The following is a 284,949-nucleotide window of genomic DNA, read 5'->3' on the forward strand; positions in this document are numbered from 1 at the left end:
ATGAAAAGAGTGGTAAAGGATGTAACAACAACCGATAAATTGATCAAGTTCTGCCAGAGCACTGGGGAAACGCACCAGAAAAAAATCGGACGAAAGAAGTATAACCGACTCACGGAAATTGTCTCTGTGGCAGTTGTGGAAAACCACCCCACCTTGTATCTCTCATAAGTCGGGTGCTGAAAAAAGACATTAGCTGTGTTTGGCAGCCGGAAATTACGAACCAATGACACAAGGGACAGCAGCAATGAATGTCGACCCGATATGTCTGGACGTAATATAAAACGCCGAAAGTGCCAGGAAGAAAGAACTCTGAAAACTTTGTTACCCTACCATTGTCAACGAGACGAGGTCCAGCCGTGAGTCAAGACACGCAGATCAACTATGTAGCATTTGTCAAACGCAATAAGATACTGAGACTAACAAAAGAAATCTATATGCCAGCAACGATCATGAGCATTGTGGGTGGCCAAAGAGAACTATGGATCACCAATTGTGACGAGAAGCCACAACTACTCCCTAAAGGTATATGCTTAGGGACAGCTGAACCATTTCAGGAAGGACAGTTTCATATCATCGGTGAAGAACCATGCTCAACTACCACTACAGACAACACTGGGGAGAAAGCCACTATCAAACTGCCTATAAGATGTGGTCTGATGGAGGAACAGCATCGATGAGTAAGAGCCTTTCTGAGCCAGTTTCTGTATGCTTTCAAATCCGGAGTGGATAAAATGCTGACCATGAGACGACTTATAAAACACTGTATCAACACTGGGTATCATCCGTCAATTAGTCAGTATGCATTTAGAGTGCCGCTGGCTGAACGATGGATAATCTGGGAGGTAGTGGAGAAAATGTAAGTTGACATCACTGAAACTTCAGAACGTCCCTGGTCCTCTCTAGTAGTCCTTATGAACAAGGACGGCTCATGGTGTTCCTGCGTCGACTACCGATGAGTGAACAAAAACAGAAGGAAATACATCTATCCATATCTGCGCATTGATGACACACTGGACTGCTTCAAAGGAGCAGAGTATTTTCAGCTATGGACGGGCAGACAGGCTACTGCCAAATCAAGGTTGATGAGGCTAACTGGAAAAGGACCATCTTCATAACTCCTGATGGCTTGTACGAGTTCAAAGTTACGCCATCTAGACTATATAGTGCTCCAGTCACCTTCGAAAGGATGATATACTGCCTGCTTCGACACCTTAAATGGATGATGTGTTTTTGTCCTACCTGGATGACACTGTCCGTTTTTTCGGAGACTTTTGAAGACCATCTAAACAAACTCACAACCGTGGTGAAGTGTGTTCAGAGTGTATGTTTCCACTAGAACCTGAAAAAGTTGCTCTTTGTCACTCAGAAAATAAAAATTTTGGGCGCCTAGTAAATGGCGATGAGTTCGTACCATTCCAGAAAAAATAAGAACAGTCGCAGTTTTTTTCAACTCCTTGGCACATTTGTGATGTGAGAAGCTTTCTCGGAACGTGTTTGTACTACTGGAGATTCATAAAGGACTTATATACCACGACATATCCCTTGCAAGGTCTACTGCAAGGAGACGCCAAATCTTCCCGAAACGAGACGTAAAAAAGATCCTTACTTGCCCTTAAGGAGACATCTTCCCCAGTTCTAGCATTGTATGATGAAGATGACGAGACAGAATTCAAACCAACACTAGAAGTTTTGGAATGGGGGTAATCTAGTATAAAATGAGGAAGGTGCTGAAAGGTGATAGCTTATGCTTCCGGAGTTCCCTCCATATCCGGGATGAAATACGTTACAACCAAGTAAGAGCGCCTTCCAGTTGTTTGAGCCATCAACAAGTTCCGGCCTTATTTATTAGGTAAACCATTCACGGTCCTGACAGACGACCATTCCTTCTGCTGGCTGACCAACCTGAAGAATCCATCACTGGTGAGATCGACACTGAGACTTCAGGAGTATGACTTCACTGTGATATACAAAAGCAGACACACACAAGGGCACCTATTGCCTTTCAAGGAATGCTCCACAGCATCCTGAATGAAATCTGTCAGTGCTGCATTAAATGACACTGCTGCTGAACGGAAGGAAAATCCTGCTTGGCTGGTAACCACAGGAATGTTGCACAGCAGAACAGTTCAGTTTGGAAACACAGAAAATTTCGAAGTTCACCAGCTGAACTTTGCATCTGCAGTGGGGCCAGTGCGACAGCACGGCAACATCCAGTGCCTGATAGGGAAATAGCGTCGGGCATCACAGCACCTGACAACTCCACAATGCGGTGTGGGGAAGTGAGAGGAGCCAGAGGAAGAACCGAGCACTCTCACATCCTCTCAGAGGTCTAGTCAGAGGACCACATCAGCAGATGGACGTGAGTCCGCCCCCAGGACTTAGCAGAGAACGGAAGACGCCATCAGGATTGTAAAATTACTGAATAAACATGCCTTATAACTGATTCTTCTGTTACTGCATCTGCCGACGCGTCCATGAACCTGCCACGACCGTCCTGAACACAGCAAGGGTACGAGGTGGGCTTGTTGGCCCCTACTGAAGGCTTAAAGTAGGAGAAAATTCCAATTAATGAAGCATTATATAAGAGGAACTATGATACAGTGGGCCAGGAATGGTTGCTCATCATCTCAGCTCATCTACAAGCAGTTATTCTGAAATTTTCCACGACACTCCAACATCTGATTCGATAAGACTCTAAACAGAATCTGATCAGTATTACTGGCCAGGTTTCTACTGATCCGTTAGACATTATGAGAGCTACTGTAAGGAATGCCACTGTAAGGGAATCTGGTACCAGCGTTATTCCATCAAACTGGAATCGACCTCTGGGGAAAGTTTCTGAAATCGACAAATGGGAATCAACAGATAATACTCTGCATGACTGCTTCACCTGCTTTGCAGTCGCTAAAGATATGCCTCCGCTGAGGCTCCAGAAACTACAAAGTTAATTGTAGAATACATCATTCTGAAGCACGGAGTGCCCCATATGATGATCTCAGATTTCACAGTCCGACATCACCCAGAGGATGTCAACTGTCTACCATCCACACATGAATGGCCTCACAGAACGCTTTAATAAGACACATATATATGCTCTCGGTGTACATTGGTTTAAACAGAAGGACTGGAATACAACACTGCCTCTCATGACATTCGTATGCAACACACTGAAGCAGAAACTACACACTTCACACTGTCCTTTATGCTCCACAATCAAGTGTTAAAACGACAATGGATACACTTCACGTTTCAACTAGACGATACTCAAGATGACTACATGAAACACCTCATCACCAGATGTGAAGAAGCAAGACAGTTGGCTCACATACAGACGCTGGACGCCCAGGAGAAGTACTGACAAACATTACAGTGCAAAGCACCGACAGGTCAGATACAGCCCGGAAGACGTGATTTAGATTTTTATGTCTGTGGAGAAAGTAGGAGAACTGGAAAATTTATTAAAGTGCTACTTTGGGCCATATTGCATCCTTCGTAGCTTGTTGGACGTCACATATGACATTGAGGAGCAGTCCGGAACCGCGCGACTGCTACGGTCGCAGGTTCGAATCCTGCCTCGGGCATGGATGTGTGTGATGTCCTTAGCTTAGTTAGGTTTAAGTAGTTCTAAGTTCTAGAGGACTGATGACCACAGTAGTTAAGTCCCATAGTGCTCAGAGCCATTTGAACCATTTTTTTGACATTGAGGATTACAACTTTTCATCAAGAAGATAAAACACGCAGACATTGTTCATGTCCTCCATATGAAGCCCTACTACAGTCCAGAGGCAGAGGTCGGTGATGGGAGGCTCAAGAAAACTGAAGATCCATTCGACAATCTTGAAGCTTTGACTAGGAGGTGACCTCTTCGAAGCTCATCACTGTGAAGAGGATGTAACAACATGACCAGAATGTCAAAAGCCACCAGTGCCATCATAGAGAGATTGACAAGACCTAGATAGAGGGTGCTGTAGTCGGCTCCATTGAGAGTTTCTGCAGCAGGGGATCACTGTTTCTCCAGGAGAGGGAGCAGTGCCACAAGCTATGGTGCACGCAGTGTGGCATAGTGAGTTGGTTTGTGTGCTGCTGGTCGCCAGTTCAGACCCAACAAAAGCAATTATTTGTTGTTTATTTTTTATCTTTTCTGGAATTATCCTGAAAACTCCTATGTTTGTAAAGTAATGTAATATTCGCTATTGTATAAATACGAGCATACTGGAATATTCGATCTTTATACAAATAGCTGTGGCTGCACTCTTTGTTCAAGAGTTCAGATCTGTTCTGGATATATGTTGGTGCTAGCAATAAATGTGCTCAGTTCTAAGTGTGGTACGCCACTGACGATGCTAGCTTTGGATATGCACATGATTTCGTTTTACATGTGGCAATATAGCAGTTAGGTATAATGGGTGACATATCAAATGAATATCTGGGTCAGTCAAGCAGTGGTACTTGTCATTCAGGAAAGAAGGCTTGCATATTTGTCACTATATCTGACGAAGTATTGTCCTGTTGAAATATGGTATGTGAAGATGCCAGAAGGAGGAGCAGTTCTTCAGGCTTTACAACTTCGATGACATACGTGTTTCAATTCAGATTGCTCTCTGTACATGGGATACCATAGTGCACGTTGTAACCGAAAGTGCCTCAAATCGCCAAGCTCAGCATTTTTAGCAGCATGTGACACAACAATGCCGGCTGCTAGGCTGTAGTTAGCATCTAACACACCTGTGATCGACAGTGTAGGATTAGTCAAAGAGGGACTCTTCTGAAAACACCATTACGTTCTATTCCGCACGCCAGGCACGGCATTCACATTGCGGCTGGAGGTGTTTCTTGTTTCTCAGCGATGAGCTCTGATGCAGTGTCATACATGTCACCTTTTCAGCAGACAGATAACAAGTTCACACTCATTACAGTCCTTCAGCGTCGTTCCATCATTGTGAACAAAGCTGCTGCATTTCGTTTTGGGCACGTGGGCCTGGTAGTAATAATCCCAGAATGTGGTAATATTTCGTGGTCGAGTGCCTAATCGATACCGCATACATTAGTTTCCCACATGTGTCACTGTTGTAGCAATATTCCCTGTTCGAATTACCATGGTAGGACAAACTCATTCTTCAGAGACTGCTCATTCTGCCTCCTCCGAACTCATTCCCACATAAATATAGAGCCTTTTGACGTCGATGTTGCCTACTGGCACTTTTATGTTTTCATTTCGTTTGGAGGTGACTTTTCCAGTCACACAAAAGATGTTGCCACTGAGCAAGGTTCTAAGCATTTAGTATTCTTAATAACATCTTTCTAGTAGATACACCGTTTCTCACAATCGAATTCACTCACGAAATTGTTGAAGGATGTTGCAAATTTAGTATAAAGTCTTCCTTATGGCAATTTAGGTCTAGGTTCTCACATAATTGCCTGGGTAAGCTTGTGCTTGGATCTCAGCAGGTTGCAAGTTCCAGGCAGGTAATGAACTGCTGCTGGCCAATTGTACCTTAAGCTCGCTACACTCATAACTACATGCATCATTAAGCGTTTTGTGTAAGCTTGCACAAGTCCCCTTTACCTCCACATAGTCAAAGCATGTTTGTACAAGCATCAGTTAGTGTTTGCCAGCTTTGACTTTGCGGTGCAAAAAAGTAGGAAGAAAAACATGAAATGTATGGTAAAGGCTGGTTAATAAAAAGAAAAATATATTCTCACATTAAATTACTCAGTGATTGATGTTATATAAATATGCTGAGGACCATATTTAGGACCTGTAGTTCCCATGACTGAATCGTTGGAGCAGGTCCTAATGTGGGTACGTTTGTGAAAAGTAGCATGCAAAACTAGCACTTCAGCACAGTTTAGCAATTTTATTTATGGTTACTAGTAGTTTAAACACAATATTTTCCCAAACAGACAGTCTCAAAATTAAAGTTTTAAACGATTCTGTTGGCTAACTTGTTTGCACCTGTACAGAATATTAATAAAGCTACCACAGGCACCGACTCCACCATGATGCCTGAGGGGGCCCGAGCCCCCTCAAAATTATAAGAAAATTATTAGTTATGCTTTGTAAAGTCACAAAATTGTTTGTTTAACGATAGTTACCTTTTAAAATACATCCAGTAATGAGTTAAAACAAGTAATTATCATTATAGTAAGCAGGTTAACTGAAATCGAGTGGTGTGAATCATGATAGTGTTACGGTGCTGCGGGCACACTCAGAATTTGTCCCGTTGCGCGAGCCTTTGGGTAGAGTCTGGTGCCGGAAGGCCAGCGCTGCGGTCGCGGCGACATCAAAAGGACTGGAGCAGAAGCGCCTGGAACCCTCCGCCTCGCGTCGCCTTGACGCTTCGGTACATTACAACGGCGGGAATATATAAATCCTACCCTGCTGTCGCAGTCATTCAGTATGGATAGTTTTGTTCAGTGTATGCTGCAGACATGTTTAGTGTTCTGACTTTAATGTCTAGTGGACTACACTACTGGCCATTAAAATTGCTACACCAAGAAGAAATGCAGATGATAAACGGGTATTCATTGGACAAATATATTATACTAGAACTGACATGTGATTACATTTTCACGCAATTTGGGTGCATAGATCCTGAGAAATCAGTACCCAGAACAACCATCTCTGGCCGTAATAACGGCCTTGATACGCCTGGGCATTGAATCAAACAGAGCTTGGATGGCGTGTACAAGTACAGCTGCCCATGCAGCTTCAACACGATACCACAGTTCATCAAGAGTAATGACTGGAGTATTGTGACGAGCCAGTTGCTCGGCCGCTATTGACCAGACGTTTTCAATTGGGGAGAGATCTGGAGAATGTGCCGGCCAGGGCAGCAGTCGAACATTTTCTGTATCCAGAAAGGCCCGTACAGGAGCTGCAACATGCGGTCGTGCATTATCCTGCTGAAATGTAGGATTCCGCAGGGATCGAATGAAGGGTAGAGCCATGGTCGTAACACATCTGGAATGTAACATCCACTGTTCAAAGTGCCGTCAATGCGAACAAGAGGTGACCGAGACGTGTAACCACTGGCACCCGATACCATCACGCCGGGTGATACGCCAGTATGGCGATGACGAATACACGCTTCCAATGTGCGTTCACCGCGATGTCGCCAAACACGGATGCGACCATCATAATGCTGTTAACAAAACCTGTATTCATCCGAAAAAAATGACGTTTTGCCATTCGTGCACCCAGGTTCGTCGTTGAGTACACCATCGCAGGCGCTACTGTCTGTGATGCAGCGTCAAGGGTAACCGCAGCCACGGTCTCCGTGCGGATAGTCCATGCTGCTGCAATCGTCGTCAAACTGTTCGTGCAGATGGTTGTTGTCTTGCAAACGTCCCCATCTGTTGACTCAGGTATCGAGACGTGGCTGCACGATCCGTTATAGCCATGCGGATAAGATGCCTGTCATCTCGACTGCTAGTGATACGAGGCCGTTGGGATCCAGCACGGCGTTCCGTGTTACCCTCCTGAACCCACAGATTCCATATTCTGCTAACAGTCATTGGATCTCGACCAACGCGAGCAGCAATGTCGCGATACGATAAACCGAAATCACGTTAGGCTACAATCCGACCTTTATCAAAGTCGGAAACGTGATGGTACGCATTTCTCCTCCTTACACGAGGCATCACAACGTTTCACCAGGCAGCGCCGGTCAACTGCTGTTTGTGTATGAGAAATCGGTTGGAAACGTCCCTCATGTCAGCGCGTTGTAGGTGTCGCCACCGGCGCCAACCTTGTGTGAATGCTCTGAAAAGCTAATCATTTGCATATCACAGCATCTTCTTCCTGTCGGTTAAATTTCGCGTCTGTAGCACGTCATCTTCATGGTGTAGCAATTTTAATAGCCAGTAGTGTATTTTATATGACTACATTTTATTCATTTACTTTAGTCTCTTAGTGTACTGTGAATTAAGTTTGCACTGGATAAATTTGTTACCAAAATGCATGCTTGGAAGCTGATGATACTGCAAGTCAGCCTCTAACAATTATTGTCATCAACTGCTTCATCGTCTTCAGGCGAGAACTATTCACAGCCGAAACCTGGACAGTCCGGTAAGGGAAGATCATTTCAGAAGTCTTGGTTGATCAAATATACATGGCTAGAATATGAAGCATCTACCGAAAAAGTTTTTTGTAAAACCTGCAAAGAGGAAGATGCTAAAAATTTATTACAATTTTCTACAGAAAAAGAAAATGCATTTACTTCCGTTGGGTTTTCTAATTGGAAAAAGCTTTGGAAAAATTCTGTCTTCATGAAAATACGTTTACGCATAAAGAAGGTGTTCTGAAACTAAATTCTATCACTAACCGAAGTGTGGCCTCCCAATTGAATGAACAGTTAGATAGTGATATGAAGAAAGGCCGTTTACCTCTTGAGATAATTTTTACTACCGTGCAATTGCTATGCCGACAAGGACTAGCAATTAGAGGGCATGAAGATGTAAACTCAAATTTTTTTTTTTAGTTGTTGGAACTCCGAATCAATGACATACCTGAATTAAAAGATTGGTTAGGGCGTTCGGGGTATAAGTGGACGTCCCACGATATTCAAAACTAGATAATTGATGTACTAACAAAGTCTGTATTGAGAAAGGTACTGGCTTCAGAAAGAAGACTGAACATTTTTCTATTAGGGTTGACGAAACGAAGTGATTCTTCGATTCACGAACAAGTGTCATTTTGTATTCGTAGTGTCGATAATTCCTTAATCGTCAACGAAGACTTTATTGCCTTATACGAGACCTCCAACACTGAAACACAAACTTTTTTTTAGTATTTTAAAAGACGTTTTTGCTCGTCTTGATTTGTCAAAGGATAAGTTAAGAGGATAGTGCTATGATGGTACCTCGAATAAGAGAGATAAGTTCAAAGGACTAAAACAGTTAGTTTTGGATATACAACCATAAGCATGTTATGTGCACTGCACTGTTCACAGTTCACACTTGGCAGATGTAGACGATCTCCGCCATCTTCTATGAGGGATATTATGGATTTAGCTAAGGACTTAACAAACACCGTAAGGAAATCCAATAAAAGGATGGGACTTTTCAGAAGCATACGCTGTGAGAGCACCAACGACCAAGCTGGTCTAAAACTCCTTGTCTGACTCGATGGACTATGCGAGCTTCTAGTATCTTGAGAATATTGAAAAACTGTGAAGAAATTCTTGAGTTTTTTTGAAACATTTTCTGCAGAGGACAAAACAGAGGCAGGTTACAAATGTGCAGGCTACCTTGAGTCAATGTTACAATTCGAGACATTTCTTTTTACATCTTTATTGCCATGCAATGAACCCAGTAGAGGATGTCAATGAAAAAATTCAAAGCCCTCATCTAAGTGTTGCTGATCTGGAAAAAATATGAGGGCTTGATTTGTATATTGAGTGGAAGGCGTGATAGTTTTGACCATTTTTGGAAATTGTGCTTAAAAGAAAAACCTTCACAAGTTGATGATCCTTCACTTCCTCAGAATCGGGATGTACCAAAGAAGTATGAAAACAACGAAGCCAGCTCACTGCACACTTTCAAAACCCCAAAGGAATACTACAAAGCTATTTACATTGGAGTTTGTGAAACGGTGCAATCTTGCATTACTGAGCGGTTTTCTTCAACTGGACTCACACAGGTCATTGCAGTTGAACAAGAGTGCTTGCTTTTAGTAAACAGAGGTGAAACAAATTTGGAAAAGTCGACTGAGTTTTTCAAAAATGAGACTGCGCTTACACCTGAATATGTTAGCCAATATCGCTAATAAAAAACAACTGGTCTTAAAAAACGTGCGTGATGTAAGAAAGTGCATTAAGCTTCTCCAAATAGTTCCAATCACGACAGCAACAGCAGAACGGTCATTTAGAGCCCTTAGACGTCTGATGTCATATGTCCGGTCAACAATGGAACAGAAGCGATTGAACAACTCGGCTGTTCTTCATGCCCCCCGAGACGCTTTGGATATCCGATCTGTCATGAACGTTTACATATCCAGTAATCCAGTCAGACGGCCGACATTTGCACCTTTCTAAAGACACACTAGCCCTAATAATGCATTATTCGTACTACTTCAGTACTGTATTACTATATTACTATAGCACTGTATTAGTTATTTTCAAATACTTAAATATTTTTAAGGTGTAAGACCCAATTAAACCCGCCATTTACATACTTTTTGACTGAAAGTATTAGGCATACTGTATTAATTTTATAAACTGTATTGAACTATTAACTTTGTGGTATTGTTTTTATTTAATGAACCCTGAGCCTTAGTCAAAGTAAGCTTAAGTTAGCTATATCACTTATTAATCGAAGTGCTATTACTGTGCGACAGCAGTACTTTATGTTTTATTCTTGAAGTGATAGTTTAGGATTCACTTAAATATAATCTCAGTCTTTTCAGAGCTATATATTCACTGCTCTGTAATAGTCTATAAGCATGATTATTACTGTAAATTAAATTGGCTTTTTACGAAAATACCGTGCCTGTTATGTTTTGTTTCTTTTCTCAAAGACAAAAAATATCAGGTTTGTCGAGTTTCCCGGAGTGGGAGTTATCGAGAGTCCAGTTTTCTGGGTTCTAACTTTTATCATATGACTCTAAAATGCTTTAAAAAAACTTTAAAACTCACTACTTTTCATCGAAAATTTCCTGGGGCAAGATCCCCATATGGTCCCCCCCCCCCCCCCCCATATTTTTTATAAGTTGGCGCCCCCGAAAGCTACGTATAATATCGTGGATATTTAGCTGTCTTGAAATACCACTTCAAATAGTTGCGTGGATTAATTTTTCCTGCTAAATAACTCATGATGATTGCTTGACCTCGCTGCAATGTCGCAATCAGTAAGTTATCTGTTAAATTACGTGGACAATAAGATAGTTTGTACCCTTCTTGCAATATATCTTTAACGGATAAAGTTATCTGAAAATGATTTTCTCCAGCTTCAAGGACACAAGAATCCGCGTCTTTCCACAGGAAGCAGAGAATTTTATGGGGACTGATTTGGATGAAATGAGATACGACAGAAATTTATCGTGAAATCCAAACTCCTTTCAAACTTCCAAAATTCCGTTAACCTAAGTGCCGCGTGTGTGATTAGCCACCACTTGGGAATCATAACTGTAAACTGGACCACAACATACTATTAAAACAAAACAAACATCATATTTTAAATTTTTGTTTTGCAAGTCTTGTGGTGCAGACCACTAAGTTGCAGCCCAGCTATAGTCGAGTCGGCACATAGGCCGATCCCTGACAATTAGCAGCACTGTTGCCAGCTTTCAGCTGCATATCGCTAAAGGCTGCAGGCAAAAACGGTAATCTCCTATAGTCCAAATAGCTGCGACAAAGCTGTGGCGAGACCCGCGTACAAAGTCGCGTTACTTGACTGGTTGAGGTAGGCGCGCGGAGCTGCCTCGGTCTGCTAGCTGCAACTGTCGACTGTAGCCTGCTCGTAAATGCGGCCCTGTACGTGATTTGTATAATTATTTTAGGGCCAAGAGAGAAACATGAACTCCATATTATTCTCAACACCTTACATAAAATACACACAGTAGTTCTGTATTCAGATTGACTGGATTGCAATGGTAGAAGTCAAACATCACGCAAGGAATTACTTTATTTTTTACATGAAGCTTTTCGGAATTTATCCATCATCTGATATCCAGGAGCGATTGCTGCATGTAGATATAGCAATTCCGCTTGTACGTGAAACAAACATTCACAGACAGTAGTCTGCCTGAATGCAGAAGTACTGGTTACTATAATAACAGTCGCCTGCCTCCTGCGTAACTTTGTCACATGTATGTTTGATAAAAAAAATTGGATAAATCATGAGAGAACCTTTGACAGCACGGCAAAGCCCGACGGCAATGCTGAGTTTTATTTATTTATTTTTTCTCGGGCCGAAGATGATACGACGATTTCAAATACCCATCTGTAAGTATATGTGACAAGGTTTTTTTTTTTAAGTATGACGTACGCAATACACTTGTTTGCCTTACCGCAATACGTTTCCGATTTAACGCTTTTGAAACAAGGCTACCTTTCGTGGCATATACTTGGTTTTGACAACAGTCTCAAAAAGATTGACATCATCTTATCGAAAGAAAAACTCAAGCAATTCAGCTACTGGTACTATTGTCACGTATGTAAACTTAAAATCACTACGGGCTGCCCAAGATTCCATTTCAATGAGCATACCTTCATCGGTCCTCATTTGAAGTCGACGGAATCATTTAACATTTAGTTAACTGGCATTTTAGTTCTTAAATACGTATTCGCGATTTATCACCGGTTTCAGTGGATGCGAATGAAGCAAATAAATACGTCAAAGATCCGCCTCAGTTTCGCAACTGCTTATTAATTTATCACAATTACTGACAGAGCTGCAACATGTAAAAAATAGCAGATGAAATCAATTTATGCAGTATGTGTCGATACATTTCGACTATGATATTATCGTACATATACGTATTGCACAACAGACATCGATATACTGTCTACAAACGAAAGATGATCACAGGAATTACAACTCACCGCAGATGAGACGAATTCACATCTATCGTGTATTATTTGAAGCTCGCTCCACACAATAAACCAATACTGCTGCTTGTATAGTGTCTTACATATTTTTACCGGCCGAAACCTAAAATGAGAATCTGACGAACAGCAAACTTTTCAGACATAGATATTTCCGATAGACACTACATAATCGTTTGTTATTTAAAAAGTTATAACTTACTCTGCCAAATCCTTTTGTAACTTGTGTGTCTATTGCTACTTTCGAATTTTTGTACTGAATCTGCGATTTACTTGTATATTTATTTAAGGTTAAAGTAAATATCTATTTCAATGTTGGTATTTGGTATTACGCGCGTGCATTTGTCGTTCGTTTCCGTATTGGCCAAATGTGTGTGTTTGAATCAAAGGCGGGTTTTACGTGTTAGTGACCGTTGCTGTTTACATGTCAGTTGGTTGATGTTAGATTTGGGTGTTCGAACTCGTGAAGTTGTCAGTGCGTAAAACTTCTGTGTACAGAGGTACCAAATGTTTGTTTCTAAGTACACGTATAATATACGGCGTGTGAATATGCATGCGCAAGATAAAATGCTTGACTGTCTGTTCAAAACATGTTAAATACCCGAGGTTGCTACGTTCCATGTATAAGTTTAGGATATATAACACGTAACTATAAGATGCTTTTGGTCGGTAGTAAAACTTGAACCAAATACGTGTCGAGGGGGAAGATGAATTGGCAGCGGTTGTTTTTGATAGTCGATATAATTGTTACACCTGTTGCTTAGCGTACGTATGACGAGGAAATACAGAAGCGTCCGATCTTACCCGTCGGCTTTGACCCATGACGTCACATATACCGCGGAAACGACTATAAACAATTCCAATATGGCGGATATAAAAACATCGCATACGTATTGTAAACACTGAAATACACAAGTTTCACAAAAAGCCTAATGACTGTAACGGGACAAGCGTGGGAAATTAGGGGTTTTTGGGTGCGGAGAAACTAAATATACAGAAATGTAGCCACCGACCGCCATTCAAAACCACGCAAAACAACGAAATAAATCAACATCACAAAACTGACCAAATACCAAAAAACACATTCCTATCCATAATCGGACACTTCCCTTAACCTATATAGCTCAACAGAACCTACCGATCACATCCCCCAATAGAAAACTAAGAAACGAAAGCTTCCCTTACACCTACATACATCGGCACTTATGCAGTTTAGCAGGTACGGAAAAAATTTTTCATTTTTTTTCAAAATTTGATCATCATGTGTCGTTATGCGGTGGGGGGAGTCTGCAGTGTCCCCCCATCCCCCCACAGGCTTCATTAGTGTCAAATCAATATTTTCGAATCATAGGCGGCCGCTGCCGCGGCCGCATTCCAAAAAAAAACTCCCAACCTAACCTCAAGTGGGCTACGCTACAGATCAATATGTTCATCAAATTGCTTCATATTACGTATACATGTTCATTAGTGTCAAATCAATATTTTCGAATCATAGGCGGCCGCTGCCGCGGCCGCATTCCAAAAAAAAAAACTCCCAACCTAACCTCAAGTGGGCTACGCTACAGATCAATATGTTCATCAAATTGCTTCATATTACGTATACATGTTCATTAGTGTCAAATCAATATTTTCGAATCATAGGCGGCCGCTGCCGCGGCCGCATTCCAAAAAAAAACTCCCAACCTAACCTCGTATTCAGGGCTACGCTACAGATCAATGTGTAGGTCCCTTACGTCACGGGTCAAAGCCGACGCGTGAGATCGGATGTTTCCAACCTATACCCAATACACAAAACATACATAAATAACCAAAAAAAAAAACGGAACTTACCTCAAAAAACTCACTAATAGAAATTCCGCTTCAAATCCAACACCTGAGCAACAGAAAACTGACCCCACCACACGAAACAAACGAAACAAACGAAAACCATGAACACACCACCAGAGAGCACGACAAACAAAAACAAGACATCTACAAACACGCCACAATCGCAAATCAAACTCCGCGCCGTAATGACGTCACACACCACAACACGCTTACGTCACGGGTCAAAGCCGACGGGTAAGATCGGACGCTTCTGTTGACCCTATGACGAATACAAACTTGTTATTCACCTGGAGTCGGATGTGAATGAATTTTGTAATATGTATTTTGCCCAGTAATTGGCTAAATAATACCGGTACATCCTCCTGCGCTGTGTTTTACGTGTTAGAAGAAATTTAGATGGTGTTGCTGTTGTATTCCCTAATAATTGTATATAGTTAAGTGCTTTATGCAGTGAGAAGCCCAATAAGCTGATCCTCATTTTCTAACGATAACGTAACTGTTATTTCTTCTATAGTTATTTGTCTGCGTCCATATTAGATGGTATTTTTGCCTGTTTAAAACGTTTCTCAGGCAGAGGCAGTTATTAGAAAGGTTGAAATCTGCGTTAACCTAAGACTGGAATCAGGATTTGTTTTTAAATTTAAGGACGGAGTGGGAAATCAGGTGTGCTACAAATATTGTAAACTTGATCTGAACTGTGGCATGGCGAGGCCAAGTGGGAACCCAAACATACTTAGTACTTACATTAATGAAGTGGAGTGTTGGAGCTGAGAGTATTGGGTGTGCTCTTTCAATGTTGAAATTTTGGTCAATGATGTGTGCAGTGGTATTGTTTGGTTTTCAGTAACATTGTCACCCATTCAGTGGGCAATTTTGTCACTGAAACTGCAGCATTAGGTGTGCAGCTAGTGATTCAGTACTTCTGGCATAAAGTTACCATTGTGGACAACTGTCTATGGAAGTGTGACGTCTTCAGTCACCGTTAAGTGACATTATCTATTGGTGTATTTGGTTAAATTACGAGATGCAATAATTGTGTCCAAAATCCAAAACATATATTGCTCAAAGTTTTCATGTCATTGAAGTACTTCACATATGGTCAATGGAACGGGTGGAATCGGACGTTTCCGTTAACCCGTGTTGGCCAACTAGGGAACTTGATTAAAACCATGTTAATTTGTGTGATATCATCAGAAAAACAAAGTTAATACCAACAGACAACAGTTAGTGTCTGCAATAACAAGAGATGTGTAGTTCTGTACTAAAGTTTCCCAGTTAAACTGTTGACATCACTGTCCCATAATATGAAAGTATTTACTTTTCTGTGCATCTTTGCAGCTAAATTTGGCATTGTTGCATAAATTAAATATGTACTTGGAGAAACAGTTGAAACAAATTAAAACAATTAATGCTATCAGTTGGGGTTGTCCACATTTGGAATTTGTTGAAAGATTTGGAAGAAACGATATCAGTAGGCCTATGGCAGTGCCAAGAAACATTAGTGCTGGGTACTTATTCCACTAATATTTTTTCATATAATAGATTTAGTGAAAGAAGTCATTGCATTGACAGCTGTCAGTCTTTTCTCGATGACTACTACTAGAAGTTACTTAAATGGTCACCCATAATGCTCTTTTAAAAAGGAAACACCGTAAATATAACAACTCCCAATTTTGTGGAGGTATTCCATGAAACACACAAAACATGGTAACTGAATTTATGAGCGTTAGTTCTTTTTAGTGTACAGATATATTTTTCTGGCATTGTGGCTTCAGATATTCCTAAAGTGTAAGATGATAAGAGCCACAAAGTTGGGATTGAAATAGTTTTTCGCATAAATTTTGGCACAAGCTTTGTTTGAAATTTGTCCCATTTACAGAACCAGAGATCTCTGACTACAGACAATTTGCCTTATGTTTGCTGAAAAGATGCATATTAAATAGTGGTCTACATAAAATTTTCGAATTAAGACCAGGTATGATTTTAATGGTATGCATCATCATAAACAGATTTGTCCCGAACTCTCAGTGAATGAAGGGAATGAAAGCACGCAAGGTAATACTGCTCAGGAGTATTCTGGATTCTCGTGGGAAAAATGATGATGTACTTAGAGCATGCTCAAGATAGTTTCATTGTTCCCCCTTTCAAGGAAATTTAGGGTTAGGTCAGCTTGTTCTGAATTATCCACTAGGTTTATTGCAGCAGTATCTATCTAGTCTAATTAAATGTGGAATTAAAACTTTTAGGAATCATGTCCATTCACTTCATCTCTTGGCATTAAGGTCAGTCTCTCATTCCAGAATTTGGTTAAATGCCGCTCTGAACGTTCCTATAGAGTTGCTTGCGTATCAAACAGCTTTGAGGCAGAAAGATTATGCTTACCAAATGTTGGTTATTGTTTTTCACATCTGAAAGACTTTTTTGGTCCTATGGGCCATAACAAAGAGGTATTTTGCCCTTCATTGTTTACCTTCCTAACTGTATTGTTACCTTTTCTTTCTTTATGATGATAATTATCATGGAGGCAGTGTGTCTGGGAATTTGAAAACTTTGCTCAGGCCAAATTTTCTACAAATGCCATGATAGAATATAATAAAGTATTGTGAGTTCCAGTATTTGAAAAGTGCTGTGAAAACTGCTTTCTTTAGATTGCTGCAAACTGATCCGTTAAGCTGTGGAAATTCTGTCTTCATTAAATCTTTTGATTCAGGGATATCAGAGATATTACACAATGAAACCCTTTCAGTGGAATATGAATAATCACAAATTGTTCTTTGCCCATTCACAAATTGGTATGTTTTAAGTGTGTCAGTAATGAATTTAATAGTTCTGTTGCAATACAGAAAAGTAATAGTGGTCTCAACAGATTAGAGGCAGCCCCCCCCCCCCCCCCCCCCCACACACACACACACACACACACACACACACACACACACACACACACACACACACACACACACGGTTTAACTTTTAGGCTACAAGCTTTCAGAGCCAGAAGAGTTGAAGGGGAAGGAAGAGGGATGAAGGAAAAGGGCGCAGTTCAGAAAAGCCAGGGAATACTTACTGACAGTATAATAATGAAAGACTGAGTGTTGGGCACTGTGCCAGATGAGGTTTGAAAACCTGAGAGTATAAAGGTGGAAGACAGGGTGTTATGCAAGACAGAGATTACTGCTAAAACATTGTACACGAGTTTGTAGTGAGTGATAGGCTAAGTGCCTTGTATGTAACATAGGTGGAAGCGGGTGGCGGTGAAAAATAGACAGGTCAGGAAATAAAAGATGCAGAAAAATAAAACAGAGTGAAGTAAGTAGTAGTTACTGTGAAGAAATTCTGACACAGAAAGGAAATTAACGTAAATTAAGGCCAGGTGCATGAGAACCAAGAACATGTCATGGCACTAGTTCCAGCTGCAGAGTTCTGAGAAACTGATGTCTGGGGGAAGAATCCAGATGGCGCATGTGGTGAAACAGGCACTGAGGTCACAACTGTCGTGTTGTAGAGCATGCTCTGCAACGGCATGTTGTGTGTTGTCGGTATACACCCTTTGTCTATGCCCATTCATCCTGAATGATAACTGGGTGGTACTCAAGCCAATGTAAGTGTTCTGCCTTTTACAGTGGCATGACTACCACCAAATTATCAGTTAGGATGAATAGTCATAAGACAGAGGGTGTACTCTGGCAACACACAATATGCTGTTGCAGAGCATGCTCTACAACAAGACAGTTGTGACCTCAGTGCCTGTTTCACCATATGTGCCACCTGGAGTCTTCCCCCAGACATCATTTTCTCAGACCTCTGCAGTTGGAACTAGTGGTACAACGTGTCCTTGGTTGTCATGCACCTGGCCTTAATTTACGTTAATTTCCTTTCTGTGTCAGAATTTCTTTACAGTAACTACTACTTACTTCACTCTGTTTTATTTTTCTGCATCTTTTATTTCCTGACCTGTCTATTTTTTTGCCGCCACCCCCTCCCACCTCTGTTACGTACAAGGCACATAGCCTATCACTCACTATTAACTCGTGCACAGTGTTTTAGCAGTAATCTGTTTTGCATATTATCCTGTCTTCCATCTTTAAGCTCTCAGGTTTTCAAATCTCATCTAGTGCAGCCCCCAATAATCAGTGTTTTCTTCTCACCCCATCAAGTCTCCCCCGACCTGAGGTTCTGGGTGACTTTCTGAACTGTATCCTGTTCACCAAAACTTTTCCAGCCCTTTTCCTTTGTCCCTATTCCTTCCCCTTCAACTCTTCTGCCAGAAGAAGAAGAAGCCATTGGCTCCTAAAGCTTGTAAAAGTTAAACCTTTCTGTGTGTGTGTTCTCCGGGCACCGCTTTGTAAGTAGATTTTTTAATCCATCCATTTACATTAAATTGTCAATAATTATTTTCGTTGTTATAACAGGACACAGAGGGTCTCATTGTAAAATATGTGTAGAGTAAGCAATCAATCTTCATCTGATTAGGAATTAATTAGATGTAGCGTTCCTCAAGCTTCTAGCTTTGCGAGTTTGTTTAGTTTGCATATGTTACAAACATTGCAATAAGCTGCAAGTCAAATACAGAATTAGAAATGGCTGCTAATCAAATTTCCATTGACATTAATAAAGGGGTCAAAGCTAATTTACTGTCGTTAAACTTTGAAATGACCCACTATATGCAGTTCAGGACTTCTAAGAAATTTTCTTCCAGCTTGTGTATAATATATGAAGACATACAGATCAAAAAGGTTGAGAGAGTGTAATTTCTGGGATTACAACTTGATAATAAATTCAGTTGGGAAGGGCATACTTCAGAATCGCTGAATCGCCTAAACAAATCTCTATTTTCAATGCAAATGATGTCAAATGTAGGAGATAAAAGTATAAAAAAACTTGCATACTTTGTATACTTTCATTCTATTATGTCTAATGGGATCATATGCTCGGGTAACTAATCAAACCGAGCAAAAGGTTTTAAAGTGCGAAAGTGTGCAATAAGACTTATTTATGGTGTAAATTCAAGAACAACATGTAGAAAGCTGTTCAAGGAACTGTGTATTCTAACCAAGGCTTCCCAGTATATTTATTCCTTAATGAAATTTGTTTCAAACATATTTCTATTTCCAACCAATAGCTCAACACGTATTATCAATACTAGAAATAAGAACAATCTACATAGACCTAAAATCACTTACCTTGGTCCAAAAACGGGCCTAGTATTCAGGTATACACATTTTTAATCAGTTGCCAGAGACCATTAAAAACTTGGTTTCAGATGAAGCATAGTTTAAACAGCATGTGAAAGATTTTTTGATAGGCAACTCCTCCTACTCTGTAGTTGAATATCTTTATCAGGGACTGTTAGACCAGCTTAAGTAAAAATGCCTGTTAGATTTAAGTTTTCACAGCCTATGGTCACAACAGTCAGGTATTTTGTGTATGATAAATTTATTACAAGTGTAACTGTGTTTCATTCTGACCCTGTATTCTGTAAAAATTAGCAGTTCCAGTTTAACATATTCACATATTTTGACAATCTCCTGACAACTAGTCTGGGTAGTAAGTATTATTTTCAAATGTTCTGTGTTTTCCGTGTTACTCTTTAACATTTCCACATCCACGAGAATCATATCATTTTTGGATCTATGGAACAAAAACTGAATCTTTATGTAATTAAATAAAGGAAGGATTCTGTCATTATTCAATTTAGAGCTCTCGCTCTCTCTTTCAAAGATACTGTTTAAATGTTCTTAACCATTTTTCAGGGAGAAGGCATTCCACATCGGACCTCAAAATGGAGAGTGATGCACTACTGGAAATGAACCGAATGGAATTAAGATCTGGTTAGTTTTAATCTCTTGTGAAATTCATTACTTTAGCAAACACTTCGTCAGTAGCTGGATGATGCAGAATTACTGTTACATAAATTTTTCTTTTCTTCTTGCCTCAATAAATAGACATATATGCTGAACTTTAGTACTCGAGCATGATTTCATTATTGAGAGACTTTTGTTGTTGTTATAATCTCTGTACAATTCAATGGAGACAAAATGACCGAGCTGTACTTTCCTTTTGATATAATTATAATTGCTCTCCTTTGTTTGTAATTAGTGCAGCTAAATTTTTGAGAATCACTGTACTGAATCTGATTACTTTTGTTACCCAGACCAGTTTTAAACTGAAATGTACTTTTTGCTATGATTTGCCTAGATGGCTGATGTTTCAAAAAAGGGTTTGACTGGCAGTAATTGAATTCTGTTGTTGACTTGTTGGAGGGAACAGCTACACTGATTAGTCAGCAATGTCAATAAAACAACAGCCAAGGATTTGATGTGCACATAATTTAACAGCAGTTAGGTTAGCATTATATCACTAACAAGAAAATGTGAAATCTTAATGTTTATTATTCATTGCCTGAAAAAATGTAGAGCTAGATGGTAAAACGAATTAGGTTAAGTTTCTTAATATGCAAGATGTGTCTGGAGCACCCATTGGAATGAATAAGGAAGAACATTGCTTCATTTCCTTGGTGTAGATATGTAGTCCACAATAACTTCAAAACACATTGATAAGTGACTGAATGTTATTGTAAATAGATAAGACGTAAATTCTGTGTGTGTGTGTGTGTGTGTGTGTGTGTGTGTGTGTGTGTGTGTGTAGTCCACAATAACTTCAAAACACATTGATAAGTGACTGAATGTTATTGTAAATAGATAAGACGTAAATTCTCTGTCTGTGTGTGTGTGTGTTGTGTGTGTGTGTTGTGTGTGTGTGTGTGTGTGTGTGTGTGTGTGTGTGTGAGCTAGTTAATATTTTTCTCTCATAAGCACACTACTTATAGTAAGAGGTTTTGTTCAAAAAATTCCGGAACTTTTGTAATGTTGCACCAATGGTGTGTTGGAGTGAAATGCTGTTGCCATCCCAGCACACACCTGTGTTTAATGTGTAACTGCTGGAAGTTTCATTGTTGTATGTGTGTTAGATACTGTTCAGTGCTCTATTGAGTAGAACATTGTCACACAGTGTGCGAATTTCGAGATGACAGAGTTCGATGAGCAACACATCTGCATTAAATTCTGTGTGAAACTCAAGAAAACCTTTTCAGAGACACATCAAATGATCCACGAAGCATACAGTGATGAGTGCTTAAGCTGTACCAGGTGTTACAAATTGTTCACATGGTTTAAAAATGGCCTGACGGAAGTTAATCACCCTCATTCTGGATGCCCTTCAAAGTCTGCCAACAACTCTCATGTGAGGAACACCAGGGAAATTGTGCTGCTAATCAAAGACAAACTGTTGGAAAGATTGCAGAAGAATGTAACATTCCAGTTGGATCATGTCAGGAAATCCTGACATAGCATCTTGAAATGTGTCATGTTTCCACCCAGTTCGTCCCATAGCTCATGAGTCAGGACCAGAAAGACCTTTGCCTCGCAATCTGTGAAGAGCTTTTGGATCAACACAAACGAGAAAAAGATGTTCCATAAGAGAATCATAACTGGCGATGAGATGTGAGTCTAGGGTTATGATGCTGAGACCAAGGTTGTCTTCACAAAGGGTCAGGAAAGGTTCTCCAAGACCAAAAAAAAAAAAAAAAAGGTTGTCAGGTCAGGTCTAATTGCAAAGCTGTGCTGATAGTTTTCTTTGACTTTGAAGAATTAGTTCATCATGAATTCATTGCACAAGGACAAACCATTGATCAATGGTAATGTCTGGACATTTTGCAATGTTTGCGAGAAAATTTGAGAAGGAAACGGCATCAGATGTGGCAAGACAATTCATGGCTGTTGCATCATAAGAATGCACCTGGGAATTAATCCCGGTTGGTGTGTGGCTATTGCTCAAAAAACAAAATCACTGTGCTGCCTTATCCTCCATACTCATCAGACCTGACCCCTGCAGATTTGTTTTTTATTTCCAAAGCTGAAAACCCTATTGAAAAGGATGAAGATTTGAAACAATAGACGAGATAAAAGAAAATTCGCCGGCGGCACTTTATGCAGTCCAGCAAGAGGCATACCAAGACTGCTTCTGCAAGTGGGAACAGTGTCGGGAGCAGTGTATCGATTGTGGAGGAGAGTATGTCAAAGGAGACCATGCACAGTGTGTAGAAGGTAAACGTAAAAAAAAATTGTGCACAAAGTTCTGGAATTTTTTGAACAGACCGCGTATGTGTAATGTAGCAGTCAATTAGTGCACATTTTAGCCTACTTGCTAGTAAAAATTCCTTGTATGGACTTCTTGCGGCAGCAACATATCAGAAATCCAATATGTGATTGATCTATATTTATTACATTAACATCAACATAGATACACCCATACCTCTTAAGGTGTATATTATAACACCAGGATTTCCCAAACTGTTCCCCGAACACTGGTATTCTGCGAAAAGTCAATAAGTGCTCCATGATAAACTATTAAATTTAGCAACTGGTGTCTTAACATCCTCCCGTCCCCTGATATTTTAAAGATACTAATTATTTTTGAAAATTCATTAAGGTTTTGTTATGAGCTAAGAATTAAAATTGAAGTAATCACTGAATAAAACAAATTTTCACATTTTTTTTTTTTTTTTTTTTTTTTTTTTTTTTTTTTTTTTTTTTTTTTAGTTCTATCAACCTTCAAAATAAAGGTGTTCCATCAGTGTGAGGTTTCTCAGTGTTCTGTCAGAGAAATGGTTTGGGAACTCCAGTCTTGTTTGTATGGAACAAAACCATTTGAGTAATTTATGAGAGCCTCCTATAACTCTTTGTCAATGTTCAGTTTGTGTTAATGATTCACAATCAAGATTAAAAGCTTTACGTGTGTGTGTGTGTGTGTGTGTGTGTGTGTGTGTGTGTGTGTGTGTGTTGTAGTCTTCAGAAGCCTTATAAGAAGTGCTAAGTACATTAATAATGTTTCTTTAGCGACTGTTTCAAGCAAAGCAGTTTCATTTCCAGCTAGAAAAAATAAACTTGTACATTCACCCCCCCTCCCCCCCCTTGTGAAGTATACAATGTCATAATGAGTAGATTTCACTCAGCAACGCTAATGCTATGTCATCTCCTTCTAAAAAGCACCTCCAAAAATATATTTAAACAAATATGCAACCCTGAATTGGAATTCCATCTTCTAAAAGCTTCTTAACCTACTTTGTTGATTTTTGTGAGTATCACGCTATGTTATGGGGACTTACACAGAGCGAATGTGCTTCACTTCTAAATGAACTTGACTATGTGTCTTAATATGAACCTGTGTCTCTTATACTTCACAAATATCAAAATTCCTTGGTTATAAAACAGGAAATTCTCTCTTCAAAGTAAAAGTACAAATGATGATACTTCATTTTGTTAACTTTCAGGCATGTACATGCTCCACAACAATGCCTAGACTCATCAACACTTGTATTAATAGTTAAGCTTGTTCCACTTTAATGTAGACAAAAACATTGCTGCTTTGTATTTTCACATTGAATTAGCAGGTTATTGCTCTTCGTGGCAAACTTTCCACTTATTTTCAAATATCACTATGTTGCGTCAATGGAAGTTACTAATAACCATGATGGTGTTTTGTCCAGACTTCATAAATAATTCTGCATGCCTTTCTGCCAATAGTCCTAAATTACTTTTACCCCATGAACCAGTGTAATACTTTGAAATTGTTAATAAATTGTAACAAATTCTTCAAACAATTTATGTGCAGTGTGACTGCATGCAGCAGCTCTTTACAAAACCTGAACTAGTATCCTTACACATACATGCTTGACACCAGTCCCACTTTGACATGGTTGACATTAAATAATACGAGTGATATGACTTTGTAAATTTTATTTCATGCATGATATCAGTGATAATACTATTCCTTGCAGCTCCCTAGTAGCTTTTTTCAATACCAAAGTTTTTCAGTACCCAAAAAGAAACTAGAAATATAAATAAGCCAAACCTCATCAGAAGAACAAATAATCACATAGTAATGAATAACCCAGCAGTGGCTACATCCTGAGATGACCTACTGTAATAAAATAGAAATATCGCACACGCACACACGCACACACACACGCACACACACACACACACACACACACACACACACACACGCACACACACACACACACACACACACACACGCACGCGCGCGCGCGCGCGTATACCTGTCCTTTTTTCTCCCTAAGGTAAGTCTTTACACTCCCGGGATTGGAATGACTCCTTACCCTCTCCCTTAAAACCCACATCCTTTCGTCTTTCCCTCTCCTTCCCTCTTTCCTGACGAAGCAACCGTTTGTTGCGAAAGCTAGAATTTTGTGTGTATGTTTGTGTTTGTTTGTGTGTCTATCGACATGCCAGCACTTTCATTTGGTAAGTCACATCATCTTTGTTTTTAGATATATTTTTCCCATGTGGAATGTTTCCCTCTATTAGACACAAAGATGATGTGACTTACCAAACGAAAGTGCTGGCAGGTCGATAGACACACAAACATACACACAAAATTCAAGCTTTCGCAACCAACAGTTGCTTCTTCAGGAAAGAGGGAAGGGGAGGGAAAGAAGAAAGGATGGGGGTTTTAAGGGAGAGAGTAAGGAGTCATTCCAATCCCAGGAGCGGAAAGACTTACCTTAGGGGGGAAAAAAGTACAGGTATACACTTGCGCGCACACCCACACACACATCCATTCGCACATACACAGACACAAGCAGTGTCCAAATTGAACCCTGCCTGGAACAGTTCCGTCCTCCGTCACAGTGGGACCCACCTCCTCTTCCTCAAAATCACCCTCTCCAAACCTTCCAGGAATTTCTGACTTCCAGCCTAGCCTCTCAATCCTTCTTAAAAAACCTTAATTCTACTCCCAATATCACCACTGCTGAAGCCCAGGCTATCCGTGATCTGAAGGCTGACCGATCCATCGTCATTCTTCCGGCAGACAAGGGTTCCACGACTGTGGTACTTGATCGTCGGGAGTATGTGGCTGAAGGACTGCGTCAGCTTTCAGACAAACTACATACAAAGTTTGCCAAAGTAATCCCATTCCTGATGTCCAGGCGGAGCTTCAAGGACTCCTCAGAACCTTAGGCCCCGTACAAAACCTTTCACCTGACTCCATCAACCTCCTGACCCCACCACACCCCGCACCCCTACCTTCTACCTTCTTCCTAAAATTCACAAACCCAATCATCTCGGCCGCCCCATTGTAGCTGGTTACCAAGCCCCCACAGAACGTATCTCTGCCTACGTAGATCTACACCTTCAACCCATTACATGCAATCTCCCATCCTTCATCAAAGACACCAACCACTTTCTTGAACGCCTGGAATCCTCACCCAGTCTGTTACCCCCGGAAACCATCCTTGTAACCATTGATGCCACTTCCTTATACACAAATATTCCAGACGTCCAGGGCCTCGCTGCGATGGAGCACTTCCTTTCACGCCGATCACCTGCCAGCCTACCTAAACCTCTTTCCTCATTACCTTAGCCATCTTCATCCTGACCCACAACTTCTTCACTTTTGAAGGCCAGACATACCAACAATTAATGGGAACAGCCATGGGTACCAGGATGGCCCCCTCGTACGCCAACCTATTCATGGGTCGCTTAGAGGAAGCCTTCTTGGTTACCCAGGCCTGCCAACCCAAAGTTTGGTACAGATTTATTGACGACATCTTCATGATCTGGACTCACAGTGAAGAACTCCAGAATTTCCTCTACAACCTCAACTCCTTTGGTTCCATCAGATTCACCTGGTCCTACTCCAAATCCCATGCCACTTTCCTTGACGTTGACCTCCACCTGTCCAATGGCCAGCTTCACACATCCGTCCACATCAAACCCACCAACAAGCAACAGTACCTCCATTATGACAGCTGCCACCCATTCCACATCAAACGGTCCCTTCCCTACAGCCTAGGTCTTCGTGGCAAACGAATCTGCTCCAGTCCGGAATCCCTGAACCATTACACCAACAACCTGAAAACAGCTTTCGCATCCCGCAACTACCCTCCTGACCTGGTACAGGAGCAAATAACCAGAGCCACTTCCTCATCTCCTCAAACCCAGAACCTCCCACAGAAGAACCACAGAAGTGCCCCATTTGTGAAAGGATACTTCCCGGGACTGGATCAGACTCTGAATGTGGCTCTCCAGCAGGATTACGACTTCCTCAAATCCTACCCTGAAATGAGATCCATCCTTCATGAAATCCTCCCCACTCCACCAAGAGTGTCTTTCCGCCGTCCACCTAACCTTCGTAACCTCTTAGTTCATCCCTATGAAATCCCCAAACCACCTTCCCTACCCTCTGGCTCCTACCCTTGTAACCGCCCCCGGTGTAAAACCTGTCCCATGCACCCTCCCACCACCACCTACTCCAGTCCTGTAACCCGGAAGGTGTACACGATCAAAGGCAGAGCCACGTGTGAAAATACCCATGTGATTTACCAACTGACCTGCCTACACTGTGAAGCTTTCTATATGGGAATGGCCAGCAACAAACTGTTCATTCGCATGAATGGACACAGGCAGACAGTGTTTGTTGGTAATGAGGATCACCCTGTGGCTAAACATGCCTTGGTGCACGGCCAGCACATCTTGGCACAGTGTTACACCGTCCGGGTTATCTGGATACTTCCCTCTAACACCAACCTGTCAGAACTCCGGAGATGGGAACTTGCCCTTCAGTATATCCTCTCTTCTCGTTACCCACCAGGCCTCAATCTCCACTAATTTCAAGTTGCCGCCGCTCATACCTCACCTGTCTTTCAACAACATCTTTGCCTCTGTACTTCCGTCTCGACTGACATCTCTGCCCAAACTCTTTGCCTTTACAAATGTCTGCTTGTGTTTATGTATGTGCGGATGGATGTGTGTGTGTGTGTGTGTGTGTGTGTGTGTGTGTGTGTGTGTGTGTGTGTGTGTGTTTTTTTTTCCGCTCCCGGGATTGGAATGACTCTTTACCCTCTCCCTTAAAACCCACATCCTTTCGTCTTTCCCTCTCCTTCCCTCTTTCCTGACGAAGCAATCGTTGGTTGCGAAAGCTTGAATTTTGTGTGTTTGTTTGTGTGTCTATCGACCCGCCAGCACTTTCGTTTGGTAAGTCACATCATCTTTGTTTTTAGATTTTATATTCAAAACCTTACACCTTTGTCACAGAACAAATTCTACATCGAGAATTTTTTACACTAGTTTAAGAGAAGAAATGCTTCCGATAATTATTACAGCATTTAAAGACCATCAAAATATGTACAGGCTGAAATGAACAAACAGTACACGAGACTATGTTAATCAATTCAAGTGTAAAAAGCTAAGGAGCATATTATTAGCAAAATGAGAAATATGCAAAAGTGAAATGCCAAAATGAGCACTTCTCAATTGGGAGTAAATGAAAACAATCAGAATGGCTGAAAGAGAGCACAATAACATGAGCCATAAACGAATAAGAGCTAAGCAAATAAGAGAATAGGCAAAAATGAGATGCCAACAAAATGAGAGCTGGCCAAACTCCGTCGGCACTTATAAATGATTGCGCTCATGGTGGCACCTCGCGGCCCGGACGCAACACGCACGCCTGCGATCGCAATGTACTCTTAGTGCTCGCGGCGGGGTCTAGCAGCCCGTCGCAAGTTGTGCTATTGCTGTCTCAGGTCGACCCTTAATCTATGATGTTACAGCGCCAAACCTTGTTTCCGTCTTCTTGTGCATTGCTGTCTGTAATTAGGTAAGCTGTAATCATCTTGTGAGCATTTGTGGTTCTAATTGTGTCTTCTTTTACCACTTCCGCTTGTATTTCGTCTTTGACTCCTGTCATTTCTCCTCACTTTTTTCTGGTACAGATATTGTTGTATCTGCTCTTCAGTTTCAATTTTTGTGCCAATCGAATTACTAGAAACTTTGTATGGCAAGTGTGGTCACCCAGTGAGTAATGTGGCTTTTTTTCATATGGTACTTACTGATACCAATTTATCTAATTCATTCTCCGAAAATTCAGAGTGCATTCCATTATATCTCCAGTTGTACTGGCATTTGCAAATCATATTTAGAATTTTGTCTGCTTAAGACAACGGATCTTAGTTTCTCTTCACTATCTAAGGAGCTGACAATTTTCTTCTAAATTTTGCTTTGGTTTAATTACAATCTGCTTCAGCTCTCTGTAACAATAATCTTTCCATGCTTTGTTTGAACCTTCGTGTTGCATTTCTGTACAAAGATTCCCCCCTCCCCTCGCCCTCTGTTTCTCCTCAGATATTTTTGTGGCTCTCTCTCGACCATCCTTATACATCTTCACAATTTCCTCACCATTCTGGTTAAACATTGAAATTATTTCCTCTCGACTCTTCTTAAAAACCTTTGCCATTTCCTCTCAATCTCTTTAAATATCAGTTTCATCTCGTTCTTTTCCTTCACAAATTTCTGTTGATTTACCAAACTCTCATTGAATAATGCATCTGTATTCAACTGACTAGTTCCTGGGGATGACTGTTTTTATGTCTCCGGTGTTGTTTTACTTGCCCTTAATTCTGCCGTTAATTCCTTGTCTACGGATTTTCCCTTAGTCATATCCTCAAAACCGGAATCTTTGAATCTTACACTATTGTATTCATTCTCTTTACCAGCCTGAGCTTCTACAAATCTAATTACTGGTATTTGCTGTTTTACTGATGACATTTTTTTACACTTTGTATCAAAAGTACAAAACACAAGCCTAATTAATTTTCCTTGCACACTAGTTTGTCACATGACAAATAGTTCCAAAAGTTTCACATGCAGCAGCAAATTCAGACTATGCTCAGTTGTCGTTCTTGCAACACTTAACTCTTTCTGCGACTGTTGTTGCTGTGTCATGGTGTGGTGTTGAAATTACACCGAACCCTATGCATCATCGAACTGGTCAGCTCAAACCATTGCTATCCTAGATGCTGAATATTTCTATTTCACACACAGTTTCTTTGGTGGTGACTCTTTTTTACAGTCTCTGCATTTGGACTTTCTCACTATTTTTTCTCATTTTTGCATACCAATTCTAGTCTTCCCCAAAAAGCAACAGTCTTTGCACCGTAAGCCAACAGTAAATCTCCTTAATGTGTTTTGTTCATTAATTTTTACCACAGATCACACACTTCACTACTAAATGAACTGGACCATATGCCTAATATGAACCCATGTGTCTTATGCCTCAGTTATAAAATGGGAAATTGTCACTTTGAAATAATATCATAGATCATACTGACATTGAGACATGTAACATGCTCTCTGAAAATGCCTACACATGTCTATACTTGTCTTAACAGTTAACGCTTATTCCACTTCCATGCTGAAGAAAACATTGCTGCATTCATTTTCGTATTAATAGAATATGTTATCACTATTCCAGGCAATCTTTCCACTTATGTTCAACTATCGATATGTTGCGTCAACGTAAGTTACTAACAATCATGATGCTTTTTTTGTCCACAAACTTCATAAATTATTGTATGCTCCTTTTTGCCAATAGACATTCTTATATTACTTTCACCATGGGAACCTATGTAATACTTTCAGACTTATATAATCAGCTCCAGCAAAATCTTCAAACAATTTATTTTCGACACATCTACATGTCGCCACTTCTTGTGAAACCTGAACTACTACTGTCCTCACATGTACTCGTATGTGCGTGAGACCAGTAATGATTGGGCATTGTTGATGTCAAATAACAGACAATGCCCCGCCAGATAAAGGTGAGCTCAGCTGCAAAAGTTACAGAAACCAGTGATGTTTAAGAGTAAGGTTTACTGCTTTGTAGCATGAATCATAGTTGTTATTATGTCAACTTAACATACCAACCATCCTCAATGTAAATGCGCTAAAATATGCATTTCCTTTAATATTTTGCCACTGATAACATCATACAAACAAGTAAAACATACATTTACTTTTCAACAATATAGAGTCTGTTGTTGGCTCATTACAACAGTAGTTGTCGAATATACATTATGGGATGGGACAGTCCACATCTATAATCTGCAAACCACCATGAGATGCATGGAAAGGGTACATCCCACTGTATCAGCTATTATGGTTTCTCCCTGTTCCATTCGCATATGTAGCCACAGGAAGAGTGATTGTTTGAATGCCTGTGTGTGTGCGGTTGACGTTCTAATCTTATCCTCACGACCCCTTTGTGAGTGCTAGTAGGGGATTGTAATATATTACTAGAGTAATCATTTAAAGCCAGTTCTTGAAACTTTGGTAATAGACTTTCTTGTGATAGTTTGTCTGTCCTTCAAGAGTCAGTTCCTTCAGTATCTGTGTGACACTCCCATAGATTAAACAAACCTGTGACCATTCGTGCTGCCCTTCTCTGTACATGTCCAATATCTTCTCTAGTCCTATCAGGCATGGATCCTACACACTTCAGCAATATTCTAGAACCGGTTGCTCAACTAATTTGTAAACAATCTCCTATGTAGACTGAGTGAACTTCCCCAGCAATCTACCAATAAACTGAAGTCTGTTATCTGCTTTACTTATTACTGAACCAGTGTGATCATACCATTTCATATCCGTAGAAAGCACTACACCCAGGTATTTGTAAGAGTTGGCTGATTCCACCAGTGACTGACTGGTATAGACATAGGATACTATGAAGTGAAGTGCACAATTTTACATTCCTGAACATTTAAAGCAAGGTGCCAGTCTTTGCCCCCATACTGATATCTTGAAAGATCTAACTGAATATTTTGCAGCTTCTTTCAGACAGTACTTCACTAGATAACTGCATCAGCTGCAAGAAGCCTGTGGTTACTATTGTTGTCTGCATTGTCATTAATATAAAACATGAACAGCAAGTGGTCCTCACCTGAAGTTACTTCATCTGACGATGACTTGCCATCCATGGTAACATGTTTTGTCTGCCCTACCAAAAAGTCCTTAATCCAGTCACAAATTTAGCTTGATACCCATATGAGCAGACTTTTGACAGGAAGCACAGGTGTGGTACTGAGTCAAATGCTTTTTGGAAATCAAGAAATACTGCTTCTAGCTTACTACCTTGATCCAAAGATTTCAGGATGTTGTGAGAAAAGTGTGAGTTGGATTTTACATGAACAATGTTTTCAGAATCCATGCTGGTTGGCATTGAGGAGTTCAATTTGTTCTAGATACCTCATTATGTTTTAGCACAGAATATTTTCGAAGGTTCTAAAACGAATTGATGTCAAGCATACTGAGCGATAGTTTTGTGGGGGTCACTTCTACTACCGTTCTGGTAGACAGGTGTGACCTGTGCTTTTTTCCCCCCAAGGACGTGGTACAGTTTTTTTATTTGTATGGAGTATAGCCATGTATGGAAGTGAAACATGGACGATAACTAGTTTGGACGAGAAGAGAATAGAAGCTTTCGAAATGTGGTGCTACAGAAGAATACTGAAGATCAGGTGGGTAGATCACGTAACTAATGAGGAGGTATTGAATAGGATTGGGAGAAGAGAAGTTTGTGGCACAACTTGACTAGAAAAAGGGATCGGTTGGTAGGACATGTTCTGAGGCATCAAGGATCACAAATTTAGCATTGGAGGGCAGCGTGGAGGGTAAAAATCGTAGAGGGAGACCAAGAGATAAATACACTAAGCAGATTCAGAAGGATGTAGGTTGCAGTAGGTACTGGGAGATGAAGAAGCTTGCACAGGATAGAGCAGCATGGAGAGCTGCATCAAACCAGTCTCAGGACTGAAGACCACAACAACAACAACAACATGATAGATTATAGTTTAAAAAAGGGGCTAACCCAGTCACAAATTCAGTATAGAATCTGATGCATTCCATCAGGCCCTGGAGCTTCATTCAATTTTAACAATTTAAACTGTTTCTGAACTCTGCTGACACTAATACTTATTTCATTCATATTTTCAGATGTACGAGGATTAAATTCAGGCAGTTCTCCTGGATTTTCTTTTGTAAAGGAACATTGAAAACTGGTTTAAGCATTTCAGCTCTGTCCTCCCTCTAACAGCCTTTACTTGCATTTACATGTGACCAGAATTTCTTTGGGTTCTGTGAAAGATCTGATTATCTTCTGCTACGGAAATCATTGAAGACATTCCCTCTCTCTCCCTCTCTCCCTCTCTCCCTCTCTCCCTCTCTCCCTCTCTCCCTCTCTCCCTCTCTCCCTCTCTCCCTCTCCTCCCTCTCTCCCTCTCTCCCTCTCTCCCTCTCTCCCTCTCTCCCTCTCTCCCTCTCTCCCTCTCTCCCTCTCTCCCTCTCTCCCTCTCTCCCTCTCTCCCTCCTCTCCCTCTCTCCCTCTCTCCCTCTCTCCCTCTCTCCCCTCTCTCCCTCTCTCCCTCTCTCCCTCTCTCCCTCTCTCCCTCTCTCTCTCTCTCTCTCTCTCTCTCCCGCCCCCTCCCCCCCCCCCTCTCTCTCTCTCTCTCTCTCTCTCTCTCTCTCTCTCTCTCTCTCTCTCTCTCTCTCTCTCTCTCTCCCCCCCCCCCCTCTCTCTCTCTCTCCTCCCCCCCCCCCTCTCTCTCTCTCTCTCTCTCTCTCTCTCTCTCTCTCTCTCTCTCTCTCTCTCTCTCTCTCCTGATGCTTTATCCTTTAAGCCTTGTTCAATTTGTTTTGTGTTAGTTATTGTGGTAAATTGGTAAATACTTTTGGTTGGGTATCAGTTCAGATTCCACAGAAAAGTAGAAAAAGTGTATAGCTATGAGGCTTGCCCTCACTTTTCTCCCCATACGAAAGAACTGGAGATCCTTAACATACCATATTTGGACGTGTTACTCCTCATTGACCACTTTTAGTGAAGGTCATTAACTGTCGTAAGATCTGTAAAACTGAGGTCTACCCGGATTATTAGTGCTTAACTGGATTAACCTATACACAGACAATAAATATAATTTCAAATGATTACAAAACCTGTCCTTATAAATTATCCAAATATAAAAATTGTGCAAAATGTTACTGCGTGGAGAAACCTAACTCAGTGGATAATCACATTGATGCCAGAGTGGTGGGTGATTGACATACTTAAAATGGTCATTTTTACGTCACATACAATACTTCTGTATTTGTCTGCAGCAGACCATTTTAGTGTGTGTAAATACCTACTGTTTTGCGAACTGAATCAATAATAATTATTTAACTTAATACATTACTTATTTATTTCATCAAAATAATATCTTACTAATTTATCGATGCTCTTGCTAAGAAATTTCCTAAGCTGTAGACTTTAATACATTTAACTATTTATAGAACATTCTAGGCACATGTTGTAGACACAGTCTATACTGTATTCACATGTGTTCTACACACAGCTTTGTTGCACTTTTTACTCAAAACTTAGACACACTTAGCACAGGTAGTTTGTTTTAGATGCATGTTTCCCAAACAGTTTTGTAGCACTTACACAATTCTCACAAGTCTTTTTGCCTATACAGAGCCTGATGTGACACTACTTCTGCCTTCTAGATAATTTGATCACCTATCCTGTTCTTTTGTCTATTATTCTTTCAATCCCATAAGTTCACATGATAACTGATGTATGAAGGTCTTCTTTCCCATTTTCTTATTTGTAGATGAACAATGCGTTTATTGCAATGTCCAAAATGATGTAGATGACACACATCGGTCACCTTTGTAGTATATTTCTGGGTTATTTGTTAAACCATGTCTTCCCAACACTTCGTTTCAATGTAGAATGTTGTGGTTTCACATTTCTTTTTTCCTTCTTTGCTTGTTGCTACTACAGCATGCAGCGTACTCTTCTTTCCTCTGTATAAGCCATGATTCAATCTGTGTGGTAGTGGTGGTGGGAGGTGGCGTGTATACATCTACGTAGATACGAGGGTGGTTTGAAAAGTTCTGGAACACAATAGAAAAAAAGTACTTACATCAATGAAACTTTATTTTTCAATGTAGTCACCTTGTAGATTAATGCACTTGGTCCAACAGTGTTCCAGTGCCTTGATCCCATCTCGAAAATGATTTTCCCCCAGGTCTACAAAATAGTTGTCAACTCTGGCCATCAATTCTTTGTTTGTGGTGAATCTTCGTCCACCAAGAAAAATTTTCAGTTTTGGGAAGAGATGGAAGTCTGTGATGGAGAAAATCAGGTGAATAAGACAGGTGTGGCTTAGTTCTTGTAATTTTGCCATGGCGACGGCACACGTTTTTGATCCACCGTGCAGATAATTTTTTTCATTTCTAATTCTTCAGTTAAAATGTGATATACCCTTTCAGATCATCTAAGCTCTCCTGACCAAATTTAAATTCATTTGTCAATTTTGGTAACAGTTGAGTATTAAGGAGCAGAGTCCCCAAGTGTATTCTGGAAATCGGCATGAATGTCCTTCGCTTTCATACCTTTCGTTATGAAGTACTTAATCACTGTTCGAATCTTGAATCCCCCCCCCAATCTTCGCAAATCACTACGCAGGAACAACAGAGCCATGTCTGCCACAGCTGTCTTCCAAGAGCACTGACATGGCACGTGTTTAGAGGCAACAGTCCAGTGAAAATCATGTGAACAACTCGTTGCACTAGTGCTGACCTCTCATGGTGATTCTGAGAACTTTTCAAACCACCCTCGTACCTCACAAGCCACTGTGGTCTACAAAAACAACTACTACTACTACTATTACTTCTATTATTACTTCTATTACTGCTGCTACTACTACTAATCATTTCCTTTCCTGTTCCACTTGCAAATAGAGCAAGGGAAAAATGACTGTCTATAAGCCTGTCAGCATTTAGTCACTTCAGCGCATCAGGGATTTCACAATGGCTCCTGTTCATTATACCAACTAATGTTTTCGTTTCTTTGAGCTTCTTGGCAAGTTGAAGAAACATGAAGAAGTTGTCTATCATCACATTACTTCCTTCACTTACAAATAGCATCGCAAGACAAAGAACAACAGTACTGTCAAAGTGATTGGTTCCTTTATTCATGTCCGCTCTTCCAAGGTGTGGGAAAGCATTACACATACACTTTGTCGCTACACTGGCAGCAATGCAGAATTTGAGGCCATAACTGTCTGGTTTGTTTGGCATAACTGAAGGTGAATCTGCATTTTGTTTTGCTTGGTATTAGTTGCTTGCCTGTTGTTAAATTTTCTGCAGGGTGGTGAGAATAAATACTGTTTTACATGGGCTTTCCATAATTTCAGATACAAGAGCAAATTCGTTGGCTGGCAGGTATTTAGTTTGGATTGATTTTTTTACCAAAACAAAAATGTGGAAGCTCTTGAAATCTGTCCGTTGGCATAATGTCCTTGATGAAAGTAGACTTACAAGAATGCAATCAAAAATATCCTCAGACTTACCTTCTGTTCAAATGACAACCTGAGTATATATGATGGCTGTCAATTTGCTCAAGTGACATGGTCCAGTAATTGTTTTTGAGTACCTTTCAGGCATTTGATTCTGTGTGTTTCTTCAGGAGATGTAGCACTGCTTCGTCAAAAAAAGAAAGGTGTTAAGTACTGATGAGTCTTCTACTCTTTGGCAAGAGTGAGTAATGCGACTTTCTCTCTCCGGGAGAATGCACACAGCCAGCCTTCTTCCAGAAGATGAAACACTGGCATTCTCCCAACTGTGGTGCATCCCAAGTGACCAGTCCTTGTAGATGTATGTAACTGGGCCTGCTGTGACAAATGAGGGGTGATTTGATGCAAATCAGTATCTGAATCCTCTTCCATTAATCCCTCCTCGTTTCCTGTGGCTTCACTTCTCTGTTACATAATCCTCATCTTCACCAGTGAAGTAAATTTCCAATTCATCATCAGAATTTGCAATTAGATCTAACACTTCTTCGTCAGAAAGTCCACACTAATGAAATATGTTCGAAAACATCTTTTGTGGCATAATCATACCTTCCCACACATCACTATTAAATTTTTCTTTGTGTCTTCATTAGTTTCAGAAGCTTAGAGAGGCATAAGATATACAAAAGAAAAACTTTTTACTTTTCTTCATTATATCTTATTGTTGCTGGTTCCAGTTATCGCATCTAGGGGTACATTCTTGCGGGTGAAATTTTGCTTCAACATTGTGGGTTCCTGAAGACTAAATAACGGATGAATAATTATCTGTTGCTATGATTTTCTTTAATTTTATCCCATTCTTCTGTATCACACTGACCTCACAATCTCTATTTTCATACAATCATCAATTACATTGTTGCAGACAAAATTTTAAAAAAAGAAATGTGTATTTACATCAGAGGCATGCCCACTACTACTAACATTCTGCAGTACTCACAATATTCCAAAGAGTTTACAAAGCAAGAGTTTATAAACTTTCTTGACAAAAGAAGAATCATCACCAAGATATAACATTATTTTATAAATTAATCCAGAAATAAATTTAATAATTAGCATTAGATTGTGCAATTAATAATATGAATTTTAAGTATACCAGAAATTTTGTGATTCTAAATATTTCTAAAAGAATAATAATTTTAACCGCACATACAGAGTATAACAAATTAATTTCTTTTTATATATTTTAGTCTGAAATGTAATACACCATATACAAAAATCAAATGAAACTCTTTCAGTCAAACAGCTGAGAATGTTCACTGTACCAGATTCAGGATTAATCCTGATATCGGCTACTTCTATAAGAAAAAGGATATGTTAGAAAAGGGTGTCCCATTACAATGGACAAGTGATATTACCTGAATTGCACAGTATAAACTGTGGCAGATTGGAGTGTGTCACACACAGACGCAACAGGGAGCGGCAACCACTCTGCATGATTGCTAATTGTTGCAGCTTCATTTTTGGATTATTTATACATATTCAGAGGAGAAATTACAGCTATGTCAAATTGACTCCTGTCATTCTAGGTACATTGAGAGAAATGTCCAAGAAAATATAAATAATTTGAAAATCCTAATACATCATTATAAAGAGGAGAAAGTCATATGATGTCATGAATAAAGTCAAAAAATTGGGTATGACACTGAAGAAAAGTATGGTAGGTCATTTTGACTCCTGCTGTTCTAGTGTTAAGTATAAGCAGTCAGTTGTTGTGACAGAGGAGCTACATCCCTAATTTGATTGTTGAGAGTCCTACAGAACATGTTCCTCCACTTTCTCTTCTCATTGGAAGAATCTTGGAATGATTAGCAGGCAATAGTCTATTTTAGTATATGTTGTAGAAACACAGTTATATTATCATATTTTGCACTATAATGTGAGTCATGAATGATGGTGGAGTTTTGATTTGTTCTACACACCTGTGCCGCAATGCAAGCATTATACATGATGTAACAAGTTAGTTAGTTAGTGAAATTTTATTCCATTGGTTTGAGTTGTCATGGATGACACGTAATTTGTGGAATACACACTTTCAAGTGTAAAGCACATGTAGACACGTACTGCAACTGTAACTTGGAACTGACAGCAGTGCAGTTTCGAACCTTGTCTCAAACTGCGTGAACCGCTATCGTTTGTGGATCGAGCTAAAGTTTCGTGTTACGAGAACTCACTGCCAACTAACAGCACAACTTTAACTACAGTCAGTAAAAGACTTTTCAGAAGAGATGAAAACCTTTCCTGGTAAGATGAAACAAGAACCAGTACAGAGCTCACAAAAATGTAAAGATTGGTTTAGTCATTATGATATACAGATGGCAGTTCCTCCAGGACAACTTGTGTTGTTGCATTTCACCAATATACCTCTTGATTTGCTCTGCAGTATACAGTCCCTTTTCTGAACTTAACAATTCTGTTTGTACATTGTTCCCCTTCGTTAGGCCTGACCCTTGTTCTTCTTCTTGCCTGATATTTGACACCCTATATGGCTCATCAGTTTCTTGTTTCTTTAATGTGCAGTAGCAAGTACTTTCACTTACTGTCAATCCCTCATGAGGTTAAGTCTCGATTTGTGAATCTGACCTTTTTTTTTTACTACGGATACCCAATTGTTCCAAGTAACTTACAATTGAACTATCTTTTGACCACTCCTTCCCATTAATTTTCTCCCATATTTTTTTTGGGTGTTCTATTGGTTAATACTCTCATTAGATGGGTCTCACTTATTGGTTCATGTAAGAATTTTACCATTGTTAGGTGACATAATAGCTTCTCGGAATATTCCTTTACATTAAGGACTCTCCGTTCTCCAGGTTTGCCTGTTAAAAATTTTTATTCTTTTTTCTTTTTACTATTCCACATTGGTGAAAAAGCATCTTAGAATCTTCATAAAAAGAGTATTGGATGTATTTCACCTACAGACTTCAAACATTGAAGTTTATTAGATAGATGACTTCCATGTTGTAGATGAAGTTCCTTCCACCATTCGTTTGTACTTCCTAACAAACTTCTGCGCCAGGGCACCTGTCTACAAAATCCACAGGTACTAGATGTGTGATACCAGTTCTCTTAGCTGGTGTTTACTAGAATGTTTCTTTCAATTCAGTAATAAAGAGCCCATTTCAGTTCATCCATTTCCTTGGTTTTGAATTCTTGTCAACTTTCCCTCATCCTGTATTTTTCTGTGGGGATTTAAATCAGATGACACTTCTGCACAATTTCCATAAATCTAATTTGCAGTACTTCTAAACCGTTGTTAGATTTCTCTAGGGCCTGTTGGGTTAAAACAGGTATAAAAATAATCCATTTTTAACTATGTCATCTTACAGTAATGTTCTTTGATTCTTCTTATGTTTCAGAATACCGTATTGTATGTTACTGGGTAATTAACTGTTTAGTTATTAGAGAGTTACCATTTTAGTTTTATACCTGTTCCCACTGTGTATGTAAAGTAGGTATAATAAAAAATAAGGGATGTACTGTCGAAAATTATTAAAATATAATATACTGTGAATTATGCAAATAAAAACATTTGCTGATTTCTGATCAAAGTCATTCTCACATAAACACTTCACATAAACCTGAAAAATCTTACATTGTAGTCGAGAATAGGCAATGTCAGCAATTTGACCCACATCAGCCCATTCAATGTTGTCTTTGTCTGAGAAAACATAACATTCACCTTTTCCTTTGCATTTTGTCAAAAATTTAATGGTATCACATTCTTTATTACAAAGGTCCTGAACATTTATTTGTTCTCTGAAACTTCCTGAACTCTTCTTCTTTCAATTCGCCAGCGGAGTTTTGACATCTGAAGACTGTTTTGGTGATATTGTATTCAGAATGGCTGGTCTTAGTTTCTTCATTGGCGAAGGAATAACTTCACCTAGGCCTACTCCAGAAATTGATGGACTTAATGTAAGGAAATTAGGCGTTCCAATTGATGGGCTGTTTACAATTAGTATATGTTGTGAACTGCTAGATTGCACTTCTGGGTCATCTGTTCCCTTATTGCCTGTTAAAAGGCTTGGAAAAATTGCTTTGTCTACGTATATGAGACATGACTCACAGTACCATGTCTTTAAAATATCTCTCCATGCAAGGGCCAAATACACCAATATCCAAAGTGTGAAGTGCATGAGAGGTGTTTTGTGGAAAACATTAAAGAATGATTTTATTTTCTCGTGCTACACAGGTTACGTTATAAGTGAGATGACTTCCATAGCCATCAAAGAGTATGGGAACTGGTTTTTCAATCTCCTTGTCCTTTAAAACTAACACAAGGGGGATAGTGTTCATCAGATATACTACCTACGAACAGAACACTGTACTAAAGTCTTTCAGCACCTGATCTCGAATAGATTACCCTCATACTTTTAGGGACAAACACCTTCCCTTTAGTAGGATCTGTGCCCAAGCCAGTTTAGAGTTGAAAATCCTTTTTGGGTGGTTTGCTAAATTGTTGCCCTTAAGAATTTTCTCATATAATTTAAAAAATTCATATACTACAAAATTAGTCTTTCAGCCCATGCTTGTGCCAGTGGTTCAGAGTTTTGCCTTGAGACTTCCTCTTGCCAGCTTTTTTTTTTTTTAAACCTACTGTCAAGATGTAGACTGGCATATCATACTTAAATGGTGTCTTCCTACCCAGTGGATGTACATAACTACACACCATAAATTTAAATCTTTTCTTCTAATGGATACTCCAACTTGGCTGTAAATACAGGAGCCTCTACTACAAACTTTTCCTCTTCTTTTGATGTCACTGTTATTTTCCCAGAGCATTGAACTTTAGGAGGATTTTCACACAAACACCTCAATGTTTCATGTTTCTTTTACAGCATAAACTGATCTCCCACTTAAACTTCATCTGACATACAAAATATTAAAAATTAAATCTCTGTACTAATATAAACTTAAAATGGACACATACAGTATGTGCATACCATAATGTTTCACTTCGGTTCTTGCAGGTTAACTGTAAACAACTAACTGAAGCAGTTGTTTTGTTTACTCTGTCAGTTGTAAAAAACAAACAAAAGATTTTCTTTCAAGTTATAAGTGTTGCCAACATAACTTTAGTACAGCGTCGTATAAAATGATGATGCACACATGTGAAAAAATTTTCAGGTACATATTAATAGCAAAGGATTTATTTAAAAAAATTGTTCATGAGTGTTTTACCCCACTATACTCATTTTATGCCAACAGGCTCTATAAAAAATCTGTTGCTTTCAGTCAGTTCTTGCTTTGATGTTAGTTTTAAATTGTTTAATTGACCATTAATTATTTTAATAACAGCTTTCCGTACACCTCTAAATCACAATCGTCATAGACACAAACACCCTGATCTTATTAAACTACCTACCATAATTATACTGCAAACTTAAACAAATACCAAATCAAAGCAGTATAATAACCAGAGCATAAAACTGTCGTGCCTTGGAAGAACATTATTTAAGAAAATGCATTTGAAAGCTACATGTAAAAAATTTAAAAAGTCTTATCTTTTGGATGTGGTAGTCTACTATTTTGCCAGTGTTTCTATAATATCCATTACACAGTGAATTGAATAGATGCAAAATGTATTGATAACACACCAGTTGAATCACTCAGAGATAGTGGTCTTTCTGTGTGTGTGTGTGTGTGTGTGTGTGTGTGTGTGTGTGTCTCTCTCTCTCTCTCTCTCTCTCTCTCTCTCTCTCTCTCTCTCTCTGACAAAGACTGGCCGAAAGCTTGTGTGTTAATTTCTTTTAATTGTGCCTGTCTGAAATGTAACTTATCATCTTTATGGTAAGTAGCAATCTATTTCTCCCTTACATTATTATTAGTGTAGTTAAGATTTTCGAGATTGAAGTAACTTGCATCGTGAAATGGATACCCACAGGAAGCAGCTCATCACTGTCAAAACATATCTGGATGGGTGGGGGGGAGATGTTTTATTGAAGTGAGCTTCAGAAACAAATATAAATTATGTTAATGTAGTTGGCCCGATGGCCATCTTAAATATACTGGACATCCTCATTGAACATGCTGTCTATTCTCCTTCTTCTGTTAATCAACACTCTTATTCCTGGGACTCTTGCACACATGTTGTATTTCATAGAATTTCCTTTTCCTTGTTACAGGGAGAAACCTTGTAAAATGTGCAGCTGCTGACTCCGTGGAATTTGCTGGTAAGTGGGAAAGAGGAGGGTGCCAATCATAACTGCCACTGGATTATAAACTCAACAAATTTTATTCTGGGGCTAAGTCTTTAATAATGTGGATTACCTGTTGCTTTCTGTACCCCCCCCCAACATACATGCTGCCAAGAACTTTGCCAAATCACTGGTGTTAGGTGGTGCTGCTGCATATGCAGCTCAAAGGATACTTGCCTCAGTGCATGAAGTGGCCTATGGTTTGATCTTCACCACATTGATAGAGATGAGATGGGCTAGGGAAAACTCCACTTTTAACATTCTGTCAGGATCTGCCAATATCAGTATGAAGGCTGTTTAACAATTTTCAGGTTGACTTGAGGGGAGATGTTAGATTGGTAGCATCCAGCCAGCAAGGTGAGTGTTAACGCGCCCCCCCCCCCCCCCCCCCCCCCCCCCCCCCCCCCCCCCCCGCCATAATCCTAACCTTACAGTCTGAGGAGGTTCATAGAGATTTTCAACTGTATGGAGGAAATTACTCCCAGGTCTCAGTCATTGGTGGGCAGGTTGATATCAATACAATGGAAGCACATATGAGACAAGCATCTTAGATGTCTCGTTCATGGACACAGCTTCTCTTCTAGTATCTGATGGAGCTGTTCCTGTCGCACAGTAAACTTTTATCAGATGAAGTCTGTATCAAGCAAGCAGTGATGAGCCAGCATGTTTCATTCAGAAAAGGGTCGTCTTGTTCAGCATGACTGGATCTGTACCACACAGGGCAAGCATATTCTGCAGCTGTGTCTTAACCAGAGTAGTTCTCAACCTCTCTGGTTATATAGACCAGTTGTTTCCAGTTAGTTTGTTATCCTTAGCTGATACTTTCTCTTTGGTGTTTTCACGGTGCTTAGGGTTGCAATCCAGTGTTGCACCTAAACACGTACTTCATGGGCAGTGGACTAACTGAACATCCTTCCAAACTGCTTCTACTTTCCTTGAAACCTGCTTGTTCTTTTGATGGAGGACCGTACCCAAGTTTTTGATGGGTCAGCTTCAATTGGTTTTGTCTGTAGTAGTCATTCATAATTCTAAAACAAATCTGATGAATTGATTGTGTTTGTCAATATGGCTGCCAGGCTGCAACTAGTTTTTCACTATCTGACTTGAAGTGAAAACTGTTACTCCCCCCCTCCCAAGGACAATATGAACGTTTTGAAGGCGGAGTTGTCACATATATTATCAGGGTGTATACGATCCGGGAAAAACCCGGGAATTTTTCCACTCGGGAGAAAACCAGGAAAAACCCGGTAATTTTTCATTGTTTTAGTTTTCAGTTAAATTTTTGTGATTTTGACTGTTAAGAACCAGTAGTCTAACAAAGGATATTATTGTATCCCGCTACTGCAGAATGATACTGCAGCAACAAAACATGAATGGGGAAAGTGGAGAGAAACGAAAATAAAACTTAAGTTGCAAAGGAAATGTGCAGTATACAACAACAAAACAGTGCTCATACAAGCGCCTGCCAACAGTAATGTGTGTCAAAGGCTTTAGGAACACTATGCAATGCTTTATAACAACAAATTGCCTCCGATGAGCGTGACGTGACAACTGTTTAAATTAGATTCGTTTGAGCAGTCGCGGGTGGGCTCTTGCGCATGCGCAGTTGAGTCGCGTGTGAGTAGTACCTTCTCCCACTTCTGGTTACGGAAGTGTGGCTGGGCGCCACTACTTAATATTGCCCCAGTTCGGAAATATCGTAGATCCGGGGCTGATGCACAGAGCAGTCAGGGTTGTGGTGGGGAGGTGGGTCTTCTCAACATGACCTGTGTTAATGTTCAGTGATTTTGTTGTTTCATCTTCGTTTATTGCTCTCACATTAAATGATGACAAAACGGATTTTTGTGGCTGTGAGCTATCAAACGAATTAAAATACGTTCGCATAATTACGGCAGGCTAAAATATGTTAATAGTTTCAGATTTTATTTCCACCTTTGACAGTCAAGCATTAATCGCCTTACAGAACAATGAAGCTATTTTTGCTGGTTTGCTGAAGAGATTTGGCTTTTATGAATCCTTTCTACTGAGGCAGTCAATTTATTTGAAATGAAGTGTTTAATTTCACACTATTGGCTAGTTTCAACTGTACGCTGCATTTCAAGTGCACGTATGGCATTATGCTATAATAAGGAACCAAACATGAGTACTGGTACTCCAAGAAAATTTATATACGAATGTGCATTTTAAGCTGAATTATGCACTTCAGTACGGTTCGCGAAATCCCGACACTCTTGAAGTATCCTTTGATGTCTTGTTTCTTTTATGACATAATTTAAGATCTTTTAATGTTTTACATGTACGAACATATGGGCTTCCTGCGCCATCGTAGCTGCGCAAGTGTGGTGATGCCAGTTATCTAGCGCTTTCTTGCAACTGCTGAAACAAACCTATTTCTAACAGGACGCGGGAAAATATTGCGAATGGTGGTTTGAAAAGCGTTACATTCAAAGCAGATTTCTTTTTACGCAAGATGAATTATGTGCGAGAATGTACAATGAATTTCTTAAATCACAAAGCGTTTGACTCTCATTTAAAAATCAACGCTTTGAGGACGACCATTTAGAAGTATTTAGAGCCCAGAAGATGAGACTTTTGCGTCATTATTAAAAATTTTACTGGCACATTTGTGTGTGTATCTTAACGTACAACACACGCAAAAAAGGCAACATTATATATGGAAGCTTAACTTCTCTTACAACTTATTAATCTTAGAGACCAATATTATATGTGAATGCAATGTATATTAATTTAAGCCATTAACTTTTTATTTGTGTATTTGCGCTACTTAAGAGTGATCTTGCTATTGGCTGACTACATCACATGTCCTATTGCTGTCATCAGCTGACGAGATCACATGAATGAGCTATGACGCTTACAAAAGTGCATCGCAATCTCAATTTCAATGCTTCGGAAAGTGACATGCATTATTTGGTGGAATTCAAATTTATACCTTCGTAATACGAAAATATGCAGCGTACATGTTGCTGCACATCAAATGTCTTTCAAAACGTGTTTTTCCCCCTGAGTTTACTTTTCTAAAGTGCCAGGAAATTATACGTCGGTATATAAAACCATAAACATTCAAAGGATTGATGACTTTTACAGTGCCGAGGAAGAATATATATTGTCGCTTAACACGGAAAAAGTGTATTTTCATCCGGGAGAAAGTGTATTTTTAACCGGGAAATCCGGGAATTTTTTTTCCTTGTCCACGTATACACCCTGATTATGAAAGAATAAAAGTCTAGGAACAATGATACTGTAAACAGTACCTTGAGTCTTGTGCTGTGTGAGTAGAAATTCATGGTAAGTTTATAGAAACAATTACTGGCAGCCAGCTGCTAATTTTGATTTATATGTGAAGCATGTTTGTGGATTATTTTAAAGTTTTCGTTTCTAAACAGACAGAGATATTATTAAATTGTTATTTTAATTGAAATGTTTGGGGTGAGATTGTAAAGCAATTGTAAACGTATCTGAAGCTGACCTTAAAGATTAATAGACGAAAACGAATTGAGGACTGAAGATGTATTATCAAAATACAGGAGGGCAAGATGTACACAACACATTTGTTATCAACGAAAAACAACTTGCAGTTCTTAAGAAAACCATTCCGAATTGTTTAGTAAATTTCAGTACCTGTTTCCTTTTATTTGGTAACATACTAAGGTATGCTCACTCAATGATCTGGTGGAAAAATAAGTGACAAGATCATCAGAGCTAAATGTTCGTGGTAGGTATCTCAACAGATATTTTGTTGCTGCCAAAGAATATTGTTATTGAGATCTGACTTTATATTTTAGACAGAGGCTGTATCTTCCACATGAAGAGCAGAATATTTTCTGAAAGAGAAAAGTAGAGATTAAAGATGAATATCTTGTCACAGCATTATGGTGTCCAATATTTGAAGTGTCAAAAATATAAAATAAAATGGAAAGGAGAGGAAGTGCACAGCTTGTGAAATGCCTTAGTACTTATCTTAAATGAACATTCAGTGCCATGAGCTTCAGGTTAATGCAAGGATAAATATGCATTTCAGTGTCCATTCATCATATTTCTACTGTATTCCTATTGCCATTTCTCACCTTCTACCTCCATTATTTACATAAGTATTTTATTACGATAAGAACAACGTATGGGACACCATTAACACTTCCGGGTTGTTTGTACCGAGAAGAAATGACATAGTATGCAGTGACAGAGAACAACAATTTCTCCTCATAAATATTAAACCCAGTCTCACTTGCCTCAATAATACAGGTAGCTTTACCACGGGTGCAACCACAATGGAAGGAAATCTGTGAAATGTCAGACTAACCTATGGTTCCTGAAGAGTAGCCTATTTAGTAGCAACAGTTTGTTTAATTGACTAATCAATCTGGCCTTGTAACATTGGCCAACATGACCTTGCTGTGCTGTACTGTGAATGGCTGAAAGCACGAGGAAACTACAGGCTTTCTTCTGAGAGCATGCAGCTCTTACTGTATGGCATAGTGATGATTGCATCCTCTTCATTATAATAGTCCACCATTTGGATCTCTGGATGGGGACTACTCAGGAGAACATAATCATCAGGGAAAACAAAGCTGGCAATCTTTGAATCAGTGTGTATGGAATGTTAGATCTCTTAATAGGGTAGATAGGTTAGAGAATTTAAGAAGGGGAATACGTAGGTTGAAGTTAGATGTAGTGGAGATCAGTGAAGTGGGTTGGCAAGGACAACGCGACTTGCGGTCAGGTCAGTACAGTTATCAGCACAAAATCAAACAGGGCTAACACAAGGATAGGACTTATAATGAATAAGAAAGTAGGAATACAGCTGAACCAACTATTAATGGCCTAATGAACATGTTATCATAGCCAAGATTAACACAAAGCAGACACTCACCACAAAGTTTATATGCCAACAAGCTCTGCAGATGAAGAAGAGATTGAAAGACAATGATGAGATAAAGGAAATTATTTAATTAATGGAGATCATAATTTGTGATTGGTAACTGGGATTCAAAGTAGGAAATGGAAGAGAAGGAAAAATAGTTGAGCATGAACTGGGGAATAGAAAGAGAACCAGCCTGCTACAATATTGTACAGAGTGTAATTTAATCATTGTCACCACGTAGTTTAAGAATCATGAAAGAAGGCTATATATGTGGAAAAGAACTAGGGGCTATGGAAGATTTCAGATTGATCATATAATGGTAAGACAAGAATTTCAAAACGGATATTGCAAAACTGCGGGGTTTCTGGAATGAATGGGACATGGATAAATCTGTAAAGTACAATGCTTGGTGGTGGCGGCACAGTGGCATGTGTAGTCTCCCAGGCAGCAGTTACTGGTACACAATAGGACACAGCAGCTTGATTGGCTCTCGCAGTACACGATCGCACAGGCGCTTCCCAAGCAAAGTAGCAGTGGGTGGTGTGACCTTGCAGGTACAAGGTTAACATTGGACATCTGGCCCCTCTCTCAGCAGTCAGACAGGCGTGAGAACATGCAGCTGCAGGCATCGAACCCAGGACACATTGGAAACATACAGACGCCTGTTGAAAACACCATAGAGACAGTCCTCCCTTAGTGGCACTGGCTTGAGGCCTGTAACCATCAGGTCTTGTAGTGGCTTGTAGAGCAGAATCTAGCTAATGACACTGCTAAATGTAGTTGAAGCTGCTTGGCCCATGTGGGACAGACAGCTGTTGTGGAGTATGTCACAGCACTGTCAGAAGTCAAAGGCAGGGTCACTAGTGTCTGGTGGACTAAGTATTTCTAGCTGCTTTGCCCAGTTTTTGTGTGATGGGACAAACTTTTAGTCATGTAAACAACTAATGTAGTGCTTTGTTGGACCTTGGCATATGGAAATTCAACTCACTGCTTCAATGGACTGGTGTCTTACTTCATGCTGTGCCTCCAGTACTGCAGCACCTGGCAGCAGCATTCCCAATGCATGTCACCTGCTTGCTTATCAATTGGTTTTGAAGCCCAGAACAAGGGTGTTGCCACAACAGAATGAAGAATTTGAGCTTGTTGAGAGTTCAATGGGTGTTAGGTGATGTTGGACTGAAACAGGGGAAAGGAATAAAATTGAAGATGACTGGATAACTAAAAGAGATGAAGTAGTGAAGGCAGCAGAGGATCACTTAGCTAAAATGACAGAGCCTAGTAGTACTATTGGATTTAATTGACAAGGGGAGAAAATATAAAAGTGAAGCGGCCAGAAACGAACATGGATACATAAGGAAAGAGATTGACAGAAAATAGTGAAGTAGCAATAACTAAGAGGACAAATGCACTAGTGTAGAAACATGCTTGAGTGGGGGAATGGTAAATGCAGTCTATAGGAAAATTAGAGAGAACTTTTGGAGAAATGGTAAATAAAAAGCTCAGTTGGGAAGCCACTACAAGCAAAAAAGTAAATGTGCTAGGTAGAACCTGAGCAAGTTGGTGCAATGTTCAGCATACTGTACTCCATATGGGAGCAGTACGGTTCAACTCTGCGTTCAGCTATCCTTTTTGGTTTTCCGTCATTTCCCTAAATCGCTTCAGGCAAATGCCTGGGTGATTGCTTTGAAAGGCCACAGCCAATTTCTTTCCCCGCCTTTGAAACATACTGACCTTGTGCTCAGTCTCTATTGACCTCAATGTCGTTGGGTTGTTCAACCCTAATCTCCACTCCTCCTTTGAATGGTAGAAGGAATATATAGCGTATGTCTATAAGGGAATCTAACTTCAGGTCCATATAGAAAAAGAAAAGGAAGCAGGTGGAGATGAGATAGAAAATCTGATACTGCAAGAAGAATTTCGCATTGCACCGAAAGATCTCAGTGGAACAAGAGGCCTCTGTAGCAGATGACATCCCAAGAGAATTATTGGGATCCTTGAAAGAGCGAGCCATGACTGAAATATTCCTCCTGGAGTGCAAAATATGAGAGAGCTGAAATACCCTCAGGCTTCCAGCATGAGGTAATAATTCTAATTCTAAAGAAGGAACATGCTGATGTGTGCCAATATTACAGACATCTCATTTTAGTGAGTCATTGCCATAAAATACTGACATGAATTCTTTGCAGAAGAATGAAAAATCTGGGAGCAGCCTATGAGGGTGGTTTGAAAAGTTCTCAGAATGGAATAAGAAAAAAGTACGGACATCACTGAAACTTTTTTATTTTTCAATATAGTCTCCTTGTAGAATGTAGATTAATGCACTTGGTCCAACAATGTTCCAGTGCTTTGATCCCACCTCGAAAATAGTTTCCTCCAGGCCTGCAAAATAGTTGTCAACTTTGGCCATCAATTCTTTGTTTGTGGCGAATCTTCGTCCACCAAGAAAGAGATGGAAGTCTGATGGAGCCACATTAGGTGAATAAGGCAGGTGCAGCAACAATTCATACCTTAGTTTTGTAATTTTGCCATGGCAGCAGCACATTTTTGATCCAGCGTCAAGTCGCGGCATCCATCTTGCAGGTAATTTTTTCATTTCTAATTCTTCAGTTAAAATGTGATTTTGTGCACTTTTGCAATGATTTCTGGAATAGTAACACCCTTTGGCCGACCACTGCGCCGATCATCTAAGCTCTCCTGACCACATTTAAATTCGTTTGTCCACTTGGCAACAGTTGAATATTAAGGAGGAGAGTCCCCCAGTGTATTCTGGAAATTGGTGAGAAAGTCCTTTGCTTTCATATCTTTCTTTACGAAGTACTCAATCATCGCTTGACTCTTGAGCCCCCTGCGGGCCTCTGGTGGCATCTGTACGTTGGTCCGTACGGACATTGCTAGCACATGGATTCCTCTTCAAACTACCTTGAAAGCGGTTGCTGTTAGGGTCCACCTGGACTCTGGGGTCACACTTTGCAGTCCTTTATCTCCCTCCTGACAGGACTGCCTTAACTGCCCTTCTTCAGCAACTTCCTCCTTCTCAGGGATTTTAATGCTCATCATCCCTTGGGGGGGGGGGGGGGGGGGGGGGGCAGTGCATTTCCATCTAGTCATAGACCAGTTTCTTGCAGACTACTACTTACAACTTCTTAACGATGGTGCCCCTGCCCATTTCAGTGTCAATCATGGTACCTTTTCTGCCATTGATCTTTCTCTTTTTTCTCCCTCCCTCCTCCCTTTGTTACACGGGTTGCCACACGACGACCTTTGTGATAGTGACCACTTCCCGTTGATTCTCTCGCTCCCTCCCCGCTCCCCGATGGACAGGTTACCTCGTTAGTCTTTCCAATGCACCAGTTGGCCTCTATATACTGCACAGGTCGTTTTTTTCTCCCTCTTTGTCGGATTGTATTGATGACGTTCCATGTGACGTAACTGATGCGATTGTTCGCATTGCTAGCCTTGCTATCCCTTGCTCATCTGGGCCATTTCGCTGCTGACAAGTCCTGTGGTGGAGTACGGCCATTGCCATTGCCTCCGTGATCACCGTCGAGCTTTGCAACTCCGTAAGAGGCACCCATCCGCTGCCAATCTTGTTACCTTTAAACATCTTTGCGCCAAAGCCCATTACTTAATCAAACTGAGGAAACGGGTGTGTTGGGAACGCTTTGTTTCTTCCCTCGGTTCTACTGTGCCAATGGCATGAGTATGGGCTACACTTTGCGCTCTCTCTCTCTCTCTCTCTCTCTCTTCAGTGCTGTCTCGCTTGGACTATGGTTGTCAAGTTTATGGTTTGGCTGTTCCCTCCACATTGTGCCTCCTGGATCCCGTTCACCATCGTGGTATCCGTTTGGCCACCGGTGCCTTCCCTACTAGCCATGTTGATAGTCTCCTGGTTGAAGCTGGGATCCCTCCCCTCTTCCTGTTCAGCGGTCCCAGATTCTGGTTTCTTACGCAATCACCGTCCGTCCGTCTCCAACTCACCCTTCCTATTCTATCCTGTTCCCAGACCAAGGACATCGCCCACTTGATTCCCGCCCTCAGGCGGGTTTACCGGTTGGACTCCACCTTGCGTCTCTTCACCGTGATTTTCAGCTTCCTTCTTTGTCCTGTCTCCCACATTCCCTCTCCAATACCCCTCCTTGGTTAGTTCCTCGGCCCCGGATTCGGATGGATCTCCGCCGAGGTCAGAAAGATTCCATTCCCCAGATGGTGTTCCATTGTTTTTTCTGCCGAATTTTGTGAAAGTTTCAGGATGCTGTTGTTTTTTACACCGATGGCTCTAAATCTGCTGATCATGTGGGATATGCCTTCACGTCCTTTGTTGGCGTGGAAAATCATCTCATGCCAGCTGCATGTGGTGTGTTTACGCGGAATTGATAGCAATTTCCCAGGCCCTTATCTTTATTAAACAGTCCCAACTCAACCGCGTTTTGTTATGTATGGACTCAATGAGTAGCCTTCATGCTATTGACCGGTGTTTTTCCAACCATCCCTTGGTCTCGGCCATCCATGACCGTCTCGCCGATCTTCTCCATGCTGCTTGTTCTGTTGACTTACTTTGAGTTCCTGGCCATGTGGGTATCCCAGGTAATGAGCTTGCTGATCATTTGGGTGGAGGAGGTGTCACTTACCTCCCCTTCCCTGTAACGGTTATATCAAATACCACTTCGCACAATCATGTGCCAACTCTTGGTTGGCTACCTCCCTATCTAGTAAACTTCGAGCTATTAAGGTGACATCTGTCCCCTGGCGTTCTTCCTTCCACCTCTCCCGAAAGGGCTCAACCACCCTGTGTCGTCTCTGCATTGGCCATACCAGGCTGACCCATGGTTTTCTTTTGTGTAATGAGCCAACCCCACTTTGTCGTTGTGGGGCCTTCCAGTCAGTAGCCCACATTTTGGTGGAATGCTCCCTTCTTTTGGCTCTGTGTACTAAGTATGGACTTCCCTGGACTTTACCTTTAATATTGGCAGACGATTCCCGGATGAAAAAGAAGTTTTTATTTTCAGTTCTAAGGCTTTTAATCTCCCTCTGGAGGAGGTTGTGGTGTCTCCCACTGTAAGTTGTGTTTGGAGATTCCTGACTCCCCTCCCTGGCCAAGATCCTTTATCCTTTTTTCTCTCCCTTTTACTCTGTTTTTATTGCTTTTTAGATTCAGTTAGTCTCATTTTACAATACGTACTTTTACATTCTAGCGGTTGAATGCTTTTGAATAGCAAGTGGTCTTGCCTGTACTGCATCAGAGGTGGGATCTTTCCTGCCTCTAGCATAGCCTTGGGGTTGCCCACTTGCTGACTTCCCTCCTTTGGTTTTCACCATTGACAACACCACTGCACTTTTACGTTTTTTAGCCTTTTACCTTTTGTCATTATGACTCTTCCTGAGATGTAAATCCACCCGAATGGACCACCTTTGAAACAAGGGACTGCTGACCTTCAACCCCAATCAACCAACCAACCAATCAAATCTCGATATTTTTTATTTTTTAGTTATTTATTTATTTTTTTCTCCAGCTTCACAAATCACTACACGGGAACAACAACAGAGCCACGTCACCGCCACAGCTCTCTTCCAAGAGCAGTGACATGGCACATGTTTAGAAACAGTCCAGTGAATATTATGTGAACAACTTGTTGCGCTAGCGCTGACCTCTCATGGTGTACCAAGAACATTTCAAACCACCCTCGTACCTTGGAGAAGATCAGTTTTGGTTTTGGAGAAATGTAGGAGCATGTGAGGCAATACTTGACCTTACATCTTACCTTAGAAGACAGAATAAAGAAAGGAACACCTATGTTTATATGGTATGTGATTTAGAGAGAGCTTCTGACATTGCTGACTGGAGTATGGTCTTTGTAATTCTGTAGGTAGCTGGGGTGGTAAAATGCAGGGAGCAAAATGTTTTAACAGCTTGTTCAAAAACCAGATGGTGTAACAAAGTTTGAAACACATGAAGGGAAGGCAGTGAATGAGACTGGAGAGAGACTGGATTGTAGCCTGTTGTCCAATTTGTTCATTCAGCCAGTGGTAAAGGAAACAAAGAAGAATTTTGGAAATGAAATTAAGGTTCAGGGAGAAATTATAAAAACATTGAGGCTTGCTGGGGACATTGTATTATTGTCAGATACGGGCTGAGTATTTTGAAGAGTAATTGAATAAAATGGTTTGTGTCTTGGAAAGAAATTATAAGATGAACATAAAAAAGTAAAACAAGGGTAATGGAAAGTAGTACAATTTGCGGCACTGATAACCATAAGGGCCCAAAGCATGGAAACAAAGTTTTTAGAAAAATAGTTATTTGTGAAAATCAAATTTATAGACAAACCACTAGTCTCATAGGTCTGAATTGTTTTTTAATGATCTCAACACTGTATACTTCATATAAAAAAAATAATGTATCCACTTTATGATATGACATATTAATTAATATTTATGATTTTATTCATTATTAATGTCAATTCACAAATTCTCCATATGTAGGCTACTGACAAGTATCGTTTGACAGTTGTTAAGTTTGCAATTAATGTGAAATTAGAACTAGAATGTAAAGAACAGACTGTAAATGCACCACATACACAGCTATGACTTATTTCAATACTTCATGGTCCTTATCATCATTTCTTTGAGCACATTCTGTGGCTTGAGTTGTTAATTCATTGTGTATTTTATATCCTTACAGAATATAAATTGTATTTTGTGACTGATAAAAATTAGTTGATCCTGCAACTTCTGCATTTTTATATGACCAAAGCTATTACTTTCGATGCAAGTACAGTTTATACCCACAAACATAAAAAGTACATATAATTATTGTTGTTATTTTATACTCAATAGAACATTCTTCTTCACAATCAAAGGCAACAGAAACATGTTTTATATAAGTTTGCTGAAGTATTGAACCAGTGTTTAATTTTTTTTATTTTTTTATTTTTTATTTTTTTATTTATTTTATTTGAGGAACTTGTTTCCTAATGTTATATGATAAACATGTATTGTTTTCTTTATTTTTACTGCAACTTCCCTCTGTTTCACACTGCAAATCAATGATTTTCGAATGAAACCTTTCTTCTTCTTCTTCTTTCGTTTCACCCTCTTTGGGGTACACTGGATCAATCATTTCTTTGTGTGTTGTTCTTTTCTTAGGGCCCAGTATTTTTTCATTCTTTCTGATCTTCTTCTCCTCTCTTCTCCCTAGATGAAGGGTTTGGACTTTTGTGTCGATTTGTCTTGGAACCTTATGTTTTCATAAGCAGTTCGATCAATAAGTGAATTTTCTGAAATCCTTAATTCCACTAGGTCTTTCTCAGTTTCTTTAAACCAGTTGGGCTTCGTTTTTCGGTTACGGAAGAAGTCAAAGATTTGTTTAGTTAATCTGTTGGAATTCATTCTGAGAAGATGACCATAAAAATTTATTCTCCTTTTTCGCATAGAATCTGAAAGTTTTTCAATTTTCTTGTAGACAGTTTCATTTTTGATGTATATAATCTTATTGTCTTGAAATTTTGGCCCAATGATTTTTCTTAAAATTTTTCTCCATTTGGCCTTTGAAATTCATGTTAAGTGTTTCTGCTGCATACAGTGCTTCTGGCTTAATCACTGTCTTGTAATGTGTGATTTTGGACCCCCATGAAAGGGATTTTTTGTTGTATGTTTTTTTGTTAGTTGGAAGGCCAATTCAAGTATTATTTATTAAACATTAAAATTTCAGTATTACTTAAATACTATTTATTCTTAAGTAACAGACAGGAGGATGACTCTGTAGAACAAAAATGTTCTATAGGTTACTCGGCCCTTTATATATCCTCACTCAGTTCACTATGTTCATTTTTTGGAGGGATCTAGTAAGACACTAATCATATACATAAAGAAAGCAATTGTTGTGCGGGTCCAGCCTTAACTGACGAAAGATACTAGGAACGTATGGCAGTCTCCGGTAGTTTTACAACTCTATCTTTTAGCTCAACAAACTGTATTATCTGTAGGACCAATCTTGCTTTCTGTGTTGTTTGATAAGAATGTTCTTTTTAGCCTTCAGGTCATATCTAAAGTGCAGTTCTGTAACTATTTGTAACACAGTTGCTTTTTAAATAATTTTTGAGGGCTTCTGTTGTCAGGTAATTAGTACTTCTACATTAATTAAGTTGTCCTTAATGACTGAATGCTTAGTTTAATATTCTTAATTATGATGACTGTTGCTTCACTGTTTTTTCAGTCTTTATGTGATACATTATATGTTTCTTTGTTGTTATTATACAGGCACTTCTGCCAATTCAAAAGAAACTATGCAGACTCCAGTAAGGAAATCTTTTCATATTAAAAGGAGTATAGGGAAGGAAAAAGAAAATGAAGAACCAGGTATGTAAGCCTTTTTGATAGCTATTTTGTAAAAATACTGGAGAAATGCATTAATATTTTTGGCACTATCTCGGAAAAAGAATTAGGAACATGAACTCCAGAATACCCACAAACAATCTGAACGCAAACTATTCTACTTGTTTCAAGGCTTGGTGAGTTTAACTCCTATCATGCCAGTGTTTATGTATCAGTGGTTTGTGCATTTCATTGCACTGTGACACATGTTCTGTGTTAAACTGTTGGACCCCCTTAACTAGTTATTTGGGCCAAATACAGGCACAGCATGACAGAAATTGTCAGAGTGGGTGAATAAAAGGCCTAACAGCAATTTTTTTAAGTTTGTATTATGACAAAACCTACAGTTTGACTGAATTTCTAAAATAAACCCATACTGCTAGGCATCACCACTCTAACACAAGAAGAAAAGTGTCAGTATCAGTATTTACATCTTTGTTAATTGCAAGAAACTAAAATAACAAAATCAATATCACTGGATTTTTTTAAAAGTGGCGGTATAATAGAATAAACAATGTTTTAGCTGGGAGTAAAGATGATAATGAAATGCAAAAGAACTGGAATATAGCAAATCAGTCTATTTATACTTACAAAATATTAATCATTGTTTATTTGCATGGTGTATATAACCCCAGATCACGTAAGAAACAGATTGGCCGTCCTTACGGCGGAACAGGCAACCGTAAAAATAGTTTTCCCGTCGGTCAACAGATGTCGCAGGGCACGCTACAATGTTAACTGAGCTGTCCATGTCGCGGAATTGGCAACGCTGTATCTTCCTTGACTTGAATGACGCTGATTTGCGTTCGGCTAGAGCGCTGCGCGCGAAATGCATTCGTCACACTGCTGACTGTAGCTCATGATTGGCTGTGGTTTTTCCCGAGTTTTCAATCTATGAATGTAAATTAGCTCCTGTAATTCTACAAACCAAGTTTATTTCTCACAGTCATACGCAAAATGAAATAAATGAAAAGTAACACACAAACATTTTTCGCGAGTTATTGTTTAAATGCAGACTTTATTGCAATCGCATAGGTTTTACACTCGCCTTCCATGCTGTCTATTTCCTCTTTGCTATACAGCTCTTCTGATACGGATTATGGTGGTAAGAAAGATCTCCATGTGCAGGTTAACACCAGAAAGTTTTCAAAATCCGCACTCGGTTATGATGCGAATTAAGGCTGGTCATATTTCTGTGACAGTCATTTCAAATTTAAATTCTTTTGCTTTGCATGTAACTTATCATAAATGATATGAGTGTGGCACAAAACGATGAATTTTGTATTGTTGAAAGGGGGCTGCAAATGCGGTAATATACAAGCGTGTTTTTCGAGCATATTTTGGCAGTGTCAACTTCGAACAGCCGAAGACGGCAAACCATAATTATGTTAAAAAATTTACTTTCTACAGTTTAAAGATAACCCGCAAATATTCGCAACAGACGTACGCTTTTATCTGCAACACAGTTATTACTGGGGATATCCGCACTCGCGCAGACCTGTTACTATAAGTAGTGGTGGTTTCGAGTGAAAGCTGTGTGAGGCTTATTAGCGCACAGATAAAAAAAAATTTAAATAGGCAGCGTCTATAGTTTGCATGCTATGCTCGTTCTCTTCTATTCTCCTCCCTTCATTCCAGTATAAACGCGTGTTCACAAGTATAAACGAATGGCAGTGAAGATTGGCGAATTATCTATGAATACTCGTTTGCAGCAGTGTAAACGAGGTTTTACACTCGTTCACTTAGTTTGCTCTAGTATATACCAGGATTTAGAGGGACCGATGACCTAGCAGTTAAAAGACGGCTATTATTCATATATTTCACTGTTGCGATTTCAGCTCTAGAGCCATTTTCAAGTACCAAGGGAAAGGTCTTGTAAGGTAACGCTTCTTAAGTTGTTTACCAAATGTTACCACACTAAGCTTTGCATTTTATTATCCATATCTTATATTGGTTTCTGTTTTCACATTGCACACAAAAATGCCTCTACAGCCAAAATTACGATAGTGAAGTAAATAAACAGTTTAAAAAAGTCCAAATCGCAGCAAGGATTTCATTTAAAAATTTTAGCAGGAACGGCTGCCACGTTATATCAGAATAAAGATCGACAAAATTTAGGTAGGATCGAATGCTTAGGGCTCTTTATTAATTCTTACTCTTAACTAATTTATTGATTTATCTGAATTTAAAATCCACTCCCGTAACCTTTCTTTATCTTTGACGGGAAATCTGAACATTTTTAGTTCAGGATTTGTCCGTCTACTCCATCCACAGTTGATATACTCGCAGGACCTCAGTATGATGACTCGATCCACTACCACCAGTATGTCAGAAATGTCTGTACTTCACAGACGCCAAATGGTGGAAAGCTGCACGCGTTCGGACGATGTTGCCATATATTTCACAGAACGGAGTGCCATCTAGTGGTTGGTGCCACAAGTAAGGGTGTGACGCTGTTGCCGCCTGGTGGCCGTTCCCCGACAAGGGTTGCCTGCTAGACCAAGCGATCGGGCAATTTGTTTCTTACGTGATCTGGGATATAACTAAGTTTTTTTAGTATCTGACTCTAGCGTAAGTAGTCTTCCGATCATTAGAAATATTTTTAAAAAATTGTGTGTTTGTTATTTTTCTATGTAACCAAAAAGAAGTACCATGTAATATATTATACCTACTGTGAAAGTACAGCAGGGTCATCTTGAGTGATTAATGTTCTCCCCATCCCAAGGTGATTTTACTGGTATTGTCTGCTCCACTATAGGTACAAGCCAGGTATTTTGTTCTGAAAATAGAAACTAATTTAATGCATTGTAATCACCCTCCAATAAGACCATACACAGTAAAGCATTATTCTGGTCAAAATGACATTGGAGGTGAACACCTGTCTGCTTAAACTGCTTAGTTTTTGACTAATTGTTGCATTGCAGTTTATAGAGTTAAAGGAATCATGAAAGCTGCAGTGTTCTCTTTGTGTGTAACATCAGTGTTTGTCAATACTGGTACTTTTCTTTTCATGTTTTAGGTTCACCCTTTATCTTGGAAGAAAATTTCCCAGATAGAAAATCAAGCCAAAGAAAATCAAATAAAAGGAAGAGCAAATGGGAGGAAGAAAATGAAGGAATGAGTATGTCATCCTTTTGTAAAATGCCAGTGTTAGGGGCTAAATAAATTGGAGATAAAATATGTTGGTAATATTTTGTTGTCAGGTAGCAGTAAAACTAATGCTGCAAAGTAGTTGTGTTACAACTTCCTGCTCTTATGTGCCACATGATGTGCCGTGGGTTGGAGTGCTTGATGGTTCATGAGAAAGTCTGGAAAGCTCACAGTCTGTTGATAAAGCTTGTGCTGCTTGGATTATTTCAGTAGCTTTGGTGATTCACATATCTTCTTCTAGGGAAGGATCTGACTTACAATATACCTTGAACAAATGTTTTATTCCAGTGCCAAATGGATCACTGTGTCTAAGGATTTGATGTAGGATTTGTTATAAGCAGACTCGCAATTCCATTTATAGCAGAATCCATGTAGATCTGCAATCAACATAATGGTGGTTGTGTGAGTGGCTGTGACTGCTACTGCTGCTACTGTTTAAGCCACTTTCGTGCTCCTCAAATGAAACTTCTCTGGCTGTGATAACAGGAGTACTTCATTGTTGTCCTACATACTGCATGGCAATGCAGGTGTCTGATGTCACAAGTCTTTTGTCACAATTTTCAGAGACAGCCCTTATCATTTGGCATCATATAAAACTTGGTCCAATGTAAAGTTCAAAGAGCAAATCAGTCCTCAGGTTATGTAGTCCATTAAGATGGGCACACTGGTGTTACTGCAGGCCTCATACATATAAACACGAAAGGCAAGCTCTGGGTGATGCTCTTGTGGCCCAGGGAGCTATCTTGTGTGAAACATGCATCCCTGCCTGACTTGGCAATTACACAGATCAGTGATGTATTTACAATGTCACTGTCCGGCAGAAGTTCTAGAAAAGAAAAATCATTTAAACATATGCATGTATGCAGATCTTTCCTGGTTGTTTTCACAGTTTTCTCTTTGGAGCTGAAGAATATTTGTTGGCTGTGTGGTTAACAGGCAATGTTGTAGAACAGTTGCTTTTTGATCTAGAGAAAATCAATTGCAAAGTGGGGAAAATAATTGTGAATATCCTCTCACAAAAGTTTACAAGCCTAATTCAATCCAAGGGTCAGGGAATTATTGATAATTACAAATGATATCAGAAACAGTATCTTCATACACTGCTTCTGAAGCTGTCATAGCATCCCATTACCATTCACATTAAGCATGCTACATATAGGGCAGTTGAAGCTTTGAGTTAATTGGAGTAAGCTTCCTAAAATCAAACTTGCTGAAGATGTTGTTGTTGTTGTTCAGGCAGACAATGATGAATTTGTGCATAATGGTAAGCTTAGAGCAGCGATGCTCAACCTCTTAGTTCAGCATCATCATCCCCCCACAAAAAAAGCAAATATAAATAAAATTACTATTTCACAGCACTATTACTAATGGAATTTTGACTGTGATTCTGAATGAAAAAATTATTTGATATTATATAAACACATTACACTAATTTTATACATTAAGAGAATAACAACAGTATAAAATGTAATAAAACTATTTCTATTATTTTGGGTTGCTGTATTTTTGGGGCAGAGTAAGAACATTTGTGCATGACACACACAACCATGAGAAATTTCCATGTTGATCAGTATGTGCTCTTAGTAATTTTATCTTCTTTTATGATATTCACTTTGAGAGCGTGTTTGAACATGCATATGAATCTGTTTGAAAGGTACTTAAGATTTCACAACTTCAGTTAAAATGGTTTGACAGCTTCAGTTAAGTTTCGAATGCGTAGCGTGCATCTGGTGCTTTTATTTTAGCCTGCGGTTAATCGTGAAAATGGTTTGGTTCTTCTTTTTCCCTCTCTTATGCAAAATAGATAAATTTGTGGAAAAATGAAGTGAGCCATCTACATCCAGTGTTGAAGACAAGGGGGTACAATGACAGTTGACATTTAAATTAAGATTTTACCTCATTTGATGCACAGCGTGTTGTTTGCTTTCACGTTCTCTCTGATGAAAGGTTGAAGCTATCAAAATTAGTTAGACACTTGAATAGTAAATATCTTGAATTTTTCAAAGGATAATTACATACTTGGAGAAATCAGCAACCTTTTATTTGTAAGCTGGCAGTGCTGATAAAAGTATAGTTGAAATGTTTTATGTTGTAGCATTAAGAATACTAAGATATCCAAACCCCATTCAGTTACCGAAAATCTCATATTGCCTGCTGCCGTTGATATGTCAGTATTTTTGGAGGTGTGGAAGAAGCAAAATAACGGAGAAAAAAATCTGCTTTCTAATAACTCAATATCGAGGCATATCAATGATATGGTTGACGATTTTTGGAGTCAGATAACTCAAGTGGATTAAAGTGAATTTTTCAGTATTCAGTACCACAGAAGGAAAGTTGCTACTCGCCATATAGTGGAGATTCTGAGTCACGGTAGGCACAATAAAAAGATTCACACACTCATAGTTTTCGGCCGTTAAGCCTTTGTCAGCAGTTGACACACACACACACACACACACACACACACACACACACACACACACACACACGTCTGCAGTCTCAGAGAACTGAAACTATACTGTGAGCAGCAGCACCAGTGCATGATGGGAGTGGCAACTGGGCGGGGGTAAGGAGGAGGCTGGGGCTGGGAGGGGGAGGGATAGTATGGTGGGAGTGGCGGACAGTGAAATGTTGCAGTTTAGACGGAGGGCAGGAGAGAAGGTGCGGAGGGAGGAGGGGTAAGTAGTGGAAAGGAGAGAAACAAAAGAAATTAAGACTGGGTGTGGCGGTGAAATGACGGCTGTGTAGCGCTGGAATGGGAACAGGGAGGGGGCTGGATGGGTGAGGACAGTGACTAACGAAGGTTGAAGCCAGGAGGGTTACGGGAACATAGGATGTGTTGCAGGGAAAGTACTCACCTGCACAGTTCAGAAAAGCTGGTGTTGGTGGGAAGGATCCATATGGCACAGGCTGTGAAGCAGTCATTGCGATGAGTGGTATCATGTTTGGCAGCGTGTTCAGCAACACCGCCACCACATCCAGTCTTAATTTCTTTTATTTCTCTCCTTTCCACTGCTTACCCCCTCCCCCCTCTGCACCTTCTCCTGCCCTCCGTCTAAACTGCAGCACTTCACTGTCCGCCAATCCCACCATACTATCCCTTCCCTCCCTGTCCCAGCCTCCTCCTTACCCCCACCCAATCGCCACTCCCATCATGCACTGGTGCTGCTGCTCGCAGTGTAGTTTCAGCTCTCTGAGACTGCAGACGTACATGCAAGTTGCGTTTGCGCGCGAGTGTGTGTGTGTGTGTGTGCTGCTGCTGCTGCTGCTGCTGCTGCTGACAAAGGCTTGATGGCCGAAAGCTATGAGTGTGTGAATCTTTTTATTGTGCCTATCGCGACTCAGCATCTCCGTTATATGGTGAGTAGCAACTTTCCTTCTCTGGTATTGTTACATTCCGTCCTAGATTTTCCATTGTTTGATTTTTCGGTATTCAGTTTGATGAAACCACAGATGTAGCAAACATGTCTCAGTTCTTCTGTTTTGTGAGGTATGTACCGTACTTACTCGAATCTAAGCCGCACCTGAAAAATGAGATCAAAATAAAGGAAAAAAAAATTTCCCGAATCTAAGCCGCACCTGAAATTTGCGACTCGAAATTCAAGGGGAGAGAAAAGTTTTAGGCCGCACCTCCATATCGAAACAAAGTTGGTCCATTGTAATATGAGACACAATTTACGTCAAATGAATGACGATACAGCGACAGTAGTTTGGTTCGAGTCGTAAGCTTAGCAGTTAAGCTTTACCAGGTAGCCATTGCTATACGTCAGGCGCTCCGTCCGTATTTATATGAGCACCCTTCCTTTTTCACGTGCTCCATCTGGTTTGAATTGATTGCTTATTTTGCTTTGATCTGATAAGTGCCGTTTTCTTTGTTATAGGTGTTCACGCCACTCTAAGCTGAAAATGCATTACTGTACTGTTTCATGCAGTGTTTGTCGCATTCTGATAGTGCGTGTTTACGGCCTGTCGCCGCTTGTGGCACGGCTTGCTTTTGTGCGCGCTACCGCCACTTACAATTAAAGCGAAACAATGGCAAGAGACTGTTGTTTGTTGTTACTTACACTGCTGCTTTCTTTGATAATGATCAACAAAAACCAAATAATAGACTGCGTATGATAGAACATGTTCTAAACGAGAGTTAGGCGAAAATTTTTCTCCGTTTGAAAATTTTTGCGGCCGCTTCTTTAGTACATCAAATTCTGCACAGAAATTAGTCATCTTAGATTTAAAAAGCGAGTCAGTTGCCGTGCTTCGTTTCTGACTGTATCACTATTAGGCATAAGAATAATACGAATATAAACACGACACGATACGTATATTCTTCTGCGTTTGCCGTTGTCTCACTCTAGTTTTGTAGTTTATTAGGCAGACAGGATTTAAATGAGATAGCAGCAAACGTGAAAGAATACATGGCAAAATGTTTATATTCATATTATTCTTATGGTGAAGAGAATACTTCATGTGATTCACATTTCATCAGGTTCCTATTAGCAACCATCTCTTCTCACAGGTAGGAAAAAATTCAGAACGTAGAGTTGGCCATATTGACAGTCTTGCTAGTCGGATTTTCGTAGTACATTGAAATTCTGCCACATTCGAAGATGAACAATACAGAATTTGTATTTACTTCGTTGGATAATGTATGAAAATGCGGTGGTCGAAACTCGGGGCGGAGAAAAAAAGCTAGTCTTCCACCTTTTTTAATTTATTTACTGACGCAGAGGTTTTGGCGCCAGTATTTATCTTTGTGCCTACAAAGCATGCCTGTGTAGCGCCACATATATTCGACAGCAGAAGTTAGTTGTAGTGGCACCTACCAACATTTTTCAGAATTTCCGCTTGCTTTGCACTCGATTCTAAGCCGCAGGCGGTTTTTTTGGATTACAAAAACCGGAAAAAAGTGCGGCTTAGATTCGAGTAAATACGGTATGTAGAAGACACATCACTCAAAGAAAATATGTTGTTTTGCAAAACAGTACTGGATCTTGCAACTGGACAGTGTCATTTAGATTTTTTGTGAAGCTACTAGAAAGTATACCAACATAGATTGACCAAAACATATTGCAATACATAGTGATAGTACAAAGGCATTAACAGGAAAGAAAAGTGGATTAATAAAAATATTAAAAGATCATCCATGCCCAGAATGGATGCACTGCTTCCTTCAGACATGATCTTGTCACAAAAACATGCCAAAAAATCTCAAATTCTTTGTTTAGCTGTAAAAATTGTTAATTTCATTAAGTTTTATGTAGCACACTGGTTGCTGAACTGTAGAATACAGGGTGATTCAAAAAGAATACCACAACTTTAGGAATTTAAAACTCTGCAACGACAAAAGGCAGAGCTAAGCACTATCTGTCAGCGAATTAAGGGAGCTATAAAGTTTCATTTAGTTGTACATTTGTTCGCTTGAGGCGCTGTTGACTAGGCGTCAGCGTCAGTTGTTGCTAAGATGGCGACCGCTCAACAGAAAGCTTTTTGTGTTATTGAGTACGGCAGAAGTGAATCGACGACAGTTGTTCAGCGTGCATTTCGAACAAAGTATGGTGTTAAACCTCCTGATAGGTGGTGTATTAAACGTTGGTATAAACAGTTTACAGAGAATGGGTGTTTGTGCAAAGGGAAAAGATCTGGATGGCCGAGAACGAGTGATGAAAATGTAGCACGCATCCAGCAAGCATTTGTTCGCAGCCCAGGAAAATACTCGCAGAGCTACCAGAGAGCTGCAAATTCCACAATCAACTGTATGGAGAGTCCTACGAAAAAGGTTAGTTATGAAACGTCAACTACCCGAGGCGATGGATCGGCCGCCAGGCAGCCCGTGACACAGCACTTCATCACTGGCCTCCAAGAAGCCCTGATCTTACCCCCTGCGATTTTTTCTTATGGGGGTATGTTAAGGATATGGTGTTTCGGCCACCTCTCCCAGCCACCATTGATGATTTGAAACGAGAAATAACAGCAGCTATCCAAACTGTTACGCCTGATATGCTACAGAGAGTGTGGAACGAGTTGGAGTATCGGGTTGATATTGCTCGTGTGTCTGGAGGGGGCCATATTGAACATCTCTGAACTTGTTTTTGAGTGAAAAAAAACCTTTTTAAATACTCTTTGTAATGATGTATAACAGAAGGTTATATTATGTTTCTTTCATTAAATACACATTTTTAAAGTTGTGGTATTCTTTTTGAATCACCCTGTATAATGGGTGAAAATAAAATCTCTTTCCCATGAGGCAGTTATATGGTTATGAGAAGGGGAAAGTGTCCCCCAGATATTGGAATTGCAAGATAAATTAATAATATTTTCCCAGGATAAACAAACACCTTTCTCATTGGTTTTACAAAATACTTTTACAAGATAATTAGTGTATATTGTTGGCTTTTACACTGTCAGTTTAATAAACAGCTCTTAAAAAGGTCATGTTCTGAGTAAAACTTACTTTAAAATGCACATTAATTGTAGAGAAAGTTTCAAAACAGCTTCTGTGATCAAATTCCTAGTAGTCTTGAATGCAAAAATTGTGAATCGTAATTCCGTAAATAATGTTCACTACATAAATATGGAATTAGTTCATGAAAATTATTAACATTTGGTGTGTTTTTATGATAAATATTGTTCTCTACTATCTGTGAAAGTGAAAGTGGTTCGACATGTTGTCATTGATTTGATATTGGAAGTAAGTCAGCCAATTTTGGACACTGGGAGGCAGTGTTAGACTATGTAGTGTCGCATTTCAGTCAATGTGAATTTACAAGGATGTAATAAAAACATGTTATTAATGACAAGTTTTTGTCATTAAGAAGCTTAATATCTGGGTTATTAGCCTTCATAGCAAAAATTTGGACATGTTCCCACTCAATTTGGATTATATTGAGAAAAATTTGAATGAATAAGATACAATTATTAACCACAGTTTAGATTGCTTACACATGCGTTTCCAAGAGCTAAAAGCTCTGTTGATGGAGTATTCCTGATAAGATAAAAATGAGTTCTCAAAGTGATGGGTACTGAATCTGTTCAGTGGAAGTGTTGTTGCAGCTGCTGTTAAGTTATCATATGAGATTCACGACCAGGTCATTGAAGGGCCTGCTGACAAAATGCTAAAACTGCAATTTACATCTACAGATTTAAATAAGTTTTAGCTTGCTTATCAAAATGAGCATTAAAATTTTGTTTCAGAAGCATTGAAAATATTACTCTGTTTTGCAATGTCTTGTGTGTATGAAATAGACTGTACAGTTACGGTTGTGCTAAAATCTAATTATAGAAATCAACTTTTGTCACTCAAAAACAATTCACTTTTGTGTGTTTCTAATGTAGATCCACAAAAGGGGAAGCTCTTTAAGTGAAAAATAAATGCAACCACAACAGTCATTAATTTCTTTTCATTATATTTGTACTTGCTGTAAGTAAAATGTTTACAGTAACTACTTTTTCTTCATAAAGTGATTTCACTATTGTTTAGGTTACTTCTCGACCCCCTTTTAATATCACTGTGGCTCCTTTGGGGACCATAATTGCCAGGTTGAGAAACAGTGGCTTAGAGATAGTAAGCAAAGATGTTCATGGGAGAGGAAAAAAAGTCTAGTGGTAATCAAAGTGCTGCAAGGAGTTGGTTGAATCAACGAGAGGTTCTGAAGCACTTGAAACTGCCGTAACATTTGTGTAACATGAATTGACAGCTTCCTGAAGGGTCATTTTTATATTAAAAAGAGAAAGTACAATATTGAACAAAGATAAGCTCTTTCTTTCCAAATACGTGTTCATTTACGTTGTACCTCTATTCTACAGTTCCATTTTATTTGTCAGAAAATGTATGTACTTATAAATAACAGCATTATTTGCACCTAAATATTTAGTAATTTTTGCTGCCAGCATAGCTGAAAAGAAAACTTGTGCATAATTAAAATTTGTTTGCCTGAAGCGAATAGTCTGAACCATCTTGAGTAAGCAGTCACGGCTGTGGAAGATTGTACTGTCAACAGTGTTAATGTAGTTATATAACTGCAGAAAATTTTGTTACATTAAATAGTTTTGAGTTGAATAACACATACATTGGTTATTTCTTTTGCAGTTGTAACCAGTCATTTGGCAGAAAATGCACAGATTCCAAACAGTAAGTTGAGCCTTACCAAGAAAAGAAGGAAGAGCATGCAAATTTTAAATGAACAACCAGGTATGTATTTCCTATCACCAGCTCAGTGCAATAGGAGTCATTAAATACTGTCAGTATTTTGTCTTCAGTCAAATGTACTGTGAACCTGTTATTGCTGAAAAAGCAGGATGATGATTGTTATTATGTCTGGGAGGGGACACTAAATAGTCAGTGGTAATGAGGCTGCAAAACAGAATGGCGAGAGAACATCATTTTGCATTCAATGATGTCATTGCTGAGGGCAGTTATTACTATGTGAGAATGAGGACCTGGATGTGAAAGAATAAATTTTAGAGTATGCAGGCAATGAACCGTTCCAAGCAGTTGGATAGAGATGCAGTTCATTCCCATTTTACGAAGGGATTTGGTGTGACGTCATAAGCGCGTGACTGCGTGTGAGATCGCTCTCTAAGTTTTCATATATTTTTAGGTTTCAGATACATATTTTAACGGTTTTTGTGGTAATATTTACTATATGTGGCTTATTAGTGTTTTCTTCATTCACCTCCGCCTTTCTTGTGTTGTGACCTGATATTTGTGAGTGTTTCGTATCGATCAACTTACCTGTGTTTACATTCCGCGCTGACCAGTTGCAGCTGTAGCGGCGCATCGAAAGCTAAGTACTAATTAATTGTTTGTATATAGTGGTTTATATAGGAACTTTTTTTTTTCATCGGGCTACTGACTGGTTTGATGCGGCCCGCCACGAATTCCTTTTCTGTGCTAACCTCTTCATCTCAGAGTAGCACTTGCAACCTAAGACCTCAATTATTTGCTTGATGTATTCCAATCTCTGTCTTCCTCAACAGTTTTTGCCCTCTACAGCTCCCTGTAGTACCATGGAAGTCATTCCCTCATGTCTTAGCAGATGTCCTATCATCCTGTCCCTTCTCCTTATCAGTGTTTTCCACATATTCCTTTCCTCTCTGATTCTGCGTAGAACCTCCTCATTCCTTACCTTATCAGTCCACCTAATTTTCAACATTCGTCTATAGCACCACATCTCAAATTCTTCGATTCTCTTCTGTTCCGGTTTTCCCACAGTCCATGTTTCACTGCCATACAATGCTGTACTCCAGACGTACATCGTCAGAAATTTCTTCCTCAAATTAAGGCCGGTATTTGATATTAGTAGACTTCTCTTGGCCAGAAATGCCTTTTTTGCCATAGCGAGACTGCTTTTGATGTCCTCCTTGCTCCGTCCGTCATTGGTTATTTTACTGCCTAGGTAGCAGAATTCCTTAACTTCATTGACTTCGTGACCATCAATCCTGATGTTAAGTTTCTCGCTGTTCTCATTTCTACTACTTCTCATTACCTTCATCTTTCTCCGATTTACTCTCAAACCATATTGTGTACTCATTAGACTGTTCATTCCGTTCAGCAGATCATTTAATTCTTCTTCACTTTCACTCAGGATAGCAATGTCATCAGCGAATCGTATCATTGATATCCTTTCACCTTGTATTTTAATTCCACTCCTGAACCTTTCTTTTATTTCCATCATTGCTTCCTCGATGTACAGATTGAAGAGTAGGGGCGAAAGGCTACAGCCTTGTCTTACACCCTTCTTAATACGAGCACTTCGTTCTTGATCGTCCACTCTTATTATTCCCTCTTGGTTGTTGTACATATTGTATATGACCCGTCTCTCCCTATAGCTTACCCCTACTTTTTTCAGAATCTCGAACAGCTTGCACCATTTTATATTGTCGAACGCTTTTTCCAGATCGACAAATTCTATGAAAGTGTCTTGATTTTTCTTTAGCCTTGCTTCCATTATTAGCCGTAACGTCAGAATTGCCTCTCTCGTCCCTTTACTTTTCCTAAAGCCAAACTGATCGTTACCTAGCACATTCTCAATGTTCTTTTCCATTTTTCTGTATATTATTCTTGTAAGCAGCTTCGATGCATGAGCTGTTAAGCTGATTGTGCGATAATTCTCGCACTTGTCAGCTCTTGCCATCTTCGGAATTGTGTGGATGATGCTTTTCCGAAAGTCAGATGGTATATCGCCAGACTCATATATTCTACACACCAACGTGAATAGTCGTTTTGTTGCCACTTCCCCCAATGATTTTAGAAATTCTGATGGAATGTTATCTATCCCTTCTGCCTTATTTGACCGTAAGTCCTTCAAAGCTCTTTTAAATTCTGATTCTAATACTGGATCCCCTATCTCTTCTAAATCGACTCCTGTTTCTTCTTCTATCACATCAGACAAATCTTCACTCTCATAGAGGCTTTCATTGTATTCTTTACACCTATCTGCTCTCTCCTCTGCATTTAACAGTGGAATTCCCGTTGGTCTCTTAATGTTACCACCGTTGCTTTTAATGTCACCAAAGGTTGTTTTGACTTTCCTGTATGCTGAGTCTGTCCTTCCGACAATCATATCTTTTTCGATGTCTTCACATTTTTCCTGCAGCCATTTCGTCTTAGCTTCCCTGCACTTCCTATTTATTTCATTCCTCAGTGACTTGTATTTCTGTATTCCTGATTTTCCCGGGACATGTTTGTACTTCCTCCTTTTTATCAATCAACTGAAGTATTTCTTCTGTTACCCATGCTTTCTTCACAGCTACCTTCTTTGTACCTATGTTTTCCTTCCCAACTTCTGTGATGGCCCTTTTTAGAGATGTCCATTCCTCTTCAGCTGTACTGCCTACTGCGCTGTTCCTTATTGCTGTATCTATAGCGTTAGAGAACTTCAAACGTATCTCGTCATTCCTTAGTACTTCCGTATCTCACTTCTTTGCGTAGGAACTTTAGTAGTCTTCAACCGGTGTTCTTGGTGTTGTCTGGTGAAACAATTTCAGAAGAAATTTTTGGGAACTGTTTTCAGTTTCGTTACTGTGTCATTAGACGTTTGATTTTCTTTTTGTGTTAGTCTTTTGTTATATTCTCATTTGCTGTTGATTAATACTGTTAATAATAGTAGTTACTTCCCTTGTAGAGTAAGTTTGTGATTATTGTAGTCAGTTTTTTAACATCTTCTTATTGCACTAGTGGAACTTTAAGTAGTTTTCTTGTTTCAATAACTGTAAAATTTTACCATAAGTGAGAAGTGCGGGTTTTGCCGTAGGTTCGTGAGTAGGGGATTGCGGTGTGAGACTTGTTCGAAGTATTTTAACTGGGGGGAATGCAGTGGGGAAGCCAGTGGGCTTTCTGGTGAGACCCTCTCCTGGAACTGCATGTTATGTAGCAAGAGTAAGTTGATAGAGGAGCAGGAGCATAAGATCTGTGCATTTCAGGTGCAGTTGAAAAACGCACAGGAGGAGCTAGATAGGATGAGGAGGGAGAAAGGGGTTGGGGAATGGGAGCTGGCTGTTGGCAAGAGGTCTGATAGGAGAAGGAGAGTTTCAGATAGTTTTACTGTTGGTGTTTGCAATAGGTATGACCAACTGTCTGAGTCTAGTGGAGAGGAATCTCTAGTAGCTGTAGATGTAGGAAGTATGCAGCAGACCTAAGCAGTTACGGTGGCTAGGACAGTTGCAAAGTCTAAGAGAAAGAAGAAGGTTCTGCTGTTAGGTAGTTCCCATAGTAGAGGTGTAGGCCAGCAGTTGCAGGAAGTGTTGGGGAGTGAGAACCAGGTCACCAGCATTGTGAAGCCTAATGCAGGATTGGCTCAGGTGACTGTTAACATAGGGGGGTTATGTAGGAATTTTACTAAAGAGGATCAGGTAGTGATTGTGGATGGGGCTGGTAATAGTATTGATAGGGATGGGGAGTATGACATAGATGGTGACCTGGAAAAGATAGCCACTCAGACTGGCAACACGAATGTGCATTTCGTGGAACTGTTTCAGCATCACAATCGGCCTCATCTTAATACAGCCGTCAAGCGTAATAACATGAGACTTGGGGGTGCGCTGATGACAGAAAGCATGGATCATACTTCAGTGGTGTCAGTGGATTCTATCAGCAGGACGGGTTTCACTAGACATGGCCTGTACCTCAACAGGTATGGGAAGGGAAGGTTAGCAAAGCTTATAGGTGGGATTGGTGGGATCACTCATGGGAAAATTCCTGCAGCAGTGGGTGTTAGAGATACAGCTTTTTTAGATTGAAGTCAGCTGATAGGTATTCCTGCTTATCCGAGTAATGACGGAATTAGTTTATTTCATCAAAATATACAAGGTATTAGAGATAAAGTTAGTGAACAGCTTATAGATGTTGGCTCTGAAATTATTGGTATATCTGAACACTTCTTAAATAAGGAGGTAATTCAGAGTCTTCCTTTACCAGGATACAGGTTGGCTGGCAGCTTTTCTAGGAGCTCTTTGCGGGTTGGGGGAGTTGCCATGTATGTGAAAAACGGTATCCCATTTGAGTCAATTGATGTTTCAAAGTACTGCACTGAAAAGGTGTTTGAATGTTGTGCAGGTGTGGTTAAATTTATTGGAGCTAAACTTCTTACTGTTGTTATTTATAGATCCCCAGACTCCGATTTCACAACAGTTTTGGTAAAGCTAGAGAAGGTTCTTGGTTCACTTTATAGGAAATACAAAAAGTTACTTATACGTGGTGACTTCAATATTAATAGTATAAGTGATTGTGCAAGAAAAAGGGTGCTGGTAGACCTCCTTAATTCATATAATCTTATGCAAACCCTATTCTTTCTGACGAGAGTGCAAGGGAACAGTAGAACAACCATAGACAACATTTTTGTTCATTCCTTATTACTAGAAGGGCATTCTGTCAGCAAAAAAGTGAATGGCCTTTCAGATCATGATGCACAAGTTTTAACTCTAAAAGATTTTTGTGCTGCAACACACGTTAAATATAGTTATCAACTTTTTAGGAAAGATGATCCAGTTGCTGTAGGGACCTTTGTAAACCTTATCAAGGAACAAGAGTGGCAAGATTTTTATAGTGCTGATACAGTAGACGATACATACAATGCTTTCCTCAAGACTTTTTTCGTGCTCTTTGAAAGTTGCTTTCCGTTAGAACGTTCAAAACAGGGTACTAGCACAAACAGGCAGCCTGGGTGGCTGACTAGAGGGATAAGAATATCCTGTAGAACAAAGTGGCAATTATATCAAAACGTTAGAAACAGTCAAAATCTAAATGCAGCAGTGCTTTACAAACAGTATTGTAAGGTGCTTAAAAAAGTTATTAGGAAGGCAAAAAGTATGCGGTATGCAGATAGAATAGCTAAGTCTCAGGATAAAATTAAAAACATATTGTCAGTCGTAAAGGAAGTGGCTGGTCTGCAGAGACAGGTCGAGGATATAGAATCAGTGCGTAGTGGGAATGTCCGTATTACTGATAAGTCGCATATATGTACAGTATTTAATAATCACTTTCTGAATACAGCAGGTGAACTAAATAGAAACCTAGTCCCATCAGGGAATCATATAGCACTCGTAGAAAAAAGTGTTCCGAGACTGTTACCTGAAATGCTCCTCCATGATACTGACAAGAGGGAGATTGAGTTAATAATTAAATCACTAAAGACCAAGAACTCTCATGGATATGACGGGGTATCTAGCAGAATACTTAAGTATTGTTCTGTGTATGTTAGCCCAGTACTTAGCCATATCTGTAACTTTTCCTTTAGGAGTGGTCAGTTTCCTGACCGATTAAAGTATTCGGTAGTGAAGCCACTTTATTAGAAGGGAGACAGGGATAATGTTGACAACTATAGACTTATTTCTATGCCATTGGTGTTTGCTAAAGTTAACAAGAAGGTTGTATATACAAGGTTAATGGAGCATTTAAATTCACATAATTTGCTGTCAAATGTACAGTTTGGTTTTAGAAATGGTTTAACAACTGAAAATGCTATATTCTCTTTTCTCTGTGAGGTTTTGGATGGATTAAATAAAAGGTTGCGAACGCTTGGTGTTTTCTTTGATTTAACGAAGGCTTTTGACTGTGTTGGCCACAAAATATTACTGCAGAAGTTGGAGCATTATGGAGTAAGGGGACTAGCTTACAATTGGTTCGCCTCCTACTTTAAGAACAGAAAGCAGAAGGTTTCTTATTTATATAAATGATATGCCTTCTAGTATTACAGGTGATTCAAAAATATTTCTGTTTGCTGATGACACCAGCTTGGTAGTGAAGGATCTTGTGTGTAATATTGAAACATTATCAAATAATGTAGTTCATAAAATAAGTTCGTGGCTTGTGGAAAATAATTTGATGCTAAATCACAGTAAGACTCAGTTTTTACAGTTTCTAACTCACAATTCTACAAGAACTGATATTTTGATCAGACAGAATGGGCATATTATAAGCAAGACGGAACAGTTAAAGTTCCTAGGCATTCAGATAGATAGTAAGCTGTTGTGGAAAGCCCATGTTCAGGATCTTGTTCAGAAACTAAATGCTGCTTTATTTACCATTAGAACAGTATCTGAAATAAGTGACAGTTCAACACGAAAAGTAGTCTACTTCGCATATTTTCATACGCTTATGTCATATGGTATTATTTTTTGGGGTAATTCTTCTGATTCAAAAAGGGTAATTTTGGCTCAAAAACGGGCTGTTCGAGCTATGTATGGTGTAAGTTCGAGAACCTCTTGTCGACCCCTATTCAATAGTCTGGGAATTCTGACATTGCCCTCACAGTATAAATTTTCTTTAATGTCGTTTGTTGTTAGCAATATTAGCTTATTCCTAAGAGTTTGCAGCTTTCACTCAGTTAATACTAGGCAGAAATCAAATCTGCATGTGGAAAGCACTTCCTTGACTGTTGTGCAGAAAGGAGTGCACTATTCTGCTGCATCCATTTTCAATAAGCTACCACAAGAACTCAAAAATCTTAGTAGTAGCCCAAACACTTTTAAGTCTAACCTGAAGAGTTTCCTCATGGCTCACTCCTTCTATTCTGTCGAGGAGCTCCTGGAAGAGCTGAAAAGTTAAGCAAATTCCAGTGATACATTGTTGATTTTCTTTATTTAAACTTACGAATTGTCACCTGAATACGTTTCTTGTATTTCATTTTATCTGTTCCTTCTATCGTGTTATAATTTCATGTATTGACTCGTTCCATGATCATGGAGACTTCTCCTTAATTTGGTCCCATGGAACAATAAATAAATAAATAAACCCATATAACCATAGGCCTGTATTGAGGACATAAATTTATTGTAGAATAATGGAATGTACACTCCTGGAAATTGAAATAAGAACACCGTGAATTCATTGTCCCAGGAAGGGGGAACTTTATTGACACATTCCTGGGGTCAGATACATCACATGATCACACTGACAGAACCACAGGCACATAGACACAGGCAACAGAGCATGCACAATGTCGGCACTAGTACAGTGTATATCCACCTTTCGCAGCAATGCAGGCTGCTATTCTCCCATCGAGACGATCGTAGAGATGCTGGATGTAGTCAGGTGGAACGGCTTGCCATGCCATTTCCACCTGGCGCCTCAGTTGGACCAGCGTTCGTGCTGGACGTGCAGACCGCGTGAGACGACGCTTCATCCAGTCCCAAACATGCTCAATGGGGGACAGATCCGGAGATCTTGCTGGCCAGGGTATTGGACTTACACCTTCTAGAGCACGTTGGGTGGCATGGGATACATGCGGACGTGCATTGTCCTGTTGGAACAGCAAGTTCCCTTGCCGGTCTAGGAATGGTAGAACAATGGGTTCGATGACGGTTTGGATGTACCGTGCACTATTCAGTGTCCCCTCGACGATCACCAGTGGTGTACGGCCAGTGTAGGAGATCGCTCCCCACACCATGATGCCGGGTGTTGGCCCTGTGTGCCTCGGTCGTATGCAGTCCTGATTGTGGCGCTCACCTGCACGGCGCCAAACACGCATACGACCATCATTGGCACCAAGGCAGAAGCGACTCTCATCGCTGAAGATGACACGTCTCCATTCGTCCCTCCATTCACGCCTGTCGCGACACCACTGGAGGCGGGCTGCACGATGTTGGGGCGTGAGCGGAAGACGGCCTAACGGTGTGCGGGACCGTAGCCCAGCTTCATGGAGACGGTTGCGAATGGTCCTCGCCGATACCCCAGGAGCAACAGTGTCCCTAATTTGCTGGGAAGTGGCGGTGCGGTCCCCTACGGCACTGCGTAGGATCCTACGGTCTTGGCGTGCATCCGTGCGTCGCTGCGGTCCGGTCCCAGGTCGACGGGCACGTGCACCTTCTGCCGACCACTGGCGACAACATCGATGTACTGTGGAGACCTCACGCCCCACGTGTTGAGCAATTCGGCGGTACGTCCACCCGGCCTCCCGCATGCCCACTATACGCCCTCGCTCAAAGTCCGTCAACTGCACATACGGTTCACGTCCACGCTGTCGCGGCATGCTACCAGTGTTAAAGACTGCGATGGAGCTCCGTATGCCACGGCAAACTGGCTGACACTGACGGCGGCGGTGCACAAATGCTGTGCAGCTAGCGCCATTCGACGGCCAACACCGCGGTTCCTGGTGTGTCCGCTGTGCCGTGCGTGTGATCATTGCTTGTACAGCCCTCTCGCAGTGTCCGGAGCAAGTATGGTGGGTCTGACACACCGGTGTCAATGTGTTCTTTTTTCCATTTCCAGGAGTGTATTTCACGCTTGTGTGTTATGACCTTCTTTGGAGAACGTAGGTATACTCTGTTCAAACAAAATTCACAGTAGGTATGCTCTGTTGGAATCAAACAGAGAACTTGCATAACTTAACTCGCATTATTTCATCCTCAAGACTGAAAGACTGGAAGTAAGCTGTCAAGATTTAATTTCTTTTCCTTGACTTCCGTTAGGTAGTTTTTCCACACTGTTGCCTAGTGAAATACATAAGATTTTATGGAATATTAAACCTGGCTGGATCCAGTACTTTAAAGCAAATACCATATTTACCTGGTTACAAGACAATATATTTTTTCCCAAAATTGTCATTCAAAAATTACAGGTCGTCTTACATTTGCAGATTAAACTATTTCTGCTGAGACTAACATTTTTACGTTGTTTAGTAGAGTATGTGGAGGTAATTCATAGGCATCATTTTACATTTAGCGATGAAGCTTTGGCTACTGAGGTCACATACAGATTTATTTTGAAGAATTCAGATGGGCAGAGCTGAACAAACAATATGTTTACTTAAACTTATGGCTTGACTTTTTTTTGGGTTCATAAACATTTTATTTTTATCTGTTATTACTTTTATGTTGTAATTTCAAGTACTGGTGCGTTCCATGACCTTGGAGATTTGCTCCTCAATTTGGTCCTACGGAACATGATGTGTAAATAAAATAAATAACAGGCTCAATATTTTCTGATACATCAAAGCTCTCGATACATTATCACATGAATTGTACTTGCGCAGCGCAAGTGCAAGAATACACTAGCAATCCAGCCCATCAGTTACTTGACTCAAGGCCACTGCATTGTGTGCTCTGCCATGTAATATTCATCTTCGTAGCCCATTCCTGTGCTGTGCCATACCTTGCACCTGTCCGCAACATTCTAAAACTACTTATTGTTGTGTTCTTCAGTCCAAACTTTTCTATCCTGTGCAACCCTCTCCATCTCTGGGTAACTACTGCATCCGACATCCATTCAGGCATACATACTCTACTCAAACATTGGTCTCCACCTACAAGCTTAACTCAATACTCTCTTCCATTACCAGACTGATTATCCCTTGATGTCTCAGGATATGTCATAACAATAGACCCCTTCTTTTAGTCAAGTTATGCCATGAATCATCTTTTCCCTCAATTTGATTTAGTACACTCTAGTTAGCTATTCTGTGCACCGAGGTTAATCTTCAGCATTAAGCCACAGCCTCACATTTCAGAACCTTTTATTCTCTCCGTGTCTTGATTTCATATTGTCCAGGTTTCACTTCTGTACAAGACTAAACTCCAGCAAATACCTTCTAATGGTCACAGTTGGTGTCAGATAAACAATAAAACAAAGTATGTGAGTTCTTTATGTTGCTTTCGAGGGACCGAAGCAAAGGAGGTTTCACAAATTCAAATAGCATAAATTACGTGAGAAATTATCCGAATAGAAGTGCTGGGAATAAAGAGGAATTTTCCAACTGCAGACTACATGGAACTAGAAGCAAGGACTGACTTGTGTGGAGTATTTCCTGTAGTGTCTGACAAAATATTAGTTTCTTATTTATGTCACATAATCTTGAAGGAAACTGCATAACTATAAGCTAGGCCATATGTGCACCTTTGGTTAGCAAAATTAGATGATGCAACACTGTATGTATTAGGTAATGAATCCATTTTGCACCTACATCTAGAGGATCACCTTTAATAAGTTTCGTGAGTGATGTTAAAGAAGCCGTAAAATTCTTTTCTTTGGATGCAACAGAACAAATAAGGAGGAGAACCTGCTGTGCAGTTTTGAAAGCTCCTCAATGCAGTAACTTAACTTCCACAGAAAGGGCAGTAATATGATGTGATGTCTTCAATAGGACACTGAGACAGTGATACTGAAAGCTGATAAAGATAAAGCAACGGCTTGTTACCTCATAGTATGTAAGCTGATAAGATGTCTTATATCCTTGGGAAAATTGTTTACGATCCTACAGGACGTGTGGATTGGAAGGCTTCTGCACTCCTGAAGTCTTACTTCGTACCTCAAGAGTCCAATTGGGCTTTACTTGAGAGTAAGTGGCGGTCAGTGGTGAATTCGCATATTTCTAGGTGCAGGGCAATAGTGAGATATGGCTGGATCCGTATCCCGTAAGAACAGGTAACAGGTACCAGGTGCTTCCCAGTGGCACCACATCTGAACCAGCCCAGGATGCCTCTCCTTTTGGACCTGTGGTCAATTTTCCTGCCCAGTTTGTCAAGTGTAAAGGACAGTTGGGCTATGTCATGGAAGATCCAACACTAAGCAGGTAACGGAACCTCTCGGGCAACTAGCAGGCAGATCAGGAAAAAGTGCCTGTATGCACTCAGTATGTTTGTCAGGAGGTCCTGTCAGATATGTGGAGGCAGTTCTGCCAGTTGCTAATGAATGCACTGGATGCAACCAGCTGAAATTTGTGGCTTATGTTGGCACAAATGAAGCTTGCCACTTGGGTTTGAGGCCATCCCCAGCTCCTATCAGTAGTTGGCTGATTTGGTGAATGCTTCTAGCAATGGACACAGGATTCAGGCTAAGCTCACTATTTGTAACATTGTTCACAGAGTCAGTTGTGGTCCTGTGCATTGGAACAAAATGGAAAGTCTAAACCAGAGGCCCAACAACATCTGATCCAAATTTGTCAACCTCCACTTTCAAGTGGAGATCCCCCTTTGCTTCTCAAAACGTCAGACACAAACAGGAAGCAGCTACCAGGGCATCGGAGTACATGTGGTTTATGCATGTGAACTGCCTGCTGAAATCGAAGATAAACCAGTCACATCATGCAGTCCTGGCAGATTGAGCATAGAAAAGTTTAAAATTATATTAGTAAACTGCAGGAGCATATGTGGTAAGATTTTATAATTAATATCACTTCTTAAAGGTAATAATGGCCAGATAGTATCGGGAACAGGATGGTAATAAAACTGGAAGTCAATAGCAATGAAATCCCAAATACATATTAAAATATTCATTGTAAGGATTAGTTAGAAGCCAGCTGGGGCAACAGATTTATTGCAGTGCAAAATTTGGTAATGGCTAGTGAGGTTATTACAGATGCTGAATGTGCAATAATCTGGTAAATGTTGGGCAAGAAGGACGCTTTTATAGACTACCTGCATCAGTAGCTTTACTAGCAGAGTGCTTCAGACAGATGCCGCAGCATTTTGTGAATAATTTTCCTGATCTCATTGTAATAATTGGGGGGGGGGGGGGGAGGGGGGTGAAAGACAGACTTCAGCTTGTCCACTGTACAGTGGGAGTTCATAACAGCAAAACTGGTACCAGAGACAGGAATTCGTGTGACAGTATTCCGAATGCCTTGTCTGGAGATTGCTTTGAGCCTGAACCAGTTCACGAGTGCAATATCCTTGACATCCTAGCAACAGAGCTGAATGAAACTGGATAATGTAGAGCAGGGCTTCAATGATCATACAACTGTAATAGCATCAATGATTTCAGGTGTTATAAGGAATGTTAAAAAGGGTAGAAAAATATCAGTGCTGAGGAAGTAGTAGTGGAGCACAGATGAAGAAAAATTCAAAAGCATCTTTCAATATGCCTTAGAGAAGTATTGTTCGAGCAGTGCTTTAGGGTATGGGAAAGAGCAACCGTGATTTAATAGCCATGATGTAAAGTTGCTAAATAAACAAAGAGGACCTCAGTGCAGATGTTAGTAGTCAAAACATACCTGACAAACAATAGCTGATTGAGCATAAAGAAAGCAATTAGAGAAGTGATCAGCAACTTCTAACATAAAATTTTACCATGTGATCTAATAACCCTATGAAATTTTGGTCTTTCTAAAATCAGTACATGGATCGAAATCACCTAGTCAGTAACTCAGTGGCCATTCTGCCACCAAAAAGTATGGATGCCAAAGTGGCAGCTCTTAGTGATGGAAAGGTATCAGGAACTGATGAGATACCTATAGAATTGTATAGAGACTACGAGAAAGAACTTCCTCCCTGTCTAGCAGCAGTTTATCATAGATTACTAGAGTAGCAAAGGATACCTAGTGACAGGAATGAAGCTGTGATAATTCCCGGTTTCACAGAGGATTATTGGACTGATACAAATATTTATGGGCCTAAGTCATTGATGTGAATATGTTATAGAATTGCAGAGCATGTTTTATGTTCATTTATTATGACACTGGTGTTTGAAAGCAAAAATGTCCTCAAAAAATTCATGTAGGTTCCGCAAACAGAAATCTTGCGCAACCCACTTCACTCTGTTCCTCCACGAGATCCATGGTGCTGTAGACATCAGCACTTGGGTTGGTGCAATGTTCCTTGACTTCAGAAAAGATAGTTGCACTCTCATTTAGTGAAACAAATAGGAGCTTACAGAGTATCAGACTAGCTCTGTGACTGGATTAAAGACTTTTTTGCATAACACAACACTTCATTCTTGAAGGGAACAAAATCATATACGTGGCAGTCAGAAACAAGTTTGAAAAACTTGTAATGGTGTTCCTGGGTCCATTGTGTTGAGGAAAAAATTCAATACATGCTGCTGTTGCAAAGCTAATTAGCACCGAAGTTTACCAATCGGGCTGTTGCACGCACAAATTCAAGTGGCCCACCAGATGCAGTTACTGTCAGTTGTGTCATAGGTTAGATGATTGCACACGAGACTGCTCAGCCTTTGACTCGGGTTCAATCCTTAACCTGTCCCCAGGCCAGTTTTTGTATTCTTGTCTTATTTAGTTTTAAGAACCAGACTAAGAACACATTTGGTGACACGGTCTATGGTGGGCCACTTGAATTTGTGTGTGCAATGGCCTAACAGGATAACTTTAATGCCAATTAACTCTGAAACAGTTGTAATGTAATAAAATAATTTTTTTTTATTATTTTGTGACTATTAGTGTAATGTAATGTAATAAAATAAAATATGAGCCGTGACTTATACAAAAAAGAAACACACATTAATGCAATGGCTCAGCATAAAAGAGAAATAACTAATGTAGGAATATTATTAACAGTGTAATATGTTGTTTAATTTAGCCCAGCGTGTATAAGCACTCAGTAAACTAGCTCAGTTCTCAGGGTAGTTATGTAATCATGTATAATTAATTGTCCTTTTCTTATTTATCCAACACTAGGCTCGCGAGAAGTCGTGTGCTTATTGCACCAGAGAATATTTGCCAAGTCTGTTCGATGTACACTACTGTAGTACGTAACTTAATGTTGTGGTTTCGTCTCGATTCCCCAATATAAGATAACAAGAGGGGTATCTACAAATGAAATCCTATAATGGAACTGGAATCCTGTGACTAGACCTTTTCTGCCTGGGATGTTATCTCGTTATATAAAGAAAATCTGTAAATAAAATCATTAAATTATTAGTAGGTGCCTCTGGTCTCATGGGATCTGAAATAAAGTTAATTGTCCTAACCGACGGCACGTCTCGTAGATGAGCTAAAAGAAAAATGTTAAAGATTTTTCTAAGATGGCACCTAACAATAAAAATTCTTTGTTAAGGCCCATATCTACTTAAGACAGTCTAGGTATCAGACGATCAATTAATTGACCACATACACAAATTCTTTTGACAAAATAAACATTATATTTTTCAGGTTTTAAGTACAACTTACATTATAAGCTGGTACAGCAAGATGAACTTTACACAAGAACATCCTCTTACCTCCGAATCCAAGCAGATAAGATAAGCGAATGACAAAGGAAAGATAGTTCATGCATACAAGTGCAAGAGCCCATGGAATAACATGTCCATTGTAGTTCTCTCTCTTCTTCTTTGGCGTACTTGTCTATTATTTATAAAGTCTATAGTAATATTTAGTTTACTTTTTTTTTACCCAAGTCCACCCAGGAGAAACAGTGCACGGTGCAACATATCAAATTATTATTATTATTATTATTATTATTTCTCCCCCCACCCCCCACCCCCTCCCTCAACAGTTTTTTCTCAACAACCAACCTTGCAATGCCCTTACAAGCTTTTCGGACAGCTTCTGACCACCTCGTGTAAAAGTTATCCGGTGGAATGGTGGATGCTCCGCGTTATGCAGATTGTCTGTAAGAAGGTAGCTATGGGGTACTTGGACAGATTTACTACTGAAGTTCCAAGAGCGTAGGTTCTGCCAAGAGTAGGACAACATATTATTTCCTCCCACATATGTCTTTCGAATTGACCACATTGAGAAAATTAGAGAAATTTGAGCTAATGCAGAGATCTACTGACAATCATTGTTAATGTGTGTTATTCGCAAATGGAAAAGGAAAGGTGGCATAAGATAGTGGTAACAGAAGCACCCCTGCCACACAATGTAATGTGGCTTACAATCTCTATATTCATTGTATGAAACTGCTGTGAACTAGTATCTAAAGTTTTGAGCATTGTTCTTTTCTTTTAATGAATACTTATTTTAATATGCCAGACGGGAAAGCATATGTAGGACACAGTGACAGTATATGTAGGACCAGAGTTGCCATATCTGCATTGCTGTTTCTTAACATATTGTGTACCACATCTGATAGTTAAAGAAATTTTGATGGTTGTTATTCTTATGGTTTATTGGAGGGTTTCAGTTTGCACCTAATTTTTAAATTATCAGATTTCTTCAATAACATTAATTTTTGCTGTCCTTAAAGACTGTATGTTTATTTTTGATATTCATAGCTATGGTGACTATTCCTTTACTGTTTTCAGTTGTTTTATAGATGATGCATTATAGATTTATATATTATTATTATTATTATTATTATTATTATTGTTATTATTGTTATTAAGCACATATCTCTACTATTTCTGAAGAAATTACACAGGCTCTATTAAGAAAATCTGTCCATATTAAAAGGAGTGTAGGGAAGGAAAATAAAGAACAAAGTATGTAAGCATTTTTAACAGCTATTTCGTAAAATGACCGGAGTCGTGGCTTAATAACAATAGCAGCGTATAATTATCTCTGAAACAGAACTATTTACTTCTTGCAATGCTTGGGGAATTAAAACTCTGTCAAGGAAATGTTGGTGGTATCAAAGAACGGTCAAATATGGTGATCGGATGCTTTTATAGATCCCATGGGTCAGGATCTGTAGTTGTAGAGCACTTCAACAGAACTTACATAATATCATTAGTAATTTTCCTGATCATGCCATTGTAATAGGGGGTGACTTGAACTTGCCAGATAGAGATTGGGAGTGTTATACCATCAAAACTGGTGTCAGAGACAGAGATTCATGTGGTATTGTTCTGGATGTCTTGTCCGAAAATTACCTGGAGCAGATAGTTAGAGAACCAACTCATGTGGGTAATGTCTTAGACCTCCTGGCAACAGACAGACCTGAACTTATCGAATCAGTCAACGTAGAGGAAGGTATCAGTGATCATAAGGCTGTGACAGTATCTGTGACCCTGGGTTCTACAACGAATGTTAAGAAAGGTTTATTTGCTCAGCAAAGGTGACAGGTTACAAATTTCAGAATATCTCAGCAGTCAGCATTATTCGGTGACGAGGACAAAGATGTGGAGAACAAATGGAAAAAATTCAAAGACAACATTCAAATGTTCTAGACAAGTATGCTCCGAGTAAGGTTTTAAGGGATGGGAAAGATCCACCATGGTTTAATAGCCATGTTAGAAAAGCACTACGTAAACAAAGAGCTCTTCATCCCAGATTCAATGGGAGAAAAAACCTAGCTGACAAACAAAGCTGAACATAGCGAAAATGAGCGTAAGGAGAGCAACAAGAGAAGTGCTCAATGATTTTGAAAATAAGCTGTTGTCATCTGACCTGAGTAAAAACCCTAAGAGATTTTGGTCGTATGTAAAATCAGTAAGTGGGTCAAAATCTATTCATTCTCTCAACCACCACACCGTCGCTGAAATGAAAGATAATGGAGAGAAGACCGAAAAACTGAATTCGGTCTTTTGAAGGTGTTTCACCAGGGAAGATTGTAACAGTCTCTCCTTTCAATCATCGTACGGACATTGAAACGACAGATATTGAGATAGCCGATCACTGAATTGAAAAGCAACTACAATCGCTTAGTAGTGAAAAGGTGTCAGGACCAGATGAGATATCTATAAAATTCGATAAAGATTATGTGAAAGAACTTGCTCACCTTATAGCCGTAATTCATCGTAGATCACTTGAGCAATCAAAGGTACCTAACGACTGGAAAAAAGTGCAAGGTCATTAGCGTTTTTAAGAAAAGCTGTAAGACAGATCCACATAATTATAGACCTACATTGTTGATGTCAATCAGTTGTAGACTCAAGGAACATATTGTATATTCAAGAATTATGACGTTTTTGTAAAATGAACATCTCTTCTATAAAAAAATCAGCATGGATTCCGCAAATGGAGATCCTGTGAAGCCCAGCTCGCCCTGTTCCTCCATGAGATGCACAGTGCAGTGGACGACGACACTCAGGTTGCTGCCGTGTTCCTCGATTTCAGTAAGGCATTTCACGCTGTCCCGCATTACTGTTTAATGAATAAAATATGAACTTATGGAGTATTGTGGCAGACTTGCGATTGGATTCAAGGCTTTCTTGCAGATAGGACTCAACACGTCACTCTTAATGGAACAAAATTGACAGCTGTAAAGGTGATATCCGGAGTACCACAGGGAAGTGTGACAGGACTGTTGCTGTTTACAGTACATATAAATGATCTAGTAGAAAGTGTCGGATGCTATTTAAGTCTATTCGCAGATGATGTAGTTGTCTGTATCAAAGTAGCAACACCAGAAGATATTAAGAATTTGCAGAGCGACCTGGAGAGAACTGATGATTGGTGCAGGCTCTGGCAGTTGACCCTGAACGTAAATAAATGTAACATATTGCACATACATAGGAAAAGAAATCAACTACTGTACAGCCATACTGTTGATGACAAATAGCTGGAGGCAGCATCTACTGTAAAATATCTAGGCGTAACTATACAGAGTGACCTTAAGTGAAATGATCACTTAAAAAAGCTAGTGGGAAAAGCAGTCACCAGACTCCCAGACTCATCAGAAGAATTTTAAGGAAATGTAACTCTTCCACAAAAGAAGTGGCTTATAAGGTGCTTGTTAGCCCGATTCTTGAGTGTTGTTCATCTATCTGGGATCCCTATCAGGTAGGACTGATAGAGGAGATAGAGAAGATCCAACGAAGAGCAGCACGTTTTGCCACAGAATCATTTAGCTGGCAAAAGAGCGTTACGGAGATGCTAAACAAGCTCACTTTACAAGAGAGGCCTTGTGTATCATGGAGAGATTTACTATTGAAAATTCGGGGCAGCGCTTTGCAGGAGGAGTTGGACAAAATATTGACCCCCCGCCCCAAACATATTGCATATTGACAACGAGGAGAAAATTCGAGATATTGAAGCCAATACAGGGTTGGAGGGATCAGATGGTGGTACCAAAGACTCAGGTTCTGTGTTAAACTGTGGGTCCCCCGTAACTAAATATTTAGCCCAAATAAAGCCAAGACAGAATACACAGCATGACCAAAATTATCAGAGTGGACGAATAAAAGGACTAACAGCAATGTTTTAGGTTCATATTGTGGCAAAGCGTAGTTTGACTGTATTTCTAAAACAAACATGTACTACTAGCCAACACCACACTAATTCAAGAGGAAAAGTGACATTGTCAGGATTTACGTATTATTTAATTGCAAGAAACTAAAAGAACAAAATCAAAATCACTGGATGTCTCGGAAGGAAAAAGAAAATGTTGCTACTGTCAGAATATACCAGTACTGGAATGCACTAATTTAATGTTATTAATATTTTCAAAATATTAATTCACTGCTTACGCATTCCATATATAGCTAAGGTTTTTAGTACCTGGAATCATAAGTAGTCTTCTGATCATTAGAAATAATAAAAAAAACTGTGTGTTTGTTATTTTTCTGTTTAGCCAATTAGGTGTACCATATAAACATTACACCCATTGTGTGGAATGTGGTAACTCATAGGAGGATCCTCTTGAATAGTGAATATTCTCCTCCTCCATTATAGGAACAAGGCCGGTATTGCACTTTCTGACAATGGAATACTAATTCATTGCATTGCAATCATCCTCCAATAAGACCATGCTTAAAAAAGTGTTATTCTTTTCAAGTTGACTTTGTGGTTGAACACTTATTTGTTGCAGCTGTGCAGTTTTTCCGTTAAAAGTTGCATAGCAATTTACAGAGTCATAGATAACATGTAAGATGCCGTGTTCTCTTTGTGTGTAACACAACAGTATTAGTCAGTACTGGTATTTTTTCTTTCCATTTTTCAGCCGTACCCTGTGAATCAGTTGAAAATTCTCTAGATGGAAAAACAAGCCAAAGAAAAACAAATAAAAGGAAAAGCAAGTTGGAAGAAGAAAATGAAGGAATGGGTATGTCATCCTTTTGTCAAATGTATTTTATTGCAGTGTAGTTGTAGAACTATTACTGCTAAGTGGTTTATTATAACTTAACGTTCTAGTGTGTCGTGTGATGTGGTTGAGTGCTTGTTGATGTATGAGACGGTTTGGAAACATCACAAAGTGTTGAGAAAGCTTGTGCTATCTCAGTAGCTTTGGCATTTCACATTTCTTCTTCTAAGAAGGGATTGTTGTTGTTGTGGTCTTCAGTCCTGAGACTGGTTTGATGCAGCTCTCCATTCTAATCTATCCTGTGCAAGCTCCTTCATCTCCCAGTACCCACTGCAACCTACATCCTTCTGAATCTGCTTAGTGTATTCATCTCTTGGTCTCCCTCTAAGATTTTTACTCTCCACGCTGCCTTCCAATGCTAAATTTGTGATCCCTTGATGCTTCAGGACATGTCCTACCAACCGATCCCTTCTTCTAGTCAAGTTGTGCCACAAACTTCTCTTCTCCCCAATCCTATTCAATACCTCGTCATTAGTTATGTGATCTACCCACCTAATCTTCAACATTATTCTGTAGCACCACATTTCGAAAGCTTCTATTTTCTTCTTGTCCAAACTATTTATTGTCCATGTGAAGGGATGTGATTTATGAAATGCTGCTGAAGAAGTGCTTTATTATGGTTATAATATATCAATGAAAATAATCAATTTTTGAAAATATAGTGTAATTGGATGGATAAAAAATCTACTCGCCAACTAGTAGCAGAAGAATGCACATATAAAGGTCAGGTTGTTCGAGCCAGTGGGTCCTTGCCGATGGTTGAATTGGGAGGAAGACGAGTGAACGGAAATGACTGGTGAACTCTAGGAATTGGGGAAAGTTGCCCAGAATCTTGGATCTGTGGGGATTTATGGAACAGGATGAGAAATTAATAAATAAAATAAAATTTATATGAATCATATGCAGCCAAGAAGCTGCTGAGAATATGTTAGCATATCGGACAACGTACCATAGAAATTTGCTTAATTTTTTCACAGGGCTCCCTGACAATAAGAATGAGAAAATTCTTTAATTTAGACTTGAAAGTAAGAGGATTACTGCTAATATAGTTTGTTTCTTGTGTTAGCTTACTGAACATGGATGCAGCACAATATTATTCACCATTATGCACAAGAGTCAAGGAGCAAGATAGTGGTTCCCCCCCCCCCCCCCCCCCCCCCCCCCCACCTCTGGAAAACCAGGCATTCTCAGGGAATTTAGACTTTCCAGTAAAATTCGGGGAAAATCTTAGAGAAATTTGTGTTTTCATCCTAGCATTATACTTTAATTTTATAGAGCTTCATAAATCACAAATATGGAATGGTCAGTGTTTTAAAGTGTGTTGATTATATGAGTATTATTCTTTATAACTTATTGATGTTTAAAAACAGCAATTGAATTACTGCCTATTCACTGGTGTGTCTCAGCTGTGAAGAAAGAAATTTCATTGTAATGTGAGATTTCCCACCCTGTTAATTTATCAGGAACTGCTTTTGTCATGATTAACCTGGAATCCTCAAGGGTATTATTATTATTATTATTATTATTTTGCCCCAAAGTAAACTAATTTTCGTGTTAGAATATAATTTGTACCATATATTGTTCTAATTGTAAATATAGCAGCATTCAGTGTTGGGACAAGATCTTGAAAACTGGCTTCTGTGACAGCTTACCACCTATCTGAGCACCTAGAAATTTAAATTTTGCTGACTCACTAACCATATGTCCATTCTGTGTAGTCAAAATGTCAGATTTAGCTGAATTGTGTGTCAAACTGTAAAAAACTTAGTCTTACTGTGATTTGGCAATAATGCATTTCCTAGAAGCCATAAACTTCTCTCTTGGACTCTACAATATTTGATACATTGCCAATGTTGCACTCAACATCATTCACCACCAAGGTAGTGTCCTCACCCAACAGAAATTTTTGTATCACCTGGCTTATTAGAAGGAATTTCATATATAAGACATTGTTGTAGCCCCAGTGTTGACCCCTGGGGCAACTCCCTTTAACTGTGCTCCAGTCAGATGCCATTTCAGAGCCCTTTTCATTACTGTGGAGAATGAATTATAGCTGTTTGTTTTTAAAGTATTAGAGGAACCATTGTTGAGCTACTTCCATAAATTATAACTTCTGCAGTAATATTTTATGATCAACACAAACCCCTTACTCAGTTTAAAGAAGATGCCTAAAGTTTGAAACCTTTTGTTCAATCTTTCCAATGCCTCGGAAAGCAAACAGAATATAGCCTTTTCAGTTGCTAAACCACTTCTAAAAGTAAAGTGTGTGTTTGACAGCAAATTATGTGAACTGAAATTAAACTTACATATATAATCTACTCAACAACTTTTGCAAACACTGATGGCATAGAAGTGGTTCTAAAATTGTCTTCATTACCCATTTCTCCTTATTTTATGGAAGATTTCACCACTGAGAACTTAAATCGCTCAGGGAACTTACCATTCCTAAAGGAGAAATTGCACGTGTGGTTAAGTACAGGGATAACATGTGCAGCACAGTGCTTTAATATGCTGCTAGATACCTCACCATATCGATGAGAATTGCTAATCTTCAGTGATTTAATTATTGACTCAATCTCCACCTTGTTTGTACCAGGGAAGCATATCGCATATAGCAGTCCTGGAAATCCATATTTCTGAGAGAGTTAAATGATTCTCTGTAGAAACTAAGCTTTTATTTAATTCACCTATTGTATCCAAAGAGCGATTGTTAAATAATACGCACATCAGTATTTGTAGTAAAACCCCATTTTTACATTTGCACACTTTCCATTTTCCCACTTTTTACATTTGTTTTTGCAGGTCCCGACAGAACTCTTATTCTCTCAAGGTGCTTTCCCATAATTAACAATTGAAGATTACAACTTTTCCCCACATTGTAAGTTTTCTTTGATGTTATCACAACCTTTAACATTGTTTTTCATACAGATTTTTGCAAAAAGTGCTTCATATTCGTGCTCAGAGTCAGCCTTGGAAACAAAGCAGAAAACGCAGACTATACACAAAGTTATTGATCGTGCAGTAAGCAAGATTTTCTTGTTGGTTTGTTGGGTCGCAGCCACCTACATTATAGGTTCACAGCGTTTGGAAGGGTGAGAAAGTATGAGGAGTCACTGCCTTAATGATCACATTCTGATGATAGTAACTCTAGTGGCAAACTTCCCTCTGCTCATTTTGTAGTATTACAACAGCTTTAATTTAATTTCACTGTTATATATAAAAATAAGCACTGCTTTTGAAGATGGCCAGCTCTATAATGGGCTTTCACAAAGCATAGTTACTTCTGCTTGAAATACATCAATCCGTACTAGGCACTTAGTCTTAGTTTGGTATGATCCACTGTCAGACACAAACATTCCTCCTCCAAGACGCTCTGTAATATAATGATGACAAGGACGTCCCCAAACCGAGAGACCTCTTTGTTGGCAACAAGCTGTAGATTTTGTGGTTATTGTCCTGTTTACAAAGACTTTCAACTTAGTGTTTCAACCAATATTGTGTTACAAGTTTTATTTTCCTTAATTTTATAACAATTATCAATAATAAATCTCACATTAGAACATGAATATCTTTTTAATGTGGTTATACGAAAGACTTCTGCTTCCAATTTTTATTTACACCATTGGTCATGATCAAAACTGAGAGGGAAACCCGCACACAATTTTGTGTGTCAGCACTTGACCACTGCCTTTGTGATTGATGCTTTGCATACTGTTGGGAGACAAGTAGAGATGAAACATCATGTGCTGGACCAAGACTCAAACTCAGGACCTTTGCCTTCCGCGGGCAAGTGCTCTACCAGCCAAGCTACCCAAGCACGACTCACGACCCATCCTCACAGCTTTACTTCCGCCAATACCTCGTCTCCTACCATCCAAACTTCACAGAAGCTCCCCAGCAAACTTCCAGAACTAGCACTCGTAGAAGAAAGGACACTGCGGAGACATGGCTTTGACACAGCCTGGGGGATATTTCCAGAATGAAATGTTCTCTCTGCAGCAGAGTGTGCACTGATATGAAATTCTCTGGCAGATTAAAACTGTGTGCCAGACCGAGATTTGAACTCGGGACCTTTTCCTTTCAGGAGCAAGTGCTCTACTCTTCTGGAAACAAGTAGAAGTAATTACTTGTAGAAAAAACCAAAAGCAAGTAAAAGCCCCAAATGAAAACAAAAAATGACCTGTCTTTTTAGTGTCACATTGAAAAAATTTAATTCCTACTTATTCGTGGGAACACCTTTAAAATTCTAAAACAGTCATACAAAGAAATATGCATAGCTTACAAAGGTTTAAGTACAGTATTCGAGACAATTTGTGTACACTGAGCACAGCTGCTTTGCGTGTGTACAACGTGATTTTGTAAAGGTCTCTATGGCGTCACCTCTTCATAGTTATGTATACAGCTATTGTTTTTGCCTACAGCTGTTTGTGCTTCACCGTTGAAAGCTGTCAAAAGTGCTACCAGGTGTCAGGGATTTCCTTCAGTTGACCTGCCCTGTGGAAGTGTTTCCCTGTGGAAGTGTTTCAGTAGTGAAGAATTAATGTATTAAAACTTCATGCATGATGGAGTATTTTCTTCCCCCATATCCTCCTTTTCCCATGCATTTCAGTGTTTATGACATCATATCTCTTTATGTTTAACATTTGTAGACAGATTCTTCAATATTGCTAATCTCCTTGGGACATTTATCAGACAGTATTAATAGAGGTGATGTATCTTGTTTGGGGATTTGTTTTTGTAAGCATGAAATTGTTAGAGAGTTGCATATCAAGTATCATGAGCTGATGCTGCAATAGCAGCATTATGCATCATGGGGAGTTTACAGTTAATATTCCAAGAGGAGGCGACCAGTAAACATGAAATTATCACCAAAGTAAAAGCAGACACATTAGAGCAAGTATAGAGGATTATTTTACTGACAGAAATTCTTCCTGCACTTACTCCTTATGAGGGGAACAGGGAGGTTTTAAATGAGTGATACACAAAGTAAATTCCACTACACACACTAACGTGACTTATTAAGATGTAAATGTAGATTTTAACATAATGTCTCGGTACAAAGATCAGACTGACTGTCTCACAGCACTTTGGACAGCAGCATTACCTGCTGAACGAGCCTGGCTGTATTGGTGCACCTGTAGATGAGTCGGCGTAAGTTGATCCCTGACAGCTGGCTACACTATTGCCAGTGTTCAATCCTGAAGCGCTAATGGCTGCAGGCGAAAACAATAGAGCTCTGGCAACACTGAGACATTTGTTGTAGTTTATGCAGATTAACGCAGCTTAATGACAAGTAACAACTATTTAATGGACAGAATAAACTTTTGCTTTATTCGCACAACACATATTAATGCATTACGCTACGAAAATATATTATGTTGCCCATCAACAAACACGGAACATGTATATTCCACAGAGTCTAATGCACTCTGCACATCATATCTCGTGACCACTATGCATGCTGGAAAATATATATTCACATATCCACAACAACGTTGCCATGGGGATGTTTACAGGACTCTTCTTCCAATGACTCGACTATAGCCAGCCTGTCGAGTTGCATGCATTGCTTACTCTGCTATGTAACATTCTGCATGCATCTGCAAAACCCTGTCTTTTATGCTCTTTCATTATTTGTTTTACTTTGCAGAGGGCAAGTTGAAAGTAGTTTCAATTAATGTTCAAGCTTCAGTGTAAAATACTTGTCGTGATCAGGCCTAGTGAACCGTGTGCATCATTGGCTGCCCACTGCTCTTCTGTCATCTCTCCTTTGTGCCACAGTGTTTTGTGTCTTTCAGTAGGTCTCATGCCGATAATTTCAGCATTTAACACTAGCCACAGGCTTCGACATACCCACTGTAGAAGTTGTATTTTCTTACATCCATAAGGTTAGGAAAATTATACATGTTGTAGAAAGTGGATTTCTGTTGTCAAGACTTCTCATCTTGAAGAAAGCTGTAGGCTGTTGCAGCAACAATTTATTTTCGGTCTAAATTTCACCTGTAGTTAGACATGGCTGGAAACTTCCTGTCCGAATATATCACCCTGATATTTGACTTCAGAATGTAGGCACATTTACTTCCAATGTGTAAGCGTGGTAGTGTTTCCTGGGGCCCATTTTGGCATCTGTATAGACTCAAATATTGTCTTCCTCTTGTTGATCTGAAGTACTAGTTTACTTGCAGCTGTTTCCATGCACTTGTGCATATGTGTGCTTTTACTACAGAAAGGACAAGAGCTCAGAAACTAGTTTTCTGTTTCATGTTTCTGTGCACCAGATATCAGTCAGCTATAGGTGACTGGTAGCCTCTATAGTGCTGCATAAATTTATATAGAGTTAGAAGGTAAGTTATCGATGTTTTGTCGATGTGATTTTGTCCCAAAAAAAATGGTTCAAATGGCTCTGAGCACTATGGGACTTAACATCTGTGGTCATCAGTCCCCTAGAACTTAGAACTACTTAAACCTAACCAACCTAAGGACATCACACACATCCATGCCAGAGGCAGGATTCGAACCTGCTAGCGTAGTGGTCACGCGGTTCCAGACTGAAGCGCCTAGAACCGCACGGCCACACCGGCCGGCATTTTGTCCCCGCAGCACTCCTTATAGCAGAAGTTAAAACAACAATCAATATTTAAGACCAGTATAAATTCAATGCCATTTACGTGGTGTGCTGAAAAAAAATGCGTGTCTACAAATTTATTTCTCAACATCGTACCCTGAAGACAAACACATTTCTCCCAACAAGAGACCAGTTTGTTGATACCCATCACTAGAATTTTTGTTTTCGTTGATGGAACCACAACTTCATCTCTCCTTGCACTGCTCCATCGCTATCAAAATGAAGTCCTGGAAAGTTTTCTCTAAGGTTTGGAAACAGATGAAAATCGGGTGGGTCCAATTTGGGAGTGTATGAAGAAGGATCAATGACAGAAGTGCCAGATTGTTGCAGATGTCATAGTGCTCACTTGTTGTCTTGCATTGTCATGTTGAAGGGGAAGGTCCTCCATGTGTGAACAAACACTTCGAATTTGAAACTTGATTACAGCACGGTGTTTCTCTCGGGTTTTGCATATATGTAAGACACGAAGGGTAAAGATGTAGAATATTAATAATGTATGTTTTACTTTTTAAAAAAGAAAAAAACCATTTGAGTTTTTCTTATAAATTTGGAGGCGTTACTTTTGAGCTTTCCCTTCTAGTTCTGCAGCTGTAGCTTTGTCTGTTGATATAGAGGGGTGAATCTTAGCTGAGCAGACACTTTTTTCAACATCACTGGTAACTAGCTCTGCTGAGAGACTTCTTTTTCTGAACAATTTCACTCTCACTAGTCTACAAAACTCGTTGAGAGAAGACAGAAAGGTGTCCAAGCAGAACTGGACGCCTGTGCACAGGGACCACTATTCAATGCATTGTAGGCTTCCTGCATTGGAGAAGTAACCTCGTTGATCACAAAAGATCACTAACTCCAGAATTTGGAAATGATTACCACTTTACAATAAACACTCTGTTGCAGGAGGCCCACTTCGTCCCTATGAAAAAGTTGCCAGCCAACACTTTGATTTCGTAAGGTCCAGTCAATGCTATTAAATTAAATAGGCCTTTGACCCAGGAGTGTAATGGTCATTTTCACTGGCCATCTCCTGCTCCCATTTATAGGAAGGTGCTGCTTGCTGAGTGGACTTGTACAAATTCCCCTGCAATGGTCGTCTGAGAGAAATCACGTGACCGTGAGCCTGTCTCTTATGCCCAGATCACTATCTAATTGGGCCTCCAGTCTGGAGAAAACCTCTCTCTCTGGAATACACAATAGCTACAGAAATGAGCAAAGTGGTGTGGTCAGGAAATATGATACTATTTCTCATTTCTACAAGGAGCTTTCAAAATCACTGTGTGGATTAGAAAACTGAAGTTGTCAGGTACTGTGCATAGACAGATTCCTGGTTTTCGTTAACTGAAGTCATCTTCTACATTTCCAATTAATCCCCCTATTTCGATAAGTGGAGAGAACGCAGATTGTATCTTATACTTCTTGAGACTCCTATATTTATCTTGGTGGAAATAATCTTGCATAGGGTAGGTAAACTAGTCTCTGCTTCATCTTGCTCTTCTCTGTCATGTAGCAGAGACGTTGGTTTAATGACTTTCTGAATCTGTTTGATTTCCAATCCACTTCTGCAGATGACTGAGCATAGATGCTCTGTTTCTGATGTCAAACTATCTTTGTGTGACAAGGTATCTGCCCTGCAGACAAGTGTCTTTAGAACTCCATTCTCCTGCGTCGGTGCCGACAATTGTTAGTGAAGTGTTGGCAGAAGAGCCAACACCGTGTTGCTAGAGGAGGCCGAAATGCACGCGTTTATTTACACGCAGACTGGCGTGAGGTCTGGAACAGGTCAGAGAAATAAGACTAACAAAACAGGAGGTACTGGTAGAATACTTAACTTTAATCCACAATCGGTGTACATCTCTCTTGACTGTACATAAGTTCCATTTCAATATACACTGGTAATGGCGCCTTGCTAGGTCGTAGCAAATGACGTAGCTGAAGGCTATGCTAACTATCGTCTCCATTGCTATGAACGTCGGCTGTACAACTGGGGCGAGTGCCAGGACGTCTCTCTAGACCTGTCGTGTGGTGGCGCTCGGTCTGCAATTACTGACAGTGGCGACACGCGGGTCCGACGTATACTAATGGACCGCGGCCGATTTAAAGGCTACCACCTAGCAAGTGTGGTGTCTGACGGTGACACCACAGTTAGCGTGTAGGTATAAATTAGTGTGTTGGTTTGCTATACAAACTGTAGCCAACATACTCATCTGCTCTCCTTTTGACCAGTACATGAGAGACAGCAGTCGACGATCCTTTCCGAGTTCCATGGTGAACTTTTATCTTTGGATTGTACAAGTTAAATGTTTCATAAATTCAGGGAGCCTCTCGCTTCCATGAGGCCAGCTCACATTCATATTCTTGAAGAAGAAAGTGGATTCGTATCTAGCTGTCTTTGTTTTATCCTCAATTTTGTCCATTAACAGATTGACAACCAGTGGAGAAAGGATGCTGTCCATGGCCATTCCTTCTCTCTCCTCGTTATGTGTGCCCCTATACAGAAAATATGTTGCAGTCAGTACGTGGCTAAACAGGTCCATCTAAGCATCGCCAAATGTCTCTATCAGTCCGAGTGAGTCTTTCGGTGGTAACTCGGTAAACAGGGAAGCCACATCAGAACTTAGTTATATCAGATTCTGTGACATGTAATTGCTTGAAACATCTCAAGAAATCCTCAGAGTTGCAGATGTAGTGAATACACAATGTGCCCAGTTTCTTCAAATATTTAGCTCCTGTATACAATGACGCACCAATTTTACTGACAATTGGCTGAAGTGGTATAACCCCTTTGTGCACTTTTGGGAGACTTGGCAGTCTAGGTGGATCTAGCACTCTGGATCATAATTGTTTGACTTTATCTGACATGTCTATTGCCTTCAAAAGAGCTCTGGCTTTCTTGTCCACTCTGTCTTTAGGCTCACATTCCAAAAAGCTGTGTGCTTGGTCTTCCACAAGTTGATGAATTTTCTCATCATAATCAGTCTGTTGAATAACGACTATGGAGTTCCCTTTGTCCGTTGACAAAACCACAGTGCTGTTCTCTAAATGTAGCTTCTTGAGGGCCAAGCTTGTCTCTGGAAATGCTCAGTTTTTGAAGTTTTGTCTTTCTTATTGCCTTTCAGGTCTTCCAGCAGATTGTGTCTGCAACACATGGTAGAAGTGTGTTGGGTACTTGCTCCACTGCACTGATGAAACTTGAAATAGGCACATTCCAAGGCATAGGTGTGAAGTTGAGAACCCTGCTGAGTACTTTCAAGGTGGTGTCATCAAACGGCTTGCCACTTAAGTTAATCACAGTGAGAGTATCCTACATCTGCTGTGCTTTCTTACATATACAGTCAGACTTCACAGACTGGCACACTTAGGCATTCTTCCTGATGCACTCTAATAGGGATGAAGAGGCACTGTCAACCCAGTCCCAATCTTTGTGTTAGGGAGGCTGCCATGTACAGGTTAAGGTGTAAAAGCACCCTGGCCCCCAAATCTAGTTTGTGGTGCATGTCTTGAATCTTTTCCCTAACAAGTGCCATGCTTGCTGGATGTCTTACTTCGTTTGCTGCTCTGGAGATGTCATTTATGATCGGGGTGAAAACTGGTACTATGTCTCCATCCAGCACGGAGCTGAGGGAACTCGGCTTTCTCCATTTCTGCTGTCGAAGCTTGTCCAACTTCTTGATATTTCGGAACTTCTTCTCCTCCTCACATAGTCTCTTGATGTAATTCTTCAGGCTTCCCTGGTGATCTATTGACATCTTGGGATGTCAAGTGTTCTGCTGGATATCAGTGTCATCCATGCACAATGTTTTGACAATGCGATTCATTGTCATCACCAGGGGGTATGGGGAGGCAGTAGGAGTATTGGACTGATTCCACCCAACTAGCTTTTTCAGGTAGCACCTGATGCAGACGAGTCATGTTGTCGTGTTGAAATATTCTACAAGGTTGGTACTGATACCCAGCAGAACATTCAACAGCTTAAGATGTCAACAGATGACCGACAATGGATTGCATCTGCTAGGAGTGTTCTTACTTATTTATAAAATTACATTACTAAACATCTCATGAAACTGGTAAAGATGACACTGGTACACTCTGTTTGATTTGATAGTCTGTGGCAGATGCTGTTGAGATCATTTTCACATTAAAAGAACAGAAACAATGCACTGACTAGAACCTTGGAACTTGTTGCTGCATTGATTCACGTTCGCTACAAATTTTGAGGCTTCACAGAAGTACTTCAATAAAGAAGCACCAGTTTTGGTATCACGCTGATATAGAATTAGTGTTCTTGGTAGGTAATACAATTGATTCTTCATAAACATACATTTATTGCTGTCAAAGATTATTATTATTAAGTCTGACTTTATATTTTAGAAAGAGACTAACTCTTACATGAAGAACAGATATTTGCTGAATGAGAAAATATGTATTCAATATGAATATTTTCTTACAGCATTTTGATGCTCCAACATTTAAAATGTCAAGAATACGAAACAAAAGAGAAGCGCACAGATTGTCAAATGCATTAGGGGAAGAAACATCTTAAATATGCATTCAATGCCATGTGCTTCGAGTTAATCCAAGCAAAAACAGACATTCTAGTATCCTTTAGTGTTATTTGTACTGTTCTCAATTCCCTCCTCCTTCCTTCCCTCTACCCCCCTCCTCGCCTGCCACCCCACACCCTGCCCTCCGGCCCCCACTACTCATATAGGTGTTTATTATGATGATAAGAAGAATGTATGGGGCACAAGCAGCTATTATGGGATGTGTGTAGAAGAAATGATGTAGTATATAGTGACAGATAATAATAATTTCTCCTCGTAAATTTTAGACCCCTGTCACATCATGAACCCTGATGAGGTGGATAGCTCCAGTGTCTTAGTGATAAGGATAGTTGTAATGCAGGTGCAAACACAATGGAAGAATATCTGTGTAAATGCCATACTAACCCTTGGAATTCTGAAGAGCAGTCCATTCAGTAGTTGCTGGGGTTGGACCTGTAACATTAGCAAACATCACCTTGCCTTGCTGGTACTCTGTGTGGCTGAAAGCAAGGGGAAACTACAGCTGTTTTTCTGAGTTCGTGCAACTCTACTGCATGACTTAATGATGGTGGCACCCCTACTTGAACCTCTGCATGTGGATTATTCAGATAAAGAAACTGGCAATCTTCAAATTGGAAATTGTAGATTCCTTCATAAGGTAGTTGGGTTAGAGAGTTAGAAAGGAAATGGATTATGTTGAAGTTAGATATAGTCAAAATTAATGAAGATCAGTGACAGGAAGAACGGGACTTGTGATCAAGTCCATACGAGTTTACCAACACAAAATCAAGTACGGGTAATGCAAGAACAGTCCTAATAATCAAAAAGAAAATGGAAATACACATACACTACCATAAATGGCATAGTGAACACATTATTGTAACCAAGACAGACACAAAGCAAACACACATCACAGTAGCCTGGGTTGCAACAGGTTCTGGAGTTCAGGGAATTTCAAACACACCAGGGACATTGGGGAAATATCAAAATAAATCTCATTTTCGTCTCATTAGATGAAATGGTTTGTTTATTGAAGTGTCATACATCGTCGCTGGCTGTGTGCGGCTGAGTATGTGTGCCACTTCCTTACTCCCACATTTCTGCTGCTTCTTTCCTTCCTAACGTACCCTTCAGCTTGCAGTCAGTGCTGCCACAACATCTTGCCACTAGCCTAGCAGCTGCCAACAAGAGGCAGGGAGGCATGAGGAGTGATTTATGTGGATCGGAGTCTCGGTGAATGTAGACTCAGCGGCCAGAGACAGAGGTCATGTTTGCATGAGTTGTATCTGAGTAATTGTGTGAATGTGTGTGTGTGTGGTCCCATTTTCTGACAAAAGCTATGGTTGAAAATTTAGTTGTGAGAGTGTGTGTGATGGTCTTTTCTCATGCCTGTCTGCGGCTCAGCAGACATCTATATGGTGAGTTGCTACCTATCCTTATTATGATTGATTCTCAGAGTATTTGACCATGTTATCTGTTGCATGGATTGACCACTGTGGTCTCTTGTCATGAACATGCTGTCTGTGGCTCGTGAATAGCTGGCCACGTGAGTTGATTTCCACAGTGGGCCACAACCCGAGGCCGTTTCTGTGGCTATATGTAATAGATCGAGCCTGCTGATCTGAAGCCATTCAGTTCCCATTAATGTGCAAGCCCTGTCCGTCAGATCTATTCTCGCAAATCTGCCTGCAGGTCATGTCTGTCTGTGTGTGGCTCAATGAAGCAGATTTTCATGGTTTATCCTTGGAGCCAGGACTGCGGCGCTCCTCAGCAAACCAAAGGCATGGGTGATGGATTTCAGGAATTGTGACTGTCTCATCACAAATATGTTGTACAGTGTGGTGTTTTATGGGTATTTTATTTGTTCTAGCATATTTTGGCACTTCAAAAGTGATTTATATGTAAGAAAGTATGGACAATAAGAAGAAGAAAATTGTCAGTCGCTGCCACTTTAGACACTATATACCTGTATATTTCTCAAAAGAAAAATCACGCACTACCTACAAAATAATAGATACAACACAGTGAGTAATAATCGACAATAACGAACATAGTAGAACCAACATTTTATTAGCAGTCACCTACAGTGTTGGTTTACACAATTCTTCTCTGCCTTGTACATTTCTTTCAAGGGGCCTACTTTTTTTCTGAGGTTATTTCTGAAATCAGTGAAGGTATTTTAAATCTGCCTTGCGACTCCAAGGAAATCTATATTTTTGTCACTAAATGTGCCTCGTTTTATTGAAATAAAATAACATCAGTGGTCTTAATGAAACACACATACCATTTGGCTTGCTATCTCCACCGAAAAACAGTTCATTACGAAAGATGTTGATGTTAGTACTTAAGATTTTTGCCCACATCGGGAAACGCCATATGCTTTCAAGGTTTTTTAAGATATTTCCTCCTTTGCACTATTGTTTCTTGTACCGTAGCTGCAAAGACAGATTGTCAACTTACATCTTAACTTCCCCTTGAGATCTCAACATTTGTCAGGGAAAAATGCTAAAACTTGTTTGGAAATCAGGGAATTTCACCCTGGTAAGGCAAGTTTATATGCCAACTAGCTCTGCAGTTGAAAGCATCATGAGGTAAAGGAAATTGATATAGTTAAAGGACACAATAATTTGTGTGGGTGGCTGGTATTTGATGAAAGGGAAAGGAAGAGAACTCGGACTGGTAAATAGAAATAAGCGGAAGCTGCTTGCTGGAATTTTGCACAGAAAATAATTTAATCATTGCCACCACTTGGTTTAAGAATAATGAAAGAAGCTGTATATGTGGAAGAGATCTTATATAATGGTAAGGCAGGTATTTCAAAACAAGATTCTAAACTGTAAGACATTTCCAGGGCAGATGTGTTCTCTGGCCATGATTTATTGGTTATGGACAACAGATTTAAATTGAAGAAATTTCAAAAATGTTGGAATTTAGGCAGAGATGGCATCTGGATAAATACATAATGGTGTTGAGCGTGTAGGCAACATTAAATGCCAGGATGGTCATCTCTGTCCCTGAATGGCGATTGACGGTGGGTTGCCTACTACCAGCACCATGGCGGACACACAATCACGAGAACTCAGTTACCAATTATTCTGTTGACACTTGTACAAAGGTTGGTGGTCGAAGACTGGTGGCCTGCATAGTATCCCAGGCAGCAGCTGCTATCTCTTCATAGCACACTCAAGGTGCACTGGCACCAAACTCAGGACCATTGGGAAACATAGAGACCTACTACTGAAGACACCCTAGAGGTAGTCTTCCATTAGTGGCACTTACCTGAAAGCCTGGAACCATCAAGTCTGGGTAGGGGCTCATAGAGCCGCAGCTAGCTGATCATGCTACTAGATGCAATTGGAGCTGCTTGGCTCACATGGGACCTTGGCTGGCATCTGGTTTGCCATGGCATCAGCAGTGCTCAAGCACAAGTTTGCTAGTGTCAGTGTCAAGTATTTATAGTTGCTCTGCCCAGTTTTGTTGCGATGGGGCCCACCTTGAGTCACTTAAGCGATCAAGATAGTGCAACATTGGATCACAACATGTGGAAATTCAGCACACTGCTGTGGTTGACTGGGGTTTTGCAGCACACTTTGCCATCAGTATTGCAGCACCTGGTAGCAGGATTCCATAGGTAGCTCACCACTTGCTTCTCAACGAGGTGCAAAATCCAGACAGAAGGTGTTTCCTCCACAAATTGAAAGACTGTGCGGTTGTTGAGAGTTTGTTGTATCATTGTGCAATGTTGGACTACAACAGAGGAAAGAAAGCTATTGAAGATCATTTGTTAGTTGAGAGGTGAAATTTTGAAGGTAGCAGAGAATCACATAGGTAAAAAAGCAAAGTCTAGCAGAAATACTTGTAGAACACAGATGGTATTCAATTTAATTGACAAGAAAATAATATTTAAAAATGAAGTTGGTGAAAAGGAATAGACACATCTAAAAAATGAGATTGATAGAAAATGTCTAAGCGACAATGACTAGATGCCAAATGCAAGAGTACAGAACCGTGCATAACTGGGAGAAAGATATGATTAAATGCCACCTATTGGATTAAAGTGGAGAAGGTATACCTGAAAAGTAGAAGGAATGTGTTTTGAGGGTAACAGGGATAAAATACAGGGAGTGCAGTTACAAGGGTTGCAGGACGTGAAAGGGAGACTGACTGACATGGGGTTGAGACAGAGTTGTTGGTTGTCCTCAATGCTATTCAGTCTTTACAAAAGACTTGGAATAGCAGTTCAACAGAATGGGTAGTGCTGTGAAGAGAGATTATAAAATGAACATCAAAAGAAGTAAAACGAGGGTAGTGGAATGTAGTCTAATTAAATCAGATGGTGTTGAGGGAGTTGGATGAGGAAATGATACTAAAAGTAGCAGACGAGTTTTACTATTTGAGCAACAAACTAAATGAAGATTGTCAAAGTAGATGTGGTATAAAAAGTGGGCTGGCTGTAGGCAGAAAGGCATTTCTGATCAACAGAATATAATTTAAAGTTTAGGGAGCTTTTTTGATGGTATTTGTTTGGAGCATAACCTTATATGAAAGTGAAACATGGAGACTAAGTTTCTAAGATCAAAGATGAGTGGAATCTTTTTAAACATGGTGCTACAGAAGAGTTCTGAGGATTAAGTGGTTACATGGAATGACAGGGAGGTACTACATCAGAGATCCTCAAATATTTTTGTCTCTGTCTTTTATACATTGAGTTTTTACAAATCAAATTCATTAACTTTGAAAGTAATTTTGACATCTGATACAGTGCTACTCACTTTCATATGCTAAGTGTTGAATGAAAAACATAAAATGTTAAGTTGTATATATTTATTAATTTAAATGACACAAAATGCATATATATTGCAATTAGTACATAAATGCTTTTAATGAGAGAACTGAGCCTGATACTTAATTAGCAAATATGTAATATTTGGTTTAATTTCAGTTAGGTTTAACCTAACATCTCCTCAGTCACCGATTTCCAATCTTCTTCTTCTTCTTCTTTTTTTTTTTTTTTTTTAAGAAGACATGCTGAAAACACTTTCCAGGAGGTACGAAAATGGGAAAGCTATCAAAAACTTTCCTGCGATTGTCCATAATGAAGGATAAGTAACAAGCCCCTGAATCGTGAATTGCTAATATGCCGTCCCAAACTTTATCGTAAATTCTTTATTAGTGCCTACTCTGCTCTGTATGCATTGATAACCCAGTGTGGTATTTTGACAGTCAAAATGTCCTCAAACCTTGTCTCAAAGTCTCTGTCAGGGACATTTGAATGGTGAATGAATCATTATCATCCTGTCAGTTCCTGTTACGAATTGGGAAACTGGGAAAATTATACTGTCCAATATTTTCTTCATTATTTTAATTTTGAGAAGAAAAGCTGGAATGATGGACTCTGTTTTTATCAAATATAGATTGTCATGTTGTAACTGCAAGTGTGGCTCTTTTAATTTAGTAAGCAAATATGTTAAATAAGAAATGTCTGGTTTCCACTGATTAAAATTTTCTTTTAAAATTGGATCTTTAACATTCAAAATCTTTAAAGCAGTTTTGAAAAGTGAGAAAAATCTTGTCAAACATAGCCTATTGACAGACAGCTACTTCAGTGTGAAAGAGTAATTGACGAAAGTTCGTGTAATTTTCTTCACATAACTGCCCGGACGACCTAGAATTCAACATGCTGCTTCGAATTTTGTTTGCTAGATTAATTACAAGTTGAAGAGATTGCATCAAGTTACTACTCAGACTTTTTAAACGAGTAAATGATGTTGATGAATGGCGCTGTTACTGATATCCCATTTGCATGGCTTATCAATCCATGATAATTGCCAGACATGGGAGGTGCTCCATATACTGCCCCTAGCATTATATTTGATAAAGGGATTGCTTTTTCCATGAAATAATCTTTCAAAACACTAACAAGACTAACATATACAACTAATAATGCCTCATTCCCAGGTAAAGTTTACTCGTCCAGTTGTTTGGAGAGGTGGCCATTTGCAGATAATTACACAAGATGCTTTCAATATCATAACCCATTTCATATGTTCTTTGAACTGCATTGTTACTCAGAATAATTCTTTTGAATATATTATAAGCAGGTTTGTGTAGAATAGTTTCTAAAACCTCTTAATTAGCTTGCAAAATTAACTGTTCCCTGATAGTATGCAGTTTTCCAGATTTTGCTATAAGTAGCAAGTTATTGTAAGATGCCACCAAATCACTGTCTCTTTGGACCTCAAAGCGAACATACTGTCCATTGTGGGTCTCTCTTTGAAGTTGTATTACATATTTCAAATCTTTATCTGTTTTATCAGGGTGGTACATTCTAAGATGATATTCATCCGATAGTGAGCCCAAGCTTGAAATAAACAACACTGTACTGTTTCTGTTTAGATTGTCATGTATAGTATCAGTTATCTGTCAACATACATTAAGCTATTAAGGTAAATATGATACGATAGCAATCAAAATAACCCTCTCAGCCTCAAGTCATAATCGGTGCATATCTACCCAATGAAAGGAAAAGAAAATTTGAGAAAAAAGTAATTCATTTGCTTACCTCCAGCACTCCCAAACATGACACGGATTCACTTGAACTTTTTTGGTACTGAACTATAATCTTTCCGTAGAGAGATGAACAGGGGCTCCCTAGTGGTGGATCGGAAGAAGTTGGTCTACTTTGGCTCGCTGATGTTTGGTGTTCGGTTCCTGGCAATTGCAACAATGTAACATAAAACCTTTCATATGTATCCACTGCAAAGTGATTTTTGTATCATACTGTGCTGTGTTGCAAATTAATACGTCTTTGATGGGTGATAAAGTGTTTCGTGGCCCATCATGGGCAGCACCCGATACTCTTTCCACTCCTCCAAGGGGGGCAGTACTTTATGGAGTGAAGCTTATTATTATTATTATTATTATTATTTCTTTCCTTTCTCAGACGTTACGTCTGGTTAAAAATGGAAAGTGACGCGGACCTTGATCAAGTGTGACTTCCTTTTAACTGTACGGTATATGTTACATTGCATTTAGAAACTTTATTATTATTGAAACTTCTTGGCAGATTAAAGCTGTGTGCCGGACCGAAACTCGAACTCGGGACCTTTGCCTTTCGCAGGCTATTATTATTATTATTATTATTATTATCTGTTGAGTGTTATTAGAAGGAGGGCAAAAATTAAAAGTTGCCCCATCCTCTCTCTTAGCCAATGAGACAAACAGTGGCATAAATAGGAGCAAGCTTCAGCTCTGTGACAATAGTTTGGAATTTTGGTTGTGACCTGCCTACATGGAATCCACTCTTGTGGATGCCCATTTGTGTCTAATGCACCACTTTTATCCCCCTCCCCTGCTGATATAGACCCCTTGCAGGTTAGGATTGATATAGACCACTTTGGGACTCACTGTACTAGATTAAATTTGGGGAGAATGGTAATTTATGGCACAACTTGACTAAAAGGAGGACTCTATTAATAGGACAAATTCTGAGGCATCAAAGAAGAGAGAATTCCTTAACGGAAGGAAGTGTTGTAAGTAAAACTTGTAGGGAGAGGCCAAAGCTTGAGTAATGTATGAATGTTCAAATGGAGGTCAGTTTCAGTAGATAGGCAGATATGGAGAGGGTTGAACCTGATGTACTAGTGTGGAGACCTACAGCAAATCGGTCTTTTGATTGTAGTCTGCAACAAGAACAACTTCCGAACATAGGAGACAAGTGCAAGGTATGATGCAGCATAAGGATGGAATTCGGTGATTAGTACAATAAGTAGAGTGTGTAGTGGCATTCATTCGATTTGCTGATGAGCTGTACATTTAAGGTGCTGTCCCTGACAAGACAGACTACACTCAGCTTACCAGGCTGATAGATAGAAGTCTTCACTGTGCATGACTAATAAAGCCTCCGCCAAACTACATTCACTGTGTGAAAATACCGTGAAGCAAATGAATATTTATTTAAGTACGCCAATGGTAGTGTTATTATAGGACCAGTCTTGCTTTCTGTCTCGTGTGATGTGATGCCCTCAGCTCTTATCTGAAGTGCAGTTCGATAATACATTGTGTACCTTTTTTTTTTTCAGATTATTAGATTTCTTCAGTAACATTCTTAATGACTGAAGAAACATTTTGACATTAGATTTATATGTGGTTGTTGTTGTTTGACAGATACCTCCGTGGTTTCAAAAGAAACTACACAGACTCCAACAAGGAAATCTGTTCATATTGAAAGGAGTACAGGAAGGGAAAAGGAAAATGATGAACCAGGTATGTAAGTGTTTTTTAACAACTGTTGTGTAAAATGACTGGAGAGAAGATTAATTATATTGGCAGTATATGGTCATCCCTGAAAAATAATTGGGAACTTGATCTTCAGAATGCCCCCAGAGAACAACTTGAAACATAAACTATTCTACTTCTTGCAGGGCTTGGGGAATTAAACTCCTCTCAAGGCAAAGTTGATGTAGCTGTAGCTGTGGCTTGTGCATGTGACTGCACTTCAACTCAGGTTGTGTGTTGGTCCCCCATAACTAGGTATTTAGCCCAAATAAGGCCAAGAAAGAATACACAGCATGACAGAAATTATCAGAGTAGGCAAATCAAAGGAGTATCAGCAGTGTTTGAAGTTTGTATTATAACAAAACCTACATCTTATTTAACTGCATTAACCTAAAAGAACAAAATCAAAACAATTGGATTTCTCAGAAGGGGAAAAAAATGTTGCTATTATCAGAATATACAAGGAATTGGAATACAGTAATTTAACTTTATTCATATTTTCAAAATATTAATTCACTGCTTATTCATTCCATATGTAACTAAGGTTTTTAGCATCTGGACTTATGAGTAAGTAGTCTTTTGATCATTAGAAATAATAAAGAAACTGTGTATTTCTTATTTTTCTGTTTAACCAATTACATGTACCATATAAACATTACACCCACTGCGAGGAATGTGGTAGCGTATAGCGGGGTCCTCTAGAATGGTGAATGTTCTCCATTACAGGAACAAGGCGGGTATGGCATATTCCAACAATGGAATACTGATTCAGGGAATTGCAGTCGCCCTCCAATAAGACCATGCATAACAAAGCATTATTCTTGTCAAATTGACTTCGGAGTTGAACACCTATTTATTGTCCCTGAGCACTTTTCCTCGTAACTGTTGCATTGCAATTTACAGAGTTAAAGATAACACGAAAGATGCAGTGGTCTCGTTGTGCATAACAGAACAGTATTAGTCAATACTGGTATTTTTTTCTTTTCATTTTTCAGCTGTATCCTGTTTCTCTGTTGAAAATTCTCTGGATAGAAAATCAAGCCAAAGAAAACCAAATAAAAGGAAAAGCAAGTTGGAGGAAGAAAATGAAGGAATGGGTATGTTATCCTTCTGTCAAAAGTCAGTTTTAAGGTCTAAATAAATTAGACATAAAATAATGTTGCCAATATTTTAATGCAGTGTAGTTGTAGAACTATTTCTGCGAAGTGGTTGTGTTATAATGTGCTACTGTGGTGTGTTGCATGATGTGTGGTGGATCTAAGTACTTGGTGATACATGACAAACTTTGGAAACTTCTCAATCTGTTGAAAAAGCTTGTGCTGCTTGGGTTATTTCAGTAGCTTTGACAGTTCACATTTTTCTCTCCCCCAGGGGGCTCGCCACCCTTTGGTGAGTTCACGCTTGGCTACCATGGGGCCCCAATCATTGCAGCATTTTTCCCCTTCCGTGCTGCATGTCTATCCTCTTGCTGTTTTTTTTTTTCCCCTCCCTTGGAGAACATGTCTTGGATGTTGTTGGGAATGTTCTACATTGTCTGTCACTGACATAAGAACAGTCTCATCTTTGTTTTTCACTCCCTTTTCCTTTCTTCGTTTCCCTTCTCCTCTCGTTCCTCCGCTTCAGCGTCTCAGGTTCCTCTTTTTCTTCTTCCTCCCAGTGCGCTCCTGAAAGCTGACCTACACATCTGACGCTTAACAGGTGACTGGGTAACACGCAATTCCCAGCCCTGGGTCAACAGGTAGGGTTTGCACATACCCCCTGGTACAGGCCAGGCCCAGGAAGGGGTGATTGCCTGAGCTGCAACCTTCCAAAATTGCCTGTGGTTCCTCTGTCAAATGTTCGGGAAGTGTGGCCTGAGGTGTGAACAATAACCGAACGCAGGAGTGCGCCATCGGAGACCCTGGCAATCGTGGGGCATTTTTTTTGCAATGAGTCGATCATCTTCCCAATCAACATCTACGAAACATAAACATGATGAGGTTAATGATTCGAAGATCCTTCCCGCTACACCACGGTTCCTCATGGTCTCACGTGCTGAAGACAGTCAGTCCTTCACCACAGTAAATCCGTTTATTATTCAGAAAGGTGTTGAATCAATTGCTGGCCCTGTGAAATCATGCTCTTGTTTACGGAATGGCACTTTGGTTTTGGAGACAGCTTCTGATTCTCAAGCACAACAACTGCTTGCTGCTTCGCTTCTCCATGGCTACCCTGTTCGTGTTGAGGCCCATAGAACTACGAATTCTTCCCGTGGAAGGCTGCTCAAAGGTCTAACCGAGGCCGAAATCCAGTCTTACCTCTCTGATCAGGGTGTCATCGCCGTCCAGTGTGTAATGAAAAAGGTAGATTCCTCCTTAGTACCCACCCGCCCTCTTTTCCCCACCTTCAATAGAGTGGTGCTGCCGTCCAGGATCAAAGCAGGCTATGAAATTATCACAGTCCGGCCGTACATTCCTGAATGCGATGCATTGCTACCAGTGTCTTGTCGACACCCAGCCAAATGTGTAATCTGTGGTAGGAATGCACACGGGGGTGACTGTCCGCTGCCTCCTCCCCGCTGTATCAACTGCAGTGGTGGCCATGCCACCCCTCTCTCGGGATTATCCCATTTATCTTGAGAGCAGGCTGTCCAAGAGATTCGGGTAAAGGAAAAAGTGCCTTACCCAGTAGCTCACAAGTTACTGGCTAGTCACAAACCTTGTGTTCTACCATCTGGTACCTATGGTTCTGTTCTTGTTGCCCCTCGCTCCATGAAGGACATGGCCACACAAATCGCCAAGTGTCAAGGTAGCATTGCCATTCCCCCATACTGCTGTGCAACAAACCGTCAAACTCTCGCCTCAAGGGGTGAAGCCACCAACTACACAACAAGTAGGCAGGAAAGGACAGAAGGTGTACTCCCGTGAACACGTCGTCCGTCCCTCCAGCCAAACAACACCCGAGTCTTCTTCTAACCGGAAAGTCTCGAAGTCCACCAAAGGCAAATGTTGTTCTCCTTTGGCAACTCGAAGATCCTGTTCAATGGTGTTGCCATGTGTGACCTTAGCCCAGCGGGCCTCTGTCTCGCCGGTGCGCACCACCAACCGTTTTTCAGCATTGGACTCCACAGACTGTCCACACAAGCAAGACAATGCTTCTGTGGACCCCATGGAGTAAGAGCCTCCTGTTTATGTGCTCTGTAGTTGTGGCTCTACACCGGCTGTCACTCAGTGGCCGCCGAGTTGCCCCCCTACATCTCTTCCTCCTCATGACTGTCCTCCAGTGGAACATTCACGGTCTTCAGTCCCACAAAGAGGATTTACAGCTGCTTTTAGCATTGCAGCATCCCATTGTACTCTGCCTTCAGGAATCGAAATTGTGTGCTCATGATCGCTTCGAGCTTTCACATTTCTTACCGATTCAATTTGACCTTCCCCCTGAGGTCAGCATTCCATCTCATGGAGGCGTCATGGTGCTCATTCGGGATGACCTTCATAGTCATCCCATCTCCCTGACTACCCGTCTTCAAGCTGTTGCAGTTTGGCTTTTCCTTCCCCGCCTGACTTTTTCCCTCTGTACCATTTATGTACCTCCGTCATTCAATGTCACCAGGGCAGACGTCCTTCAGCTTATTGGGCAGGTACGTCCGCCATTTTTGCTACTCTGTGACTTTAATGCACATGATCCCTTTGGGGGTTCTCCCAGGACCTGTCAGAGAGGTGCCCTCTTAGCTGACCTTCTTAACCTCTTCTGCCTTAACACTGGGCACACCCAATTTCCTTTCAGACTCCTCACACACCTATTCCCATTTGGACCTATCCTTTTGCACTGTCCAGCTTCCCCATCATCTTGAGTGGTCTGTTCTTTCTGACACCTACTCGAGCGACCATTTCCCTTGTGCTTTCTGTTTGCTGACTCCTACCCCATCCATGTGCATGCCAAAATGGCAGCTTACTAATGCTGACTGGCAACTTTACTCCTCCCTGGCGACCTTCAAAGAATAAGACTTCCCCAGTTGTGATGACCAGGTGGACTATCTCACAAATGTTATCCTTACTGCTTCAGAACATTCCATTCCTCGCACTTCCTCTTTACTACATCGTGTCTCCGTCCCTTGGTGGACTGAGGCATGCCACGATGCCATTTGCACACGGAGACCCATTTGCACACGGAGACGTGCTCTCTGCGTTTTTAACCATCGTCCTATGGTGCCAAACAGCATTCATTATAAGCAGATGCATGCAAAATATCGTTGCGTTCTTTGGGATAGCAAACGAGCTAGCTGGATTTCATTCACTGGTTCTTTTAACAGTTCCTCTGTCGTGTGGGCCAACCTCCGATGGCTCTCTGGGACCAAGATCCATTTCCCCATTTTCAGCCTCACAGTAGCAGTCGATGTTATCGTGGACCCACTGCTATCTCCAACACCTTGGGCCACCATTTTGCAGAAGTTTCAAGCTCTTCCCACTATCACACTGCTTTCCTCCATCAGAAACGAGCGGAGGCGGCCCCGGCGATACCCTTCTCTTCTCCGAATTGGGAGTGCTACGATGCCGCTTTTACTATGAGGGAGTTCAATCATGCTCTCAGTTGATCCTGATCCTCCACTCCAGGGCCAGACGCGATCCACATTCAGATGTTGCAGCACCTTCCTCTTGCGAGCAAGCACTTTCTGCTTAACACGTACAGCCGCATCTGGGCAAAGGGCACATTTCCCAGATGCTGGTGTGAAGCCACCATCATACTCGTACCTAAGCCCGGTAAGGACAAAAACCTTCCTTCCAGCTACCGCCCCATCTCCTACCAGCTGCATTTGCAGGGTGATGGAACGTATGATTCATGCCATGCTGGTATGGTGGCTCGAGTCTTGCCATTTACTAACGAATGGACAGTGTGTATTTCAGCATGGCGTTCTGCAGTTGACCATCTCATTACTTTGTCCACTCATGACATGAAAGGTTTTCTGCAGAAATCCCAGACTGTGGCAGTCTTTTTTGAATTGCAGAAAGTCTGACACCTGCTGGAGAACTCGTAACCTCCATACTCTTTACATGTGGGGCTTCCATGGCCGCCTGCCCTGTTTCCTTCAGGCATGTTTTAAAGATCGAATTTTCAGGGTGCGTGTGGGTTCTGCCTTGTCGGACACCTTTATCCAGGAAAACGGTGTGCCTCAGGGTTCCCTCCTGAGTGTCGTTCTCTTTGCTATCGCCATTAATCCTGTCATGGCCTGTCTCCCACCAAGCATCTCCAGCTTCCTTTTTGTATATGATTTTGCCATCTATTGCAGTTCTCCGTGGACCTGTCTCACTGAGCGACGCCTTCAGCGGTGTGTTGATTGTCTTTACTCCTGGAGCATCAACAGTGGCTTTCACTTTTCCACTGACAAAACCATCTGTATGAATTTCTAGCGGCGCAAATGATTTCTCCCACCTTCTTTACATCTCGGGCCTGTTGCCCTTCCATTCGTTGAAACTACGAAATTCCTGGGGCTCATGTTCAATAGGAAACACTCTTGGTCCTCCCATGTCTCTTACCTGGCAGCCCGCTGTACGTGGTTCCTCAATGTCCTATGTGTCCTCAGTGGTACTTCCTGGGGTGCCGATTGAACCACTCTCCTCCGTTTGTACCAGTCTTTTGTCCGTTCGAAACTCAGCTATGGGTGCTTCATTTATGCGTCCACACGCCCATCCCTCATATGCTGTCTCAACACTATCTATCATCGTGGCATCCGTTTGGCCACGGGCGCCTTTTACACCAACCTAGTTGAGAGTCTGTATGCTGAAGCTGCTGAACTACCACTACCCTACGGCCGTGACTTTCTCCTCAGCAGGTATGCACGCCGTTAGTCTGCCATGCGTGGCCACCCCTCCTAGGCCTCGTTCTTTGATGATTCCTTTGATCATCATTACGGGGCACGTCCTCCTCCTGTTACTTCCTGGAGTCTGCTTTTGGCACTCGCTACAGTGGCTTAACTTCGCACTACCTGCACCTTTCCCGGTGGGTGTAAACTCTTTGCCACCTTGGCTTTCTGAAGCGACCCATGTTAACCTTGGTCTCGGTCTATCGCATGGAACTTCGGGGGTCAGTTGTGCCTTCATCATTGGCACACGTGTCTTTAGATATCAGCTTGCGGCACACTCCTCAGTATTTACAGCCGAGCTCTTCACCTTGTATCAGGCCTCGGAGTACATCCAGCTCAAAGCCTTTTCAATTGTGTCCTCTGCTCACTCACTCAGTGCCCTCCATAGTCTATGTGCACTGTACACCGCCCATCCCTTAGTGCAGTGGGTCCAGGAAAACTGTCACCTGCCCACTCTTGTTGCCATTTTGTTGTTTCTGTGGGTTCCTGGTCATGTCAGTCTGCCAGGAAACGAGGCTGCTGATGCTGCTATCAAAGCTGTGGTCCTAGTACCTCAGGCTGCTAGTACCTGTATTCCCTCTGATGACCTCTGTGTTGCCATGTGTCAGGAGGTGGTGTCCCTTTGGCATCGCCAATGGTCCTCCTTTCATGGCAATAAGCTCCGGCTTTCTAAGCCTCTCCCAGCAGCTTGGACGACCTTCTCACGGCCCTTGCACCGGGAGTAGGTTATTTTAACTCAGCTGTGTATTGGGCACTGCCTTTTTTTAGCCATCATCATTTGCTAAGTGGCGCTACCCCACCATTTTGTACACCCCCACAGGGGGTCCACAACTCTTTCGTGGATACATGCGTGGCGAGCACGGGGCCCCGAGGTATTGAAGCCTTCTTTCTTTCCAGGGCTGCATTTCCTTCCCCTTCCCCTCCTTTCCCCTCCTTGCTCCTTTCCCCTCGCCCTCTCCTCTCCTCCCCCTGCGGGTCCGGGGTACGAATAGGCCCGAGGTATTCCTGCCTGTCGTAAGAGGCAACTAAAAGGAGATTCAACCATTTCTGCCTTCATTGTGATGGTCCCCATTGGGGTTTAACCTCCATTTTTCAAAATTCTACAGAAGTACGAGCCTTTTGGGGAAGGACACCTTACGTGGTGTATCACCGGTCCTCAGTGCACTAAGACCTTAGCACTCGTTATCGTAACGGCGTCGTAACTGCACGCACTGTTCATCAATTTGGGCCTAAACACCCGATGGGTTGCACAAGTTACGCCCATAGTGCGTCCCCATCTGCACCTACGATCATGTTGGACTTTCCATGGCACCCGAAATCCAGCACGGTAGCCAGCCCGTTGTGGTGGGATTGTCATGTACCCTCTAGGTTGTAGCCCTCTGACAACACAGGGATCGTACTGCCGATACCTGAGCTGCACCCTCCCCACGTAAGCCAAGGAGTAGATGCCCGTCTACCTGGGGCATCAGGACTCCCGGCAATGGTCATCCTGCAAGGTGGCCCTTGCTGAGGCTGGGTGGCGCCCGTGTAGAGAGCCCCTGGTCGGAGTGGGTGGTATCGGGGCGGACGTTTCGCAGATGAAATGTCAACATGCATCAGGTCGCTCTGCGGCCGAATCTTTCAAAAGGAATGGTCTCCAGGAAACGAAGTTACGCCCAACTGACCGTATTGGTTTTACTCACTATACCTCCGAGCGATATGACCTAACCCCTGTGGACAGTATTCCAGCTCATGGTGGGGTCATGTTGCTCGTTCAGGACTATGTCTATTACCATCCCATCCCATTGACCACGCCACTCCAAGCAATAGCTGTCTGTATTACTCTATTACTCTTTCTGCCTTTACTTTTTCTGTTTGTACTGTCTACACTCCATCGTCATCTGCAGTTAGTCGGGCTGACATGATGCACCTGATTGCCCAGCTTCCACCGCCGTTTTTATTGTTTGGCGACTTCAATGCCCATCCCTTTGGGGTTCTCCTGCATCCTGTCAGAGAGGCTCCCTCTTGGTGGATGTTTTCAACCATCTCAATCTTGTCTGCCTCAATACTGGCTTTTTTTCCTCTCAGACTCTACTCATACCTACTCCCACTTGGACCTCTCGATCTGTTCTACCACTCTTGCCCGTCGGTTCGAGTGGTATGTCCTTTCTGACACCTATTCGAGCGACCATTTCCCCTGTGTCGTTCGTCTCCTGCACCACACCCCATCCCCACGTCCCTTGAGCTGGAACATACCGAAAGCTGACTGGGGACTTTACTCCTCCCTGGCGACCTTTCCAGACAAAGATTTTCTCAGCTGTGACAGTCAGGTCGAATACCTCACGGCTGTTATCATCAATGCTGCCAAACGTTCCATTCCATGTACTACCTCTTCTTCACGTCTCGTTTCAGTCCCCTTGTGGAATGAGGCTTGCAGAGACGCTATCCGTGCTCGACGGCGTGCTTTACGCACCTTTCGCCGCCATCCTACACTGGCGAATTGTATTAATTACAAACGGCTCCGAGCGAAATGTTGTTGAGTCATCAAAGAATGCAAAAAAGCTTGTTGGGCCTCTTTCACCAGCTCCTTTAACAGTTTTACTCCCTCTTCTGTCATCTGGGGTGGCCTGCGCCAGCTGTCGGGCATTGAGGCCCATTCCTCGATACATGGCCTGACATCAGGTAATGAGGTACTTGTTGATCCTGTGGCTGTCTCCAACGCCTTCGGCCGTTTTTTCACGGAGGTTTCAAGCTCCACCCATTACCACCCTGCCTTCCTTCCCAGAAAAGAGGCAGAAGAGGCTCGGCGACCTTCCCTCCACTCACTGAATCTGGAAGATTATGCCATTCACGTTCAGATGCTGACACACCTTTCTCTGGCAGGCAAATGCTTTCTTCTTCATACCTATAACCGTGTCTGGACCAAAGGTCAGGTCCCCACGCGTTGGCATGAGGCCGTCGTTGTTCCCATACACAAACGCGGGAAGGATAGACACCTTCCTTCTAGTTACCGCCCCATTTCTCTTACAAGCTGTGTCTGTAAGGTGATGGAGTGTATGGTTAACGCTCGGTTGGTTTGGATTCTTGAATCTCGACGGCTACTTACTAATGTTCAATGTGGCTTTCGTCGATGCCGCTCCGCTGTTGACCACCTTGTGACCTTGTCGACGTTCATCATGAACAACTTTTTGCGAAAGTGCCAAACAGTAGCTGTGTTCTTCGATTTGGAGAAGGCTTACGATACCTGTTGGAGAGGAGGTATCATCCGCACTATGCACAGGTGGGGCCTACGTGATCGCCTGCCCCTTTTTATTGATTCATTTTTAACAGATCGAATGTTTCGGGTATGTGTGGGTTCCGTATTGTCAGACGTCTTCCTCCAGGAGAACGGAGTGCCTCAGGGCTCCGTTTTGAGCGTAGCCCTTTTTGCCATAGCGATCAATCCCATTATGGATTCCATTCCACCTAACGTCTCCAGCTCTCTTTTCGCCGATGACTTCGCGATCTACTGCAGTGCCCAGAGAACATGCCCCCTGGAGCGCTGCCTTCAGCGTTGTCTTGACAGCCTATACTCATGGTGTGTGGCTAATGGCTTCCGGTTCTTTGAAGAGAACACGGTTTGCATCAACTTTTGGCAATATAAAGCATTCCTTCCACCATTCTTACATCTCGGTCCCGTTGTCCTCCCCTTTGTGGAGACAACAAAGTTTTTAGGGCTCACACTGGACAGGAAACTTTGTTGGTCTCCGCATCTCTTATTTGGCTGCCCGTTGTACACGTTCTCTTAATGTCCTCCGTGTTCTTAGTGTTTCATCTTTGGGAGCGGATCGCACTGTCTTGCTTCGCTTATATCGGTCCTTAGTTCGATCAAAGCTGGATTACCTTCCCTGCGGGTCCGGGGTAAGAATAGGCCCAAGGTATTCCTGCCTGTCGTAAGAGGCGACTAAAGGGAGTTTCAACAGTTTCGGCCTTCCATGTGATGGTCCCCCTTGGGGCTTGACCTCCATTTTTCAAAATTCTACAGAAGTACGAGCCTTTTGGGGAAGGACGCCTTACGTGGTGTACCACTGGTCCTCAGTGCACTAAGACCTCGGCACTCAGCATTGTAACGGCGTTGTAACCATACCCACTATTCCTCAAATTGTGCCTAAACGCCTGATGGGTTGTACAAGTTACGCCCATAGTGCGTCCCCATCTGCACCTACGATCATGATGGACTTTCCGTGGCACCAGAAATCCAGCACGGTAGCCAGCCCGTTGTGGTGGGGTCGTCATGTACCCTCTAGGTTGTAGACCCCTGACAACACAGGGATCGTACTGCCGATACCTGAGCTGCACCCTCCCAACGTCGGCCAAGGAGTAGATGCCCGTCTCCTTGGGGCATCAGGACTCCCGGCAATGGTCATCCTGCCAGGTGGCCCTTGCTGAGGCTGGGTGGCACCCGTGGGGAGAGCCCCTGGTCGGAGTGGGTGGTATCGGGGCGGACGTTTCGCAGATGAAATGTCAACACGTATCAGGTCGCTCTGCGGCCGAATCTTTCAAAAGGAAAGGTACTGTCTCTGGTTCTGGTTCTCCTGCCCTTTCCCCCTTGGCCACTTCCTGGGAGGAGGGACAGGCCCGCCGGCTTGGGGCGAAGTACTTCCCCCGCTATTTGGTCTGTTCTCGAACCGATGGGGGGACGTTCGCCACCTCCAAGCCCATGTTCTTTGTTCAGCACATTGAGGACATCTTCGGGGAAATCGAGGCTCTCAGTAAGATGCCTTCGGGGTCCGTTCTTATAAAGACCACCTCCGCCGCACAGTCGGCGGCGCTCCAGGCATGCGACCGACTAGGGGACATCCCAGTGTCCATTGTCCCGCATCTGGCACTAAATAGGACACAGGGGGTTATTTTTCATCGGGACCTCCTGCTGCAATCTGATGAGGAGCTCAGGGCCAACCTGGAGCGCCGAGGCGTGCATTTGGTCCGGCGAGTCCAGCGGGGCCCCAAAGACCGTCACATCGACACCGGGGCCTTTATCCTCGCCTTCGAGGGGGACGTTCTCCCGGAGAAGGTAAAGGTGATGTGCTACCGGTGCGACGTGCGACCTTACGTCCCGCCTCCTATGCGCTGTTTTCGGTGTTTGCGCTTTGGGCACATGTCGTCACGGTGTGAGGCTGAGCCCCTTTGTGGCGATTGTGGACGTCCTCTTCGTGAGGAACGTACATGCACCCCACCACCTCGGTGCGTTAATTGTCCTGGCGTCCACTCGCCTAGATTCTCAGACTGCCCCGCCTATCAGAAGGAGAAGAAGATACAAGAAATCAGAACTTTGGATCGTCTCTCTTATTCTGAGGCCAGGAAGAAGTATGACCGCCTCCATCCCGTGACGTTGACCACTTCGTTTGCCTCAGTTGTGTCCACTCCTTCCACGGTATCCTCACCCCTATCCTGTCCCCCCTCCGCCTCCTCCCCCCATCCGGGGTCTATGCCTCCGCCTCCCAAATCCCTCCCTTCCAAATCCTCCTCCCCCCTGGCCCCCACCCCCTCTGCCCCAGGGGCCACCTTCCCGCCCCCCCTTCCCCCCTGTTCCGGGCCCCAGCTTCCGAGGTCCGGTGTTCCAAAACGGACCCCGGGCGTGAGGACCTTCTTTGGGTCCAGCCCACCATCCCTGTGCCTCCTCGGACTTCCAAGAAGGCCTCCAAGAAGTAGTCTTTGTCCCCCTCTCCACCCCGGCGCGTTTCGTCTGACGCTCCATTCGTGAGTCGCTGCTCCCGGCCGTCCTCAGTTTCGCCAGGACGCTCTGCTGCCAGGTGCTCAGCTGGCCTCTCATCGGCAAATGATGCTGCCCCTCCTACACAACCCGGGACAGCGGCCGCAGCTGGCGACAACTCGATGGAACAGGATCCGCCTCCCGCCGGTTGTTGCGTTGTTCCCTCGAAACCTGGCCCTCCGCGGCCGTCGAGGTGACCAGCTCTTCCCCTGTCTCGTTCCCCCTCTTTTTTGACTAGCGATGGCCTTGTTACGTTGGAACATAAGAGGTATTCGATCTAATCGGGAGGAATTACAACTGCTCCGCCTGCACTGTCCGCTCGTCCTTGGTCTCCAGGAAACCAAGTTGCGCCCAACTGACCGTATTGCCTTTACCCACTATACCTCGGAGCGGTATGACCTCACCCCTGTGGACGGTATCCCAGCTCTTGGTGGGGTCATGTTGCTCGTTCGGGACGATGTCTATTACCATCCCATCCCATTGACCACCCCACTCCAAGCAATAGCTGTCCGTATTACTCTTTCTGCTTTTACTGTTTCAGTTTGTACCATCTTCATCCGCAGTTAGTCAGGCTGACATGATGCACCTGATTCTTCAGCTTCCCCCGCCGTTTTTATTGTTTGGCGACTTCAATGCCCATCATCCCCTTTGGGGCTCTCCTGCATCCTGGCAAAGAGGCTCACTCTTGGCGGATGTCTTCAACCATCTCAATCTTGTCTACCTCAATACTGGCGCCCCAACTTTCCTCTCGGACTCTACTCATACCTACTCCCACTTGGACCTCTCGATCTGTTCTACCACTCTTGCCCGTCGGTTCGAGTGGTATGTCCTTTCTGACACCTATTCGAGCGACCATTTCCCCTGTGTCGTTCATCTCCTGCACCACACCCCATCCCCACGTCCTTCGAGCTGGAACATACCGAAAGCTGACTGGGGACTTTACTCCTCCCTGGCGACCTTTCCGGACCACGATTTTCCCAGTTGTGACAGTCATGTCGAATACCTCACGGCTGTTATCATCAATGCTGCCAAACGTTCCATTCCTCGTACCACCTCTTCTTCACGTCGCGTTTCCGTCCCCTGGTGGAACGAGGCTTGTAGAGACGCTATCCGTGCTCGACTACGTGCTTTACGCACCTTTCGCCGCCATCCTACGTTGGCGAATTGTATTGGATACAAACGACTCCGAGCGCAATGCCACAGAGTCATCAAAGACAGCAAAGAAGCTTGTTGGGCCTCTTTCACCAGCTCCTTTAACAGTTTTACTCCCTCTTCTGTCGTCTGGGGTGGCCTGCGCCGGCTGTCGGACATTAAGGCCCACTCCTCGGTACCTGGCCTGACCTCAGGTAATGAGGTCCTTGTTGATCCTGTGGCTGTCTCCAACGCCTTCGGCCGTTTTTTCACGGAGGTTTCAAGCTCCGCCCATTACCACCCTGCCTTCCTTCCCAGGAAAGAGGCAGAAGAGGCTCGGCGACCTTCCTTCCACTCGCTGAATCTGGAAACTTATAATGCCCCCTTTACTATGCGGGAACTCGAATGTGCGCTTGCACTGTCCCGGTCCTCTGCTCCGGGGCCAAATGCCATTCACGTTCAGATGCTGGCACACCCTTCTCCGGCAGGCAAAAGCTTCCTTCTTTGTACCTACAATCGCGTCTGGACCGAAGGTCAGGTCCCCATGCGTTGGCGTGACGCCGTCGTTCCTATACCCAAACCCGGGAAGGATAGACACCTTCCTTCTAGTTCCTGCCCCATTTTTCTTACAAGCTGTGTCTGTAAAGTGATGGAGCGCATGGTTCATGCTCGGTTAGTCTGGATTCTTGAATCTCGACGGCTACTTACCAATGCCCAATGCGGCTTTCGTCGCCGCCGCTCCGCTGTTGACCACCTTGTGACCTTGTCGACATTCATCATGAACAACTTTTTGCGAAGGCGCCAAACGGTAGCCGTGTTCTTCGATTTGGAGAAGGCTTATGATACCTGTTGGAGAGGAGGTATCCTCCACACTATGCACAGGTTGGGCCTACGCGGTCGCCTGCCCCTTTTTATTGATTCCTTTTTAACGGATCGAAAGTTTAGGGTACGTGTGGGTTCCGTATTGTCCGACGTCTTCCTCCAGGAGAACGGAGTTCCTCAGGGCTCCGTCTTGAGCGTAGCCCTTTTTGCCATCGCGATCAATCCAATTATGGATTGCATTCCACCTAATGTCTCAGGCTCTCTCTTTGTCGATGACTTTGCGATCTACTGCAGTGCCCAGAGAACATGCCTCCTGGAGGGCTGCCTTCAGTGTTGTCTAGACAGCCTATACTCATGGAGCGTGGCAAATGGCTTCCGGTTCTCTGAAGAGAAGACGGTTTGTATCAACTTTTGGCGATATAAAGCGTTCCTTCCGCCATCCTTACATCTCGGTCCCGTTGTTCTCCCATTGATGGAAACAACTAAGTTTCTCGGGCTCACGTTGGACAGGAAACTTTGTTGGTTTCCGCATGTCTCTTATTTGGCGGCCCGTTGTACACGTTCCCTTAATGTCCTCAGAGTTCTTAGTGGTTCATCTTGGGGAGCGGATCGCACTGTCCTGCTTCGCTTGTATCGGTCCATAGTCCGATCGAAGCTGGATTATGGGAGCCTCGTCTGCTTGGCCATCCCTCTTACGCCGTCTCAACTCCATCCATCATCGGGGGTTACGTCTTGCGACCGGAGCATTCTATACCAGTCCCGTCGAGAGTATTTATGCTGAAGCTGCTGAATTACCATTGACCTACCGGCGCGACGTACTGCTTTGTTGGTATGCCTGCCGGCTGTTGTCAATGCCTGACCACCCCTCTTATCAGTCCTTCTGCGACGATTCTCTCAACCGTCAGTATGGGTTATATGTGCCTGTCCTGCTGCCCCCTGGAGTCCGGTTTCGTCGCCTGCTTCGACAATTGGATTTTGCCCTCCCTACCACCTTCAGAGAGGGTGAGAGCCCGACACCACCTTGGCTCCAGGCTCCGGCTCACATTCATCTTGACCTCCGCTCACTCCCGAAGTAGGCTACTCCTGATGCAGTTTATTGCTCACAGTTTGTCGAACTTCGTGCGCGACTTGTCAATAACACCTTTATTTACACCGATGGCTCCAAAACTGACGATGGTGTCGGCTGTGCCTTTGTCGTCAGGGACATCACCTTTAAATACCGGCTCCTCGACCAGTGTTCCAGCTTTACGGCCGAGCTTTTTGCTCTCTCTCAGGCCGTTCAGTATGTCCGCCGCCACCGCCCTTCTCTGTATGTACTCTGCTCTGATTAACTCAGTGCTCTTCAGAGCCTTGAGGCTGCATATCCGGTCCATCCCTTGGTGCAACGGATCCAGCAATCTCTCTGTTCTTTTGCTGATTATGGCTCATCTATTAGCTTTATGTGGGTTCCAGGCCGTGTAGGAGTGCCTGGGAATGAGGCTGCTGATGCTGCGGCCAAGGCTGCAGTCCTCCTGCCTCGGCCAGCCTCCCTTTGTGTCCCATCGTCTGACATTAGTGGGGTTGTTTGTAAGAGGTTTGTGTCATTATGGTGGGATACTTCAAGGAAATAAGCTCCGGGCCATAAAACCGTTCCCAACAGCTTGGACAACCTCCTCCCGGCCATCTCGGGGAGAGGTGGTCATTTTTGCCAGGTTGCGGATTGGGCATTGCCGGTTTAGCCACTGCTACCTGCTATCCGGTGACCCCGCCCCGTGGTGCCCTTGTGGTAATGCATTGACAGTGCACCATGTTTTATTGTCGTGTCCCCGTTTTTATCAATCTCGTGTTGTCCTGTCTCTGCCCTCTACCCTACACATTGTGCCCAAGTTTTACTGTCTGCAATTTCCTGATGGAATGTCCATTTTTTTGACCTTTTACGTTCCCGTCTGAGTTATCGACTGTTTTAGCAAATGACGCACTTTTTATCTGCCAGAACAATATGGCGAAAGCCATTTTATTTTTAATTTTGGATCTACGGTTTCTTTTTTAGCTCTTTTTCCACATGCCTGTTTTTAGCTGTCTTCTATTATGTCAGTTGGGATTGACATATAGTCGTTTTTTAACTCCTGTCTGTCTTCGAGTTCTGTGGTTTTGACTTGGTCGCATATGATCCCCAGTTGTTTTTGTACCTTAAAACAAAAACAAAATACATTTCTTCTTCTAATTATGGATCTGACTTGTGAAATGCCATTGAACAAACATCTTGTTATGGTGCTTTCTGATGATCCAATGTGGGATTTGTCATACTGCAGACTTGCAGCTCCATTTATAGCAGAGTCCATGTAGATCTGGAATGGAGAGTGCATAGTAATATGTTTCTTCTTTGCTATTCTGATGGAACCCCAATCTAGCAGTTACCAGGTGATTCTAAAGGGTGAGTCACCTAAGAGTTGCACTGCAAATTTTTTTTGTGAATGGAAGACACCATTGATGTACAGATTTCACAGGTTGAAATGATAGACAAGGGCCAACCTCTGCAGCCCATACATTGTGTGTTATCAGTTTCAAATGTATGTATTTAAAAAAAGTACAAATATTTCAGTGGTACAATGACTATTGACATTATCACAAAGTAGGATAAATTAGAATGTCAAAGTCTAGTACAAGTAGTTTGAGATGCCATAGTTTGAACATGATAAACACCGACAGTTGTTTGTCCATGTGATAGCACAAACGAATACAGCCCTACACAGACTTTAATACATCTCCAGAGGTGCGATGTTGTTAAATGGGACAAACGAAAGACAAGCAAAAGTGAACACACCACCTCTGTGAAATCTGACACACAAAGAACCAACGCACTCTCAACGCAGTTGTTCAAAATGACCACCTCCAGTGTCAATACAAGAATGCAGTATACCATGCAATAATTGCTGCACACATTCTAGCCTTTCAGCAGAAATTGCAGTGCAGACAGCAGTAATACACCATTTCATATCATCTGGTGTCAGTAGTACATCCATGTAGGCAGCGTCTTTCAGCCCCCCCCCCCCCCAGCCCCCTCCCCTCCCCCCACAGAAAAAAATCCAGTTGTCAGGTCGGGGGAACAGGCCAGCCAAGATACAGAGCCTCTTTGTCCAATCCATAAATTTGGAAACAGTCTCTGAATACGCGCAGTCTTATTTATGCACTGTGGGTCAGAAAGCCATCACATTGATAGCACAGGCTCCTCATATTCTGAGTGGGAACATGTGTTAATGCCGAGGTACAAATTTCACAATTCACAGAATCATTTCCATGCCGTACAGTAGAGTCCCGTTAATCCAAACTAATTGCACCAGATCTTGTTCAGATTACCGATATGTTTGGATTAGCTGGAATTACGGTGACGAGTTTCTAGAATGAAGCATACCAAGCAGATAAGTAGGTACACCATGGTAACAAATGGGAACAAGCGTGGGATCAATGGCTCACTCTCACTCCCTGCCCTTGTTGTTGTACATTGTTGTGTCTGAGGTCAGTGCACTGCCAGTTGTCTCGCACAGTGCTTGGTTATGTTAGTTATCGATCACTGGCAAGCATAGCAGTTGTATTGTATTCATTCAGGTGTAGTAGTGTACGTATTTTCGTCACGAGTACCATAAAATGTTAACTCCTGAAGAAAAATTGAATGATTTGAAGTGGATAGACTATGGTGAGAATGTATCTTAACTGGCAATGAAACTGGGTGTTGATAAAGCAACCATTTGTGATTGAAAGAAGAATCGAGTGAAGCTTGAACAGTCCTGTGCAATGTCTTTGGGAAAAACACTCGAAATTCGGCAGACTTTGAAACAGTCCCAGTACGATAAAGTGGATGAAGCTCTTTTCCTTTGGTTTACACAGGAAAGAGAAGGGGGAACTCCTTTGAGTGGAGCACTGGTTAAGGAAAAGTTTGTTTACCTGAACAAGTTAATGAATTGTAATGAGTGTTTTAGTGTGAGTACGATTTGGTTGGACAGATTCAAAAAAAGTCATGGAATCCGTCAGCTAACATTTACTGGAGAGAAGCTTTCTTCTGACTGTAATGCAGCAAAGGAATACTTGGGTGAATTTGAAAAAATGATGAGAGAGAAGGTATTTTCACCAACAAATTTATAACACTGACAAGACTGGCCTTAATTTTAGGGCATTGCCAACAAAAAGCCTGGCATAAAAAAAAGACCATGCTCCTGGTTTTAAAATACGCAAAGACCGTGTGACTTTATTAGCATGTGGCAACGCTGCTGGTAATCACAAGCTGCCTATTTAATGCTTATTGGCAAATCTGCTAGGCCCAGAGCTTTTAAAAACTGCAACATGAAGTCCCTGCCCGTATTTTATCGCAGCCAGAAAAAAGCGTGGATGGATGGTAAGCTGTTCAAAGAATGGTTTCATGGCCAGTTTGTTCCCTTTGTTCGATGGTTTTCTAAGGAAAATCATTTGTCTTCCCGTGCAGTCCCTTTGATTGATAACGCACTCTCTCACCCCAGCACTGAGGAATTACGTGATGGAGAAATTGTGGCGAAGTTTTTGCTACCGAATGTTACACCACTTCTGCAACCGATGGACCAGGGCGTACTGCAAACTTTAAAACTGATTTACAGAAAACAATTTTTAAGAATGCTGATCCAAGATGATAGTATTCCTTTAGTGGACAAAATAAAAAAGACCAATGTGAAAGATGTTGTTTATTGGGCCGCTGAGGCATGGCAGAATATTTCAGAAAATAATCTGAGAAAATCGTGGAGAAAATTGTTGACATCACTTGAATTCCAGGACAACCTAGTTGAAAATGAAGAGGAAAATCTATTACAAATGATACAATCCCAGGATGTGAAGAAGCTAGTGAAGACGACTTAGATGAGTGGATGGCAGTGGATGGGGCATGTGTGGAGAACATTACTGACATTGATATACTTGCTGCTGTGACTCAAGACCAGGCAGAAGTGGACTGCTGTGACAGAAGTGACAATGAGCCTGAAAGCAACAAAGGAGACCTGATGCCACACAGTGACACAGCAAAAGTCCTTGACCTCGCGCTATGTTATTTGGAGCAACAGCCCACTGCTACACCTGCTGATTGGATGTTTGAGACGATGGCGCAACTATGCCTCAGCCGGCCGGTGTGGCCGGGCGGTTCTAGGCGCTACAGTCTGGAACCGTGCGACCGCTCCGGTCGCAGGTTCGAATCCTGCCTCAGGCATGGATGTGTGTGATGTCCTTAGGCTAGTTAGGTTTAAGTAGTTCTAAGTTCTAGGGGACTGATGACCTCAGATGTTAAGTCCCATAGTGGTCAGAGCCATTTGATCTATGCATCATGTGACAGACTGTCTTCATTACACCAGAAAACAATGACTGAGTTTTGTCATCTAAAAAGTAGGGATAAAATGTCCAATGTATTTTAGTAAGTTTGACAGCTTTTCTTTCATTGTTATGCATTGTTTAAACCTAACGTTTTCTTGCCAATTTTTCTAATACATGTTTACTGTACTGTGTAAATTAAAATAGTCTGTATGTACAGCAGTTTACCGCAAAGTTTTCCATACTTAGACTAACATTTTTCATGTTTCGGATTAACTGAACATTCGGATTACCGGGGTTTGGATTAGTGAGACCGCTGTACTTAATACAAAGAGACACGAAAGGAACGGAACTCATGGTGCTTAGAATGCATAGTACATGTTGCCTAATTCATGCTGTTTCCTCGTCCAATTGTTTGAGAATTACTTTGTGAATGTACTGGTACAGAAACCTAAACACCAATTTCACCCTCTTCTTGAGTCACACGTTTCATACTGTGAATAATGGGGGTGAAAGGAATGGAAAGGAAATGTGTTGGGAACCATAAACGCTTTGTCAGACCCAAATTCCCATCTTCCTACTTGTCGCAACACAATGACTCACGCCCATTAAACCCTTACTTGCAGAATTCAGATTCCCATAAAGGATTGGACATTGGTTGTGCATCTACATTGAAACTTTTTCACTAAACAGCTGCCGCACCCCTACAATTACAGATATGACTCGTGTCTTTTCTGTCGGACATGACCAACTGAACAGACACCACTTACATGTATGCATTCTGTTACGTATTTTAGGTGTTACACTACCACCTGCAAATAATTAATAATGTTCACAATATAACAACTTGTAAACCACATGCACTAGCATCCTGCGGAGAATACCAAGAGCATTCTCATTTATGCTACTTTTTGGATTTTACTGTTAAGACACTGTCCCATTTAAATATTTGTAGCTGTCGTTAATAACTCTCTCTCTCTCTCTTTCTCTTTCCAAGCATTAATCCCGACTTGCGGGATCTGGTGGTTTGCTACATCTCCTCCATTTCTCCCTGTTGTTAACATCTTGTGGCCTTAAGCCAACAATGTGCATGTCTCCCCTGACGTCAGTCCATCTCTTTGCTGGCCTTCCTCGTGGTCTTGTTCTTCCAGGGTTGATGTGGAACACTGTTTTTGTGACTGAGTTGTCTTGCTTTCTCGTGACGTGGCCGTACCAGCGGAGACAGGCTTGCCTCACTTTGTCTATGATCGCCACAACACCAAACATTTGCCGAACGTCTGTATTTTTTGCGTGGTCACATCATGTCAGCCCTGTGGACCATTGAAGCATCTTCATCTCCATGGTGTGTAACATTTGCTCCTGTTGTTTCATCATATAGCAATACTTAATCCCACACATTGCTGCTGGGTATACCGTGGTCTTATATACTTTTGCCTTTAGATACTGAGGCATCTTTTTATCGCAGAGGACTCCAGTGACCTGTCTCCACTTGAGCCAAGCTGCATTCACCCTCATTCAAGTATCAAGAGTTACGTCACAGTCTGAGGTATGACTTAAAATGCGTGGTCGTCTGCAGGTCTTCTTCACTGATGCTTATGGTGCCTCTGGTTTGGGATCCACGTTCTAGGTACTCTGTCTTCTGGACATTTAAGTGCAGTCCATTTTCAGCCAGTCTGTCCTTCCACGTTTGAACCTGGTGCTGGAGTTCAGGGCGGGCTTAGTTGGTAAGTACCACATCATCTGCATAAAGAAGGGTCCAGGGATGTGAAGTCTGTATGTCAGATGTCAGCTGTTGCCGTTTCCATGCAAAGGATGAATAGCAATGGAGAATGGGCAGAACCCTGATGAACACCCACAGTGATATCAAAGGGCGGAGAAATTCCAGCAGGACTCCGAACAAGACTAATGGAATTACAGTACGAATGTTTCACCCAGTTCACATACTCTTCAGGGATGCCATGGCAGCGAAGAGCTCACCAGATAAGATTGTGTGGGATACGATCAAAAGCCTTTTCTAGGTCTAGAAATGCCATGTGTACGCTCGTCTGTCTCTGTGTTTTTTCATCAAAAGGTGCGTGGCATGGATAGCATCGATAGTGCTGTATCCCATAACATATCCGCACTAGTTTGGTGTTACAGAGACAATACTTCTGAGTGTGCTATCAAGTACCCATTCAAAGATGTTTAAAGTATGGCAGAGGAGTCGAATAGGGCGATAAGTCGAGCAATCATTCACGTCTCCTTTTCCCTTCCAGATTGGAACTGTTATGCTAGTTGTCCATGCTTGTGGAAGTTGTTATTCGGCAATGTGATTCAGTTGAAGACTGAGGCAAGGAATTCTGAAGCAGGCTATCCGAGCATTTTCCAGATTTCCTCTGGTAGGTCATCAGGGCCAGTTGCTTTTCCATTTTTCATCTCACTGATGACAAGCATTACTTCCTCAGGTGTAATTGAGGGGATGGGTCCTAAGGTAGGATCAGGACTAGTAACTGGTCGATGCGTAAACTCTTTGTTGCTGATGTTATGAAAGTAGTTTGTCCAACACTGGAGGATAGATTGTTATCTCTTAGAGGTTTGGCATCCGCTCCCTTGATGTGCATGAAGTGTCCAATGTCCTGAGTTGAACGGTGATGTGGCTTAGCAAGACGGTAGATGTTGTTTTCTCCCGATGGTGTGTCAAGCTGGTCATACAGTGTCTGGTAATACTGGTCTTTTTCTGCAGATACTGCTCTTTTTGCTGCCAATTTCAGGTTGCGATATTTCTGGAGATCAGTGTCAAGTTGTGAGTTCCACTAAGTGTTGTACACCATCTTTTTCTCCTTGATTGCTTGCTTGATTTCATCTGTCCACCACCAGGTTTGTTTATCAATTTATTTTCTTCCAGGTATGGTTTTTCCCAGTCACTGCTTGATGTATTTGTTCCACAGCACCTTTCCACATATCTTCAACCGACTGATCGGTCTTCACGGAGAAGTTTGCCAAGGCTGCCATCAACTTGTTTTGCTGGGTATTCGTTCGCCAGTACTTAATTCGCTGAGGCCCAGTTTTAGGTTTAGGTTTGGGTTGTACAACACACTTACGAATCTTGAGGACAAGCAATCGGTGTTGAGGGTCGATGCAGTCATATGCAATTACTTTGGTATCTGTTACCAGTTTCATGTCTTGTTGACGAACTAGCCAATAATCAATCTGAGTAGCATGACCTCCACTTGTATAAGTAGCCAGATGTGTTGGCCTCTTTTTAAAGAATGTGTTGGTCTCAATTAGATCATGAGCTTTTGCAAAATCGAGTATCCGACATCCATCATCGTTCCGCACGCCGAACCCATGTTCTCCATGGCACCGCATATATCCTTCTTCGTGAGCCCTGACATGTCCATTTAAATCTCCTCCAACAATGATGGACTCATCCTGAAGAATTGCTCGAAGGAGGGCGTCAGGACTGTTCCAAAACTTGTCCTTCTCATCCTCAGTGCACCCAGTTTGAGGTGCATAGCAAGATACAATGTGGGCAGTGATAGCTATTGAATCAATCTTGATAGACACCCTGCTGACAATGGTGACATTGTTACGGAAGTCCTGGTTGACGACTATTGCTATGCCTTTTCGTGTACTGGTACCATGATAGATGAGTTTGTAACCATCTCAGATTTATTTTGCCTTTGAACCTTTCCACTTGGTCTCCTGATGCAGGCAATGTTGACACAACTGTTTTTAAGCATTTCTCCTAATTCATCATGTCGGCCGGTCAATGAACCAATATTGAGGGTAGCAAATCTCATTAGTTGTTTAGGTTGGACTAACTTCTTTAACTACCTTGTCCATGAGTAGATAACCCTCGCTTATTTCTCACGTCACTTACGTGCAAGCGTAAGCTTTGGGGGACGCGTTAGCATGCTCCGAATTTAGAAGAGACATAGCCATATATGCAATAAAAGATTCCTCAACCGACGGGTCACTTCGTCAGTCGCTGAGGGCATTTTATAGCTACTGCCAGCATGTAATTAGGCTGCCCCTAACCTGGAGACTGGAAGCCTTTTGCAGCCACCCCCTCTGGAGTACAGAGGCTACTGCTAAATGGTATTTCCCTTCTCATTTAATCCCCACAAAGGAGGGTTGCCTCACCTGCCAACTTCGCCGTTCCGAAGTCCTTCTTCTCCGCTGTTGCTACAGTTGAGGTCTTCACCCGTAACCCTGGGCATGGGTTCAGTGTTATACCTGACGGGACTGGGTCCCTGCCTGAACTCAGTAATCCTATCATCACTCTGGCCTACTGAAGTGAAAGATGCCCAACCCCGCAACATGGACGTGACCGTCAGGAATTACCCCAGTGGAAGAATAGGGAAAAGGGCCCTACCTCCCTGGAGCCGGGTTAATGACTGTGTATGCTGCCACAATCAAGGTAGCTGCTGTTAATAACTGCACCTTTGTAAATGTTTCAAAATCTGAGTTTAGGCTGCAAAGACCTGCCCTTCTCTACAATTCAGTTCTGAGAGAAATTGCATGTCAATAGCGCTTCCCATGTCAGAAGTATTTGTGTTACAAGTGCTAGATGATTTTTTGTCTCTCTCTCTCTCTCTCTGTGTGTGTGTGTGTGTGTGTGTGTGTGTGTGTGTGTGTGTGTGTGTGTGTGTGTGTGTGTAGCAGAATACTGATATTATGACCTGTTGTGACTAGTGCAACTACTGCTATTGCTGTTCCAGCAACTGTCAAATAATGGCTTTAATGCTCCTCAAATGTAAGTTCAGTGGATGTGATACCAGGAATACTTAATGATTGTCCTACATACTGCATAGCTTGAAACACAATTGCAGATACCTGATGTCACAAGTCATTTGTCACAGTTTTTATGGACAGCACTTGTCATTTGCCAATGCACAAAACGTGGTAGACTTGCATGGAATAAATGTGACACAATTAATATGGTAACAGGTGTCGAGCAAGTCATGAGAACTGACACAGTCACAGCCCAAGCAAGAGTCTAGCAGGGGCAGCGGCAGCAGCAGAAGAGAGACATAAAGTTCACAGAGCAAAACAGAGTCCTCGGGTCCACATAGTCCATTATGTCCCTGCAAGATCCAGAAATACGTAAACACACAAGTGGCAAGCTGTGGATGGCCCTCTTTGGGCCCAGCGAACTGGCTTACATGGAATGTGGCCACACGGTTCACTCCAAACACATCACTGCATCCCCACAAGATTTGACAGTTACACAGGTCAATATAATTTACAATATCACTATGTGTCAGGGATTCTAAAAAACAAAAATCATTCAGACATATAGATGTGTGCAGATCTTTTGTGGATGATTTCACAATTTTGTCTTCAGAGCTGAAGGCTGTCTATTGCCCATGTGGTTGCTGAGGAATCTTGCAGGACAGTGGTATTTCACCTAGTGAAAACTTAATTGAAAAGTGGGGATAATAATTCTGACTATTCTCTCACACAGTTTTACAATCTTAATTCAGTATCTGGACCAGGGAATTATTAAAAATTGCAAATGATATCAGGAACTGTTCATTAAAAAACTGCTTCTGAAAGGACTCCATTACCATTTATGTAAAGTATGCTACATATAGAGTAAATGCAGCTTGGAATAAATTTGGGAAAGCTTCCTAAAGTCAAAGTTGAATAAATTCATCAATCCTGAAGATGGTACAGTTGTTTTTGTTCAGGCAGACAATGATTAATTTGCATTTACTGATAATCTTACAAGATAGTGAACAAAGATGTTGAATGTGAAGCAAAAAAAATCTTTTGCCAACGAAAGTGCAGCAGGGGAGTTTGTTGCATCAAAAAGAGATTTTGAAGCACTTTAAAATGATTTGACATTTGTGGGGCATAAACTGACAGCCTTCTTAAGTGATATTTTTCCACTAAAAAAGTGAAGGTACAGTGTGGAACACAGTTAAGGTCTTTTTTTTTTCCAAATACATACTTATGTGCGTTGTAGCTCTGTTGTGCAGTTGCTTTTCATTTGTCAGAAAATGTATGTGCCTGTAAATAGCAGTATTATTTGTTTCTAGATATCCCAGTAATCTAGTGACTTTTGCTATCCAAATAACTGAAATAAAAATTTGTGCATAATTAAAATTTCTTTTCCTAAAGTGAATTGTCTTTGATCAGCATGCTTTAGTAATCTAAGCCTGATCGGATTGTATTGACAGTACCGTTAATGCAGAGAATTTTGCTATGTTAAATATTTTTGACTGGAATAGCGCAAATGTCTGTCATTTCTTTTGTAGCTATAACCAGCCCTTTGGCAGAAAATGCGCAGATTCCAAACAGTAGAATGAGCCTGACCAAGAAAAGAAGGAAGAGCATGCAAATTGTTAATGAACAACCAGGTATGTATTTCCTTTCGCCAGTGCAGTGAGGTGGGGGCTATTAAAACTGTTACTATATTGTCTTTAATTGAATTAACTTTGCACCTCTTTTTTTAAAAGATGTGTTATTTTGTTGGGTAGGGGAGCACTAAGTAATCTATGGTCATGAGATTGCAGACATTATTGCAAAACGGAACAGTGAGAGAGAGAATGTCTTGCATTCAGTGATGCTGTTGGTGAGGGCAGTTATTAGTATTGAGCATGGGAGCCTAGATGTGAAACAATAAACTTCAGGTTATTTAGGCAATGAGCATTTCCAAATAATTGGAAAGAAGTATATTTCATTCCCATTTTGAAAAGGGATTGAGACTAATTCGTATGACCATAGACCTGTATTGATGACGTAAATTTCTTGTGGAATAGTGGAATATATGTTATAACTATATGGAGAACATAAATATCCTCTGTTGGAATGACACGAAGAACTTATGTTACTCAGCTCTCACTGTTTCATCTACAAGATCTGGAAGATAGTAAATAAGCTGCCAATATTTATTTGCTGTGCCACTCGTGCTCCGTAGCAGTGCCAATAACGTCAGCAGAAGTGTTGCTTGTGTACCACTGAGCAGTGCTTCAGAGTGGCCCCATGTGAAGCTGGTCTAATGCATCATGGAGAGGTTTACTGTTAACATTCAGAGAGATTACTTAGTAAGCAGCCTACTCTTTGGTTTAGTGATGATAGTGTTCTCTTGAGTAAAATATTCTGGAAGTAAAATAGTCCACCATTCAGATCTTAGGTGGAGACTATCCAGTTATCAGGAAATCAAATCTGGCATTCAGGAGTGTAGAGTGTTAGATCCTTTGATAGGGTAGGTAGGTTAAAGGCATTAAAAATGAAAACAGGAAAGTTAGTTATAGTGGAGATTATTGGAGTTTTGTGGCAGGAAGAACAGAACTTGTGGTCAGGTCAGTAAGGGTTACCAACACAAACTCAGTTTGGGGTAATGCAGGTGCAGTAAAAGTTTATATGCCAACTATCTCTGTAGTCGAAGAAAAAATTGAGACTGTGTGATGAGATACATGAAATTGAGGTAGTTAAGGGACACGTGAATTGTATTGAGTTTCTGAAATTTGATAGTAGGAAAAATAGTAGAACATAGTCTGGGGAATAAAAGTGAAAGACGAAGCTGCCTGGTAGAATTTTGCATGGAGCATAATTGAGTCATTGCTAATATCCTGTGTAAGAATAATGTGTACATGGAAGAGGCCAGGGGACAGAGGAAAATTTAAGGTTGATCATATAATGGTAAGACAGTCATTTTTAAACTTGAATTTAAATGTTGATCACAGACTGAAACTGAAGACATTGCAAAATAGTAGTAATATAGGGAGAGATGAGACTGGGATAAACAAAGGACCAGAGGTTGTTAAGAGTTTCAGAGGGTATATTGGGCAAAATTTGACCGACTCAGAGGAAAGGAATACAGTAGGAGGCTTGACTTCAGCTTGCCCATACACAGTGGGAGATTCACGACATCAAAGCTGGGGTCAGAGACAGAAATTCCTGTGACATTATTTTGAATGACCTGTCCACAGAGTACTTTGAGTCAAAGAACAAGTTCATGAGGGTAATGTCTTAGGCATCCTAGCTACAAGCAGACCTGAACATTTCAAATCGATTAACATAGAGGAGGGCATCAGTAATCATATTGCTGTAATAATATCGGTGACAATAGGTATTATATTAAGAAAGGTATGAAAATATCAGTGCTCAGAAATAAGGGATAGAACACAGATAGATAAAATTCAGAAGCATCTTTCAGTATGCCTTAGACAAGTATTGTGCAAGTGTTGCTTTAAGAATAGGGAAAGAGCTACTGTGATTCACTATTTAAAAGTTACTATATAAACATTCCAAATAAACAAAGAGAATTTCAGCACAGATGTAAGGGCAGTCAAAATACAGCTGACAAGTAAAACCTGAATGAGCATAAGGAGAGCAATGAGAGAAGTGATCAGTGACTGAGCGTAAAGTTTTGTCAGCAGATCTAATAACCGAAGGTTTTGTTGTCTTTGTAAAATCAGTAAGTGGATCAAAATCATCTGTTGAGTACTCAGTGGTTATTCTGGTACCAGAAAGCATGAATGCGAAAATGGCATATTTTGAGAAATAATTAAAGAATAGAAAAGTATCAACTATCTCTTAGTAATGGGAAGTCATCCGGAACTGATGAGATACCTGTAGGATTCTACAGAGACTATGAGAAAGAACTTGCTTTACTTTTAGCTGTAGTTTATCTTGGGTCACTGGAGCAATAAAAGGTGCCTAGTGATGGAAAAAATCTCAGGTAATTCCCGATTTCATTAAGGGTCATAGGACAGTTCCACATAATTATCAGCCTATATCCCTGATGTCAGTTTGTTGTAGAATTACAAAGCATGTTGTATGTCCACTTATTGTGATGATGTTGGAGAGCAAAATGTCCTGTAAAAAAAGTCAACATGGATTCTGCAAACAGATGCAACTCAGCTCTCACTGTTCTTCCATGAAATTCACAGTGCTGTAGACATCTGCACTCAGGTTGATGGAGTGTTCTTAGACTTCAGAAAATACAGTCAAACTGTCATTTAGTGTTAAAAAAAAGCTTACTGAGTACCAAATCAGATTTGCAGCTGGATTCAAGACTGCCTTGCAAATATAATTCTTAATGGCACACAATTGGCAGGTGTAAAGGTAATGTCAGGAGTAGAAGGGGAAGCAAGGAAAGACTGTTACTGTTTGCAATGCATAGTATGATCTGAAAAGCTTGTAAGGTTGTTGCATGATATGTTGTACTAAGAAATAATTGTTGAGGTAAAAATTCAATACATTGCGCTGTTTTCGAGTTGATTGGTATTGAAGTTGGTCAATCAAGTTGTTGCATGTACAAACTCCAGCAGCCCACCAGATACGATTAGTGTCAGTTGTTCTCATACTGTAGATGACAGAGCACAAGTCTGCTCAGCCTTTGGTTCAGGTTCAGTCTTTACTAATGTCCCATGTCGAATTTTTATATCATTGTTTTGTTCGGTTTTAGGTAACTAAACTAAGAACAAGTTTTGTGATACAATCTCTGACTGTCCGATAGACTAACTTCAGTGCTAATTATTTCAGAAACAGTGCAACATTATCAACATTCCCTGTACACTGTTTCGGCAATTATTTGTAATTTTGTGTTTGTAATGTGCACCTGAAGTCAGCCAAAACAAATCCTGCTCATCAAGTCTTTCGTACAGTGCCCAGCATTTGTTGATTTCCCGTTACAAACAAAATTATTTTTAAAACAGAATTTTGTATCTCCATTTGATAGAGCATTTCCAAATTAGCCCAGAGCATTATTTATTTCATCAATATGTATTAACTGGGAAACTAAAACATGAAGAATAACAAATACTCCAGCAATCCTGCCCTGGCCCTCGCTGACTGCTACGGCCATGCGGAAGCACTGCTAAGTCACTGCTAGAGTATTGATCATGCTTCATGTTTTACTGTTCCAGTTAATATGCTGCAAAAGCGAACTTGCAAATCCCTACTGAAACATCAGTGTACGAGCGGTCTGGTGGATAATGTTTGATGCTCCTTGAAGCTGTTTGCAGATTGTATGTAAGAAGGTGGCAATGCCAGATGACTGACGATTTGCAGGGAGACGTGCTGCAGATTGTCGAATAGTGCAGGGACTGGCCTTTGAACTGGAATGTAAATAAATGTAACATTTTGGACATACAAAGCAGAAGAAATCCACTACTGTAAAATTATGCTATTGGTGACAAATTTGCTGGAATCAGTAACTACAGTAAAATATGTAGAGTTAACCATCTGGAGCAGCCTCAGACAGATTGAGCACATGAAGCAAATTGTAGGAAAAGCAGATGCTAGGCTCAGACTTATAGAAAGTCTTACTGAAATGTAATTCAGTCAGGAAAGTAATGGCTTACAAATTCAACAATTTTTTTTATTGTGCATCAGTCTGGCAGCCTCACCAGTACGGATTAATGGAAAAGAGATCAAAGAAAAAATGGTCTGTGATATGTTTCCTCACGGGATCATTTAATTGGCGTGACAGTGCTACAGTGAGGTTAAAGAAATTCCAGTGTCAGACACTGCAATAGGAGCTTTGTGCATCATGGAGAAGTTTACTATTGAAATACCAAGAGAGTATGCTCCAAAAAGAAATGTCTCATGAATTGACTGCATCAAGAAAATTAGAGAAATTTGAGCTAATGCGGATATCTGCTGACAGTCATTATTCGTATGCGCCATTCGCGATGTAAGGGGGATGATGGCATAAGATTTACATCATGTATAGTGGTATCAGAAGCACCCCTTCCACACACCATAATGTGGCTTGCAGACTATAGATGTAGAAGGTGTCCCTTAACCTCTGCAAGTGCTTTGAACTAGAGTCTAAAGTGTTTTTAAGCTGGTGTTACACAACGCACCTATTGTATACAGTGTGCACCAGTAGATCAAGTGCAAAAGTGTGGAACTGTCATCTTTGTTGTTAGCCCTGTTACACGATACATTTAACGTGTCAATTTTCACCAGCAGGGTTGTGTGTGTCATCAAGTGTGAAAACTGGTATTTTTTATAAAGCTGATATTTACTCATATTGAAGCTTCTAAGATGTCTAGGTTCATACTTATTAATCAGTTATTGTCATGTTGTGCAGCTAGAAAGAAATTACATTATTATTATACAGAATTAGGGATTAAAGTGTTTGTTTTATGTCATGCTGGTAGACAAATCATTATCTATTTTTACATTTCACAGCATTTTAAAAATAGCAGACACAATTATTTATCGGGCATTTGCCATGGCAAGGTGCACCATTGTCATTAAGGGAAGCACAGACTGACAACGTAATACCAGGAGCAGAATATGGCTTCAAAACTGGCTGGGAAGAAGGGGTCAAGGCATGGACTTATACCGGGTGATCAAAAAGTCAGTATAAATTTGAAAACTGAATAAATCACGGAATAATGCAGATAGAGAGGTACAAATTGACACACATGCTTGGAATGACATGGGGTTTTATTAGAATCAAAAAAATACGGAAGTTCAAAAAATGTCCAACAGATGGCGCTTCATCTGATCAGACTAGCAATAATTAGCATAGCAAGGTAAGACAAAGCAAAGATGTTCTTTACAGGAAATGCTCAATATGTCCATCATCATTCCTCAACAATAATGTTGTGAAGAGCACTGTAAAGCATATCTGGAGCTATGGTGAGGTATTGGCATCGCATGTTGTCTTTCAGCATCCCTAGAGATGTCGGTCGATCACAATACACTTGCGACTTCAGGTAACCCCAAAGTCAATAATCGCACAGACTGAGGTCTGGGGACCTGGGAGGTTCTCAAGAACTCTCACATTTCTCGTTTGCTTACCACAAATGAAAACAATAACAAACAAAAACCCCACTCAAAATGCTGTTTTCTGTGCATTTGTACATAAACGCCTTCTACTGTGCATGCGGAGATCCACAGTAAAACAGAATTATTGCTGTTCCTCCCCAGTGGATAACCTGTCTGCTAAAATTGCAGCTTCGCCCATTCTACCACTTGTTGGTAGGCCATCTGCACCTGACCCTTACCCATTAGGTCTTTATTTTTAATAGATACTTACTTTATTATGTGAAAAAATGTTTTCACATTTAGGACCAGACTTGCTTTCTGTCTGGTAAGATGTCAGATGTTCTTTTGAGTCCTCAAACCATGTCTGAAGTGCAATACCTTAACATGTTGTGTACCACATCTGTTATTTAAAGAAATTTAGGGTGTTTTTGTTCCCATATGATAAATAGAGGGATTTCAGATTGAACCTAATTTTTACATTATCAGTTTTCTTCGATAACATTAATATAGTTGTCTTTAAAAACTGTGTGTTTATTTTTCATATTCATAGCTATCGAAACTGCTCCTTTACTGTTTCCCGTTGGTCTGTATATGATGCATTATAGATTTATATATTACTTTTGGATGAAGGTAGAAGGCCATAGGAGCATGTGTGCGTGCGTGGATGCAGGAAGCTAGCAACTTTGCTTTCTTTTGTATGTATGTGTCAGCAGCTCATTGCTTCAGCTTTTCAATAAGTGGTCTCCTTTAATCCAAAGGTTATTATGTTCTACAAGAACTTTCATGCAAGATTTATATATTATTGTTGTTAAACAGGTACCCCCACTGTTTCAACAGAAACGACACAAACTCCAACAAGGAAATCTATCCATATTAAAAGAAGTGTAGGAAAGGAAGAGCAGAATTACGAACCAGGTGTGTAAGCCTTTTTCTTTTGTATGCACGTGTCAGCAGCTTATTGCTTCAGCTTTTCAATAAGTAGTCTCCTTTAATCCAAAAGTAATTATGTTCTACAAGAACTTTCATGAGAGATTTATATATTATTGTTGTTAAGCAGGTACCCCCACTATTTCAACAGAAACGACACAGACTCCTACAAGGAAATCTATCCAAATTAAAAGAAGTGTAGGGAAGGAAGAGCAGAATGACGAACCAGGTATGTAAGCCTTTTTAACAACTGTTTTGTAAAATGACTGGAGATGCAGATTAATAATATTCCTAAAGAAGAATTTGCAACTTGAGCTTCAGAATGCCTTCAGAGAACAGTTTCTAACATAAACTGTTCTACTTCTTACACGTCTTGGGAAATTAAAGTTCCCTCAAGGCAGTGTTGATGTAGGAGTGGTTTGTGCATGTGATTGCACTATGATTCAGGTTGTGTGTTGAACTGTTGGTCCCCATAATTAGGTATTTCTGGCAAATCGTAAAGCCAAGAAAGAATACACAGCATGGCAAAAATTATCAGAGCAGGTGAATAAGAGAACTAATAGCAATTTTTTTAAGTTTTTATAATGGCAAAACCTACAGTTTGACTAAATTTCTAAAACACACACACTAATAGCCAACACTACCCTAATTCAAGTAGAAAAGTGACTGTATCAGCATTTACATCTAAATTCAAGAGGAAAAGTGACAGTATCATCCTTTACATATTCTGTAATTGCAAGAAACTAAAAGGAAAAGAAAAAGATTAAAATCATTTAATTTTGTGGGAAAAAAATGTTGCTGCTATCAGGTATACTCAAGGACTTCAATATAGTAGTTCAATGTTATTCATATTTTCAAAATATTGATTCACTGTTTATTAATTCAGTATATAACTTAAGTCTTTGAGTGTCTGGACTCATGAGTAAGTGACCTTATGTTCATTAAAAATAATATAAAAAACTGGGTGTTTCTTATTTTTCTGCTTAACCAAATATACATACTGTGTAAAACATTGCACCCACTGTGTGAAACGTGGTAACCTTCAGCAGGATCCTCTTGAATGGTGAATGTTCTATCCATCGTAGTAGCAAGGCAGCACATTTAGAAAATGGAATACTAATTTAGTGCATTGCAGTCACCCTCCAATAAGACCATGCACAGCAAAATATTATTCTGTTCAGATTGGCCTTGTAGTTGAACACCCATTTACTTTATCTTGCAGTTTTTCTATTAACTGTTACATTGTGATTTACAGAGTTAAAGATATTGTGAAAGCTGCAGTATTTGTGTGTAATATAACAGTATTATTCAGTCCTATTTTTTCTTTTCGTTTTACAGATATACCGTGTATCTTGGTTGAAGATTCTCCTGGCGGGAAATCAGGTAAAAGAAAAACGAATAAGAGGAGGAGCAAGTTGGAGGAGCAAAATGAAGGGACAGGTATGTCATTGTTGTATCAAATGCCATTTTTATGGGCTAATTGACAAGAGAGAAAATAATATTGGTAATACGTAGCTGGAGAAATGCTTCAGAATGGTTGTGCGTTTTAATACAGAACCACGTGTCAAATATAATATAAGGTTTTGGAGCTCAATATGTATACAAAGAATGAACACTACACATTATGCGTTTTCAGATTCTTATATCTGCAGTTATTCTTTCTTTCAAAATTGTTGCTATATTTTTTGGGTGCTATACCCCATAGCCTTGAACTTCTTAGCTGTACTTCGTTTTGTATATGAAACAATTTCAAAGAGAGTTTTTGCATACTGAAGTCCGAATCTTTATATGATTTTGCCGTGTTGTGCGCAGCTGTCCACGATAAAGTAACCGAAAGTTTCTCTTTTATGCACTGTCATATCTTTCTAAAAGCAAGAAGTTATGTACTGCCAGTGCCGGCTGAATGATTTCCTATAATTTTTTTATTTTATTTTTTTACTTGCACAATCTTATTTTTGAATGGAGTATTGTAAAATTGTTTTGTAGGAAATATTTCTTAAACATTGTTCAGTTGCATCTGGCTGTCCAAACATGATAGTACTATATTAAGAACAAAAATATGAAGTATCTGCACTACGAGATGGTTGCCTAATTTTGCCTCCTTTTTCAACACTTATAAATGCGGCATTGAGAGAAATTTCCTCATTTTCCATTGAACCTGATCTTTCCTCTTCTTAATACCTGCATGTTTTTGAAGCTTACTGTATCGTGCTCATACCCTAAACTAACCATCCTGTTAGCACTGAGTTTCCATTATAATTGCCACTGAACTAAAAATAAACTACTTTGAATTTTTATTCCTATATAAATTGCCCAAGTATACTCGGAATTTTAAGTTTCTATCAAAATAATAAAAATGAGATAACTTGGGGTTTTAAGTTAATGGGTTAATCTGCTCCCTAATGTTAATAATTCCAGTTTTAGGAGTTTTCTTTACCTGAATGTATTTTTCCTTAAAAATCTGTAGAGTAGTAGCTTTATAAAGCACATTTGTATCATTTGTACTCTGGCTGAGCCTGATCAGACTTCGTGGGAGCTTTGGTCTAGGATTGCCTCCATTTTGGCATCAGTAATCACGATGTCTCAACAGGGTTGAGTAGAACTCATTCCATTTGTCATGAGACCCTTTCACCTGGTGCGTAGGATACTGTTCCTCCTCTGCTAGTTTATGTTTAAAAGCATTAATGTTTGATCTATTCAGTGTTCGTTTGTGCCGAATAACCTTTATTAATTTTGGCACATCTGAGTTTATGTACTCTTATCACTTGGGAAAATTGATCAGAATGATGAAAGTCTAGGCTATTATAATTTAGCCTTATCTATAAAAGTTCTGCTGATTATGCTAAAATCTTTTCTAATGTAACGTGTCGGTCACACTAGTGTCCGAGCTTATTATTTTTACAAGATTATATGAGCTTAATACATCAGCAAGCTTCAGATTCATTGTACTATTTGAATTTACACCTGTTTTAATTGCCAAATATAGTAAGATCATTAGGACCAGTCACAGCAACTACCCTACTATGTCATTCATAAAGCACATTACATCTGCATTAGGAGAGTGATACACCCCAATCACTTTACACTTAGCTAATGAAAGATCATTACTGTGGAGCACACCACCTGTCATTTCAATTGGACATTCTGTGGACTGGTGTTCAAGGAAAGATACTTTTTTAAATGCTATATGTTTGCTAACATAAATTGCCACACCATAACCTTCATGGCATTGCCTGCAATAATTATTTGCTACAAAGTAATCTTTTAATCTATAATATACCATTTTTGCTCGATTGTAAGCTGAGTTTTTTTTTCCCAAATTCATCATTCGAGAAATACGAGGCTGTCCTGCATTCACAGATAACATTTTGGCGACCGAGCCCAAGCATAGGTCGGGTGACAAAACTGCTTCGAAACGACCGCACCCAAGTATAGGTCGGACGACTGTTGCACACCGCTCACTGCCTATTAGCCATCCAGAAGCAGACCAGCTACTGTGGTAGTGCTGTATGAAACACCTGCCTATATGCCCCTTGACTGCTGCTCCCCTCTGTGTTCTGGTTTTACAACTAGGTCAAAACAAACAGCAAGACATACATAGCAGCTTCCGCGACACGCTGCGCCATTGTACATTTGTGTATCTGTGAGTTTCAAACATTCTCGTTACTGTTTGCCATTTCTTGTTAATTTTTCTCTCAAATATGTCATGTTTTCTGAGTGAGAAAGAAATTTTGAGAAGCCTTAGAAGAGGAATTTGACAATTCTGGTTCTGAGTGGGAAATGTCTGAATGTGAAGAGAATAAACAGGATTCAGATACAGGTAATGAGCTGTCTAGTGCAGTTTTCCCTCAGTATTATTATTACGACTTATATTGCTCAAGTTGCTTCAGTTAGCTTAAAATTTATTTCTGTTCATCTCATCTATCTTGCAGAGCAATTTGATGAGCCTGCATCTGTGCAGCCGGTGTTTACTGAACAAAGTACATCCTCAGCAACACAGCTGTCTGTACCTCCAACAAAGAGGCAATGAATTTCACAGAAAAAAACCACTTATGCTGAATTAGGCTGGAAATTTGCTGACGGTCAGCCTACTGTGCCACAATTTGTAGAGAAAAGTGGAGTAATGGCAGCTGTTCGTGAGAATTCCGCTTCTCTCAATGTGTTTTCGATCTTTTTCCCCCGATTCCATTACGAAACACACAAAATCGGAAACAAACAGATAGGCAAAGTCTGTTTATGACAAACTCAAAGCATCTACCAGGGTAAAGCCGCACAGCTTTTGTAAATCTACATCTACATGGATACTCCGCAAATCACATTAAGTGCCTGGCAGAGGGTTCATTGAACCACCTTCACAATTCTCTATTATTCTTGTATAGTGTGCAGAAAGAATGAACACCTACATCTTTCCGTACGAGCTCTGATTTCTCTTATTTTATTGTGGTGATTGTTCCTCCCTATGTAGGTCGGTGTCAACAAAATATTTTCACATTTGGAGGAGAAAGTTGGTAATTAGAATTTCGTGAGAAGATTCCGTCACAACAGAGAACGCCTTTCTTTTATTGATGTCCAGCCCAAATCCTGTATCGTTTCTGTGACACACTCTCCCATATTTCGCGATAATACAAAACGTGCTGCCTTGCTTTGAACTTTTTCGATGTACTCCGTCAGTCCTATATGGTACAGATCCCACACCGCGCAGCAGTATTCTAAAAAGAGGACGGACAAGCGTAGTGTAGGCAGTCGCCTTAGTAGATCAGTTACATTTTCTAAGTGTCCTGCCAATAAAATGCAGTGTTTGGTTAGCCTTCCCCACATTATTTTGTATGTGTTTCTTCCAATTTAAGTTGCTCATCATTGTAATATCTAGGTATTTAGTTGAATTTACTGCTTTTAGATTAGACTGATTTATCGTGTAACCTAAGTTTAACGAGTTCCTTTTAGCAGTCATGTGGATGACCGCACTCTTTTCGTTATTTAGGGTCAACTGCCACTTTTTGCACCATTCAGATATCTTTTCTAAATCATTTTGCAGTTTGTTTTCATCTTCTAGTGACTTAATTAGTCGATAAACGACAGCGTCATCTGCAAACAAGCGAAGACAGCTGCTCATATTTTCCGTCAGTTACTATGAACTGTGACCACTCTGACAGGAAATCACAAATCCAGTCACATAACGGAGACGATATTCCATAAGCACGCAATTTCACTACGAGCTGCTTGTGTGGTACAGTGTCAAAAGCCTACCGGAAATACAGAAATACGGAATCAATCTGAAATCCCTCGACAGTAGCACTCAACACTTCATGTGAATAAAGAGCTGGTTGTGTTTCACAGGAACGATGTTTTCTAAACCCATGTTGACTGTGTGTCAATAGACCATTTTCTTCAAGGTAATTCTTAATGTTTGAACACGTATGTTCCAAAATCCTGCTGCATATCGACATTAACGATATGGGCCTGTAGTTTAGTGGATTATTCCTTCTACATTTCTTGAATATTGATTTTAGAGATTGGATTTACTTTCATTCCAATTGATCCGTAGTGATGAGGTCCTCCAGGATGTAGAACATGTCAGAAAAACAATAATACATGACATATATTTACAACTCAAACAAATAAGCTAATGTACCATTCCACAGGTCCCAAGTGGAATGATCATCATTTTTTTATGAACACTATATGAAAGAAACATTTTACAAATAGTAATGCACTGAATTTAAAATAAAAAAAGTTTATTTATTTATAAGGTAATAAACATGTAATACAACTAATACAATACTTATTTACAATGAACACATTACTGCACTGAAATGGTGCAGAAGTTAGATTGTACGTGTCCGGAAAACTTTAGCTTGGCTTGATGAATTGCCCCAAAAAATAATCAATCCCATATGACATTATGAAATGAAAGTAAGCATAGTATGCCAGCTTTTTCATTTTTATATCCCCTATGTCTGACACAATTCACATTCCAAATAGAGATTTGTTAAGACGCTTCAGCAGTTCTGTGGTGTGCTTTTCCCAGCTGAATTTATTATCAAGCTGTGTGACCTGTGCAATTTTCCAGTCTTTGGGTACGGATCCTTCGTCGAGCGAATGGTTGTATATGATTGTTAAGCATGGAGCTAATGTATCAGCATACTCCGAAAGGAACCTAATTGGTATACAGTCTGGACCAAAAGACTTGCTTTTATTAAGTGATTTAAGTTGCTTCACTACTCCGAGGATATTTACTTCTACATTACTCATGTTGGCAGCTGTTCTCAATTTGAATTCTGGAATATTTACTTCGTCTTCTTTTGTGAAGGCATTTCGGAAGGCTGTGTTTAGTAACTCTGCTTTGGCAGCACTGTCTTCGATAGTATCTCCATTGCTATTGTGCAGAGAAGGCATTGATTGTTTCTTGCCGCTAATATACTTAACATACAACCATAATCTCTTTCGATTTTCTGCCAGGTTTCGAGAAAAAGTTTCATTGTGGAAACTGTTATAAGCATCTTGCATTGAAGTCGGTGCTAAATTTCTAGCTTCTGTAAAAGATCACCAGTCTTGGGATTTTGCATCTGTTTAAGTTTGACATGTTTGTTTCATTGTTTCTGCAACAGTGTTCTAATCCGTTTTGTGTACCAAGGAGGATCAGCTCCGTCGTTTGTTAATTTATTTGATATAAATCTCTCAATTGCTGCTGATACTATTTCTTTGAATTTAAGCCACATCTGGTCTAAATTTATATTATTAATTTGGAATGAGTGGAGATAGTCTCTCAGGAAGGCGTCGAGTGAATTTTTATCTGCTTTTTTGAATAGGTATATTTTTCGCTTATTTTTTGAGGATTTGGGGATTACAGTATTCAATCTCGCTACAACAACCCTGTGTTCATTAATTCCTGAATTGGTTTTGATGCTCATTATTAAATCAGGATTATTTGTTACTAAGAGGTCAAGTGTGTTTTCACAACCATTTACTATTCGCGTTAGCTCATGAACTAACTGCTCGAAATAATTTTCAGAGAATGTGTTTAGCACAATTTCGGATGATATTTTATGTGTACGTCCAGAATTAAACATGTATGTTCGCCAACATATGGAGGGTAAATTAAACTCTCCACCAACTATTATCGTACGATTCGAATATGTGTTTGAAATCAAACTCAAGTTTTCTTGAAACCTTTCAGCAACTGTATCATCTGAATTGGGAGGTCGGTAAAAGGATCCAATTATTATTTTATTGTGGTTGCCAACAATGAGCTCTGTCCATACTAACTCACAGGAAGTATCTGCTTCAATTTTGCGACAAGTTGAACTACTTCTAATGGCAACAAACACGCCATCGCCAATCGTGTTTAGCCTATCCTTTTGGAACAACGTTAGGTTCTTCAAAAAATTTTGGCTGAACATATATCCGGCTTTAGCCAGCTTTCAGTGCCTATAACGATTTGAACATCAATGCTTTCTATTAGCGCTCGGAGCTCTGGTACTTTCCAAACACAGCTGCTGCAATTTACAATTGTTACACCAATGGTTCCTGTATCTATGTTCTTCCTGTGTTCAGCCTGCACCCTTTGTGACTGAAGCCCTTCTTGAGTTTTCCCAAGACCCTCTACCCAAAAAACTGCCCAGTCCATGCCACACAGCCCCTACTTCCCGTGTAGCCGCCTCCTGCATATAGCGGACACCTGACTTATTCAGTGGAACCCGAAACCCAACCACCCTTTGGTGCAAGTCATTGAGACCCTCCACTCGGCTCTGTACCAGAGATCCGCAGTCGGTCCTGCCGACTATGCTGCAAATGGTCAGCTCTGCTTTCATCCTACAAGCAAGACTGGCAGCCCTTACCACTTTTATTAGCCACTCGAAACCAGGCAGCCCTTACCACTTTTATTAGCCACTCGAAACCAGAGAGAATCTCTTCTGATCCAAAGTGACACACATCATTGCTACCTACGTGAGCAACCACCTGCAGTTGGCTGCACTGTGTGCTCTTCGTGGCATCCAGGAGGACCCTTTCCACATTTGGAATGACTCCACCCAGTATGCACATGGAGTGCACATTGGTTTTCTTACCCTTCTTGTCCGCCAAGTCCCTAAGGGGCCCCATAACGCACCTAACATTGGAGCTCCCAACTACCAATAATCCCACCCTCTGTGATTGCCCAGATCTTTGTCCCCCCTGCGGGTTCGGGGGTAAGAATAGGCCCGCGGTATTCCTGCCTGTCGTAAGAGGCGACTAAACGGAGTCTCAAACGTTTCGGCCTTCTGTGATGGTCCCCTCTTGGGTTTGACCTCCTTTTTTCTTCCAAATTTCCGTCGTCAGTGCGTGCCATTTGGGGAAGGACACCTTACGTGGTGTTTTTGTATTGGTCCATCATGCTCCACCATCTTGCATGTTACCTGTTGTCGTGGGGGGGGGACTACGCCCAACATCTTCTGGGTGGTCTCCTCCTCGCCTTGTGCGCACTCTTCTTCTTAGCGCCTACGACAACTGTGGACCCTTTAAACACCTAAAATCCAGCACGGTAGCCAGTCCGTTGTGGTGGGGTCGTCATGTACCCTCTTGGTGGTAGCCCCCTGACCACGCAGGGATCGCACTACAGATGCCTGAGCTGTTTCCTCCCCATGCATGCCAAGGAGTACGTGCCCATCTTGTCTGGGGCACGGGGACTCCGGGCAACGGGATATCGGCCAGGTACCCGTTGCTTTGGCTGGGTGGCGCCCTTGGGGAGAGCCCTCGTTCGGAGTAGGTGGCATCTGGGCGGATGTGGCGCAATGAAGCGCAATAAATCACATCAAGCTGGTGGTCGCACGGCCACCAGCGTCTCTAAGCGAGGTAGAGTCGACTTCGATGCTGCGCAGTATGACCCTCAGACGTTCCCCTCGTTGGCTGCGCCATGGGAGGGACGCCGATCTAGTGCCAAGCGGGAGCCTTACGTACCACAATACCTTGTCTGCAGCAGGACTGATGGTGACTCCTTTCTTCCGACGAAGCCTATGTTTTTTGTGGAACACCTGGAGGATAAGTTTGGGGAAGTGGCGGGGTTGTCAAAAATGAGGAATGGGTCCATCCTCCTCAAGACGTCCTCCCCAGCCCAGTCACGAGCGTTGCTCTTGTGTGATAAGCTGGGTGACGTCCCTGTTACCGTCACTCCCCACAGTAGCTTAAATATGGTCCAGGGGATTATTTACCATCGTGACCTCTTGTTGCAATCCGATGACGAGCTGAGAGCCGACTTGGAACGACGTGGTGTGCATTTTGTCCGTCGTGTCCATCGAGGACCCAAGACAAACAGGGTGGCCACCGGTGCCTTTATCTTGGCCTTTGAGGGTGATGTCTTGCCCGAGAAGGTCAAGGTGATGGTTTACCGTTGCGATGTCAAGCCATACGTGCCTCCCCCGATGCGGTGCTTCCAGTGCTGGAAGTTTGGGCATATGTCCTCCCGTTGCCCATCCAGCGCTACATGTCGAAATTGCGGACGCCCCTCTCATCCTGATTCTCCATGTGCACCTCCGCCTGTATGTGTTAACTGTGGGGAGCACCACTCTCCATGCTCGCCGGATTGCCCCGTTCTTCATAAGGAGCGGAAGATCATGGAATTTAAGACCCTGGACCGGCTTACTTATCGAGAGGCTAAACAGAAATATGAAAGGTTGTACCCTGCTTCCCTTCGAACATCTTATGCTGCAGCCACGTTATCGTCGCCCGCACGGGCGACGGTTGTCGCTTCATCTGTGCCGCCTTCAGTGGGCCCTCGGGGCCATGTATCTCTGTCTGCCCCCCTCGTGCCTGGGGGCAAGCCTTCCTCTCTTGCCCCCTTAGCAGTTGGGGGCAAACCCTCTTCTGTCGCTCCCCCCAAGCTTACTTCGGGAGTGACATCTGCTCCACAACCGGGAGGTTCGATTCCTCCCCCTCCTTCTCCAGCGGCGTTGCCTCCGCCGGTTCCTCTCTCGCGGAAGGGGTCCCTCGGGGCTCTCCCTTCCTCCGTTTCTTCTCCTTCCCAGCCAGATGTCAGCCAGTGGCTGAAGGTTCCGCCACCTGCTGGTCGTAGGGCTTCTGCGTCGTCGTCAGCCTCCGACGCTCCTTCAGAGAAGCTCTCCCAGCCCTCTCACCCTAAGGGCAGACGCGAGAAGAAGGAACGGAATGTGTCCAAGAAGAAGGACGTTCCGGCGGTTTCAGCACCGCCTGCTGTACATAGTCGTGGCTCCGGGGATGAGGTGGAGATCCTCGCCTCTGCCGCGGATCTCGCCCTCACGGAACCCTTGGGGGCCTCTCCTATGGACTCAGCTGACTCTCCCCCAGTGGCGGCGGTTGGCTCTGAAGCGCTGTCTGCCTCTTAGTCGCATTCACGCCCTCCCAGTCCCTTCCTGCTTCCATTCTCCAATGGAACTGCGGCGGTTATTTCCGCCACCTGCCAGAGCTCCGGATGCTTCTGAGTGATTCCCCTGTTCTCTGCATTGCTCTGCAGGAAACTTGGTTTCCTGCACTGCGGACCCCCGCCCTTCACGGTTATCGGGGATACTATAAGAACCGTGCTGCCTGTCAACGAGCGTCAGGTGGGGTTTGCCTCTTTGTTCACCACTCTGTCTGTAGCTCGCCAGTACACCTTCAGACGCCTTTAGAGGCAGTTGCTGCCAGGGTTGAGCTCTCGCCGGCTATTACTGTATGCTCTGTTTACATTCCTCCGGATGGGGAGCTCCCCCGCCATGTCTTGGCTGCGCTGCTGGCTCAACTCCCGCCACCATTGCTGCTTCTGGGCGATTTCAATGCCTCTATGGGGTGGGACTGTCTCCGATGATCGCGGTCGGGCCGTGGAGCATGTGTTGGCTCAGCTCGACCTTAGCCTCTTGAACACCGGTGCTCCCACACATTTCAGTGTGGCCCATGGCTCGTTCTCGGCCATCGATCTCTCTATTTGCAGCCCTGGACTTGTCCCATCCCTCCACTGGAGGGTGCATCCTGACCTGTGTGGCAGTGACCATTTTCCCATCTATTTGTCACTGCCACAGTGTCATTCTTCTGGGCGCTTGCCCCGCTGGGCTCTCCACAGGGCTGACTGGCCAGCTTTTACTTCCGCTGTAACCATTGCGTCTCCCCCACAGGGTGACATTGACGAGGTGGTCCGTGTTTTCACCACGTCCATCATTTCGGCGGCCGAGGCTGCCATCCCCCGTTCCTCTGGCCTCCCTCGGCGGAAGGCTGTCCCCTGGTGGTCGCCGGAGATTGCTGAGGCTATTCGCGACCGTAGGCGGGCTCTCCAGCGTCATAGGCGGCACCCGTCTCTGGAGACCCTCATCGCCTTTAAGAGGCTCCGTGCCTTCGCCCGTCGTCTTATTGCACGGCGTAAGCAGGAGTGCTGGGAGAGGTACGTCTCCTCCCTGGGCTCCCGTGTCTCGTCCTCGCACGTGTGGTCCCGGATCCGGCGGATTTATGGCTCCCAGACCCCTATGGGTGTCCCTGGGCTCTCCTTGGACGGCGCTGTCTGCACGGACGCTGCCGCCATTGCTGAACGGCTAGCCACGCACTTTGCTCAGAGCTCTGCGACTGCCTCCTATCCCCCCGCCTTTCGCTCTCTAAAGGAGCGAGCCGAGCGGACGCCGTTCTCATTCCACACGCGTCTTTCTGAAACATACAATGCTCCTTTCAGCGAGAGGGAATTCCTCGCCGCCCTCGCCGATTGCCCTGATACAGCACCAGGCCCAGACAGCATCCACGCGCACATGCTGAAGCATCTCTCCAGGGACTGCCAGAGACACATTCTCGCGATATTTAATCGCATTTGGAGCGAAGGCATGTTCCCGTCGCAATGGCGGGAGGGCGTTATTGTCCCCATCTTGAAACCCGGTGCGGACCCACTGGCGGTGGACAGCTATCGTCCCATTACCCTCACCAACGTTTTGTGCAAATTGCTCGAACGTATGGTGGGGCGGCGTTTGTGTTGGGTCCTTGAGTCGCGCGGTCTCCTCGCTCCATCCCAGGGTGGCTTCCGTCGGGGCCGGTCTGCAGTGGACAATTTGGTGCGGCTGGAATCTGCTGTCCGTACGGCTTTTGCCCGACGTCAGCATCTTGTTGCTGTATTTTTCGATCTGCGGAAGGCGTATGACACCACATGGCGGCATCACATCCTCGCCACGTTGCATGGGTGGGGTCTTCGTGGTCGGCTCCCGGCTTTTCTTCAAAACTTTTTATTGCGCCGCTCTTTCCGGGTGCAAGTCGGTGCCACCTCTAGTTCCTCTTATATACAGGAAAATGGGGTCCCGCAGGGCTCGGTGTTGAGCGTCTCCTTATTTTTAGTGGCCATTAATGGTCTGGCAGCAGCAGTGGGGTCGTCGGTGTCTCCTTCTTTGTATGCCGACGACTTCTGCATCTCATTTAGCTACGGGAGTCGCCGAACGCAGGCTGCAAGTCGCCGTTCGCAAGGCAGCATCATGGGCACTGACTCATGGCTTTCAGTTCTCTGCTGCCAAGACTCGAGTAATGCACTTCTGCAGGCGTCGGACGGTCCACCCTCATCCTGCACTTTACCTCGACGGCCACCTGCTTGAAGTGGTGGACACTTGCCGCTTCTTGGGACTCGTGTTTGATGCCCGGCTCACATGGGTTTCTCATGTTACTCAGCTGAAGCAAAAATGCTGGCGGCACCTCAACGCCCTCCGCTGCCTTAGCCACACGTCTTGGGGTGCAGATCGCTGCACGCTGCTGCGGTTGTACAGAGCCCTTGTGCAGTCCCGGCTTGATTATGGGAGCCTGGCCTATGGGTCTGCGTCCCCCTCAGTGTTAAAGTTGTTAGACCCCATACACCACTGTGGGGTTAGGCTTGCCACTGGCACTTTTCGCACCAGCCCCGTGGATAGTCTACTGGTGGAGGCCGGGGTTCCCCCACTGCGGATTCGCCGCCATCGTCTGCTTGTCGACTATGCTGTCCACGTTCATTGCTCGCCAGATCATCCCAATCGTCGCCTGCTTTTCCCTGCTATGGTCCTCCATCTGCCCGAACGGCGCCCTAGGTCTGGGCTTTCCATAGCTGTCCGTGTCCAGTCCCTGCTGTCAGAACTGGGGTCATTCCCTCTTCTGCCTCCCTTCCGGGTCCGTACACCTACGCCTCCCTGGTGTTTGTCCCGGCCGTCCGTCCGTCTGGACTTGGCACAGGGACCCAAGGACTCGGTTCCGCCTGTGGCCCTCCGTCGCCGTTTTCTTGCTCTCCTCGCCTCATTTTCGGACTGTGAGACTGTCTACACTGATGGTTCCCTGGTTGATGGTTGCACTGCCTACTCTTTTGCTCATGCTGCTCATGTTGAGCAGCGCTCCTTGCCGGCTGGCTGCAGTATTTTTACTGCAGAGCTGGTGGCCATATTGCGCGCTCTTGACCATATGCGTTTCTGCTCAGGTAGGTCCGTCGTGATCTGCAGTGACTCCCTGAGCAGCCTTCAGGCCATCGACCGCTGCTATCCCTCCTCTCCTCTGGTGTCCTCCATTCAGGAGACTGTTTCCGACATTGCCCATTCTGGTCGTTCGGTGGTCCTGGTTTGGACGCCCGGTCATGTTGGCATCCCAGGGAACGAACGTGTAGACAGGCTGGCCAAAGGGGCGATCGACGCCCCGGCTTTGGAGATCGGCCTTACGGCTCGCGACCAGCAGATGGTGTTGCGCCGTAAGCTGATTGGGATGTGGGCTGCTGAGTGGCGTGGCATGACAGCCCCGAATAAACTGCGGGCTGTCAAGGAGACGACCGCCGTGTGGCGTTCCTCCCTGCGGGCTTCTCGCAGGGACTCGGTAGTCCTGTGTCGGCTGCGCATCGGCCATACGTACCTGACGCACGGCCATCTCTTGCGTCAGGAGGATCCCCCCCTGTGTCAGTGTGGGTCCCGGCTGACGGTCGGCCACATTTTGCTGGAGTGTCCTCGACTGCGCACACTCCGGCAATCTTTTAATCTCCCGGGCACTTTGGCTTTGGTTTTATCTGACGATGCCTCCAGGGCTGATGACGTTTTAAATTTTATCCGTGGTAGTCCGTTTTATGGTTCGATTTAGGGAGGTCCTGCACCTTTCCCTTTCTGTGTCTTTTGTCCTTGTGTCTGTTGCTGTTCTGGTGTGCCGTGAGATGGTTGACTCTTTCCCATTTTTGTTCTCGTGGTCAGTCAACCAGTCTCCGACCATCTTCCTTTCTTCTGTTTCTTTCTGTCTGGTGTGCCTCTGTCCTGTTCTTGTTTGTAGTGTTTGTTGCTGCATTTGTGTTCTTTTAGCGCCTGGGGGGACGTCTCCTCCCCCTTTGGTTTTTACCTTCTCCGTCGATTTTGGGCTCGCCTGATTTTGGAATGGGGGACTGATGACCTTCGCTGTTTAGTCCCCCTTAAACATCCCAACAACCACCACCACCAGATCTTTGTGGGTGGGAGTAAAGCTACATGAAATGGATTTGTTCTCTGGCATATTTATGCACATGTGTCTTGTGGAGAAAAAAAAAAAACTGACAGATTACTGTTCTACCAACAATTTTATTTCAACCCCTTTCCCTGGTTCTGTTATGGCCAGAAACATTCAAAGCAATATTATCAAACGTGCATTTGGATGACAATGCAATGTACGTTCCGAAAAGTCAACCTCAGCATGACCCCATGCATAAAATCAAGCCAATCCTGGATCATTTCTTATTAGAATCACAGAAGTCATTCTACCAATCAGAAAACCTCACTATTCACGAAGGCATGTGTGATTTTTGTGGAAGAGTGGTATTTCGGGTTTACGTAAAAAATAAACCTAACAAGTGTGGAATCAAGATGTTTATTGTGTGATATTCCAAAACTGGTTATGTTCTTAGATTGGAGGTATATGCTGGGAAAGGAACACAAGGCAACTCCTTAATACCACTATTTGAAAGGTTGCTAGCAGATTACCTGGGAAAAGGCCACACTGTTTACATGGACAGATTTTATAGTTCACCAGCAGTATTCGATTTTCTGTGGCAACGTAAAACAAAAGCAGTAGGTACATGCATGACTAATTGGAAAGAACTACCAAATGAAATTGGTTCCAAAAAAACTGAAAAGATATGAGTCTGTGTCAATGAGGAGGAATCATCTGCTTTCTTTGAAGTGGAAAGACACAACAGATGTACTATGCCTGTCCACTGTGCGTAAAATGACCAGCTCTGACACTTCTGTTCATACAAAGGAAAGTATCAAAGTAAAATCAAAACCAGATACCATTCTTGACTATAATATTTACAAAACAGGGTCGATAGGAGTGATCAGAAGATTTCTTAATATGCATTTAGGAGGAAACAGATGAAGTGGTGGAAGAAATAGTTCTTCCACATGCTTATAATGGCTGCAATAAATGCATTTGTCTTATACTGGGACGCTGGGACTCCTGCTCAAAGAAAGAGCTGTACAAATTTGTAACTAGACAATGTACCTAGTGAAACTCACAGCAACAGACTTCTAGGAGAACACTTTGCAGAAAAAATTCCAGCCACTGAGAAGGAGCATCCAACTACAGTGTGCAGAGTTTGCTCTGAGAAAATGAAAAAATCTAGTGGTAAAGCAGCTAGGAAGGAAACTAGCTGGTGATGTCCAGACTGCAATGTACCACCCTGGATGCCAGAATGCTTCAAAATCTTCCACATTGAAGCTAATTACCTGTAAATTTACACAAAACTAAAAAACACACTTTTTGTGAAACCGAAATCATACATTTTGTATTTGTTATTAATTTTATCATCAACCAATATAATTAAAATAAACCTTAAAGACTGTTCTTTCATAATATGTTTTCTGTTTCAAGATATCTTAATAGAAACATGCAAGCGACGTTTCAAAAAACGCTAAAAATGGCCGGTCCACTGGACCAAGAGTGTGTCTAAGCTGCCGGTCTTCAAAGTGTTAGAGTATTGCTACTGAGGTCAACGTTTTTGCATTGTTCTGGTTGTCGTACATTGTCAGGTGAAGCTTTGGCTATTTAGATTCTGCATAAATTGAGTTTGAACAATCCTGGAGGGTAGGGCTTAACAAGGAATACTTGCATTTGAGTTGGCTTGAGAGAGGGGGGGGTTCTTAGGGCCCACTGTAACCACAACAGCAGAAATCACAACATGCTTGGAAGAAACAGACAATGATTTGTGACAGTGAAAATAGTGCCCATAAGTTTCGCAGCTGTGCTGTTAGGATGATAATGATCATGATCATTATGACAATTAAAAATAGTGATGCCACAGATAAAACATTAAGTAAACAAGAAGGGCAGTTAAGATAAAAATTAATGTGAACAATTTCTCTTTTATTTTATTTCTCTTTGTTTATCAAAATGTAGATAGTCAATAAATTGCATGAATTTAGAATAGGTGTCATGTTAATTTTGAGGCAGATTCCTTACTAATAAAAAGTTTGTGATTTAATTTGTCAGAATACGTTAAAAATAATTTTTTCTCAACGTGCCTCTTGAAAAAAGGGGTCATCTTATATTCAGGGTCATTTTATTTTGAGGTAAATATGGTACTATTTTACTGATGTCTAGTTATTACCAACATATGAATATTTACAGTAAATCCAGTTTGTATACAAGATATTTAACGTTTAAATGCATCATTTTTAAGGGTGCTTCTTGTTTATTTAATACTTTGCGTGAATATCATTTATTTATATTACAATTTTTACAATAACCTATGGCACTAACTAGATCTGTAGTACCAGTAGAGTTTTTCAGTAATTGGTCATTTATTTCACAGCATGTCATTTCTTCAAGTAAACAGGTCTCAGGCACATTTGAACTAAATCCCTTTACCCTGCTGTGATGGTCCTTTATCGTAACAAGTCACATGGTTGTAATGTAGGACAGTAGGATTCTCCTCTTTGAGGGAATTGTCGGCACAGTTACTTAATGGGAAACTAGATTGGCCTTTCCTGTTCTGTGCAAATGCACTGTTCGTCACTGTTCATTTTACTTGAGTCTAACAAGCACACATAGTTAAACTTGTCACACAAATTATTTTTGCTCAGAACAGTAGAATTGTTCTTCTTTAACACACGACCACTGTAGCAGATCATCTTTCACCAGCACAGTTGTGATGACAATATTTTTATTAAATACCTTTGACAATATGTCAGTTGCCTTGCAACAGCCACTACTGGTCCCAAGCTTCAATGAAAGAGGGGGTTGGGCATTGGGCTAACAGCCCATCCCCATAAAAAGGTCTTTGTTACGAGATACAAACTTGCGTTGGACACAGTTGGACACAATGGAAGATGAAAAGTGATAAGGAAAAATGGCCTGTGATTTGGAAATTTTAATTTTTGGATCTCGGAGTATTCAAAGTCTGTATAAATCAGGAATCATCCAGACTATGGTCCCAGAAATGGGAAATAAACTGGTCTGGGCGGCAGTACAAGAAACGAGATGGTTGGGTGAGGGTATTGCCAAAGAATATGAAGATATAATATTTTTTGGAGAATATGAAGATAAATGTAACTTCAGAGCTGGTTTTGTAATACATAACAAAGTAGCAAATCTTATTAAAGAGTTGAAAGCTGTTGACAAGAGGATATACTACATAGTACTTGGAAGCAGTGTCAGACATCACACTTCATTACCAACTAGAACAAACAATTGAGAGCACATCAACTAGAAATATCAAGATAGCTCCTGGAAGTTTTAATGGAAAAGGAGGAAAAGAACTACTCTATGTACCAACTGTAGGAAGGCAGTTTGTACGACAAGACCAATGAGAATGGTCAGAGGATGATCAACTTAGCTATCAGGAAAGAACTTGAAATAAGTTTGACTTAACTTAAAACACAAGAGAATTCTTCAAACACAAGAGAATTCATGAAGGAACCTGGTGCTCCTGAAATGGAAGAACTACCAATCAGATAGATTACACTTTAGTGGACCAGTGCTGTACGCTGATAGTAATTAGTGACAAGAACACACACATTTATTGACAAATACTCTACTTTGTACAAATCAGCTGAGGCAGCAGATCTTAAGTTCAACTACTATTCCAGAAGCTAAGGCTAGATGGTAAACAGCTCTTGTCCCACGAGAATGTTCATTCAAGGCAGGCTGGTGTGGACTCTCTAGAAGCAAATGATGCTGCAGGAATTACACAAGTAGAAGGCGGTCTTCTCGGTACTCGAGCTGACTTGTAATTGCTTGCTCTGCCGTGGCGCTGGCGCATATCATTTCTCTGGCAGCGCCACTGCTGCGACTTCTTGGTGCAACAATCATTGGGCTATACACCACCTCTGGAGTGGGGTTCACCAAACTATCGACGCCTATGCTGCTGCTTGGCGGTGCATGCTGTTCTTACGACACCACAGCGCTCCCCCTCAAATTTCCTGGCCCTGGTCACATATGATTGCAGTGGATCTGACGGCAAGGACGAGGCCTGGGTGCAGGTGCAGCAGATGGTACAGGAACTGGAACTGAAGCTGGTGACAGGCTCCCATCTGCCTTTCCCCGAGCACCCACATGGACGCCTGACAAATCGCAGGGAGGGTGCCCTCCTACATCCAGGGCCATAGTCTCGAATGATGGAGAACACCCCGTGAGAGGAAGGCAGCAAAGTGCAGAGGCTTCATGCACTGTGAAATGGGCTGCTGTGATGATGGTATCAGGAATGAGGGCAAGCCCACCTCCATGGGAAGCGCCTCGGGCTGAGATGCCATCTGGTCCATAGTGGACAGCTACGACCCTGGCGCCTAATTGCATGCTGAATCAGTAAATCGAAACACAGTGGTTGAATCATGAAATTTCAAAGAGTGAAGCTGGTTTTGGTGTTTTGAGTAGTGACACTAATGGAGGAAACTAAGAATTTGTCCAGTGGCACATGAAACGGTCCCCCTTTGCCATCACTGTCCAGTCTGGAAGGCCCTGAATATTACTGCGCCCTGGATCTTGGATCTGAAAGTGAGAATCTTTGTGCTAAGTGGTACTTCTCGTTGGTGGGCACAGCGTATGAAGCAGGGTGTGATGCCAACGACCTCGCAAGAGTTCAGCCCGGAAAGTCCCTCTCGAGGCATCGCATGGTAGGTGGCAGGAACAGTTACAAGACATGCTTCTGTGTGTGAGTTCCATGGAATTTACTTATCTGCACCTTGAATCTTCGCACAAAACATTCAGCTTCAACATACGATTACTGATGGAATGGTGCTGTGGTCACACGTTCATTACCATTGGCTGCACCTCACATAGTCTGTCTGCCAGTTCCTCTGGGCGAGACAAAGGGTATGTGTCTGTCACTGTCTGAGAGTTCACTCGACTTAAAATAAACACAAAGCCGAAAACTTCCTGAAGGTTTGTGAAGGATAAATAATGGGCTAGGCCACTGACTTGCACTGATGGGCCTCATGATCCCATCAGCTTCCCATCATCGTAATTGTTCATCGGCCTGTTCCCTAATGGCAATGGGCACTTGCCTAGCTCACTAAAAAATTAGTCTCGGCTGTGCGCACATTTGTTAAAAAGTTCTGTCTTGAAGCTTGACCTGGTGAAATTTGCGACACTGTTTTATAGACTGACAATCCAAAAATGTCAAAAGAATCTAAGCCAAAATAATTGTGCAAAGACTTGGCAGAAAGCACTGTGAATACAGCTGGTTTCATTACACCTGAAACGTAACTGGCATACGGAAAGTTCCTAAAACTAGAATTTCCTGTTCGTTATAACATGACAACACGTGCACAGCTGGACTCATTATTGGTGAACCTAAGTGTTCATAAGTAAGTTTGTTCAGAAGTGTAACTGAAGCACCAGTGTCCAGTTGCAATTTGACATCTTTCTTAGCTACTGTCAATGTAACAAACACCTTGTCCAACTACATTCCATATTCAAGAGAGAACTGTCACTTCCTACCCATTGCCGTAAGCTACTACAATATGTAACAGGTGAAGTGGACAAAGATTTAGTAGTCGATCTGTGTTTGCTTCGGCGTGACTTGTTTGGTACATGAAAATCACGTGACTGGTGTTCGCAACCTTTCACAACATTTGCTACAGCAACCAGTTCACACTGTTCCATGGCTGGCTGCACTGTGACATCATTAAGAATTTTAACTTGTTTAGTGGCCTGTTGCTTGGATTTTTCTGCCCATGCAGCTTTTTCATTCACACTGACAGAACATGACCTTTTGTCTTACAAATATGGCAGATAGTATCGCAACTTCGGCACTGAGCACGCTGCTGGCGACTAAAGCACTTTGCGCAAGACTTTTTAATGTTTTTCTGTCTACCAGTGTTATGTTGGTGTGGCATGGCACTATTAATCTCTGTACGTGACGTCTCGTGCTTTTTCACACAGGTAGGATGGGCATGGGACTGTTTATATTCTATAGCATTACTAACACTAACACTATGGAATTAGTTAATATCTGACATCTGCATATCACACTTACTGTCCTGAGCCTTAGTTAATTGTAACACTACATCTAAAGAAAGATCAGGTTATTTCAAAACAACAGCACAAATTCTATTGTCACAACTATTTTGAGTTATAGTGTCATGCACCATGACATCACTGTATGATTGTCCATGACAACACAAAAATTTGAAGTGCCTAGTTAAACCTTGTAATTCAGTGATCCACTGTTTGAGTTTGACCTGCTGCCCACTGAAGGTGGAAAAACTTGAACCTTGCAGCAGCCACAAGTGTTGGTTCATCATAGTAAGTTGCTAACTTGCTAACTAAAGTTTCAAACTCTAACCATTCTGGTTGTTTGTCAGGGAACAATGTCACTGTGAGCCTGTAAACTTCTGTGTCCGCTACGTAAAGAAAAAATGCTTTGTTGTTTGTATGCTACAGTTGATGTACCTCCATATGATTCATTAGTTGAACTAAGTATTCTCACCAGTCCTCGTGCAATTTGCTAAAACTGCAGAATGGTGGAATGGCTGATGGAGGCTGCAGCTGAGGCGGCTATGTCGCTTGTAGATTCTGCTGTTGTTGTATTAGCTGCATGACAGCTTGCAGCAACTGCTTGATTTGCCCAACCTGTAACTGAATAACACACATTGGAGAAATGTCTTGTGATGCAGAGGCCATGCCTGTAACGAATTTGGGTTGGACACCGCACACAAAATAACAAACTCGTCTCTGTAGTAATGTCTGTCCTGCGTCAGAAGTCCACACACTAGACATATAAAAGGAAATAACAAGTAATTAGAGTGGGTTGGTGGAGAAAACCAGAAACTAATCATGTAACTTGGGCAAATCCATTCCTTTTTTGGCACCAGCTTGTTTACTGTACTTTTGATACAACCACAGGAAGAGATTTTACTTGTCACCACCCACAACTACTTATAGTGCGCTGAGGGAATCGCTATGAGAGGAGAATGAGAACAGTGATAATGATTAGTGACAAGAACGCTCACATTTATTTGCGAATACAAATTGGCACCGACAACAGATACTGAAGTTCAACTACTATTCCAGAAGCTAAGGCTTGATAATAAACAGTTCTTGTCACACTAAATATTCACTGAAGTCAGGTGGGTGTGGACTGGCTAGAAGCAGATGAGACGCAAAGTACACAAGCAGCAGGCAGTCTTCTTGATAGTCGAGCTGACTTGTAACTGCCTGCTTCGCTGTGGTGCTGGTGCCTATCACTTCTGTGGTGGCGCTAGTGCTGCGAGACTTCTTGGTGCAGCAGTCGCTGGGCTGTGTGCCTTCTCTGCAGTGGTTTGTCAAACTAATGACGCTTGTGGTGCCGCCTGGTGGTGCGTGCTGTGCTTGTGACGCCACAATGGGTTGGGAAATTTATTAGAAAATGTAAAACTATGCCCAGGAGGTTGGGCTAAAGGTGAATCAAGGCAAAACAGAGCTCATGCACTTAGGAAGAAGACGAGCAGCAATAATTTCTTGAGATATATGGCATGACATTCAAGAGTGTTTCTCTCTTCAAATGCTTGGGATATTGGAGTGCTTAGTGAGACACTTCAGCAAATACTAATATGAAAATATGATACATTAATATGCCCAGGAGTCGTGTACAGTTCAGAAACCTGGAGCACGACTAACAAGAAAAGGATAAACCATCAATATTTGAAAGAAAATTAATGGGGAAGATATGCGGACCGATCTTCTATAAAGTAGAATGAAGAAGGAGAAAGAATAAGGAAATTTACCTCTTGATGCAACAACCTAAAATACTGCCGAAGCTGAAGAGCAAAAGAATCCAATGGGTGGGGTATGTAGCTTGTAAGCTAGGAGGAGGACAGGTGAAGAAAGGATGTGAGGTTAAACGAAGCACCAGCTGTGCCGTAGGACTACCAAGTTAACACTGGATGGGTGAGACTTGATGAAGGCTGCGGCAGGCATATTTCTACCACTTCATTTACTGTGACATCTGGTTTAATGTTCATGAAAACCTAATGTTTTGAATGTCTGCTCTCTCTCTCTCTCTCTCTCTCTCTCTCTCTCTCTCTCTCTCTCTCTCTCTCTCTCTCTCTCTCTCTCTCTAAAACCTGTGGAGAGGTCTTTCTCATGACTTTCAGCTTACAGGAGTAGTTCTTTGGTGCATCTTCACATCAAGAAGCTCATTTCAGAATTTTTGTTGTTGCTTTTCTGTTTGTCTACATTGGTTTTATTACCACAGTTAGTGTGTAGTGCTGAAAATTTGACAGCACTATTTTTGGGGCTGTACTTACCATGTTGGAGCTTATTTGCACGTTTTGTTTGGTGCACACCATGTTTCCAGTATGGAATGACTGGTTAGTAACAAGTTGTCTCGTGCTAAGCGATGTTCCTGAGAGTGCTTTATATTTCATATCCGGCTCTTGAGTGTCATGTAATATTTTGTCTAATGTAATATCTTGTATAGACACCTTTTATTAACCTGACACGTTCCACATCATTACGAAGTGTCGTATTCATGATCTATGGAACAAGTACTAATCTAATCTAATCTAACAAGTTCTTGATATTTTGAATTCACTGTCTCTAAATCATCTGTTACTACATGCATTATTGTTTTCTTTTGGAATTAGTGTGTTCATTATATCATTTTTTGTAGCACTTACTATGCAGTGACTGCATATCCACTTGTGTTCATCTTTTATATATTTCTGATCTACTTCCGTGTTTCCCATTGTACTAGCACTTGCACTCAGTGTACGATATACCTCTTTTCACACTTTTTACACAGATTTTATGACATCTCTATCACATTTCAAAGAAACTGAGGCATCGCTTCCACAACTGAGTTTCACTCAATGTCATCCTGTTATAATCCCAGTCTTTGTTGCTTTGTAACTATTCAGAACTTTGCATAATAAACAATATAATGTAAGCAAGCCAATAAACCTGGGTAATAGCGCTCCTCATTTAGTGTCATAAGTCTCCTTGAACGACATTGAAACTGAGGAGCTGAGAGATAGGTTTTTTACATCTTGTCATGCACTTCTCTTTAAAGTATAAGAATATTTCTGACATACAGCCTCAAAAATATGTTACTTTAAATTTTATTCATTATATGTGTACTTTCACAGTAATATTTTAAGTTAGTTTAATTTGTCAACATAAAATGCAGCTGTGCTATCTGTATTGATGAAAATGGATTTAACCTCCTACAATGATGTTGTCCAACTCAAAAAACCATAGTGCTGCACAGAAATGGTCACCCCTGAATGTACCACACAAACCACGAAAACATGTTTACTGTAAGTCCCAGTATACTGCCAGAACAGAACTTGATTCCTGAATGGATGCTGCAATTTAGACAAATCAAGAAATTTCTAAAATCTTACAGAAATGATAAATACTAAATAACAAATTATTGCTGGTGGTTGAGTTGACAATGCTAACCACTGTGTGGCACTACATGCAGCCCAACTCCCGGCATGCCCACCCAGACGCGGGAGATTGCTGCGTTGGCAGTTGTACGCGCCAAGAGAAGCAGCGCCATAGTATAGTTCGCGAACTTACATTTAGGGGTGAGCGCGCAGTTTATGAAGTAAAGCCACCACGGCTGCATTAACCCTTTCGCTGCTACAGAGACGTGCTCCCTGCATTCCGTGATGTGCGCGATTTTGTCGTCATTGCACTGCTCGCCAGTGCAGACACATGGTGTTTCGACTGCTTTGACACACTTTATCATTTGATTTCACAAAAACTATGTGGCCCAAAAATTTGATTTTTACACATCATCTTGACTGATACCCCCCCCCCACCATAAATGACTTACATCTGTTTCGATGTTCAACGCAGTTGTAATATTTCCTCCTGTCTACGTGATTATGTAGCTCTCAATTCGTTCGAGCAATCAGTCAGTCATAATATGAAACACAGTCATAACTCATTCACTCAAAATGATTCAGAAATTTTACTTGTTAGAATGAAATCAGGAGATGATTCTTCTTCTCTGGAGGCTCGTGCTTTGCGGCAGTCTGCTAATCTGTACAAATAAAATTGTCCTGCAACAGTAATACTGGAAAATCCGAAGTATTTACTGATTCTATTTCCGACGTTAAACCTTCTGGGGATCTTGACAGTGCATCCGCAATATTTTCTTTGCCAGACACATGAATAATTTTAAATTGGTACTGTTGTAGTGTCATTGTCCAACGTGACAGTCTGGGATGTAATAATTTACATGTTTGCAAAAAGGTTAGTGGTTGATGGTCACAATACACAATCGTTTTCGAACCATATAAATAATAGTTAAACTTCTTGAATGCCCAGATAACCGCAAGTGCTTAAAGTTCTGTGGTCATATAGGCTCTTTCACAGGGCGATAACACTTGACTAGCAAATGCTATTGGGCAAAATGTTGGTACCCCTTTTATTTTCCTTATTTGAAAGAGACAAGCACCTAATCCAACATCCGATGAATCCGTGGACAGACAGAACTCACAATTCATATCAGGGTGATACAATAAGGATCTGTTTTAGATTAGATTAGTTTTTCGTTCCACAGATCCGTGCTGAGGAGATCCTCGTGGATGTGGAACATGTCAATTTATTTTATTAACTGTTAACGAGTTGGTCTTTAATGTCTCGAAAAGCTAGTTCACATTCTTCAGTCCATTGCCATGGCACATCCTTTCGTAGAAGCCGGTTGAATGCCTCAGAATTCATGGCTTGAGTCTTTATGAAACGACGGAAGAACAATGCCATACCTATAAATCCCTTCAGCTGTCTTTTATTCCGTGGTGATGGAAAATTTCGAATTGCACTTATCTTCTTCTCGGTAGGCAGGATACCTTTCGCATCTATCATATGTCCTAAGAACTTAATTTGTGGTAAAGCAAAATGAGACTTTTGTAAGTTTACTGTAATTCCGGTTTTCTTGAAAACAGCAAAAATCCTTTCCAAAATATGCAAATGCTCTTCCCATGTTTTCGTGGCTATTAATAAGTCGTCAACAAACATAGTTATACGACTACGCAATTCTGCTCCAAGAACACAATCCAACGCTGAAATAAATATTCCGGCACTAATATTAAGTCCGAACGGGACAACTCTAAATTGGTAACTTCTCCCAGCATAGATAAATGCGGTATATTTCCTAGATTCTTCATCCATTTGGACCTGCCAGTACGAACTTCTCAAATCAACACTAGTTAAGTACGAAACATCCTGGAAATTTTGAATTAATTCATCTATATTTTCCGGATGAGTTCTTACAGGTACTATTATTTTATTAATCTCTCTCGCATCCAGAACTAATCTAACGTTGCCTCCAGGTTTTGGAACTACTAAGAGCAGAGAACAATATGGACTAGTTGATGGCTCAATCAAGTTCCATTCTAACATTCTATTTATCTGCCTTTGAACGGATTGTTTTAAATGCCAGGGGATCGGATAGTGCGTGTAACAGTAAGTCTGATGTGGCTTCACTTGTAGGTGACAAATATACCCTTTAATAATTCCCGGTTTCTCATCAAAAATCTCTTCATATGCCTCTAACAAATAATGAAGCTGCTGCCTTCGTTCTCCGATAAGCTGATTTGATTCACTAGCTTTTATCATTGTTGTTTGGTTAAAGTCCTCCTGTTGTATCGAATCCTTTGAAAGCTCCTTCCAACGACCGTTTGTAGTGTCAATTAATTGAATTATGGCACCGCGACAATATTTCTCATGCACCATTTCCTTTCTATTTAAATCCAGTGCTGTCTCTTCTCCATTTAATCTAAATTTAAGTATTCCTCCCAAAAAATCAATCTGACAATCATACTCCTGCATACTCCCAATACCAAGAATACAGTCCACTAATAACTTCTCCACTACAAGGAACGTGCATTTTATTGCTACATTTCCCATTTTCATCTCTAATTGTGTTTGTATTTTGACATTGGGAGAGCATGCTCCAACAGCTCCCATGATTTTGCAGTTCTGTACCGGCAAAATTGGTACCTTCTTCTTCCTAATAATTCTCCTTAAAAGAGTGCCTGAGATGACATTGGTGGAAGCGGCGGTGTCTAATATCACATTCGTTGGAACTTCCTCTATTTCAACAAATACTTCCGATACCAGAACACTCGATCTGTCATTATGACATGTTATTAAATCATTTGTTAACTCTTCAGTCAGCAGCTCACCATCATTACACCTTAACAATTGTAATTTTACTGTTTCGCCCCTAACAGATCCCCTGATCGCTCCTCCGGGGCACGATGCGGTCATGTTTAGATTGACTGATTGTTGGTCCGATTGGTATTTGTCTCTCCAGCTACTTCAGTGATTATCGGTTGTTGTGGTGAATTCTGTCTATATTGTCTTGTTTGATTCGTGTAATTATTGTTGTTGTTCTGCTGGTGTTGGTAGAACTGTCTTGTGTTGTCATACATTGGATTATATCGATTAAAATTCCTATTGTTCCTAAAATAGCCCCTCGCTGCACCATTACTAAAGTTTCCATTGTGGTAATAATTATTGTTTGCATTTTGTCCATTTCTAAGTCTCCTCGGAGAGTGTAGTTGGTTATGATTATTGTTACTGCTACCATTATTGCCATTCCCATTAGAATTGCAGCTCAGATTCGCTTCTATTACTCTTCTTTGATAGGACATTTTTCTTGCCCTTTTATTGTCCTCCTCAAGTATATCAATATGATCAAGCGTAGTCATAAATGAGTCTATATCCTTATCATTTATATATAACAGCTGATTCCTTATACTGGTGGGTAGTCTGGACTTGAGTATCCTAAGTATATCCGGCAAAGAAATCGGTACATCCCAATACAAAGATTTATTAATGCATTTCTCAAAATCTCTCTTTAGAGATCCTCTAGAAAATGAGAAAGGCTCAGAATATAATACTTCCTGCCTAAGTCTTTCTTGTATTCCAGCAGACCATTATTTTGCTAGAAAAGCCTGCTCAAATTCTTTGTAACATTTACAAGATGATGTTTGTTCGGTGCCCACAATGCTCCTGATCCTTGTATATATCCAGATACAAAACTAATCTTTTGCCATTCTGTCCAAGATAGTGGAAATGGACCTCTGAAACTTCGAATAAAGACTACAGGATGAACATTCTTTTTGTCAGGGTTAAAGATTTGAAATTGTCTCTGTTTAATCATCTTCTCCTCAGTGGTACTACGATTTCAAAAATCATCCTGTTCGTACTTTTCCCTGTGTCTATCCGTTGTATCGAATCTAACTTGTGACGTTCCAGTGCTGTGTACATCGGATCTTGACATGGACAGAATGTCACGCGCAGATTGAGAATTTTGTTTCCTACTTCTTGCTGTTTCTAAATCATCCTGTGAGAGATATAGTGACCTTTCGATATTTTCTTTCCAACGCGAGAATTCTTCACCAAGTTGTTCACAAACTTCCTTTAACCCTTTGTTGAAAAAATTCTCTTCGAACTCTCTGAAATTGACTGTAAAGCTACTTTCACAGTTTCTTCTATCGTTTCCAAAGGAAAATTTTGCCGCTCTAATGTCATTTCTGAAAACTTTCCCGCAAGTACATTCATTCTATGTTCCACTGTCGTCTGTTTTTCCTTCACTTCGTCAAATTGCTTCTTTAGATTATCTTGGGATTCTATAATTTCTGGTATCATAGCTACGGAACACTGTATGCCCTCTTGAGCTTGTATTACTTGAGGAAACAGTTCTACTTGTTTTTGTATCGTGTCAATTTTGACGGATACATATTCAGTTAGTTCCGCTTTTAATTTACTATTGTTTTCTTGGCATTGTTGGCAGACCTGCTCAATTTGAGCAATAAGTTTCTGTTCTTTCAACCTGTTCTTTTGTTTCCTGTGTCTGGGTATTTAATCTCTGATCTAATTCGGTAAAGGTTGCTCTTAATTGATTTCTAAATTCTGTTTGATTTTCGGCTAATTGATTTTGGAGTTCATTTTGTATAACGGATAAGTCTTGTTTTACCTCCGCTTGGCCTTCGGCTAATTGAGACAACTGTTGCATAATAACAACTAATGTGGCAACAACCCTCTGATCAGCTGTTCTATGAATGTTTTCTGAACCAGCGGGATTATTTGTATTGCTACCGCTAGCCACAACAGTCTCGGAATTGCTATTCGTGGCCTCTGCTTCTGCGCAAACAGCTGAAGGCTGTTGCACTTCTCGTTGCTGATTCCATGACATTTTAAATGCCGCTCTAGTCAATACCATTAAATAACTGTCAATATCAGGTTCTAGTCACTAAATAGTTTCAAATTTACTGTCGTAGACACACTTAACTTTCAAATTACTTCACAGATGGTATAAAGTCAAATGTCCAGATACAAAAATCATACAATATACAGTTCTACAATCTAACTACTATCTGGAAAAAAGTTCTTTCTAAATCGATTTCAAACTATTTTAACTACAGGATAAAAAAAATTAGATTTCTCTGGCCTTGTTCTGTAGTCTCGGTGTTGTCCAATAGTTGGAATCGTTTCTTGGTATCAGCAATCTTTTACTTTGGGCACCGAATCTCTCTTCAGATTAGTTACCTCTCGTTCTCGTTGGTTTTCATGAAACAAAAAAATACATATATTATATAACAATCCAAGAGAGTCCTGTCACACTGGCAACACTGTAATTTTTCCTCCTATCTATGTAGTTCTGTAGCTCTCAGTTTGTTCGAGCAATCAGTCATTCATAATATGAAACAGTCATAGCTCATTCACTCAAAATGATTCAGAAATTTTACTTGTTAGAATGAAATCAGGAGATGATTCTTCTTCTCTGGAGGCTCGTGCTTTGTGGCAGTCTGCTAATCTGTACAAATAAAATGCCTCGTAATTTTTGGGAGCGTTGTATAATCAGTTGGGAAACCTCAGATCAAGCGGACATTTGGCTTTGATGAAGTTTAACCTTCCGAAGAAGTAATGGAGCTCTTGGATTATTAAATGCAGGTTCATATCCAGTCTTTCGGAAGTTCCCTTCTGATTAACAACTACGCAATATAATATATATATCCCACATCCTTTCGTCTTTCCCTCTCTTCCCTCTTTCCTGATGAGGCAACAGTTTGTTGCGAAAGCTTGAATTTTGTGTGTATGTTTGTTTTTGTTTGTGTGTTTGTCGACCTGCCAGCACTTTCATTTGGTAAGTCACATCATCTTTGTTTTAGATATATTTTTCCTACGTGGAATGTTTCCCTCTATTATAACTATATATATTTCCCTTTTAATCGTACAGTTTCGTATCCGTTATCTTCTGTCATAAATCTCAATAATCAGATTACAGTTCTTCAAACAAAGCTCAGGCTAATCGGCACGAAGACAATCTCGGAAGCTTTCTTTTTCTAACAACCACCAGAGAGAGTACTACAAAGAATAATTATGTGCTCATGGCATAGCTATTGTATGAAACTATTTTGCACATGGATTCTGCGAGTATGAAGTTAGAAAATTTGTAAACATCATTCAAGGGTAGAATTGCATCAGAATAATTCATCGAATATAAAGAGATATTACACAGTTATTGTGCAGCATTAGATGTAGTAAACCATTACACGAAATTTTGAAGAGTTTGCAGAGTTCAAAGTCCATAGCATATACTTTCCGTATGGTCAATTTTAGTTGCCACTAGAAATTTCAAAAAATTACATTCAAACGAATAAAATTAATGAAGTAAGACACTTCGATATTGTTTTTAAATAAAGAAAATATTAAGCACCGATCAAGGTTTGAACTCAGAACCTTTCAATTAGCAGCCATATACTTTAACCATCACGCTAACGCAGCTCGTCATTCAATATATCTCCCGGAGGACTTTGAAATATCACGCAAAATACCGACAAACACAGTAAAATACCGACAAACACAGTTGGTATGATTATGAATTACTCACGTTTCGGCGAAGTAAAATAGGAAATAAACAATTACCGCTGTTCTTTATTGCGAAAAAGCGGTTAGTGAGAATGATACAAACGCCTTTCCTTGCTATCGCCTGAATAAGGAGGCTTATTCCTTGTTTGGTTTAATTAATTAATAGAATATGAAGCAGTTGGTATAAAGAATGCTTTTTCCAAACTTTCTATAAAAGAAAGTCCGCTATCAAGACATTGCTTTTGTTCACTTACTTTATTTTTGACTGAACGTTTCTAAAACTGAAGACACTCGTCCGTACTCTGCACTGCAGTCGAGCTCTGGCAACATCGTTCTCTGTTCACTGGCTGACTGTGTTTTGTGACCTCAGATGCGCTGAACGAACCTAAACTCTGCCACCATCATAAATGACGCGCACTGTAGTCTCATTAGTTCCCATATAATGTTGGACGTTTGTGTGCAATGGTAAGTTATGGAGAAGGAGGTCTGTTTTTAATGTAGTAACTAGTGGAATATTTCAGCAGCTGATTTAATTTTCTCATTTCTCCTTTTTACAAATTAAACATGTTTAATGTGACTGTCACTAATTGCACACAAGGAAATGTTTACTGTGTTTAATGTCAGAGATTTTAATACAAGTAACAGAACATGTAGTTCAAACTTTTGTCAAATTATTTACTACAGTCTGATATTATTGCATCACAAATAACAAGAATAAATCTGCAGCATATAAACACTTGCGCTGGATGTCATGGAACTCTTATTTTAACTACCATGATAGGGCACATACTTCCAGTATTTTTATCGTACATGTTAATTATAGAAACCATTCAGGTCCAAGCTACAGTATTATTCTTTCTACATTTTTATGTAATTTTTCATGTCACTTTTATTTGTTTCCTTTATTTTCTGTTTCAGAGTTTAGTGATCTTGCACCGCCATTACAAGAATGTGGGACTTCTTCTACGCATATGACAGAAAATGTAGAAAGAAATGATGAACTTTTAGTGCCAACTACCGATCAGAATGAGGAGGATATTGCCGAAATTCTGAACAGTACATTTGAAGTGGCTGAACAAGATTCCATTCTTCAGACACCTGCTCGCAAACGTTCAGTTAGGTTTGCAGCTGCAGTAGAAACAGCATCTTTTTCTAGCTCTGTGGACAGTACTCCAACATTTTCAACTCCAGTTTCAGTGAACAGTAAACAGAGAAGCAGCCACTACAAAGGAAGTAAGTATTCCCACTGTCCTCAGCTCAGTGTCAGATCATTGGTAAAGATGTCAATTAAAGAACATAAGAAATTTTCATTACATAGCCATAACACCTATTTTACCTTAGAATTGCATCAATCAGTTATATAACTTTTTATTTATGGACATTGTTGCACACCTGAATTGAATTTTTTTCTGATAACTAAATGCTAATTCCACTTTGCATTACACTCATCATTAATCACCTACACTGATATAATCTTGTCTTAGTTGATTTGTTTTTATTATTTGCATGTGTAAAAGGTTGACTTGTGAAGTACAGCTGACTAATTTTATTTACTTACATTCATGCACATGTAATAAGTACTTGACTTTTTAAAATCGAGACAGAATTGTGCTGTACACATATAGCTATATTCTGTTTGGGAGAATCATATCCATGTGGTCTGTTTCTGATATGTTTTTAAGGACAATATTAGAATAATGTTCTGCATAATTTATTTCTGAGTAAAATTGCTTTGCATCATGTAAAACCTGTTGCAAATGCTGTTCCCTTTGTAGAGAATAATAATTGTTACTCATCAGTTACAAATTAGTTTTATTTCTTAACATAACATTTTTCTCTCCACTGCTAGAGGCGTATACTTCTAGAATAGTAGTAGCAGTAGTAGTAGTATTGTTCACCACCGAATAGTCTAAGCTATGAGGCTTCACACATTTGTTAGGTAACCAAATAAAATTCGGTTGTAAAAGACAGGATATAGTTGTTTTACAAACGATGGACAGCATTGAAAACCAGCAACTGATGAAAAATGCCTACAAATACTAACAATAATACTTGATTATTGAATGTGAACTGAAAATCTTGTGATTCACAGCTCCACATCCTTCAGTCAAGAAACGTCCGGCCAGTATTCTGAAAACTTCATCCAGTAAAAAGTTTCCTTCAAGTTCGAAGGATACGTCATTGAAAGGGAAAGGCTCAGCTCGCAAAATGCCAGATTTCAACAGCATTCATAAAGCCCAGTTTGAAAAGATGGAGTCTATTGTCGACTTCAGTCACAGACGCCAGAAGTGTGTGAGAAAATTGGAAGATCAGGTATGACAGTTACAAATTTCTGATTTTTTATTTATTTATTTCCCATTTACATGCTGCAGTGAATAGTTTATATGTGGGTCATTCCAACCACACCTTGGTACCTGTGGTCTTAGATTTTGGTATATTATAGCATCTTTGTTCCATTTATGGATTTAAGTAAGAATCTAAAATGTTTTTGCTCTGTTCCAAATGGTTTGTGTTGTACAGGTAGCTAAAGTTTTTGGAATTTCACAGCCATAGCTTGTCAGGTGGAGGAAATAAATGTTTTCAAATATATAAATTAATTTATATCATCCTTATTTACCAATTCATCATCATTATTGTTATTTCTTTACTTTCTCAGACGTTAAGTCTGGTTAAAAATGGAAAGTGATGCGGACCTGGATCAAGCATCACTTCCTTTAACTGTATGGTATGTGTTATATTGCATTTAGGAACTTTCGGGTAATTGAACATGTATCAATAATTACAGATTTCTGTAGCTGTACATATAAGTTTGGATGTAGCTGTATTGCATTGAGGTACTGGTGGATATTGTGTGGTATGACTCCTGTAGTTGATAGTATAATTGGTATAATGTCAACTTTATCCTGATGCCACATGTCCTGGACTTCCTCAGCCAGTTGGATGTATTTTTCAATTTTTTCTCCTGTTTTCTTTTGTATATTTGTTGTATTGGGTATGGATATTCGATTAGTTGCGTTAATTTCTTCGTTTTATTGGTGAGTATGATGTCAGGTTTGTTATGTGGTGGTGTTTTATCTGTTATAATGGTTCTGTTCCAGTATAATTTGTATTCATCATTCTCCCGTACATTTTGTGGTGCATACTTGTATGCGGGAACGTGTTGTTTTATTAGTTTATGTTGTGTGGCAAGTTGTTGATGTATTATTTTTGCTACGTTGTTGTGTCTTCTGGGGTATTCTGTATTTGCTAGTATTGTACATCCGCTTGTGATGTGATCTACTGTTTCTATTTGTTGTTTGCAAAGTCTGCATTTATCTGTTGAGGTATTGGGATCTTTAATAATATGCTTGCTGTAATATCTGGTGTTTATTGTTTGATCCTGTATTGCAATCATGAATCCTTCAGTCTCACTGTATGTATTGCCTTTTCTTAGCCATGTGTAGAATGCATCTTGATCGATGTGTGGCTGTGTTAGATGATACGGGTGCTTGCCATGTAGTGTTTTCTATTTCCAATTTACTTTCTTCGTGTCTGTTGATGTTATGTGATCTAAAGGGTTGTAGAAGTGGTTATGAAATTGCAGTGGTGTAGCCGATGTACACTCCTGGAAATTGAAATAAGAACACCACGAATTCATTGTCCCAGAAAGGGGAAACTTTATTGACACATTCCTGGGGTCAGATACATCACATGATCACACCGACAGAACCACAGGCACATAGACACAGGCAACAGAGCATGCACAATGTCGGCACTAGTACAGTGTATATCCACCTTTCGCAGCAATGCAGGCTGCTATTCTCCCATGGAGACGATCGTAGAGATGCTGGATGTAGTCCTGTGGAACGGCTTGCCATGCCATTTCCACCTGGCGCCTCAGTTGGACCAGCGTTCGTGCTGGACGTGCAGACCGCGTGAGACGACGCTTCATCCAGTCCCAAACATGCTCAATGGGGGACAGATCCGGAGATCTTGCTGGCCAGGGTAGTTGACTTACACCTTCTAGAGCACGTTGGGTGGCACGGGATATATGCGGACGTGCATTGTCCTGTTGGAACAGCAAGTTCCCTTGCCGGTCTAGGAATGGTAGAACGATGGGTTCGACGACGGTTTGGATGTACCGTGCACTATTCAGTGTCCCCTCGACGATAACCAGTGGTGTACGGCCAGTGTAGGAGATCGCTCCCCACACCATGATGCCGGGTGTTGGCCCTGTGTGCCTCGGTCGTATGCAGTCCTGATTGTGGCGCTCACCTGCACGGCGCCAAACACGCATACGACCATCATTGGCACCAAGGCAGAAGCGACTCTCATCGCTGAAGACGACACGTCTCCATTCGTCCCTCCATTCACGCCTATCGCGACACCACTGGAGGCGGGCTGCACGATGTTGGGGCGTGAGCGGAAGACGGCCTAACGGTGTGCGGGACCGTAGCCCAACTTCATGGAGACGGTTGCGAATGGTCCTCGCCGATACCCCAGGAGCAACAGTGTCCCTAATTTGCTGGGAAGTGGCGGTGCGGTCCCCTACGGCACTGCGTAGGATCCTACGGTCTTGGCGTGCATCCGTGCGTCGCTGCGGTCCGGTCCCAGGTCGACGGGCACGTGCACCTTCCGCCGACCACTGGCGACAACATCGATGTACTGTGGAGACCTCACGCCCCACGTGTTGAGCAATTCGGCGGTACGTCCACCCGGCCTCCCGCATGCCCACTATACGCCCTCGCTCAAAGTCCGTCAACTGCACATACGGTTCACGTCCTCACTGTCGCGGCATGCTACCAGTGTTAAAGACTGCGATGGAGCTCCGTATGCCACGGCAAACTTGCTGACACTGACGGCGGCGGTGCACAAATGCTGCGCAGCTAGCGCCATTCGACGGCCAACACCGCGGTTCCTGGTGTGTCCGCTGTGCCGTGCGTGTGATCATTGCTTGTACAGCCCTCTCGCAGTGTCCGGAGCAAGTATGGTGGGTCTGACACACCGGTGTCAATTTGTTCTTTTTTCCATTTCCAGGAGTGTATTTATATGAGTGATTGCTTTGTGTATTTTGCTAGTTTCTGCTCGTTCTAGAAAGAATTTTCTTAAATTGTCTACCTGTCCATAATGTAGGTTTTTTTATATCGATAAATCCCCTTCCTCCTTCCTTTCTGCTTAATGTGAATCTTTCTGTTGCTGAATGTATGTGATGTATTCTATATTTGTGGCATTGTGATCGTGTAAGTGTATTGAGTGCTTCTAGGTCTGTGTTACTCCATTTCACTACTCCAAATGAGTAGGTCAGTATTGGAATAGCGTAAGTATTTATAGCTTTTGTCTTGTTTCTTGCTGTCAATTCTGTTTTCAGTATTTTTGTTAGTCTTTGTCTATATTTTTCTTTTAGTTCTCCTTTAATATTTGTATTATCTATTCCTACTTTTTGTCTGTATCCTAGATATTTATAGGCATCTGTTTTTTCCATCACTTCTATGCAGTCGCTGTGGTTATCCAATATGTAACCTTCTTGTTTAGTGTGTTTGCCCCTGACTATGCTATTTTTCTTACATTTGTCTGTTCCAAAAGTCATATTTATATCTTTGCTGAATACTTCTGTTATCTTTAGTAATTGGTTGAGTTGTTGATTTGTTGCTGCCAGTAGTTTTAGATCATCCATGTATAGCAGATGTGTGATTTTGTGTGGGCATGTTCCAGTAATATTGTATCCATAATATGTATGATTTAGTATATTGGATAGTGGATTCAGAGCAAGGCAGAACCAGAAAGGACTTAATGAGTCTCCTTGGTATATTCCATGCTTAATCTGTATTGGCTGTGATGTGATATTATTTGAATTTGTTTGGATATTAAGTGTGGTTTTCCAATTTTTCATTACTATGTTTAGGAACTGTATCAATTTAGGATCTACTTTGTATATTCCCAATATTTGTAGTAACCATGAGTGGGGTACACTATCAAAAGCTTTTTGGTAATCAATGTATGCATAGTGTAGCGACCTTTGTTTAGTTTTAGCTTGATATGTCACCTCTGCATCTATTATCAGTTGCTCTTTACATCCTCGTGCTCCTTTGAAGCAGCCTTTTTGTTCTTCATTTATAATTTTGTTCTGTGTTGTATGTGTCATTAATTTCTGTGTAATGACTGCAGTTAATATTTTGTGTATTGTTGGTAGGCATGTTATGGGGCGATATTTAGCTGGGTTTGCTGTGTCTGCTTGATCTTTAGGTTTCAGATAAGTTACTCCATGTGTAAGTGTATCAGGGAATGTGTATGGGTCTGCAATGTAACTGTTAAATAATTTAGTTAGATGTGAATGTGTTGAGGTGAATTTCTTTAGCCAGAAATTTGCTATTTGATCTTTTCCAGGGGCTTTCCAATTGTGAGTAGAATTAATTGCTTGGGTGACTTCATGTTGCAAAATTATCACTTCAGGCATTTGTGGTATCATCTTGTACGTATCTGTTTCTGCTTGTATCCACCGTGCATGCCTGTTATGTTGTACCGGGTTTGACCATATGTTGCTCCAGAAGTGTTCCATGTCTGTTATGTTTGGTGGATTGTCTATTTTAATGTGTGTGTTGTCTATTGTCTGGTAAAATTTCTTTTGGTTTGTGTTGAATGTTTGGTTTTGTTTCCTTCTATTTTCACTTTTTTTGTATCTTCTAAGTCATTTGGCCAATGCTTGTAATTTCTGCTTCTTTTCATCTAATTGCTCTATCACTTCTTGTTGTGAGATTTTACCTAACCTTTTTCGTTCTTTTTTTTTTTCTGACGTTTCATTTCTTATAAATTGTGTTAGCTGTCCGATGTCTCTTCTCAGTTTTTCTATTCTGATCTGTAGCCTGTGTTGCCATGCTGGTTTTGTGGGTTTCTTCTGTGTGTTGGTTGGTTCTGATCTCTGCCTAGTGTGTATATTTAGTGTAGTGAGTGCTCCTATATAAACCAGTAGTTGTAACTCTTCCATAGTTGTGTTTTCATTTATTTTGTTGTGTATGATTGTGTTGATAGTTTTTATTGTTGTTTCGACTTGTGGGTTATTTGGCGGTCTTTGCAAGAATGGTCTAATGTCTGTCTTTGTATTTTATATATGTCAGCTGAAATTTTTCTTCCATATCTAACATGTGTGTCACTTTATGTTCTATTTGTGCTTGTTCTGGTGGCTGTCTTAAGATTTCGTTTTCCTCTGACTGTTTAATTGATGCGTGTTGTTCTTTGTTTGTTTGCTCTCGGATGTTTGAGTCCATTACTGTATTTTCTTCTTCTTCTGATTGCACATTATTTTGTTCCAGTGTTTGTTGTACTTGTTGTTTGATGTTTTCTAATTCTGACTGGGGTATCCTGTTATTTTTGATTATTACACGGATCTGATCAGCTAGTCATTGTTCTGTTAAAAATTTTAATTCTGGGTATCTGGTAATAAATGTTGTGTATACTTGTGATCTGTATCCAGTTGTGTTGGTTCCTAGGTTTGTTGCTTGGTAATAACAGAACATGAGGTGTCTATTAACTTCATCTGACCATCTCATCCTCTGTCTTTGTTTTCCTTCTAGGGTGGTTGCAGGAAGCATATCCTGCAAAACACCCCTATTTGGATTTGAATCATTTTCCAGTTGGCTAGCAGTGTCGTTACCATTGTGGGCGGCCATAGGGTTCAAGCGTCATCCCCGACCATGACGGCGCTTGCCTGAGGCTTCTTTAGTTCTTGTTATTGTTATTCCAAAGTACTCAACCAAATGAAAAACAAAATTAATGGGTTTTTCGCTCCTTCATTGTTTATTACTTAACAAAATTCACATGCTTTCTTACAAGGTATTGAATTTACATATTGTTTTCACTATCAACATCCATTTTGCTTTTAAAACTTGAGGAGCGAACAGTATTGAGTAGTTCAAACAAGATTGATTATATTTCTTGAGGGAATATTACTTTAAAAAATACTAATTCTAGAATCTAGGTCATTGTTCTTTAAGTGCCTTCAGTATTTTCAAAAATTGAATATTAATATATGTCATGAATTCTTGAGTGAACTGTAAGTTCTCCTATTCACTGTGTTCAGAGAGTCCACAAATGCAGTGACATGCGGGACACATGAATCTTCTCTCTCAGACCAGAAAAATGTCTGATGGTCTATGAGGATGTAGAAATTTTATAGGCAGATCTTTCTCTTTGTCGCATATATCACCAACCATATGAAAATACCATAACTTGGCAAAAATGTGAGCTGTAAAAAAAAAGAAAGAAAACATAGTTCTGCAAATAAAGTTTGCCTCTTGTTATGCAAAATGGATGTGAGATCTGGTTCTGCAACACTACTGATTCTTGTAGCCCCAGTTATTCCTGGTTATACATTGGTTGGGAGCTGTAGAAAGTTCTTGTCCTTGTAGCGATTAGATTGGATTAGCACTTGTTCCATAAATCATGAATACGACACTTTGTAATGATGTGGAATGTGTCATGTTAATAAAAGGTGTCTATACAAGATATTACATGACACTCTTTTGGTTTGTGTGTGTGTGTGTGTGTGTGGGGGGGGGGGGGGGGGGCAGGGGGGGGGGTTGGGAAATTACCCACTTACTATATCCAAAAATTCATCTAATGAGTAGGAGGAGTTGCCATTAAGAAATTCTTTTAATTTCCTTTTAAATGCTACATGGCTAACTGTCAGACTTTCAATGCTATTAGGTAAGTGACCAAAGACTTTTGTGGCAGCATAATTTACCCCCTTCTGAGCTAAAGTTAGATTTAACCTTGAGTAGTGAAGATCATCCTTTATCCTAGTGTTGTAGCCATGTACACTGCTATTACTTTTGAATTCGTTTGGATTGTTAACAACAAATTTCATAAGTGAATATATATATGTTGTGAGGCTACAGTGAAGATTTCTAGCTCTTTAAATAAGTGTCTGCAGGATGATCTTGGATGAGCTCCAGCAATTACTCTGATTACACACTTTTGTGCAATGAACACTCTTTTACTCAGTGATGAGTTACCCCAGAATATGATACCATACGAAAGCAGAGAATGAAAATAGGCGTTGCAAGCTAATTTACTCAGATGTATATCGCCAAACTTTGCAATGACCCTAATAGCATAAGTAGCTGAACTCAAACGTTTCAGCAGATCCTCAGTGTGTTTTTTCCACTTCAACCCCTCATCAGTGCATACACCTAGAATTTTTGAATATTCTACCTTAGCTACCGATTTCTGATCGAAGTCTATATTTATTAATGGTGTCATTCCATTTACTGTGTGGAACTGTATATACTGCGTTTTGTCAAAGTTTAATGAGAGCCCATATAATTAATTATATGTATGCAGCTTGCCGCTAACTTGGTGTAATGTTTTTGTCTGTACAGAGGTGTATCTGTCGCCTTTATTACCCCTTCACTCTCACACATAAATCGGTACAATAAAGTTAGGGCCTCCTGTTTTATCTTTGGGCTGATCCGTGATAAGACAGGCAAACAATTATACTAATGGAGGATTCTGAGTATTTTCTCGAATTTCATTCTCTCTCTCTCTCTCTCTCTCTCTCTCTCTCTCTCTCTCTCTCTCTCTCTCTCTCTCTCTCTCTCTCTCTCTGTCCTTTATCTATGTACAGTTTTAAATATAATATTTCATTTACGTGAAATCAGCCCAATAGAATCTCTGGTGGAGCCCTTCATCTTAATATTCAGCGGCTGGCTTGCTGGAAAAGATCTTTACATTTGTTATTATTGTTAAGCGCTGCATTCAGTTGGGAAAATCGATCGTTTGAACAATTCGTTCATTTTACGACAGATTTAGAATTTCAGATGTGGACGAAGCCTTTTTGGACGATTTTATAAAAACTCGGTGACTGCAGGCTCTCTTCGTCACAGCTGAAACTTCCCCACTAATTACAGGGCCAAGGCGATCGTCAATGATTCAGACAAAGAACTCATTCGTCATTCACTCTAGAATAAAAGGGTCACAAACCTTATTTCTGAGGAAAATTGTATATTCAATCCATCTCCATTACATGTTCTGTTTTCTGTTGATTCCAAGTCTTACTTAATTTGCGTTTACAGTCTTTCTCTCTCTTCAAATAACCCGCTAGTGGCACAAACGTTAATAGCTCGCTTTAGCGAGAAGAAAAGCAAATATGTCTCTTTTAGAAGCCCGTCAATCTTCCAACAGATATTTCCGAAGCTGTCCTTCTTACCCCTCTATAATAACCATGGAGAATACATATATGTATCTCTGTTATTCCAAAGAATAAACGTACTAGAAAAATACCTTGGCGTCGGCGAGCTGTCGGCGCATATATTACTAGAAAATCCGATCAGATACTTTTCAAAAGTGAATAAATGTGGATGATTTGATTGACCATTATTAATTATTGCGTGGTAGAGGGTAATTTTCCGCGGGGAGATTACAATGCCCCTCGCAGCGAGGGAAGTTTGTGAGCTCAATTTTGATTTACCGAACACACTTCGCGAGCTATCTATTAGTGTGGATAACCCGGAAGTGATGATTGTCAGTCCTCCGACTGAAAAAGATTATTATGTTTAAGACAGACGAAGAAAAGAAATGTTGAAAACAGAAGAAATGAAGAGACAGGTACCGCGGCTGTATTGCTTTTACGTGCATCAAGGTGTTATGTCTGCTGTGCACAACCAAGGAAGATGATCTTTCATGAAACTGTTATCAGGGTCTACCCATTCGGGAACTTTCTTAAGCGGGGAAACCTTGGAAAACCTCTTAAGCCTAGACCCCCAGCCTACTGTATATAGAAGATAGGAAAGCCTATAGAAGAAAAAAAAATTATTTTGAAATTGATCTCTAAAGGAAAGATAGGGATCAACTTATATCACGATTTGGAGCAGAGTGATTTGTGCCTCTAGCAAAAAAAAAAAAAAAAAAAAAAAAAAAAAAAAAAAAAAAAAAAAAAAAAAACATTTTACAATAAATAACGTGAGTTTTCGCTTTACAATCTTGTTCCTAGGACAATATCTTGCGGTGCTAAATCTCCCCCGGTTCTTGCATGTCCCCGTCGTCCACATTTGTAGTCAGTCTTCTACGCGACCCACTTTGTAGTCGGTCTTCTACGCGGCCCACAATGGGAAGAGTAGAAGGAACAGGGATGCCCGATCTCACATGCAACATTCATTCCGAAAGAATTAGCAATGACCAAAAGGGAAACTCTTCCTGTAAAAGAACTGGTTAGGTTGCACCATCCAAGATTCTCCTTTTCGAAAGCAAAATCCTTATGGCTTCATGCATCCTTTTTCTTACGACGTACTTCAAGGAATTTAGCCATTGATTGATGATGTTGCCAAAAACATCATCATATTTACTCTCGTTTGAATATTCTTTTTGACTTTGCATCCCCACTTGTGCTTATAAGTCCAAAAATTCTGACACATTTCTGTTAATGATTTATTCTTCGTAATTTAAGGGATTCATGCAACCTACAGTAGATTTTGGATTCAAATCATCGAATAATGGAAAGTGTGGTTCATTTTATACAAAGACATAATCCCTCATTTCCTTGAAAAGTCATATAATTTATCTATACTCAAAAACTTTTTATCCTAAATACTTATATTTCTCCGCTTGATTGCTGTAATGTAAAAGTTATTAGCATTGAGGAATGCGGATTCACTTCTTTCATTTGTTCTCTGATTCATACGACGTTCATACATGCACATATATGGAAATGGATTTTTCAAACAATATTCCAAAACGAACACGACCCATTAAATAACTACTAATTCTATGAATATTACTTTCTTTAAACATTCATTAATAAATTAAAAACTCTTAACTTCTAATTATAACACCTTTTCTTTTTAAAGTTCAACATGAATCAGTTTACCCTTGCGTTTGATGCGAGTCTCTTACAAAGCATATCTGTGTCGTCTGTATTGATTCTAACTCTCGCGCCGACGTCAACTGTTTTGCGCGGGAAATTATCTTTGCGGTGATAACCGTCACTCACGATTCACTGCCACAACACATCCCTTCACACGTTTACACATCTAAGCGTGCACTTGAAATTATATGTGAACATTCACTCGGAACCTCTTTTGATTATTCAGCGTCATTTGCGGGAAACATTTCATTCTTCTTGAAGGTCAGTTAGATCCTTTATAAATCTTGATGACATTAGCAATGCTAAAGTTCCATGTTCACCCAAACCACAGGTGAAGCCTATCTCTACTATCTTCTTTGCAGCACTCGATAGTAATTGTTAGTCACTATTTCTATAATCTATGTCACTGATTAATTATTTCAGTTTAAAGTTTTCTAACACTACACACTCACAGTTTATTGTTATGTTTTTTACGAGCATTCATCTCTGTCACTCGCAACACCATTCCTCCCTATCTTCTAATCTTCATTAAATTTTTTCAAGTCGTTATGGGAAAATAACTCTTTTATTCTGTTCGATCCCGGGTATGCTAACAGATAAGCCCCAGGATTCGGAATTTGTAGGATAATGTATGGGCCAGTATATAGTAACTCCCATTTCTTTGTGCTTTTCTTTATTAAGGATGATTTGGTATGCCTTTTGACTAGTACCTTTTCTCCGACACGGTATGTCTGTACCCTCTTGATTAATTTGTCATATTGTTGTTTTCTCTGATCAGCCTTTTTCGTCATATTTATGATGGCTTGTCTTATTTTTTCTTCCCAAGGCATCTCAGTTTCCTGAGTTTTGGGCATATGTTCAGTCCAGAAGTTTTCCTCTTTTGCTTCGAACATCTATTCATGAGGTGTATATCCAGTTGAGGAGTGGGGCATGTTGTTATATATCTGCTCAAACTCTTCCACATAATTTGCCCACGCAGTCTGCTTATTATGGCAATACGTCCTCATAAATCGATTGAACTCTCTAAAAATTCTCTCAACCAAATTGCCTTGTGGGTGGTAAAATGATGTTAGTATGTGTTTCACACCGACTTGAGACAAAGTCTGTTTCCATCGGAGTCCCGTGAATATCTTAGCATTGTCTGTTATGATCGCTTTAGGTGTACCAACATGTGGAAGATAATCCCTTATCAATCTTACTACAATTACTTTGGCTGTAGCCGCCTTTATTGGGTATAGCTTTACGTATTTCGTACACACATCGAGAAAACCAACACATATCTAACGCCACCTCCTGAAGTAGGTAACGGTCCACACAGATCACACGAAATTAATTCTTTTGGTTCTTGGACTAATATAGAGCATAATGGGTGCTTACTCCCTTTTGAATCCGGCTTTGTTTTTTGACAGATTATGCATTTCTTTAAGACCTCATGCACTCTGCGCTTTATGTTGGAATAATAACAGTAATAGAAAGTGGAATCAACCAGGGGGAATGAACTCAAATAACCAACATCAGTGGGGACGGACATCTGCGAATCAACCGGTAATTACCGAAGTGACGGATGACGTCAACCAGCAGGCAAATCAAAATCCAACAAAGTTGTAAGGACCCACTCGTGCCCCGGAGGAGCGGTCAACAATTGATTGAGGGGCAACAGGATATGTGTACCCATGCTAACGTATAATGATGGACGATTACTGGCAGATGAACTGACCGAGGACTTAGAACCACAAGGTGAGGATAAGGAACAGGTGGCAATAGCCGAAGTGCAAGTCATTTTGGAGACTGTACCTATAGTGGCGGTTTTAGACACAGCTGCAACCACAAATATTATTTCGGAGGCACTATTCAACAAGATCAGAAATATAAGACGAGTACCAATTTTTCCAGTTCAAAATTGCAGAATAATAGGCGCCGTTGGGGCTAGATCGGCGAATGTAAAAGTGCAGTCACTACTTAGTGTAGAAGTCGGAAATGTAGCAATATTAAGCACATTCCTTGTTGTGAAAAATTTGGTGGTAGATTGCATTATCGGAGTCGACAGCCTACGTCAATACGGATGCAGAATAGATTTTAAAACAGGAAAAATGTGGTTAAATGTTAATAAACAAGAAATTGAGTTGGAGTTGTTGAAAAAAGAAAGCCTTACGAGAAAATATAATTGTGGGATCAGTGTGCAAGTAATCAGGACGGCACAAAATTCTAAACAGCATGTAATTAATGAGTTCCAAGTCAAAGAAGATTTCGGTCAATTAGTGTATGAGAAGTTAAATGAATCCGACTGCATTACCGAAGATCAGAAGAAGCAGCTCAATGAATTATTATTAGCGTATAAAAACATGTTTGATGAAAGGCCAGGAGTTATTAAGGGATACATATGCCATCTCTACGTTAAGCCAAACGAAACGTATTGTAGAACTTTCTATCCTGTTCCCTGGAGGTTAAAGGCTCAAGTTCAAAAAGAAATAGATCGCATGTTGAAATGGGGTTTGATCGAACCCTCTACAAGCCCATACTGCTCCCCATTGTTGGTCGTGCCAAAAGCAAATGGGACTGTGAGACTGGTACTCGACGCCAGAGAAATAAATAAAATCATAATTCCAGTGAGAACACATCCGGAAAACATAGACGAACTTATGCAACGGTTCCAGGATGTCCAATATTTGACGAGCATTGATTTGCGGAGTTCTTATTGGCAAGTCAAGCTGGATGAGTCATCAAGGAAATATACGGCTTTCATTTATTCCGGGAGAAGTTACCAATTTACTGTAGTTCCTTTCGGACTCGACATTAGTGCTGGAATCTTTATAGCAGCTGTAGATTATGCACTAGGCCCAGAACTCAGAAGCAGGATAACAGTGTTTGTTGATGATTTGCTTATTGCATCGAAGACTTGGGAGGAGCATATTACCTTACTGAGTCGGGTGTTGGACGTGTTCAAAACCATGGGAATAACTGCTAACCTACAGAAATCCCATTTTGCAGTAAACAGAATCAAGTTCCTGTGGCATATAATTGACGCAAAGGGAATTTTACCAACCAAGGAGAAGCTAATTGCGATTAGTAAGTTTCCAACACCCAGAAATAGGAGGCAATTAAAAGGGTTTATGGGTCTTGCCTCATTTTTTAGAAGATTTATAACAAATCAGGCCCTGAACGCAGCAGCTCTAAATAGTCTGCTGAAGAAGGATGTGCCCTGGCTCTGGACATTAGAGTGTCAAGAAGCATTCAAGGAGATAAAGAAGCAATTAGTAAATGCACCGCTTTTGTACCATCCGGACGTGCAAGAAGAATTTTACTTGTCAACAGATTCGTCGAATGTGGGTATTGGAGCGTGCCTTTTCCAAGTACGCAAGATAAATGGACAACTCACCTTCTGTCCTATTGCGTTTGCTAGTCGTGTTTTGTCCAACTGTGAACGAACTTACACGACGACAGAATTAGAGGCTCTTGCGGTCGTCTGGGGATTTAAAAAATTTCATTATTATCTATATGGGTCAAAGACTATCGTATATTGCGATCATCAATCATTAACGTTTTTACAAACGTGTAAACTGTTACACCCTCGACTGGCTAGATGGACTCTCGCTCTGCAACAATACCAATTTAAGATCGTACATGTCTCAGGACAGCAAAACATTATTGCTGACGCTCTATCAAGGTCACCGCAGGGTTTGACTAAAGAGATTGAGGTAAATAACAACTCAGAATTCCCTGTATTGCTACTGCAGGAAAATCCATTTAAGACGTATTACGTCAATTTGTGTGCGCATATGGCCCAGTTGCAGAAAAGAGATGCTCAATGGGGAAGTGTCATTCAAAGGTTACAACAGCAACCTTCGGATCAGATGGCAAATTATTACAAGCTGGTAAATGGCGTATTATTTTTCCGCTGTGGAAGGCCAAACAAAGTCCGTTGGTGTGTTTGTATACCTGAGGTGCAAATAGAGAAACTCATGGTTCACTCATTTAACCTGGGACTGATGAATATATGTGAATGCAGCTTGCCGCTAACTTGGTGTAATGTTTTTGTCTGTACAGAGGTGTATCTGTTGCCTTTATTACCCCTTCACTCTCACAATAAAGTTAGGGCCTCCTGTTTTATCTTTAGGCTGATCCGTGATAAGACAGGCAAACAATTATACTAATGGAGGATTCTGAGTATTTTCTCGAATTTCATAATTTCATTCTCTCTCTCTCTCTCTCTGTCCTTTATCTATGTACAGTTTTAAATATAATATTTCATTTACGTGAAATCAGCCCAATAGAATCTCTGGTGGAGCCTTTCATCTTAATATTCAGCGGCTGGCTTGCTGGAAAAGATCTTTACATTTGTTATTATTGTTAAGCGCTGCATTCAGTTGAGAAAATCGATCGTTTGAACAATTCGTTCATTTTACGACAGATTTAGAATTTCAGATGTGGATGAAGCCTTTTTGGACGATTTTATAAAAACTCGGTGACTGCAGGCTCTCTTCGTCACAGCTGAAACTTCCCCACTAATTACAGGGCCAAGGCGATCGTCAATGATTCAGACAAAGAACTCATTCGTCATTCACTCTAGAATAAAAGGGTCACAAACCTTATTCCTGAGGAAAATTGTATATTCAATCCATCTCCATTACATGTTCCGTTTTCTGTTGATTCCAAGTCTTACTTAATTTGCGTTTACAGTCTTTCTCTCTCTTCAAATAACCCGCTAGTGGCACAAACGTTAATAGCTCGCTTTAGCGAGAAGAAAAGCAAATATGTCTCTTTTAGAAGCCCGTCAATCTTCCAATACATATTTCCGAAGCTGTCCTTCTTACCCCTCTATAACAACCATGGAGAATACATATATGTATCTCTGTTATTCCAAAGAATAAACGTACTAGAAAAATACCTTGGCGTCGACGAGCTGTCGGCGCATATATTACTAGAAAATCCGATCAGATACTTTTCAAAAGTGAATAAATGTGGATGATTTGATTGACCATTATTAATTATTGCGTGGTAGAGGGTAATTTTCTGTGGGGAGATTACACCCGTTTGCAGAGAATCACTTAATGATTTTCTGAAAAACATCATTTACAATTTCACCATTTAATTCTTGACTGTTGGGTGTGATAGCTATACTTGTATCATCGGCAAAAAGTACCAGCTTTGCATCTTCGTGAATATAGAATGGCAAGTCATTAACATATATTAAGAACAGCAGAGGACCCAAGATCGAACCTTGCGGCACCCCATTCTTGATTGTTCCCCAGTTTGAGAAATCATCAGTTTTTTGCATATTATGTGTCCTGTTTATTTCAACTCCCTGCACTCTTCCAGTTAGGTATGATTTAAACCATTTGAGCATTGTGCCATTCATACCACAGTACTTGAGCTTATCTAGAAGTATTCCATGATTTACACAATCAAAAGCCTTTGATAGATCACAAAAAATCCCAACTAGTGACTTCCGGTTACTCAGAGCATTTAATATTTCATTAGTGAAAGTGTATATATAGCATTTTCGGTTGGAAAAACCCTTCTGGAAACCAAACTAACATTTTGTTAAAACTTTATTTTTACAAAGGTGTGAAGCTACTTTACAATACATTACTTTTTCAAGAATTTTGGGTAAGGCAGTCAGAAGAGAGATTGGGCAGTAGTTGTTGACATCAGACGTATCCCCTTTTTTATGCAGTGGTTTAACAATGGCATACTTCAGTCTATCTGGGAAAATACCCTGCTTCAGAGAGCTATTACATATGTGGCTAAGAATCCCACTTATTTCTTGGGAACAAGCTTTTATTATCTTGCTGAAAATGCCATCAATTCCATGTGAGCTTTTATTTTTGAGAGTGTTTATTATCTTCCTAATTTCAGAAGGAGAGGTGGGTGGAATTTCAGTTGTGGCAAATGGTGTGGGTAAGGCCTCTTCCATTAACTGCCTTGCTTCTTCTAATGAACATTTAGATCCTATTTTGTCTACAACATTTAAAAAATGATTATTCAAAATGTTTTCAACTTCCGGCTTGTTGTTTATCAAGTTTCCATTCGCTTCGATGGTGATGCCATCATCCTGTACTCTTGGTTGCCCTGTCTCCCTTGTAATAATATTCCAAATAGTTTTGATTTTGTTATCAGAGGTTTTAATCTCAGGCATGATGCACATGCTTCTGGACTTTTTAATAACCTTTCTTAATGTAGCACAGTAGTTTTTATAATATTTGGCTGTTTCTGGGTCATTACTCTTTGTTGTTGTTAGCAGTCTGAATGTTTTTCATGCTGTTCTGCAAAAGCCGGCAAGTTGAATCAAACCTTATGTTAGAGATAAGATTTAAGTTAATATTTGTAATATTGGCTTAGAAAAATTTGAGAAGTCCATTTATGGTTGTCGTCGTTATCTGCCTGTCCAGACATTGCTGGAGACTTTCCTTCTTACCTAAGTGTCTTATAGTACCACCTATACCTCACTCTGTTTTACCATCACTAATTACAAAAAATGACCTCTGTGCTTCGAGCTGAAATTCTTTCTGATGCAAACACAGATTCATTAAATTATATTTATTTTTATACTGGCCTGTTCAGCCATCACTGGGAAAAAAAGGTTTGTGACTTTGCTGTGTTTGAATGTGGTATTAACTTGTTCAGCTGCCACACTATCTTATCAGTGAAGTCCCCAACTAAACTTCAGCACCACATAATTTCAGTTGTCAGTTGAAAGCCACTGACTGCACTTTATAGAATCTTGTTCATTTAATGTCTGGATTATTTTCCTCGAATTTTGAGTGGAGAAAACTGACAATACAATCTTTTAAGGGACACTCGTCACAATTCCTCGGCATACATTTTCTTCCTGCTCCTTCACAAACATTATATGAAATAAGTTCTTTGTAATTCTCTCCTGTACTGCTCCATGAATCAGTAGAACATTTTGATGTATTGTGTGAAAGCCACTAAGTGTGTGCGATTGGTGCCAACCAAAATGTGCCACTTAAATGTCAGAGAACAAAATTTCGAAAAACCAATTTTTAAGTCAGGATATTCCAATTGAAAAAACTGAGTAGAGCCCGTGAAGATTATATGAAATCAATTGTTTTCTTTTGTATTGTTTCTTCCTATACTCACAGCGTCTTTCGTACCAGGAAAGATGCTGTACTGCTCATTATTCTGATAAAACATATTTATTAACTCTGTAGTTCCAGGACTCAAATTTTCTGTGTTAAAATGCTGCTAAAAGACACTTCTCTTCGAATAGTTTTTGAGCTCCAATTAAGCCGGAGTTGTCAGCATCTGAAGCTGTTTGTTTTGTGAAGTAGTGAGTAACTCATTGTTAGTGACATCAACAAGCTTGTCCATACCTTCTCCCCACATTTATTTCGTAGTTTTTTTTTTTTTCAGATATGGTAAATAAACTTTAAGAACAGCCAACATTTTTCGTTTTAGGTTTTCATGCACTCGTTTTAATTTTTCTTTGCCACAGGATAATCTACTATGTTTGTCGAGGGTATGCAGTTCCATAGGGGAACATCCAGTTTCGCTGAATGTAGCTTCCCCCCCCTCCCCCTCCGTTTTGCAGGATGTAAAGTTTTTGTCCTATTTTCACTTTGTAGCCCTTTGATGAAATTTGTCTACTCTGTGATCTGGTTATAATTCCAAGTGTTTTTTTAATTGACAATTTATGTTTCTTGATGGAGCGGCAGTAACCCTTTTTTTGAAACCATATACTATTCAAAGGCACACATTGATGGTGAAGAAGTTTTTAACTTGGCACCTGCTTCCATTCTCAGTTTTAAGAGAATTAAATTAATGTCGGACAGTTCAGTAGATTGTATGGCTGTCCCAACACTGCATTTCTGCGTTACACAGCAAAATAAAATAAAGTGTTGAAAGCACTGTAATTAGTCAGGCTTATCACAATAATTATTGTCCATTGTATTATTTAGAGGCTGGGCTCAGTTGTCAGTTGGAATATGTCATTCACAGCTACTTCGACACTGTTTTAATATATCTTTTTCTCCTGTATGAAACTGGAGAATTACTTACTAAAATAGCTAAGCTATACATGCCTGTACACAGTATAAATGAATGTTGTTCGGCAGTTTGCAGAAATGAGGGAACAGTGGTATGATGCTGTGCACTTCTGCAAAGCTGCAACATACTTGATTCCAAAACTCATACGGAAAGAAGCAATAGATAATTAGTTCAAAGCATTACATAAAAACAAAGAAGTAAACATCCCATTCATTTCATTTTCTCGTTTGATAGAGTATATCGATTAGAACAAGAATTAAAAAATGGTTTTTGATTATTCTTTTCCCTTGCAATGATACTGCTCTTAGTGTGGGTCTCCATATTTGGTTTTAATAAATTTGAACACTCCAACTAAATATTTTTTCCTGGACATGCATGATAAAATTTCATAACTTTATAATTCACATTTCCCTGAACTTTTTACATATTGATTTATAGTAAACAATTTTATCAGTATTTGTGGGTGAATACGGAAGAAATAAAATTATTTTGTATATTTTAACATACTGTATTTCCTTCACCCAGCAACCAAAATTTGTTATATTCCAAAAAATTTAACAGGCTGTAAAATCTATATGGTTTGTGATGGAGCAGAAATATTTTGGTTCCTTAATTAGTATTATGAAAGGAACAAATACACTAAGTTGTAGAAAATCTAAGACAATAGGTGTCTTTCTTTTTTTGGGGTAGGGTATCCATATGCTACATGATGATGTAGGGCTAAGAAAAGCATCACTGGCTTCTTTTCTTGTGAATAGGTTGGTAGTGCTTCAAATTTGTTTCACCAAGAAAACTATTCCTCTTCTCAAAATTTCTGTAGCTTATATGTTAAGGATAGTTGAACACAAATTGAGTGTTCTCTGCAGCCATGCTGCTCTTGTTCACATTGTGAATGGCCATATTGGAAGCAAAGCATCCACTTTCATGGTCACGAATATCTGAATCTTATTGGCTATTCGTATGCAATGGGACAATTCAAATTGAAAAAATACTATAGGTTGGTGTGTAAGTTAGTAGCATTTTTCTTTTGCACGTTGGTATTCCAGTTGCTTTGGGTTTATTTATTAAATGTTAGTTTCGCTTTGTCGCTCACTGTTGCTATTTGAGTTTCCATATTGTCATTTGGAGATAGTCAGTGGAGCTAGAAAATGGAGTGCCAAATTGAGAAATGGGAACATATTCTTCTGTTTGAATTCAGTAGAGAGGTAAAGCAGTGGAGGCAGCTGGAAACAGTTGCGTCATGCATGGGAATAACGCCATTGGACAGAGCATGGCAAGAAAATGGTTTTCTCGTTTTAAGGAGCATCGTTTTAACATCAGTGACTCCTCACATTCAAGATGATGTTTGGGGTTTGATGAAAATTGTTTAAATGCATTAATTCGCATCATTGTACCCAAGAACTGGCAAATGTGATGAACTCTGATCATTTCACTATAGTGTGATATTTGCATGCAATGGAGAAGATTTTTGAATCAGGTGTACGGGTACTGCATGCTCAAAGCCAAAATCACAAAAATCAGCAGGTGGACATACATGCATCTGTTTACTCATCATCAGCTGGCTCATGAACAATCTCAACTGCTCCTGTCATGTATTGTTACTGGTTATGAGAAATTGCGTTTTTATGGTAGCGTAAGGAAAAGAAAGGAATGGTTGTGTTCAAACAATGGAGCAGCTCCCCCTAAAAAGACCTGAGTGCATCAACAAAAAATAATGTTCTGCATTTGGTAGAACAAACAGTGTGGTATAATACAAATTACTTGCCTAAAGTGTAATCATCATTGGTGATTTATTGTGAACAACTGAGATGTCTTGCAGATGCAATTCAAGAACGACAACTGGGAAGACTGCATGAAGTGATGCTTTTCCATGATAATACTCATGTGCGTTCCGCTAAACTGACAAAAACACTATACAGAAGTTGGGTTGGGAAGTCATTCTGCACCCACCTTATTCACCGAATTACATGCCCTCAAATTTTCACCTTTTCCTCTCTGTCAAATAACATTGAAAGAAGTTCCTTTGCGGATGACAATGCACTCTGAACATTGGTCGATGAGTTCTCCACTTCACTTTGATACAGTTCCCCACAGTCATTTAATGAACGATGTTAGAGCATATGGACTATCAGACCAATTGTGTGATTGGACAGAACAGTTCCTAGACAGAACACAGCATATCATTCTCAATGGAGAGAAGTATTCTGAAGTAAGAGTGATTTCAGGTGTGCCGCAGGGGTGTGTCGTAGGACCTTTGCTGTTCACAATATATATAAAAATGACGTTGTGGATAACATCGGAAGTTCACTGAGGCTTTTTGCGGATGATGCTGTAGTATATAGAGAGGTTGTAACATTGGAAAATTGTATTGAAATGCAGGAGGATCTGCAACGAAATGATGCATGGTGCAGGGCATGGCAATTGAATCTCAATGTAGACAAGTGTAATGTGCTGCAAATGCATAGAAAGAAAGATCCCTTATCATTTAGCTACAATATAGAAGGTCAGCAACTGGAAGCAGTTAATTCCATAAATTATCTGGGAGTAGGCATTTGGAGTGATTTAAAATGGAATGATCATATAAAGTAGATAGTCGGTAAAGCAGATGCCAGACTGAGATTCATTGGAAGAATCCTAAGGAAATGCAATCTGAAAACAAAGGAAGTAGGTTACAGTACGCTTGTTCGCCCACTGCTTGAATACTGCTCACCAGTGTGGGATCCGTACCAGATGGGGTTGATAGAAGAGATAGAGAATATCCAACGGAGAGCAGCGCGCTTTGTTACAGGATCATTTAGTAATCGTGAAAGTGTTACGGAGATAATAAACTCCAGTGGAAGGCTGTGCAAGAGAGGTGCTCAACAGCTTGGTACAGGCTTTGTTGAAGTTTCGAGAACATAACTTCACTGAGAAGTCGAGCAGTATATTGCTCCCTCCTACGTATATCTCGCGAAGAGACCATGAGGATAAAATCAGAGAGATTAGAGCCCATACAGAGGCATACCGACAGTCTTTCTTTCCACGAACAGTACGAGACTGGAATAGAAGGGAGAACCAATAGAGGTGGTACTCAAGGTACCCTCTGCCACACACCGTCAGGTGACCAGCGGAGTATGGATGTAGATGTAGATGTAGAAAACCACACGATTTCTACAGTTGCGGATTTGAAAAGTTACCCCAGCATTGGAAGACTGTTGTGAATAGTGAAGGAGAATATATTATTGATGTCTAATGTCTCTGTTCTGTGTATCTGTTATATTTACTAAAATTATGGAAAAACGCTATGGACTTACATATCAACCAGATAATTAATTTAAGGGAGTACTATTTTGCTTTTCTTCTTTAATTCATCTGGGGTTTTAGGTAACCAAATTACAAATGTACCTTATACTTAATAAGTTACATACCAATGTAATTATTTTGTCATTTTGTAGGCAGTTGATGGCAACAACAAAGAGGTACAACTAAAGCCATTTGCAGTTGTCAAGCCAGTGGAGAAAATGGCACGAAATGCTGTCAGTAAGTGCATCAGTATTACATTTTATATTCTATGTTCATAAAAATGTTAGTAGGTCAGAAAGAGACACGAGTTTTGTGATGTCAAAAAGGCAGTTTGACAGCCATTGCAAATGATTAGTTCGTAGTACAGATAGCACTATCATGGTAATATGAAAATTGAGAAGCAGCTGTTATATTTAATGGAATGTACACCATAACTTGTTGTTGATAACCTCACAATTCAGTAGTGCAACATTCTGCTTCTGGTCTTCTATACAAGAGCTCCCTGTATCTTTACCACCTCTTAGTGGTGCTATTCCAGCATGGCGGATAGTAGTAATATGGCTTACCACCTTTCAGTAGCTTATGCGTGAAATTGTTTCAATGAAAAAGGGAAAGCATTGTTGCAGTAAAATGATACAAGACATGCACAATAAAGACAAAAAAACATTAGTAAAGAAACCACTTTTTGAATGTTAAAAGAAAAAGAAAACTGAAAAGTATTGAAACTTCTTCCTTTTCCGGATTATTCTACCAGAAAAAAAGCCATACTCCAATTTTGTCACCAACACAGTAAGGTATCAGAAGAACTTATTTAGTATTCAGTAGTCCATATCAATTCATGCCGGCTAGGAAAAAATCTTACCTTTGTAGTTTTGGATGTTATTGAATTTAGCAAATGTTACAATGAAGGATTAAGTAAGGAATGTACATTTTTTTGTTTTCTCCAAAAAAAAAAATTCTGCTCTGAGATACTGCCTTCCAAAGATGACACTGCACATACCATTTTGAGGATGCGAATTTGGAAAACATTTTCAAATGCTGTATCTCTAGAAAAGTTCAAGATATTTTGTTGGTTTTTATTATTATTATTATTATTATTTATTTGTAAGATAATTGCTTTATGATTACAAAGAAATCCTCTATTTGGACTTACGCGTCAAAGTTCTTTTACTATAGTGTTGTCAAATTTTTAATAATTTATAGAAAAAACCTGTTTTAAAAAATGCCAATCCATAAAATTTTGATTTTTTTTTTTTTCCTCTTAATTAGTACCATATAGTTCTACATTCCCTGAAAAGGAGAGCTTCCCTTTTAGTTTGAACAGGTTTTAATTGAAATTTTTGCCATACATAAAACCTGTTACATTAACACTTTATCACATAACAGGCTCATAAAAATCAAAACCTAGCCTTATTTAGCATAATTTTAGTTTTGAAAGATGAGTAAGTCATGTTTCAAGCATTTTAAATGGTTCCAAAATATATGTGAAAGGTCCAAAGCCTTAAGGGGATACGGAATCGGATTTTGGGTTAAAAAATCGAATTTTTTTTTATTGGCGTATTATATTCTGCCATGTTTCCTCTTTAAAATGACGTATCATACATAGCTCTACTACAATTATAACTATTTTATTTTTATATATTTGTGAGATCGGGTATTGCGCTTTAGTTATACACGTCTCTCGTGGCTGACCATGAACTTTTTGGCAGTACCTTTAAAGTGACATGAATTCAAATATCCCGGTTTCCAGCGACTATTTATACACTAGTTGCCCGAAAATGTTTCTCTCTGGTTTCCTCAAGTTACTCTTTGACTTTGTGGCGGGACTGTTTTGTAAACAGTGTGATATAAGAAAGTAGTTGTTGTTGAGTTATTTCGTATTTAGTGCTTCATTTTTCGCAGTGAAAATGCCTAGAGCTAAAGCAAAAGTATTTAAAAAGCGTGTGAACTGGCAAAAGAAAAGAAATAATGATTCATTAGCAAAGCAAAGCAGTTCATCATCATCACTGTTGGAAAATGTGAATCCACTTATTACTGATTTGCCGAACGAACTTACACCAAATGAAAACAGTGCTTCTCATAAAGAACTAAGAGATTTGGAAGAGAAATATAATTTACTTGATAGAGGGAATGAAGTTTTTGAACTCATTGATACGAATATATTGTGTGAAGCTCTTGAAAACAGTTTGTGCTGCAAAAAATGTCATGGAAACGTTTCTCTGAAAGTAGAATCCCATGTTGGCCTGGCTGCCCAGTTTAATTTAATATGCAGTGTTTGTAAATACAGCTGTAAGTTTCCAAGTTCGGTTTCAGTAACTGTAAATAATGGATACAAGAAAACTGAACTTTATAGTGTAAATATTAGGTTAGTTTATGGATTGCGAGCAATTGGTAAGGGCAAAGCAGCTGGTGATATGCTATGTGGTGTTCTAAATCTTCCAAGTGCACCTTCAAAGTTTGAAGCTTACAATTATGTACTAGGATCTGCAGTTGAAGATGTAGCACAGAAGTCAATGCAGGTTGCTGTGGAAGAAGCAGTGGAAGAAAATGACGGCAGTCGTGACCTCACAGTGGCGTTTGATGGCACGTGGCAGAAAAGGGGCCACACCTCCAACAATGGTGTTGTAACAGCAACTAGTGTTGATACTGGCAAGGTTATTGATGTTGCAATAATGTCTAAATACTGTAGGTGCACAGGCAGGCTGAAAAATGAACACAGTGATGACTGTATTGCTAATTATTATGGTAGTAGTGGTGGCATGGAGGTTGCTGGGGTGAAGAAAATTTTTCATCGCTCTTCACAGTGGTATAATGTTCGCTATGTCAAATATCTGGGAGATGGTGACTCTAAAGCATTCAAAGAAGTTTTGGAAAGCAAACCATATGGGAACAGTGTAAATATAAGCAAACTTGAATGTATAGGACATGTGCAGAAGGGAATGGGTGCCAGGCTGAGAAGGTTAAAATCAGTTATGAAAGGGAAAAAACTAGATGATGGGAAAACCTTGGATGGCAGAGGAAGATTGACTGATTCCATAATAGACCACATTCAGAACTGCTATGGCCTTGCAATCAGGCAAAATACAGGCAATCTTGAAGAAATGAGGAGAGCTATATGGGCTTTATATTTCCACACCGCATCCACGGATGAGCATCCACAACATGGTTTGTGCCCCAAAGGTGAAAACAGCTGGTGTAAATACAATAGGGGACTAACAACAGGAGAGAAATACATTCACCACCACAGTCTACCATCAGCCATCATGGCAGAAATAAAGCCCATTTTCAGAGATCTGGCTGACAGAAGTCTTCTGATGAAATGTCTTTACGGAAAAACGCAGAACCCCAACGAGTGCTTGAATAGTGTGATATGGCATCGTCTCCCAAAAACAGTGTTTGTCGGAATTAATACACTACATTTTGGTGTGTATGATGCTGTGGCAACCTTCAATCTTGGAAATATAACTAAATGCCAGGTCCTTCAAAAGTTGGGTATGTGTGTTGGTTCCCGTACGGTACGTGCTATGTTCTTTTTAGATCAGCACAGACTAAGGCATGCTGATAATATAATCAAGACATTAGTGAAAAAAGCAAGACAGGTGCAGAGGGGTGCCAAAAGAAGACTTGAAGATGATTATGAAGACTGTGAAGGGGGTATTAGCTACGGATCAGGATTGTTTTAATCTTCTTTCTCCGTTTCCCGTAAGTTTGCTTTTTACTTCATCTAGGAACATTAACTCAGGTACTGGTCAACCTAGAAGTCTGAAATTTTTATGATGTAGTGACATAGGTCCCTATTACATACTGAAACAACGATTTTTTAATTACTTGATTTACAAAAGACTTAGGGGTGATAGTCTAGTAAAAAGCGATGGAAAAAATTTACTTAAAAATAAATGTACAATATCTCTGTAAGAAAATACTTTGACAATAAACTGTTGTTTCAGTATTGTTGTAACATATGAATGCACATATAGTAAAATTTTTACCTCTCTGTCTCCAGTAGTTTGTGAGAAAATGTTCCCTATAGTAGGCATATATTAACATTGCGGGGATAGGTGATTCCGTATCCCCTTAAAGGTTTCAGTTTATACATCGTCTGTGCACCCTGTTTTGTACTGAAATTAGTCAGTTAATGTACTAAAAATGTGTTCCACTGCTTCAGTATTTTCCTTTGATATAGAATGATGCCTTCCTGTCGAACCAATAGGAACTGGAACACTTACAACCTTCAAAACATTGTGAACAAGAAGTGAGCGCTGATGGCATTGTTGCTGTCCTTCAGCTGGAAACCTATATCCAGCAGCTGGTCCATGTGGTAGCATAAAGTTCATTACAGTTTAACTCCTAACTGGTATCTATTATCTCTGCAATCCACCAGTTACAGTCGTACACACACGCCACAATCATCCCCCTCCTCAGGTTGTGAATCAGAATATTATCCTGCCCTTTCTGAGGTGTTGGCAGAATGAATGAAATTTCTTCTTGCTCTTTAAAGTGTGTGCAATATGAGTTCGCCCATCCCTTTGAGTTCAGACATGTCTCTTCTGAATTCCTTTCACAGGAGTTGTTTGTTTGGACCATTCTCCTTTTTTCTACTCATGACATTCTTCAATTTCCTCTTTGGACAAAAGAATGAGGGCTGTGGATGTGCAAGATTTCACGACTCTCATAAAATCGTCAGCATTCTGAATCACATTTGGTCTGGAAAGATTATGTTTTGTAACATAGTGCTTCAGCAGGCCTCGTACACCATCACAAAGCCGCTTCCCGTGACCAGTAGCACTGTATACCCAGTCAGTTGGCACAAGTGACTTACACCTGGTAACAATTTTTAAAATGACTAGGAGTACCATCAGAAATAATGATGATCTTGCTCTGTCCCCATTTGCAGTTGAAGAATTTCGTGCATTGCTAGCAAAGCATGTGCTGAGTCATGTCCTGTGTCATCACTTATAACTGCAGCACTTGTGGTCTTGTTTTGAAAATGTGTCAGTTCTGTAAAAAGTGAAACCTGGTCATTACTCCAATGATACCACTGTACTTCTTATGGTCGTATTACAGACCAGTTCTCAGCAAAATCACAGTGAAGTACTAAACAAAGTTCTTCAGCCTGTACACACCCTTTCACTTCTGCAATGTGTTGTTGCAGTTTCTTCAGATGCTGATGTGTTACTGCTTTCACTGACTTTTTACCAAGTTCATCAATGAAACTGTCAAAGGCAACAGTTTTCTTAATTAGTTTATATTCCTCCCATGTCGCATATGTAATTTCTGCAGAGGTATCAATTACGTCATCCAGGCAAAGTGTCTATAAAGATAGTCCTCTGTTTCAGGGCTGTCACCACATTCCTGAAACAAACAAGTCTCTCGCTTTACGTCACAGAGTACTAATGACTTCACAGCCCAACCAAGATGTCGTATGTCACATGCTCCAGTAAGTTCCTCAAAGTTACCACACAAAGTTCAAAATTTGTGCAGTAAACACTTAGACAGACATCTCTAGGTGGATGTGGAACTACCCACTTAGGTGGTAGTGCATAAAATTTTGAACTTCCAATATGTGAAGTCGTATAGTTGCTCTTATAAATTGCAGAAGTTTCTTTAATACTATGAGTCATGTACCTCTTCACTTTCGCAACTTTTTTACCTTCAGCTGTTACAGTTATAGTTCAAATGACTGCACTATTTGAACTTGAGCTGCTTCTATAGGGTGACCTTAATAGGGATCTGGTCTTCCAAAAACTCCTTTTACGGACCTCACACTTCTTGATTTGTGTGCCATGTACTTTGATACTGATGAAACGTGATTCAAATTGTTTTCTTTGAAAATGTCAACTTCCACCTTTTCATTGCAGGATGCACAATATTCAACAGCTGATTTGATATTTGTGAAAAATTCCTGGCAAGAGGTGCAAGAGTGCTTTGCTTAATTTTCTTTTGAAGATGGAATTTCTACTTTGAAGAGTGTGATCAGTTTTGCTGTACTATATTCATCCATAGCTGTAGTAATTTCTCTTTGCTTTCTTGATGTGTAGAGCTTATGACTCAACTTCACTGACCACGCTTTCTTAACATGACTAACACCTGATTCATAGTATTTAATTCTTCTCTACTGATGCAAAATCTGCACCATGGGAAGCTTCACCTTGTTCAGATACTATCATTGTTGTTATACTGTCAAAACATTTAGAACACAAAAAGTCATCACTGGAAACATCTTCACTTTGAAACAGTGTGTTCAAATGAAAACATTTATTCCCAACCTGAACAAAGGCTGTTAGTCAGCACACTTCACTCTCCTGTGACCCCAGTCAGAAGACATTTCAAACAGCCCTTTTCACAAAACACACTGCAACTGGCAAATTCCTCATGAAAACACAGAATTCACTGGATGGTCTCAGATTTCTTAGAAGCCTCTTCAGTAAACAAATTAGTACTGGATGACCACAATACATTAAAAAAAAATCTGTAAAAAAATCGAAAGGCAGCAGTAAAAGAACTTTGATAGATATGTACAAATATGTACAAATGGAGGATACCGTTGTAATCATAAAGCAATTGTCTTAAAAAAAAACTCTAACAAAATATCTAGAACTGTTCCCTCTTATAACATTTATCTCTTTAATGTCACATTTTTACGTTTTTTGAACTGTTCAGATGTGAGGCGTGGCCTCTTTCCTTATTCACCAACGTTCTTACGTTTACAGACAAAATTTTTCCAAAATTCGTATCTTCAAAATGGTGTTCGCAGTGTCAAGGTTTTTTTTTTTCTTCTGTGAAAGAATTTCTAAATACATGGAAAGAATAAAGGTTCTTTACTGATACATTGGTAACCTTAGCTTAAATAATGCTGATAGTTACTTGACAACGCTCCAGGCAGAACAGGCAAGGAAGGGGGAGAGGGGGGAGAATTTTGGTACTGTCAAAATATGCTGACAAGTTTGGTTTTCCATTCGCTATAGTGCATAGTGCAGCCACCATATGTTGACAGACACCAGCAGGGGGCAGAAGAAGAAAAAGACTAGAATTCTGATCGCCAGAGGGCACATAAGTAGTACTGGGAAAGAAGTGCAGCCTCGCTCTCTAAAAGCAAAAGCCAACAACCAGTTTCTGCAAAAGCAGAAGTGACACGTGGCCACCAGGATCACCAGTTTCTTCTGGTGTTGTGGAGGTTGTAATCGAAATCTGTAAAGGGCGAGAATTAGTCTTTTCACTCATTTTGAAAAATAAAAAAAGAAAACTATGAGCAAGGGAATGAATACTGTGCAGTTGTTTGCTGAGCGTTATAAACATGCTGAGCATTATAAACATGGTAAATAGGCGTGAACTCTAGCAGTATTTGATGCAACCACAGTTCAAAATCCTGCCACCTCAAACTGCCACATTATATAAACTTCAGATAGCAGACAAGTAAAAGTGTTTCTTCGTTCTAAGATGTTAGGTTCCACAGCTGAGTACTAAGTTGCATTCTGCAGCATCTGTCTTGTCCACTCCATGCCACAACCCACATTTGGTGTGGCAGCAGAGCATCGAGTCCACTGACACGTCGTTGTGCTCACACACTTTCTATTTCACAGACACACTCTTATGCACATATTTTCCAAATTGGACTGGGCCAGATGATGTATGATACCAGTAATAAAAAAATTGGCTCCATTTTCAATATTTATATGCATAAAATAAAGGCATTTGCAACTATCTTTGATAAAATAGTTCATCAGTTATTTGCATTTATCAAAAAATGCAAATTTTTCAGCTCCCTGATCATCAGCAATGTGCATCTAAGCTAATCCAGCATGTTTTCCAATGTCTTCACCCCACTTGCATTAGGTTGTTGTCCCAGTCTATCATTTCTTGCAATCCAGCAAAAAACTTTCTCAGTCCGTCTGTCGTCCATTCACCTGGCTCTGTCCTATTAATCTCCATTTCATTGTCACTACAGACACAATTACCGTATACACTCAACTAATCTGCGCATTTTTTCCCGAATTTTAGGACGAAAAACTGGGGTGCGCGGATTATTCAAAACATTGTTGGTACTGCTCCGCCTGCAACAATACATTCCATTATACTATTGCATTGTTGCCGCCTCAGTCTGACACACATCAGTAGCATGTTAGGAGTGAAGTATGAACGTATCACTCGTGCACTGCTAAAGAAAAAGTGAAAATTATTGAAGAAGCTGAGAATATTGGAAACCATGCAGCAGGAAGAAAGTACGACGTGAGTGAGAGCTGTATTCGCGACTGGCGAAAAAATAAAATTCAGCTTCAAGGAACTAATAGTAAACGCCGAGCATTTCGCGGCCAAAAAGCGAAGCATCCGGATCTCGAGAAAAGGCTCTGCGATTATATAGATGAGAAGCGACAATACGGATGCGCGGTGACGAGTTAAATGTGCCAACTTTAAGCATTGTCTTTAGCCAAAGAACTAGGCATTACCAGTTTCAAAGCTAGCCGGGGCTGTCTATCAAGATTTTTCAACCGAAATGGTTTAGGATTCCGGAGGAAAACTCTATTGCTCAGCGGCTTTCAGGTGATTACGAGGAAAAAATAGTGAATTTTCATCATTATGTGATAAATCTGCGCCGTAAACAGTCCTATATTGGTAATGCGGATCAAACTCCAGTCTATTTTGAGATGCCACTCGACAACACAGTGAACAGGAAAGGAGAATCCAGCGTCATGATACAAACTGGCGGCAGTGAGAAACAAAGATGTACAGTGATGTGTGTAACTGGCAATGGACGAAAGCTACCACCTTGCATGATATTTAAAGGGAAAACTATTCCGAAAATATCAGTAAAAGGTATACTGGTATTAGTGAGAGCAAATCCGAAAGGGTGAATGGACAATGAACTTACAATTGACTGAGTGACACATGTTTGGCAACGTCGTCCCGGTGCGTTACTGAATTTACGCAACATGTTGGTCCTGGACAGTTTCCGCGGACTTACAACTAAGGAAGTGCGAGACAAATACAAAAAGGGAAAACTGACTTGGTCATTATCCCTGGAGGCCTAAATCCATCCTACAACCACTAGATGTGTGTATAAATCGGCTATTCAAAGTTGCACTTAAATAGCGATATACACAATGGATGGCTGATGAAAACCATAAGTTCACACCTAGTGGAAAAACCAAATGGCCGGATTTGTCCCAGATTTGTGAATGGGTGAAAAGTGCATGGAACTCCATTCCGCAACCACTGGTGGAAAAATCCTTTAAAAAATGTGGAATCACAAATTCACTGGATGGAACAGAGGACAACGCTCTATGGGAAGATGGTGAAGACGACAATGGTTCTCCCGCTAGTGATGACGATGAAAGTGATGAGTAGAGTGGTAAGAGAGGAAATGTACCGGTATTGACTAAAATATTTTATTGCACATACCGTATTAACAAATTCTTAAACAAGATAATTCACATTTCTTTTTTTGCTATTGTAGGTATTCGTAGAGTCCCGGCTGGCGGTGATAATGTTCCCTGGCCGCCCGCCTGTCTAATGGGCCAGCTGGTCAGCTGCACGCCTCTGAATCTGTTGCATTTTAACGATGTATCAACCTGTACAGCAGCGTTGCTTCAAACCAGTAGTTATCATACATACTTTTGAACACATCATAATGCTGGAGCAATTTTTTTTGCAAATAAAACAAATTAAAGCTTTATCCCCCCCCTCAAAGTTGGGGTGCGTGGATTATTAGAGTATATATGGTATTACATCATTCTGTTACCTGATTCATTCGCATGTTTTTCCTATAGTTTTTACTTAATAAATTTTGCTACTGTAGGTAGATGTTTTGATAAAACTGAATAGGAACACTGCACTTTATATTTCATTAAACTTGTTGTGTACCTGTTCAGTTTTCTATGTAATGTGCAGTATGTATGTTTAGTAACTTGCACTGTACCCACAGGTCGAATACCTGTGGCTCCGCAGAACACCAGCAGACATGGAACACCAAGAGCATTGTCCAGCAGTCACATTCCTGTTGCCAGCTTCCATGTCTTGAAAGAAAAGAATTTTGATGCACGTCTCAGTGCACCACATACAATCAATTCAAGGCCCAGTTCTGCAAAAATGGGAAATAATTCTAGACCAAAGCCTTTGAATAACCTCAAACCACAGCGAATAACTTATGAACAAGCTAAAGCAACAATACAGAACAAGAAATCTTTGGCAGCTGTTAAAAGGTATGATCTCCATCAAATTAATAAATAGCAAACAAAATACACAGACTGGCAAAACTTGACGTACTCTGTAATTATACATAATACCTAAACATATATTTCTTTTAATTTTCACTAAATCATAAAATTTCTTTTTGGTACATGTTTTATTACTTTATGTTAGTATTTTATAATACTTGATTGTTACAACAGCATCTAAGAGTTTTTGTGTGCTTCTCCTTAACTACACCATAAAAATTATTTATTTTTAGATTGTTCTCGAGACTTCAGTATTGTTTTAATGTGCATGACGGATGTATATCATGGCTGTTTGCTGTGAACATAAAAGTAAAAGAAGACCTTGGCATTCACTCTGTTTATGACTATAGATTGACTTCGATGTCTGGTGTTAGTATTTCATATCATTAAGTTATATCTAAAAACACAGATGATGTGACTTACCGAACGAAAGTGCTGGCAGGTTGATAGACACACAAACACAAACATACACATGAAATTCAAGCTTTTTCCCCCTAAGGTAAGTCTTTCCTCTCCCGGGATTGGAATGATTCCTTACCCTCTCCCTTAAAACCCACATCCTTTTGTCTTTCCCTCTCCTTCCCTCTTTCCTGATGAGGCAACAGTTTGTTGCGAAAGCTTGAATTTCATGTGTATGTTTGTGTTTGTTTGTGTGTCTATCGACCTGCCAGCGCTTTCGTTCGGTAAGTCACATCATCTGTGTTTTTAGACATATTTTTCCCACGTGGAATGTTTCCCTCTATTATATCATTAAGTTATGTTGATGTAGTTTGAGAAAATATGCAGACAAGCTGGAAAATTGAATTTTGAAGGAACATCATAGGCTCACTTATTCAGAAACTTCAAAGTACCAAGTACACTGTCAATAAGCTTTTTGTTTTTACTAAATCTGAGGCTTTTGCTAAGAATGTTCCCTCAAAAAGATAAATTTCCTCAATTCTTTAACCATCTATGCCAGTATAACATAGTGCCATTCTTCCCACGAACTATTTAACTCTGGAACAGGAAAGGGGTGGAATTGATGGTTTACAGATGTAGTTTGCTGCCAACTTCAGCAACCCCAAAGCTATGACACTGAAATTGCCAGGCAAAGTGGTGTTGTGTTTTCTGTGTGTGTATGATTTACTGATTTCTAACAGTACTGTATTTATATTTAAATCCATTATGCAATATCAGACACAATCACAGATGTTTGGTAGAACTTATGAATGTCATTTTCCTTCTACTCACTGCATTGTGTTACAGTAGCCTTAATTTAATTTCCTATTCCTTGCTGCATATACGTACCGCATGTGAAGATGAGTGTCTCCATAATGTGCATTCACAAATCCATGTTACTTCTATATGAAATTTATACCACATTAGCTGATCGGTGTGAGATACGCATCCACATGGTCATTAGCACTGGAAGATGAATAATAAAATATTTCCCCCCCGCCCCTCCCTCACATTTCTTGAACTTTGCAGTGGCCACACTACTTACCTCTTTGCCCCTTAGATAAGCGAGCAACTTAAGTTAGCTCAAGGCCGAATTAATCGGTGTCAATTAAACACATCTTAAAATGTTACTGTCTCAGTAAGAGGTTTTGTTTGTTACTGTGCAGAAAACCTACACTCTTAAAATGATCATCATGTAATTGGATTCCGATGTCGCTAGTTGCGTGTTTTGATAAAATACTTTCCAGAACCAGGAACCGCATGAATACTTGGGTTCCATGCAGCCCGTGGGACACTGTTCGATGCCCACTGGTTTGAAGTACAATTAAATTGAATGCATGCTTAAGAAAGTGGTTGATATTTAAAATCTTCCTAAAATTGTGCTTCACAGGTTTCATAAGACACATTTTGCTGTAAATGACCGTCACAAGTTGCTAAGAGTTTCTAATTTTATTCTTCTCAAACTATAGTTCAGTCATCTACATAGTTGTGACAACATTGAGGCGTTGCCATAGAGACATTTACAAAATCGCATTATTTGATTTGTTGAGGTAGCTGCATGAAGTTTTGGCGCTCAACCCACTGTAACTGTCAGGTAGCTTAGGACGACTCGACTATAGTTTCACCCTTGTGGGCACTGGCACTTGCATCTGCATCTACGTCTATACTGTTTGAACCACTGTGAGGCACTTGTCATTGGGTATGTACCAGTTACTAGAGGTTGTTCTTCATATTTGGAATGCAGGAAAAATGGTTGTGAAGCCTCTCTGGACATGTTTTAATTAATCTAATCTTATCCTGATGATCTTTATGGAAGTGGTCTATAGGGAGTTTTTGTATAGACATATAGTCGTCATTTAAAGTCATTTCTTAAGACTTCATTTGCAGATTTTCTCAGGATGGTTTCCATTGTCCTCAAAAATTGGCCAGTTCAGTTTCTTCAGTATCTCAGTGACACTCTCCCTGAGTCAAACAAACCTGTGACCATTTTTGCTACCCTTCTCCTGTATACATTCAATATACCCTGCTAGATCAAGTGAGGTGGCGCAATGTTTAGCACATTGGACTCGGGAGGATGATTTTTCAAATCTGTGTCAGGCCATTCTGATTTATGTTTTCCATGATTTCCCTAAATTGCTTCAGGCAAATGCCAGAATAGTTCCTTCGAAAGGTCATAGCAGACTTTCTTTCGCATCCTTCTCTAATCTGATAGGACCAATGGCCTCGCTGTTTGGTCCCCTCCTCCAAGTCAACCAACAACCAACCGACCCTGCTAGACCTATTTGGTACAGGCCCCACACATTTGAGCAGTAGTCTAGGATTGGTTGCATGAGTGATTGGTAAGCAGTCTCCTTTGTACTGGCTGAATTTCCCTAGTATTCTACCAGTAAATTGAAGCCTGCTACCTAGTTTACCCATCCATGACTGAGCCTATATGATCATTTCACTTCATATCCCTACTAAGCGTACACTCAAGTGTTTGCAAAGTTTCCAGCTGCATCTCACTAAGCTATATTCATACTATGTTCCTTTGTTTTGTGAGGTGCAAAATTTTATGTTTTTGGACATTCAGAGTAAGTTGCCAATCATTACACCACTTTGAAATCTTATCAATGTCTGACGGAATATTTGTACAGCTTCATTCAGACTGTACTTCCTCATAGATACATGCATCATCTGCATAAAGTCTGAGGCTACTATTATTATTATTATTATTATTATTATTATTATTATTATTATTATTATTATTATTATTGTTGTTGTTGTTGTTGTTGTTGTTCGTAGGATCATTAATATATAACATCAAAAGCAAGGAAAGGAATACACTTTCCTGGCATATACCCAAAGTTACTTTTACATATGTAGATGACTCTCCATCCAAGATAATATGCTTTGTCTCTCTACGAAGAAAATCTGAGTCCATTCACATATTTCACCTGATATCCCTTATGATCATATTTTGATAAAAAGTATGGGTGTGGTATCGAGTCAAGTGCTTTTCAGAAATTGAGGTACACTGCATATACCTAGCTGTTTTGATCTGCACCTTACAGGATATGTCAGAAAAATGCAAGTTGGGTTTCACATGATCATTGTTTTCGGAATCTGTGCTGGTTGGCATGGAGGTGGTCATTCTGTCAAAGATATCTCATTATGTTTGAGCCAAGAATATGTTCTGCGACAAATTGATGTCAAGGACATAAGTAGTTTAGTGGATCATTTCTGCTACACTTCTTGTACACAGGTGTAATCTGTGCTTTCTTACAGCTACTGGGCATGGTTCTTTGTTCAAGAGAGCTACCGTACTTACACAATTATAAGACAAGGATTTTTCCCAAATTCATCATCTGAAAAATACAGTGTCATCTTATATTTTCCACATTAAACTATTGCTGTTGAGGTCAATGTTTTGTATGGTGTTTGATTGATTAACATTTAGGTTGTCTTACATTTACGAATGATGCTTTGGTTTTGAGGTTTCTTATAGATTTCTTATGAAGATTCGAAAAAGTAGGGCGTAGCAATGCTTTCGTTTGAATAGGCTGGAGATTTCCTGATATGCCGAAACGCTCGATATGGTACTGACCTTGCTCGAACAATCTTACAACAACTGACTTATGGCACTATGACTAGCCATTGCAACAATCTAATGCTTAGCTTAAAAATTGACAGTTTTGTTTAATGAAGGAAAACATAGCATTAAATTCTATCATCTTACAAATTTTTGTTGTATTTCAACAGGTTTGTGATAAAAGTTGTCATAAATGTATGACCACATACATAGATTTACACTGATCAGCCACAACATTATGACCACCGACGTAGTGTCGATGTAAACCAATCCAGGCGGTAGCAGCATCTCCTGGCAAGGTTTAAATTGCTTTGAGCACTGTGGAACTTAACATCTAAGGACATCAGTCCCCTAGAACTTAGATGTACTTAAAACTAACCAACCTAACGACATCACACACATCCATACCCGAGGCAGGATTCGTACCTGCGACCGTAGCGGTCGCACGGTTCCAGACTGAAGCGCCTAGAACCACTCGGCCACACTAGCCAGCACCTGGCAAGGAATGACTGCTAGTCACACATGTGAGTGATGTATGCAGTATCAAAGAGAGTGCTGTTTGTGTGTAGAATGGCTAATACACGCGATCTATCTAAGTTCAACCGAGGGCAGATTGTGATGACCCAGAGACTCGACGTGGGCATTTTGGAAACTGCATGACTTGTTGGGTGTTTGAGGTGTGCTGTGGTGAGTAGCAAAACCAAGGTGAAACCGTATCCATGTACTGTGGGTTGCGCAACCTCAGTAAAGATCTCTGACGTGGTAGGCTGAGCAGACTGCTAAAACAGGACAAGCAGCAGAGCGTGTCGGAACAAACATCAGACTTTAATGCTGGCCAGAGTACAAGTGTGTCTGAACACGCAGTGCGCCGAACACTACTAATGATGGGCCTCCGCAGTTGCAGCTGATGATCCATGAATGTGGCAATGTTAACACAGTGATTTCGGCAACTATGACTGAAATGGGCACGTGACCATCAGCACTGGAACTTTGCACAATGACAGTTGCACGGTCGATTAATGCGATACCTTCATCGTGGCGATGGGAGCTTGAAAATCCGTTGTCTTGCAGGGGACAGCTCCTTGACATCTGTACTGTGGGACAAAACAAGCTGGTGGCGGCTCCATTATACTCTGGAGAACATTCACGTGGGCATCCATGAATGCAGTGGAGGTGGTACAACACACCGTGATGGCCAAGGAGTATTGTACACTAGTTAGACCTTTTACACCCCTTTGTGGTGATCATGTTTCCCGACAGAAGCAGCATTTTTCATCAAGATAAAGCACCATGTCACAAGGCCAGGCGTGTAATGGAGATGTTCAAGGAACACTGGCAGGTTCCAATCCAATTAAGATATGCTGCCGCCCCCCCCCCCCCCCCTCCTGCCCAACTAGACAAAGCTGTACCCAGTCAGTCTCATCTTGGATGTGATTGAACGTGACATCAGAGCTCATCGCCCCCCCCCCCCCCTCCCGATGTCACAACACATCACCATTGTTGTCAGTGCCAGAGGTGGATGTACTGGCTACTAGGTAGGTGCTCAAAATGTTCTGGCTTATCAGTGTAAGCTGCTTTTTAAGTAAAAATAACATTTAAAAATGAAAATCCCATCCTTCAAAAGCCATTACTAGATTCTGAACTACTTCAGTATTTTATTTGGTTATGAGAAACTGAAATGACTTGACAGAAGAGAAATTTGGTTGCTGTTTACATATTAATATACAGGGGAAAAACATCACCAGCTATTAACCAGCCTTAAAACAAGATTGTGACATTCAGATGGAACAAGGAAGAAAATCAATCCAGAATTAAATGTTTTACAAATAAAATAAATTGCATTAAAACTTACTACAGTTGTTATCGCAAGAACCGATCACAGTGGAAACACCCGTTGTGGGGATATTACCAACGGCAGGACGAGTGAAAGTTCAAGACTTGGACTGAATCATGTTAGCAATCTGTTATTTATGTATCAGTTGCTGTGTTATGTATGACCTGCACCCTAGAAAATGCTGCCATCCGTGTTTAAGTATTGTTGAAGCAACGCAGTATGGAAGAGCTGAACAGGGAATAGTGACACCAGTCTGGCTGAGAACTATGATGAGTGCAGGGAGGAGAGTGGTGAGCGGGCAGCATATTTCATCGTGCTACTAACCACGGGGATCTATACTTCGTACTTTGGCTCTCTATGAACATCTGCCATGTTTAAACTGCGATTTGTCTGAATTCATTTGTACTCAGAATCGCATTGACTTCAAAACTGGACAAATACTCAACAGTAGCATACTTTTCTACAAGAGATGCTAAAAGTATAAACTGGGCTCAATGGCATACTTTGGTGTTTCATGCAGCAATGTTGTTGACGCTCACCATGCAAATGACGGGAGTGATAAGGGGGGGGGGGGGGGGGGGGTGTAATTTGGCGAAAGCATGAATATTGTTTGTCAAAAGGCCCAGATGGATTTATTCTCGACTTGAAAATTGCTAAGTAACGGATATATTGTTGGACAGGATCAATTACCACAAGCAATGATGGATGGCATGAAATGCATTACAGACGTAATAAAGGTGGAATGGCATTTTTATAATGAAAAATGATACAGATTGCACCACATGAGAAATCAGGATAACAGACATGTTTGACAGTGGCCAGACTCCCAACATAACAGTCGATGACAGACTCTTGGAAAGGAATATGCCCTCCTCAGGCATTAATGCACATTTTGCACCTGTTACTCATGCTGGCTACCAAACTGTCGAGCAGTACTTCGGTGATATTGTACCACTCCTCTCTCAAGATGGTTTTCAGTTCTTGCGCAGTTTGTTGGGGGGGGGGGGGGGGGGGTGGTCTGTTCTTGAGAAACATGCCTGCCAAGGGCATTTCAGGCATGCTTTGTAGGATTTTGGTCTGTGGAGTATGCAGGCCATGCCCTGGATTCAGTATCTTCACTTTCCAGTGTGTACGTCACCTCAGCGATCCTGTGTGAACAGGCATTGTGGTGCATAAACAGAATTTTGGGGCCTACCGCATACTTAAAAAGATAGATATGATAATCTTCCTGCAATACTGCTGTGCTTTAACAGTATCTCATACAAAGATATGTGGTAGTGTTCGGCCATTGTGCATAATGCTTAGACAATACCGATGACACTCGTGAATATTCTGTGGTGTTTAATGTGTTACCAACTCTCTCAGCACTAACTGGTGGCCAGAATCACATGCCACACTGAAACTACATTCATCAGAAAACATCACTCTGGACCACTGTTGGCTACACCAACCAATGCACTCGTTACACCAATGAACTCTTCCTCAGTGGTGGTGTGGTTGAAATGGGAAGCATTTAACAGGTTTCCGAGCACACAAGCCACGTGATTTAGTCACCATGAAATGGTTCTGGCAGAGAAACTTACACCATTAGCGGCTGAAAAGTCTGCAGCAATCTGCCTAGTAGTGAAATGTCTGTTCCTTTTTGCCACTAGGGCTACGTGTTGCTTTTCTTGTGGTGTGGTGGTCTGTGTACAACCAGCCGCATGCCTTTTTGTAGCAGTTCCACCTTCAGCAGCCATTTTTAATTGCGAGATGACATTTTTGGACAAACCCATTACTGAAACTTCTTGGCAGACTAAAACTGTGTGGCGGACCGAGACTCAAACTCGGGACCTTTGCCGTTCGTGGGCAAGTGCTCTACCATCTGAGCGACCCAAGCACGACTCACACCCCATCCTCACAGCTTCACTTCTGCCAGTACCTCAGTGCACACTCTGCTGCAGAGTGAAAATCTCATTCTGGAAACATCCCCCATGCTGCGGCTAAGCCATGTCTCTGCAGTATTCTTTCTTTCTTTCAGGAGTGCTAGTTCTGCATGGTTCGCAGGAGAGCTTCTGTAAAGTTTGGAAGGTAGGAGACGAGGTACTGGCAGAAGTAAAGCTGTGAGGATGGGGCGTGAGTCATGCTTGGGTAGCTCTGTTGGTAGAGCATTTGCCCACGAAAGCCAAAGGTTCCAAGTTCGAGTCTCGGTCCGGCACACAGTTTTAATGTGCCAGGAAGTTTCATATCAGCGCACACTCCGCTGCAGAGTGAAAATCTCATTCTGTAAACCCATTACTGTGGCCACAGTAGTGACACAGTGACCAGCTTTGAGCCATGCAGCTGCTCATACCCGATAAGCAATCAAATTATATCAAACATGGTTTGGAAAACATCTCCTCCTTCCCTCCCCTTCTTCCTCATTTATCAGTGGATGAGCCAAACGTGAATTTAAAACTTTTGAATGACTCTGAGTAGGAACTAAAAGAATTATTATTTATTTTGTGATTTGTCTGCACTGAGGTAACTATCTTCATCCTTACCTGTGTCATTTCATGGAAGGAGATGGGTTGAAAATGCCAGTGCAGCTGAAAAAGCTGTGGAAGTTCTTGGTCGTATTAAAACTCATGTTACTGAGATAACATACTCTAATTCAAGCTCAGAATTTTCTGTTTTTATTGATTCAGCCAGTAGTAAAACCACTTTTACCACTCATTCCTTACGTAACTATTGACAGTAGATGTGATAATTGCACAGTCAAGTATGACCAATGGCTGTATTAAGACAGACTGCTGATATTTAAAGACCCAAATCAAAAGTTCACAAACAAATTCCATTGTTGATCTCTGTTAAGCTTTATTTACATGGTTACGTGAAAGGAAATAGGATATTTACATATTCTCAAATCATCACCAGAAAATATGATAACACTCATCGTTTTCCTTTCTGTTCTTCACTTGTGTTGAATACACAATAGGATAGTACCCCATTTGTAGTCCACAGTTAAATGTTTTCAAAATTTTGGGTGAGTGCAGGTATGTTTTGGCTTTTATCCAACCAAGAGGAATGTGAGGTAGTTAACAAGTCTCAACTTCCTGAATTGTGTAATTTTATCTTTGTACCAAAGACAAAACGTACTGTAAGAAAAGTGAAGGTAAATAGTTTGCCCTCTTAATGTCTATCCTTCAGTCAGTAGGTATAAAATTTTGTATATGTGATATATAAAGGCACCTGTTTTTCTCATTTTGTAAAACTGATGGCTAACGTTTTATTTTCAGAGAGGCTGAAAGACTGGAGAATCGCAACATTTTGAAAGGAGTAAGATTGAACCGTCGATTTGAATTACAGATGCAGCACCGAAAATTAAATGTGTAATTATTATTTTATATTCTTCAAGTAATTTTACTCCTGGCATTTCAGTACTGGGCTTTCATGTAACATGCCCAATATGTGACATAAAGAACTGCTGTTCTTATGCTTGCCTTTCTGTTCTTTCATATATATTTGTCTTTGTATAACAAATGATTATATCCATTAATTGTAATAAATTTAACTTTTATTCAGCTAATCTTTGGCAGCTTTGTTCATGCTGGACATGTAACTTTTTCTGTACGTCATTTATTTAATCTGCATTCAAACAGTGGGTGTATATTATTTTATAGAAGTGTATAAATAGATAAATTATATACAGATAGAAAATGTATTCTGTTTATAGAGTTGTTAATTTATGAATGTTTCTGTATGTTAACAGTTTTTGTAAAGTGATAACGGATTACTGAGTTTTGTTGCAATTTCACAATAATTTTCATTAATACTTATATTTCAAGTTAGATTTACAGAGCATGTTTATGAAATTTGGAGCCAAAATAATTTCTGTTTTGGTTTATGCTTTTGTATTTGATTTTATCTTCTAATGTATGTAAAGAATTACATTATTTCCTTATCAAGGAGCCGTTGTGTGTGTTCTTTTCTCACTCACAAGAGGTAAGTGGGAGGCAAAAAATGAGGTATTCTGTAATTTCCCTGTGATTTGCTTGAGGCAAGTGCTGGACTAGTTCCCTAGAAAGAGCATTGCCTATTTTGTTTCTCTGTTCCTCAGCCTTGCTCGTGACACATATTTGATTGTAAACTGTGAATTTCTACATCTTCCTTCAATATTGTGATCCCACTTACATGCACAACTAAAATTCTTGATTTATACATAATTCTTCAATGTTAAGATCTTGTTTCCACACTCTACAAACATCGTGCAATGATAACTTCAGTTGGTATAGTGGCTATATTTTGCTATAGGCCTATTCATCTTGCATAAGGGTGCAATCTAACATGTCAGAATCTACCTTGAAATTTGTGACACAGCCTTTGGTACAAGGAAATGCACTGTAAAAAATTCTAGCAAGTATGAAACACAGCTAGTATATTTTAATAAATGTTGAAATTACTGTTTTTTACCAAACACAGAAAGACTTCTAATCTTACATATCTTTATCTGTTTGAATAACTTGCAGTTTTTATCAGCAGCTAAACTGTTGTCAATGTAATTCATAGAAAGATGACTACCAAAGGAAAAGAAAGGAAGCCAGTATTTGATGCCACATTAAAGACAACTTCAAAAAACTGGGACTTCAAATAGTTGAAATTAAGTACACCGTCTGACAAAAAAGTGAAGCATCCTGGAGGAGGAGGAGGAAACAAAGTGAAACTTCACAGGTTGAGAGGATATGTGATGTTATCAAAGTGATTATAAAATTGAGTCAAATTTGCAAAGGGCTTTGCAACATCAGCCCACTTATTGGTGTGACTTTCCACCCCATCTGGCTTGGATGTAGTCTTTGATTTGCTTGAGGACATAATACAGCCACTGTATCCTTTCCCAAGGCAAGCTGGCCAACAGCTGTTATAACTGGCTCTTGATATCCTGATATGGCACTGTGACTGATTTGATATCTGAGCTGGCCCGAAACATGTTATTCCCCCAGGGTGCTTGCAGTTCTTTCACGAGTTCATACCAGACCTAGTGCAGCCTATTCTTCTTTCCTGGGCTGTATTTCCTTATCCGGCCGTCCCTCCCCACCTTTGCTCCTTTCCCACCTTTGCTCCTTTCCCACCTTTGCTCCTTTCCCACCTTTGCTCCTTTCCCACCGCCCCCTTTCCCACCGCCCCCTTTCCCACCGCCCCCTTTCCCACCGCCCCCTTTCCCACCGCCCCCTTTCCCACCGCCCCCTTTCCCACCGCCCCCTTTCCCACCGCCCCCTTTCCCACCGCCCCCTTTCCCACCGCCCCCTTTCCCACCGCCCCCTTTCCCACCGCCCCCTTTCCCACCGCCCCCTTTCCCACCGCCCCCTTTCCCACCGCCCCCTTTCCCACCGCCCCCTTTCCCACCGCCCCCTTTCCCACCGCCCCCTTTCCCACCGCCCCCTTTCCCACCGCCCCCTTTCCCACCGCCCCCTTTCCCACCGCCCCCTTTCCCACCGCCCCCTTTCCCACCGCCCCCTTTCCCACCGCCCCCTTTCCCACCGCCCCCTTTCCCACCGCCCCCTTTCCCACCGCCCCCTTTCCCACCGCCCCCTTTCCCACCGCCCCCTTTCCCACCGCCCCCTTTCCCACCGCCCCCTTTCCCACCGCCCCCTTTCCCACCGCCCCCTTTCCCACCGCCCCCTTTCCCACCGCCCCCTTTCCCACCGCCCCCTTTCCCACCGCCCCCTTTCCCACCGCCCCCTTTCCCACCGCCCCCTTTCCCACCGCCCCCTTTCCCACCGCCCCCTTTCCCACCGCCCCCTTTCCCACCGCCCCCTTTCCCACCGCCCCCTTTCCCACCGCCCCCTTTCCCACCGCCCCCTTTCCCACCGCCCCCTTTCCCACCGCCCCCTTTCCCACCGCCCCCTTTCCCACCGCCCCCTTTCCCACCGCCCCCTTTCCCACCGCCCCCTTTCCCACCGCCCCCTTTCCCACCGCCCCCTTTCCCACCGCCCCCTTTCCCACCGCCCCCTTTCCCACCGCCCCCTTTCCCACCGCCCCCTTTCCCACCGCCCCCTTTCCCACCGCCCCCTTTCCCACCGCCCCCTTTCCCACCGCCCCCTTTCCCACCGCCCCCTTTCCCACCGCCCCCTTTCCCACCGCCCCCTTTCCCACCGCCCCCTTTCCCACCGCCCCCTTTCCCACCGCCCCCTTTCCCACCGCCCCCTTTCCCACCGCCCCCTTTCCCACCGCCCCCTTTCCCACCGCCCCCTTTCCCACCGCCCCCTTCCCCACCTTTGCTCCTTCCCTCCTGCCCCACCTTCCCTCCTGCCACACCTTCCCTCCTGCCCCACCTTCCCCACTGCCCCCCCCCCCCCCAAACCACCTTCGCTCCTTCTCCACTGCCCCCACCACCACCACCACCACCACCACCACCTTCGCTCCTTCCCCATTGCCCCCTATTACCCATATCTTGGTGTTCTTACTTATATCGACCTGGCTCTACACCTTGTTTCTCTGTATCTCTTGCGGTTTTGTTGCCCTTGCCTTTTCTCTTTCGTTCTTTATTTTTGGTCGCCTTTTGGTGTTTGACCTCTTCTTCCAAATTTTCTCTCCGTATTGAGAGTTATTTGGGAAGAACTCCCTCCCTAGCATCTACGGCATGGATTCCTCTCCCCTTTTCCAGCTTCTCTTCCTTCCCCATCGTAGCCCCCTCCGCACTGCGAGGTCACCAGCACTTGTAGCCAGTCCATATGCTGGGGCTGTTGTGTACCCATCTGGCTGAGTCCCCTGGTATCACACTTCTGATACAGGAACTGTTGCCTCCCCATGTATGCCTAGGAGTTGCTGTTTGTTATTCCAGAGCATCGGAACTCATGGTAATGGCCACTATGCCAGACAGCCGTTGCTGTGGCTGGGTGGTGCCCATGGGGAGAGCCCCTGATTGGAGTGGGTGGTATCAGGGCATATTCTTTGCTTATGGAATGTATAAAGCTACAAAAATCTGATTGTTCTTCTACGGTTGTCTCTTTGATTTGGTTATGGATCGTTGAATGCTGCATCTTATGACACTGACCTTCCCATCTCTGGTTAAACCATGGGAGGAGGACCAGGGTCACTGACTTGGGGTGAAACACTTTCCGTGTTACTTAGTATGTACTGAATAGATGGGGACACATTCACTGCCACAAAACCATTATTTTTTATGGAAAAGATCAAAGACATGTTTGGTTCAAAAATGGTTCAAATGGCTCTGAGCACTATGGGACTTAACATCTGTGGTCATCAGTCCCCTAGAACTTAGAACTACTTAAACCTAACTAACCTAAGGACATCACATACATCCATGCCTAAGGCAGGGTTCGAACCTGCGACCGTAGCAGTCACGCGGTTCCAGACTGAAGCGCCTAGAACCGCGCGGCCACACCGGGCGGCATGTCTGGTGAAGTGGAGTTCCTCAGTAGGATGTGGTCAGGTTCCCAGTTTATCAAAACTGCTTCTGCTGCCCAATCTGCAGCTCTTCATGCTTATGATCATCGTGACGACGTCTCAGTGTCCATTACACCTCACCAGTCTTTGAATAAGGTCCAGGGAGTAATTTTTCATGGGGACCTCATTCTTCAGACTGATGAACTCTTGGCCATTCTGGACCGACAGGATGATCATTTTGTTCAATGTGTACAGAAAGGTCGTAAGGAAATCGTAGCAATACTGGCACCTTTATTCTGGCTTTTGAAGGAGATACCCTCCCAGAGAAGATTAAGGTTACGTGTTATTGATGTGAAATGAAGACGTACGTCCTGCCACCTGTGAGGTGCTTTCAGTATTTTCATTTTGGGCACATGTCTTCCCAATGTACAGCGGACCTTCTATGTGGTGACTGGAAACCCACTCCATCATGAGAGGAGCTCCTGTGTTCTGGCACCTCTGTGTGTTAATTGTCACAGTCATCACACTCCATAATCACCAGATTGCCTGGCTTATAAGAAAGAAAATAACTTATTAGAGTATAAGTCCCTGGATCGTTTACCTTGCACTGAGGCTCATCAGAAATTTGACCGAATTCATCCTGTGCTCCCCAAGGCCGCCCGCTCTCATTTGGATCCACATCTTGCAGAAACTTGCTCTCCCTGTGAACCCTGCCCTTCTCACTCTAAGGAAGAGGAGGAGGAGAAATATAAGTCCCAGGACAAGGGTCCCTTGATGCCCCTGGAGGTGCCATATGCCCCCTGGCCACCTGTGTCTGACCTCTTACTTATGAATGTCAACCCATCCTCGTTGGTGATGGATAATGACCTGGCGGCATGATTGGCTCCAGCTCATTCGCCTTCCATTTGGATACCCACCCCATGCTTATTCAATGGAACTGTAATGGAAACTACCGTCACCTCCCAAAGTTGCAATCCCTTATTGCCTTTTACTCGGCAACTTGTGTTCTTCTCCAGGTATCTCGCTCTACTGATGCTCGCTCATTGACTGTGTGGAGGTTTCATGCTTTCTGTTGGAACTGGATCCACTCTTTGAGGACTACTGGTAATGTCTGCATGTTGGTCTGTACATTTGTTATTAGTCCATGATTCCCATTTTGTACCCCATTGGAAGCAGTTACTGTTCAGGTCCACTTGGACCCTGCAGTCACAATTTGCAGTCTCCCTCCTGACAGGCCACCTACATCTGCTGCCCTAACTGCCCTCCTTCAGCAATCCCTCCTCCTTGAGGATTTTAATGCCATCACCATCTGTGGGGCTGTGCTTTGCCATCTAGTCATTGCAAGTCATTGACTAATTTTTTGCGGACCATGACCTGTACCTCCTTATGATGGTTCACCTACTTGTTTTAGTGCCGCTTATGGCACTTTCTCTGCCATTGATTTTTCTCTCTCTTCTCCTCCCCTTCTTGCTTCTTTATACTGGTTGCCATGGGATGACCTCTGTAATAGTGACCACTTCCCATTTATTCTCTAGTTCCATTCATGACCCGATTACCCCACTGGGCTTTCTGTCATGCTGATTGGCCTCTATATACCTCCCAGGTTGTTTTTCCACCTTATTTGGTTGTGTTGATGTTGTCCATGATCTGTTCAATAAGATAATCTGTATTGCCAGCATTATTGTTCCCTGCTTGACAGGCCCCGTTCAGTCACTCAGCTCCGATGTGGAGCACAGCCATTGCCACCAATATTCATGATCATTGTCATGCCTTGCAACATCTTAAGTGGCACCTGTTAACGCTTTCTCTCTTCTACAGGTTCTTCTGTCCCTTCGTTGTGAGTGTGGGCTACACACTGCACCCACCAAGGTTTATCAGTGGAAGTCTTCCATTCTGGGCCTTGCCCTTTCAGATGGCCTTCATACAGATCCATCAGTTCCCAGGCGACAGCATCGGTGTCAGCCTCCTATCCAGCTATCTTTCTTTTCCAGAAACAGTAGGCTGTAGCTCCTCACTTACATTTTACCTTGTCAGGTGGAATCTTACACTGAACCTTTTACTGAGTGGGAGCGCTTCTGCCCTCTCTTCCCACGATTCAGCTTCTGGCCCTGATTCCATCCATAACCAATTGCTTCAATACCTCAATCCTCCATGGCAGTATCGTCTCCAGTTGTTTAACTATACTTGGCTCCAAGGCATTTTCCCTTCTCAATGGAGAGACGGAATTGTGGTTCCTATCCTTAAGCCTGGCTGGGATCCGTCATAACTTGATAGTTACCAACCAATCAGCCTGACCAATGTCCCCTGCAAGTTATTAGAATGGATGCTGGCTTGTCGGCTCAGTTGGGTCCTTGAATCTCGGGACTTTGTATCTCCTTACCAGTGCAGCTTTCAGGAGGATGGTCTCTAATTGGTCATCTGCTTCAATTGGAAACTGCAGTTCAGCAGGACTTTCCTTAGTGCCGTCATCTTGTCGCAATTTTCTTCGCTCTTTGTAAGGCCTACAACAGCTTGGCGCCATCACATTCTCGTTATCCTCCATGAGTGGGGTCTTCGGGGTCCGTTCACAATTTTTGTTCACCAGATCCTGTCATTCGAGTCTAGGCTGACACTGTTATCAGTTCTCTGTGGGCCCAGGAGAATGGCATTTTGCAGGGCTCCTTATTAAGTGTTCTTTTTCTCACTGTGATTAATGGACTTGTGGCCTCTGCCAGACCGTTGGTCACCCCTTCTCTGTATGTGTGTAATTTCTGTATTTGGGTTATGTTCCACATGGTGGCCTTTGTGGATCAACAGCTCTAGGATGCCATCTGGCATGCTTACGTATGGACACATGGTTTTCAATTCTTTCCCCTTAAATCGAGGGTGGTGCATTTCTGTTGACATACTACAGTCCATCTTGGTCTGGAGCTCTACTTAGACACCCAGTGTCTGACCATGGTCCTCCAGTTCTGTTGTTTGCATCTTTTTGACAACAAGCTTACTTGGTTGCTCCACATCCGGCATATGAAGTTTGTCTGTTTTTGTAAATTCAGTGTTCTTTGCTTCCTTGTCCACACCTCTTGGGGTGCAGATCGTTAAATTCTCCGCCTTTACTGGGCATTAATTCTGTCTTGTCTCGACTGTGGTTGTCTGGTCATATCTCTTTTTGCTCAGTCGTGGGCTGACTCCCCTTTCTAATAAACTTCACGCCATCAAGGAGGCCCACCATGAGACATTCTTCCCTCTGTCTACCATCCTTTGCCATCTTTGTGTTGGCCATACTAGGTTGACCTTTGGCTTTTTACTCCACAATGAGCAGCCCCCTTTGTAGGGCTCCCCTCATGGTGATCCATATGTTTCTAGGTTACCCCCGCCTTTTGGCGCTTCACATTAAATATGCCCTCCCACCTTCCTTGCTGTGGGTGTTAGCGAATAACCCCTTGCATGGTTATGTCTGCCCTCAGTTTTCTTCAGGAAAGTGGTTTGTACTCTCAGTTAAAAGTCCTTGAATTTTCTTCTGATATTTGACCCTCTCAGTGTAGGCATTGGCAACAGAGGCCTTGATCTTGCCTGTACACCAGCCAGATTCTTCCCTCATTTTCCCTACATTTTTTCTGCTCTTTTGTGCTGTTTTGTTTCCCCTTTTCTTCTGTCTTCTTCCCCTGGTGTCGATCCCCTTCTATCATGATAATCGTATGGTGTGGATGTTGGGACTGGTCAGTGGTGATGCTGATGCCCCACCAAATGTAACATTTCTGGTGCATCCCTGCTCTCCCCATTTCCACTCGCGCCCTCCTGTTCTTTCCTTTTCCGGCAGCCCCGACGTCCCTTTTCCCTCTTTGTTTGCACTTTATCCCTTCCCCTTGATTGGACTGTGATGTTTGTGTTGTTCCTCCCTCACCTTGTCCATTCTAGATCATGGGACCGATGACCTAACTGTTTGGTCCCCTACTCCAAATCAATCAATCCTCCAACGAAACAAACATTTTCAGTCAGGGACAGATCTGAAGATCTTGTTGGTCACAGTAGTACCTCATCATCACAAAGACAGATCATGCCATTTGTAGATGAGCATTGTTCTGTTGAAAAATGGCGTCATGATATTGTTATATAAGAAGTAATAGATGAGGATGCAGGATATCTGTGATGTACCTTTCTACTCTCAGGGTTCCAACAGTCATACTCTTTCATCATCTGAAATAATACCTGATGGCTTCCTGTACCATGGTGTGAGCGATAACATTGCAATGCCTCTCCAAAATATCACAAGGATGCGACTTCTCCCCATGTCGCTGCCACACGTGCAGACAGTGGTCATCTGGGGTAATGTGAAATTGCAATACATTGCTGAATGCACTGTCAGCTGTCTGTGCTTCCTGGTTGTGGCACCATTGCAAATGCATCTCTTTTTGTTGCAGTGTTAATGGTAGAAAACATGGAACAATAACTCCCAAGCTATCCTCACATTCCCATCATAACCAATGCTTCAACCATAATTTTTAAATGATGATTGTTTAGTTATGAAAATTAAAACTGTCATTTGCTTTTTTAAGTGCGCACTTTTAAGAAACAACACTTATTTCAGTGCAACTAACATGCATGGGTGAGAGAGACAGTACAAAAGAATAAAACTTGTACTTGAACATTGAAAAATCCAAGACAGAATAATGACAATAGTTTGAAAAGAATCAATTGCTGCTCACTATATAGAGATGCTGAATTGTGGACAGGCACAAGGGAAAAAAAAAAAAAAAAAAAAAAAAAAAAAGCAGCTGCTACATATGTGAGCTTTCGGCCAAAAAGCCGCCTCCTTACTTAGAAAAAGCACACATTCACCCTCGCACACACGACCACTGTCTATGACCAGAGACCGGACTGCAAGCAACTGACGACTGTTGCATTACTTTACTCAGTGTCTGTCCTTATCTTTCTCTTCATTCCAGTTTTTTTTACCTATCTTCCTCCAGCAGTTGGAAAATGTGCTTTAATACCAGATTGCAAAAATAAAAATCTCCATTTTTCCAGAAAGTAGAATTATACTTTACTCTGTTATTTTCAAATCGATACAAATATGCTATTACAAATTGCATTTACACACTTGTATTCTTTAGACAATCAAAATCGTATGAACAGATTGTAAACACAGGGTTATTCAAAAAGGTGGACTCAATTAAATTAACTTGCGTTTCATAACATGTAAATGGGTCATGAACAGTCTTCATACATAAGAAAAGGTGGTGGTCCAAAATTTTGTTTTGCTGACCAATAATAGTGTAAACAGCTTCTAGGGCAGTGATAGTTGCGTAAACGGCTGCTAGGGTGTTTACACGAATAGGCAGTTGTGAGTGAGGTGGCTACAACGTAGCAGGAGGTTTTCTGCATTCTTGAGTTTGTAAGAAGTCAGCAGTAACAGTGCAGCAGGAATTTCATCTCCAATTTCGCCTTGAACCACCAACTAAAGAAAGCATAAGCTGTTGATTTAAGGATTTTCAAGATACTTGATGTCTCACCAAACGAGAATTCCCCAGGTTGACCACATGTGTGAAAGGATGATGTTAAAAAAATGCAAAAAAAATTTGTTCATACTATGTATAAGTCAAACAGAGCTAGTATGGAACTAGGAATACCTCAACCAACTGTACAGTGAGTTGTGAAATGGCCTTTGCTGTAAAATCCCTACTGCTTACAACTTGTGCAGGCTTTCCTTAAGAACGATAAAGACAGCATGTGTAACGTTTTGGTGATATGCTAGAAATGGAAAAATTACGCATTTCTACCAGATTTAATTTTTAATGATTAAGTTACATTGCATTTTATTGCAAAAGTACATAAACACGATGTTTGCATATGAGGTCTGCAAATCCCTGTTCAACACTGCAGCGTGAGACTGACTCTGTGAAGCTAAACATGGTCTGTGCCTTATCACAGATTAAAGCTCATGGATGATTCTTTTTTTTTGCGGAATGCACTGTAAGTAGAATAACATATCTGGATATGAAACAATGGCTTTTTCCCTCAACTTGGCGAAGATTCAGAAACCTTCGTTTCCCAACAGGATTTAGTTCCACTCCATTGGCAGCATCATGTCAAGGATTTATAAATGATTCCCGTCCTTGGCCAAGGATAAGTCGTGTGGGGAATTAAGATCTGGCTTTACATTTCTGGCAATGAAGATCTCTCACCCTGTGACTTTTTCTTGTGGTGGCTATGTTCAGGAAGTTCACATCCCACCTCTACCAACAACTCTGATTAACCTGCAGAACCGCGTCACTGCTGCAGTGAACTCCACAAGACACAACCTGATTCTTCATGTGCAGGATGAGCTTGGCAACTGCTTAGACGTTTGCCATGCAGCAGAGGGGAGATACATTGAACATTTATAACCTGTGTTAAAAACAGCTTTGAAACTTCCTCCTTTTATTGGTATGTAGAGTTTTCAAATACAGTTAATACTTCATCGAATACAAATCAGCTAAATTGTGTCCACATTTTCGCATAACCCTACACAAATATGTAAAATATATGCTGTACAACACGGCAATGAGTGACTGATTTTGAGAAGTGCTAACTACCCAACCAACTTCTGCTAACCTGTTTTTGGCACAATCCTCTAACAAAAAATATTAATGGAAATGACTAAACTACGAACTGCTTACAGAGATAGAGATGAACTTTGATAAGTACTATAAACAAGGGTCGTTCAATAAGTAATGCCCTACATTTTTTAAAAAGCCATTAATATACACAGATAAACGTCCTTGTTGGTGCTTCACATTTGATGTTTGTTCTGTGCGCCGGTGAAGTTTCGGAACGTTGTGGCAAGTGGCAGAGCTGTAGTACAGTGTCAACATGGCATCTATTTGTGAATCACATTATAAGGAGCATGCTGTTATTGAATTCTTGTGTGCAGAAAAAAAGAACCGTGGTGAATATCCATAAACGGTTGTGTGCAGTGTATGGTGATGCAGTTAATAGGAGTACAGTTTGGTGACGGGTAATGAAATTTACAGCCTCAGGAAATGTAGGAACAGAGCTCCATGGTTGGCCACGCTCTGGACATCTTGTCATGACGTCATTGCCTCATCCACCCTACAGCACTCCAGACCCAGCACACTCTGACTTCCATCTCCTTGGGATGCTTAAAGACACACTATGGGACTGTGGCTAAACATGCATTATCATAACTACGTCAGCTCTAAACAAGTCACATTATCTCTCTCTAACCACTATATCAGGTGACCTACACCAGGACATCGCCATCGGGAGAGATTTAGCATGTTTGTAATAACTGTTTCATGAATCGGCTACTACATTATGGCATTGAGGATGGAAATCACTAAATATGCAAAAGATTACACATAATCAATGGGAGAATTAATTCCAAAAGGAGCAAAAAAAGCCAACCAAAAGGTAGGAAAATTCATGATCCATTGCATGCACGACTGCACTTAGTAGCGTCTTTGTCAATAGTTGTCATAGTACCGTTCCTAATCTAATTCCCAAATTGAAGCATTCTCATAATTACAAAGACATTTGGACATAAAATTAATTTTAGGGAGAGAAGAGTGTGCATACAATTGAGTTACGCTAACAATGTATTTCGATGCATGTTAGCGAGGCACACTGTATGGATTTTGTAGTAGCATCTTCACTGTTACAAATATAGTGTTTCATTTTCAAAAGTATTCATCTGGGTTTTTTTTCTTTTTTTTTCATTTTGTAAAATTATCAAAAAATGAGTGCATAAATTAGGCACATTGTTGCCAGTCCGTTGCTGGATAGCCAGGCATTAGATGTTGCCAAAATGGGCGTGGCAATAAATGAAATCAAAACTGAATATGTTGGTCACAGTGATGACAACGATTACATTTTTCAGTTAACATGGACACAGATGTTAGTAAAATTGTCATTCAAAATGATACAATGATACAATGATGACAGTAGATGAGACAGGGTCACAATTTTCTGCAGGGAGTAGTTTTTCCCCTGGTGAAAATGTAATGTGCAACAGCTTGGACTTACTAAACCATTCTTTGCCTGCCATACTTACACCTAATGCAAACGCGATTGGACAGGGTGCACTGCGCAGATCAGAAACCTGATCACGATGCAAATGTTACAACAGTTATTTGAACAAAGCTTCAATGATTTCAAGTAGAAGTTTAAGGAAGAGCAAAAACAAACTCTCAAACAAAGTGCTGATGAAAAATTTAATGATTTTTGATAACAACAAACCAAAAAATTTAATAATCTTTATGAGCAAAATCAAACACTTAAGCAAAGCATCGGTGAAAAATTTAATGATTTTACAAAACAACATGCAGATACACAAAAGAAATTACTTGAACAGCAAAAGCAAAGTCTTGATGCTTTCAAAACCAACATAACACAACAGTTCAATGACTTGGCAAATGATTTGCATGCAGATCTTTAAAATGAATTACTGGACAAACCTGTAAATATGGGGAAACATCTAAAAACACAGTTGCTCACTGATTTGTCACAAGATATAAATAATTTAAGCCAAAAAGTGTCATCAGTAGGTGAGACACAAGAAAACCTTGTGGAAAATGTGAAGGAGGTAGCTAAGGCTCAGACAAAAATGCACCAGGAGTGTTCACAATTGTGCCCGAATATAAATACACTTGCAGTTATCGTTATGGGTTGCAAACAGCGTACAAAGGTCTACCTGAACAGATGCAAGACATGTCATTGTGACTAGGTAGCATAAGTTTAAATACTCAGTTCATGAGAACAGAGCAAGAAAGAATAGATAAAGATATTAAGAAAAAAAAAAGATAGAGCCAAGGCTGGTATGCTAGACCAAGGCAATACTCTGATGCACAAAGTAGTCTAGTAACACAATGGTTATGTGTATGTGATCGAGGAAGCAATAAAGGTACAGAAGGCAGAACTAAGAGCTGAAATAGATCAGAGGTTGAAAGCAATGGAGGAAAAATTGCAGACTAACATTGTTAGTAACACTGAAAAGGAAAGGGAGCATTCAACCCCAAGCTGTCAGGTGTCAACAGACAAGTTAGATAATCTGAACATCTATCTGCACTTGAACCCTAACCCGTCAGGTGAAATAGGTCATAACTATAACATCCAGCAGGTGCTGCTTTCCCTGTTGTGCAGAGGTGTTGGGAATACAATCTAATACATCAAAACAATGCCACTCTGGCAACAGGCAGTGCAGCATGCCTTGCACTGCTTGCAGATGAAGACTTAATTACGACACAGGCAGTTTCCGATTTTTTCTTCCAAAGGTAAGCGAACAAACCCAGTCATGTTCATAAGAGCCTTCCGGAATGTTTTGCCAAGGAATTAGACCAAAGGGTGATGTCTTGCTGTGGGCCACTGACAAGGCAGAGGAATGTCACACCTACGAACTGTCTTAAAGGGCATTCCTAGACAAGTTCAGGTCCATCGCCGTGCAAGAGAGACTGAGACGTGAAGAGTTTAACCTGGTGTCATTCAGCAGTAAATGCAGAGGGCTCAGAAGATGCTTCAAGAAATATCTAAATAAAACCCATTACTGGACAGACCCAATAACATATGTAGACGTGCAAAAAATTTTGAAAAGCCAACTATTGGCTAACATATGTGAGAAATCAGTTGCCATTCCTGAGCACGATATAGAGAACTTCCTCTCAGTTCTCGATTCCATTGATCTTATTTATGAAGAGAGATCTGCACAACCACAAAGTGATAGTGCGCAGGCAGCCCTCACAAGAACTAATGCACAATAAGGCGTCATGGCAATAACAACCAACATGCTTGGCAACTATGTTCCCCTCACAACAATACCTACATGAACCAATTTGGTAAAGGGAAGGGGCAAAAATTCAAATGGGTATATAAAAATAACTAAGGACAGAATTCCAATCTGGCAGGATTTAATGGCAAGAGAGATTCTAGTCAGCAAGCATACAATGCGCTGCCAACTGGCAGGTGCAGAACGCAACTGGGCAATAAAATAATGCACCACCACCACCTGCCTATAACGAGTATAATCAAAATTACATTTCGAATAGTAGCTAGGACCAACAAAATTTCGAATCGACAGCTGTACAAGGTACTAACTGGCGGAACCAGACACACAAGGTGCATGTAGTTGAGGTTACCCGTAATGAGGAGGTTAGTGCTCGGGGTAATTCAGAAAGCTCAAACTGGTCTCAATAGGCCCCCTTCTGATGACCAGTAATAGAGGTAGAGGTGTGTAACCAGTTAAAAGTGGTTTTCCTACAGGCAACAGCTGTGGTGATAAAGATGCCCTGTGTCAGGAAGATATAACCAAATGTGCAGATAAAAATGAAGACACAGTATAGGCAGTAGTCAATGCAAAAATATTTGGTTTAAGGGTACCCATGGTACTGGACACTGGAGCTTCCACAAATATAATTTCACAGGGTCCATTTGACCAATTACAAAAAAGAGGACCCGTACTGATGGTTCCTGTCCAAAACTGTAAAATCCAATCAGCTGTAGGAGGTAAGTCTAAAGACAGAAAACTGGAGGCATGGATTCCTATTCAGATTGATAGTTTTTCTTTACAATGCATTTTTCTTGTGGCTGAAAGACTAGTAAAAGACCCCCCATATCAGCACCTCAAGGAAGTAACAAGCACAAATTGACATTGGTAAGGGGAAGTGTCATTTCATTGTGGATGACCAACAGTATTCAGTAGACCTAGTCAAGTCAAGCGCCAGAGAAACAAACCCAAACACACTTCTGATGTGTGAACACAGTCCTTCTGTCATGTTGGTAGATACACACGGGACTGAGCAAATAAATGTCCTGAGATCGGGCATGCCAGGATGAGTGAGTTAGTGTGTCTTACAGAAGAACAAAAGGAAGAACTGCAAGAGCTTTTAACACATTGTGCTCATGTTTTTGAATGACGTCTTGGCATTATCGAAGGATACAAATATAAAATGGAGGTATGGCCACATTTAAACTTCTGCTTTTCATCTTACCCCATTTCATGCACCTAGAAGAAGGCTGTGAGGAAAGAGATCAATCGAATGCTAAACTGGAAAATAATACAACTATCTTTGTCCACATACTGTAGCCCCCTTTTGGCCATTAGCAAGTCAGATGGTAGTGTCCACATGGTGCTCAATGGCTGCCAGGACATGGTCTTACAACCTGGAAGGACAACTTCTAAAATTCTATAACGTTAAATACCTCACCATAATAGATCTTCGACCTCCTACTGGCAAATCAAACTACATGAAGCCTTTGTATGTGGGAGCAGAAGCTATGAGTTCCATTTCTCCCTTTTGATTTAAATGTCAGTGCAGGCATATTTATTTTTGCTTTATATCTAGTCTTAGGACCTGAATTTTTAAGTAGAGCCACTATGTTAGTTCATGATTTACTGATTGCTACCCCATGTGGTCAGAACACTTAGGGCTCATGGCTCAAGTCTTGTACAGGTTTTCAGAATATGGAGTCACAGCCAACCTAATGAAGTCATATTTCAGTAAGAAAAGGGTTAAATTCCTTGGACACATAATATCAGCTCAGGGCATACTTCCATACCCTAAGAAGCTCAATGCTATCAGACTCTGCCCTATACCTCAAAACAAGAAACACTTGAAGGGAATCTTGGATTAGTATCCTTCTTCAGAAAATTTATACCACGGCAGATTTTAAATAGTGATGCTCTATTGAATCTTCTATGGAAGAACCAGCCCTGGTTATGGGCAAAGCAGTGCCAAACTGATTTTGACAACATTAAAGAAGCTCTCTTGAATGCCAACATCTTACATCATCCTGACACGACCCAGGATTTTTGTCTGTACAGGCACATTCTTCCAAGGGCTGGGCACGTGACCAAATTGGATGCTTTTGTGGTAATATGGAAGTTCAAAAATTTCAAATATTACCTGTTGGGAAAGCATACCAAGGTGTATAGCGACCAATGGTCTTTGTCCTTCCTTCTCACTAGTAAACTCTTACACAGGAGAATTGCTAGGTGGTGGTTGTATTTACAGCAATTTGGTTTCGAAATCATGTATATCCAAGGTAATGCCTTATTGCGGCTTCCACAAGGTCACACACATTCTAGGAATTGAGAAATCAAGGTTTTGTGGATGAAAGATAAAATATGACAGCCATACTGCATTAAGATGTGTAAAAGCAAGGAGCAACTACAGCAGAAGGATCCCAGATGGCAAAAGGTATGGCTAAAAACGCACAGAACAATGATGACCAGTTGAAAACTTTATTAATGATTTACCAAGGTGTATTGTTTCACTGACATCACTCAGAGCAGAGCCAGTGGTGTATTTGTTTACCAGAAAATCACATTAACAACTTTATATTACGCACTCACAATGTTTGGGGCCACTATGGCATCCCCAAATGCCTTAGTAAGATAAGCACTTATTGTTATGATCCAAAGTTAAGACGAAAAGTTCTGCATGTAATATTAAAATGTATCAGAAGGCTAAGCACATAAATAAGTCAAAACTAATTGAACTGCACCCGATATTGCATAAAAGACCTTGGAGATAGTTTCCTTGGACACTGCTGGACCGTACCCACAAGGAAAAGGAGGTGTAAGTTTTGTTGTTGCTCTATACAATTTTTTCTCCAAGTGTGTGAAATAGTGTTCTGTGCGGTCAGTGATTGCGAGCACCATCATCAGAATAATTACAATGGATTATCTATCCAGAGTAGGCAAGCCAGAAATACTGATGATGGATAATGTCATATTTTACAGGCAACCGATGTAAAGACTTCATGAACACTCACAACATTAAATATATACTTGTATCCAGGTTTCCCCCAGAAGCTAGTCCCGTAAAGACAATATTTAAGGAATTTAACAGATTTACCCAAACTTACACCCCTCACAAATACACAAGGTGGATCAAATATGTTACCCCATTTCAGCAAGATGTTAACAATCTCCCACTTACCTCAACCGGCTGCACACCTATGGAATTTCTGTTTTTCAAAATTCAAGTAGATGATTGGGGAAAACCTCTACCCAATGGCCCTAGGTAGGAAATATTGCACGAGGAGAAAATACGCCAGGCACTGGTTGGCACTGAAGAAAAGGCAGAGTATGGAAAACAGTTGTGTGATAAGAAATTGGGGGACGGTGTAGAGCACCACGTAGGACAACAAGCACTCCTCAGGACTAATCCAAAACTAATGAAGTATGGAAAGTTGAATTGCAAGTGGCAACTGTGGTATGCAGGCTGTTTGTTATATAAAAAATAACTCCCCCAGGAGCCTATAAGTTAATATACCTATACAGTGGTAAGGAATAAAGGCTTTACCCACACAAAGATTTGTGTGTTGCAATTGCTGTTGAGTATTAAGGAGAACTTTATTTTGACTATTCCATGTGTGTTGCCTTATTAGGATGTAAGTTTTAGTTATGTTAGATTTTTGTTATATGTTTATGAGCCAGAGAAGCTCAGGAAACATTACCCTCACTGAGTGCAAGAAATTATTTAATTTGACACTGTACTGTTTAAAGGCGCAGTAGGCTTAAGGCGCAGTAGGCTTGCAACTGAGACACAGTGCATGGAAGTGGCAAAGTGAAATGAGGACAGAACTGTGCATACGGAGTAGCTAGCTTTAAGGATGACAACCTGTGCGCATGGGTGCAGCATCGTGTATGCCGACGGATTGCTGCCAGATGACAATTGCAGCTTAGCAAAGAAACACCAAGCAATCTACACTACGAGGAAAACTTTATGAGTTGACTACTAAGAAAGTAAAACTTTTGCATTACAGAACTAAACTAAGATTAAGAAATTAGGAAGAACTAAGCTAAGGAATAAACATGAAGTAAACACTAACTACAGAAAATTAGCTACATACTATGATACTATGTACAAGCTGTATACATTTATAAAAGCGGCTACTTACATGCTACAGAAAAGGGGATATCTACATGAGGTGTGAAGGAATATAAACTAGGTCTTAAACTTATTGTGAGAGGTGGGATTGTGCCTCACCTACAACAACACTTTCCTTTCCAGGTGCAAAAAGGTAAGTCAAAATGACAACCACACTGCAAACAAATGCACTCTTACCACTCATAAAAAGTTGATAAAGAATCAACTGCATACTGATAGAAATTGAATATATCAATATTGAAAGTGTGATGCATCAGCACCCAGCAAGCAACTACACACTTAGTATTAAGTCAGTATTTAAATGTCCTTCCAGCGAACAATGCAGAGTCATGGTCTTAGTAAGATAGGGAACACAATAGCTAGGTGTTTGGTACCAAAGCGTAAGGGTGACATATAAATGATTATATGTATATATATAAAAATATGTGTGAGTGTGATGGTGTGAATATGTGCATGAAAAAGCTACTGCACATCAGGTGTATAAAAAGATTGAACTTAGGCCTTGAGCTACCAATGAGAAGTGGTCAGACCAAGCTTTACGAATTCATGTGACTGAAAAGAGTGCCAAGCAAGAGTTATTACAGTACATTTGCACAAGCACAAAAGTTGTCTCAACATTGTTTTACACTTGTTCATTGGCACAATTCTCGTAAAGCCATATTCATGTACAACAGAATACACAAGAGTGATTTCATGTAGCAGAAGGAAATAAAAGTTACTGATCTGAAGTATACCGTTTACAGTTGATGATGACACTTTTATAACACAATATTGTACTGTCGGAATGTACCAGTAGATAGTAACATGAAGTAAGTAGATTAACATGAGTAGATAGTCATGAAATGATGTACTCAATAGTTCTCTCATGTTGAATGAAGGACTGCAGTAGTAGAGCAAAAATTAATGCTTCTTTCTGTCCATAAGATTTTCTGTAGGCTAGCAAACACAATCCAAGTAAACTTGTCAGAGGCATAGCTAAACATAGACTGAAGTGCCAGAGAGACTGTATAGGCATGCATATTCAAATAAAGAGATATGTAAACAGGCAGAATATGGCACTGTGGTCAGCAACACCTACATAAGACTACAAGTGTCTGATGCAGTTGTTAGATCAGTTACTGCTGCTACAATGGCAGGTTATCAAGATTTAAGTGAGTTTGAAAGAGATGCTATAGTCGGCACATGAGCAATGAGGCAACACATCTCTGAGGAAGTGGAGATTTTCCCATAGAACCATTTCACAAGTGTACTGTGAATAACAGGAATCAAGTAAAACATCAAATGTCTGACATCACTGTAGCCGAAAAAGATACTGCAAGACCAGGACCAATGATGACTGAAGAGAATCATTCAATGTGACAGAAGTGCAACCCTTCCACAGACTGCTGCAAATTTCAATGCTGGGCCATTGACAAGTGTTTGCGTGCGAACCATTCGATGAAACATCATCAATACGGGCTTTTGGAGCCGAAGGCCCACTTGTGTTCCCTTGATGACTGCACAACACAAAGCTTTACATCTCACCTGGGCCCATAAACACTGACATTGGACTGTTGACAACTGGAAACGTATTGCCTGGTCAGACAAGTCTCATTTCAAATTTTATTGCATGGATGGACTTGACAACCTCTTGAGTCCATAGACCCTGCATTTCAGCTCGGAACTGTTCAAGCCGGTGGAGGCTCTGTAATGGTGTGGGGCATGTGTAGTTGGAGAGATATGGGATCCCTGATACATCTAGATACAACACTGACAGGTGACATGTATGTAAGCATCCTGTCTGATCACCTGCCTCCATTCATGCTCATTGTACATTCCGACAGATTTGGGCAACTCCAGCAACACAATGAGACACCCCACACATTCAGAATTGCTAAACAGTGGCCTCAGGAACACTCTTCTCAATTTAAACACTTCCACTGGCCACCAAACTCCCCAGATATGAACATTATTGAGTATAATTGGGATGCCTTGCAACGTGCTGTTCAGAAGAGATTTCTACCCCCTCGTATTCTTATGGATTTATGGACAGCCCTGCAGGATTCATGGTGTCAGTTCCCTCCAGCACTACTTCAGACATTAGTAGAGTTCATGCCACGCTGTGTTCTGGCACTTCTGCATGCTCACGGGGCCCTATATGATATTAGGCAGGTGTCCCAGTTTCTTTGGCTCTTCAGTATAGTTATATAGGATTATGGCAATTCTGTGTTATGAAGCTTTCTTTTGTCAGTTTCTGTAACTATGGATACTTGCTTCAGGTGTGATATATGAACACACAACTCATGCACATCATGTGATAATGTTGACAACAAATATTTTGTCAGTACTGGAAAATGAGATTGAAAAAACGACAACCTATGTAATTTAAAGTAAGATGAGACTGTGAATACAGACTTCACAAATGGACATTCAAAAGGGTAGTGCCCAAGTGCAAAATATGATAAAAATCATAATTTAAAAACTGAAAAATGTTACATGACATAAAATCACAAGAAATGTACGTAATACTAACTGTCTTGTGTGCATAATTTCTGTACAGTTTTTTTTTAATTTTTTGCACAATATTCATGTAAAGAAATGTAATTGTTATGTGAAAATGTGTATGTATACAGAGTAAGAAATACATAAACCTGAGGTGTTAATATATTTTAAAATGTAAATACTTAGGTTATCATAACAATGATGAAATGTAAAAGCTATGTATATGATGCAATGTAAAGCTGAAGATGTTTTCCAGGACTGTATATGTGAACTAACAACTGTAAATGTGCTATGAACCTTTTGTAAAGGTTTGAAACCCGTAATTCCATGTGTTCAAAAAAAAAAAAGTGCCGGTGGTGGGCCGGGCAGTAATGAACATTTGTATCCTGAGTGGCCTCAGGTTCTGACAAGGCATTCTACAACAGAGAGGGTATGGAAACTAATAAAGGCATTGGAGACTTACCTTGAACCCATTCAAGTATCTTCGGAATGCTGATAGCATGAGCCTAGTTCAGCCACTGAAACATGTTGATTACTTTCCAGAATGAGATTTTCACTCTGCAGTGGAGTGTGCACTGATATGAAACTTTCTGGCAGATTAAAACTGTGTGCCGGACCAAGACTCGAACTCGGGACTTTTGCCTTTTTGCAGGCAAGAGCTCTACCAACTGAGCTACCCAAGCACGACTCACAACCCGTCCTTACAGCTTCAATTCTGCCAGTACCTTGTCTCCTACCTTCCAAACTTCACCAGTTCTGCAAGTCTCACAGAAGAGCTTCTGTGAAATTTGGAAGGTAGGAGACGAGGTACTGGCAGAATTGAAGCCAGTACCTAAGCCATGTCTCCGCAATATTCTTTCTTTCAAGAGTGCTAGTCCTGCAAGGTCGCTTCTGTAAAGTTCGGAAGGTAGGAGACGAGGTACTGGCAGAAGTAAATCTGTGAGGACGGGGCGTGAGTCGTGTTTGGGTTGCTCAGATGGTAGAGCACTTGCCCGCAAAAGGCAAAGGTCCCGAGTTCGAGTCTCGGTCCGGCACACAGTTTTAATGTGCCAGGAAGTTTCATATCAGCGCACACTCCGCTGCAGAGTGAAAATCTCATTCTGGAAACATCCCCAAGGCTGTAGCTAAGCCACGTCTCCACAATGTCCTTTCTTTCAGGAGTGTTAGTCCTGCAAGGTCACAGGACAGCTTTTTAAAGTTTGGAAGGTAGGAGACGAGGTATTGGCAGAAGTAAAGCTGTGAAGACAGGGCGTGAGTCGTGCTTGGGTAGCTCAGATGGTAGAGCACTTGCCCGCAAAAGGCAAAGGTCCCGAGTTCGAGTCTTGGTCCGGCACACAGTTTTAATCTGCCAGGAAGTTTCATATCAGCGCACACTCCACTGCAGAGTGAAAATCTCATTCTGGAAACACAGAGATGTTTTCTAAATAAAACCTGGAATAAATAAAGAATTTAATTGTACTCTAAAAATTAAGCCAAATGATCCATTCTATGTTAAGACCATACTCAATACCAGTAACTATGAGAGTATCATTGGAAAAAGAGACTGACAAAATGATTAAAGGGAATAACATTGAGCCCTCTGTCAATTCTTACAGCAGCTCAGTAGTAGTTGTTAAGAAATCAGACTGGTCAGTGAGACTCGTACTAAGCACAAGAGCTGTTAATAAAATAATTGATCCTGAGAGAGATAGACCCTCTATAGCAAAATAAATGTTAATGAAATTTGTAGGGACCAAATACATTATCACAATGGATCTCTCGACCTGGCCAGTAGCTCTCACTAAGAACTCCAGAAAGCATGCAGTCTTTCTATCTGAGAGTAGATCATACCAGTTTCAAGTATTGCCTTTTGGACTAAATGTATCAGTGTCAGTGTTTATAAGAGCTTTAGACTGAGCCATAGGCAATGAGTTAAGAGAGAAAGTTTTAATTTACAGGGTGTTTCAAAAATGACCAGTATATTTGAAACAGCAATAAAAACTAAATGAGCAGTGATAGAAATACACCGTTTGTTGCAATATGCTTAGGACAACAGTACATTTTCAGGCAGACAGACTTTCGAAATTACAGCAGTTACAATTTTCAACAACAGATGGCGCTGCGGTCTGGGAAACTCTATAGTACGATATTTTCCACATATCCACCATGCGTAGCAATAATATGGCGTAGTCTCTGAATGAAATTACCCGAAACCTTTGACAACGTGTCTGGCGGAATGGCTTCACATGCAGATGAGATGTACTGCTTCAGCTGTTCAATTGTTTCTGGATTCTGGCGGTACACCTGGTCTTTCAAGTGTCCCCACAGAAAGAAGTCACAGGGGTTCATGTCTGGTGAATAGGGAGGCCAATCCACGCTGCCTCCTGTATGTTTCGGATAGCCCAAAGCAATCACACAATCATCGAAATATTCATTCAGGAAATTAAAGACGTTGGCCGTGCAATGTGGCCGGGCACCATCTTGCATAAACCACGAGGTGTTCGCAGTGTCATCTAAGGCAGTTTGTACCGCCACAAATTCACGAAGAATGTCCAGATAGCATGATGCAGTAATCGTTTCGGATCTGAAAAATGGGCCAATGATTCCTTTGGAAGAAATGGTGGCCCAGACCAGTACTTTTTGAGGATGCATGGACGATGGGACTGCAACATGGGACTTTTCGGTTCCCCATATGTGCCAGTTCTGTTTATTGACGAAGCCGTCCAGGTAAAAATAAGCTTCGTCAGTAAACCAAATGCTGCCCACATGCATATCGCCGTCATCAATCCTGTGCACTACATCGTTAGCGAATGTCTCTCGTGCAGCAATGGTAGCGGCGCTGAGAGGTTGCCACGTTTGAATTTTGTATGGATAGAGGTGTAAACTCTGGCGCATGAGACGATACGTGGACGTTGGCGTCATTTGGACTGCAGCTGCAACATGGCGAACGGAAACCCGAGGCCGCTGTTGGATCACCTGCTGCACTAGCTGCGTGTTGCCCTCTGTGGTTGCCGTACGCGGTCGCCCTACCTTTCCAGCATGTTCATCCGTCACATTCCCAGTCCGTTGAAATTTTTCAAACAGATCCTTTATTGTATCGCTTTTCGGTCCTTTGGTTACATTAAACCTCCGTTAAAAACTTCGTCTTGTTGCAACAACACTGTGTTCTAGGCGATGGAATTCGAACACCAGAAAAATCCTCTGTTCTAAGGAATAAACCATGTTGTCTACAGCACACTTGCACGTTGTGAACAGCACACGCTTACAGCAGAAAGACGACGTACACAATGGTGCACCCACAGACTGCGTTGTCTTCTATATCTTTCACATCACTTGCAGCGCCATCTGTTGTTGAAAATTGTGACTACTGTAATTTCAAAAGTTTGTCCACCTGAAAATGTACTGTTGTCCCAAGCATATTGCAACAAACGGTGTATTTCTATCGCTGCTCGTTTAGTTTTTATTGCCGTTTCAAATATACCGGTCATTTTTGAAACAGCCTGTATGTTGATGACATAATATTTGTATCTGTACCATGGAGTGAACACCTTCAAACTCTAGATGACTTTTTCCTAGTCTATTTTCACAAGGCCTTACAATTAAATGATCAAAATTGCAATTTGGTATAAATGCAGAAAAATTTTTGGGACACATTTTAAATACAATAGGAATCTGACCTGGCCCACATAGATTATATGTGATTACATTTTGTGCAGAACCATCAAATGAAAAGAAACTCGAGTCCTATTAAGGAATGGTAGGTTTTTGTAATGTGGTGCATTGCTCAATGCATTATTAAAATTAAATTTATTATTATTAAAATTGAATCTTCCATGAAACTGGAATGTATATTGCAAGAAGGAATTCACAGAATAAAGATACATTTAGTTCAGTCACAAGCACTGTTTCACCCAGATTTCACTCCACTGTTTCATTTAAAGTCAGCGACAGTGTTAATGGTCTCTAACCATGCAGCTGACAGGAAATACTGCATTGTTAACTCAGTTGAAAGCACATAGATATCTGCAATAGTGGGAGCTTAACCTAGCTTGATACTGTCTGCTTCATAGTGTACTAAAAACCATTTTGTAATAAATGTACTAAGTGTAACCAGTAAGTATGAGATACACATTAGAGAATGGAATATTTATTCAATCTTTTCCAGCCATAATGACATGAAGAGAAATGACTGGTACAGTTTCTCACACTGCAGAATGGATTCTATAATAAACCGTACTTAAAAAAATGGATTACACCTTCTGCTTCCTATTATTTTATTACCGAAACAATTAGTTCTAAAGTATTCAGAGCAGGAGAAAAAGCATCTTAAACTACATTGCATTGCAGTCAGAAAAGCGAAATAAGTAAAATAAAATTTCCATTACATAGCAGATTATGCTCTGAATGCTTTCTACTGCACAGACAGCTTGACAAGAAAGTAAATGTTCTGTCAAAATTACAAAATAAATTTAAATTCCGTTCACATACCCTTCTATTCAGATGTTTCATTGCCACTGCCTTCAGAACTCGAATCACTGGATTCGGGTGCCAGATTGACAATTAATGAATCCATTATTTCATCTCTAACAACTCCTTTCTAGTAATCTTCTTCTTACAGTTTGTCAGTGTGATGTACACACGATTCCCAGTCAGTGGCAATGATTTTGTGTATTGCTTCATGGATTAGTCTTTCAATGTCGGCTACTTTAAATGTAGTATTTTTATCTGCCACATACCTCTTTACCTGTGCCCACACCAGTTCTATTGGATTATAATGGCAATGATAAGGTGATACTTGTATCACTCTGTGGCCATGTTGCACAGCTATAGTCAGTTTCATATTCTTTTACTGCCGCCTTTTGAAATCTTAACAAGGTCCAACAGCTCTGCTCTTGTTTGTGTTTCAATGTGCCATATATTATTACTTCACATCCTTGAAAGAATATCACCTTTACTTGTACTTGTAGTGGGAGGCCTATCAAGAATAACTATTGCAGAGCTAAGATGCAAATAAGATAACAGCTGATTCTCAGATCATTCTCAAAATGTTTCTGCATTCATTTCAGAATGGTATCAGAGTTGGTTTTCAATTTGGATCAGAATACAATTTTTTTTGGAGGCAGCAGAACTGGCATGACATATTATAAGATGCCCTTCTTTTTCACTGGAACTTTCAAGCCACTTTGTTCCTCTGTTGTTTGCCAAATAAAATTTTAGTGTGGTTTAGATTTATCCAAGGCTTATCCAATAATGTAAAAGTCAGGTGAATCATTAATCCTAAATGTTACCTATTGTTCTCTGTAAATGAGACAGGGTCTAATCTGATGAAAAATAACCATCACTGTCGGGTTAAAAATGATATAGATTGTATAATATTCCTATTCTTCAGAGTAAATTGCTGCTGTTAGTATAAGCAAATGATTATTAGGTTAAAACTGAAGTAGGGTAATTATGTTTCTCACAGTGAAATTTCTCTGTGTTGCAAAAATTTTGAAACTTCTACTTTGTGTAATGCAGTAATTATGTCTTGGGGAAACTTTTAGCAGTAGATTCTCTATTTAATTTTGTATATTAATGTAAGGCCACTCTGGAACTCGAAGACATTTATGCATGCCAGTAATCAACTATTAACTCAGAAATGGAACTGTTTTAGGTATGTGTGGATACAAATTTGAGGTGAAACTATCTTGTGAACTAAACATGGAATAAAAACAGAGAAATCCAGACTTACAGGAAAGAGAGGGCAAAAAGTAAAGTAACCTGTTTTAATAAGTCAAATACTCACAAAATGTGACTACAGTTTATATTGTAAAGACATTTAACTACATATATTTTGCATGCTTTGTTAAAGGTTCTAGTTATTGTGTCCATGTGAATTAAGAGATGTGATGCAATGCAAATGATAAATTACTGATGAATTTTTCAATTATCAGTTGATATACTGCACAAATATGATCAGTGAATGAGTATAAAAGTAGGTACAGTACTCATTCACTGATCATAATTTATAAAAATTTTTGCACTATGTCAGCTGAGATGCTTGAGCTTTCACCGATTTGCTTTACATCACATGTATGGATGTAAATATGTACACTTACTTACTTGCCATATGTTTTTTCATATATTTCACTCTTGAGATGTTTGTTGTAATATCCTACACAAATTTTTATAAAAATCTACAAAATAAGTTTGTCATTTGTCTCAATGTGGTGTTTGAAGATATTATCTTTGAGTACTTTTTGAAGCTATCAGAAATCAAATTTTGTTTAAAATTCATTATTTTGTTACTCCAGAGTATTTAAGTTAATTTTTATATAACTGTCAATTAACATATTTGTCAGTTGTGTCAGTTAATGAAGTGTTTGCTTTGTAAGAATCTAATATATAAAACTGTTTTTCTTTTCATGAAAATCTAATTTTCACACTTGCATGGAATGACCAAGTTTTTCGTGATATTTTCCAGAGTTTTATGCAATGTAACACATATGCAATGTATGGCATGCTCTGATCATGGGTATTTTAACTTCGCAAGAATCCATGTCTATCAGACTCTTTTGTCACAGTGCAAGTTGATGGACTCCCAATAACGTCTCCTTAGTTACCTGTTACAGTAGTTATTAATAATTCTACTGAAGGAGCAACTCAAGAACTTGTGGATAAAACACTATTTAGTCTTCAATCTTTATACAACTCACTCTCATTGCATTTTACACACAAGCTCTTAACATGAACGTACAAGGAATCCTTAATTCTGTTGATATTCTTGTCCATCAGACATTTGGGTCACCAATACACCTTAGAGCAGCATATGGTGCAGTCATCTCTTTGCAGTACTTGTGGATGATGTCAAGCACAGCTCAAACAATCTCTTCATTGCTCAAAACCCAAAAGGAATACCTCAGACAGACAAAAAACAACAACAACAAAACATAATCTAAAGTAACCGTGATCCCCACTAGATATTAAAAAACCCAGAGGTCATATGGACTAATATGCAACTGGAGGCATGATATCAATGAATCAATGGTACTGTTTGCCTTAAGTTTGCAAATATATTGTCATGATTTATGCAAATCATGTTCACCTTGCTACCAAATTAGTAAGACAATGATTTGAATTCTATTCCAACAAACTGTTAACATTAAAGTTGTTGTACAGTGATTACAAAAAGAAGTCATTCATCTTATCTATGATAGTACAGATGAACAACGCAGCTGGAGGTCTCAAATAAACCATATGTATACAGGTTCACATCTGATTGCTCTGATTAATTCATTTACATTCATCATATGCAAAAATGATGAAATTCTTCTTCATAAAAAAAAAATAAGCAGATCAATTCAATCATTTCCGATGGAAAAAATCATTAGGCAACTCATTGTTCATCTATTCAATGCACTGCAGCAGACAAATAATCTATTCATTAAAACTGTAATATGAAATGCCAGTGAGGTATCTACACTGACAAAAGAAGCTTTTCATGTGTATGAAAGAAAAAATTGGAATCTTCCCTGGGTATGACCAATTAAATGTTCACCATAAAAATTAATGTAGGATTGTACAAAACATGACAAAGGTATGAGCAAATTTTGTCCCCGTGATGTCAACCTTCAAAAAAAGCTCTTCATGTTAAGCATTACCTGGATAAGAAACAATACTCAGTCCTCAAATATTGTTTGGGTTGGTTGCACACAGTGACAACATACCGTGGCATTCCAAGTCGACAGACTCAGGAATGGTTTAGGCTCAATTTTGCCATAGTCTGTACTATCAGGATACATACTCATTAAACAGGCTTTACTTGCAGTAAGGGGTAACTTTGGGATTCCACATGCAGTAGTAGTAGGTACAACAACCTCAATAACAAAAACAGGCCCCTCCTTTTCATTCATACATAAATAAATTATCGAACATCAATATTGGTGCCTAAGGAAAAAACATTTAGAGGGGGAGGGAAATAAATAGAATGGATTGGTTCACTGTCCAACATACAATGAGGTGACAAAAGTCATGGGATAGCAATATGCGCATGTACAGATGGCAGTGGTACCATGTACATAAGGTATAAAAGGGCCGTGCATTGGTGAGCTGCTGTTTGTACTCAGGTAATTCATGTGATATGGTTCCCAATGTAATTATGGCCACACAGTGGGAATTAACAGACTAAACATGGAATAGTAATTGGAACTCGACACATAGGACATTCCATTCCGGTAATCGCTAGGGTGTTCAATATTTCTAGGACCACAATCTCAAGGGAGTGCCAAGAATACTAAATTTTAGGCATTACTTCTCACCTTGGACAACGTGGTGTCTAACAGCCTTCACTTAATAGCTGAGAGTAGCATCATTGCATAAAGTTGTCAATGCTAACAGACAAGCAACACTGCATGAAATAACCACAGAAACCAATATGGAACATATCGACAGGTCATTCCATGCATAAAATCCTGCACTGGCAACACTTTTACATTTATGGATGGCTACAGAAGCATCATGGCTCAATACCTCTGCAGGGAACTTATGATGACCTGTTGAGTCCATGCCACACAAAGTCACTGCACTGCACCAGGAAAAAGGAGGTCTGACACAAAATTAGGTGGTAACCCGCGACCTCTGTCACCTCAGTGTAACACTTCAAGTTAAATTTGTTCTGAATCTTAGCATTACCATTCATTTTATTTTCATATTTCAAGTGCCACCCCTCAGAGCCCTCAAGTGCCACATTGAAAAGTAAATTAACATTACCTTGTTAATATCACAACAAATTATTAGAACCTAACTTCCTTGTTTCTCAACTAGTTCAATTCTGCTTAACTACAATTGGCCAAAATGTGATTCATTATTAAGTGCTCTGTATGCTGTCTTGTACTATAAATTTTGACAAAACATGATTCTAATGTTTCTTTTCACTTTAATCAGTAATGAATGGTGATAAATCCTAAGTAATATACATACCTCTTTCCATTCCAGTCACCAGGTTGGTTAACATCAGTACCTTTGAGCATGGCATTTTCGTTGTCAGAAATGGTCCCTCATACAGAAGCTAGAATTTATGGATTACTTTTTCATTCTTTAAACTTCTCTTAAAGTTCTTCACTAAAATTACGTCCTATATCTCGTAGAATACTGGAGTACCTTTCTCTCACCTCTTCTTTTACTTTTCTGCTTAACAATTTCTTAATGTCATCTGCTGGCACTGATTGAGTAACTACATTATCTACTGCCCAATCAGTCCTCTTCAGGATTTGTTCCCCTTCTATTCATTCTCCAACACCTCCACAGGAGAAATCTTACCAACAGAGTGTGGTAATTCATTTAATACTTTTTCAAATTCGCGTGCTAGTATTGTGCATTTTGAATGAAAGTATTTAAAATCTAATGCAGATTTAAATGTTTAAAATCTAATGACAGATGAAAATTCTTAATAGAGTGTCCGCCCTGATAGCTGAGTGGTCAGCGTGACGGATTGCCGACCTCCAGGCCCGGGTTCGATTCGGCTCGATTCCCAGCTATGTCGGAGATTTTCTCTGCTCAGGGACTGGGTGTTGTGTTGTCTTCATCATCATTTCATCCCCATCTGGCACTCAGGTCGCCCAATGTGGCGTCGAATATCATAAGACCTGCACCAAGGAGGGCTGGACTTGCCCCGCAAGGGGCCTACAGGCCAATGACGCCAAATGCTAATTTCCAATGGAGTGGAGTGACATCGCTGCTGCTAGGATGGCTCTTTTTCAAGAACAATGCATGAAGGCAGATCATCTGTGTTGATGAGGTATAATCGGCCACTGAAATAGTAAAATACAAAATGTCTATTGCCATGGAGACAGCAATGAGGACGCGATCTATCGTTGTGGTCATGGGTATTGAGGCAACCTAAAAATCCTGCACAGTCCAGGGTGCTTCAAGCAAATCCTGTGTATTGTTTGGTAAATTGAGTTGAGGAAGGCACTTACAGGTGGACTCAGCATATGTTGCACGATACTAACAAAAACAATAATGTGCAGGCGCGGCATGACTGGCAGCATGCTGTGGAGGCAAGTAAACGTGTTCTGTGCAGGTGTTGGAACAGCAGGGGTGGTGGGGGTTTGTTGATGCTGCAAAAAGGTCGACACTACAGTTGGGCATGGTAACAATGTCAACATCGTGGTTGGCGGTGAACAATCACTCAACCCATATACTATGATCGTCGCTTTTATTGACGGCATTAATATTCATTATACGAGCAACTGAACATGACAAAGTCATCAGAACAACTGCCAGTCAATTGTATGGGACCCAGGTCGACTGCCGGTGATGTTGCTTCACAGACGTGGAGCATTTGTCTGCTGTCATATTCAGCACTTCTCTTCACAGAGCTGCTCTGTTTGACGCTCTTACAGTGTTGTTACACATTAAAGGGCTTCTCGGTGCTAACTTTAACCTCACATAGCAGTAGCCTACAAAATAATATTTCCCAGTCAGTGCTGATCAGCTTCTCTCCAAAATCGAAAACAAAAACCTCACAGCTTTATGTTGTTGGAGCGCTTTACTTTCAGCATGTTGAACCAGACTGAGTTTGTATTAAAACTGACTAGTGGATCACGTGTGCGATCTTTATTGTATCAGAATCTGCCTTTGTTGGCTTTGAGAGCGTTTTATCAACTCTGTGCAACAATGTCTTGTGTTGGCGAACTGACTAAACTCTGCTTGTCTATTATAGTCATGATAAGTAAAACTTTGTTGTAATTATTATTGTGTTTATTCGCAACAATATCAACTGAAACCTTGCTATGTGAGCAACATTTTCATGTTTTTATTCTTGTGTCATTAGGAACGGATTTGGCAAGGTTAGTGGAAAGGGGTGGCCGGATGCCCTTCCTGCCGGGATGGCATTAGTGTACCCCTACTGTCTGTGTCTAGTGTAATTCATGGAATAGTGCGAACGTGTTCAGGTGTCTGCGAGTCGTGTAACTGAGGCGGAACGTGGGGACCAGCCCGGTATTCACCTAGCAGGATGTGGAAAACCGCCCAAAAACCACATCCAGGCTGGCTGGCACACCAGCCCTCATCATTAATCCGCCGGGCGGATTCGATCCGGGACCGGCGCGCCTACCCGAGTCCAGGAAGCAGCGTGTTAGCGCTCTCGGCTACCCTCTCGGGTTTTGGCCAATACATGATGTATTGTGTTAAAATTTGGCCGAAATATGACCTATTACTAAAAAATGGCGTATATATGACTTTATATGGAAAATAAAGATATATTTTTCTGCACTGCGATGCCTGGATTCATGTGTAAATTGTTGTGAAATTCATCCTAAAGTTCAGGAAAAAAGTATGACTTGTCATTAAAATCCAGGTCCTACAGATGACAGCAAGCTCTCAGAAGGACCAAATGGGAAAAATTTGTAAGCAGCAGATGAACCCATCAACTTACCAGCATTAAGAGTAGACAGTGGCGTATTGTCTAACAAATCTACATTATGTGGTATCACTTAACTAACACAGGATTTTTCCACAGTTTGTAAATGATCTGATGGTAGCATATCGCTTCTAATTACTGCAAGTCTGTGCATTCTTAATTGTAATTTGTTTTAAATTATCTAATGTTTCCAGTAATTGCGTTTCTAACATGTGTTCGTCATTCAGTGTGCTATCTTGCACTGAATTAACAGTAACAACATGTACAATTTTGTCATCTACTATTTCTTCCACTAAATTTAAATAATCGACATCAGGTTCAAAAATGGTTCAAGTGGCTCTGAGCACTATGGGACTTACCATCTGAGGTCATCAGCCCCCTTAGAACTTAGAACTACTTAAACCTAACTAACCTAAGGACAACACACACATCCATGCCCAAGACAGGATTCGAACCTGCGACCGTAGTGGTCACGCGGTTCCAGACTGAAGCGCCCAGAACCGCTCGGCCACAAGGGCCGGCCGACATCAGGCACCAAGTTGTTTCCTAAGTATACTGTATTATCTAGTTTGTCCATCGTTTCATTTAATTTGGAAGCGAAATCTTTTATTGTACTGTCCATTTAGTTTAATCTGTTTTTGGTTTACACACAGATGTCATCTGCTTCAGTTAATGTGATGTCTATTTGAGCAAATCTATTGCTTATGTATGTAATGTTGTTTAATCCGGTTTGTATAAATGTTTCCATAGTCATATTTTCCCCAACACAGCCATGTTCGTTCTCTGAATTGTTATTTGCTAAATCAGTGTTAGACAAGTAAATATCCTAATTATCAAATACTACTTGTAACTACATGTTTATCTGTTATTGATCTGAAGCTTTAACTGAAAGTTGCTGTAGTACTGAGATTTTGTATCCGATTCATAGATACGTTTATGGGCTCACACGACGTCATTTCACTCAACACTGATTGCACCCACCGGGCTTATCTGTAGTGGGTGAAGGTGGGTCACATCTTATCAGATGCTGTAACTGCTGTTGTTGAGGCAGCTGTCGTGGCTGTGTGCTGCCACTGCCGCTTCATCGTAGTGCATCGAACAGCAACTCTGTAGCTGGAAGTCGAATCTCCGTTGGACTGAAGCTCAAAGGACAACTATCACATCTGTGTTTAACTGCAATTCCACAGACAATTGCCAACCTGTGTCGAACTGTTCAGAATACTGTTCTTGGCTATGATTCTTTAAATAATTTTATATACTCTCTAAGACAAAAAAAGAAAATAAAGAAACCCACCATGAGGGAATTATCTGAATGGGATGGAAATCGGTAGATGTGATGTAGGCGTACAGACAAATAAACCATTACAATTTCAAAAAGGGATGATTTATTCAAGGAAAATGCTTTCCAAATTGAGCAAGTCGATAACACATTAGCCGGCCGGTGTGGCTGAGCGGTTCTAGGCGCTTCAGTCTGGAGCCGCGCGACTGCTACGGTCGCAGGTTAGAATCCTGCCTCGGGTATGGATGTGTATGATGTCCTTAGGTTAGTTAGGTTTAAGTAGTTCTAAGTTCTAGGGGACTGATGACCTCAGATGTTAAGTCCCATAGTGCTCAGAACCATTTTGATGACACATTGGTCCACCTGTAGTCCTTATGTAAGCAGTTATTCAGCACGGCGTTGATTGACAGAGTTGTTGGGTGTCCTCCAGAACAATATCATGCCAAATTTTGTCCAATTGGTGCATTAGATCGTGAAAACCAGAGCTGTTTTGAGGGTACTGCCCATAATGGTCCACATGCTCTCAATTTGGGAGAGATCTGGCGACCCAGATGGCCAAGGTGGGGTTTCGAAAACACAAAGACAAGCGGTAGAAATTCTTGCCACTTTCATGGGGCCATTATTTTGCTGAAATGTAAGCCCAGGACTTGCCATGACCAACAAAATGAGGCGTAGAATACTGTCGACGTACAGCTGTGCAGTAATGGTGCCACAGATGACAATCAAAGGGGTTTTCCAATGAAATAAAGTGGCACCTCTTGATGTTGGGCCTTACGGTGGGATACCACTGTCTAGGGAGTCTACAGACACATCTTTGGCCTGGACTTCCATTGACTAGAGTAGAATTGGCTACAGTGATGAGTCCCACTTCGAACTGGGCCCAAATGACCAGCAAAGACATGTCTGGAGAAGCCCTGGATAGCAGTCAGATGTCAACCTGACTTTTGCCTGACATAATGCTTGACAACCAGGAGTGATGGTCTTTTCATAGCAAAACACCTAATCCCTACGGTTGTCACCCGTGATACCCCTACAGCACAGCAATACATGGACGATATTCCAAGCCCTGTTTTGTCGCACATCATCACTAGCCAACCAGGGCTTAAATTTCTACAAGATAATGCCGAGCTGTACACAGCAAAGGTTTGTACTGCTTGTGTTTGTATTTGCCAAATCCTACCTTGCCCAGCAAGGTCGCCAGACCTCTCCCAAATTGAGAACACTTGGAGCATTACGGCCAGGGCCCTCCAAACAGATCAAGATTTTGACGTTTTGATTTATTTTCATTCCAATTGATCCGTAGTGAGGAGGTCCTCCTGGATGTGGAACATGTCAGAAAAACAACAATACATGACAAATATTTACAACTAAACCAAATAAGCTAATGTACCATTCCACAGGTCCCAAGTGGAATGATCATCATTTTTTAATGAACGCTATATGAAAGAGTTATTTTACAAATACTAATGCACTGAATTTAAAATAAAAAAGTTTATTTATAACGTAATAAACATGTAATACAACTACTATAATACTTATTTGCAATGAACAAATTACTGCACTGAAATGGTGCAGAAGTTAGATTGTACTTACACACACACATTTACAATGAACACATTACTGCACTGAAATTATGATGTAACTTACCAAACGAAAGCTTTGGTATGTTGATAGACACACAAACAAACACAAACACACACACAAAATTCAAGCTTTCGCAACCCACGGTTGTTTCATCAGAAAAGAGGGAAGGAGAGGGAAAGACGAAAGGATGAGGGTTTTAAGGGAGAGGGTAAGGAGTCATTCCAATCCCGGGAGCGGAAAGACTTACCTTAAGGGGAAAAAAGGACAGGTATACACTCGCGCACACACACACACACACACACACACACACACACACACACACACACACACACACACATCCATCCACACATATACAGACACCTATATAGGTGCGGATGGATATATATGTGTGTGTGTGTGTGTGTGTGTGTGTGTGTGTGTGTGTGTGTGTGTGTGTGTGTGTGTGCGCGCGAGTGTATACCTGTCCTTTTTTCCCCCTAAGGTAAGTCTTTACACTCCCGGGATTGGAATGACTCCTTACCCTCTGCCTTAAAACCCTCATCCTTTTGTCTTTCCCTTCCCTTCCCTCTTTCCTGATGAAGCAAACGTGGGTTGCGAAAGCTTGAATTTTGTGTGTGTGTTTGTGTTTGTTTGTGTGTCTATCAACATACCAACGCTTTCGTTGGTAAGTTACATCATCTTTGTTTTTAGATATATTTTTCCCACTTGGAATGTTTCCCTCTATTAAGTAGGAGGAGTTGGCCACCAATAAATCCTTTAGGCTTCTCTCAAAGTGAATTTCATTGGTTGTTAAGCTTTTTATGGCTGCTGGCAAGTTATTGAAAAAGTGTTTTCCTGAATAATGCACACCTTTTTGTACAAGACTAAGTCACTTTAAATCCTTGTGAAGATTATTCTTATTTATAGTATTGAATCCATGGTTTGAAAAAGTGATATATTTTTAATGACAAATTTCATTAAGGAATAAATATATTGGGAAGCAGTAGTTAGTATCCCTAGTTCCCTAAACAGGCTTCTGCAGGATGTTCTTGAGTTCACACCACGTATAACTCTTACTGCACGTTTTTGTGCCCGGAAAACTTTAGCTTGGCTAGATGAATTACCCCAAAAAATAATCCCATATGACATTATGGAATGAAAGTAAGCGTAGTACGCCAACTTTTTCATTTTTATATCTGACGGGCCAATTGGACAGAATTCGGCACATCACTCAGGATGACATTAAACAACTCAGTCAATCATTGCCAAGCTGTTTGAACCACACAAACCGCCAATAAGTGATCCTGGTTTAGTTTGTATTTTTAATTCCGATTAATAGACATTTGTAAAACATTATTATTTCATGTTAATCTTGATGTTTATTTGCTTAGTATCATCTTGTTTTTAGTGCTGCTAAGCTGAATGTCTTCGTAATTTTTCTTGTGAATGTATCGTCTATTGTTTAGAAACTGTTCGGTTCTTCTTTGCATATGGGATTTATTATTTTCTTGATGCCAGAGCAACTTCTGCAATTTCGGTATCGTGCAGATGCTCAACCTTGAATACCGTATATCAGTGCCATCCCTTGAAATTACAGCCTTAGACATTTTCTTATGCCGCTCGATAATTCTTGGCATGGACTTCTTTTCCTAATGCAGAATTGTTCTTATAAGATGCTCGACATTTGCGATGGTTCGGTGCTTACCAAATACAGTAGCCTACATAATCAAATCTTCTAACAAATTCCTGATGCTAAATTCTTCGTATCTAGTTTCGTCTTGTATTTTCAGTTTCAGTACGAATTTCTTCCGATTCAGATTCGTATCTAATTGTAGGTATGTCACATGATAGCGTTCGGCAGGATAAAGTTATATGTTTTCTGGTCCTGCAGAGCTCTTGTCCACTTCATTCTTCAAAATTCAGGCGTACTTATATTACTCAAGCCTTCATTAATGAGTATCCAAGGACTTAAGTGTAAACAATATATTTATTGCTGTATTTAAATACACACAGCTTTTCAACTTAAAGGATCTCAAATAACTGACTGTCTTTCCTATCCAAATGACATTCCTATTTTTATATAACCTCGTTAACATTTTTCGAATGAAAACTCCGCCTGGAGTATCTCGTGGAAGGACGTGCAGCGTTGGGGTTTGTCTCCTATACCTGTGATTACGTCAGAGCATCTGCCACTGCTTGCAGAACAACGCACGAAGCCCAACGATTACCTCAAGCAGAAATTACGAAAGACAAGCAGATACTTAATCTAGTACATGTTAAATAAATAAATTGTTGATTATCGAAATCGAAACCTTATTTAATGATAAATCACTTTACATCGAAGTTACAATACAAAACGTGCACTCATTCACATTTAATGTTTTTAAATTAAAGAAGATATTCACGGGAATCTTAAACCAAAACTCCAAAAATTCTGTACTCTCACGCACTACATGTGCCGGTTAAATATGTCCCTTCTCATTCGTCAGTTCTAAACTTGATGTATGGTCATGACTCGTTAGACTTCTTTTATCTCTTCTTTTTCTCTTAACATTTCCCTCTCAGTTTGTAACAAATTAACAAACATACCAAGCTCTTCATTACATATATTTCTCCCTTTAACGTAGGTTCACTACAAAACAATTCATCAGTTGTTACACACCTTTCCCTCAACTTATTTTTTATTTTTTCTTACCAGGTTGGATACAAAGTTTCACAATTTTTCATAAGTTTCTTCCAAAATCTTTTCATGTAGTTGCTGTTAACCTTACTAATTCCAAAAACCCTTAAAAATTTTTCTCCCTTTCCTTCCAAACAAGTACATAATTTCAGATTACTCAAATTATCATGGCCTTTATTTAACAATTCCCGACTGACCAGTGGTTCACCAATACTGACAGGCAACAACGTTTTTTAGGAACAAATTCACTAATAATCCAGTCCTCCCTAACGTCTTCTGAACCAACATCTTCGCCATTTAAATTCATTACTTCATCTTCATGTATGTCAACATAAACATCACCAGCAACTTCAAAACGTTCACGATCACTATTAATATCACTTTCCTCATCTACATTGCCATCAGTAACATTATTTTCAACCGGTTCACCCCCCCCCCTCCAGTAATTGATCATCAGCAGCTTATCGCTGTGCGCAGATGGTTCACGTACTTTAGCTTGATGGTATTCTTACTTACGTATTTCTGAGCGGAAATGGTGTGTGTGTATGAATTCCTAAGGGACCAAACTGTTGAGGTCATCGGTCCCTAGACTTACGCTCTACTTAAACTAACTTCTGATACGAACAATACACACACCCATGCCCGAGGGGGGCCTCGAACCCCCGGCGGGAGAGGCCGCGCAATCCGTGACATGGCGCCTCGAATGGACATAGCTGTTTTAGTACCGCTAATCATTTTTGGTTTAAGAGTCTGCCTATTTTTTCGGTCGTTTGTGTTGAGTGAATTTACTTTACACTGTAGTTTTCAGCCGCTGAAATCGCTAGTGTCGCTTTACTTACCTGACTCCGAGAGCTTTGCTAATAGTTAATATTTAGCAGAGCTACATCCTACTACCAGAGCGGAGCCAGCAGCCGGCCGCTGTGGCTGAGTGGTTCTAGGCGCTTCAGTCTGGAACCGCGCTGCTGCTAAGCTCGCAGGTTCGAATCCTACCTCGGGCATGGATGTGTGTGATATCCTTAGGTTAGTTATGTTTACGTAGTTCTAAGTCTAGGGGACTGATGACCTCAGATGTTAAGTCCCATAGTGCTCAGAGCCATTTGATTTTGGAGTCAGCAGCAGCAACTTCTCGTTTGTACACAGATTGTTTACACAGTTTACTTTAATGATATTCTTACTTACTTCTGACTAGAAGTGAGCAGCACCTGTTTACTTAGCTGTTTTAGTAGTGTTTTTTTGTTTTGCAAGAGTTTGCATATTTTTTGATTGGTTGTGCTGGGTGAGCTCAATTTCCTGGGCTAGGGTTGCAGTACTTGTGGTTCAGAGAAATTGATTAAATATTAGAGTATAGTTAGAGAGCATGCCTGTTGAGTATGGATGCAGGGGGGTTGGCCATTGTCCGTAACCAGCTGGAAGGTGTGTTGGCTGTGGTCAACAGGCATCAGGCTGGCGCTGGGGCAAATGAGAGGAATGCTTTGGCTCCTCTGGAGTCTACAGTGTCATCTGTGATCCATGATGCCGTTGCGTCTTCCTTTTCGCACGTCTTGACCAGCTGACATTTAGGTGACGGTGATTGGCAAACAGTGGCAGGGTTGCAAGTCTCTTGGCGGAATACGAAATTGGATACCGGTAGCACAGCTGTCCCTTTGCGTCTAAAAAGCAGATTTGAGGTCCTGTTTGCTCCAGGAAGTACATCTGAGTCCATGGGACATCTCATATAGTGGGACTGTGGCCGATCTTCGTGAGAGGTCCGGACAAGGGCAGATAGTCGGGCTGATTGTCATTGGGAGCTCCACTCTTAAGCGGGCGATGGAGCCACTCGGCAAAATAGCGGGCAGGTCAGAAAAGAAGGCCATGGTCCACTCTGTTTGTCTGGCAGGTCATCTCGTCCGAGATGTGGAGGAGGCTCTGCCAGCAGCGACTGAGCACACTAGGTGCACCCAGCTGCAAGTAGTGGCTCATGTACACTTAAATGATGCCTGCCGCTTCGGTTCTGAGGCCATCCTCCATTCCTACTGGCGGCTGGCTGGTTTGGTGAAGACAGCTAGCGTTGCCTGTGGGGTGGAAGCAGAGCTATCACTCTGCAGCATTGTTCACACAACCGATCGTGGTCCTCTGATTTGGAGCAGAGTGGAAAGTCTAAATCAGAGGCTCAGACTATTCTACGACATGATCACAAGCAAATTTCTCGATCTCCATTATCGGGTGGAGAGTTGTAGGGTTCCCCTTAGTAAGTCAGGCGCGCACTCTACAAGCAGAAACCAACGTGGTGGTTTTTAGGAATGAAAAATCCCTCTAAATGCATTATGAGATGCCATCCGAGTGCAGACAGAGTACCACTCGTCATAGCAGATCGGAGAAAGAAAATGTTAATATAGTTTTAGTTATAGCAGAAGCCTCTATGGAAAGGTCCCGCAATTAATCATGCTTATAAACCATAACAATGCCACACAGTACTAGGGATAGAAAACTGGCTGAAACCAGATGTCAATAGCAATGAAATTCTAAATTCAGATTGGAATCTATATCGTAAAGCTATGCTGAATGCTGATGCTGGTGCTGGAGCGTGTTTATAGCCATAAAAACACGTTAATGCCTAGTGAGATTAGTACAGATTCTGAATGCGAAATACTTTGAGTAAAGACAAGTGTTTACAGGGATCAAACATGGTCATTGTATGCATTTTTAGACTTCGCCTGCCTCAGCGATAGTAGTGATAGAACAGTTGAGAGGAAACTTGGAGAAGATTTCTCGCGTAAGTTTCCTGACTATTTTATAGTTTTAGATGAAGATTTTAACCTACCAGCTATAGAGTGGGCGACTCAAGTGATTAGGACACGGAGTAGGTACAGAGTGCTTCACCCAAAAATTACCTTGATCAGTTAATTACAGCACCGACTCATGGAGACAATTTCTTAGACTTGCTGTCCTGTCCGAATGCAGAAGCCACCATCCATCCATATATCTTGCTGAACAAACACAGCACAGTCACGTAGACCTACTTGTCCGATCTTTCTATCGATGTCGCAATGAATGAAAACTTCAAATTATGCCCCATGAGGATTGAGTATTGGATCAGCAGTGACCTTTTATCTCCATTCCTTCATACTTCTCCCCCCTCCCCCCCTCCACCCGTTAGCACCTGCTGCTGGCATACATAACACCACTTCATGAGCGTTTCTACATCTACACACATATTCCGCAATCCACCATACGGTGCGTGGCAGAGGGTACCTCGTACCACAACTAGCATCTTCTCTCCCTGTTCCACTCCCAAACAGAACGAGGGAAAAATGACTGCCTATATGCCTCTGTACGAGCCTTAATCTCTCTTATCTTATCTTTGTGGTCTTTCCACGAAATGTAAGTTGGCGGCAATAAAATTGTACTGCAGTCAGCCTCAAATGCTGGTTCTCTAAATTTCCTCAGTAGCGATTCACGAAAAGAACGCCTCCTTTCCTCTAGAGACTCCCACCCGAGTTCCTGAAGCATTTCCGTAACACTCGCGTGATGATAAAACCTACCAGTAACAAATCTAGCAGCCCGCCTCTGAACTGCTTCTATGTCCTCCCTCAATCCCAAACGCTCGAGCAGTACTCAAGAATAGGTCGTATTAGTGTTTTATAAGCGGTCTCCTTCACAGATGAACCACATCTTCCCAAAATTTTACCAACGAACCGAAGACGACTATCCGCCTTCCCCACAACTGCCCTTACATGCTTGTCCCACTTCATATCGCTCTGCAATGTTACGCCCAAATATTTAATCGACGTGACTGTGTCAAGCGCTACACTACTAATGGAGTATTCAAACATTACAGGATTCTTTTTTCTATTCATCTACATTAATTTACATCTATCTATATTTAGAGTTAGCTGCTGTTCTTCACACCAATCAAAAATCCTGTCCAAGTCATCTTGTATCCTTCTACAGTCACTGTGGCGGTTTTTGTGTATCATCAACATCGACAAGTGCAATGAATATGGACGATACGATACTCTATGGTATTCTGCGGTTTGAATTCACTCTATTTTTTTAGCAGTTGCCTTGATTTGTTTTTGTAAATGATACTGACAATATTATACACATGTATAATGCATTATTCAAACTACAACTTCTCCCGGATAATTATTTTGTTCAAATTGCACAAGAATTCCACCTGACGTAGTGTAATAATGTTGACTGCAAGCTGTGTTCATATCACTAAAATTACATATCGTACATCAGAGCTTTTATAATTTTTGTCTTCGATGTATTTAATTATTCTTAGCAAATTGATTATGAAAGGGAACCACAGAATACCACCCGCACACAACACTGACGTATGCTACCAAAAATATTTTTCTCCGTGATTCGTGCGTAGTTTAATTTTGGCCACGTACATCAGCAATTAAATCTTGTTCAACAATAAATACCATCAGCATTGTTCTTAGAAAATGCAGTCTGATTCGATTAATGTTTTTCTTTTATAAATAGAGTTCAAAGTTTGCAGTTTAAGTAATTTAAATTTGCCGCTGTGATAAAAGTTAAGATGGCGGCCAACAAAAGATAGAGGATTTATTTTTTTAAAATTAAGGTTTTCCTTTTCCCAATAAATCATTTAAATTGATTCCACCAATACAAAAATTATTAAATTTTTTTGCAAATTAGTTTAACACAAACCCATGCTATTCTCAACTAGAAGTACAGACGAAGTTGCTATATAATCGCAACTGACAATGGCTGCGCTTCTTGCAGCTATGATAAAACAATTAATACAAAATTATAATTAAAGGAGGAAGTGAATTTTCAATAATTAATCATAAATAGTTTTAACGCATTTGACTCTATTTGTTTTTACCAGCAAATGAACATAAAAGTACAATAATTTTACATTAAATGTTTTTCATTTAACAGACCTCAATTCGATTCGCGTCTTGCGATGTACATCAGAAGACGACAAAAGGGTACAAAACAAAAGAAAAGAATGACATAGATTAACAAAGAATGTGAGACAAATATTGTCTCTGTTGTACATAATTATCATCTTTTTAAGAAATAATTGCATAATTGATTGAATATTATCCACACGTTCATATTCCACTCGTAATATATATATATATATATATATCGTGGATGTTATATCACTCAACGACGACACCTTCCCGTAGACCACAGAATCATCAGCAAACAGCCGCACATTGCTATCCACCCTATCCAAAAGATCGTTTATGTAGATAGAAAACAACAGCGAACCCATCACACTTCCTTGGCACACTCCTAATGATACCCTCACCTCCGATGAACACTCACCATCGAGGACAACGTACTGGGTTCTATTACTTAAGAAGCCTTCGAGCCACTCACATACTTGGGAACCAATCCCATATGCTCGTACCTTAGTTAGGAGTCTGCAGTGGGGCACCGAGTCAAACGCTTTCCGGAAGTCAAGGAATATGGCATCCGTCTGATACCCTTCATCCATGGTTCGCAAGATATCATGTGAAAAAAAGGCGAGTTGCTTTTCGCAGGAGCGATGCTTTCTAAAGCCGTGCTGATGCATGGCCAGCAACTTCTCTGTCTCAAGGAAATTCATTATATTCGAACTGAGAATATGTTCGAGAATCCTGCAACAAACCGATGTTAAGGATATTGGTCTGTAATTTTGAGGACCCGTCCTTGTACCCTTCTTATATAAAGGTGTCACCTGCGCTTTTTTCCAGTCGCTCGGGACTTTATGTTGGGCAAGAGATTCGCGTTAAATGCAAGCTACGTAAGGAGCCAATGCAGTAGAGTACTCTCTGTAAAACCGAATTGGAATCCCATCAGGACCTGGCAATTTATTTATCTTCAACCCGTTCAGCTGCTTCACAACCCCAGGGATGTCAATCCCTATGTCCTCCATACGGGAATCTGTACGAGACTCAAACGGCGGTATGTTTGTACGATCCTCCTTGCGTGAAAGATTTCTCAAATGCTAAATTAAAAATTTCAGCTTTCGTTTTGCTGTCTTCCATTGCCAGGCCAGACTAATCAGTGACTGACTGGATGGAAGCCTTCGACCCGCTTACCGATTTTACGTAAGACCAGAATTTCCTTGGGTTTTCAGCAAGATCTTTTGCTAAGGTACGACGGTGGTAGTGGTTGAATGCTTTGCGCATCGCTCTTTTTACAGCAGCACGAATCTCTACTAACTTTTGCCTGTCCTCATTCTCCTGATCTTTCTTGTACCGCGAGTGCAACTGTCTTTGCTTCCTGAGCATTCTCCAAATTGCGCTGTTAAACCACGGTGGGTCTTTTCCGTCCGTAACCCACTTTTTCGGCACATACTTGTCCAATGCGTGATTTACAATGTGTTTAAAATTTGCCCATAATTATTCTACGTCCATCGTACCGGAAGTTAATGTTTCCTAGCAGTAGAGCAAAGACAGCATGGTCCCACTCTCCATTATTGCCAAATTTATTCAGATGGCGGATCCGAGAGGGTGGCGGTAAATATGGCAATGTCGCAATGACATCATAGCGGGAAGTTCAAATTTTGGCGGGAAAATAGGTCAATTGTACTACCTCCACTAACCTAACTCCCTCTCTCCCTCCCCTCCCCCATATAAAATGGTGGGAAGTTCAAATTCAAGAAGGACAATGCACCACACCATGGCTACCTCCACTAACCTTAGAAAATGGCAGGAAAATCGGTCACCTGGGCTACCTCCACTAACATAAGTCATCTGACCACCACCTCTTTCTAGGAATTGGGGGGGAACAGGACTGAGCCTGTGCTGGATAGGATGGATGTAAGTATCTATTTTGCATGCAGTGTTTATTCAAAAAATTTGAGGCAGTAGCTCCATCCAGTGTGTTTACCTGAGGTCTGGAGTCCAACTGACCTAGTACACAGTACTTCCACCAGAGGGACCATCATCCCTCCTGTGATGTAATTCAAGATGGCGGTCTGGGGAGGGACAAAGGACTCAGCCTGTTCTGGGCTGCTGGAGAAGGGAAGGAGTGTACTATATTTATTTTGGAAAAATTTATTTACGGACAGATTTGATGTAGTGTATTTATTACACTGATACAAAACATTCACCCTGACGTGCTTGAGGTCACAGTAAATAGTCTACAGACCTGCAAACTACTAGTAAATAATACAGTACACATTTTTACTTCATTCTACTGTTGCATAACATTAAATTGGTTCAGTTGATGGGAGCTACTGAATGCGAAGTGTAGTGTTTAGATGTACAAATTGTTTTAAAATTATGGTACTTGCAATTCAGAAACGTATTTTTCTAGTTGAACATATGTTTCAACAAGGCCATAAATACATGGATTTAATGTAGGAGGCATTTGTTGGAAAATTCCCGCAAACAGCTGTACCTCGCAGTAATGCAGTTTATCGATTTGAGAAATTTCGGGAGAGTGGCTCAGTGTTAGACGCCAAACGAAATGGAAGACTGCCTAAACTAAGTGACCAAAAGTTGTTGGATATTGCTGACTGTATACAGCGGGGCCCAGAAAAATCACTTTGCAAGTTGGCACATAAAAAAGATTGCTTGTAACTGCAGATAAAGCTGTTAGGCAAATACTGAAATTGTTCCCATATAAAATGATGGCAATGGAAGAATTGAAAGAGGCGGGTTATGAAAAGCAAATCTGTTACTGTAAATGGCAATGTAGTTATCAACCTATATTATAACTGTCCAAAAACTTTCCGGACACCCTGAATTATCTTTGTTTTCATGTTTTACATGTGTATCTGATCATTTCGACTGGGATCTGCATAACGGTCACACTACAGCGGGGCCTGCCAAACAAAGTGTCAGCATCCTCTCCAAAGGCAGTTGCACTGAATATACTGAAGAATCAATTATTGTTCATGCCGAATAGGAAGCTAGGGCAGCATTCGCTTAAACTATTGTATGAAATCGTAAACATGCTTTCATATATCAGACCATCGACCATTAGTGTAATATTTTAACGATTCAGATGTGACTCACCTGCCTGTCTCAAAACCTAATTTCCTATGCGCAGTCCCATTCGGCGAAAATTCATCACCCAAGATTTTACTACATGTGGCTGGAACGGTACAGTGCTTTACTTGGACCCTTTGAACCATCAATTGGCTAACACAGCCAACAACTGACATAGCATTTGTGGTACTTTGATTTGACGCTTTCGACCTGATAGACTATCAACAGACAGAAAAAGATAGTTATCCGAGGATCTAAAATGAAACTTTTCGGTTGTAAAACTGACATGTTGCTGATTAACCACTGTGCATGGTCGCCAATGATCATCATTTGCCTTTGGTAACTCTTGTGACCGTGTGCTTTCGAGGATGCTGCATCTGAGACGAAGGCATCAGTCACACACAACGCCGGTCTGAGAATCGTACTTCTGTACTAACTAATTCAGACAGATAAGCAGACCATCTTCTCAATTGCGCTACTGGGTGAGGGAAACCTAATAACCGCAACCAGATTCGCCAAACCGGTCGATAATTGCGTGCACGTGGCTACATTTGCGAGTGATTTACCTCCACAAGGGTGCTGTTGACATAGACTTTACTTTTAAATATGCCAATGAATAAAAGCATTATATCGAGAAAGGGCGAGACCCGCATAATAAAAAAAGGTAGGAAGTAACAGTGACATCCTCCTGAATAATAAAAAAAAGAAACACTGAAACAATCGCGTATTGGGATTCAGAACTTTACCAGGCATAGACCATCTGCGGTCTGTGAGTAGTTATTCAAATCTCGCTCTGAGCACTATGGGACTTAACTAGAGGTCATCAGTCCCCTAGAACTTAGAACTACTTAAACCTAACTAACCAAAGGACATTACACACATCCATGCCCGAGGCAGGATTCGAACCTGCGACCGTAGCGGTTGCGCGGTTCCAGACTGTAGCGCCTAGAACCGCTCGGCCACCCAGGCCGGCGAGTAGTTATTGCCCGTTGACGTCGAACATAGGTGGTGCGCACATTAGCGTGACTGGACCGTGTAACGTAGCCAATGAAGTGAACTCTAAGCTCGTGGTATAAGGCCTTCAAGTCGATTAATTACGCAGAGCCGATATTTCCTAGTAAGTGAAGTTTGATCATTTATTGAAGCATCTGACGCATACAATTACAATACCAGTATATTTATATCGGTAATGGAATCTTCTTCTTCTTTCGTTTTGGCCATCTTAGGACCACATTAATTCACTTCAGCTTTCTTCTGGTCTTTCTTCTTTCCCAATATTCTTTCATCCTCATACCTTAGAACTTTCATCTTTTTTCTGTCCAAGATGATTTTGTTCTGGTTCTCGTTCTGTCATCGAAAGCTTTGAAGGCCTGAATTTTTTATTTAAATATCACCGCGTTGTATATCTCTGATACCTGTATATACATTTCTTCCAAATCTCTTTGTATCTCTTGGATCCATCATACTTTGGTTTTCTTGTTCATCAGAAATTGTGCTATTCGCTGTATTAACTGCCCCTGGTCCATTCTGAGGATGTGTCCGAAGAACATCATGCTCCTTCTTTTCCTGATGATGTCAGAAGTTTTCCATCTTGGTATACAGTTTCTGGTTGGCTTGATTTCTAAATTGACAATCTTTTGTTCTTCGAGGTCCTAATATTCTCCTCAGAATCTTTCGTTCTATCAGTTCTAGCCTCTTGATCACTCCGGTTCTTGCTAAGTTGTGCGTTTCTGTTGCATATTGAGCTTCAGGGTGGATCACTGTTTAGTAATGTTTCAATGTTGCATTTATCGATATATTCTTCCTATTGTAGGTGTTGATAGTTTATAGGCAAAGTTCATTTTGTTTATTAGTGCTCCCATTGCTTCTTTTTCTGTCAGTCCAATGTCTATCAATTCTCCAAGGTATTTGAATCTCTCCACCTTCTGAATTTTCCTTCCTTCTATTGTCATCCATCTAGGAACTGTCATGATGTTTGTCATATATTGTGTCTTCTCGATAGAGATCTGTAGGCCTGCTTTAGCTGTCTGTCTCTGCAGTTCAGTGGTTTGGTTGACTGACACTTCCAGTGATTCTGATAGGATCACAATGTCATCTGCGAATGCTAGACAATCTACCCATACTCCTCTATTCTTACATCCCAGTCCTATTCCACCAAATCCATTCTTTCCTCTCTGGTCACCTTATCGAAGAAACATTAAAGAGCAAATGGGAGAGTCCGTCTCTCTGACTCACCCCGGTTTTAATCTTAAAGGCCACTGACAGCTTTCCTCTGAAACTGACCTTGGATGTTGTGTTGCTTAGGGTCTGTTTAACCAGTTCACTGTATTTTCTATCCAAACTCATCTCCCCTAAAATTTGGATCAGTCTGAGTCTGTCTACAGAATCACAGGCTTTCTTGAAGTCTATGAATGTAAGCACGAACTTTTTGCTCCTCTTTTTTTCGATAAGCGATTATCCGTTTTAGATTCAGGATCTGCTCCGCGCATGATCTCTCCTTTCTGAAACCCCTTGGTACTCGTCACTTCGTGGATTTAGTTATTCTTCCACTCTGTTCAGCAGAGATTCTGAGAATACCTTATAGGTCACAGGTATTAAAGAAATTCTCCTGTAGTTCCCAGGTTCCGTCTTACCGTCTTTCTTCTGTATAGGATGTATAAGCGCCGATGTCTAACTTTCTGGAAGCTGTTCTTTTTCCCAGATTTTTCGTATAATTTGTGTTAGTTCTATGATCACATTCTCGTTCGCATACTTTGAGTTCTGCGATGGTCCCGTCTTCCCCAGGTGCTTTGTTATTTTTCAAGGTACTTATAATGTTCTTAACCTCTTCTATAGTTGGTTGCTCCTAGCCGGAGTTTGGTTCTTTCTCATTGAAATTGAATGTCTGAATGGCGCTTCACCATTCAGGAGGTCTTCAAAGTATTTCACCAAGATCTGACCGTTTTCCATTTCTCCATTACACTGTCTTTCGTGCTTTATTCTTAAAGCTGAGGTTTGGAGGATCATATCTACTTAAGTTGGTCTTGAATTTTCTATGGAAGTCCCACATGTTGTTCTTCCAGAAGTCTTCTTCTATTTGTGTTAAACTTTCTTACAAATATTTCCTCTTGAGATTTCTGATAGTTTTAGGTGTGGTTTTCCTTACTTCTTGGAAGTTCTTTAGATTTTCTCGTGTCTTATGAGAACACCAGTCAACCAACGCTTTCCGACGCTTTTCGATTGCTTCAGCTCCTTCTACCGACCACCATGCATGTTTCTTCCTCTTCTCCAGGTGAAGTGTTTTCTTTGCGATGTCAATCAGTGCATCTTTCAACTGTTCCCTACCTCGATAGTTTTTCTGATTCAAGCTCGCCTTAAAATCTTTGCTAGTTCTGGGTTTCTCTGTATCAATACGGGTTGTGTTTTGAGTCTGATGGGCTCTTGTTAGAATTTTTACTTTTATTTTGGATAGAAAGTGATCTGCGTCCAAATTTGCACCCCTGTGGGCTTTGGCATTTTGAATTGCCTTCTCTGAAGGCGTTTAAACGCCGTTGATTTCATTATCAGATCAAAGATCATACAAATTTCCACTAGTCGTTCGCCATTCCGATTAGTCCTGTTGTGGACTGGATAGTTCCCAATTATGTCTCTCTTTCCCTAGGTGAGCATTGAGATCTCCTAGTAACATTCTTAGTTGGAATCTTGGATAGTGTTTCCTCCAGGGCTTCCCAAAATTCTTCTACTTTCTCTGGGTCGGCCCTATTAGTCTCATTTGTGGGAGGATGTTCATTGACCACGGTGTAAATCTTATTTGCTCCCTTAAAGGTAAGTGTGGATAGTCTACTGTTTCTGGAGCCGGAGTCTGATGGCTCCCAGGATTTGTTCATTGATTATAAAGCCTGTGCCCAGTTAGGTACATTCTTCATTACTCTTTTGCCAGGTTTTGCCTTCAGAGTGTGATATCCTTCCGTTTCGAATGCTGCTTCACATGTATATCTTGTTTCTTGTAATGCAGTTACAATGATTTTTTGCTTGGCCAAAGTATCAGTAAGATGTTTCAGTTTTCCAGTTTCGAGGAGTGAGTTGACGTTGAAGGTAGCAAAGTATGACACTTTCTTACTTTTCAAACTCTTGCATGCTGGTGTGAGCTCCCCAGAATCTGTTGGCTCACTAACGTTGTCATTGACAACGGTGTATTGGTTTCACCTGGGGTAGTGTTTTCTGTAAGCGAACTTGTCATCATGCTGTATCGAATGATTTATGTTGGGGTCAACACCTAGGCATTCACGGGGTTACAACTGGGGTAGTTAGCCGCAGAGGTGCCTTGATATGCGACCTGTCTTCTCTTTTACGGCTTATTTGGGTGCCAACCCTCCTCCTTTATCTGCGCTTGGGTTCGGCAGCAGCTCTTTCGGGTTACTCAATCCACCTGTTAGTACTACAGGTGGAGTTAATGGACTGTTCTAGTGGTATGTTAGTTGATTTTTTTTCTCCTGATATCGTCAAGCAGTCAAGGAAATTCCAAGATCGAGAGACTCTTGCAACTTGAACAGTATTTGTTCTCATTACAGTGTTTACGTTCTTTCCCTGTATTACAGAGGCATATGATTCACTTCGATTAAAATTAGTCTGCGCTACATTTTCTGACAATCTCAATAATGTCAACATATTTGTTTACACTGTAACGTTAAGTGTGCCTCCGGGAAAAGGCAAATGCACATCCGTGAGTCAGTGCACTTAGCGAATCATGTTCATGAGTCGAGATTTTCTAGAAATTAGCTTACAGGGGTTACGAAATTCCACTGCCAACGTTTACGCTAGCACGGAATCTCATCACTGATAACTTACACCTGTTTACACTTAGCGACCGATAGATAAGAAGCTGAGCAAATAACAGCAGACAGCTTGCCTTCAATGTACGTCACAGGGAAGTAGAATGAAACGTTCAGCCCATTGACATTCTAACTATGAAACCACAAGGGATTGGTTTAACCACCTAATTGGAAAGGTTTTCTTTATTCAGTGGCATCTTTCTTTTCTCTTTTTCTTCATATAGCTTCTGAGTCTCAGAAAACCCTGAGAGTATCATCAAGAAGTCGATAGTACGACATTAATAAAATTCGCAACAATGTGCGTTACAGAAACACTAAAAAAAAAACAACCTCAGCCGTATTTCGAAAGCAGTGTCGCAACTTACAAGGACAGAATGGTTTCTGCAAACAATAATCCGCTCAAGTAGGCAAGGTTTTTTCCCTTTGATCAATTTTCTGTTATTAATTGCAAAAATATTTTGTTTTGTATCGACTCAATATTTACTCTGTTCAGCAATATATCATGCTTCTATATTTAACATTAGCCTTTTTAATTAAAACGAGACAATTGTGGACTGGTTAAAAGTACAAAACAGGGATATAAACAAAGTGTAATTTGTAAGGGAGATTAAGCTTTGACGTCCCATCAACGATGAGGTCATTATAGATGGAAGTATAATTTGTGTCTAAAACGTTCGTAAAAAATACGAAAGATTCATAATTTTATGTTGAGAGCACAAAGAATCACATTTATCTGCTTGTTTTCAATTTATTAGTGGTTCTTCAGCGTTATAGTTAGAGAAATTGACGTGAAATATCAAGCAAGGTTAGAACTGCAGAGATCTTTCAGCTTTCTTTTGGGCTACACAGCTTAGGCACATTTTCTACTGCAATGCTGTACATCTTGTTAGAACTTTTCTATAACTTAAATTACGGGACTTCAGATTCGCCTATTTAACTTGTAAACATGGCTGCTGTCGGAGCTACAAAACCAAATGATGATGCCTTTTACAGAACTTTTAGCCTTTCCCTTCAGAAATTGTACTTTTAAGTTGTCACCTCCGATTACAGTCAGGAAACATGTAAATATTTTATGTAAATTGGACGTGGACGGGGGACAAAGTAAAGGGAAGGAACAATGATACAAGCTGCATCTGGACTTTACGGGGAATCAGCAGCAACGAGTGACAATGTGTGCCGGACTGGTATTCGAACCTGCGATAACTTGCTTACTACGCAGTAGCGTTAACCACAGCGCCATCCAGACACAGTGTCCATCTCAAACGCACGAACTATCTCGGCACGCTCCCCGGACGACTCACACTCCCACCTAGTGCCCCTGTACGCAGTCTTCGTCTGTGTTCTCCACTGTCGCTAATTTTAGATTTCCGCAGGAGGTCAAACATGAATACGCATCCGCACTGAAGGCTGTAGATCCATTGCCCATCGAGGCAAATGAATTATATGAATGCACTCCACGCATTTACATAATACGAATCGCAGTAGCGGATTGAAAGAAAAGACAGCAGGCAATCATATAATTGATTCGCCTCGATGGGCAATGAATCCACAATTCTCAGAGTGGATGCATACTTACATTCGACGTCTTGCGCGCATCTCAAAGCAGCGAGCATGGAGGACATGTTCAGGGACTGTCGATAGATGGCTGGTGTACGTGTTTTAAATACGGAGTGCTTATTACAAGTTCAAAGATTTCATGGCACTGACGTGAGGGCATTACAGTGTGTGTATTGTATTGTGCCTTATCCCCACGCTATGAGAGTGTTCTACCGTTGTATAAGAGACACTTCTGTATTCTGTTTGCAATCACGCTGAGGGTGTGTGCGACTATTGTAGACAGCTGTAAGGTTTCTGAATTTTATGTCACTGTTGTTGTTCATAGACAAGGTAGCCCTGTTGTATGTGGCAGCAGCGTTTGCTGGTGTAGGTCCTTTGTAGTAGACGTAGATACTGATGTGATTTTATTCATTTATTGCATTGTGTTTATATGATTGCACGACTGTAACACACTATGGGCGGAGAGTGTTAATATTCTGCTTTCTGTTCTCGAGTTCTTGCTTGGTGGCCGCTTGTGTGTTACTGGCCTGAAACTCTATTGAGTTGTGTATGTATTGTATTGTTTGAGAAATTTTTGTATTTATTTTGTTGTTGTGTTATGCTCATATTTACATAAGCAATATTGCCGAATATTGCTGTCATTGTTTTGTGTGAAAATACCTATTTTGTTGATAAATGCTTTTATGAAATAAATCCACGCCAACACGACCCTAAGTCCAAACCCACTCCATCCAAATCCTGCGCTATAATTTTATTTCTGGAACTTGATATACAGGGTGATTCAAAAAGAATACCACAACTTTAGGAATTTAAAACTCTGCAACGACAAAAGGCAGAGCTAAGCACTATCTGTCGGCGAATTAAGGGAGCTATAAAGTTTTATTTAGTTGCACATTTGTTCGCTTGAGGCGCTGTTGACTAGGCGCCAGCGTCAGTTGATGCTAAGATGGCGACCGCTCAACAGAAAGCTTTTTGTGTTAGTGAGTACGGCAGAAGTGAATCGACGACAGTTGTTCAGCGTGCATTTCGAACGAAGTATGGTGTTAAACCTCCTGATAGGTGGTGTATTAAACGTTGGTATAAACAGTTTACAGAGAATGGGTGTTTGTGCAAAGGGAAAAGTTCTGGACGGCCGAGAACGAGTGATGAAAATGTAGCACGCATCCAGCAAGCATTTGTTCGCAGCCCAGGAAAATCGACTCGCAGAGCTAGCAGACAGCTGCAGATTCCACAATCAACTGTATGGAGAGTCCACATTGGCACTTATCTGTCCGTAACTACCTGAACGTCAACTACCCGAGGCGATGGATCGGCCGCCAGGCAGCCCGTGACAGAGCACTTCATCACTGGCCTCCAAGAAGCCCTGATCTTACCCCCTGCGATTTTTTCTTATGGGGGTATGTTAAGGATATGGTGTTTCGGCCACCTCTCCCAGCCACCATTGATGATTTGAAACGAGAAATAACAGCAGCTATCCAAACTGTTACGCCTGATATGCTACAGAGAGTGTGGAACGAGTTGGAGTATCGGGCTGATATTGCTTGAGTGTCTGGAGGGGGCCATATTGAACATCTCTGAACTTGTTTTTGAGTGAAAAAAAACCTTTCTAAATACTCTTTGTAATGATGTATAACAGAAGGTTATATTATGTTTCTTTCATTAAATACACATTTTTAAAGTTGTGGTATTCTTTTTGAATCACGCTGTATTATATGTTGTCGTCTTCTGTCCGCAGACTGGTTTTATGCAGCTCTCCACTCTTGTCTATCGTCGGAAAAACGTCTTCATCTCTGCATAACTACTGCAACGTATATAGATTTGAACCTGTTTACGATATTAGTGCTTAGTGCTCTCTCTCTCTCTCTCTCTCTCTCTCTCTCTCTCTCTCTCTCTCTCTCTCCCTCCCTCTCTACAATTTTTACAACCCCTCGCCACCACTTCCCTTCATTATTAAACTAATGAGTCCTGATGCCTCAGGCTGTATGCTATCAACCGATCTCCTCTTCCAGTCTAGTTGTAATATAACCCCCACCCCCCCTCCCCCAGTGCGATTCAGTTCCTCTACATTACTTGTCCGATCTGACCAGCTAACCCTCAGTATTGTTTTCTAACACAATATTTCAAAAGCGTCTATTCTTTTCCTGTCCACACTGCTTACTCGCAGACCCAGATTAAATCCCTGCACTGCTACAGCACTAAAACCAATCTAAATAAGGTTCGCCATCATCGTTGCGACTACCATCCAAGAGGGCATGTGACTTGCCTCCTACACCCACGACAGCAGTGGACAGACCCCACAGTTTCGCAAACTCCAAGCTGCTTTATAAGGTTTAGCATTTAGCCTTCTCGGACCGTCAACGTCAGGAGCAGAAATGCAGGCGATGGTGGTGGTAAGTTCCTATGGGACCAAACTGCTGAGATCATCGGTCCTAGGCTTACACACTACTTAGTCTAACTTAACTAACTTACGCTAAGGACAACCACACACCCATGCCCGAGGGATGAGTCGAACCTCGTACAGGGGGAGCCGTGGCAAGGCGCCTCGCACCTCGCAGCTACCACGCGAGGCCAGAAATGCAAGCATTTCATTCGTCAGTGCTGCTGCCGCCAGTGGAAGACAGACGGGCGCTTCCTCCTGCTGGAACTTTTGAAAGGTTCTTTCCGAACAGGTGGTGAAAGACACCTGCCTTCGTGGCGGAGTCACTACCCATTGAGATAGCGTAGTAGGGCCCAGCCCCAGCCCGCTTAGAAAGATTACAGACACGCCGACTCGTTTCCAAGCTGGACAAAATCGCCTTCTCCTTAATACTAGAAACCGGCTCTGCTGTGCAGAACAGCCAAGAGTTTCAGCACGCAGGAGCAGTCATGAGTGAAACGTTACGCGTTTAAAAAAAGGCGGGAAATACGTCTGCTTAGTAAGTGCAACAAGAAACACATTCCACACTACCCAAATAGTCAACATCAAATATGCACTCTGGTAAAGTACAGGATTGGTATGCAGGGCACATGGACTGCTGGAGTGGAATGCTGACCCCATCTGAGGATACAAACATTTATTTTCACCACGTTAATTAAAACAGATCACTGGTAACAACACAATGATTGTGATGTTTAAAGCGTACTGATTGTTCCATAAAAACACGGGAGAACTGCCGGATATTAATAACGTCCTGCCACAATATTTCGGCGCTAGACTCTGCGCCGAAATATCGTGGCAGTTCTCCCGTGTTTTTATGGAACGACACAATGATTAATTAGCATTTGCAAATTGCGGCGATCTACACCGATTATTCAGTTGTATAAACGCAATGAAATAATTCAAAAAAATTAAAAGAAAAACACCTTACGACCTCAACTTTAAATTAATAAAAAATTACTTCACACCAACATAACTACAGATCTAAGTCAATTTTTAATGCCTTGTGAATATGAAACATAACAATTTGTAAAAGTTATTATGTTTCAAAAATACTCAAATGGCAAGATCTCATAAATACGTTAATTAGCTACTATGGAAAACATTCGGCAATACGATATTACGATAGCCTAAAATATCTACACAGCAATCAGCACATTCTCGACGTTTGGCGTTCACATCGGCCGCATGTCTGAATCCCGTGCTCGAGAACTCAAGTGACAACAACAGACAGGAGGGCCTGCACACACCAATAACTGCTTCTAGAACATACAAACCCAGTATTAACACAGAGTTCACTAAAACACTAAAACCAAAAGCCAAGCACTGGGTATCGCCAAATGCAGAAAGAGGTGTTACACGTTATAGTGTGACAACCGCAGTTACTATTAAAGCAATAGTTCATTAAACAATCTCCAATGACGTGAAATTTCACTTGATAAATTTATAAACCACAACTAGCTCAAGGTGATAATGATCACTCAATCCACACACAACCTTATACACCAAAGAACCGTTTGACGGCACAAAATTGTTATTATTATAGTTGCCAACAAGGAAGAAGTTTGCAGTTCCAACTTAAATCAGCGGTTGACGTTTTGTACAGAGAATAAACTTTGATTCATAAAACTGACCACTTAACATATTAAAAATAACAATAAAAAGAAAGGAATCGTCAAATATCGGCCACACTTGTAATTCAAGATAAGTGCAACAGAACCAGGGCACAGCGCGTTACATGGACTTGCAATACCAAGTATCCCGGACCCATGTCCAACTGATTTAAGGAATGACTAGTGAAAGTCAAAGTGGCAACACGGAGCAGTCACATTCAAAAGTTCCGCCACAAAATGACTCACCATTTTGAGTTAGCCAAGGATCTCGCTGTTAACATGCACGCCGGGGTAAACTACCGTGCTCTCCTCAGGATTCGAGACAGACACGACTCTTAAACAGAACCTATACTGACCGGCGAAATCAAATGGCTCTAAGCGCTATGGGACTTACCATCTGAGGCCATCAGTACCCTAGAACTTAGAACTACTTAAACCTAACTAATCTAAGGACATTACACGCATCCATGCCCGAAGTAGGATTCAAACCTGAGACCGTAGCAGCAGCGCGGTTCCGGACTGAAACTCCTAGAACCGCTCGTCCACAGCGGCCAGCTACTGACCGGCGACTGGTTCCGCACTTCAGTTCCGCTCACCGCCAGACCCAGGCGCCGGAATGTCAGCACCGTCTGTCCTCGCAGTACACCAAGCGCCGACTGACTACTCGCGATGCTCCGTGCGATGTGTTGCCTCTGTCACTACCTCTGACCGAGCGAGGTGGCGCAGTGGTTAGCACACTGGACTCGCATTCGGGAGGACGACGGTTCAATCCCGTCTCCGGCCATCCTGATTTAGGTTTTCCGTGATTTCCCTAAATCGTTTCAGGCAAATGCCGGGATGGTTCCTTTGAAAGGGCACGGCCGATTTCCTTCCCAATCCTTCCCTCACCCGAGCTTGCGCTCCGTCTCTAATGACCTCGTTGTAGACGGGACACTAACCACCACCACCACTACCTCCGACTGAGTCTCCGTCACCGCCCCAACCGAGAGTCACCTCGCGAGCCGCGGCCGAGCTAAAGAGAGGGCGCTAGCCAACCAGGACGGCGCAAAGCGCGTAACTTCGACAGAGAAACTATCCTGCCAAGAGCATCGCAGGAAATCACGGCTCACACTCCTGAGACTGAAAATGTTGCTCTTAAATGGGCAAAGTTCAAGAGTACGGTAGGCCTTAGATATGTAAATGGAGAGAAAAATTGTGAGCCATTTGAAATATCCGCCGTACTTCAACAGCCGTGTTGAAAAGTAGCTCCGAAAATAGAGAGGGCTTCCTTACGGGTTTTTAAACATAGCTGGAGCTTTGTTGACAAAGAAAAACTGAATGAAGCTGTAATAAGTGTTAAAAGAGCCACGAGTGAAGCGTTCAACGAATTTTAAAACAAAATGCTATCTAGCGATTTGAACAAAAACCCTAAAGAATTTGGATATTGCGTAAGGTCGGTAGATCAAAGCCTTCTAACAGTCAGTAACCATACCAGAACCTAATCAGAGGATAAAGCAAGGCTGAAGCGCTAAATTCCGTTTTCCAAAATTATTTCATTGAGGAAGATCGTACAATGGTTCATCCTTTCAGTCATCGTACGAACAGCAAAATGCCACATCGACGTACGTGACCGTAGGTTAGACATTCAGCTAAATTGCTCAACAGACCAAAGGTTACTGGGTCTGATGTGATACTTGCACGATTCGAAGTAAAGTATGCGAAAAAATGTATTCCTCTGGTACCAGCTGTCTATCGTCGGTAACCGGAACAACCAAGGGTGCCAAGTAGTTGAAAGAAAGTGCAGACCATTGCCGTTAACAAGAAGGATCGTCGAGCAATTGCACAATATATACCTACATCGGTGACGTCAATCTGTTGTAGAATTCTAGAACAAGGGTTATGTTTGCGATGATGGTCGTTCTGCAGACCGAAAATCTACTCTGTGCGATCAGTATGGAATCAGAAAACAATCATCTTATAAGAGCCAGAAGGAAGCAAATACCGGCGCAAAGGTATATGCGATCTCGCTTCACTACAGCAAGGCATTCAATACAGTTCGGCCCTGTCGCTTAACTCGCCAGGGAACTCGCGCCTCTTCAATGTTAGGCGATCGGTCGTACGTCAAGCATTTTGCCCACACTCAACAAGCAGTCTGGAATATACGCAATAAGTGTAAATTAGTATGTTTTTCGCTATTTTTATTGTAAAAAATCGTATTTTACTATTTAACATATTTATTTGCAGCACAAAACAATCATTATGACTATGTTGTTGTTGTGGTCTTCAGTCCTGAGACTGGTTTGATGCAGCTCTCCATGCTACTCTATCCTGTGCAAGCTTCTTCATCTCCCACTACCTACTGCAGCCTACATCCTTCTGAATCTGCTTAGTGTATTCATCTCTTGGTCTCCCTCTACGATTTTTACCCTCCACGCTGCCCTCCAGTACCAAATTGGTGATCCCTTGATGCCTCAGAACATGTCCTACCAACCGATCCCTTCTTCTAGTCAAGTTGTGCCACAGACTCCTCTTCTCCCCAATTCTATATAATACCTCCTCATTAGTTATGCGATCTACCCATCTAATCTTCAGCATTCTTCTGTAGCACCACATTTCGAAAGCTTCTATTCTCTTCTTGTCTAAACTATTTATCGTCCATATTTCACTTCCATACATGGCTACACTATATACAAATACTTTCAGAAACGACTTCCTGACACTCAAACCAATACTCGATGTTAACAAATTTCTCTTCTTCAGAAACGCTTTCCTTGCCATTGCCAGTCTACATTTTGTATCCTCTCAACTTCGACCATCATCAGTTATATTGCTCCCCAAATAGCAAAACTCCTTTACTACTTTAAGTGTCTCATTTCCTAATCTAATTCCCTCAGCATCACCCGAATTAATTAGACTACATTCCATTATCCTCGTTTTGCTTTTGTTGATGTTCACCTTATATCCTCCTTTCAAGACACTGTCCATTCCGTTCAACTGCTCTTCCAAGTCCTTTGCTGTCTCTGACAGAATTACAATGTCATCGGCGAACCTCAAAGTTTTTATTTCTTCTCCATGGATTTTAATACCTACTCCGAACATTTCTTTTGTTTCCTTTACTGCTTGCTCAATATACAGATTGAATAGCATCGGGGAGAGGCTACAACCCTGTCTCACTCCCTTCCCGACCACTGCTTCCATTTCATGTCCCTCGACTCTTATAACTGCCATCTGCTTTCTGTACAAATTGTAAATAGCCTTTCGCTCCCTGTATTTTACCCCTGCCACCTTCAGAATTTGAAAGAGAGTATTCCAGTCAACATTGCCAAAAGATTTCTCTAAGTCTACAAATGCTAGAAACGTAGGTTTGCCTTTCCTATATCTTTCTTCTAAGATAAATCGTAGGGTCAGTATTGCCTCACGTGTTCCAACATTTCTACGGAATCCAAACTGATCTTCCCCGAGGTCGGCTTCTACCAGTTTTTCCATTCGTCTGTAAAGAGTTCGCGTTAGTATTTTGCAACTGTGACTTATTAAACTGATTGTTCGGTAATTTTCATATCTGTCAACACCTGCTTTCTTTGGAACTGGAATTATTTTATTCTTCTAGTCTGAGGGAATTTCACCTGTCTCATACATATTGCTCACCAGATGGTAGAGTTTTGTCAGTACTGGCTCTCCCAAGGTTGTCAGTAGTTCTAATGCAATGTTGTCTACTCCCGGGCCTTTGTTTCGACTCAGGTCTTTCAGTGCTCTGTCAAACTCTTCATGCAGTATCATATCTCCCATTTCATGTTCATCTGCATCCTGTTCCATTCCCATAACATTGTCCTCAAGTACATCGCCCTTGTATAGACCCTCTATATACTCCTTCCACCTTTCTGCTTTCCCTTCTTTGCTTAGAACTGGGTTTCCATCTGAGCTCTTGATATTCATACAAGTGGTTCTCTTTTCTCCTAAGGCCTCTTTAATTGTCCTGTAGGCAGTATCTATCTTACCCCTCGTGAGATAAGCCTCTACATCCTTACATTTGTCCTCTAGCCATCCCTGCTTAGCCATTATGCACTTCCTGTCGATCTCATTTTTGAGACGTTTGTATTCCTTTTTGCCTGCTTCACTTACTGCATTTTTGTATTTTCTCCTTTCATCAATTAAATTCAGTATCTCTTCTGTTACCCAAGGATTTCTACTAGCCCTCGTCTTTTTACCTACTTGATCCTCTGCTGCCTTCACTATTTCATTCCTCAAAGCTACCCATTCTTCTTCTACTGTATTTCTTTCCCCCATTCCTGTCAATTGTTCCCTTAAGCTCTCCCTGAATCTCTGTACAACCTCTGGTTCTTTCAGTTTATCCATGTCCCATCTCCTTAAATTCCCAACTTTTTGCAGTTTCTTCAGTTTTAATCTACAGTTCATAACCAATAGATTGTGGTCAGAGTCCACATCTGCCCCTGGAAATGCCTAACAATTTAAAATCTGGTTCCTAAATCTCTGTCTTACCATTATATAATCCATCTGAAACCTTCTAGTTGGTTCAAATTGCTCTGAGCACTATGGGACTTAACTTCTGAGGTCATCAGTCCCCTAGAACTTAGAACTACACTCCTGGAAATGGAAAAAAGAACACATTGACACCGGTGTGTCAGACCCACCATACTTGCTCCGGACACTGCGAGAGGGCTGTACAAGCAATGATCACACGCACGGCACAGCGGACACACCAGGAACCGCGGTGTTGGCCGTCGAATGGCGCTAGCTGCGCAGCATTTGTGCACCGCCGCCGTCAGTGTCAGCCAGTTTGCCGTGGCATACGGAGCTCCATCGCAGTTTTTAACACTGGTAGCATGCCGCGACAGCGTGGACGTGAACCGTATGTGCAGTTGACGGACTTTGAGCGAGGGCGTATAGTGGGCATGCGGGAGGCCGGGTGGACGTACCGCCGAATTGCTCAACACGTGGGGCGTGAGGTCTCCGCAGTACATCGATGTTGTCGTCAGTGGTCGGCGGAAGGTGCACGTGCCCGTCGACCTGGGACCGGACCGCAGCGACGCACGGATGCACGCCAAGACCGTAGGATCCTACGCAGTGCCGTAGGGGACCGCACCGCCACTTCCCAGCAAATTAGGGACACTGTTGCTCCTGGGGTATCGGCGAGGACCGTTAGCAACCGTCTCCATGAAGCTGGGCTACGGTCCCGCACACCGTTAGGCCGTCTTCCGCTCACGCCCCAACATCGTGCAGCCCGCCTCCAGTGGCGTCGCGACAGGCGTGAATGGAGGGACGAATGGAGACGTGTCGTCTTCAGCGATGAGAGTCGCTTCTGCCTTGGTGCCAATGATGGTCGTATGCGTGTTTGGCGCCGTGCAGGTGAGCGCCACAATCAGGACTGCATACGACCGAGGCATACGGGGCCAACACCCGGCATCATGGTGTGGGGAGCGATCTCCTACACTGGCCGTACACCACTGGTGATCGTCGAGGGGACACTGAATAGTGCACGGTACATCCAAACCGTCATCGAACCCATCGTTCTACCATTCCTAGACTGGCAAGGGAACTTGCTGTTCCAACAGGACAATGCACGTCCGCATGTATCCCGTGCCACCCAACGTGCTCTAGAAGGTGTAAGTCAACTACCCTGGCCAGCAAGATCTCCGGATCTGTCCCCCATTCAGCATGTTTGGGACTAGATGAAGCGTCGTCTCACGCGGTCTGCACGTCCAGCACGAACGCTGGTCCAACTGAGGCGCCAGGTGGAAATGGCATGGCAAGCCGTTCCACCTGACTACATCCAGCATCTCTACGATCGTCTCCATGGGAGAATAGCAGCCTGCATTGCTGCGAAAGGTGGATATACACTGTACTAGTGCCGACATTGTGCATGCTCTGTTGCCTGTGTCTATGTGCCTGTGGTTCTGTCAGTGTGATCATGTGATGTATCTGACCCCAGGAATGTGTCAATAAAGTTTCCCCTTCCTGGGACAATGAATTCACGGTGTTCTTATTTCAATTTCCAGGAGTGTACTTAAACCTAACGAACCTAAGGACATCACACACATCCATGCCCAAGGCAGGATTCGAACCTGCGACCGTAGCAGCCGCGCGGTTCCTGACTGAACACCTGGAACCGCTAGACCACCGCGGCCGGCCAACCTTCAAGTATCTCCAGGGTTCTTCCATGTATACAACCTTCTTTCATGATTCTTGAACCAAGTGTTAGCTATGATTAAGTTATGCTCTATGCAAAATTCTACCAGGCGACTTCCTCTTTCATTTCTTAGCCCCAATCCATATTCACCCGTGACTATTAAATTTTCGTCTCCCTTCGCTACCTGAATAATTTCTTTTATCTCATCATACATTTCATCAATTTCTTCATCATCTGCAGAGCTAGTTGGCATATAAACTTGTACTACTGTAGTAGGAGTGGGCTTCGTGTCTACCTTGGCCACAATAATGCGTTCACTATGCTGTTTGTAGTAGCGTACCCGCACTCCTTTTTTTAAATTCATTATTAAACCTACTCCTGCATTACCCCTATTTGGTTTTTTATTTATAACCCTGTATTCACCTGACCAAAAGTCTTGTTCCTCCTGCCACCGAACTTCACTAATTCCCACTATATCTAACTTTAACCTATCCATTTCCCTTTTTAAATTTTCTAACCTACCTGCCCGATTAAGGGATCTGACATTCCACGCTCCGATCCGTAGAACGCCAGTTTTCTTTCTCCTGATAACGACGTCCTCTTGAGTAGTCCCAGCCCGGAGATCCGAATGGGGGACTATTTTACCTCCGGTATATTTTACCCAAGAGGACGCCATCATCATTTAATCATACAGTAAAGCTGCATGCCCTCGGGAAAAATTACGGATGTAGTTTCCCCTTGCTTTCAGCCGTTCGCAGTACCACAACAGCAAGGCCGTTCTGGTTAGTGTTACAGGGCCAGATCAGTCAATCATCCAGACTGTTGCCCCTGCAACTATTGAAAAGGCTGCTGTCCCTCTTCAGGAACCACACGTTTGTCTGGCCTCTCAACAGATACCCCTCCGTTGTGGTTGCACCTACGGTACGGCTATCTGTATCGTTGAGGCACGCAAGCCTCCGCACCAACGGCAAGGTCCATGGTTCATGGGGGGATTACGATTATAATGTTGGTAATAATCTTAGGACAAATAAAATCGCCAAATAAAATCTTCTAAGATAATTATAAAAAAATTGAAGAGAAAAACAACAAAACAAGTATTTCATTATTTGACTTGTGTGACTTAATCTTCGTCCTATTGGAGCCTTACACATATCAAATCCTGTTACAGCATGTTGATTACACATAAATGTTTGATACTGAAGACACCCTTGTTTTTGTCTTCCGATTTTTGGGTCTTGGACAGACTTGACATACGTATACCACTGGGTTTTTCAGCTTCTGAAACTACAGTTTCACTGGTAGATCGTTTTATACTTTGCGGTAGAGGATAAGACAGATTTTGCATTGTAATCGTGTGCACAATCTGTGGTCGTGTTAGATCCAGGGCCAACGAAAAATTGGAAATTTGTGGTAAGTTCTATGGGACCAAACTGCTGAGGTCATCGCTCCCTAAGCTTTCACACTACCTTTTCTTCCCGTAGTCTAGGGATAGCGTCTTTGATTCATAATCAAAAACATCTTCGGTCCCGGGTTCGATCCCCGCCACTGGCTAAATTTTGATAAATAATCAGCATTGGCGGCCGAAGGCTTCCGGCATAAGAAGTCAGCCTCATTCTGCCAACGGCCTTGTCAAAGAGGGCGGAGGAGCGGATAGAGGTTCAGGGTACTCTCTTGTCCTAGGGGTGGAAAATTGCCCCTAAAGGCGGAAGAATCAGCAATGATCAACGACATGAGGATGCAGAAGGCAATGGAATCCACTGCATTAAAGACACGTAACGTGTATCCACAGGGCATGTTGCCTGTAATTGAAGAAGTGTCATGATGATCTCTCCATTGGCAAAAGATTCCGGAATAGTCCCCCATTCAGATCTCTGGGAGGGGACTGTCAAGGGGGAGGTTACCATGAGAAAAAGATTGAATAATCAACGAAAGGATAACGTTCTACGAGTCGGGGCGTGGAATGTCAGAAGCTTGAACGTGGTAGGGAAACTAGAAAATCTGAAAAGGGAAATGCAAAGGCTCAATCTAGATATAGTAGGGGTCAGTGAAGTGAAGTGGAAGGAAGACAAAGATTTCTGGTCAGATGAGTATTGGGTAATATCAACAACAGCAGAAAATGGTATAACAGGTGTAGGATTCGTTATGAATAGGAAGGTAGGGCAGAGGGTGTGTTAACTGTGAACAGTCCAGTGACCAGGTTGTTCTAATCAGAATCGACAGCAGACCAACACCGACAACGATAGTTCAGGTATACATGCCGACGTCGCAAGCTGAAGATGAACAGATAGAGAAAGTGTATGAGGATATTGAAAGGGTAATGCCGTATGTAAAGGGGGACGAAAATCTAATAGTCATGGGCGACTGGAATGCAGTTGTAGGGGAAGGAGTGGAAGAAAAGGTTACAGTAGAATATGGGCTTTGGACAAGGAATGAAAGAGGAGAAAGACTAATTGAGTTCTGTAACAAGTTTCAGCTAGTAATAGCGAATACCCTGTTCAAGAATCACAAGAGGAGGAGGTATACATGGAAAAGGCCGGGAGATACGGGAAGATTTCAATTAGATTACATCATGGTCAGACAGAGATTCCGAAATCAGATACTGGATTGTAAGGCGTACCCAGGAGCAGATATAGACTCAGATCACAATATAGTAGTGATGAAGAGTAGACTGAAGTTCAAGACATTAGTCAGGAAGAATCAATACGCAAAGAAGTGGAATACGGAAGTACTAAGGAATGACGAGATACGTTTGAAGTTCTCTAACGCTATAGATACAGCAATAAGGAATAGCGCAGTAGGCAGTACAGTTGAAGAGGAATGGACATCTCTAAAAAGGGCCATCACAGAAGTTGGGAAGGAAAACATAGGTACAAAGAAGGTAACTGCGAAGAAACCATGGGTAACAAAAGAAATACTTCAGTTGATTGATGAAAGGAGGAAGTACAAACATGTTCCGGGAAAATCAGGAATACAGAAATACAAGTCGCTGAGGAATGAAATAAATTGGAAGTGCAGGGAAGCTAAGACAAAATGGCTGCAGGAAAAATGTGAAGACATCGAAAAAGATATGATTGTCGGAAGGACAGACTCAGCACACAGGAAAGTCAAAACACCCTTTGGTGACATTAAAAGCAACGGTGGTAACATTAAGAGTGCAACGGGAATTCCACTGTTAAATGCAGAGGAGAGAGCAGATTGGTGTAAAGAATACATTGAAAGCCTCTATGAGGGTGAAGATTTGTCTGATGTGATAGAAGAAGAAACAGGAGTCGATTTAGAAGAGATAGGGGATCCAGTATTAGAATCGTAATTTAAAAGAGCTTTGGAGGACTTACGGTCAAATAAGGCAGAAGGGACAGATAACATTCCATCAGAATTTCTAAAATCATTGGGGGAAGTGGCAACAAAACGACTATTCACGTTGGTGTGTAGAATATATGTGTCTGGCGATATACCATCTGACTTTCGGAAAAGCATCATCCACACAATTCCGAAGACGGCAAGAGCTGACAAGTGCGAGAATTATCGCACAATCAGCTTAACAGCTCATGCATCGAAGCTGCTTACAAGAATAATATACAGAAGAATGGAAAAGAAAATTGAGAATGCGCAAGGTGACGATCAGTTTGGCTTTAGAAAAAGTAAAGGGACGAGAGAGGCAATTCTGACGTTACGGCTAATAATGGAAGCAAGGCTAAAGAAAAATCAAGACATTTTCATAGGATTTGTCGACCTGGAAAAAGCTTTCGACAATATAAAATGGTGCAAGCTGTTCGAGATTCTGAAAAAAGTAGGGGTAAGCTATAGGGAGAGACGGGTCATATACAATATGTACAACAACCAAGAGGGAATAATAAGAGTGGACGATCAAGAACGAAGTGCTCGTATTAAGAAGGGTGTAAGACAAGGCTGTAGCCTTTCGCCCCTACTCTTCAATCTGTACATCGAGGAAGCAATGATGGAAATAAAAGAAAGGTCCAGGAGTGGAATTAAAATACAAGGTGAAAGGATATCAATGATACGATTCGCTGATGACATTGCTATCCTGAGTGAAAGTGAAGAAGAATTAAATGATCTGCTGGACGGAATGAACAGTCTAATGAGTACGCAGTATGGTTTGAGAGTAAATCTGAGAAAGACGAAGGTAATGAGAAGTAGTAGAAATGAGAACAGCGAGAAACTTAACATCAGGATCGATGGTCACGAAGTCAATGAAGTTAAGGAATTCTACTACCTAGGTAGTAAAATAACCAATGACGACGGAGTAAGGAGGACATCAAAAGCAGACTCGCTATGGCAAAAAAGGCATTTCTGGCCAAGAGAAGTCTACTAATATCAAATACCGGCCTTAATTTGAGGAAGAAATTTCTGAGGATGTACGTCTGGAGTACAGCATTGTATGGTAGTGAAACATGGACTGTGGGAAAACTGGAACAGAAGAGAATCGAAGCATTTGAGATGCGGTGCTATAGACGAATGTTGAAAATTAGGTGGACTGATAAGGTAAGGAATGAGGAGGTTCTACGCAGAATCGGAGAGGAAAGGAATATGTGGAAAATACTGATAAGGAGAAGGGACAGGATGATAGGACATCTGCTAAGACATGAGGGAATGACTTCCATGGTACTAGAGGGAGCTGTAGAGGGTAAAAACTGTAGAGGAAGACAGAGATTGGAATACGTCAAGCAAATAATTGAGGACGTAGGTTGCAAGTGCTACTCTGAGATGAAGAGGTTAGCACAGGAAAGGAATTCGTGGCGGGCCATATCAAACCAGTCAGTAGACTGATGAAAAAAAAACTAACTTAAATTAACTCATGCTAAGGACAACACACACACCCATGCCCGAGGGAGGACCCGAATCTCCGACGGGGGGAGCCGGGAGCCGCGCGAACCGTGAGAAGGCGCCCTAGGCAGCGCGGCTACCCTGCGTGGCGTGGAGGCCAGCATTTTCAGGTTTTGTCTCTTAATTATAATCACATTTGTATTTCCTCTACACGTTATTTGACTATTTATGCCAGTAATATTTAAAATATAAAAAATTAATCTCAATGGCCACTTAACTTCGGTTACACCATAAATCAGTTTAATCTAAAAGCCTTAAGGTCAACTAAATACCTAGGTATTACAATTACGAACAACTTAAATTGGAAAGAATAGGAACACGTAGAAAATGTTGTGGGGAAGGCTAACCAAAGGCTGCGTTTTATTGGCAGGACACTTATAAAATGTAACAGACCTACTAAGGAGACTGCCTACAGTACGCTTTTCTGTCCTCTCTTAGAATACTGCTGCACGGTGTGGGATCCTTACCAGACAGGACTGACGGAGTACATCGAAAAAATTCAAAGAAAGGCAGCACGATGTGTATTATCGCGAAATATGGGAGAGAGTGTCACAGAAATGATACAGTATTTGGGCTGGAAATCATTAAAAGAAAGGCATTTTTCGTTGCGACGAAATCTTTTCACGAAATTCCAATCACTAACTTTCTCCTCCGAATGCGAAAATATTTTGTTGACTCCGACCTACATAGGGAGGAACGATCACCACGATAAAATAAGGGAAATCAGAGCTCGTACGGAACGATATAGGTGTTCATTCTTTCCGCGCACTTAAATGTGATTTGCAGAGTATCCATGTAGATGTAGATGTACATGCTATTCGAGCCACAGAATATTCTTCTTTCAGACGATTCATCACATCGACGTCTCCTTTTCTCCGATTATAATACGTGATGAATTCTAGTTTCGTGTGTTCCCTAGTAGTTGGATCAATCTTGTCATTATCATGGTGTATACTAGTCACGAGCACAACTTTTTTTTTCTTTCGTGTACAGCAAACCAGAATCTTGTTCACACGAAAACCAAGGATACTACTGCGATTTCGTCTTATTTCAGTATCTGGGAACAGTGGAGGGATTTATTTTTTTCCTTTCTGAGAGTACGAGGTCACTCATCAACTCGTCAGACAATGGAATCGAAATGAAATTATTATCAACCGTTATATTTCTACCTGTGTGTAATACGTCTTGTGATAAACGATTCGCGACAGCAGATGGTCATCGAATTTGTACGGGTCATTTGGTTGCTTGCATGGGTAAAGTTCTATATCACTTGTGGCAAAAGAAATAGAATCGCATAAAGCATACACCCTGATTCCGTACTTGGCCGCTTCGTTTGATATGTACACGTGGAATTCATAGGGACGTCGAAATCCTTCCAACATTTCATCGGTTCTTACATTTTCTTCATCCTGATAATTCGATTGGCATTTTTCAACAAAATAAGCAAATATTTCACGAATCGGGGCGAGATTATCAGAACACTCTGAGTGGGTTTGAACATCGAAAAACCTTATACACTATGTGATCAAAAGTATCCGGACACCTCCAAAAATAACGTTTTTCATATTAGGTGCATTGTGCTGCCACCTACTGCCAGGTACTTCATATCAGCGATCACAGTAGTCATTAGGCATCGTGAGAAAGAAGAATGGGGCGCTCCGCGGAACACGAATTCGAACGTTGTCAGGTGACTGGGTGTCCTTTGTGTCATGCGTCTGTAGCGAGTTTTCCACACTCCTTAACATCCGTAGGTCCACTGTTCCGATGTGATGGTGAAGTGAAAACGTGAAGGAACATGTACAGCACAAAAGCGTACAGGCCGACCTCGTCTGTTGACTGACAGAGACTGCCGACAGTTGAAGAGGGTCGTAATGTGTCACAGGCAGACATGTATCCAGACCATCACACAGGAATTCCAAAGTGCATCAGGATCCACTGCAAGTACTGTGACAGTTGGGTGGAAGGGGAGAAAACTTGTATTTCATGGTCGAGCGGCTGCTTATAAGCCACATATCAGGCCGGTAAATGCCAAACGACGCCTCGTTTGGTGTAAGGAGCGTAAACACTGGACGATTGAACAGTGGAAAAACGTTGCGGGGACTGACAAATCACGGTACACAATGTTGCGATCCGATGACAGGGTGTGGGTATGGCGAATACCCGGTAAACGTCATCTGCCAGCGTGTGTAGTGCCAACAGTAAAATTCAGAGACGGTGGTGTCATAGTGTGGTGGCGTTTTTCATGGAGGGGGCTTGCACCCCATGTTGTTTTGCATGGCACTATCACAGCACCGGCCTACATGATGTTTTAACCCCCTTCTTACTTTCCACTGTTGAAGAGCAATTCGGGGATGGCGATTGCATCTTTCAACACGGTCGAGCACCTGTTCATAATGCACGGCCTGTGGCGGAGTGGTTACACGACAATAACACCCCTGTAATGGACTGGCCTGCACAGAGTCCTGACCTGAATCCTACAGAACACCTTTGGGATGTTTTGCAACGCTGACTTCGTGCCAGGCCTCATCGACCGACATCGATACCTCTGCTCAGTGCGGCACTCCGTGAAGAATGGGCTGCCATTCCCCAAGAAACCTTCCAGCACCTAATTGAACGTATGCCTGCGAGATTGGAAGCTGTCATCATGGCTGATGTTGGGCCAACACCATATTGAATTGCAGCATTACCGATGGAGGGCGCCACGAAATTGTAAGTCATTTTCAGCCAGGTGTCCGGATACTTTTGATCACATAGTGTAGTTCTCATCAGAAAAAGAAATCTAGTATTGCTCATAACAGCTCGAAAAATATCAGGAGCTGCACCACTTTTTCTTGCACATTGAAATGACACATTGTTTAACGCCGGCTTTGTACAAAATACCAATAAAGGCTTTTAGTTCTATAGGATATCCCCGTACAATCTCCCTCTCTTGAAAGTCGATTCTTGACTTTTCTAATATAAATACTCGTTTGTGTAGCGACACCAGTCAGCATTTCTTCACTTACAAATCGCAGAAAACAGTCCACAATATCTTCGGCATCTTTTGCCAGAGCTTTTACCCCTTGTCTACCAGTAACAATATTATGAGATTTTGTCGTCACTTTGGAAAGACCTGGATCGTAACTTCACTTCGTTTGTTTGTCGTTACTTAAGTAAAATAACTGATCCTTGTATGGAAGACATCTCACGTTCATCTTCTTCTGCTGACTGCTCCGTCTCGGTACTGTGGTCGCTTTCGCTACTGTCAGCTCTAACGGATGCTACTTCAATATTTTCTAGGTCATCCTCTTCCACCCACGCCAGATTTCTTTCTTCTTGTCTATCCATCTATAAAAATATAAAATAATGTTAGTTTACTCATTTCATGTATACATAGACATTGTAAATAATACGAAAACACAATAATCCAAGAGCAATACACATAAAATGATATTTTAAAAAAACATGAATAGCGAAATATACTTACCGCACGTCGACGCTCGCGCGATGACCGGCCGAGCCAAGTGTGATCCGCTTGCTGGAACAACGACGGCAGGGCGCGGGTCATAAAACGCAGCTGCTGAGCGAACAAGAGCGCTGTGCCATTAATGACAAAATGCCGAGTGTTTTAAAAATTTCTGTGCGCAAAATGCTCATAGCGCGAGTGCTCGCCGGTTAATGAGTAAAATACGAGCATACAGAATATCACATTACCTTATGACTGCATTGAAGAGTCCCTAGCAAGGACTACACAGCATTTCGAGTTCAATCTTCAGACGTAACCAAAGAGGGTGTTATAAACATTATGACAGTATAAATATGACCAAGTGCCCCGACACTGTTCGCAACGCTAGAAAATTGTAACAGAATACAGTAACACCACATCTGCGAGTAACCATTCAGAGCGACCTGAGGTTCACGACCATACACATCTGGTTGTGGAAAAGGTAGATGCCAGGCTGAGATTCATTGGAAGAAACACAAGAAAGAATGAAATTATTCTGGGTGTTATAGCCCATCATTGTATAAAATATTGTATTTTGTGGAATGACGCGGTACAATACGTAGAAGAAATATAATCTCCACGCCATCAGTCGCGGAAGCCCATGTAGCTAAATCCTAAGTAAATTTAATTCATCTTCAAAATGCGCAAATTAGGAAACCCTCGTTCCGCCGATACATGAGTGTTAGTCCTCGGTCTGGGGCCCTTACCAGGTAGTACGGGCAGAGGAATTAAGAGAAGACTCAAACAAGAGTAGCGTATTTTATTACGGTTTCGTTTAGTAAGCACTAAAACATACGGAGATCAAATTGCTGTAACAGAGACTATAAGTGAGATGGTGAGCACTACGCCGTGATTTACTATCAAAATTCCAAGAGTACACTTCCCTAGAAGAATTAACTCCTACATATATTGTTTCCTAGTATATTGCTTCCTTCTATATACAGGGTGCCCCAGGAGGACCGGTCAATATTCAGAGGTACGACAGGAAGGATCATGCGATGCAAAAATGTACAGTAAACATGGGCTCTGAAACGTATACCTTGAGAGCTACGAGCACTTCATCTTCAATACTGTGAAATAAATCTCTTCTAATGCAAGCTCTTTAATTTTCATATTTTGTGAGGTGGTAGTCCAAAAAAATGTTGAAATGAGTGTGAAATCTTATGGGACTTAACTGCTAAGGTCATCGGTCCCTACGTTTACACACTACTTAACCTAAATTATCCTAAGGACAAACACACATACCCATGCCCGAGGGAGTACTCGAACCTCCGCCGGGACCAGCCGCACAGTCCTTGACTGCAACGCTTAGACCGCATTTTTTTTCCTCCATTTTGTTCGTTTTTGATCGTTGTGTTTGGTCGCTGCGGACGTCGCAAGACACCCTGTTCAAGTTCGTTGGTTGATCCTTCCACTCAGCTTTTTTATTACAGAGCCCAACCGACTCTCTGACCGAACACGCTGAGCTACCGTGCCGGCGACTTCAGAAGCACCGCTCGGCTAATCCCGCGCGGCCCTGTGGTGGTAGTCGCTACTACCACCTACAGAACAAGTGTTCATAGCATTTTCGAGCCACGTTTGTTAGATAATTTTTTCTTCTTTTGGGCCGTGCTACGTCCTTCAAACTATGGAAAGCAAAGAGCTTACAGTAAAAGAAATTTGTATCGAAGATGAAGAGGTGCTTCTAGTTCTTAAGGTGTAGCCATAAGCCCGTGTTTACTAGACTTTTTTGCTTCTAATTGTCGTCCCTGTTATATACTTCAATATTGACCATTCCTCCTGGAAGACACTGCGTATCTCGCGTGAAGACCACGAAGGTAAAATTAGAGCTCGTAGGAGACTTAACAACAGTCAGCTTTCCCGTGCACCATTCGCTAATTAAACACGAAATGAGGAAGTGGCAGTGGTACACAAATTACCCTTCGCCACACACCCTAAAGTAGGCAGCTGAATGCAGCTGTTTACGAGTACATATTTTGTGCCGCTTTATCACGTTCACTGTTCAGTGGTCATTACAGCGGAATTTCAAGATACAGTAAAACCGTGGAAATATTTCTGGGACAGAGACGCGTGCATGCTCCAGATCAGTTGCGAAGGTGGCAGAAAAAAGACCAAAGAGCCTTCAAAACGGAGAAAGGACATTTCTAACAGGAGCAGATAAACTTGCTTAATGTGGAGAGGAAGATGACGTCACCCACGTGATACATACGTGCCAGCGACGGATATCTTACTCCTGCAGTTGAGGACAAATATGACGTAATGTAGTGGACCATTCCGCGTGAAAACGCTCCTGGCAGCAACGGGCGTTAAGGCTGGCTCTGGGCACTATGGGACTTAACTTCTGAGGTCATCAGTCTCCTAGAACTTAGAACTAATTAAACCTAACTAACCTAAGGACATCACACACATCCAAGCCCGAGGCAGGATTCGAACCTGCGACCGTAGCGGTCGCGCGGTTCCAGACTGTAGCGCCTAGAACCGCTCGGCCACTCCGGCCGGCCGGGCGTTAAGATTTGCAAAGTATTGTCGAATTACCTTGCGGCTGTGGAAGCGGTACTCTGTGCCTAGATCTTCCATTGAAAAGATGCAAAGTCACAAGGAAACTTTATTTATTCGTTGATTATGTACCTGATGTATGCTTTGTTATGTTCGTACGACACATCATGAACCTAGCCTTTGTTGTTGGAGCAGATTTGCCAATGGTATTATGTGCGATACGATGAATGTGTGAGTAAATTACACAATTTTTCAAATTTTGTAGACGGCTGTATGACCCTAAAAATCAAAGCCAATAAAACAATAAAAATCTTTCTTAACCACACTTTTTCTTTTATGTCATCTTTCAACGGCCTCATTTTTTCTCCGTGAAAACTGTGGAACTGGCTTGTTACGCGTTGTGAAACGGTTCTATTTTAATTTGAAATAGCCTTGATTGTATTTTGCCTGTAGAAATGGACAAGACACTTTTAGTGCTATCTCTGTACACAAGGGTAAAGAGCAGTGCATTAAGATGGAATACATGTAATATTCTTACATTGTATGGTTTTAAAATTTGCGGAATAGAAACGGTTTCAGTCCGTAAGGACACGAGCTGTTTTGAGTTATTCAGTTATCGTAACTTTTGTTCACATCTAAGAGAGATACAGTATTGTATGTATTGTATTGTATTGTATGTTAACCGGAGGCGTAGAAACGACGGAGAGGCTCCGTCCTCACCGCAGCCACAGTGGTCCACAACCCCACGACGACTACCGCAGTCCACTTCACGTTCTCACTTTTCTTCTCACTCACACAACCAAAATACAATGAAATAATAATTTTCCAATATACTGTCAATTACGTCGGAAATCTGTGGCAATGAAACTAACAAAATTCCAGAAAATTAGATTATATGAACCTGTCCTCTTGGTTGTAATTTCAATTGGTACTATAGATGAATACATTACAGTCTCTAACACGGTTTCGGAAAGCTATCACGGTTATTATGTGTTTTAGGCAAAAATTTAACTCTCCGAAAGTAGTGGGGTTATTGATTTGAAATTTTAGTAGTGTGGTTCTATTATCCACAGAATTTGGTATAACAAGTATGAAAAAGATCTATTAATATTTAATAGTACGTCTTCCGATTCATAGAGAGTACATGTAGCGAATTGCAAGCAGCATTTGTCAACTACACAGCTAGTTGGCTCGGTCCAGTAGCCGGCGTCAGCTGTTCGAGCATGAGAACCAGAATCCGCTCCCCTCCCGGCTCTATGGCAAGCTACACTTTCAATGCAAGATGACAACTCGTAATAATTTGCTTCGTTACAGTATGTGTGTATGTATGAAATGGATACAGAGTTGTGCTGGCTCGGAACTTAACGCGCCACATACTAACCGAGGGGCTGCTGATACTATAGAATACAAATCGTCTATACAGGTATAATAATTCCAGGAACCTCCGAGATGTCTGAAATGTAGGCTGTTCTCTCACTCATTACAGGCAAAACTCGAAGACTTATCAGGGTATTCGCAATCCCAAGAGCACTAAGAGGAACTAATATAGTTCAAAACATTAGAAACGATTTAATACGTTAATTTTTGTTTATTTTTCATTACTTATTTTGATTCTATATTCTTTCTATTTAATTATGCTAAGTTATAGACTGTTGTATAACTTAATACCTTTATTATTACAGGCCAGCCGGTGTAGCCGAGCGGTTCTAGGCGCTTCAGTCTGGAACCGCGCGACCGCTACGGTCGCAGGTTCGAATCCTGCCTCGGGCATGGATGAGTGTGATGTCCTTAGGTTAGTTAGGTTTAAGTAGTTCTAAGTTCTAGGGGACTGATGACCTCAGATGTTAAGTCCCATAGTGCTCAGAGCCATTTGAACCTTTATTATTACAGTACTGGATGATGTATGGGCGCTGAACTGCGCGGTCACCAGCGCCCCTACAAAGGTCCAATTTTTACACAGTCCAATCTAACCACTGTCACGAATGATGATGATGAAATAATGAGGACAACACAAACATCCGTCCCCGGGCAGAGAAAATTCCCAACTCTTCCGGGAATCGAACCCGGGACCCAGTGATCCAGAGGCAGGATCCTTCCCGGCGCCCAAAGGGAGGGGTGGGGACAAAGTGGACAGGGGTCGCAACCCGAGGCCTGGCCATGATCTCCCGTTCCCATCGTTCCCATCCTCCAGCCACTAGACCACGAGCTGCGGACTACAGTATTGGAGATAAGAATAAAAGATATCATTATGCAGAGAACTTTAAATGTATCGAATTATTTTATGACCTGCTTTAGATAAACAGGAGGCCAAGTCTTCAAAATTATAAGTCTCTATATTCGTCGAGCGCTGTTGTGTAACACACGCTAATCGCCAAACTTCGCGGAAGTACCCATTCTAACCTTTCGCATTTTTATATTTCGACTATTGACTATATCGGTATTTCCCATACTGGCCGCCGACATTACTTTGCGTATTACACGCATTTGTATACTGGCATGTGAACTGCCTCACAGAAAGTACAGTTTCCCTACAGTCGTTGGTTTACTTAAGGAGCAGTCAAATGAAAGCGAGACAGACAACATAAAGAGCATGGCGCGGTCGTTGGTAACGCAGGTAAGTTTGTATGTTCAGAACTGTCCTCTACTGGGAATCAGGAAGGAACATTTCGAACATTCACTGCTGTGTCATTTGTCTGTTAGACGTTCCCAAGGTGAGGTCAGCGAGTCGAGTGTGTCCGACTTCACTAAGCAGGCCGGGAAAGAGGAACAGCAAGTTGTGCATGTTTTGAAAGCGGAAGAAGTGTCAGGAGGTGAAACTCATGCTCGAATGTCTGTTGTGTATGGCGAACACAGTGTGTCACTTGTGCGTGTGTTCGCATTGAATACATGTCTTCGAGAAGAGGTCGCCTGTCATTGAAAGACAGCAATCGGCCAGAGTAGACTCATCGTGTCATTATCACTTCTGGCATTGCTGCGGTTGATGCTGCCGTCAGAAATGACCGATGTCGGACTGTGGAAGACAGTCGGCTCACGTTGCGCGTCAGTCACGCCATCATGACAGAGCGTCTGAAATTCCGCAACATCTGTGTGCGTTGGGTTCCGCACAGCCTGACGGAGTAGAAGAAGTCGTAGAGAATGTCGATATCACTGCAACACCTGGAACGGTATCACGATGAAGAATATCGTTTCCTGTTCCGTATCGTCACGTGAGATGAGACATGGTGTCATCCTTTTCAATAGGAGAGCAACAGTCGGAAGTTCCGCTGGGAAATCCTTATACGCACTCCATTCAGACCCGATCTCTGCCTAAGCAATTTCCGTATTTTTGGAGCCCTGAAGATAGACATTCGTGATCGTCAGTTTTCTTCGGACGAAGTGATTCTCGCATGGATACAA

General features: G+C 41.1%; 2 protein-coding genes across 6 annotated transcripts; one reads left to right on the forward strand and one right to left on the reverse strand.

Moving 5' to 3' along the window:
- Window positions 1-12,917: 12,917 nt before the first annotated feature.
- LOC124786517 lies at window positions 12,918-209,574 on the forward strand. 5 transcript variants are annotated; one of them, XM_047254269.1, is made up of 18 exons: window positions 12,918-13,048; window positions 20,126-20,203; window positions 41,754-41,801; window positions 54,958-55,056; window positions 58,091-58,192; window positions 66,302-66,403; window positions 85,204-85,305; window positions 104,671-104,769; window positions 105,777-105,878; window positions 129,851-129,952; window positions 136,143-136,241; window positions 136,381-136,482; window positions 137,592-137,693; window positions 167,388-167,702; window positions 168,562-168,782; window positions 189,744-189,828; window positions 199,511-199,787; window positions 208,903-209,574. In XM_047254269.1, exons 2-18 carry the CDS (start codon window positions 20,155-20,157, stop codon window positions 208,997-208,999), a joined length of 2,103 nt encoding a protein of 700 aa, XP_047110225.1. In that variant the 5' UTR covers window positions 12,918-13,048; window positions 20,126-20,154; the 3' UTR covers window positions 209,000-209,574. The 5 variants fall into 5 exon arrangements, with proteins under 5 accessions (XP_047110225.1, XP_047110227.1, XP_047110228.1 ...); XM_047254271.1 differs by having other exon boundaries at window positions 136,384-136,482; XM_047254272.1 differs by having other exon boundaries at window positions 85,237-85,305.
- Window positions 209,575-209,805: 231 nt separating this feature from the next.
- On the reverse strand, window positions 209,806-238,351 carry LOC124763618 (glycine-rich cell wall structural protein-like). The gene is made up of 3 exons (XM_047249128.1): window positions 238,297-238,351; window positions 210,733-211,906; window positions 209,806-209,860 (listed from the first exon to the last, which is right to left on the reverse strand). Exons 1-3 carry the CDS (start codon window positions 238,349-238,351, stop codon window positions 209,806-209,808), a joined length of 1,284 nt encoding a protein of 427 aa, XP_047105084.1.
- Window positions 238,352-284,949: the final 46,598 nt, after the last annotated feature.

Source organism: Schistocerca piceifrons, chromosome 1 (assembly GCF_021461385.2).
Source record: "Schistocerca piceifrons isolate TAMUIC-IGC-003096 chromosome 1, iqSchPice1.1, whole genome shotgun sequence".
NCBI classification, from domain to species: Eukaryota; Metazoa; Arthropoda; class Insecta; order Orthoptera; family Acrididae; genus Schistocerca; species Schistocerca piceifrons.

Bases quoted from the DNA above. Each gene is read 5' to 3' on its own strand.
- LOC124786517 (XM_047254269.1), top strand. From the start codon at position 20,155: ATGGAGAGTGATGCACTACTGGAAATGAACCGAATGGAATTAAGATCT. The intron at 66,404-85,203 runs GTATGTATTTCC...TCCATTTTTCAG, and splicing joins AATTTTAAATGAACAACCAG to CCGTACCCTGTGAATCAGTT. The intron at 189,829-199,510 runs GTAAGTGCATCA...CTGTACCCACAG, and splicing joins AATGGCACGAAATGCTGTCA to GTCGAATACCTGTGGCTCCG.
- LOC124763618 (XM_047249128.1), bottom strand. From the start codon at position 238,351: ATGCCATGCTCAAAGGTACTGATGTTAACCAACCTGGTGACTGGAATG. The intron at 211,907-238,296 runs GTATGTATATTA...GTGTGGCAGGAG, and splicing joins GGTGACTGGAATGGAAAGAG to GGAAGGTGGGGCAGGAGGGA. The intron at 209,861-210,732 runs GTGGGAAAGGAG...CGATGTTTGTAG, and splicing joins AAGGTGGGAAAGGAGCAAAG to AGTGTGGAAACAAGATCTTA.